Below are 288358 nucleotides of genomic sequence, written 5' to 3'. Positions count from 1 at the left end.
GATTTATCTGCTAAATCATGAGCAATTCTTAACTTACAAAATAATTGTTCTGTTGAGGTTTCAGACTTGAATTATCCACAGGTATTATCACCATAAGGCGATTGGAATGTAGTATTCCATACAGAGAATCTCTTTCCTTCCAGGAAAGGCTGAAAATATTTAACAATAATAATAAATTTGGAAATCAGAAAGAAAACTGTGATAAAAAAGGTTAAGTCCTTGGATAGTTCTGTGCTTTGAAGTTTAGTTTTCTAAATTAAGAATGTGATTTTTGATAATTCATAGAATACATGTCTTCACGTCTTGAAAGCTGGGTAATTATATTGTTTTGTTGTTGGACACAAAATAGTAATTGATAGTTTTACCAAAGCTGATGCATTTATTTTTCCTGAATTTTATTTGTGTGATACTTTGTTTTAATGTAGCTGTGATAAATGAAAAAAGATTATATGAATGGCAGCCTTATCTTGCAAGTCAAATCTATTATTTGCAACAATCACACTTTGATAAATCTTATACTTTAATTTGTTAAAACATAAATACATATTTATCAAAGAGTCATTCACCTCAATTAACATTTCTTTTTGATCTCTTGTGAAATGTATGTTTGTTTTCTCCAAGAGTTTTCTGTCATCTAGATGCTAGCTTACCATACATACAATATTGTATTTGTGTAGAGGCTCTCCATAGCAACTAATGAGCTCCTGAGGGTGAGTAAAGAAATGAAGCTTTGAAGCAACTTTGATGTACAAAAAAAAATCAGTCATTTCCCCTTTTTTGATAGCGACTTTGAAATGATTTACAGTTCAGCTGCATTGTCATTTGCTTCTGGTACAACTGCTGTAGAAAGTTTAACCTGGTCCATAACAACACTCAGGCAACCTTAGAGAACTCCCTGTCTTTGGAGCTCTCATGCCTCCCACAGGTACAGTTCCCTCTATGTTGGATGCCTTTATTATTCTGTGGCTCAGACAAATCTTGAAAGTCACAGAATCACAGAATCACAGAATCGCTGAGGTTGGAAGGGACCTCTGGAGATCATCTAGTCCAACCCCCCTGCTCAAGCAGGGTCACCTAGAGCACATTGCACAGGATTGCATCCAGGCAGGTTTTGAATATCTCCAGAGAAGGAGACTCCACAACCTCTCTGGGCAACCTGTTCCAGTGCTCTGTCACCCTCACAGTGAAAAAGTATTTCCTCATGTTCAGATGAAAGCATCTGTGTTTCAGGTTGTGCCCGTTGCCTCGCGTCCTGTCGCTCGGCACCACTGAAAAGAGTCTGGTCCCATCCTCTCGACACCCTCCCTTCAGATACTTGTACACATTGATAAGATCTCCTCTCAGTCTTCTCTTCTCCAGGCTAAACAGGCCCAGCTCTCTCAGTCTTTCCTCAGAAGAGAGATGCTCCAGTCCCCTAATCATCTTTGTAGCCCTTCGGTGGACTTGCTCCAGTAGTGCCACATCCCTCTTGTACTGGGGAGCCCAGAACTGGACACAGTACTCTAGATGCGGCCTCACCAGGGCTGAGGAGAGGGGGAGGATCACCTCCCTCAGCCTGCTGGCAATGCTCTGCCTAATGCACCCCAGGATACCATTGGCCTTCTTGGCCACAAGGGCACATTGCTGCCTCATGCTTAACTTGGTGTCCACCAGCACTCCCAGGTCCTTCTCAGCAGAGCTGCTTTCCAGCAGGTCAACCCCCAACCTGTACTGGTGCATGGGGTTATTCCTCCCCAGGTGCAGGACCCTGCACTTGCCTTTGTTGAACTTCAGGAGGTTCCTCTCCGCCCAGCTCTCCAGCCTGTCCAGGTCTCTCTGAATGGCAGCACAGCCCTCTGGCGTATCAGCCACTCCTCCCAGTTTGGTATCATCAGCAAACTTGCTGAGGGTGCACTCTGTCCCTTCATCCAGGTGATTGATGAAGAAGTTGAACAAGACTGGAGCCAGTAGTGACCCCTGGGGGACACCGCTAGCTACAGGCCTCCAACTAGACTCTGTGCCACTGATCACAACCCTCTGAGCTCTGCTATTCAGCCAGTTCTCAATCCACCTCACTGTCCACTCATCTAACCCACACTTCCTGAGCTTCCCTATGAGGATGTTATGGGAGACAGTGTCAAAAGCCTTGCTGAAGTCTAGGTAGACAACATCCGCTGCTCTCCCTTCATCTACCCAGCCAGTCATTCCATCATAGAAGGCTATCAGATTGGTTAGGCATGATTTGCCCTTGGTGAAGCCATGCTGACTACTCCTGATCACCTTCTTTTCCTCCACATGCTTGGAGATGGCCTCCAGGATGAGCTGCTCCATCACCTTTCCAGGGATGGAGGTGAGGCTGACTGGCCTGTAGTTCCCTGGGTCCTCCTTCTTGCCCTTTTTGAAGACTGGGGTGACACTGGCTTTCTTCCAGTCCTCAGGCACCTCTCCTGTCCTCCACGACCTTTCAAAGATGATGGAGAGTGGCTTGGCAATGACATCCGCCAGCTCCCTCAGCACTCGTGGGTGCATCCCATCAGGGCTCATGGATTTGTGGGTGTCAGGTTTGCTTAAATGATCTCTAACCCACTCCTCCTCCACCAAGGGAAAGTTTTCCTTTCTCCAGACTTTCTCTCTTGCCTCCAGGATCTGGTGTTCCTGAGGGCTGGCCTGAGCAGTAAAGACTGAAGCAAAGAAGGCATTCAGTAACTCTGCCTTTTCTGCATCCTTCGTCACCAGGGCACCCACCCCATTCAGCAAAGGGCCCACATTTTCCCTAGTCTTCCTCTTGCTACTGATGTATTTGAAGAAGCCCTTCTTGCTGTCCTTGACATCTCTAGCCAGATTTAATTCCAAACGGGCCTTAGCCTTCCTCGTCGCATCCCTGCAGACGCTGACAATGTTCCTATATTCCTCCCAAGTGGCCTGTCCCCCTTTCCACTTTCTGTATACTTCCTTCTTCTGGTTGAGTTTTGCCAGGAGCTCCTTGCTCATCCATGCAGGTCTCCTACCTCCTTTGCTTTACTTCCTACTCATAGGGATGCACCGCTCTTGAGCCTGGAGGAAGTGATGTTTGAATATTAACCAGCTCTCTTGAACGCCCCTTCCTTCTAGGGCCCTAACCCATGGGATTCCTCCAAGTAGGTCCCTGAAGAGGCCAAAGTTTGCTCTCCTGAAGTCTAGGGTTGTGATCCTACTTGGTGCCCTGCTGCCTCCTCACAGGATCCTGAACTCCACTATCTCATGGTCACTGCAGCCAAGGCAGCCCTCGACCTTCACATCTTCCACCAGTCCTTCTTTGTTTGTTAGTACGAGGTCCAGCAGCACACCTCTCCTTGTTGGCTCCTCCACCACCTGTGTCAAGAAGTTGTCACCAATGCTCTGCAGGAGCCTCCAGGACTGTTTGTGCCTAGCTGTGTTGTCTTTCCAGCAGAAATCGGGGTGGTTGAAGTCCCCCATGAGAACCAGGGCCTGGGATCGTGAGGCTACTTCAAGCTGTCTGTAGAAAGCCTCATCGACTTCCTCTTCCTGATCAGGTGGCCTGTAGTAAACACCCACAACAGGGTCACCCATGCTAGCCTGCCCTTGAATCCTTACCCATAAGCTCTCGACTTGCTCTTCATCCACCCCTAGGCACAGCTCAATACATTCCAGTTGCTCTCTCACATAAAGAGCAACTCCGCCACCTCGCTTTCCTGGCCTGTCTTTCCTAAAAAGCACGTAGCCATCCATGACAGCACTCCAGTCATGCGAGCTATCCCACCATGTCTCTGTAATGGCAATGAGATCATGGCCCTGCAACCACACACATATCTCTAGTTCTTCCTGTTTGTTCCCCATGCTGCGTGCATTGGTGTACAGGCATTTCAGAGAGGTGATCGAGCATGCAGGTTTCCCAGGAGGGATACAAGAGGATCCTCCATAGCCAGATCCCATGCGCACTTCCCTGGCTGCATTCACCTGCTGGAGGCGTCCCGACTTGAGCTGTCTTTTGCCAACTACCCTGGCACTATAACTCTCCCCTTCCCCCATCTTTCCTAGTTTAAAGCCCTCCTTACCAGGTTGGCCAACCTGTTGGCAAAGACCCGCGTGCCCCGCCTCGTGAGGTGGATCCCATCTCTCCCCATCAGTTGTTGATCTTCAAACAGGGGCCCATGGTCGTAGAAACCAAAACCCTGTTGCCAACACCAGCGGCGCAGCCAGTCGTTAACCTGGAAAGTCCGTCTCCTCCTCCTCTCCTCCATCCCCCTCACTGGCAGGATTGAGGAGAAGATGACCTGGGCTCCCAGACCCTTGACCACCATCCCCAGAGCTCTGAAATCCTGCTTGATGGTCTCCGGTTTGCCCTTGGTGTCATTGGCGCCCACATGGAAGAGCAGCAGTGGGTAATAGTCCGAAGAATGGACGAGCCTAGGCAGTCTTTGCATGACATCTCTCACATGAGCCCCTGGCAGGCCACAAAGCTCTCTAGACATGGGGTCAGGTCGGCAGATCGGTGCCTCCGTCCCCTGCAGCAGGGAGTCCCCCACAACAATCACCCGCCGCTTTTTCCGGGCGTTCCTGCAGGGCACAGGGTGTGTTGTCCCAGGTACTTCCCTTGCAGTCAGATGAGTTGCTGTTGGGAAGTGGCACATACCAGCTGAGATGTGGTAAGGCGTTTTTTATGGCAATGTTAGAGCTGTGGCACTATTTCTCCTCCATTAATGGACACGAGTTAATTTTGCTTTGACGCTGCTCCTCTTGAATTGCCACCTTCATCTCATCAGACACTCCTTCCATTGTTTGTCTGAATCCTGAGCCTTTGAAAATAGAATTCCCATCAGTGTAGAGCAGGAAAGACACTGGAAGTTTATCAGGGAAGGTCCCTTTATGATATCTGCTAACAAAACCCCAAGCGATGTTTTTTTCCTTTTGAAGTTGTCATTTTAAAATATCTTTGCAACTATATTTCAGGATCAATCTTACTACTTTCTTTCGTTGTAAGGAAGCAAAGAGGAGGCATAAGAACATTTAAGATATCATGTCGAAGTAATTGTAGTTCCTAAGTTTTCTTGTTGATTATTTCATTGTATTGACCAGTACCTCATTGATTCTGATTGACTTTGTTGTAAACTCTTCAGGTCTGACTCTGTGAAATAGGTACATATCACACTTTCATGCTGTATCCACTACCCTGTTTTGTAATTCCTGTTTTCAGCCAGAATCTAGGCTTTTTCTCTTTCTCCATATCAGTTTATCCCAAATATTTCCTGGAGAAGCAAAACTGGGGATCCTAAAAGACCAACTCAGATATTGTAAATGGAAAGTATCAATCTCCAACCAGCATTTCTGTCATTTTTTTGCTAAACAATGAACACATCATAACTGTTTTGGATTTTGTTTTTAGGTAGAGCTTTTTGCTTCATGTTCAGAAAAAAATGTTCCACTTTCCAAAAGCTCTGTGAGCAAAAGAATTTGCAAAAGGTATTTCCCTCTGGCTTTCATGCATAATGTTCCTCCCAGGTATGCATGCTTGGTGTCTAGTAATAGAGTTGTGCTCAGTGGGAATTCAAATAGACTTGATCTCCTGTACTAGTAGGGATGCAATATCTGTGATAATTCTGCCATTTTATCCATTAAGTTGAAATTAGGTCACATGTTCTAAAATTATCAGACAGGCTGACAGACACAAAAGAACGGAGGCAGCATAGTCAGATAAGTCTAGTTTCATTAAAAAGACAGGATGTAAATTCTTTTAGATATCCAGTACCCCTTCTATTGTACAGATTCCATTTTTTACTCTTATTCCCCCCTTGCAATATAATAGAACAGGTAACTTCTTGCTGCAGACCTTTGTACATTCAGTTGCATATGCACCAGAAAACTGCAGTGAAATCTTCACTTCTTTTAATGACAGAGACTTGCTCAGATGTTAGAGAGAAAAAGGCTGGTCTAAGCTAGACAGGCAGTTCTTTTGTTTCTGGAGGTTATTACTTTAAGATAAACAGTGTTTCCATATTATTATCCACCCTTTTTCTCTGTAAATCCTAGGTAATCTTTTCTCTAAAGTGTACATAACTATTCCGTCTGTGACCCTTCTTGTGGCTTCTCAGGATTTAAAATGTATTCTGTTATTTATGCAATTTATTATCCTAGCAGATTATTGTTTACCAGCATTATGCATCATGCCTCTGCTTTTAGTGTATCACTCAATCAAAATCCCCCAGGACATTTTTTTATTTCATTCACAATTCATGAATAGTTGTATTTTTCCCTAGTGAAACACTACCACTTGAAAACAATAAAAATACTTTCCAGTTAGCTGAAAATAACTCCCCAAACCCCACTTTATACTTCATTAAAATTTTTGCAAGACAAGTCATATTCTTGTTATCACATGAATTTGCATATTGGTCCAACTGTATTTATTTCTAATCATATTCAATTCTCATCATATTCCCAATTTAGGTTAGAATTACTTTTAAACATTATATAGCATCTTGGCTTCCCATGATCCAGAGGAAAAGGGTGAGTGAGTGGCTACATAAGCATTTTGCTTGGTTACTAATTTTAAACTAAGCCCATGGAGTAGGGAATAGAAAACACAAAGGAATGTTTCAGGGTGCAAAACCTGCTGGCGAAAATGTACTGCCAAAGAAGAAGAGCAGCCCATTCAGGGCTGAGTCCAGTCTGTCAAAAGGGCCACCATGGTCTTATTGTCTCCCCCAAACTGGAAGAATGTCATTGGAACCGATGGACTATTTCAGGATCCTAGTGGCATAATCAAGGAACAGGCACTGGGCTCTGGGACAGTTTCATCAGGACTTACAAACACCACTGTATTTTCCACGAGGCCTCCTAAATATGGGCACTGACTTTGCCAGTCTTGTTGGCATTGGCAGTGTTTGCCTGTCATGTCTGCTAAAGCATTCCAGAGAGGGAACATTCAAACAAGTAAAGTGTATGCAATTTCCTGAAATTAAAAGTAGAGCTCTTTTTGTCTCTTTAGCTTTAAGACTGGGATAGCCTTTGACCAATTCTCTTTTTTCCCTTTTGCAAAAAGCAACATTCAGCAATTTCCTTGTCAGAATGCTTCTGATCGTATCAGAAAAGGCAATGCTAGTAAATTGCATATAGCAGATCTAATAGTGCTTAAATCATTAGCACCAGAAATTCTTTGTGATTTGAGAAAAACCTGCAAAATTGCTATTAGTTTCTCTGGCTTTTCAGCTTCTCCTTAGTGAAGGCCAAGAAGGAAAATGTCAAAGGTTTTTCATTTTGAACATCTGATGAAGTTATGAGCATTTTCTTCCTTTTAAAGGTTCATGCTTGTATGAATATTTGTACTTACTGCCCCTGAGAATGGCTGAGGCAGACTTTCTAGTTTTGCAGCTTTACTTTAAAGTAGAGTTAGGAATTAAGACATGCTATATTTGCCAAAATCTGATAGTATTCTTCCATAAATATATGAAATCAAGCATTTCCTTAGCTAGACGTGTAGTGCATGTGACATCATGGTATATATTTTGCTGTGCTACTGATAACCAATCCACAAGTGTATGGTTTGGTTCAGAGAGGAATCAAGTAAATATTTATCTGACATTCTTTCATGCTTAGACTAAAAAATCACTCCAGCAAAGTCAAATTTAAGTATTGTGCATACAGTGCCACTCTTCATCTGTTCAGCCTCTACACTCTTCAGTGCAAGGACTGTAGATGAAGATATGGCAACACATCGGAGCTCTGATCTTAGACAGATGTTAGTCTAGTAAAAATAAAAAAGATATATATCTTTTTAATTCTGCCAGATATAGACATTTAGTTGGTGATCTCAGCTATGGGCTACAGGCAGCAGCAATGTCTGAACACAGAGTGCAAAGATGGTAAGAATAAAATGAAGAAAGGGCATGTGAAAGCAACTGGAAAGTGACAAAGAGGTGACTCATGGAGAGGGGAGAATGGTGGGACACCCAATATCACACACCAAGACCAAGAAGTCAGTCGGAAGGCATCTAGAAGGGTTTTCTGAGAAAGAGTAATTTATTGATGAAAAAGATTTTCCAGGCGGTGTACTATCTCCAGAAATGAGTTCTTTGTCTCCATGTCCATGAAGGAGGACAAGGGAGAAAACAGAGTGCCATCAATATCCATGGAAGGAAGAAGAGGGAGAGTAAAAATTCAAGATCTGCATGAGAAGGAGATTAAATATACATTTATTCCAAGACATTCTATTGTGTCACCTAATATTAAGCATAGTCAAAATGGGTTAGATTTGAAGGCATTTTTCTTTATTGTGTAGAAGAAAAAACATGTATTTGGAGTCTAAAGACAAAGCACAGGAATACAAAGCATCACTTTCAGCCTCACCAGTCAGTGTATCCAACAGTCTATGGATGTGAGCAAGCTGCTTCTCGCCAGCATTCTGCTGAGTTATGGCCAGGGAGGTCCAGCAGTTTCCCTCCAACATATTTGTCAGCTTGCTTTATACAAAAGATGCTGTTACTGTTTAAGTGAAAGATGCTAACTGGTTGACAGACGCTGAATGCTTTTCTACCCTATTTTATATCATCTTTAATGCTATAAGCTTTTTTCTTTCGTGTTGTTGTTTTGTGGGTGGAAGGGAGGATCTTGGAATTACCAAAAGGAACTGGTAAGTTCCTGGTAAGGAACTAGGAAGATGCTCAACTCCCTGGTTGTCTGAACACTCAGGGAGTATGTGGGATTCCTCCTCTGCCTGATTTACACCACAGATGTGGATGTAGGTCTCCTCTCTCCCACGTGAGCACCATGACTACAGGGCTATTACTAGGTTGTAGTAAACTTCTTTCATTTCCCTCTAATGGAGGTGTGACAATTTGTATCCAACATTAGCTTCACAGACACAGAGCTCACTAAGTATGTGTAGGATGGTCCAGGTTCATTTTTGCATGTTTTATTGCTTGTGCACAGTCATTTGTCTTCAATAGGGTCAGGTAGGAGCCATAAAACCACCATACAATAACCCACTGATTCCAGCTGGTACACGCAAGGATGGCAAAGGAAGGGAAGCAATGCAGCCTTGCATCTCACAGTTCCCACACATTTGCTCTCATACCAGATTAATCTGAAATACCTCTTGCTTTGAGTGGAATCTCTACTGGAGACCTGAAAGACCTTTCATATTAGCAGTTTTGCAAAGAAGTGACACTTTCCAACCTCTGAACTCAACAGGAGCCTGCAATCCCTAAGAGTTTGTTATTTATAGTTAGATGTGACCAAGGATTTCTCTGCAATGTGTCACTACACCTTACAGCTTATGGTATTTCTGGGACATTTTACTAGAAAGGCAGGCCTCTGATGTTACATCTGCTTCTTCTGCATCCGTCTGCAAGTCCTTTGATATCTTTAGCTGTCTGAAGATGCAATATCTCTCTCCTGTCCTAACAATGCTACTGGGACAGCAAATGCTCCTCTCTGTTGCATAAAAAGGTATCTGTGCTCAGTGAAATGCTGCCCTTAGTACTCCATGCAAGGAATTCAGTGCACAAAGAATAAAGAGAGTAATGAATACACTCTCAGAGAAAGACAGTCTTGTCAGATCAAAGCAAGAGGGATGCCTAAAAATATTTGTGTGCAGCACACACATCTCAAAGATGGGAAAATGCAGCCAGATAGCTATAGACTATGAAAAGGTTTACATTATGTAAAAGTGACACATCAAACACTCATCTAGCATAGTATGTATTGAGAATGAAAAAGAAATATACGGTCAGTTGTGAATCACATTAGTCAGTTCCCACTTCTTCTTTGACTATTAAAAAGGCATGAGCTAATTATTACCATGTTACCTGGCAGGAAGACTTGAGATATAACTTACCCTTGTGAAAAACAAAGTCAGCATGGTTTCTCCTCCCTTACTGAATGCAAAGGAGTCAGAGAACTGTAATCTAGATCATGTGACCAATCATTATCCAAGTAGAAGAAAAATAAAGCTGGGGAAAAAAAAGACTCTCTCTTTCAAAAGTTTCAGTGAAAACATCTCATGTAAAACTTATTCAGAGTTTTTTGAGTGGGAGGCAATTTGCCAAAAATACTGCAATTTTACAGTAATTTTGCTCATGCAAAAACTGGCAAAGTTCAGCAAAAAAAATGTTTTTCACATATTTTACTGGTTACTTCATATCCATTGACTGCATGAACATGGTCTTACAGTTTTAAAACAAATGACTGTGTCATACAGAACTTTTACTTGATGGCAAGATGTTCTTACAGAGGCCATCATATCTTTAGGGTCACAGAGCAAATGAAGGCCAGTGAAGAGTTGCATGATAGACCTGAGACAGCTTGAAGTTCAGGCACAAAAACAATGTAACCATGGCAGCACAGCACCCATGAAGGGACCACAAATCAGTTTTGCAGCTGATGCTGATGCCCATAGTATGCTGACTTCCCTGTTACTGGTCCCAGTCCCATGGACCCCACATACTAAAAAGCTGTGTCAAATATCTGAAATAGCTATGATGAGGCAGATTAAGACCAGTTCAGATCTTGCTAGGCAAGCCATGCTTACACCCTCTTTGATGGGATCAAACATGTGCAAATACTTAAATACTCTGCTGGCATAAATGGCTGAATCTCCATTGATGTCAGAGAGACGATCCCATTCACGCTAGCTAAACAACCGGCCTGCTGCGAGTACATCAGTGTGCTCACAGCTAAGGCTTGAACAAGCATCTTTGTATGCAGCAGCTGCACAGCCATCGAGAAAAGAGCCTTTCCCAGCACAGGCAGAGGGAGCTGAGCTGAGCTGAGCTCAGCGGGAAGCTTCTCTTTGAATAACTTCCGGTCCACATGAAAGAGCAGCAATACCTGTTGCTTTGCAGATTGATTATAAAGAAAGCTTTATATTGCAAATAGAAGGTGTGAGCATCATTCCCTTTGAAGTCAAAGCCAAAACTCTACTCTGAGGACAGAAATATCAGGACCATCATTAGTGACTTTCCTGTTTCTTCGGCACACAGTTGAAAGGCTGCTGTCATGGCAATTTTTAAAGATCTGCACTGAAATTGTTATAGATACTTCTCCAACACTTAACCTTGCAATTTTTTTATCTGGTTTGTTTGCAGTTTTCCTTATATTTAAGTCAAGGATTTTGTAAACGTAATCTGGGTTTGGTGTAGGAAAGTAAAATCAAGGTGCCTCAAAACTCAGAGACAGTGAAACGAATGGAAGGATAGACAGACAGACAGATTTTGTCTTCTTATAGCTAAGTAAATCAAAACCTGATTAACTTGTTTTCTTCCTTACTTCATGTTACTCATACCTTCTGCTCAAGGAGACAACCTTTTTTTCCCGTTTGCTTCAAAGGCAATACTGCAGGGACTGGGAGCCCTGGGAGCAATCTCAGCATCAGAATCAGAACTGCACTCTGCAGCTGGTGCCAGCTATGTAGAATTTTCAGCCATCTTGCTCAAAACAAAGCAAAAATGTTGATAATTTTAAAATAGAGTGGGAATGTTCAAGATGTGGGATTCTTCTTAGTACCGATAAACCTCCTGGACTTTGGCCTATTAATGTGTTAATAGCCAATGTGGGTAGCTAAGAAACGATCTGACTGTGTGTTTCTGAAAAGGGAAATCTTCTGTGGTCAGCTTTTTCTCATGATAGGATAAGAAGGACACACACTTCTGAGGCTATCACCTTGTCACCTCAGGTACCAGACAGGGGCAGGAGATGTTTCTTGTAACTAATGATGTTTCTGCTCAAAATGCTATATATAATCCAGATGGTTTGAATTATCTGGGCATCAGCAATGATAAAAATATTTCTTCAGCACTTCATAAAAGTAGTTCTTTGTATTTTTTAATCAGAACTGGATTACTGGAGAATGCTTCATGGATAGGCAAACTTATGAAATCAAGGGGTTTCTCGTGAATTATTTCAACCTGTGTGGAGGGAGGGGAAACTGCAGAAAATCCCTGCCCTTCCACCCCTGCCTCCCTGCACAGCTTCTGTGGCTTCCCTGCAGCCTGAGTGTAGCCTCCAGTTCAGCAGTGCTCAGGGAGACAGGAGCAAGGTCAGACGTGACTCCATCTCACCCACTACTGCTGTGGCACGGGCTCCTTTCCAGCAAGGGGAAAAGCCACGCTGGCCCCCTGCTGCTGTCAGCTCCACCACCACCACGGAGGTGCTCGTGGCAGTCAGTTCCTCCAGCCTTTCGCTGTCTCACACACTTGGGAAGCTTGGAGGAAATGGAGAAGGGGGGAAGTATTTCACCTTGCTCTCCTTGGAAGTCCGCCTTGCAGCATACTCTTCAATGGCTGGCAAAAACTTCTGTTTCTTCTTAGAAAACAGTTCTTTGCCTTCCTGCAAGAATAGCTTCCCTTGCTAGAGAATGTTTGATTATTCTTATATATCTCCATCCTGTGGCTAAAAAAATAAAGAAAGAAGCAATGACAGCAAGATTAGCAATAGTTGGGTCATGCAGTAAGGGCTTCCACTGATCACAGAAATCAGGGCAGAACAGCAGACCTCTGCCTCCCCAGCTGAGCTCTGCCGGAAAAATAAACTAAATAACCAGTGTTTCATAACAATAATAGTAATAACAGTCACGGCAGGGAATTCTGCCTCCACCTGCACAGAGCTAGACCTAGTGCTCCCGGAAGCTGTGGAAATGTCCCCACCAATCCAGTAGGCTTTGAATCTGCATTAGAAGAAGCAGGAGGAAAAAGAGGGAAGGCTGCCTCCAATGAGAAGTCCTGGGTATGCAGGGAAGTAATGTGAGTAGGGGCAAAGGTAGGACCATGGCAATTCTTCCCTGGGGAATTTCTCCCCTGTGTATCTGGACAGGAAAATATTACTACAAGAAAATTAGTTACAGACACATTAACGATATGTCACAGACAACCTCCCATATCCCGGCCTCAGCACAGCTAGCTGCTTCCCCACTGCTCTGCTGCCCCACCATAGGACTCCTGCTCTTCCTTGACTTGGTCAGCATGGATGCCCAATATGTTTTTTAATAAGAAGAACAAAAGGTGATTTTTAATTTACTACAACCTTTTGTTTTTCTAATTTCAGATGCTGGTGTAGGCTCCACATTAGAGGGGGGGGGAATACAAACCAGTAATGTGATTTTTAATAAGAGCATCTGATCCTGCAGCCATACTGAGTGGGAGGAGGAGGGTTTTTTTCCTTTTTAAATAGAGCACTGATTATAAAAACATGACAGGAGAGTGTCTTCATATGCGAAAGCCTGTCATCTTTATTATTTCTGCTGGCAACAGGCACTTGATGTCCTTTCTGAAACATATAAGCATTTCCCTCGCAGGCACAGCATTGAAGCATTCCTCTTGTGAAATGTAAGTAGAAAGCCAGAGGTGGATGCAGCTAATTGTATTGGGAGAGGTTTTTAAAATAATCAGTCATTTCCATCTCTATTGCTTACGCCACGCGATGCACCTTCAGCCAGGCCTTTTCTTTACAGTGCCATCACAGGAAGGCTGTTATCTTTCAGAGCACACAAGAGTTCTCTTTCCTGAGATGTGCTTGAACTGGTGCCTTGAAAAAGCTGTGTTTTCCTCCTTTGAAAGTGATCTTTTTATTTAACACTTTCTGCACTTGGAGCTTCCCACTGAGATTTCATTAGTTAGAGTGCGAGAAAAACTTTCCTCATTTTTAAACTCGATTTTCCTTTTAACTAAACTGACTAAAAGTTTCTCTCACTCTGGGCTGTTGGAAACAGGTGGAGTTTAAACGTGAGGATAAAGAAAACAAAAACAAAAACAAGAGGCTACCTGAGGATTGCCTCAGAAAGGGTTGCTGAGAGATCGCAGGGATGTTAAAGGAGACAGAGAAATGATAATATTCATGGAAGGACAACAGCTGGGGAATGAGAAGGGTAGACTTCCCCCCTCTACCATAGTCCCATGCGATACCCAGTGTGCAGAGATGAGGAATGCAGGTAACAGTCATATTTACCTGTGCTGTGGTCACATCTTGAACTTAGTTGGCTAAATTCAGTCTGTTTACAACTGATTCACTTTAACCAACAGAAAGAATTAGCCTCTGGTCATCCAAGTGCCTTAATTCTACCTCCCCTTGCTGGTTGCTCACCTCCTTCGTTAGATTTTGCCTGCTGCCCCCCCTGCCTTGCTCTGCTCGCATTCCCCGCCTGTGCAGCAGAGAGAAAAGGGAGCGGCAGGGGCTGCAGGCAGACTGCTGGTGCTCACAGGGAGAAGGGGCAGGAGGTAAGAAAATGATTAAAATGTAAACATCATTAACAAATCAGAAAAAAATAGTAATCAGCTCTCACACAGTCAACTCTCAAGACAACTCGCAAGCCTGGAAACGCCCAGGGAGGCAGAGTCTGTGCATTTGTAATGCACAAATTTCACAGGAGGATCTGGGAGCAAGTTATGAGAGTGACCAAATTTTGTAGTGCCTCAAGCGCCCCTCAGGAATGAGGACTGTTTCATGCCAGTTACTGTCGGGCAGGTTTGATGGGAGCCAAGGCCCTCTTCAGCAATGGGTGGCTGAATGCAATAGTTGAGCAGGGAAAGCCCCTTTGAGCTGGTAGGAAGAAGGATAGAAGAAAAACTTTCAAAACAGATTTTATAAGCAAAGCAGGAGCCTAAGATCCTGAAGGGTAATCTGTAGGTTTTCCTTGGGGAAATAGGTTTTGAGGAGGAATTTAAAAGAAACGGAGGCTGAGATTGCGTACATCTTGGTGGGAGAAACCACTGGGCACAGGCTAAGTTGCAAATGGTAGTTGTTCATTACGGCCTATATTTTCAAAAACAAGTGGGAATTTTGGGTGCCTTGCTTTGTTCTACCCACTTTTTCTGCTGATTCTTGAAAGCATTTAGTGTTCACACTCCAAAAACCAAAATGTTTCTTGGTGGGGATTCAAAATCACTAATCACTTTTAAAAGCACAGGTGTAAATGTGGTTGGAAGGGATCCCAGTGAGAATTCATTTACTACTGCTTTTATATTTATTTTGGCATTCACGTAGAAAATATTTGAAATTATCAAAGCTCCTCACAGGGAACACTTCAGAAAATCCCATTTTTTGTGTGTCACCATACTTTACTTTCAAGTTAACTTGGTTTTGGTCACATTTTAAGTGGATAAAGTATAGTTATTTTAATGATAAAAAATAATATGTGTAATTCTCCAAAACAATCTTCCTATGGAGGAATTCTCTTTATCTTTGCATTGTCTTTCTGCCAAGCAGCTGTCTCTCTTCCATTACTCTTACTGAGAATTGCATGCCTTTCTAAGAATCCGTATAGCACCAAGAAGGCTTTCAATATTATAGTGATACAAACAGTTAAATAATTTCATAATAAACATGAATATGGAAATATACTATAATGCCACAGTATAAGAAAATCTCCCTGTCATTACATATTTTTGCAGCTTTCTAGTACAGGTAGCAATCAGTCTGGATACTAACACATCCTTTCCAAACATATATGCCAATTATATTTGATGAAAAACAAATAATATATTTACCAAGATTTTCATGTGAGTAATAAGCCAGAGTTTAAGAAAAACACTTGTACTTACACATAGGAGTAAACAAATTCCTATACAAATTACCCCAAATTTCTTCCATTGTACTGAGAACAGTGGTAGCACGCAGACGGCTTTATCACGAATCAGTGTTGAACTGGCATGTAATCCTGATCCTCCTGGAATTAATAAGAAGGTAGTGACAGGATCCATTGGAGCAGGCTTTCTGTGTGCACTCTGTTCACTGAGGGTTCTTGCACTTGCTCCACTAAAGATGTCCTTACTTTTTCAGACTGATGTGTGACTCCCAACCTTCTGCTAACAGTGTTCAAATATAACTGTTCACACAGTTTCTCAGCTGCAGAAACAGGCATTCCTTCAAGCTGGGCTGCTCAGGAATAACAGCAAAGTTCACATAAAACGTAGTGATGATCTGGAAAACCTCCCTTCTGAACTGATATCTCCTTGTTTAAATACAAATAAATAGGACTGTCAATGCAGAGAAATTACCTGGCATTCCCATTACAGAATAAGTGAACGCTTTATTCCAAAATAAGTCACAGTATTCTGAAACAATCACTCCATCCTAGAATTTTTCCTGATTAAAACAAAAAAAAAACCTTCAATAAAATCACTGCATTTTGGGACTAGCACCTATACAAAAAAAGAGCAATTTGGAATTACTCCTGACAGTGTTAACATATCTGTATCAGAAAAGTCATTTGGAACAGCCAAACCATGAAGATAAGATCTACAGTTTGCTATTCCTTCTCAACATCAGATGGTTTTGAACAGGACCATCCTCTCTGATGAGCTAGATAGCTGAATAAATATTATTCTGAACACTTTACAGCACTTCTATTTCTTTTGATCTCCCACATCACAACCATTAATAAGGCAACAAGGTCACCATAATCAGATGTGCTCCCAGTGAAAGGACCTTCTCTTTTAGAAGGCTGAATTTGAATGTACTAGAAATTAAGACCTTGGAGGATCACAAAAGCTTAATACCTAAGAGCAGAAAAACAATGTGGGCTGAAAGATTAAGTTGTCCTTAGTGATGCTTCATTTCATGCCGATGAGCCTTAAGTAGCATTTGCTAATTAGCAATCCAGTGCCTTAGCTAATTTTCTTTCCCCGAGTCCATGGCACAACCATTGCAAATGAGTCTGTGTTTCTCTTGCACCATGAGAATGGGTTTATACAGTCTACATTACGGCACTGAACAGTTGACTGTGATGAAGAGCCCAACATAGCCCTTTCATTTTATAAATACTGCAAGTGGAATTCTGAAAACTTACCCATTACAGCTTTCCTTTTGGGAAGCAGTTTCTCCTGAAGGAGACAAATATAAATGAGAATTTCAAATGAGGAGGAGCTAGTGGTGCCTGAGCAGTAGGTGGTCTGCGAACAGGCCTCTTTGCTGTGTGTTATGCTGTGAACAAACCAATTTGCTTCCTCCTCAGCAGAAAAAATTAGAAGAGTGTTTCATCCTACTTGATCAATATTAGTCAATATTAGTCTGCCTTGACAAAGCTAAAAGGCAATTAAAGTGCACACACCTCCCACTCTAATTCTATACTCATAAAGATCAAAGCAAATTGCCACTAATGATCAGCTTCCCCCCCACTTAAACACCATGGTCTACCTTTGGCAAAAATGAGCTACTTCATGCAACCAAATTGCTATCAGAGAAATAAAATCAACCACTGTATTATCTTAACAGCTGCTGACAGTGTCTAGTTGCTTGCAGGATAATGTGTCGGCATCTGCTACATGCCCTCTGAGATAAGGACTGCTACATATTATTTGGGGAATTGGATTCCAACAAATACCTTTGTTTCAGCAAATTCAGCAGAGCTCTTCACAAGTGTGATCTCCGATCCATATACTTTGTGCAAGGTGAAAAAAAGCATGACAGAAGAGCGCTGGAGGACAGCATAATTCCAATTCTTTGGTTGTCACCCTTGTTCTGTAGAACTGAAAGTGATGTTCTGATATCTATCTGGAGTGGAGAAAGGCTGTCTCTCTTCTTGCACAGTGTGGAACTGTTCATATACTTTTTATTGGCATTTCAATGGTGCTCTTTTTATTCTGCAGTCCCAAATATCTGGGACTGTAAAAGCACATTATCCCATTTCTAAGTGAAGTTTGACTTTGAGAAAATTGGCTCTCCAGAATATAAACCAATACACAGGCAGAGAAACACAGAAAAATCCAAATATTAAAATTTCTTTTTGTGTCCTGTAAATGAATTTTGCCCTGCTAAGAATATATTGCCTGACTCGTTCTACCAGTTTCTCTCTTCAGCTTTCAGGTAGCTATCAAAAATTATGACATAATTTTTTTCAGCAGATTATATTGATCTGGTATCGAACAGGGTTTAACCTACCTTTAAGCAGAGCCCAAGTTTATTCAAGTCCCCACTGACTGCTCTACAACAGCCTTCTCACTGTCCTCCATTCCTCTCCCTTCCTCCTCCCACCACAGACACAGCTAATTAACAGCTGGGAGCTGATGCCACTCTCTGTTGCCATTTGCAGAGTAAAGCACTCAGGGATATCTAATGTTTCTTTCAATGCCTTTGTACCATCCTTATGGATCTGATCTGTGTAGTTTGCAACAATCTAGCTAAGTCTTTGTGTTAATCCCACTTACAAGTAATAGCATCCTGCAGTATAATTAGATCATTCGACTCAGTAACTTTTGGGGTCTTCACAAAAAAGCCAGTGATGAACCGCATGGGGGAGCTCTGTATGGCGGAGGTCTTTCTTTGAAGAGCACTGCCTCTGGTCTCAAAGGAATGCTGTGAACCTCCTGATCATTCTTCTTTCCAATCATATCAATATCCAACAGGGCCAGCACAATTCTTACCATTGCATTATGAGTGCTCTGCTATAATTAATCTTTTTGTTGCACTCTTTCCTGAGTGATTTCCTTTCTAACTAGATATTTCAAAGAGGGGAAGAAAAATAAGCCTTGAGTTGCAGCTACATTGCTGGCTTTATGAAGATACATGGTACAGCTGGGCAAACAAATTCTCCAAACTTGACCAGACTTTCTTGAAACCACAGATATCAAGCAGACACTGTTTAAAACAAAATGATAAATTTTAGGCAAAAAAAAGAAAAGAAAAGAAAAAAAAGAAACAACCTCTTTTAAGTTGTGTAAACTAATTATTTCATGTTTAACTGCGTACATTCTTTCTATTCCCATCTGCTGTTATGGACAGAAGGAAGCAATCTAGCAAAAGGCTACTGAATTTGATGTCAAGGATAAAATACCCTTTCAGCATCCATTCTCTTCTGGCCACCTCCCAAAGGCTGTTCAGCATGATACTATATGCTGCATGTGTCTCAGAGATCCTGTGAAAATCAGAGTTAACAACAGAGTAGGGCTAGGTATTGTTTGAACACCTTGGAAGTGCTCCTGGCTTCCTGATACAGAGTGGTTATAATCTCAGGACTGTATGACCTGCAGGATGCAATGCCTTGAGAAGTACTCCACATAGCTTTAAATTAATTAAGTGGCATGGGAGGGGGGCTTCCAGTGAAACCAAGCAAAACCCTGTTTTTGGCTGAGTTATAGACCCAGCACTAGACTAGCCATGTCTTGATATTTTGGCTGACAAGGTTCTGCAGAGCCATACAAAGCAGAACTTCTCCATTTATAGGATGAGTTCTACCATATGGGATCCCATATGGCCTTAATCCAACAGATCCACAAAGTCAAGTCTTTCACTTCCTGCTTAATGCTGTCTCCTTCCCAAATTAATCACATATACTGAGGGACTCTGTATATGCAGTTGCATTCTTCGGTCAGAAAAGAACTACATTGTTCTTCACCTTCTTCTGTTTTCTTCTTATCCCTTGCTCAGGAAAGGATTATATGTGAGTAATTATATCTTAAGCATAGATGTTGCACATCTTTATCTTGCTTTTGTACATGTAGTTGGAGCAGCTACTGCCCTCAGCTTTTCATTACTATTTCCATAGCTGAGACACTGTACTGGTAAGCATGAGCACTCCCAGTCACTGAAAAGTCAGCCAGCAGAGCATCCTCCCAGTTTGGGTTCAGAGGATCACTATCAGTTGCGGATTCTTTGGGTTCTAGCAAGAATATCAGGCACCCCTTTGTAGGTGAAGACACTCAGACAAATGGAACAGATGTTCTGCTTGCATTTTTATACATGTGTGGCTGATATACCTTGACTTTTTCAGCCCAAACCACCTGGGATGTAACCAAAGGAATGACTCCAAACTCAGGCTGTTCTGTGCTCATAATGAAAGAGTCCGCTGAACTTGCTCTATTCCATGAGTCAAAATGAATCAAGACCAGAGCTTCACCCTTTTTTTTTTTTTTTTTTTGGAGAACATCTGCACCATTCATCAGCATTAGGACCACAGGACAGTAGGATGGAGCTGCCATTTGTGCTTCAGCTACACGGGTTTGCATATTTCACCTTCTACAAGGATATCCCCTGTTCCTTCCCAAGAGGTGATGCTGTCTACTGTCTATTTTGTGCCCAGAGCAATAGATGAGAAATTGCCATGTTAAAAGTTTGCCAGACCAGGAAAGCATAGGGAACTGCCAGCTTGTTTGTTTGTTTGCTTGTTTTTCTCTGAAATGACTTTAGGAGGGTAACCTTTCCTCTCAATCCCGAGCAGCTATGTTATCTTAGATTACTGTACCTGAGCTGGGTCAGACAGATAAATCTACTGTACCCAGGTGTTCTTGGCTGTTATTTTTTCTCTTTCCCCTAGAAAATAAGCTTAGTTCATTCTTGCCCTTAAGGGACAGGTTTATTCCTGTTGTTTTCATAGCACTAAGTCAGTGTGCTTAGAGATATTATCCCCCTTTATGCAAATCTAAAATGCTAGTTGTGCAACTTGCAAAATATAGTACTCAGTGGCTTATTCCAGTTTTATTTTGTCAAATTTCTTGGTTTTCAGGGGATGGGGAAAAATTATGTTAGGACTAACCAGAGCCTCACAGTTTTTCTCATTTTCATCTTTCAAGGTCAATGTTTTTGTTTTCTTAATTATTTCTTCTTTTTCTTACCTTACATAAAAATTTTGGGGGAAAAATTAGCATGCCCAGCTTGTCAGTTGGAGTCATTCAATACAACCCTATAAAGCCCACTAGGAGCTACTCCAGTTTGCACCAACTTTGGAGCTAGTTTGCCAGACAAGTTTTCTCATTAGTATATTGATTTTCCAGTACTACTGTTATCCTTGCTTTATAATAATTTTTTATTTTATTCTGGCAGCTGTGCAACAGGAGGAATGGTCTTTGTCCCCCCAAAACTGTGAAAAGTTGCCCATATATAAAACTCGGAAGCTCTGTAATTATTTTTTAAATAAGAAGTTATCATCAACCAGTACACCCAAAACTATCATTTACAAATAATTGCAGTTGTAATCACAATGTTATCACAATGATGAGAAGTTAACATTTAAGACTGTTGAGACTTCACTCAAGCCAGTGCTCAAAAACTTTGCAAACAGATGGTTTAAACTGTGTAAAGAAAGACTATAGTACTCCATTTAGCAGTTGTCAGATGTGTGGTAGAAATTTTTCTATGGGTTTATTATTGACTTGTGTTTACAGCATTATTTGTTTAAATTATTGATTGTGACCTCAAAACTTCAGACCTGTCCAGGAGAAATGACTGATATTCAAAGACATTTGATGCTAGTGGATAGACATAATACTCAAACGTGAAATAACTATTCCTCACGTATAGCCGTTGGACAAGTTCTATCCTAAAATACATATATGCAAGCACCACTGACAGAGGACTAATCCTGTACTGTCCTCAGTGTAGGCAGATGTCTCTGTCAGAACAGATCTTGTCTTCCATTCAAGATGTGAAATGGACTTGTGTATCTTAAGACAGAGATAAAACTTGCTCAATTAACTCCATCCTGTTTGAAAGCCGCAGACTGAATTATTTCATCTAATAAAGAGCAATCAGGCTTTCAAATGGGTCCAGTCAGAGGACATTAAACCATCTCTCTTTTTTTTAATTTTTATTTTTAGATTTTAGATTGAGTGTCTTTTCCCTGGAGCCCATCAAACAATATTCCATTAATATTGCCACGTTCCCATACTTCATGCCTGACACAACATGCTGTGCTGTAATTGACCTGAACTGAGAAGATACAATTCAAAACAAGGGGACAAATACAGTCGCAAATATTAAAAAGACAAGAGAAAAAAAAAAAAACAGGTTGATCCAATGCAGCAGCTTGGTGTTGTGCCAAATTGCTGTCAAGGCTGGTATCCATGGCAGGATGCAACACTTTGTGAGATGGGCGTATTTACTTTCCAGGGGTCTGGAAGTGAATCTGCGTGGGTAGACAACACCATTCTCCATGCTGGCTCTAGAGATGAGTGGCCTTCACTTTGCTTGTATAGCTATGGCTTTTCTAAGGCTCTGAGGGAAAGAGAAAGAAACAGTATTTATTTCACAGATAGTCCTACTATCTGCTGTCTTGCTAGCTGGGACTACAGAGCAGGACATGCTGATAAGGTTGCAGAGAAAACAGGCAATACTGATGAGAAAATGCTACCACAAAACAGCAAGACAAGTATGTTTTGAACAACCATAGACTGCCAGGATGCAGCACTGGCCAGTGGCTCCCTGGGGCTGAGGACCGGCGGAGGCAGGGCTGGGCCTGGCTTCCAGGGCCTGTCCCACTACCCTGAGGCAGCAGGTCACTGGGGGCAGCTGGGGTAGCCACAGCCCCAGGCATCGGGCACCACCGTGGGGACAGGGCAAGCCGAGGCCAGGCTGTATGGGTCAGGGTTCGGATCAGGCCCAGCAAGGGTAACCAGAGTCAGTCACAGCCCTGTGATGGCCAGGCTGGACCATGGTGAAGTGGCCGGGCAGAGGCCAGGCTGGGACATCACAGATCAGGGTCCAGATCGAGGCACAGGCACAGGCATGGCTGCATGGGCAGGGTCAAAGATGACAGCCTCAGCGTAAAGCGGCTTCCAGGGGAACGACGGGAGAGTCCCCTTTGCGGCTTCCCGGCAAGGCTTCCTGGAGGGGCTCCTCAAGGCCACCAGCTGTGCCATCTCTAAGCTGGCCCAGAACCTGGGCAGCCAAACGGCCAGGACATGGCTTAGGACCCTCTCCTGGCCCCAGGTAGAGTCTGGGGGATCCCTTCCCTCTTGCTAAACACCTGGAAAGGGGGATGAGAAGACTTCCCTGGAGAAGGTGCTGTAGGCACACTGACAGAGAAGGATCAGAGGAGTGCTGAAAGCTGTTCAGTCCCATTCAGTAGCACCAGCTGACAAAATTAATCTCTTAGCAAACTCCATTCCCTTTCACAACAGCTGTGCCCAACCCATGCTCATGTGCCTTGCCTCCAAGAGTTAGCTGGTATTAGCCTGGTTGCACAGACCTAGGGAAAGTGAGAAATGAGGAAGGAATAAGAGTTGTAGACTCCAAGGGACAACATTTTAAGAACATGACCAACGTTACTGAGAGTAAACCAGGAGGGAAGCACATGAGAAACTGATTCTGAATGAGTCTGAGCAACACTCAAAGAACAGAACTGAAGGTGGAAATGGCCTGACCCAGAACTGGTGAGAAGGAATTCAGGCAGTAAAAAAACAATGTTTCAATGAGCTTTAGGAGGTGAAAGGAACCATGAGATGAATCTCCAGCTGGTCACAGGTAGATTCTGAGACAAGAGAGAAGTAAAAATGTATTTTGCACTGAGGTGAAAGAGGCAAGGGGGAGTGACTGGGGAACGAGAAAAACAAGGGAGAGACAGAATGGACACAAGGCACACCAAGAAACAAAGTGGGTTGTGGCACAGTGAGGGCAAATTAGAGAATTAGACAGATATGTGACAAAGAAGGAAATAAAGGGTCATCAGTGAGGAAGATATTCTAATTTTTCATTGGAAAGAAAAAAGTTTAAAAAGAGCTTACAAATTCCATGTGAGGTGGGTTTTTTTTCCATGTCTCAGAAGTGGAAATTGGCCAAGTCGAATTAATTCCACCTAAAAGTATATGTTTAAGTAGGGTCTTTCTCTGGAAGTCCTCAAAGACCTTTAACTATGTCCATTCACAATGCAGCTAACTGAAGCACTTATATCAGAAGACTTCTTCACCTGGTGTCTATAGATGGATAAAAATAAGGTGCCTAAATTAGGTGGACATATCTCACACGGTGACACTGAAGGAAGTAAACTGCATCAATCTGATACTTCCAAACTTAAAACACAAAAAAAGACTATTCTTATGGCAATATAGTTAAAGGCTGTGAAATGCTAAGGGCTCAACTTCTGCTTTTTTATCCTCTTTGACTTCCTCAGAAAAAGCTCCAGCTAGTGTGGCAAAACAGAACAAGGACAGGCAGAATTGTCCTTGCCCCTCTGTCCCTCTTCTTTTCTCCCTGCAGTTTTGATAACTGTAATGTGAAAGAGAATTAGATGAGAATATCTCTAACTTCTCTTTTCTATTCCCTCCTCAGAAAGGCCAGGAACAGAGCTGTTACACTCTCTAGACTGGGTCATCTACTCACTGTAAGATTTTAGCATTGAATAATAATGGAATGAATATCACTCTGCTTGCAAGCACTCAAGCAGACACAACCAATTTTACGTTGGGGTAAGAGACAATTGGAAACAATGGTTTAGATTTGCAAAAATACCAGATTGCTTTGGAAAAGGAAAAGTAGGTCAGGTCACTCAAAATAAGTCCTCTGGAGACTGGGACAGGCAAGAAGATTGGTATTGGTATTATAAAATATGATGCCTATAGAGCATCAGCTCTGCAACCAGAGGCTGAAAGTGCTAAGCTTTATACTGTTAAGAATCAGAAGAGAAACATGCAGCTAATTTGCATGGTCCAGGTTGAATACAGGCAGTATTTTACTAAATTGATCTGATAATGAATAATATCATCCTCTTTTGAACTCTATCTGAAGCTTTGCCAGTGGATTTGCACAATTTTCACACAACCTTAAGGCCCTGCTACCAAATGCAGATCCATTTTGTAATGCAGCACATGGAGGAACATTGGAAATAGAACACAAACATTGCAATGAACGTGCTCGAGAACTTACATGCTCTCCAGGACTGTAATGCTTGCTGAAGAAAATACTTCCCATGCTGAGTCTGGAACACAACAATGTGTTTCTTTCCTTTCAAGAGGGATAAACTCAGTTCCAGTCTGAACCCGAAGGAAAGGATGGCACAGACCTGTGACCCTGTGGCCATATTACCTGCCCTGAAACAATGGGTGTTAATGGAGGAGAAACAACCTCCTTAGCCTTTCACATATCTTTGTCCTGTCTCACCCCCTGCCACTGGAAAACCCACATCAGTAAATTCACACCTGCTTGAAGATTAATGGGCAAATAATACATGTGTCCAGCCGTGTTGAAAAAATCCTATAAAAATGAAAACACCTGTTCATTAATAGAACTCTGAACACTAGGTAATTAAAGTCTTGTTAACCTAGTGACTTCCAAAACCCTACCCCAGTATTCCTATTGTTTGCACAGCTCTGAATCCCATACAGAGAGGCTCACTCCGAGAGTTGCTCCTATCTGCAGCAGACGTTCTTGTTGTTTAGGCAATAGGAGCCTTAGGGACCCTGTGCTGCACTCCTGCAGGAACAATCTACTTAATAAATTTGCGTGAAACTCAAATGACAGTTGGGATAAATATTGTTTGTAATGGAGTAGCATTAGTTTTGATGGCAGTATTTCTAGTGTTACCACTCTCCCAGAACAAGGTCGTGTTGTTCTAGGCATTGTTTGTACATCTCTCAAATAGTAGGTCCTGGACTGAGCATCTTGTATCACGATCATCCGAAAAACACAACCTCAATGCAATAAAGTGATGTAAGACAGCAATGATGTAATTTTGAATAACATGATAAGTGGTGGTTACCACAAGCCAGGTATGGCCAGGTATTGAAGGACTCATGGTGAAGACAGCCAGTGATAGATATGGAGGAAAAGGGAGGACTGCTGTGGAGAAAAATGTGGATGAAACAGGAATGTGGCTGTCATGGCAGTATTTTGCATGGATATTGGTGAGGCAAGAGGGACCTGAAAGAAGGTTCTCCCTATCACATTTTCCAGTTGACTTTTTTCTTAGATGCAAGTTTCTTTTTCATCTGAATGAGGAAAATTTCACTCTCATGAAGGCTGGGTAAAACTTAATTCTCCATTTAAAGAAAGCAATTTGGAAGATTCAGGAATCAGATCCAAACACAGTTGAATTAAGTTTTTTCTTTTTTACTTAACATGGTTTTATTGATTTGAATATACCATTAAGAGAAGTAATTGAGAAGGGAAGGAGATGGAACTATCTACTATAATTTAATTTTCTGTCAAAATCTATATACCTGCTGCACTCTCAGTTTCAATATTTTGGTTTATTGCCACTGACAGACTACTCATTGAGAAGATTCTACTTTATCAATAGCAAAATGCTCTTGTGACTTGTCCTAACGTATTTTTGGAGACAAAAATACATAGGCTTCAGTTTAATGCAATGCCTAGCTACAGTTTCAATAGACTGAATAGACGAAAAGCAGTAAAAGAGCAAGCAAATCTGAATAGACTAAAAGCAGTAAAAGAGCAAGCAAAACCAACGAGTGCATTCTGCAGGCCTGATCCTATAACCATTCACCTGTGAGTTACCTTCAAAGGGATTTTGCCTGTATGAATGAGGATTTGTCATGCCAGTGAAAGCTGTGGGATTGAATTTTCTGTTCCTGAAAAAGTGAGATGGAGTGCTGAAAAGTGAGATGAAATGGTCCCTTCTTTTACAGTTAGGATGAGTCCGTTTGGTACTGTGTAACATTGCAACTGCAAATTTAATATCACAAAATTAACTTCAGACTAATAATGCTAACACACATTACTTAAGACTACAATGCAAACATCCGTGCAGCTCTGCTTTTCATGTTGTGCATATTAACATATGCACAATCCAACTTCCCCAAAAGCCCTGGAGCTCTTCACAGCCTCATCCTTTACTCATGGTTTTGCTCAGACCGATGTTAGTATGTTAGGTCAAATGTCTAGTCCAACTGCAGGCTCTCTCTGTGTTTGCACAAAGCAGGACAACGCAATGGAAATGAGTGAAGAAGATGAATGGAGTTAGCATCCATATTTATAGCACTCTTGGAGACATCCTGGCAGAGTCTGTGGCTGGGTGGCAGAACAATCCTACAGAGCTCAGAGTCAGCTCTGCTTTGGTCAGGTGCCATCAGGAGTGACAATTTATGTCACACATAGCAGCAACTCTGACAGCTGAACCACCTTTAACAGAGGCAACTCCTGGCTCTGTCCAGGCATGGGCCAACTTGAAGTGGCTGGTGCACCATGGCCCACTAACAATGGCTTGGGAGCCCTTGCTAGAGAGGAAATAGCCCATGCTTTCCCTAACTTCCAGTTTTCCCTGAGAAGCTCTTATCCATTACGGAGATCTAGACATTATTTCTTTCAATGTGCCTGTTGTCATTAAAATCAATGTCTTGTGCTTATTTTCTATAAACCAAAGACAATGTGCTCCATTTAGCCCAAGACCCTCGAAAGAGGTGGTGGGAGAAAAATTATGATCTGAGACTCTCGCAGTTTGCAACAGATATGTTGACAATGATTTGCTCTCCCATTTTCAAGACTTGATAACCTCTACTGGTTCAGAGAAGTTATTTCACACTTACCTGTCTTTTCTTAGAAGTGTAATGAGGTCCCAATTAACCTTGCCAGGGAATCAGAAAACCTGATGACCACAGAGGGGCATCTCTTGGCTACAAATTTGGCTTGCACAGATCTTCTCCCCATGTCAAAGGACAGCTTTTTTTTTGATGAAAGAGGAAAGTGTTCCTGGGCTCTAGAAGTATGAAAGTCACTGGACATTATAGTCTCTTATAGCAGTTCCCGATTTCACAAAAAGCATGTTGGAAAGACAAGAAAAGGGTTAAGAAGTCTGCAACATCTTAAAAATGGTCTATATGCCTTAATGGCCAGTTATTGCTTGCTTCTCTTGCTTTCCAGTTGCCTTGTAAGATCTTTACTGGCTGACTGAAAGTATTTTAGGAAGAATAGCATGTCTACAATGACAATAAAATGTAAATTGCCCTCACATATGTCTATTGTGATAGATTCCATCAAGGGACAATACGTCCTAAACAGGCCTGATTCTGCTCTTGGTGACACTGGCCCTGCATCACTGCCATCCCTCTCACTTCAGCAGAATAACTCATAACCTACACCAGCAGGGCACATGAAATCACACTCATCCCCCATGCCACGTCTTCTTCCTTTTCCCTAACTCTCAGAGGCAGTTTCTAGCCTTTAGGATTTATTTCTTGCTAAAAGGAAAAAAGTTCACAGGTTCTCTCTTTTAATATCACTTGAATCTCTATGGGTGGAGGGCAGATTTTCCCCTTCCAGTAGGGGAAGGGATTAAGAAACTCAGCCTTGGCTGCAGTGACCATGAGATCGTGGAGTTCAGGATCCTGTGAGGAGGCAGCAGGGCACCAAGTAGGATCGCAACCCTGGACTTCAGGAGAGCAAACTTTGGCCTCTTTAGGGACCTACTTGGAGGAATCCCATGGGTTAGGGCCCTAGAAGGAAGGGGCGTTCAAGAGAGCTGGTTAATATTCAAACATCACCTCCTCCAGGCTCAAGAGCGGTGCATCCCTATGAGTAGGAAGTAAAGCAAAGGAGGTAGGAGACCTGCATGGATGAGCAAGGAGCTCCTGGCAAAACTCAACCAGAAGAAGGAAGTATACAGAAAGTGGAAAGGGGGACAGGCCACTTGGGAGGAATATAGGAACATTGTCAGCGTCTGCAGGGATGCGACGAGGAAGGCTAAGGCCCGTTTGGAATTAAATCTGGCTAGAGATGTCAAGGACAGCAAGAAGGGCTTCTTCAAATACATCAGTAGCAAGAGGAAGACTAGGGAAAATGTGGGCCCTTTGCTGAATGGGGTGGGTGCCCTGGTGACGAAGGATGCAGAAAAGGCAGAGTTACTGAATGCCTTCTTTGCTTCAGTCTTTACTGCTCAGGCCAGCCCTCAGGAACACCAGATCCTGGAGGCAAGAGAGAAAGTCTGGAGAAAGGAAAACTTTCCCTTGGTGGAGGAGGAGTGGGTTAGAGATCATTTAAGCAAACTTGACACCCACAAATCCATGAGCCCTGATGGGATGCACCCACGAGTGCTGAGGGAGCTGGCGGATGTCATTGCCAAGCCACTCTCCATCATCTTTGAAAGGTCGTGGAGGACAGGAGAGGTGCCTGAGGACTGGAAGAAAGCCAGTGTCACCCCAGTCTTCAAAAAGGGCAAGAAGGAGGACCCAGGGAACTACAGGCCAGTCAGCCTCACCTCCATCCCTGGAAAGGTGATGGAGCAGCTCATCCTGGAGGCCATCTCCAAGCATGTGGAGGAAAAGAAGGTGATCAGGAGTAGTCAGCATGGCTTCACCAAGGGCAAATCATGCCTAACCAATCTGATAGCCTTCTATGATGGAATGACTGGCTGGGTAGATGAAGGGAGAGCAGCGGATGTTGTCTACCTAGACTTCAGCAAGGCTTTTGACACTGTCTCCCATAACATCCTCATAGGGAAGCTCAGGAAGTGTGGGTTAGATGAGTGGACAGTGAGGTGGATTGAGAACTGGCTGAATAGCAGAGCTCAGAGGGTTGTGATCAGTGGCACAGAGTCTAGTTGGAGGCCTGTAGCTAGCGGTGTCCCCCAGGGGTCACTACTGGCTCCAGTCTTGTTCAACTTCTTCATCAATCACCTGGATGAAGGGACAGAGTGCACCCTCAGCAAGTTTGCTGATGATACCAAACTGGGAGGAGTGGCTGATACGCCAGAGGGCTGTGCTGCCATTCAGAGAGACCTGGACAGGCTGGAGAGCTGGGCGGAGAGGAACCTCCTGAAGTTCAACAAAGGCAAGTGCAGGGTCCTGCACCTGGGGAGGAATAACCCCATGCACCAGTACAGGTTGGGGGTTGACCTGCTGGAAAGCAGCTCTGCTGAGAAGGACCTGGGAGTGCTGGTGGACACCAAGTTAAGCATGAGGCAGCAATGTGCCCTTGTGGCCAAGAAGGCCAATGGTATCCTGGGGTGCATTAGGCAGAGCATTGCCAGCAGGCTGAGGGAGGTGATCCTCCCCCTCTCCTCAGCCCTGGTGAGGCTGCATCTAGAGTACTGTGTCCAGTTCTGGGCTCCCCAGTACAAGAGGGATGTGGCACTACTGGAGCAAGTCCAGCAAAGGGCTACTGGAGAGCACTGGAACAGGTTGCCCAGAGAGGTTGTGGAGTCTCCTTCTCTGGAGATATTCAAAACACGCCTGGATGCAATCCTGTGCAACGTGCTCTAGGTGACCCTGCTTGAGCAGGGGAGTTGGACTAGATGATCTCCAGAGGTCCCTTCCAACCTCAGCGATTCTGTGATTCTGTGATTTGGCAGAGTAATGGAAAGAGATTAAAGAATTCAAATAATTGGTACAGAGGTTATAGCTCAGTTATCATAGTACATGGAAGTGTTTTAGAAAGAAATCAAGAGAGGTCAAAACATTAAATTACTTTCCACCAATTTCCTAGCTTTCCCTAGCTGCTGTAGAAAAGCACACTAGAGGACCATTTTCCCCTTCTACTTTAAGCAATGTTGTTTCTCTCATTACAAAACCACCATATAAAACTTTGTAGTATGTCAGGCCTGATTCTGCGCTCTCTTGCATTTCTGAAAAGAAATCACTAACTGCGAGTGCAATAACTCTTAGAAGTTACACTGACATGGAATGCCAGGGGTAGAAAGAAAGGCAGAGGCCATGTATTGAAACTTATTTTGTGATAGAAAATGTTCAACTTTCTTTATTTGATAATGCATTCAGAAACAAGTCTCTTTCCTTTTAAACACAATATTTCTGCAAAGAATGATTTTAAATTGATTTGACATCATTACACTGCAGTAATCTTCAAAAATCCATGCTAAATCAAATGCTTACAGTGTACAACCTCTCATAGTCCCTTGTAACTCTATTTTCTGTTGTTCTTCACTGCAATAACTTCCCCATCCTTCTCTAGAGAGATTTCTTTCTATATTTCCATTCCATTGTTTACAATTACTTCAAAGTGCAGTAAAAAAAAAATAAGCTTGGAAGTCTGTGAAAAGATCGAAGACGACCTTCTTAACAGTTGTTTTGTGTGCAGTTAAATCCTACAAAAATACAATTCCAGAAAGTCAGCATTATAGAAAAGAGATGTCTCCACTGCAAGCCCAGGCTCACAAAGCCTAATGACTAGTCTGCGTGGAGGTTAAGGGAAGTGTGTAGAAGCCCAGGAGCTATCACTTGCAGGACAGACATGCCGCTCTGGACCTGATTCTTCCTTCACACCAGCACAACTCCAGGAAGTTACTCGAGTTACACTGACAGGCACCAGTGTGACAGAGCGCTGGAACAGACCACCTTGTGTTAGGAGCTGACGTAAAGAGCTGTATGTAGAAAACCATTTGCAGTGCAGAGTAACATGTTTTTGTTGTTCCAGTAAAGCCCAGGAAGCATAGCAAATATTTTCAAGTGCCACCTACTGGCACTTTATCTACTATTTACATAAATACAGCTATTTCTCATTTTAGAGAGCAGATGAAGAGCTCCAGAAATTGGATAAGCCTCATCAGCTGTCTGGCCAACAGTTGAGCAGACTTCAAAGCTAGATATTACACCATTTTGTACACAGCACAGATTTAGCACCTTTCTCCAGAGCAGTTCAGAGATCTGCAAACTTGAACTAAATCTTTGTAAATCCATGTGAAGCAGGTGCAATCAGTGGAAGAGTGTTCTCATTACAAGCAGGAAAGCCGGACCCACCAGGACAGTAGTTACCAATTCTTGGTCCCACTGCAAATCCCATCCTATATTACAGGATTTTCTTCTGAAAGCTCCATCTTTTGAAGCCAAGAGATTATATAAGAATCTAAATTCCATTCAAGAATGGTTCTGGAGGGTGGTCGTGGGAACCTGGAAAACAGGACCTCAGTGAACCTTGAAAGCAAAGAGGGAAGAGGTACTAACAATCACTTTTTTTTTTTTTATCTTAGAGTTTAAGTGAGGGGAAGAGCTGTTTAACTGATTTGAATACTTGAGTTTGGCAGTACTGCAAGAGCTGAATGGCTGGGCCAGCATCTCACAGGAACTCTGTGATGCAGCTGGCAGTAAATCCCAGACTTTCTCACTTCCAAAGTCCTGTCTTCAAACTGCTTCACTGATCAGTATATCTGATCCTTCCTAATGATACTGAATGCTGAAAATAGAAGCAAAGCCTGTTTTTTTTTTTGTTGTCATTGTTTTGGGAACCCAAGCTCTCTTTTTTATATGGGATTGAAAGAACAGGAATATTAATGCTACTGTCACTTAATGTGAAATTCCTCTTTATGACTATTTTCTTTGCAGAGCTGAAATGCCTAGAATATTGGAAGGAAAGATTTTATAGACTTTGAGAGAAAACAAAATTAACTTAATGACATCAGAAAGTTATTCAATATAGCCATGAGTTTTTAGGACAAATTATTAGCCCTCTGTAAAAAATCCACCCAGGATTTATATTGCCTGCCAAACTCACTCACAATATTGAGGCTAGGGTCTTATGAACCAGTTTAAAAGAAATTATAAATCTAAATGAGCACATTTGAGCATGAACCCTGCCATTTTCTCCAGACCAAACCAAGATTTATTATAAGACTTATGAAACTTTGGACCCTATTATGTATTAAAGAATCCTATTTATGACCACATAGTTAAGTCTGAATTATTGTGCTTATTCTAAACATTGCTTTTGCAAGATTTATGGATCAGTCATTTTACTACTTTCAGGGATGAAACTTGCCATTCATAACCACAGCTCAAAACCAATTTTTCTTCTGAATTTTTTTTGAACTACACTCTATCATGTTTCAGAACTAGAGAGGTGAAAAAATGTTACTTTTCTTAGAAAACCCTCACACCTACTGAAAGAGGTTTTGACCATCCTTAGCTTTAAAAATCACTTAATTTTACAAGCAGCATTGCAATACAAACAGTATTGTTTTTTAAATGTAAATGTCTGAGAATTATTTCCTGTGAAAAGCTGTTGTTGCATGTCTATAATAAAAAGAGTAACATTCATGAAATGATTCTCTTGACAGCTGAAACATTATCTCATTTGAATAAAAATAAATCCAAATTTTGCTATTGAAATTTGAAACATATTCAAATCAACTACAGTGGTGCTTAAGATCAAGAAAAAAGACTGATTCCCCTCCCCTACTATCCAGGGCTACCAGGCACCAAATCTTTAGACAATTAATTGAGAAAAGTTTTCTTGATACATGAGTTACATAACCTTGAACAAACTATAGTTACTTATCTCTATCAGTTGAATAGGTAGAGTGTGGATGCTCTGGATTATAGCTGATCTGAGTCATTCACTGCTGTCTGGAGCTTAATTGCAAATGTGGGCCTCATACATTCACCTGGAACTCCACTGAAGTTGTTTTTGAATCAGTCCATGACTTCAGATGAAAGGAGATTTCTATGAAGAGTAGCCCATAGGTTTTATTGAGTGTTCACTGCAAGTAAACATTTGGCTGAAAGAAGCACCTCAGTCTTGTGGATTTGTGTCCTCCCCATATCATGCTTTGACTCTACTAAGTTTACCTGTTGGAACTAAATGTTTTTTTCCCATGGTTTTCTTTAGAGAAAGTCCTCTTGCAATAGGGGCAGCTGGATTTTGTACAGTGGAAATCTGGAGTCCATCAGTGCCTCAGCAGATTCACAAACCAACACCTTGAAGGCAACAGGCAACCACTGAACATGTCTGAGCGACACTGATTTCTATCGCCTGAAGATCTCACCTCAGGTACTTTTATGACATTTCTATTTCTTTACTGTAGGATCCTGGCCACACTAACAAGTGACATGGCTCTAAAGATGATTCTACCAGACCTGAGAAGTTTGCCTGCCATGTAATATAAAATCAACTGACATGTTCTTAGAAGATTTAGTTGAAACTAATCAGCTCAGCTCCAAGAAAAATCTGAAATTGAGGCAGGGAGGGGTCATTGCTTTGCTTGGAAAAACAGCAAGAAATTCCTAAAAATTACTGGAAATTCTGCAAAATACTATTCTGAGATAATGAAAAGATTTGGTCTAAGAGTTTTTTTTAACAAAAGGAGTTCTTACACGCAGGGGCTCTAGCTTAGTCACAGCTCCCATGGCTTTCAGGTTCCCACTTACTCGATGCCTGAAAGCACGAACTGGAGCTCTTGGTGTGTACAGATGAAAGAAAATTTGTAGCGCTAGGAAACTGGGTCAAGACATTTTGCCATTTGGCTGACCTGACATGCAAAGTGAGGTGTTTTTGAGTGCTAATGGCCATGTAACATCCCTATTTAACAAGTATAATCTTCTAGTTTTGGGAAGTTATCCACAGAAGAAAATCCTGATTTTGAGCCCCCAGCTGCACACAGCACAGCTTCTGTATTGCTAATATAGGGCACACTGGAAATGACACATGTTTCTTTTGGGGGCAGCAGGGTGATGGAGAGGTTAGCATTATGGCTGTTCAATATGTTTCTGTAACAAAATCCCTCAGCACCATGAACCAGATCCTAGACGAATTGTTACAGTTACGTTGAAGTCAGTGTAATTAGCACTGATAAAGGTTTCCATTAACTGTGAATATGGTCTTGTATGTCTTTTGTTTATTTGTTGCTTTGCTTTGTTTGTTTTATTGTGCAGTGAGAAGACAATAATAACAACACTGTCATTAATAAAGCAACTTACCTCATGAAAGTGTCAGCTTAAGTGTAACAGCGTGTTAAAGCTGGCATGACCCATAGCTGTCTAGGTCATACCTGAGCAAGTTTCAGAAGCTGCACTAGTAGTGACTGTCTCTAGTTTCCTTTTATCCAGATGAGTATCAAGAGTCTTCACTGATTTTTCCCAGCTGCTGCTTGATATCATTGACCATGAAGTATTGCTGGCATGTCTGGAAACCTCAGCAAGGATAGACAGAGCAGTGCCTGAGGCTCTGTTCTCTCTCAGAGAAGACCCCAAAGATAGTAATACATAACTGCTTGTCTGTCTTGAGGGCTTTTTTGTTTGTAAGCATCAGGGGGTTCTAGTTTCTTGTGCATGCCTGATCAGAGTGTACATCAGGGCATCGGTTGCACCCACTATGTGACAAGCCTTGTGCTGTATTCCCACATATCACCTCTGCCCCTTCTCCTATGTTCCTTGTTTTCCTGCGGCCACATTCCTGCAAGGTACAAAATGTTATATGGGAAGGCTAAAGGCAGTACAGCAAGCATTCACAGTCCCAGAAATAAAATAATAACAAATCAAGGGAGTAGTTTCCTGATAGTGTAAAATGACTTATCTTTGCAGACTTCACCTGGTCCTTGGTTTTGATTTGAACCTGGCATAATGCCTCATATCGTAGAGCTGACTTTTGAAATTACTAATTTATTTACACAGTAAGTATGCATTGAGCTCACTGCAACAGAACCAGGAGGGAAGCTGCTCTGGTTCTCAAGGTGGAGGAGGGATGGGAATGACAGGAAGTCACACAGCAGGAGATTTCTCTAAGGTCAGCTCCCCAGTGATTAAATGGAGGCCAGAAATGAGAACAATACTTTCAGCCACTGTTTAAACAACAGCAAGGTCCCATAGCAGAACTCCAGGTATAATAGCAGGGACAAAAATACCCTTGCACTTGCCTCCACAGAAGGGTCCAGCTGGTGACTATGAGGTGTTGAGAACATTTGTCTGCACTGGCAGGACAACATATGAAACCCAACAGCAGAATGTCCCCTATGCGGCACCTGTATATGGCCCAGCATGTAGAGTCACCAACACTCCCCTAAAGGACCTGCAAGGGGAAACCCAGTACTCCAACAGGGAGCAGGTTAGACTGTGCTTAATTTCTAAAGTAGATTGAAGTAGGTTGAAAATTTACTTTTTTTTAATAGTAATACCAGTACAATTCTTTATGTAGGCATAACTATTTTGGGCAAAGATGCCTTAATAATTGTGTGATATGTGACTGCCTGCTATAACAGGGGACTGAAGCCAGCTATTTGGAAACGTGGTTCCAGTCTGTTGTCAGATATTTCATGTGCCTGTATGTGTGCCCTGGTAATTAAGAATAATCAAGCCTAAAAGTCTGCACACTTCCCAGTTTACTCTTGCAAGACCATAACAGCTTTCCCTTAGAAAGAAACTGCAACCAAATGAGAGTGATGCTGGTTTCAAATTGCATTAACTTGTAGAGCTTTGTACACAAAAGGACCATGTACATAGTTGTTCCTGTGAGGCATAACACGGAGTTTGGTCCTTTTTGGGAAACTCATTACTTAACAATACATTATTGTGTTTGACTGAATTGGCATGGATATGCTTGGCAAGGCTGCAAGAAGAATCTGTGTTGTCAGGCCAAATGTTTTTCAACCTGTGTGTGCTTGTGTTCAGGTCTGATAAGGTTATCCACGGCGCGTATGCTTCTCATTAAAAGGTTACATTCTTGTACTGTCCATATAGACTTCAGGCAGGTTGCACTCAATGCGGAAAAATCCATCTGGAAAGGCAGGTCTGCCCTAGCCCAAGGCTAGAGTCAGGCTCCCCCTTCCCTGCTCTGCTTCTGGCCCCTGTATTTCTGCCTCCTGGGCTGCACCATGCCCCTAGTTCAGTAGGAGAGCTGCATGGTGCCCCATCCTCCTGTTCTAAGGACTAGAAATGATTTTCTTTTCCTTTTTTTTAATGCTACATACTGCATAAAATGGTTGTTAAGAAACAGCCGGTTGTTTAGGAACAGATGTTCTTCCTATGCAATAATAAGAGCTTTTTTCCCTTGCTTTAGCAAGTTTTGCCACAGAAGGAATGGTACAGTACTGACTCAAAAAGTTCATTTCTGTAGAAGTTTCAGATTTAGGCCCTTTGTGAGTTATTAGCTTCAAAAGCGGGCCATGAGGAGGAAGCAACTTCTGAGTCATGCACTGACCGGATAAGTAACCTCTGAGTCATGTGTTGACCAGATGCATGGTTCCTGCTGCCACCTCTGACCAGTCTATGCAAGCAGCCATAGCTGCAAAGTACCAGTCTTGACCCTAGCTTTTCTCAGCCTCCCTTCAGTTATTGGACTGAACCTGTCTGTCCCTCCTATTTAAACAACAGCAACCTGTTTGCCTAGGATGGATTTGCTCTTGTTGCTTTGTCTGTGGCAAAAAGCTGCGGAGGAAGATGGCTGTGTCTGCTCTGCTGCAACCTCCTGTCACAATCAGGGCTGTTCTTCTGGTGTAATTCTGCACAAGCAGCAGAGAGCTGGGGACAAGGAGCCTTTTCCACTCTGCATCATTGCTGGCATTCAGAGAAAAAGAGAAGCTCCATTTCTCCCCCCAGCTGAGAGCTGGGCCACTGATTCACGCGACTCATGTTCTGCATGTTTACACATGAGTGTAGCAGCAGTTGCTGTGCTTTGAGCTCCCACAAGCCTTGGTAAAAATGCCTTCAGGAGCAGCTATCTCTGAACCTTCCCCCCACTGCCGGATGTGGCTTACAGCCACAATCCAGCCCTTAGATTGTAAGTGGCTTGGAGCAGGGATTATGCTTTTCTTTTATGTTAAACAAGAGCAACCCACACTGAGTGTGCTCATTAGAAAATCATGTTTTTCAACACTGATCCCTTGGGCTATAGCTAGAGCTCCGCAATATAACATGCAAGAGTCAGGCTGGATTCTCAGGCCAGCCATGCTCAGAAAGGGCTGAGAGGACAGCAAAACAGCAGCAGGAAGAATAAACCCCATATCCAGGGTGCAACAATAAGGGGAGCCTTCAATAGAGGATGTCCTTAGTAACATGACTGCTTAAACGAATTTAGGAAGGATTCTGTTGAGTTTGAGTGAGCGTTCCTCTCAACCAGAAGGATAAGTTGTTGGCACAACTGTTGTATGGTGCATCATAAATCACAGTGTACATTAAAGACTGAATTATATAATATCTTGTGCCATCACTATAGGGTATTTCTTCTGGCTTTCTCCATCCAGGAAGCCTATGCATCTGTAAAGACAACATGCAGAGGTGGATAAATGACACATGACAGAGAAAAATGACAAAGTAGCTAAGCTTATTGTGCATCGTATTAACTTCATAAATGTCCCTAATGATTTTGCTATAGGTGAAGTGTGTGAGGGAACTAGTAGAGATAAAAGATGTTAGAGTGCATAACAGTTTAAGGACTCCAAGCATAAAATAGATGTATCACTTGAGCTGAAAGCAGACCGATGTCCTGTGAAAAATATTGAGACTTCATTTTTCTCATCCTAAATATCAGGAATCTTAGGAGAATGATATCCCACCCACAGTTGCTGCTCCAGCAGTTTTGACAAGCTCAGGCGTCTTTGGGCAAACTCCTCCATGCAAGATCTTCCCATTGTAGCTTGTTGATCTGACTGCCCCCTCTCCAGGCACCTGCATCCGACTGCACAGGGTGGCTTGCAGGAGTGGGACCTCAGCAAACAAGTAAGGTACAAAGGAAGGAGGAGCGAAGGCTCCTATATTCTAATGGACTGCAAAACTAATTGCATTAATACTCCCTATGTCCTTGGTGCACCATTTGGGGATGAGATTTGTTAACCAAATATCTCTGCATCATGATGATGACAAGGTAGTTCAATCAATTGAGCCTAAATGCTCTACCAGGCTGAGCTGAGCAAGGCAGAAGAGAAACTTCTCCACTGTTAAAATTGCAAGTGTGTTATTCATTATTGGGATAAAAAGAGTTGAAGCTTGAAAGAAACTGGCAGAGATACAGACATCACAGAAAAGTGGTGTCTCTGTTGGGTTTGGGATGCAAGATTAAAAGACTACGTGAAAGAAAGAGAGTTGAGGTGGCCTAGAGCAGCATTTCTCTGCCTCCAGTCTGCACAATACCATCTACAAGATGTTCAGAGGTTGTCCTCAGAAAAATTCTGATTATTTTAATTACAAAAATAAAATAATTTCCCGTAAATCCTTCCCATTCATGCTGGTAAGCATGCTAATGAAATGGGTGAAGGAGGCCAGAAGTAATAAAAGAACACTCAAAGTGTATCCTATTGAAGTCAGACCGTAAATGACCACTACTGTGACAATGTCACAAGGGCTAGTCCACGGCTATCCTTTGAGGCGGTCAGATTAAGAAAGACTGAGCAACACCGAGCGCTGCAAACAGTTTAGTGTCTGACTTGCTTAACTCGCGAGAGTTTCTGTTTTCCTCCAGGATACTTTTTGCATGGAGTTAATTGTATGTTAAAGCCCAGATCACATACTAAGTGCCTGATCATCTGTGTTTTTGGCAAACCATTGCCTCTGTGGCACTCCTCTTTTTCTTCCTCCTCAGCAAGGCAGACACAAACCCTGCTGCTTTCTGTGGGCTCTGTCTGCATGAGAGGAACTAGCAACTGTTTTATTGGAAGGCAGGGAAAGGACGAGGTGTTCAGAAGCCTCCGCATTAGTCTGTTGCACTTGAACAACTGCACTAGAGGTACAGAGGGTTGCCTGGGGGCCTGTAATGGCAGAAGCTGCCAACAGTGGGATTGCACTTGAGGGCACCATTTGCCCTGTGGAGACTTCGCTGCTCAAAAATGATGGACTAGCTAAATCACTCTCTTTCTCTTTTCATTGGAAAGCTGGCATGTTACCAGAACATTGCCCTGATGTCTGGACAGTTTTGACAGCTGGGGCATGTAAACCATATTGTCCTAAAGAAACAGCCTGTGCAGCCTGAGCACTTGTGCTCTCTGTGTCATCGACACTGTCAGTGCTCTGACTTTGGAACTGGCACATGAGCGATCCTTCCTCTGACCCTGAATCCAAAAGGGGTGTGAGGAACAAGTCCCCCCTCCCCTCCGGGGAAACCTCAGGCACACTTTGAAAGACCTCCTTGCTTGCGACTGGGAAGATAAGCATTTGGACCTAAAAATACCATCAATTTGGCCTGCCATGGTACCATCTGGAGATCGTTTGTAATTACTGTAGCTCGTGGGTTAGCACACACCCCTTCCAATAGCTGGAGGAGAACTGATGATAACTACCATGAAAATGGCATCTTTATTTATAGCAATGCTAAGAAAGTGCTTAATTGGTTAAAAAAGCTGTAAAATTGCTTTTCTTAATATAGACTTGTGTTCAGCAACAAAATTGGAAATAATTATCAGAAATGTATTCTAGAAATGCAAAATTTTATTCATCTGATAATAAATAAGTTGCTTACTAGTGAATGTCAGGAGAGTAGGGTGGTGTCCTTTTCACTGTGTTCCCTTTTCCAGGTGTTATTTTATGCTTCAAATGATAAAAGATGTTTTACTGCTGCTCAGTAGGAAAAAGCAAGCTTGTAGTTCAGAGTATGCAGACACAAGTGAACCATTTTTTTCCAGATGGAACTAGGTTGTTGCTATAGCAACATCCAAATGATAGACAGATTTTCTGAATGTGCAGTGGTCTACTGTGGTAACAGAGCTTCCAGGATTTCTACCAAATAGCTTCAAACTTGCTAGAGTGCAGTAACACCAAATGCCACATCTTTGAAACAACACAAGCAAACAAAAAAGTGCAATAACAAAATCATTTTTCACCTATCTTTCAAATAAAAACCCCACTTAACACATGGCATTTATATTCCTAGACAATATCTTCCTGCCAATCTCTTTTTAGTGCACTGGCATTCCGAATGACAGACCACACTCTAAGTTTAACACCACCTACAGACACATTCGATACGGTTGCATGCTAAGTGTGGAATGCACAAGATGATAGTTCCTTTGGGATTTTTTTAGGCCACCTGCTGATTGCACATTGGTGAGAATCTCATTGAGCCAGTGAAGCTTCACAAGAGCACGCCTCTCTGTTCATCACTATATGCTGCAGCACAGAGACCTTAGGGATTAAATAGCTGAGCATGTGGTGTAACAGTTATTATATTCATAAATCATCCAAAGAGAAGTTTCCTAGGGGCCAGTTCCATGAAATATAAAACATACCTGCCTCAGTCACATCCCCCTTGCACACGTTGTGCATGTGGCTTTCATTCAAAGCAGTTCTGAATGAAACCTTCCTTCCCTTCCTCTCCTCTCTCTTCCTGCTCTGCTCCAGGAGCAGAAGGACCAACATTTGGGATTTCTAGGAAGCAAACACTTCCTGAGCACAGCCGAGGTCAAGAGCGTTCCTGAAACACTTTGGTCAGGCTTCTCCGTCAGCCACCACCTCTCAGTGGGAGCACTACTGCACCGTCTGCAGGCTGCAGCTTATAGAGTGTGTGTAATGTCCTTTGCCCCAGGTACCCAATCCCTCAGGCAGTTCCTCTTCCTGGGAAACTGCTGCCAGTTATACCGGTGAAATTGTCCAGTGAACTTAGCCTGATGTGCATAAAAGCAATTTCATCTCCATTGAAATGTATCTGTAAATCGGAGACAGAGGTTTCGACTTGTTTATATGTATGAAATGTGATACTTACTTCAGGTCTAATCACCTAGTTCTTACTAATAACTTTATCCTCACAAGAAACCTGGAACATAGGAAGGTTTTAACAGAAGCTTTGATACAAAGGCAGTTGGTAGCTTGGAGACATTTGCACAAATGTTAAATGAGAAGTCTTGGGTGGAGCTGGAAGCCCAAATCTCTTCATTTCTCACTTAGATCTTATGAACACAGTCCTTCTTCCTCCAGTGTTTCCAGATAATAAAGAAGATAAGTTTTCCTACTCCTGTATATTAAAATCTCACCAACTGCAAGGGGAATTATGTGTGCAGAAGGGTGTCAGAAGCAGAAATTCAAATGCACTTCTAAGTATGGTTATAGATCTATAACTTAGGAATGAATTAATAAAGGAAGGAAGAACGTACACTTTGATTAAGTACATAGTTAAATTCATTTTTTTTTTTTTTAATTTATCCTAATACTTAAGATGGCATTAGAATATATTTTCCTTCTTGCTTACTCAGCTTATACAGCCTTGATAATGTCCTGCAACTGGGCTAAACTAAACCTAAAGATGAATTGACTTCATGATTCACAAGGCACTCTGGATAATTAATTACTCAGCATTTATGGTTTGACATGTGGTCATCAATCGTTCGAAAAATTCACATTTGTAAACATACCCTCTGCAGCTGGTCTTCTTATGTCAGACTTCAAAATGACTAATGGATATATGAGAGAGCTATAAATGTTTTTCTTTGAAATTTACTGGTTGTACTCCGGTTTATTTCTTGTGGGAAAAATTAAGCAACAGATGTGGGAGGACAGGAGCACGAAGAAAGACTGGTAAAATATCTTGAATGGTTCTCAAATTTACTTTTTTCCCCCCTTTTTGTTAATAGAGCTTGGAATCTTTAAACTCTCCCTATTGTGGCTTGGTCTGTGAGCATCTGTTCTGGTGTAGGGTAGCTTACGGGAGGAGGAAGTCCAGAAACAGGCAGAGAAGGGAAGTGAACCTGGGTTTCCCACACATCAAATGAGCCTCCTATCGGTTCTTTGCAAAAATTTTGGAAAGTCTGACATGTGTCCTTTTGCAGAATGGGAGAAAAAGTGAAACAGCAAACTTTACTTCCATTCAGCTCTGCTCAACAGAGAACTGTTAGAACCACTTGGATTTCTTTGCTGGTGTCACTTCAGTCCTGTTAACTCTTTACTCACTCGTCAGCTGGAATACAAAAAAAATACTGAAAGAGTAGGCTTTATTTTTTAGAGGAAAGACTAGTAGTTTCACTGCTTACAAAAATTTCTTAATACACAGCATTGTTAAGACTTACAATCATTGGTTATTACACAGCAGAGATCACAACTGCCTGAAGCTGAGCTAAAATTTTTCATGCTGGGGGTGAATTTTTCTAGATGAGACTGATGTTCAACAGCTAGCTTATTCCACCACTGCACAGTACAGATTCATTCCCCCCCCAGGGCCAGTCAGTGCCCTGAAAGAGACAGGTAGTCTGTGTGGGAAAAGCAATGCCTGGACATACAAGTAGGGGCCACATAATCAATCAGATGGAGTTATCTTCAGGTTATGTGAGTGATCTTATTTCTAGCACTTCCTAACTTACAAGCAATTGCCATTTGAATCTCTACACTTTGTATAAAGTGAATATCAGTCATTATCATATGTATGTATGTATGTATGTATGTATATAGTGAGAGTGTACACAGCATCTATTTTTACAAATGATACATGAAAAGTGAACTAAACACCATTCTTATTTAAATTTCAGTGTCTGTTGGTTTTGCTTGCTTGTTTTTTTTTTTAAAGTATATTTTTGTTTTTATAGTTAGATGCCAAGTACCATGTCACAGGGTGGAGCTTTGATCTGCCTTAAATACAGGCTTCATTTATAGAACTATTAAAGGACTTACTTTTAGAATTAGAAGGACCTCCTTGGTTGACATAAAGCACTGAACCATCTCTGTAGGCTGTGCTGAAAGGGTAGCTGATGTAAGGAAGCAGAAGTTCTGATGGGAGGCCATGACAAAGGCCTTTGGCCAGAAGCAGGTACAATTTCTGCGACAGCATAGGCCACAAATGCAGAACATCACTGTATCTGTCATTATTGTTCTGTCTGACCTACTGTGACAAAGAGATTTACGTATGGCAAGTGTCATACCCCCAACCAGTTCTGCCCCTGGGTTTGTGGCCCTGTCTCCTTGTCTTCCTCTTTCCTCCTAATATTGCACCCTTTCACCAGGGTAAGTCTTGTTCCCCTACACCCACTATGTATTTTCCAATCCTTTTTCTGGGCAGGGAGGAAAAGAAGCCTTCAGCACAGGTAGTTTTGTGGTTCAATGATATATTAGAAGGTGAGCAAACTTGCCTGTTTGCTACATGTAAGACTGGGTAAACTCAAAGGTGCCAGAGTTAGCATCTTGTCTTGTACGGTCTAAACCCCTAGTCTGCCCATATTGCATACATGCTCGGTTCACACCACTCTGGGGGCAGAGGGGAATCAGGAGCGGATTAGGGGATGGAGTGAGACAAAGTCTAGATACTGCATAGGCATATGCAGTATGCATACAAGGTGGGCCACACAGAGGGTGCTATGCTAAGACAGTGTAGCCTATGTTGTCCATAGGAGAAGCAGGAAAACTCACTTTATCTGCATTCATCCTTGCTTGCCTCAGACCATGGGGTAGCATATAATTATTACAGGCTCGTCTTTGCGGCAGCTTAGAGATGAGGAAGATATCTGAAAGACTGTCCTTGGACAGGACAGCTCCGTCAGCTCTGAAGTCTAGTTCCTAGAGTCAGATCTTCCCCGGTGAACAGGCTAAGCAACCAGTGTGCTCTGAGGAGCACCTGGGGAAGCACTATGCAAAGGAACACTTGGACCTATCAGACCCTATCAGAGTGGGATGGAGGTCAGAAGTGCTTAGCTTGTGCTGTGCAAGGACTCACAGGCTTGTATGCTAAGAAGCAGTACTGAGGTACCCAGAAAGAAGAATCCAGGGGGAATGAATCAATAGTGCTGCATTATGTGTTATGAAAAACCTTCAGAAAGGTGTAACATAGTTATCTAGATGAATGCAGTGAATGAGTTTCAGCATAAATTATGCAGTCATTTCCCTCTCCAACTGATGCATATGATAGAGAAAGAATTTTAGCATTGCTAAATACAGAAGGAATGTGGGGCAGAGATATCTTTGTATATCTGGACTAGAGCTTACAGATTACATGAGTCTGTCTATTGTGTGACTTCCATTCAGAATAACGCTTGTTTGCCTGCCATTTAGGCCTGGCCTACATTAGAGAAGCTTTATCCTGCTACAGCTATTTTCACCAGCATTCAATAATAGGCTTTTTGTGTGGATGTTTGTTTTACATGTATTTCTAGAAGCTGCAGTGTAGGTGTAGTTATACTAGTGTGAAAGTATCATTTGGACTAGAGAAACTCATTTTGCAGCCTGAAGTAGAATAAGCTCTACCAGTAGAAGCACATTTAACTATCATAATTGCACTGGGACCCAGGGAAGTAAGAACAGCTTTTTTACTCCACTTGTGCATTTAGAGATGCGAGGGTAAACAAGTCTTTAGATGCATTTTGCCCACTCTAGCTGTTTCCATCCAAAAATATCCCGTCTTTCTCAGACCTTCACTGCAACCTGGAGTGCAGTGAGAGAGATGGGACTGAAAATCAAAGGGCCATCAGATGCTGTCATCTAAAATCAGCTGGGTGTGTGTGACATGCCAGAAGTTCCTTTGATCTAAAACTTCAGAAATATTCCTGTGTTTTCTGTGAGTATCAGACTAACAGAATGGCCAGGCTATGTAATAATGTTTTTATTTTTACCAGCTTGATTACACTGACGAACACTGCTGAAATTACATCTTCTCATTATTTGTGAGTAAGCCCATTGGATTCTGGCTGGAGATAAACTCATCATGTAGACATGGACTGAACTTGCTGGCCCTCCCCCAGCTAACTCATCGAACTCCCTGAGACCACTGCATACACTCTTGTGCTGTCTTATTACCACTGCAAAATAATCTGCCCACGTTCTGAAGGATGCTGTTTCAGCTAGAGGCTTGCCAAGCACAGAGTGCCTCAACATAAAAAGAACAGACAAGAGAGGATTTACTTTAAATTGAGCAAACTTAATTACACAAGGAGAAGAACTTTTCTGAGAAAGATGCCTTTCTCTCTCTCTTTCTCTCTCTCTCTGTCTCTCTTTTTTTTCTATTTCAGGGATTCTTTTGCTTGATTTATTTTTACATTCCTTTTAAATATGCATGTGACAGCTGAGGGCTTTGCACAGGACAAGTCATTGCTACATCTACCCAGAGAGCCTAAGCCATGCTCTGGCATCTCTTTCACTTGCTCAGAGCTTGAGTTCAAGAGATGGGGTTCTTGGTGCTCCCCATGGTGTTCTGAGGACATGTCTGGGAGAGGAGGATCTCTAGTCCATCCTGTGGTCAAGTTGAGGCCAGTCCTAGGGCCAAATTTGTATGAACAAACCATTCTGTCATCTTCCTTCCTTACAATGCTTAAACTTATAGAAGACCCAAACTCTTGATTTTGTCAAAAGACTATGCTTATTCTCATCAATCTGTCCTTTTTTAAATCTGTGGGCAACTATTCTTTTACTGGTTTACCCATTCGAAGTAGCACTTAAAAAGCTATCTTCTTCCAAAACTTTCTGCCCACAGAGATAAGCCTAAGGGGAGATCCAGTTCCAGGCTGCGGACACCTGAATTCTGATATCTACATGTAGGTATTTACATGTAAGCTAGATCCTGGAATTCCTATTATACGCACTGAAGAGCTTGTCAATACAATGACAAGCATGGGGAGAGATTCAGCTCATCCTGAAAGAAACATCTATTGCCTGGTCAGCTGAATCACTTTCCAGACTCCATTGAGTGCACGGAGTTAGAGAAGGAGAAAAGAACAGGATCAAATCAAATTCACTGCAAAAGTGCTCAGAACTAATGGAATGGAATGGTTAGGAAAATCAACAAAATATGATAGTTCTGGAGACATTTTTCCTGACTGCAGGTAGAGACAGCATTAATTGGCTAGGTTTACAATAGCCTTGTGGATGCCAGTGAAGTGCAAAATTACTGTAAGACCTACGAAACAAAGAGCTTTGTGGACCAACTAAAGCTGTTTGGTGTGGGCACAAAATGTAAGATGCCTGAGAAATGAAAAAAAAGCTGCGCGGTAGGGAAGCTTGGCTATATAGACATGAACATTGTCCCCCCCTCCCCCACACCAAGTTTTTTCAAGTATACTCTCACAGATTTTTTCCGAAGTGTCAGAGACCTGTTCCTAGCAATAAACAACTGATTTGCAAACCCTGGAGCATTAAATGACTAGTAAAGTTTTCAGAATTTGGGGAAGGGGAAGAAGGGGCTGTGTCTGGGAGTGTCTGGAGAGCAGCAGTCTGAATCCGTAGCATGCTTCATGAAGTCCTGGAAATCTGGGGATAGGGAGCCCCAAGAGTGGAGAGAGATGATCTGTCTTGCTTTGCTTAGTGCCATTCATTAGTACTAGTTTTCTTTCATTAAAATGGATACTCAGCTGCTGTATGAAAATGTATTTGTAAATACATATTCATTTCCCGGTCCAGCTCTTTTGAGTGCATTAAGAATTGTTCCTAGAGACATTCTTATATGAAGGCCTCTCTGAGGACTCTGAAAATAATCAGAAGCAATAGATTGTGTGAGTAGAGAGAACCCACTCCCAGCGCTCAGTAGTTGGCACTCCCTGAAATCACTATGGAACATATGTGGTGTCACTGATTTTGCTGCAAATACAGACTAGGTCCATAGAAACGCTTACTACTTGATATTGAATCTTGCACATTCAGTAGTTTATCTGCTAAGAGGAAGGAAAGAATTTGATTCCTTCCCTGCCCTGACTCCTAAGCATGAAAACAGGTACATAGCCCACATCCAGGCTTAACCTCTACAGACGTTTCACTAAAAAGCAAGGCAAGCTGTTATTGTGAAAAATAAAGCACCTACAGGCACAAACTGCTATTTTTTTGTTCTTCTGTGCAAAAAAAGAAAAAAGTAAAATTCAATTGTTACAAAACTGTGCAGCTAAGGGGCAAGGTCAGATGACAGCAAAGGATTGAATTATCTTGTGTTAGGACCTTGCTGATTTCTTAGCTAGATGGTACTCTTCTCATTTGAGGCGTAGCTACCATGAGCTGCTAGTCTATTACAAAGCAAAGATAAAGCTCACATGCCCTAAATTATGTCAAAAATGAATGCCAAGAAAATGCTACAGTTAGTTAATTGTTATTTCTTGATCCAGCTTTGAATAAAGGCCCACTTAACACACTGGTGTATTGTGGCTTCATTCTTTCCCCAGCAGCAGGGACAGAAACAACCTACAATTCTTTCAGAGATGTCAGAATGTGCATCAGTTTCTTCAGAAGAAGATGTTCATCTACTTGTTTCAAGGATGAATGCAAATAAAGGAACTGAAACAATGTAGGTGGAATAGAAAGCAGGAATGCAAGTATAATTTGTAGCTCTGCCTCTGAAATCATGTGACCATGCATGAAACAGGTTGTCTCTGACTTCAAAATCTATTCTCTCTTTTGAAGATGAAAAGCACGTGTTTTGATGTGGTATATATAGAAGCATAGATTTGTACCTATGTTATTATAGACCAAAAAAAAAAAACAAAACAAACCCCATGGTCTTGTTTTAACTGTATTGGGGAGAGAAATATGGTAGCATCCTGAGTGTCTCCTGTCACCACAGCTGCTCTGTTTCAATACAACCCAAGTGGAAAATGGCTCACAAAACTACCTGAGTCACCTCCATCTCTTACAGCTCTGTGGTACTGCTAGGGATGTAGTAAGACCCCAGCTGCCACCACAGACTTGCCAATTCCTTACATGATACCAAACAGCTGTAGGGAGCTGCGTGTTAAAACTCATGCTGGTATTTGAATTTCTATATAATGTTCCTCAGGATATGAAAGCTACAAAGCAAACTTTATGTCCCCTTACCCCTGGTCTGTGCTCCCATATTAAACAGATTTTCACTTTGGCTGAGAAAGTGCATTATGCTATACTGTTTTCTTTAATTGTTTTTCTGCACAAAAGTACATTTGGGCATGTGATCACACCCTCCATCGGCCTGCTCCAGAAGCATATTGCTTTCGGTGCAAAACGCTCAGATTTATATCCTATATAAATATATAAAGCTGCAGGAACACAGTTAGTGATGTGTGTAGATTCAGGAGGGACCTTTCTCAGGATTGGCAGCACTCTCGTTTCTCTGCTTTAGTCAAACAACATACAGAGGGCTCAGCTCCAAAGCCATCGTTACAGCTGACAGAGCTGACTGTAGGCTACTGTTCCATTTTCCAAAGTCTACCAAGGGCCTCAGCAGTGAGACTTCCAACAGTTCCTAGGATGAGTTGGATACAAGTGCAAAGAAACTGAGAGAACCTGTTTAGGATGATTTAAGGAAATACCTAGTGATGAAAGGACAGCACTGATTAAAGGAAATGTAGGCTAAACTCTTGGAAATCTTTTGTAACATTGATTGTAACTAAGAGATAGATCAGTTCATCCTAGGAACTGTTGGAAGTCTCATTGCTTTGACTATTTAAAACAAAACTGAACAAATTCTCCAGCACTAACTGGGGATGGAAAAGATGAATAAAGTCACAGGGAAAAATATACCTCTTTTTAAGAAGTAGGAACATACCAGTATGAACAAGGTGCTCCTGCACAGCTCAAGTGCAATGAAGACTACAAGCGCTCTCTCAAAAATATACTGCACCAGGAAATGAGCAGTTTGATTCAGAGAAAGTGCTTCCTTCCTCACCTTTCTTTCCCAAAAGCTTTCAGTAGCTACCCTGATGCATGTTTCTTCCCTTTACTACCTGATAGGAATTCCTTTGGAATTTCCTCAGGGTAGCAAGTGCCCGCTACCCTCTGGATGATTCAGGTGTGAGTGAGACATGAAACAAGAGCTTTTAGCCTTTTGATCCTGTAGTGAGCTCCCTTACCTCTCCCTCCATGAGAGATGCAAGCAGTTTTCTACTGCCAGGACTACTAGCAGGCCCAGTAATTCATATTTCAGTCATGAACTAGAAGGAAGATCCTGTCCTGTCCAGCAGCCACTCGGATCCTCTCCTCTTTTTCTTCATGTGGTACTAGAGTAACTGTGATGATTGGTCAAAAATCTAATGATTACACTGGGAAGACAGCTGGTGCAGAAGGATGCAAGAATGGAAAGTGCCCTTTGTTGTGGTAAAGTAGTCCAAACCATAACAGAACTTGCATTATCATTTTTAGGGTGTGTTATAAAATGACTTTCTGCAGCTTCCTCCCTCTGCCCCCTCAATATCAAAAATCATTGCTCAAGTTTGTAGATGACACTAAACTGAGAGGAGAGGTAAACATGCCAGAAGGAAGAGCCACCATACAGACAGATCTTGACATCTGGAAAACTGGGCCAACAAGATTTGCATAAGGTTTAACAAAGATAAATGTGATGTCCTGCATCTGGGATGGAATAATCCCAAGCAGTGGTACAGGCTGGGGACTTCTTTCAAGAAAGTGATATATGCCCCAGTTTGTTCCCCCCAGTTCAAGAGAAACATTAATAAATTGGAGAGGGGCCAGAGAGGGGCCACCAAGAAGATTAGGAGGTTGGAGAACCTGATATGAAGAAAGGTTGAAGGAGCTGGGTTTGTTCAGCCTGGAGATGAAAAGGCTCAGGAGGGACCTAGTTACTGTCTTCCAATACCTAAAAGGTAATTACAGAGAATATGGAGGTACTCTCTTCACAAGGGTGCACAGTGACAGGACAAGAGGCAAATGGCATGAGCTGCTTCAGGAGAAATTCTGTCTGAATATAAGAAAAAAATTCTTCACTGTGAAAACAATTAAACACTGGAATAGGTTGTCCAGAGAAGTGGTGGGATCTCTCTTGCTGGAAATACTCAAGACTCAGCCAGACAGGGTCCTGGGTAACCTAATAGTCTGAGGCCCTGCCTTCAACAGAAAGTTGGAGCAGAAGTCCCTTCCAGCCTAGACTTTTGTATGATTTTTATGATGCCATGATAGTGACCATATCATCCTGCACAGAACTGTCCTCAGGACTGTAGAGAGAATTAGCGAGCTCACTTGAGTTATATGGCAAACTTAGATGACCTCTCTCATACACATTTGATTCTTGTTAAGTTCTGTTGCAGAAGCCAAGCACATCCCTAAACTTCTCTCTGTCTGTACAGTTTCTGAGTTTGCTTTCTTTTTAAGGTTTAACCAGCTTTCTTTTTACATTTACCTGAGGCAGGGCCTTTGAAAATTTCCTGTGTTTCTTTCTGAATGGCAGTTGTTGAATTTTGTTTCCTCAGATCCAAAGAAATAGCATGGAGACACATTTCTTTTAGTTCCCTGTAGCCAGTTTGTTTGCTATGGGATGGAGACACATCTCCATACTTATTTGGCTCTAAAAGTGATTTGTACATAGTGAACACTTTTCCTATCCTAAAAAAGGATTTTAAAAAAGGATTTAAAAAAAAAATACTCCAACCATGTGTTTGAAACAACAATTCAAGCAAATGATCCAAAAAAGTTCAGTTGCGGGTTAACTGAAATGTTTCAACTTTGACCTCTTGCATTTAATATGTCTTTTTCAAGTATACATTCGCCTTTCTCCATAGCAAAACAAATCTTTAATTATGAAGCGACCATTTTCAATAGGTTATTTCAGCTGATTCTGTGTGAATCAGGAGATCTGGCAAAGTTGACCCTCTCCTATGAACTTTTTAAGTGCCAAACAACAGCATTTTCCAATGCTGGATCAAGATACCTTTATGCAATATTTCTCAGCCACTGAACTGCAGATAGCGACATAGCAGAACAGTCAAGAAAAGTTCAGTATACATTAGAAAGATACAACAGCTGTTTCTTTAAATGCTCTGGTTTTGCCCTTGCTGTCCAGGAGCATTTCATCCCATATTTGGGCCTTTGCTTAAAAAGGAAGACTGTGTCCTTTCAAAGAATAAAAGTATGAGCTGTGAAAGAGGCAATCTGCACACTGTAAGTTAAACACTAATGAAGTTACCCAGCCCAAGAGGAACAGAGCGGATGCTCCATCTTCCTCTGTCAAGCCAATGTTTCTATGGGCTTTTAAATTCCATACTTAATGCTGATTTGCAGCCTTGTAAAAGTGATATTTTTCCTCCTGAGCCAAGCATATTTATCAGTCTCATGACTTGCATTTTAAAAAGTTAGAGATTTGAATGCTTTTAAGCACACCAATGTGCTTTAGGGAGTTTCTGGATTAACAGGATCCAAATTGTGCCCTAACTTATAAATATGTAACTATATTAAATACGCGACCCTATTTAATAATAAAGTGGAAGTTGGTCCATGTCGTATAATAACTTGCCATTTAGTTGTGATGTTCATAAATTTCCACCCAGACGCTGAAAGGAAATCCTGGTACAAAAGATTTACAGTCCCAAATTCTGCACATCTGAGGTTTTCAGAGTCCCAAACATAGGTGTTGTTCGCCTTGCAGAAAAAGCGGGTACAAACATAGCTGGTTACCTGGCATTTAGAAAAGAAAAGATAAAAGCCTAATAAAAATCTGGAGAAATAAATTACCAATTTAGAAAAAAATGAATCAAACCCAATTTCCATAGGCTTATAAGCACACATGCATCACGGAGATTAGTGAGAAACTTAATTGTCAGTATAGTACCTTTGAGAGATTTGCCAGATCACATATCTATGATTGTTCTGATTTTCTTCTAGCTGATGTCCCAGCCTGACTTTCTCTCTAATTCCTGGAATAAATCAAAAGAAGAAAGCTTAATTTTAATGCCCTGGAGACTTTAAGAGTGACTTTCACACTGGAACAAACTTGAAATTATTTTAATATGGAAGAAAAGCAATTTACTTTGTCAGTATTTTTTTTATATTTACGTTTGGTATTATTTCAGCTGTGATTTTAAATGAGTTCTCTCCACCTCACTTTGCTTTCTACTCAGTTTTTCAAAGAAATCCAATATCAGTGTTAGTCACATTACAAAGTCATGTGGAGAACTAACCTGAAGAAAGATTTTACTCCTAGCTGAACCTACATAAGTCTGATGGAATGTGATAACCAGCCACTTTGCTTCTTACCTGGTCAATAAACTGTAATCTTCTCTAAGGCTACAGACAAGTTGAACGATTTTGAGAAAAACAAGTTGGTTTCGACATCGTATCTGCATTACAGCTACTCTGCGCATGTTTGGCTTCAGCAGTTTATCATGCTTTAATCAGGAAGGCTTAATCAGGCAATAAACAGAGATGCCATGTTACTGTTTCTGTAGCATGTGCCTCTGTATACCCAAACAGGGCTATGGGCTCCTCTAACTCCATGCTTTGGGTACCACAACCTCGGAAGCACTCCAAGCGCTGCTGAGTGCTAATGAGGAGGAAATATGATTCCCTGCACATTTTAAACTTTAGAGTGTGTCTTCATCTCTGCTTCTGACTGCTGGTGAGGAACCTGATTCCGGGTTATGCCTTAGAAAAGCAGTGTCAAAACTCAGCAAGAAGATACAAGTCATTACAGTCAAAGATAATGAGCCGTTTCTAGCTCAGGCCTCTGGCACAGCCCAGTAGAAGGGTACCTGTGGTAATGTCAACTTCAGACATGAAAAAATGTCATGCCCTGAGAAAATCACAATTTTGTTAAAAGTCCTTTTCTTCCCAAGTTTTGTGTTCTCTATTTGCCTTCTGTTTTCAGAGCCTTGAAGGTATAGCAGACTCCCTCCTTTCAAGCGTTTTCTCCCAACTGTAAAAGCTAACACTGCCTTTTTGTGAGATTGGAAGTGGGGGATACTTGATGAAGACTGAAATTACCCTGATGCTAGGCAGCCATTCCCATGCGTAACACCTCCTAAGGGCAGGCCATGCCTTGTGCTGGTTTGCCCTGCAAGTCTAACATCTTCAGCTATCTCCTGGCTGGCAGATCTCTCCCGCCAAAGCTCAGAGCTGACACTGTCAATGTGCTTCATCACCCCTCCGTCCTTCCAGCTGCCCCACCAGCCACAGTCCCTGGGGGTCCAGTCCCACGCCTGGCCCTCCAGCTGCTGCGGCTCCTCCACAGTTAATCCTCCCACCTGGCCAGCAGGCTTAGGCCCTGCTCCTCAACCTTCACGCCTCCTGGTTTTGGTGTCTCCTTCCATCTGTCGAAGTCTCTTGGTTGTCTTTGCCATGTAAGTGCTGAACTGAATCTATGCCTTTCCCGGAAAGACCTAGGCCACATTCCCTTTCCCAGATTTCTTTCTCAGAGAGGAATGGCTGCTTGGGAGGGAACTGACAGACTTGCTACCACAGCTCAATATGCCTCGTTTTCACATTATCCATCACAATCCAGAACAGGAGACATGCAGCCTGAACCCTTTACCACCCAGCAGCTGTCTGGCTGCGTTTGTACCTAATCTTGATCCAGAGTTAGTAATGATCCATGTGTGTTATTTCTCTTCTATAAGTTTCTATAAAATGTGGCTATCAATTACATACATGTTAATACATTACAGTTTCAATTTGAAAGAGAGGTTGTGCATTGAGGTTTGCACTCCATTCTGCTATCCGTAGGAAGCATTTCCCTGCTAATGAATGAGCAGCTGGTTTGTAGTTATGCTAAGCACAGGGACAGCCTTAGTTTATTTTAGTAGTCTGGCTTCTGCCTACCCAAACAGCATCAAGGTGAGAGCAGGAAATGGCCCTTCAGAGAAAGGTGTTAAAATGTGTTAAAATTCTTGATTGAGTTAATGCATTACAAACATGCGTTGGGGGGGGGGGGGGAAGGGAAAGTCTGAACTGAACAGAACCCCTGGGGTTAGAGGTGTAAGAGGAGAGACATGCCCCCAGGTTGAGATCCTTTCCGTGAAGGACATGCACCCAACAAGGGTCTTGCTCAGACATTTGATCCCAACTAAAAAAGCTGTGGAAGCATCCTGGCAGTGGCAGGAGTCAGAGAGGGGATGTCTGAGAGCTTGGCTAACCTGTTGGTACCTGTAAGTCAAGTTCTCATTCATTTCTGTGCATCTGTCTGGAAAAACAGCAATGATATCATTGATCTTTGGACTGCCAAAATAAAGTCACTCTTACCTTCACTTTTGTCTGGTGATCAGAGTGATTTTGTGACAACTGGTAAATTACAGATGTTCCATTTCCCAGTAAAATAATGAGTCATAAAGCAAGTTTACTGGAATGTCTTGCAACCCTCAGCAGGTCCATCAAAACTCAGGGAGTAACAGACTGCTTCCATCCGAAGCAGCAGATATCACTTTGAATGCCAGTCATACAGGGCACCAGTTGAAGGGGACATCCTCTAGGGACCAGTGTTAGCCAGCGTTTCCCGAGTGTCCTGCATGGGGATGGGGGGGTTCAGGCCTCCTGTGAGTTAGTAACAAGAGCCAACAGGGAATATGATTTTCCATTGCTGGAGGAACACCACTTCAAAGTAAAGGCTAAATAACCAATACTCCCATCTGGTGGTGAAACTGTATCCTATGGCTTAGACATGTCAGACATCAATCAGCTTCCTAGGGGCTGCAGAGCTGGATGGACCATGTCCCAGAGCAATGCCACCTCTGGGACTTCTGCAGGGCTTTGGACCTTGAGGTAGAAACCCACACACATTCAAAAGTTGAGGAGATACCAACTAATAACCTCAATCAAAGCTACCATGTTAATAATAATAAATAAAAAGATGTCAGGAGCATTTTAATTTTTTTTTGGAGAGGAAATGTGGAATAGCATTCTCAAAATTTCTTAAGCAACTTTCACTAAGAGGTAAATGCCCACATTATTTTGGCTTTGATTCCTAAAGCATGTAGGCCCCTTTCAGAATGTTATCCAGGGTTAATAACTAGCAACACATTATTATTTGTGGTGTTGTTATGTTGATTACCATGTAATTAATATGCTAATGTTATAATATGCTGCTAAACTCGTGATTATTAGCCAGAACAAAAATGTTTTTTTTAATTTCTTTTTTAGTTTACATTTGAAAGCTTACAGTAAGAGGTGAACAATTACTGTATGTTCAATTTGTGACATTATGGGGAGTCACCCCAAGACACTATTGTAAATCACTTCTCAAGGTCTGCTCAGTTCTTCCTAATATGCTTATTTTCAATTGTTATGCTTGGAAGCTGAGCAGATCAGCAGGAAAATGGTGCTGTTCTTCTCACTGAATCTTTTTTTTTAAAGGCACAGCTGCTGCCTACGGGATACACCCAGAAGCAAAATTCTTTAATGATGCTGAGACACTACTTCCTCACAAGAATGAGTTGTACAGTTGGGAGAGAACTTTAAAATATCATCTCTTGTTAGACAGTAATTGCCACTGTTCTGTTTTGACTTCACTGCCATGTTTTTTACAATACCTACATATAATCATGTAAAATAGCAAAACAATTATAATGCTTGTCTCTTACATGCCCTTTCCATCAACACATTTCAGAGCACTTTACACTATCATAATCCCCATTTTGCAGAGCCATAATTCCCCAAAGTTGTGACAGTGCTAAACATGAGTCAAAGGACAGGCCATTCCTTTAGGTGATGGAATGCTCTGGATTCCACATCTGCAGTAGCTGAAGAAGAGGAAAGCACAGCTTTTCTGTGGGTAGCAGGACTTCGAGCCACTCACTCGACAGAGCTTGACTCAAGTTTCTCTGGAGCCCACAAGCAAGGAAGAGCTACAGATTTCTTTATTAACCTGAGTAGGAGAGAGAGGGATACACGGACAGTACTTGGCTAGATGTCAGCAGAATTTCTTAACTGTTCTCTCCAAAAAGCTAATCCAGTATTGGCAAACTATGAATTTAATGACTTGGTACATGATCCAGAGTGAACCCACAGAATGGCTTATGACAGATTTGTTAACAGAGGATTCTGTGTTTATTGATAGGAGTGAAATAATCCAATAGTAGGCAGGCTTTGAGACAAATTCAACAACAGTTAATTCAAGTTGAGTGAAAGTTAGCAAAAGCACTGCTAAAGCTATTGGGATGACACAAGCACTGCTAAAATCTATTTCTAAAGAGAACATGGTGTGCGGTGCATGCATCTTATATGGATGCTATGCATCTGTAAGTGAAGGGAGAGTCTGTGGCAAATGCGAGAGAACACACAAGCCAGTTGGATGGCTATCACAAGAATGTATGCTACCATAGCGAAAGAAAAATCACTTTGCAAAATGACAGGAATGCAGAAGAATGAATGCATGGAAAAGAAATCAGAGATGTTGCCTTAGTGAGGGAGAAAGTTAAGGAAAGTAAAGACTGGACCAGAAATAATATCACCTCCCTGGTGCCAACAAAGCACAGGTTGTTACAGGTAGAGATTATCCCCACAATGAAGTGCCACTGCAAAGACCAAGCTGAATTCAGGTGCACCAGTCAAAACACTGCTTGCAAAAGTGCATAAGCAGTCACAGCTCTCAAAACCTTCCACAGATGTCAACCAGAGATTTTCTGATAATGGATAGAATGGCTGATCATCCTGTGAAGCGAGTCCATAAGCACACTGCATACACAAACACATGTGGACTCAATTTTCAGGTTGTATAAAACTGCCACTGCCGTATTAAAAGCCTGAGAACTTTTTGTTGCCAGGATAGAACATGATGTGAATCTGCATCGTGATCCAGATGTCTAAGAAAAGGAACAAGAGCATTATCAGAGTAAAATATTTTTATCTTTTTCTTTCAGTTTAGGCTAACCTTAAGAAACTGGCAGCAAGATGTGCTACTGTTGCTGCATGTCCTACTTAAAAAGATATTGGGGATGGCAATTTATCCTGCCAATTTTTTACCTTGCCTTTCAGAAGTCTTTGTAGCAATGAGATCTCTTGAAGATTGAGTTTCAATGGATTGCTGGCAGGAATACACCTTCATCAAAATGGAGTAACTAATATAAATTCAGATGGATGCATCCAAGCAATGACTTGTGGCTCTGTTACTGCAGGTAGAGCAGTGAGTGGTTTATGTATTCAGGTCCTCCACCTCTACAGTAATAACCTATTCACAGATTGAAAAAGAGATGTATGCAATTGTGTTCGGCTGTGAGAGTTTCCATCAATATGGGTGTGGGAGAGAATTGATTGTGGAATCTCATCATATGTTACCCATCCTGGCTGTATTGTAAAACCACCTGAGAAACCTAATATATAAATATTTTTATTCCTCTTTGGATTCCTATTTGATTAATGTGACTTGACATTAAGCACCAGGGCTCTCAAATACATATTTTAAGCAGATTTTAATTCTTTATTAATTTAATACATCTTATTATTATTTTACACTGGTAGGAAAGGGGAAGGTGTAAAGAAACCAAGAGGAGGTGCTACAATAAACACATCTTGATTCATTTCAGGACAAGATTGGGATTATTGGTGACAAAGAATCATCAGTAAATAAGGTGACCTTGAAACCTCCAATTATGTGAGCCATTTAAAAGAGAGAAGACATGACAAAAAAGACAGAGCACTTGACTGTTTATCTTCACCTCCCCTGCATTCCTCTGTCAAAAGATGAAGAACGGAAAAGCATAAGCATCTGTGCTAAGGAAGTATCTATGAGCATTAATTAATTATAATACTAGTCCTCCGTGTGCTGGATATGGTGTCACTCTCTCATGAATCCTTTAGTCGTTCCACTATCATCAACTCAATTATTCGAGATGCTTCTCAGCAGGTGTATATGATGCACTCTTTCAAAGGCTTCTTTGTGATGAAGTATTCTCAATGGCTTAATGCATATCCCTTTATGCCACAGATCGTTAAAAGTCCCGTCACATACCCAGTTCAAAACCCCTTGGTAACATTCAAGTTGACAATATAACGAGACTCAGCTACACTGATAAAAAATCAGTGGCTTATCTATTGAGGCCAAACAAACCACTTGAGAGTATACCCCAGCCTAAGTGGGCTGAAGTCTACCCTTTCATCATCCTAAAGCCTTCATGTAGGGAGTGTGAAGTAGGGGTTAATCGTGTGAGTCTTGCACCCAGGGTGAGAGATCCGAGAGGCCTGCAGAGATGGGGCCGGGATATTTGAAGAAAAGCAGAGCAGCGCAACTTAGAGCCTCCTTCACAGCCAGCGTGGCTATGGGAGATGGTATGCGCTCAGCAGAAGTTGGCAGGCTCTGAGACAGAGCACCACTGGCTTGCAGCAGCCCGCGGAATAACAGCAACTGCTAGGATCATTAGAAGAACATTGCACTGTGCTGGGGGAATTACTTTATCCTGCGTGCCAGAAAAACCTTCCTGTGCTCCGAGGGATTCTTCTCTTCAAGTGAAATCTTTAGCTTTTGAGGAAATTTCCCAGCGCCTTTGTGCTGCAGGAGCAAAAGAACAGAGCCTTAAAGCAAGGGCTGAGCAGACACATGCACCAAAAAAAGAAAAAAATCAGAAATAACTAAATGTATGTCAGTTCGCAGCTACTGGTATTTCACTTCCATACTTGGTACATAGATCCATGTGTTTTATTTGCAAAAATAAAAATACTCCCCATATGTAGTGTTAAAAGAAAAGAAAAATTAAATGCCTCCAACAGTTTTTGGCACATTGGACATGTATTACATGTTCAGACACCAGGTTTTACAGCCCACTTCCATAAAGGCAGGTAACTGTGCACAGTAGTGAAAGAGGGAGCCCCCATCATTTGTTCCACGCTCATACCTCATTGAAATCTTACGTTTCCCAACCCATAACCACTGCTAGAAACTGATTTGTTACCACTGTACAAAATGATGAGAAAACTGTAAATGAGAAATCTGGCTACAGATACTCAGAAAATCCCCTGCCAAAAGTTGCTCTATTTACCCACAGTGCAATGTATATGCATTACAGATGTGGAGTGAGTGTAATTAATGGGCAATATTACCTGTCTCCTGTTTTTAAAGTTGTAGTTTCAAGATGATGTCACATACAGAAAATACTCCCTGGATAAATTATACTCCCATGGCAGCAGGGACAGAATTTAGGACTATTCACAACATAAGCACAGGTCCCATTGCTTCATTTTGCCATAAGAATGACATACAAGTAGGTTAGCTTGTGCTCAGACCCTTGTCTTATTTACAGTTCTTTTGTACTCTATTTCCATATATTTAGGGGCAGTCAGACCAAAAACGTTGTTGTTATAGCTATGTACAATCTCTTCTTCCTCCTTTCTGAATGTTTACTTTATAAGGCTGTTTGTCAAAGAGAGAGAAGACAAATAGAAGCCCATTTTATATTGGTAAAACTAAATTCAGACCTGATATAGTGCAGAAATGGTGCAGCAGTTCTTTCAATTAGGTGTTTGATCCTGCCTCAGAGTTTCATCCTGCCTCCACAGAAAAGAATAACAAATTCCCATTGATTTCAGGGTTAGAGAGAAGAGTTTGATTTCAAAACATCAGCTGAATAGCTCTCTGGTGAGTGATGATATCTGATGCTCACACCCTTCATTAGGATGGTATGCTGTAAGAGAATTTTTTTAAAAGTTTGCTGGCTTGTTTCACTAACTGCACAATGATGATGGTGATCCTATTTCTAAGGGATGATATACCTCCATACAAATTCCCTTTAGGAAGTGTAGATGCTCCATTATAATGCGGATATGTTTACAACTATTCCCCCCCTGTTTGGTGCTCACTGGGCTTTTTTGCATTTGGATTCCAACACACAGGACTTGTATGCTTTTAAATTAGTTAAGTCTCAGTGTGTATTGTCTCAGGCCCCAGGTATGCTGGCACATTTCCTTGGTCTTACACGTCTTCATAGGTGCATGACCCCATTGATACCAGGATCTCCCATATTCCCAGAACTTAGAGACACCCTTTTCCAGACCACTACCTGCTGTGGTTTTACTTTGGGTTTACTGCTTACTTTTTCTAGGAATAAGTGATAGTTGGAACAAGAAGACATTGCTAGAGTTGGGGAAAACAGTCTTTAGCAACTACAAGAAATGTACAGATCTAAACAGAATAGGTCTGTAAACTCTTACCTACATTTACCAGACTGTTTCCTTGCCACTCTGGAGCTTTCTTTATCCTTAGATCAAATCCAAACCTCTCTCATTGCCCTTCTGCATATGGCTCCCCTTGCCTTGCCTTCCCTTGCCTTGCCTTGTCCCATCCCTTCCCTTCCCTTCCCTTTTTCCCTTCCCTTCCCTTCTCTTTGTCCCTTCCCTTCCCTTTGTCCCTTCCCTTCCCTTCCCTTTGTCCCTTCCCTTTGTCTCTTCCCTTCCCTTTCTTTCCCTTTTCCCTTTCCCTTCTCTTCCCTTCCCTTCCCTTTTTTTCCCCATTCCTTTCCCTTCCTATCCCTTCCTTTCCCCCTGCTCCCTGACTCTGCTAGCCTGTCTTTCGGCTTTCACATCCAGGTTTTATTTCTATTTCTCCAAATGGCTGGTGACAGATCCTTGTCATAGCAACACTTCCTTCTGACATGGCCTGTTCAGACGTTGGTAACAGACTTAAGTAACTGTCCAGTTGTTTAAAGTATAGTAGCCAGTTATTAGTCCAAGAAGATTTCCATCTAATAGAGAAACACATGTCCAGCCATTGCCCGTTACTAGGTGCATGTCACTGTTCCTTTAGTTTTCCCCCAGCAGGAAGATGGACCAAATGTTCCAGGGGCTGCAATCTAATATAGATATGCATCACAGCCCCTGATGTGAAACAGAATAAACTTTATATGGAGGCCCCAAATTGATACCATTGTTTGCTGTAAAATTCCCAGATGTTATGATTCAAATGTTTTCATGAGGCTCATATGGGTAGGGAAAAATTATATTTTCCCTGCAGTCAAAGGAACTCAAGGGTTTCCAATTATGGTCACACTCTCAGTCTTATTAGCACAAAATGTAATTTGCGTTAATCAGACTGAGGTGGGTAGAGCACGAAATTAACTTGACTTTATTTTGTGTTGTACAGTAAAATGACTTGGTAGAATCACTGTAGCAATCTGAGTTGTGAATGATGGATGAGATGAAAAAATGGAGAGTAAACAGGGTGCTGTGTAATCACTACTGTACTAAAAGGGACACAATTTTCAGTTCAGTTGTTGGGAGAAATATTTCATTTCCCTGATAAATCAAAGGGCACACTGCTCTCAGTTGCACTGGTATTTCGTCACTGAAGCTGAGAATGGAGATTGGACTCAAAGATTTTTCTTTACCACCCCCTTTGTTCTGAGGGCTATATATGTTCAGTTGAGCTTGCCAAAAACTTTCTAAACTGCTATTTTGCAAGAAAATTTAAATTTAATGAAAATAGAGAGACATTAGTTTCAATGAAATTTCCATTTCCATTTCAAGAATCTTGTCCAAAACCAGAGGGAAAGAGGAGCTTTCACTAGAGGCTGGCCAGTAGCCATGGGGTGTACAACGGGGGCATGGGCTTCAAGTGTCTGCTTCTAGAGAGGGAGAGTAGGAACTTACTCCTGAAATCTTCCACATCCCAGAGAAGTACTCTGACAATTGGCTTTTCTGGAAATGTGTTTTCCCTTGAACATGTTCAAAAGGCTTCTGTTTTGCCTCAATGAAGAACAAATTCTTGACATTTTCTTTTTTTCTCTCTTTTCTTCTCTTTCCTTTTTTCAAAACGGAACTCTCATTTTCCAGCCATCTCTAACATTAATTCCCTTTTGCCAATTCTCTGCCACCTTATCCTGTGCTGCTAAATGAAACTTTGAGATGGTGACTGCCCTATAGACTGGAACTACAACCACCTCCACCTGAAAAAGCATTTCCCTATAAATAACAACAAAAACAAAACAGTGCTTCTCAGATAGTGGCCTCCCACTTTTTCAATAAGATTTGATCACTTTTTTTCACCCCCTGTCAGGAATAGAGAGATTTCTTTCTGTCTCAGAGCCAGCTGCAAATTTGAGAACCGGACTAGCACAGCAAGAAAGATGCAGAAAAGTTCAGAAGATAAAAGGGGCAGGTTCTGAGAAAGAAAAGAGAGATGCATCCATTTCCTTCAGCAAAAACATAGAAAACTGACAAAGAGTAAAGTTCATTGCAGTGCAGAAGGGTCTGGGCAAGATGATCTTAACTGAGTGAAGAAAGCAATAAATCCTGCCATTTCTGAAGACTTCAGTCCACGGACCTGAGAGAATCAGCATGCCAACTCCAAGTAGACAGAGGACAGCTTCAGGTCCTGGCTGTGAAAGAGGCCAAATCCGCTCTATTTTTGCCCCATTTAGCTCTACCTATTAGCTGCTGTTGGGTTGGCACAGTAACTTGTGGAGGAGGAGTGGTGGAGAGCAGCAGAGGGTAAGCTGGAGGCTGCAGCAACTTCAGCTGAGGGGAGAGAACTGGGAAAAGGGATTACCGTGGTTACTGTCTTAGATGATATGTGCATAAATTCCACCTGTCTCCTGACAACAGGACAAATCCTACTCTTGTTTATATCCAGTGCTATAAAGGGGACAGAATGTTCCCTGCGCAAAGCAGTCTTCTGAAGATTTTTGCAGGAAAAGGCTAAATTTTATCACCAAGTGGGAAACACTGCTTACTATTTACTATCTTTGAACTGTGAAATGTACTGGAAAATAATGACTTTAATTAAAATTGTCATTTAAATGACTGTTTCTTGTAGAAAAGTGAGACCATTTCAAAACATAGCTTTTCTTATATGCCTCTATCTACTTTCCCATTTTTCATACAATAGCTTCTATTTAACTAATTTCTGCAACATATTGAACATATTTACAGATGTAATTGCAACATATTTAGGTGCCTTGCAAAGCAAAATAAAGTTGTATGGTATATTCTGTGTCTCCAGAAAGGGGTGAACACAGAATAAAAGAGACTGAAAGGTGTTTTTCCAGACTGATGTCAGAACTCCTGCCTTTATTATTTAAACAAACCATGTAATGTTTGCACTGTAAAGTTCTGAACTAAAAATAATACCAAATCAAGGTTGGAACAGGTTTTGCCAACTCTTTATATTGACAATGGGGAGCAAAAATTGCTGACTCTCTTTGCTACAGTAAGTGGCTAAGAAGTAGGTACTTTTATTAGTGTTTTAACTCTCTTAAAATATATACTTGCATATACAAAGTATGATACATAGTCTGTATATATGCAAATAGCCATTAAATGACAGCATTGTTCATATTTCTTTGTTTGTCTTAAAACATTTGGAAAGTATGCTTGGTGAGAATTGCTTTGCTATACTGCGTCCATCTACACTTTCCTGCGAAGGAGAACAGGTTGTGGTTTTTTAGGCTATGTACAGCAGAAAGCAAGACAGCATTTCCCAGTCCAGCTACCAAGTTACATGAAACAGTACACTAGCAATAACTAGCTTTGTAGCAATGAATAACCAGGAACCAGCCGACTCCTGGGAAAGTTCCTTTGCATTTTAATTCAACAAGAAAACATCGACCCATTTTCAAAGTCTAAAGTGATTCCTGTCAGAGAACTAACATTCTTCACTTGTTCCTAGCCAGGTGAAAACAGTGTTTTTGGCAAAACTGCTGTCATGCTTTAGGGTGTGATTCCTGCCCTCAATTGCTCCTGAGTCTAGAGAGCCGCTTTTCCTTCTGCAGGAACTTCCCACGTTGTCCTTGCACTACCAGTGGTTGCATTTAGTGGCCACACGACACGAGGAAGGGACCCTTGGAGCGGAGGGAGGCACTGGGCTCTCTGTCGCTGAGGACGAATTTTGAGAGCTGTTGCATCAAGCAGGATAAGGACACATTCCTGGTCCCTCCACTTATATCAGATAAGCAAATAATCTATTAAGCTACAGGCTGGCTGCAGCAATGAGGAAAGGCTGAAGATCTCTCTAGATGCGTCCAAGTGCGGGTGCCCTGAATCAAACCTTCCTGATGGTCAGCAGGAGAGCAAGGAAGGGAAGTGACAGCTGGACATGAGCATGTTCCTCTTGCCCAGGCAGGTGCAAACCATCCTGCACGGCCATGCAGCTCCCTGCTCCAAAATGATTTATTCTGGCCTTTCACATTGGCCTGGCCCCTCTCTGAGCAGGTCAGGCTGCCCCGACGTTAGCATGCGCTGCAGGGTAGAGACTGGGCAGAAAGGGCTGTTAGCCTGCAAGGGAAGCAGGGAATGAATGTGCATTGGCCTCTCTGCTGATGTGCCATACCGGTAAAGATATATTTCTTTGGCATGAAGTACCCCACTCTTATTTCGAGAAAGCTGTCGTTCCAAATCCAATCTTTTTTCCATTCTCCTTTCTTGATGATTCAGCAGATGTGGCACATTTTTTCTTCTGAAAGCTGTTACCTAAAAACATGTTTATTTCAGTTAACCTTTTCAACAGAAGAAACAGCCCACTGCAGCTCATCAATAATGCCTCCATAAATTACAACTGTGCAGAGTGCAGGCAGAGATTAATTCCAAGTAATTTTGTATATAAAATTTTCTCCAAAACTCATCTATGTCCAGGCATTTATTTACATATTTGGAGTATCCAGTTTTTGAATTCCAGTGAAAATTTGCACTGACTGATTTTTAATAAAAATCATATAAAGGCTGCAAATTACTTTAGCATCCTCAACTTCTATTGAAAGCCACAAGAAATCAAGGCAAAAAGCACCTATCAAGTGCTACTAATAGTAACAAATAATGGAAGGAAGAAACAGAATCTTCCAGAACTTTAGTGGAAAATTGCATGAGATCACTGTTTGAGTTCATCAAAGCAACCAGACATTAGGAGTGTTTTACTGCACATGTCCTTAGGATGCCACAGTCTTTTTATTGGAAAGGCTTTGCAGACCCATTAATGTGAAGGATGGAGCTTTATGATGCTTGTGACTTTAACTGTGACTCTACCTATAAAGCTATGAAAGTGTCTTCCAGAGCCACTGTGGAAAACTGGCCAGAGTAAATCAGCTGAGGTCAGTTGGATGGAGCACCAGAGAGGACAGGATGGGGCTTCCTACCCTGCTCATGCCCCAGCCCCAGCCATCTTACTCACTTGTGCTATGAAAGCAATTGAAATTGCTCTTTCTGGAAGCTTGAAGATGACTTCTGCTGTACAGTGACAATTGGTAAAAAATCTGATCTGAAATTAGCTCAGACATCTTAAAATCTTGTATGAACCTGGTTCCCTGACAAGGAGTGGTCACATAGATGGACTGTGACTCAGCTGTGCCAGGGAGTAAACCAGATGGGCAGGTGACCTCGGTCTAGTTAAAAAGTCCATGCTGTGGCTATGCACCTGCTTCCTCCCTGGAGGAAATATGGAGGAAGAGGAGAACAAAGAATATAGGCGGTGACTTTGCTTACTGGATGACGTATCTGAGCCAGCACCACCGTATAATAACTGTTAGTATAGGTCAGGCCAGCAGTAAGTTACCACTTTCCCCCAAGAGAAAACTAGAAAGAAATAGTGCCCCCCCATACCGTGGAGTCCCAGGGCTGCTTCGGAGATGGTGCAGCTTATGCTTGACGGCAGGCTCCAGGTTCACATCCATTGCACTTCCCACTACACCTTGCTGAGACTTAACAATTACTGGCCTATAATTGGGCTGGCTTTTCAGACACGTGAAAGAATTCACATTTCTTTCAGAGACCATCTATGCTATGCTGGGAAACACCCTCCCCTTGTCTTTTACCATTCTCTTCTTTGCAAAAAAGTTCTTAGTTCTTAGACAGTCCTTGTATGCTAGTACCTTTCGGCCAGGTTGTAATAACCACTGTGAGCCCAGCCCAACACACCTACACATCTGAAACTGAGCCAGCTAACCATTGCACCAGTGAGAATTTCATCAGGACATTTCTGAAGGGCAAAGAAACAGCTTGCTTTTGAGAGAAGGCAGTTCAACCAATCGTCTTCCACGAGATGATGTGGGAAAAAGAAACCAGGCCACAATCTCTCCTAAGGGAGAGCTGTTAATTGAGCTCTGTAGGCTCCGTTCCTAAATCTGTGTCTGTATCTGAACTGCAACACCAGAATACGTCTGAGGTGCACAGAAGCCAACAACAGTAACTCAAGTTTATTAAAAAACTACTTCATGGTTAGAAACAAAAGGTAGGTCAGCACTAACTAGGAACATGGCATGTGACGTCTGCAGGTTTCCTCTGGGTGCAGTAGAACTGGAATAGGAAGAAAATGCCCGGCTGGAGGAGCCTTAGCTGGAGGTAGCACTTTGAAGAATTGGAGATACGTCGCCTCCAGAGGCACAGCGGGAACAGGCTCCAGCAAACAGGCTCTTTACTTCTCTGCTGCAAACCAGGATGTCATGCACTCCCCCAAGCTGCTGGAGGGTTTGCAGAAAGAGAGGGCAAACCCAGCTGAACATGTCCCCTCAGGGACTAACGGCAGAAAAAGAAATTGAGGAATCCTGAGAAGTGGGAGGTATATGATCTGTGGGTACCCAGTTCTCACTTACTAGGGTAACCTCAAAAGGACCTTTTCTGTTCAAAACAAGAATAATTCTAAAATAGAACTACAGTTATTTGGGTGAAACTACTTTGGTAAAGTCAATGGAAAAAAAAAATCCCTTTTACCTCAATGGAGCCATATCAGCCCTGGAAATATTTTGAAAGTGCTGAATGAGTTTGTCCCAGGGCTTTAAAGGTCTTTGTACCCTGTACTGTACCCTGCCAGTTTAAATGATGACTACAAAGATATGTTATAAAACTTTTTCCAGGAGAGGCAAAAGCTTTTTCCATGTCACAATTTTTAATATACTGTAACTCTTACTCAGAGTAAATTAGGTTATTTATCCCCTTTATTTATATGCACTGCTCTAACAGTGTAACAAAACAAAGTGATAGATGCATCTATACCAGTAGTTAAACTCAATAACAAAGAAACAGCAACTGTGTGTAACTTTACGCTATTGTTATCAATTTATATAAAAGACAAATTCTTCAAGCTGTGAACACGTGAAGTAAATTCTTTACCAGTCTGGACTTTCCAGCAATTACTCTGTCCTCTGATCTCAAACCTTCCCCCAGGCGGCTCTGACATCACTGGGGCCTGATGCTAATCTCACAGGCTTTATCCCAATTCACTTTACTCATTTCCAGAAAAGTTGCTCTTTATCACATGGCTGCCAGTGAAGGCAGGATCAGGCCAACGGTAGGAAATACAGAATGTTGAGCTCTTCCATTCTGCAGTTCAGAGTCTAAGCCAAAAGCAAAATGTCAAAGGCAAAAGCAAACCTTAGTGGACTGCAGACTAACTCCACCTGCGCTCTGCAGATAAATTTTACATTCAGATGTGTAGGTACTACTTCCGCTGCAGTCAATAAAAACTGTGCTCAACCAGCATTATCTGTCACCAGCCCAATAGCCCATTCCAGAATTTTTTTGCTGAAAGGGAGAGGAATCTTTGGGTGACAACCTCTCCTGACATCACACTTAAATTATCTTAGTCTCTTCTGTAGACTATCTTAGTGCTACCAGCTCTCCCATAATATTCACCTAATTTATGCCATTCATTTACATTCTATTCCAAATTGAAATTCTATTTCACTGGTATATTAAAAATGAGCCTAATAAAGAACAGCACATTTTAAAATAGTAACAGATGGAAAAGTCTGTAGAGTTCTATAAATTGCTTCCAACTTTAAAACCAAACCAAAAAAAATTGAGTAAGCAATATCTACCTTGTACTTTGCTTCCAAGTTTATGTGCTTACAGTTTATTGTACTAGCCAGCACATCATTTTGGAGATAAATGCAGCAAGCCTGGGCAAAAAAATAGTAAGAAAATAGCCATCACTTAATTGTTATATTTCTAAATTTAGATTTCTGAATATATGGTATACAGGAATATCCCTCAAGAAACAGTGTGTCCATAGAACCAACATGTGCATACTTGTACATCTCAGTCCCTTTCATTAGAAGTATTTTTTGTTGTCATCATCTCCCAACCCAGTTGCATCATATATCATGCCATATTGATTATTTGGATTTTTATATCTTTGGAGAGATTAACTCTAGATTTGAAATTTGTTTTCCTGGTGTCCTAGGCTGAGAGGAAGAAAGTTATCGTTATTCATTAATTGCTTTGCAATTCACAAAACTTCTCTCTTAAATGGAATAAATAAGTGGATAAACTTCTCAGGAATTTACAATCATTATTTGCTTTTGGCACGGAGTGGAATTTCAACAATCATATTTTTTAAAATGTTAACCCATTCTTGTCTTTCACATCCGTGTTTTATTTCTGTATTTTGAACGTTACATGTTCATTTAGCAAATTGCATCTTTTTACTTTAGTACTAATTGCTTTGATTTCAACACTTGTTTTACAGCTTTGAAGACATGCCTTTTGCATGCATGTTCTGATCATCTTGTACTCAACAAATATGTGCACAATGAAGCTACAGTCTTGGAGGTATTTACACAGATGCATTATTTAAAGCACAGATCAAGCAGAATAAAGGTTATCTAAGCATTGCACTAATTATAAGTAAAAGCTTACTACTTGCAAAGTAAGGTACTATTCAACCTGAACAAAGACAGCAAAATCTGCTTTTAGATTTTTTTAAATGTCCAGCAAGCTGAAAAAGCATAGCAACAATTGCATTGCAAACATATCTCTCCTTCTACCGTTAGCAAGACATTGGATGTACGGGAGGGGCGATCAGTGTCATCGGATACTTAGAAATTCAGCGGTGCAAGCAAGTTTTTACTGTAGTTAGTTCCTTTAACATTCATTTTATCTCTCATTTTCTTTGTGCTTGCTGATCTAAGAGCCCTGCACTGCATTGTTTCGCAACCCCCTTTATGAGCCAGTTAATGTGTTTCTTCTCGGGAGACCCTTTAAGCTTAAAATATTTCCTTAATTAGCGCAGCCTTATCTTGAAAAGCCAAAGCTGTCTGCGGCGCTTCCACTCAGCACGGGCGCAAGTGCCCCATCACCTCGCTTCGCGGGGGTGGCGGCAACAAATAACCTCGCCGTAAACTTTCCGGAGCGGCCACAGGGACACCCCCCGCCCCCCACCCGCCCAGCCCCGCCGGGGCCCTCCCGGGCCGCGCCTTTGTGCTCGGCGGCAGCCGCCGAGCTGGAGCCCCGCGGCGCTTCCCGTGCGCGGGCGGCGGAGGGCGCCCGGACGGCTCCGCTCACCTCCCACCCGCGGGGGGCTGCGGGCACCGCGCACACGCGCGGAGTCCCGGGGGACGCACACCCGGAGGACGCACACTTTCCCTCCCGGTTTCAACTTCTGCAGCACGGCCCCCTGCACCCGGCCAGCCCGGGGCATGCTGCAGCGCTGCCCCTACCCCCGTGCACCTCCATCCCCATGCACCTCCCGCCGGGCCAGCGCTGGGTTAGCCGCAGCGTTGCCCCCACCCCGGCGCCCCCCATCCCCATGCACCCCCCACCCTTCCAGTCCGGGGGAAGGTGCAGCGATGCTCCCACCGCCGTGCACCCCATCCCCATGCAACCCCCGCCCGGCCACCCCGGGGGAAGGCATCACACCGCCCCCAGCCCCGCCGCGCCGAGGCGCCCCCCCCCTCCCGCGGCAGCGCCCGCCCCCTCCAGCCCGGGGCCGCCCCCGCCGCCGCTGCCCGTTCGCGAACAATGAGCCGGGCAGGCGGCGCGGCCCCGGGGCAGCCCCAGCATGCCAGCCCCGCCGCGGCCGTGCCGGCGGCCCCCTCCGTGCGGCGGCGGCGGCGGCGGCGGCAGGCAGCGCGGCCTCCCGCCCCGCGGCTGTAGCGCGAGGTAACAGCGGCCGGCGGGGCGGGGCGCGGCGCGGCGCGGGGGGGCGCCCATCCCCGTGCCGGGCGGGGCCGGGGCGGCGGCGGCGGCAGCGCGCGGGGGGGCGGCGCCGTGTCACCTCGCGGCGCTCCCGCGAGTCGCAGGCAGCCGGCGGGGACCCGGGTGTCCCCCCCCCCGCCGCCCCCGCCGCGCCGCGCTTGGCGGCGGTGGCACAATGCGAGGGAAGAGCCGCGTCCCGGGAAGGCGCGAGGCGGCCGCCCCTTCGCTGCCCGGCTGCCGCCCCGGGGGCGCGGGCCGCGGGCAGCCCTGAGCGGTAGGTAGGCGGCGCCCCCCCCCCCCCCCCGGGCGGAAGGCGCGTTTTGGGGGGGGGGAGGGGGGAGGTTTTCTGCTCCGGGGCGTTTGCCGGCACGAAAATCCTGTACGTGAAAGCCGTGTAGCGCCTTCTTGGCTTGGCAGTTTTCAGGCTGGGAGTGTGCAGGGTGCGCTTCTAGTGGGGCTCGCCTGCTCCGGGAGCTAGAATAGATATGCTTAGAGAAGCAGTGCTTTCCAGGAATTTAAATGAGACTTTTCTCTTTTTTTTTTCTTCCCCCCCCCCCCCCATGGTTGCCTTTGAAGGCTTTTTCTATGAGTTCTATATTTGCTTTTGCCGATGGCACTTATGAATAGTTAGGCAGCCGTATTAGCATACAGAAATCGATGTTCTCGAAGAAAGAAAGGTCTCTGCAAATTCACCTCAGCTAGGCAATGTGGAGCACTTTGCAGACTGTTTATGTTTTATTGGGAATATTATCTTCTATAATATTCAACAGCCATTTCTAGTTTATTCCGTCATGTTATTGTGTTTCAGTTGGTATTAGAAAAAAAAAATTGATTATGTTACTCGTTCGAGTAATTTAGTTGTTAACTGTTGGAGTAAGATTTAGTCATTTCATTTTTTCATCCGGAAAGAAACGTTAAGTAGTAGGCTGAAGGTAATACCAAACCTCAAGGTTAAAGTTTTATGGGTTTTTTTTCAATCTGATCTTCCCTTTTCAGTCTTGCAAACTTTCTCAGCTTTAACCCTTTGCAATGAAAATTTCCGGGCTTGGTGTCTGCATCCAGGTAATTTTAATATATATATTTGTTTTGGAAAACTCATGCAAAAGTAATTTGACTTGTTTTGATAATGTGCAGCTTCTGGGTGGGGGGAAAGAATGACAATTTTTTCTATTTAAAGATGAAGCTCTTGCAGGTGTTTAACATTTTTTTTTTAATTTCAAATTTGAAACATGGTTTAGAGTTATTCCTCTTTCTAAAGTTTTTTCTGATTAAAATATCATTTGACCAGAAGTCTTATGCTATGTTCTGGTTTTGTGCGCGTCTTGCTGAGACCAAAAGTTGCACTATTAGCAAAAGATGTGCTATTTGTTCCTGAATGAGAAGCTGTGATGAAAAGTGTACTCGGAGAGTCTGCAGGTGAGGTGCTCTCTGCTTGTTCACACGCAAAGGTATTAGGCACTTATTCTGCAGCTGACAACAAAGGGTGTCCTGGCAGACATGAAAGTGCTGGATGTGGGATCTTGTAAGTGAGGATTGCTGGGCACTTTGAAATACTTGTAGGAAGAAGTCTTCTGTGATGGCGTTTAGGACCTCCCCAATTCCTGATGCGATAGTAAGCAAACTCTTTTTCTTCTGCGGTTCATCTGGGCAGAGGACAGGATTTCCCAGCATTGTCCAGCCAGCACGTTCATAGTTGGAGGATGTATATAAAGCATTAGAGGTTTGTTGCAAAGTTGCAGACTTCTGCATCTGTATTTTGTAATGTGTCTTCTACTGAGGAAGGGAAAAGAACAGCCAAACAACTAGGTAAAGTATCACAAAAACTTGATAAAATGAGCTAAAGGATGTTGGGGTTGCATATATTAGCATCCCAGTAGGACAATATTAAGGATGAAGTTGCATGTTACCTTAACTCTGTCCTTTTCTGAAATCTGCAAGATGATTGTCTTTTATGAGTTCTTACATTAAACATAGAGCTGTGCATAAATAAAATCTGAATATACCATATACCATGCTGATTTAGAATTATTTTCTGTGTTGTTTTCTTAATTTTATTCCTATGGAATTTGTTTTTTTAAAATTTCAGATTAATAAAATTAAACAATATAAAACCATAACATGATCTTGATAGCATCTTGAATTGATGCTATATATATTAGTTACTGCATGTACTAGTGCAGCATGCTGGATTTTACTTCAGTTGCTGGAATATTACTTGCCTGATCAGAAATTATGTGTAAATCTCTCAGCTATAATTTTCAGACTGTGTTTTGGGCACTTCTCTGTGTGTGCTAAGCAATTGGCTGGTGATCTACAGAGGACCATTTGGGCATATGGTGTTGGTTCATTTTCCCTCTATTTAGCTACTAATGGTTTTAAAAGAAGCCAAAATATATTAAATACTCCTCTAATAATAATTATCTTGATAAGAAGTTGCTTTAATGCTATCAAAATTGGAGGTGTGTACAAATACTATGTGAGCAGTGTGCAGGCAAATCCAGGAAAAGGTTCAGTGAGAGATACGTTGAGTTCTGTGAAGATCTGCTGAGATGCTGTTGCTGCAAAAAATGTGAGCACTTCTATGACACAGTAAATTTGGAACAAAGACAGAGGGACTTGATTCAAGGAATGCAAAATCTGGCTTTGCTGCTACTTTCATAGTGCAGAAATCATTTTTGTCGAGTAAAACTGTTGGATTCCTCTGAGTAAAGGTTTTAGCCCTTAAAAGCTCTTCCTGACACTAAACAGTATCCCTTTCCTGTGTTTGAAGTGTATTAGAAAGACTGGCTAGTAACATTCGTACTGGTGAATGAAAAAGGAGCTTACAACATGAGATACTATTCTTTAAATTATTTCCTTTGTTGTTAGTTATTACAAAGTACTAGAGTGCTACAACTTGAATGTAATTAATGTAGTAAATGGTTTATTAGGCACCATCTGACCTTTTGTCTTGTTTAATTATAGAAGCTTAGTGCAGTGATCTGTGTACAGTATTCAGCAAAAATAGTTACTTTCAGACTTTTATCTGACCACGGTTATTTTTAGAGTGGCTGTATACATGGCTTTTTCTTCAACTTTGTACCTTTTAGGCTCTGATTAATGGCAGTCATGCCACTATATTTCACAATTTACATAACTCAAAAATACTTGCTTTGCGATTTTATTGGTAGTAATTCAAAGCAACTGTTCCACATGCCATTATACACCATATGTCTTGATCTTTCTTAAAATTCTTTAATTGATGTTTAGGTATCAACAAAACCATGACACAAATGGGAAAGTTGCAACTATTTTTCTTCTGAAAGTTTTGGGAGTTTTTAAACAGTTACTGTATTTCTTCCAGTGACGTTGTGTGTCTTCAAAATGATTTTAAGAAAGTAAAAGGAGCAGCATAGGGTGAAGTCTGTGCCATAAAGAGTTTACAATAAAGGGTTCAGATACAGCAAACCCTTCTTCATGTGCTTAATTACATATATAAATTCCTTAATGGATGCCATCTCCCTCTAGCAGAACTCATGCGGTCACATTTAGGATATAAGAAGATCATATGAAACACTGATTGCAATTACTGCATGATACCTGAGAATAACATAAAAAAACTGATATTTATTATGAATCTTGTGAGCATTTTGTATTCTGGGTCCAGTCTTGAAAATGTGCAACTATAGCAAACTGATTTTCTTGATCAGTAACATTCTTGAGAAGAACAGATTTGAAAGGATTTATTTTTATTTGGTCTGAAAAATTACACAGATTTTAAACAGTGTGTGAATAGCTGGCCTTGAGGGTAAAGCATGCCAAAATTATCATTTGTTGTATTCATTTTTCAAAGATTGACTATTTCCATACGGATTAAAACTTTAAGAGTTAAATGTCAGGGAGCTGTTGTCAGTGTTCTTGATGGGGGTCCTTGACCTTGGACCTTGCTCCTAACAGATGTGCTGACAGAGCCTGTTTGTTTACTGGCCTTCAAAGCCCGTTAGACACCAGTCCCTTTGGAAAGGCCAGGTCTTCCACGCTGCTGAAGACTGCTAAAAATTCAGTGGGAGCTGAGGGCATGCAGCAGATCTGGCCTCTGGGATGCACCGGCCATTCTCGCTATTACCTTTTGTTGAAGATGCGATCTTATAGTTGTCCGCATGTGGTGTTATACTGTGCTCTCTGGAAGGCTGCACTTCATAAATCTAAACATAAATGAAAAGCAAATGTTATTCATTGCATAGCTCTGCAATTGTCATCATAGTAGGATTCACTGCATTTCTTGTACAATCCACTGTTTTTTATATTAAATTGTATAAATACTGTACTAGATTAAGGTCATTTATACCTAGGGTTGTGAAATGACTGCAAGTGCTTTCTGAAGACTCAGCACAATACCAGTTGAACCAAATGGCTGTTAACTGTGGAAGGGAGTTTGTTCTTCCCTTGTGATACGTATCTATCTTTGTGGAAGATGTCTGGCTCACAAAATGTAGAGGACTTACTGAAATGTGGTGATTTGTTCTGCAACTTTGTGAATCCATTGTGTTATTGATGGAGCCAAAGGTGCAGAGGAGGTAAAATTTGATGAAGGATCTTTATCGGTTCCTCAGTTTAAAGTAGCTCTGCTAGACTAAGTTGTATATTTAATTTTGGTACCGAAGTTGCCCTTCAGTTCATCATTGGAAGAACTACTTTTGGCCTGGTCACTGCTGTACCTGTCCCTCAGCACATATAGTATGTCCCTCAGTACATATATACCAAGCATATAGTCTCTTCTGCCCATGATGTCTTCTTTGAAGGACAGGGACCAAAGTCTACACCTTTTGTGTATAAAAATATAATGGTGTTCTCTACAATAATGGTCCAAACTGCCTTCATTCTTCAGATATTGCATAACCACGGAGTGCAGAATTTTACATTCTTTAATGAATAAACAAGCATCCACAAGACTTACTTTATAAAAAATATAAGAACAGTTCTTATAAAAGAAGATGCTAGTTCAAAATATTGCTTCAACACAATGAATTGCAAATCTCAAAAATATTATAAATATTTTATAATTCAAAGTGCAGAGCCGGAGTTGCTTGGCTTTGGGCTAGTAACAGGATATCAGGTCTTTCACACTTACACTGCCTCTGTGAATCCAGGTCAGTAACAAATGAAAGCTGTTACCATCTGATGGCTGCCTAGTCACCTGTGAAATGTGGTTTCTAATAGACAGGTTTCCAGACCATAGAAGCAGCCACTGCAATTAGATAAGCGAAACCAGCACCCTTATAGAAAGACTCTCTAGAACAGCTAACAACTACATCATGCCTCATCTTAGTCTAAAACTGATCCTGCCAGGTAAATATATGTAAATATATACTTATGGCATAGGGTGGTGTGACTGCTAATCATACTGCATCTGCTTGTGGAGAAAGAGTGCATTTCACTGTCAGAATTATTTACCTGTCTCTTCTATAAATGCTTCCTCTCTAAAAGTAGAAAGAAGTAGGATGCACAGCAGCTTCATTGAGGTCCTATCTCCATCTGGAGTTGTCCACAAAATCTTCACACAGGCTTCATTGGGTTTAGGCTTTTATCCTATGGAAATATTATAGAGGGCACACTCTCTCTCCCAGTAAAGCTAATCATGTCCAGGCTTGATAATAGTTACCGAGAAATTGGCTGAGAAGTTGGTGATTAATTTTAACAAAAGAATTTTCTCTGAATGCAAGCTCACACGTGCAAATTATAACAATAAACCTACAATAAAATTACATTTTTTTTCTGTTTAAACTTCACACCTGTTGATGACTAATTATTTCTTTTGATGTCTTAAAACATCTATGCTTTATGAGCAGCGTCATTGGGGAAAACAAACAAGTGCTCTTTCTCCCCCAGAATACCCTAGGTCCCAACCAAATGTTCAAAATGTTTTTTCAAGAAGGTAAGGATTATTTAGCATGTGGTATCATACAGTCTGGAAGGCCTCTAGTGTCTTCAGTGAGCTATGGCCCTGATCCCAAGTTCCCTAAAATCAGTTAAGTCTCCCACTGATTTCAAGTAGGCTTTGGATTTAGACCCATGTGATTCTTAGTTTGTGTTCCAACTGCAAGCTCTTTTCAACAGGAGACAATAAACTTGGGTGGTAGGAAACAAACCTCTTAGAAAACATACGTGAGTTAGGTCACATTTTGATGTATTGAAGAAGCTGGTTTTAAAAGAAAGCCTGTTGGGGTTAAATATATCATAAGTCATTATAGAAGAAGTGTTAGGAATAAGAGAAGCACAGGAATATTTGGAAGTAAACAGTGTACACTATGATTTTTCTAGAAATGGTGGTACTAGCATAAAAATTGCATTATAGCTGCACAGACAAAAAGTATTATTTCTTAAAAATACATATGTGGTTTATAGCAAAATCAAGTAGTGACATGTTTTAGACATTTAACTGAGATATAATATAGTACATGGATGCAAGGCCGTGTTCTAACTACCTTGACTCCATGCACAGACTTTTTATTAGCACTGCTGAAGGGCACAGAATACCATGAGTGGTTTTACATTGATGAATCTGCATGACTATAGCTGTGTGCTGTTGACATTTTCTTTATAATATTCCACTTTTTTTTCAGAAGCATATAATTCACCCATAAAACACATGTTCTGGTTTAAAGTGTAGTTAAAAGGCCTACTTAGTGGAAGGAAAAGTTTTACTAAATATAAAAATAATTGCTTTGACAAAATGGAGAATAATGTGGCTTTAACAAAGAGAGCTCTCTTATCTTCTTTCCTTTTTTTTTTTTTTTTTTAAATCCGTAACTCTCAGTAACCTTAGATTTAAAACTGACATTTAGAAAACTGGAAGTCCCTTAAAAAATTGTTTCTTTCATTATCTTGACAAACCTTGAAAAGTAGTTTCTGTGCCTGCACAATGATTGTGTTTCAGAAACAGTTCTTAGGGATTTTATTATGTGCTGAAACATATGTTTATAAAAAAAGACTATAACCTGGTGGAAAAAGTGTCTTATAATAATAAACCTGTCGATGGGCCATATGCTGCCATCAGTATGTCTGAAAAAATAAATTCTTATACAAGCGCTAAGTAAGTTTACAGCCCAAGTGTTAAGTTAGGGTCAGACTGTGACTGGCCCTCTGTGGATTGATAGGGGGAGGGAAGTGCATAGAGGTCCTTCTTGTGCTCTTCTCATTTGTTCACACAGCAGCGCGCGGAGCAGGCTGGGTACAGCGGTGTGGCATGCCTTCTCACGGTGACAACTGGGGCTATTCTCGAGCCCTGGCAGGAGCGCCATGAGATCTGCATGTAGATTTGTGCCAGTTCAGCGCAGGGCTGTGGCTTTTTTTTTATAAAACCTGACTGAGCTCTGCATGGTCTCCTGAGGAAAGAAACCCTTGCAGGTAAATTATCTGCATTTAGAAGGTGACGGAACAGATATATAAAGTTGGTACAAATAAAAGAGCGCCAATAAATACACAGTTGGTCAAGAAATGTGGAAAAATTTCAGATCTTCCCATCTACTGGGTAGATCACTTATATTTTATGGATTTTTTTGTGCTCATATTATAACTTTAGTTTTTAAATGTAGGGGCAAGATGATTGCAAAGTCTTTTGTTCTTGAAGAGTAAAAGTAAAATGCAGTAGGTCGAAGAATGTGTCATTCTTAAAAGGCACTTCTTTGCAGGATCAATGTTTGGTAAACGTAGACACTTTCAAGCCTATTCTACTTTTGATGCACTCACATAATTCTTGTGAATGGGAGTCATGCATGTGTGCATCTCGAAAAGAATAGATCTTTTTGTAACTGAGGCACTTTCCTTGTAGAAAAATACTTCACTGAGAAGTGTTTTTAATGTCCTGATGTTTTCCACCACTGATCAGCTGTGCACTGTATATTTTTGTGGCAACTCAGCAGGTGATAGTCATTGTCAAAGGAAATAAAGATTAAGGAGAATTGTTTAAAGTAGGTGACCATGCTGAAGGCTGTGTCAAGAGATCCATAAGGTTGCCATAGCATTTATTATCAAAATCAAGATTGTAGACAGAGCAGTCCCCACAAGGAGCATATTCCTCACTCAGAAGCTTTCCAGGGTTCATCAAAGCTTCTGGTTTGCTCAGGTGGAAATTTGCTCCTTGAGGGCTGAGATCTTCCCCCTGGGTTTTCCTGCCCAGAAGTCTAATGAGGTGTGTTGTGTGTATGTGTGCAAGGCTCCAGATCTAGAAGGCAGCCTTCCGTGAGGGAGTGTAATGGAGAGGGAATGAGCCTCAGAAGAAGCCCCAAAACCCCAGGAAGGAGATGGCAATCAGTGTGCCCTCAGCAGTGGAGTGGATCGGTAATGTGGGGAGGAGGGAGGGATTTGGAAGTTATTTGGATGTTCCCTGAAAAACTTTTGGGAGATTGAGAGAATAAGGCCAAGTATGGATTGGAAGAGTAGAAGGTGAACAACAGTAAGTCTGAGGAGAGAATTCATCCATGCCTGGTCTGTGTTTAGCTTTACAAGAGAGGCACTTCGGTACTGGCGAGGCTTGTAAGCACCCTGGGAATGCTTCCCTTCAACTTAGGGAAAGGTAGCTTCCCTGTGGAGACTGTAAAGTCCAGCCAAGTTCTTACACCCTGTTGGACCTGAGGGAAGAGTCTTCGGCTTCGGTTCTGCCGCCTGAGCAGAACTGATGAGGTGATTAAGTAGCCTGTAGTGGGCCAGACTGGCTTGCCTATGGTATATGTAAGCCAACATGTGGTGTTAACAACTGCAGTACTCAGGATTTGCACAAACCCACATTTAATAATAAAATAGCCTGCAACTAGTCAAAGGCACCAGTAGTAGCCAAGCAAACTTGGAATGTTTAAGCCACCCATTTTTAAGTTATGGTGAGCCAAAAAAAATTAGGAAGCAGTCCAAGAAATGAAGAACACCTCACTTTTGGAACTCTCATATCTCCAAGATGCCTTGGCCAATCTACCTCAAACTTTCCAGAGAAGCTTTCCTTGGCATAAGATCATGACTGTGAAATTTCATGTGACTGGGTTTTAGTTTGTTGAAGTTATGAAGGTTAGAACTGGAGTTTGTTAAAAAAAGCTAATCTTTCCATTAGAAATATTTCTGCATAGTTGGCATTCATTCCATCTTAATTGTTTATTGCTATTTCTTGTTCAGGCTGAGTATATTTTTGCTATTCATTTTAGATGAATTTGTTTTTTGAAAAAAGTTAGATACAGATCTGTGTAGCTTGGAGTCAAATTGTGCATGGCTGTGTACAGGTGTATGTGGTGAGGCAGAAGCATTAGCTCCGTGTTCATGGGATTGGTAGTCACAATTAAGAGTCCTATCCCCATCTCACCATCACTTCAGAGCTTTTCAGAGCATCTGATTTGAAAGCTCACTGTTTAATAGAGCTTCTCCCTATCTGCTTGGCAGAAGGGAGCCTCTCTGTTGGCCTAGTTATACTCTCTCCTCCAGGCAAAAAATGTTTCTGGTTGATGCCTTCTTGTCCTGCAGTGTTTCCCCAGTGGCAACTCCTCCTGCTATGGAAAGCCATGAAGGTGGCAATAGCCTAAGATTGGCAGCAGTGTTCTCTTTGCATGCTCTTGAGCTGTTCTTCATTGTGTCTAAACATCCTTAGCCTGAGATGTTTAGCTTCCAAAATTGCAAAATTTCAGAGAAAAATAAGAAAATCTAGAGCAAAAAAAAGCTGCATCTAAATTGGTGGGCCTGGTAGTGGTTCTTGAGTTAGGGGCACATTTGGCACATTTGGTTCAGTGACTGAGGGAGACCCGGTTATGAACCAGCCCTTTCCTGCACTCCCTGAGCTTTGGTTTCTGGATGATGTGGAGACTAAGACATGCCATTGCAGATACCTGCTATTGTTAGATGGAGCCAAAAGAACGCTAATGAGAAAAGGTCTTTAAAGACACTGTATTTAAAGACACTGAATTAATTTAACCAAGTCCCTTTACAGACAGAGGGGAAAGGGCTGGAACAGATGTCAAGCTGGAATGAGCCCTCACCCTGAGGCAGGAGTTGAGCGCTTTTGAAGTTGATGCTTGACTGTATTTTTCTTTCCCTGGTTAGAGTCTAAAAGTGCCAAGAGAAACTGAGCAGAAATCAGGAGGTGCTGCTTCTGGAGGAAACAAGGTGCTGTTGATCACTGTTTGGTAGGACTTGGCCTCTGTTTCAGGCAGGAGCTCCCAGCACCTGCAGAGTTCTGCGTTTCATGAGGCCAGGAGGTCCTCTACTGCTGACATCTCCCTTGGTATGTGCTAGGCTCAGACATTGTGCTGCTTGCCATTTGTACTGGCGCTGATATCTGTACCGGAGAGGGGTTACTGTTTCTTTCCTAACATGCCCCAGGACGAACATTCAGTTGTTCGTTAAGATACAGTAGATTATCATGGGTTAATCCCTGAAAAGGGTGTCTGCATAAAATACCTATGAGCAAGTTTTCTATTTGTTCAGGCTTTTTATTATTAGAAGCACTGAAAAGACCAACAGAGGCAGCTAAAAATCAATCTGCCACTATATAGACTGCCAATTAAAAGAATGTAGGGTGGGTGTAATGTGATCACAGCTACTTAAACCAGTGATCAGATATACTGCTACATTCTGCAAAAGCTGCAAGCAATAGAGAAACCCTGCTGGAAACTCCTGGACCACGGAATTAAAATAATTAAGCCTTGCGGTTACTGGAATATACGTTGCTCTTGCAAGGTCGTCATGAGATAAATAGAGGCACAGCTTGAGCACATTGTGTACGTGGAACTTTGCTTTTGTAGTGTGTGACAGACAGGTTCTTATTTTTAAAAAATAATAACTAGCTGTGATTCAGAGTGCCCTGAGGATTCTTCAGCTGTTTGATATCACCAAAACCATAGCCATCAAAGAGAAAATACGAAGCAAGATGTATAGGTATGAGCATATTCTTCTGATACCTGAGCTAGCTCAGGCATCACTGTGCAGGACTGTAGTGCTCCGCACAGAGACTCCTGAATGATTTCTTCAGAAAGCAGGGCCACAAAGGTAGAGTTCACCTCAATGAATTTTTATGCTCTTGGCATTTCTAGAAATAGTGTGTCTGCATTCTTTTCAGACTGCAGAACTGCAAAGCTTTGAGTTACTGCTAGTGCTACTCCATCCAGTGTTTGCAGATCAACATTTCCAAGGAGGCTCATAAACTCATTGCACAAGCTGAGAGAAGGGATAGAAAACTGCATAGCCTGTAATATTGCAATATTATAGTATTGTTTACTGCTGCAGTAACTCCTGCTGTGTTTGGAAGGTCTCAGGCGTACCAGTACCATGTCTAATCAGTGAAGCAGCCAATAGAAATTCATAGCCTTGACTGCTGAGCAATTTAGCATGGCTAAGATAGACACCTGATCCAGACTTAAAGCCAGCAAGAAGCTCAAGAAAGTGCAGTCCACTTCCTATGATTGTTTGCTCTCTGATAGATCCACTTCTACCCGGTTTCTGAATTTGCTTGTTTATTTCCTAAAGAACAGTTAAAAGGTGTGACCTTTCAAGTAATTAAAATACCACCTTTAAATCTTTGATACTGTTTCCTTATCTGCTGTTGTTTATTTAACATCATTTAAGTAAATGAGGCAGAAACAATAAAAGCTGGGCAGTGATACAGCGGCACAAAGACAGCAAAGCTGTTAGGTGGACAGTAAAGGAGTTTCATGTCTCAGAACTATATTACCAGTGCAGAATGGACCCAGTAAGTATCTGCAATAGAGATGAAGTCTTTCTTACCCTACCACTAGATTAAAGTCAGTCTCTGTCCTCAGGAACACCTCTATGTCTGTTTTGTTTTTTTTTCTCTTAATTGTTTGGGATCAGCTATGAAGCAGAAGTGTGACAAGTAGTAGCTGAGGGAGCAGTTGTTCATTACCCCAGTGTCCAAGTTTCCCCTAAAGTGATATGTGATACCACATCAGTACCATCATGGCTTTGGGATGTAAACTGAAATTGATTTTTTCGTTCAGATTTGCTAAACTGAACAGAGTTATATTTTTCTTCTTTGAAATACAAATACTTTTCTAACCAAATCCTTCTCCTTGCTTTTCATCCATCTGAGGTGAGTTTACAGAAGAAAATTGCAAGTGCTGTGCATGAGAAGTACTCATGAAGATGTGATTGTGACTTGGAAACAGGCATACTGAACAAAAATTTCATCAGGATAAAGACAGATTGGGTGAAGACTTACAGCAACAGTAACTGGTTCACAGATCTTTGAGATAGATCAGGTTAGGAATGCTGCTCCTCATGAGGTGTTTGAAAGCAAGAGGTGTTTATATTGAAAAGGTGACATTGGAGAAAGCACACAACTTCAATCTGGAGATGCAAGTCACCTGTCATGACCAAAATGCTGAAGAAATAGTAGCCATACAGAGAGTACACACAGTACATAAAGTGTGTGTGTGTATGTAATATATATACACACACATACATATGTAATATTAAGAATGTTACATCTACCAAGAAAGAGAGTGCTTTTAGAAAGTAGGTATCGTGTACTAACAGTCTATATTTTCCCCGATCCTTTGATGTCTAAGCAAAGTAAAATTGATTTTAAACTAAAGACACCAATGTGCCTGTTCCTTTCAACAGTGTGCTTGGCAGAAAAGTGATATATTAGAATTCGCATAAACTTGGATTCTGTGACTCCTGGAAAGGAAATTGTATATGTTACCTGCTGACGAAAATGCTGGCTCCTCTACAGCATGCCCTTGGGCATGTTCTATTTAAGTGGCTTGAAAATATGCAATTATTCTTCATGTGCTTGTCCCTATTCTGTATCCTTATGGAGACAGTGACATTTACAGTATCTGCAAGCTGGAGTATTGCTTTTGCCATAGCTTTTAATTTTTTTAATAAATGGAGATAAACATTAAACAGAAATCTTGGACTAACAATGGCATGAAAGATTAAACAGACACAAGTTGTTACCTGCGTGTGATGATAAAGTTAGGAAATACTTTCAAAATATCAAGCTTTCCATTTGCCTGATCTTATCCATACAAATTCTTTTCCTTTAATTTCTCTTCACTAATATCATAAAACTGTGTAAGTCTGCTTATTCTCTCATCAAAAATGATTCAGACCTGAGAGACACTTGTAATTTGGAAGTAATTAGTAAATAAGTCAGATAAATACTATCCATTGAGAATTATGAAAGCACATTGGACAGGATTCATAAAGAGCTGTATCAAATTCTAACAATTAAAGCTTAAAAAATTATCAGTAGTTAGTATGATAAGTCCATTTCATCATAAATTAGTTCACTGTTAATAATTTCTGCAGCTTTCTGAGCAATCTGAACAGATCTTGCAATCTCAAAAAGTGGTTAGAGTAGTAAGAAGGAGGAGAAATTCTGTAAAACAACAGCATCTTTACACTAAATTGTGACTGTATCCAGCTGCCTGGTTTGTGATATGAAATTGGGGTGTGTGTTGGCAGCCACTACTTACATGCGAATGCAAATGTAGTCAGTATAGTTGTGTGTGCAGACCTGGGCCTCAGGTGTGAAGGTGATTACTTCCCCCTCCCCAAATAACTTTAAATAATATTTCTTTCGGTTCTTTCGGTTCTTATGGGGCACAACACTTTATTATGTGCTATTGCTTGTACACTTGCTTAAGAAAAGCAGAATGGTGCTCATTTTCTTATGCTGATTTTAAAAAGCCATCTTGTGGCTCTACTGTTTCAGTTCACAGAATCAACCCCTTTAAGAGAGAAAGCAAAATCTGACATATAAGGCATGTTTGAATAAATGTAGTAAGTAGACCCATCTACCATGCAGTTCTTTTCCTTAAATCATCTTAAAATCTTTGTATTGCTCCATTTAAATATCACTTCAGGATTGTAAGGTGCTACAGAAGTCTATTGTAGCAACACAGAAATGGGGTTGTATGAACACTTAGGACGATACTATTCTTTCCTGGGAAACATGCAGTTTGATAATGTGATGCTTCTCATGATCTACCAAGATCTATTAGAGGTAATATTTGGCTTCATGTTTCGGGGTTCAGTGATTTTTGTGTCTTACAATTCACTATATTTACTAGTAGAACTATGAAATTATGCAATGCATAGATAATTAAAATACAAGTTATGATGTATTAATGAAATATACCGTTCCTATATAGAGTTCCTTCTGCTTTGTTGGATTGGTGCATTACTTAATCAGTTCACCAAACTGGGTTTGGTGGTTGGTGGGTTTCCTACTAATGGCAAGTTTCCTACTAATGAGTATGAATTACCAACACTCGGCTGTACTACTGTTCCTGCTCATGTAGTAGAGAATCACAAGAAATTATTCTTTTACCTCATTTCCTGAACCACTGTAGACCAGACTGTTGCACAACAGAATGTTTTGTATAGATTATTAAAAAAATCTGAGAAGTTAAGAGTAGATCGAAGACAGCTGAAGACCAGAATGAGAGTCTCATAACTACCTGACATCATTTATGATTGCTCCCATCATATCTTTTTCCACTTCATACCCATATTTAGCATGAACTTCAGTGCATTTCTCTCCAATAGTTAAGAAATCTGAGGAAAGTAGGAAAATTTTGCTCTTCTTGCAGTTATCTTTTGTAGTATATCTCATACCTGCTACAGTAGATTTGACTGTAAAACATCTCTGTGAGCATATGTTGATGAAAAACGTAGATGCACTTTGAGAAATAAAAGCAAGAATCATTAAAATGTTAGAAACATTAGCATTAGCTTTTAGTTCAGACTAAATGTTAGTTCATTTATTTTTTGTCTGAACAGGATTGAAGCAAGACTAAAAGCCATCAACATAGTATGTTTGACAGGATTGGGAGTTGCTAAGGAATCAATCTATGTTAAAACAAAGATTTCTTTTTTAGAACACTTTACGGTGGCAAAGAAAACCTTTTTACTGTGATTGATACAGGGCAATTAATTGCCTTCATTTTATTACATGTTCTGTGCCTTTAGCATTTAAAGGCTGCAGCCATGGATTGGGGCTCTATTGTGCTAGGCAAGGGCAAAAAACACATAAAAGTTTGTCTCCATCCTTACAAACTTTTTTTCCTTGATTCTGCAAACAGTTGGCTTCAGTGCCTCCACTGTTGCCGATAGCTGAAGCGGTAGATGGTGAAACACAGAGGAGTGTGCGTTTTCCCCAGCGTTGTCTGGGAAGGCTGTGAACCTCAAGAGAAGCAAGCGCTGGATCCAAAGAGGCTCCACGAGGAGAGTGAGCAGGCAGATGCGCTTGGAGAGCGTGGGCAGACCCCAGCTACAGCCAGCCTGGGGACTTAGTCGCCTGGCTGCTGCAAGAGGGAGCAGAGGGAGGCAGAAGGAGGATTTCGGATGTGTCTGACATCTTCCTGAGAGGGTGGTGAGGCTCCATGCCGGGAAAGAGGCTGCGTTTTATCCGCGTCTGGAGGAAGCTGCTTCTCCTTGTGGAGCTTCTTCCAGCGTGTCCCCATCTACCCTCCTCCCTGCTAGGACCGGCAGCCACTTCTCTGCTCTTCCCTTCCTCTTTTCCTGAGGAGAATTGCGTTCTCCTGAGGAGAGTGTGCAAAAGGTAAGCAGGGCTTTTGCATGTTTTGACTGCTTAAAAGCAGTGTGAAAGAGGAGTCCTTTTTAATGAAATCAGCGGCGTTTCAAAGAATTGCCTGTTGGCTGGAAACCAAAAAAGACGTAGCAAGTATTTGAAATACTAACAAATATTTGTATGGAAATGTTGAGAGTTTCACCTGTTGAAGAACTGAACTAAGGGAATGTATTGTGTGTATACTGATTAGCTTCAGACTTCAAAGTCAATATTTAAATGGAGACTTTTTCCTTTAGAGGTAAAGGCATCTCAACAACCTCTGCCAAGTGTCTTCGTAAGCAATGTATTTACTCTTTCACAGATTCATCTGTAGTAGCCTGTAGATCTAAAAATAGATGGTTTTATGTTCTGGTGTCTGTTATGATGGTGCAAATTAGCAGTAAGTGGTAATTCCTCAGATATATCCAGCTAGTATGAGATCAGAATCCTGTCTTTTCAAATTTTATAACAAAAAAAACCCAGTGCCACTAATCTTGCATACCAGCCAGCCCTGTCTTGCTTGTCACTTACCTCAGGTTTTCACTACTGTAATAATGTCAGAGCTTTCAGAGATCCTAACTTTTTTCCACTACCTTCCACCTTGTAAAGTCACATGTACTTCTAGGGAGTGAATGGCAAGTGCTGGAAGGGAGGAATGGTAATATTTTACGTGCATTGCATGTGGGCTCTAATGACTGCGCTATGAAGAATCCAACCCATAACCTTCATTTAACTGACAGTATTCCTCATACCGGTTTCATGATGGTAGAGCTCAGACATCCTGTTTCTCTGCAAAATTTCCAGTCAGGTAAGATTCAAGTTCCAGTGGTTAGTATCAGGTTACAGACAGCTGTATCCCCCACAGAAGAGATTTCTGTGGATCTACTTGTAGTTTAAACTAATACTGCTCTCAGCTATGCATAAAACAATGCCAGAATGGAGAAAAAGAAAAGAAAACTTTAAATATGAATATCACTTTATTTTGTTTTATGAAGCCAAACAAAACATCCCAGCTAGGTTGGCTTATCATCAGCATAGTCATGTTAAGTATTAAAATAAATTTTAAAAAAGTGTTTTAGTCCAGGAAATTTCAATTTTGGATTGTATTTGTAATGTAACAAGGGCTAAACTTCATACTTTAGTTCGGCAGACCTCCTCCCAGGGTGAAACTTTTCATTCAAAGTTTTAGCCTAGAGCAAGTAAGTATATAGAAGGCATGTTATATGTATAAGTATATAGAAATGAGACATTAACAATGATAATTTCCTAAATGATATCTTACAATTATGTTGCCAATGTATAAGCAAATAGGAATTGGCACTAAGATAGAGCTGAGAAATGGAGAACAATTAATTTATCATTGTTCTTCTGTTCAGAGTTTTTAAAACAAGGACTTGCTTGCTTTCTGGAACAAATGTAAAAAGACAAGCTAGAGTCTAATAAAAAGATAATAAAAAGCAAAGCAAAACAAACTGCTGTAGTCTTTGCTTTATTGGAATGTACAGTAGAAACATAGTCTGTGGATGTAAAATTTACTGCTATACAGATATTCAGTATATGTCAGAAACAGTGCTTTACAGTGGAAAACCAAACTTCTCAAACCATTTGTGCTTGGAACAGTTTTTGTGTTTGGTCAAGTTTTTGTGATCCTCTTAAAACAGACTTTTGTAACCATGCGCTCTGTTCACATGGATGTTAGTATAAACGTTTCTTTCAGGAAGCAATTTAGATTGCTCTTTTTCAGTGCAATTACTGCTGCGTTAAGTAATATAGTATCTAGAAACGTTTATAGAGCAAAGAAAAGGAGCCTTTTATTCTAACCTTGCCAAGAGCAGAAATAAAATGAGTTGTTGTGTTCTCAGTGCAGAACTGCAAGTGGATTTGTAACGTTCTATTTCTTGTGGTTCAGTCTTGTGTGCAGACTGAGATTTGTGTGATTTAATGAGACTGTGATTCGTTTATCCTGTCAGGCTTTAAATTAAAAAAAAAAAAACCCTCAAAGCATTTCCTTCCTTTTTTGAATTATGTGTTTTTGCAAGTACAGTATCAAAAGCTATCCCTTAAAATTAGGTTTCTCCCCTGCCCCACTAATACAGCTATGTATGTTAGTTGGGTTTTTTTAATGTTTTATTAGACACTGAGTAGACTATCCATTTCTCTGTGTCTCTCTGTTTTGTTTCAGGGCATTAAGAGTTTCCTGCAATCATGTTTGCTTACATGACATCAGAATATAGACACAGGCTGCTCTGAACTGCTGTTTTGCAGGAGGAAAGGGATTAAACTCCTCTCGTGAACTCAAAGGAGTGGGCAGGGGAGGTTCAGTCCCACAGAAAGCCAGGCTGTGCTGAAGATGGGCAGCAATTCCTGCTTGTGCTCTGGATCAGCAGGCACCTACTGCAGCTCCAGCTTGGAGCTGCTCTGCACGGGCTTCTCAGAGACCTGCCTGGGGTGGCCAAAGGGTCCTGCTCCCCCACCAGATCTCCAGCCTTTTGCAGGGGCATGCTGGCATCTGTCCTCTCAGCTGCTTGGGAGAAATAGGGTAGGACATCGTGGGCCCTCAGCAGGAGCTGGGTTCACCTGGTGTTCCCCTGGAGGGAAGGATTTGATAGCTCTGATATGAGGAAGGTTTTGCTTCCAGTTCTCATCCCTTCTCGGTGCTGAGGTGCCCGTGCCTCTGGCAGGTGTTGTTTTGCTCTTTCACTACAGCTGTGGGCATCTTTTCAGTCTCTTTGCCACTAGCCCCTGTCTTCCTGCCCTCTGCAATGTCCTGCAGCTGGCCTTCCTTCCTCCCTGTCTCTTCTGCACAGCATCCTCCTTCTTTCCTTCTATTTCTTTACTGCCATTCATCTGTGTCCTCACTGCTTCCTGATTAACCCCACCTCAACAATAAAAAATAAATACATTAGGCGGTTACGAATGAAGGGAAGATGAGCAGACAAGTGGTGGCCATCAGTCTGATTGCCTTGTTTCTGCTCTTGGATTTTATCTCCACCCAGCAAGCCTGTTCAGCTTGTCCTCCTTGTGCAAATGCACAGCATGTGGCTTCGCAGGACCCTAATGCTAATCAGGTCCCTTGGGAGCAGCTGCAGTAGTAGTCAGCTTTTGGTTTGTGGGGGGAGCAGACACTCACAAATGTATCGCAGAAAAAAAAAACATGGGCTGTTTTAGGGCCTGATCCCTGAGATTTCTTCTGCCTAGAGGAGCTACGTAGATGCAAGGGTGTAGCCAGCTGGGGTGTTCCTTGTGCAAAGCTGAATCTCTCCAGGATTATCCGGTGGCATACTGAATTTCACTTTGTAGATTACTTGCAATATCTTTGGATAATTGCAGAGGTTTTATACTGATGTAGATAAGAACTGATTTTGTTTTTTTTCCCCTTCATGCTTGGACCAAGAGGTAATGCTGTGGCAGCAGAAATTTGACCAAAAGCTGCCCAAAACAGCCAGCTGGTAGTTCTTCAGGTGGTATAAAGATACCTTAATTGCCTCTCTACTAGTTGTGAGGACATGCGAGGGACAGTGGCCAAAGTGGTAGCTCTGCACCCATGTCCTGTGGCAGAACCAGGCACCGCTGACATTTGCTAGAACTTGAAGCAGCCTTGAACCTTTGTTATTGTGACTTGCGGCAGGGCACTGCAAAGATACGGCAAGAGCAAATGGGAAAGAAAGGGAAGCAGGTGAGGCTGAGTATGAAGAGGGAATGGATGTGTGAGGGATTCTCTGAGAGGCTGTAGGGGCCGATTTGAGTTATGTTGTGAGAACTGCTTATTTTCAGTAGAGCTATGTGATACTTCTGCCCCTTTGTAGTTTCCTTCGAGGAGCCTGGAAATGATTTACACCAAAGTTCTGGATTTTGCATGTAGTGAAATCTAATACATTTCTGTAGAAACCCTCAGTTATGATACCAAGACTGCAGTCAGCTCATAACTAGCTCATAAAAGACAAAGAGGTTGTATTTCCTCCCCTGACCTAAAATTTGGGAGGAAATGCTGACTGGAGTGTTGAGTCTCAGTGTCCATCAGAGATGGAGTTGCTGTTGTGGCTGGTGAGAAAAGGTGCTGCAAGGTGGATAGATGGGGATTGAACTGAGAGGTACAGCCAGTCACCATGGAAGCCAGGTTTTCCCTGGCTCTTGATACTGTGATGATCATTTCCATTGGCAGCAGGAAAGCCCACATGTGAGGCTAAAAGCTAGTATGGTTATTTTTACTTCCCTCCTGTCAACCCTCACTCACATAACCTCTATGTGGTCTCTGGGCTGTGCAGGCAGTACTGAAGGCTGTAGGAAAGTGGTAACTGGCTTCAGTGCCAAGCAGCTTGAACCTGATGATGGAGGGTGGAGAGTGGGTATCAGATGCATAGAAGATAGCTTTGACCTCCCACTAAAATCTAGAGATTTATGGATCTAAGCCCCCATGCTCCTGCAGAATAATCTAGGACACATTCCTTGGCAGAAGCCCCACTGAGCATTTCTTCAGCTGCAGGGTTGCCAGCTCGAGTGAGTTTTACCACAAATCTCAATATATTTGGCAATTTTTCTTACAGTCTGAGCTACTGGAAATGGGTCATTAGCAAAAAAAAAAAAAAAAAAAAAAATCCCCCAAAAGTCCCCCCTCCCCACTTTAGCTTAAAATGTAAGGTTTTATCAGAGAACCTAAAAACAGGCATGCTGTGTGCCTGGATTCTCAGAAGCAAACAAGAACCTGAGACTCCACTTTCAAAATGTCTGGACTTGGGATGCTTGGCTCACCTTTAGTGAGTGATTCAGGTTAACAGTACCATCATTTGTGTCCCTCCCAAGGAATCTTCCCTGAGAAGAAGATAACTGGATATAAGTTAAAAAGGCACAGAGCAATACTGCAAAAAAAATCATACTTCTGAGTTGCTTGGATGTTTCTTCTTTGTTTCAGAAGGCATTTTCTTACATTGCCACAAAAAATACTGAATGCAGCTCGACTCCTCTGAAAATAATGTTGAAAGAAGGAGCCAGATTTGTTGGGACTAACAAGGAAGTTGTCCAAAAGAGATTCATTAATTAGGAGGCCTAATCACAGCCAGTAAGACGAGTTCCCAAGCCATCAACAGACTAATATACTTCTTTTGGCAGTCACCACTCCCCACAGGCTTGCCTGTCTGTTGCTGCCTACTGTGTGTCCTGCACAGCAGAAATGATGTGCTGATGCTGAAACCAATTTGGCACTTCCCACACGAGAGGATGAGTGTGCTTCCCAACCCTGGAAATGCAGCCTCCAGCTGTCTTGCCCTATGCCAGAGGTTTCTTAATGCCCTGGAATTAGCTGACTAAGAGATGAAGCAGACTAAAGAAGCATTTGCTATCTGTTCAGGCTGCCTAAGCTTTCCATCAAATAAACCCCGGTCTGATTCTCAGCTCTCTGGGAATGGTTGCCCACAGCTAACGTTTGCTACCCCAAATAACCCCGAGGCGACCTTCTCACTGCAAAACTGCAGCCAAGAAAGGCCCTGTTTAACATAACAGTGTGCAGCTTAGAACATCAACTTGAACCGTTCTGACCTCTGAGCTGCTGGGGTCTGTACAAATTAATTTAACAATAGACAGCGTTGAAAGGGAGGAATGTTTCAAAGGAATAAAAAAAAATCTCCCTCATCCATCTCTTCTCATTTTAAGAAATAGTCAGGAGGCCTACTTTAGAAAAATTAAAAGCGTGCTTTGTTGCAAAACAATGGGCTATATGGGGAGTGGGGGGAAGCATTCACTGGTTTCTTGCATCTTAGCATAGCACAATGAAATTTCCCATAAATGAGTGCTGCTTCTGGAAAACCAGCTTCCTTTAATTTTAACTGAAGAGTTGTCTTTTTTTTCTGGGAGCTTCAAAGATACTCTTGCGGTTTGCCTTTATTTTTCATATCTGCTATTAGTACTTCTATTAAGCAAATAAATAAGTCTCCCCTTCCTACCCATCTCACTGATTTGTACTTTGCTCCATGTTTTTTATGGCTTTCATGCAAGCAACCTGACTGGGCAGAAAAAAGCCCTTGTCCATATGGCAGATGGAGTTTATATCAGCTAACGGTTAGAAGAGCCCATCAGATAGGAGATGTAGCAAAATAAGATCTTCAGTCACAGGGGCAGCTTGTTCTACTGAACAAGTAACTGAGTTTGTTTAGGTCTTGGGGTTTTTCCCCTAAGTGCAGGCTTATTTCTCCTGTCTCCTGTCAAAGCATGAGCTTTGACTCCAGTGTTCTCATTGCTTGTAAGTAGGGAGAATCCTCAGGGAAGGGGTTGTGAAGTTGCAGACAAGAAGCAATGTTAATGATAATTTTAAAATTGGTATAGATTTGCTTTGACAGCTTGAAAACTGCACGATGAGCACAGATGAGAGAGCTACAAGTTTCTTCCTGAGGGATCCAGTGGACTTCAATAAATACAGTCATGAAACTGCCTGCTTTTCTTTATTCAGCCAGTGTAATTCATTATGCTTATCATTTCTGGTTTCCTACACAGATGGCTTTTTTCTTTGCAGTTGAGGTGCCTCATCTTCAGAAACATACGTCGTGAGCCCAAGCACGTCCCTCAGATGGTTTGGGGGAGATTCCCCACTGGACAGCAGAGGGGTCTGCTGCAAGTAGGGGGGAGTGTGGCGAGAGGCTGCCCTCTCACCTCAAAGCCGGTATCTGCGAGGTGTGAGAAGTTGCTGGGGCTGAAGGGGGGCATGACTTAATGTTTAGTGCAGCGGGAGATAAGATAAACTGATATTTCTTTGGACTTAGTGCAGCTTTCCACTCCAGAGCCTTCAAGATCCTGTAAGGTTGTAGAGGTCCTCTTACAACTAATACAGTAATGACCTTGAATTCGCTTCCAGCTCAGCTGTGCTGCTGGAGGACAAGGCTTTTCTTGTGAGCAAAAAACATTAAAGCAGTACAGAGATTTGCCTGCATAGCTCTGGTCTTCAGGAGATTTGAGTATCCTTTTTGAGGCCCCACTTGCAACAAGGGATTGTAGATAAGCTTCTGCAGTAGTTAATACGTAAAGTTTTCTGATTTATTCTTACTGGTGTCTCTCCTTTTGCTTCCAGTGTTGACAAATACATTGCTGTATGCCGATTCTTTGATTTGCACAGATAACTTTTTGCTGCATGAAAAAGGTAAATATGTGCACGCTCACATGTGCACACCAATAAATACAGGCTTGCTTTTATGACCGTGTAAGTGTCAGGGAAAAAAATCCATGATTTAAAAATAATTAATAATGCAACTCATCCCTTTTTCAGATTGTAACCTGAATATCAAATTTAGGACTCCAGGCTAATTCTTCCTGCTGAGGCTGTCTACTGCACCATGCAAACGTTAACACAGATAATTAAAAACTTTCATATTCTCACACCTGAATTAAGAAAACTAAATCCTTTCTGTTTTTCATCATCTTCTGGCATTAAATATAACCTGGAAAATTTGAGAAAAATATGAGATTTTGTGATGGATTATGTTTAAACTGGTGGTTGAACTTGTTGCATGAGTCAGTGGAAAATATTAGTGACCTCTTCCTTTATAGCTTATACTTCCTGCAAGCTTGTCTGTTAAAAAAGTTCTACAAGATGCTTCCTTTGCAGATCCTGTAAGAAATGTATATTCAGCAAGAGAAACCTCTGACTGAGCAAAGGCTAACTTATACAGTGGTTTGGAAGCCACGTGTTGAAAAGTGCTGGGGAAACACAGCAGGGAAAATGATAAAAAGGGATGAAAGCCATTCAGACAGGCGAAGAATGCTGATTTAAAAATGCAAAACATCCCAACACTGATGAGTGGGCAGGTTGCAATAACTGTAGGGCAGATCTCAGTTGCACAACAGTCATATACTGTAAGTAGACTCCCACAGGACATAGCTTGTAGTGATTTAAAATTGGAAGAGGTGGGGGGAAGTGTTGAGATACTGAAGAGAACAATCTTGCGGCAGCAGAGTGCGACTAGGAAATGGGTCAGTTGGAGTAATAGCTTTTTTTCCATGTGGTTTGTGTAAGCCAAACCAAATGTGTGCAGAGCACAGGGTTATCATACTCATGAACCTTTTTCAGTGTATTAGAAATGAATTTGTTTGCAATGAAATTTGGCCATCCAGGTGTGACATTATGAATCATCCCTCTGTTTGGACACTGCTGTAAGTCCCAGAGTCAGCTTGCTTTTTTAATGTTCTAGGCTTTGTCTAGACTATTAAAATAGACTGTGTTTGGAAATGTAATGCTGTGGCCTTACGTTCCAAAGAGGTCAGCAGAAATACTGGTCTAAAGTATCCCTGCTAATACCACCTGCGGTTTGCTCTCGCCTCTGCATTGTGGTGGGCAATCTCCTCATTTGTGCTGAAACAACTGTATGTGTGGCCACACTGAAATGGATAAAGGAGCTGACCCAGTTAACACAAAAATACCCTCTAACGCATACATTTCTCCCCCACCCCTGCCATATCAGTTCACTGGTCTAGTTCCTCATTACTCCAGCTTCCTACATAGCAGTGTTACACAAGCTGGAGGCGGAGGCATGGTGCAAGAGCAGGAGTGAGGAGCTTAAACCAGTGTTACTGCCCATTTCTTCGTGTTGTGAAAACACAGCCTTACTTAAAACTTGGTTGCAAACTTTACATTCAGCGTAGCTTTCAGAAAGGTGATAGTGTATGATGACTATGATTTTGGTCCTGCCCAGTTGTCAAGTATAACCAGCCAGTGTGTTGTTAGAGGTGTGCAAATTGTGTGTGGTGTTAGGCAGTGGTTTGATGAGATGGTGGCTTCTGAGGCAGAACCTGTTAATGAAATCCAGGCCTGCCCCCACCCTTTTCTGACCATAGCTGGCTGTTATAAGTGGCTTTTAAGTCCCACTATTGAAACGAATGGGTTAGAAACCAAACCCCAAGAGAAAGGGATTATTTTTAATCCAGATCAGGTAAGTGATCTGTCCCTTAGTAATACATCATTTACACTGCAATGTTGCAACTGAGGTAGTGAATGAATATGATGCAGGGAGATGAATAAATGGCTTATGCTAAGGGGGGTCAGGACTTTCTTAAGCCAACTCTGCCACCGAAGACAACATCACTTGATTATGTGAGTGATTATGCAAGTGAGTTCATGTTTCCTTCTTCAGACAAGGCCCTAGGAAGCGGTCAGTGGACAGCCTGCACTAGGGACACTGTATGGTGTGTGTGGTTATTGATTAATGAGACTTTGAGGTAGAGCATTTGTTGGGTTTTTAATATAACAACAGGTAAAACCAGTGTAGTGTGTAAGGGAGAGAGGTAGCTCCCTCTCAGGTTCTCGCTAACAGTGACTCGTTCAGGCCAGACTGCTCCAAGGCACTTCAGGAGCTAGTTAACCTTACAGACTTTGCACCTCTGAACATCACGTCCGAGGTGTAGGCAGCAGCTGTTCATACTGCAGTGTGCAGCCTGCAAAGTAAGGATATGGGCTTGCAGGGTCATTCAGGCAGGTCTGTGGAGTCAGTTAAGCCTCTTGGGTGGCTAGTAAGATTCATGAATAGCAGGCCCATGATAACCCAAAACACGCGTTGATGAAAAACGATAGACAACTTCCAATTCTCCCAAGCCACTGTTTCCTGGGCTTCGGTAGGTGACCAGCTGAATAGCATAGAAGGACATAGCATGTGTGATGGCCCTTTGGTCCAGGAATGCGTTAGTGTGTTTTCCTTGGAAAGCAGCTCCCCTCAGTCAGACTTCAGTTCATTTGGGAGAAAGTATCCCTGCTAGCGGACAAGCTAGCCAGAATTCCTGGTGATTAGTAGAGCACAGATTTCCAAGTATAGGCCTGACTCCTCTCCCCATCTTCTTTAAGGAAATCTCCATCCTAGAGGTGTATATTCAGTTAGTTGTGCCAGCCATCATCCTTTTCAGAAAATGCGAACTCCTCACCCCTTAACATGCAGAAGTCCAGAATATTCCTTCAAGTCATCTTAGTGAGCATGCAGCATCTGTAGCAGAAATACAATTGTTTTTCTCATATTAGAGTCTGATTCTGGGCTGCACTCCATTTCCAGCAAACTATTTGTCCCACTGATGCTATACCAGTTCATGCCAGCTGAATAAAAGGTTCCCCTCTGTCCTGCCCGTGGGATACTCTCCCCTACACCTCCTTGATGATACCCACAAAGCACTGCCTTTCAGGGATGTAGGCAGAGGAGGACCTGGGGGAGTGTATGCTCCCTGCCTGGTCCCTTTGTGCCCAGGCTCTTTCTCAGTCTCACAGTCTCACTGCAAAAGGACTTTCCATGACAAAGAGAAAGCAGCTAATATTTCCTCTAATATGCATGCAGCCAGGCTTGGGGCTTGATTTTGCTCTTATTATGGTATGCTCCTTACAGCAGCAGAAGCAGGCAGGCACATGATCTCCCTGAAGGCAGGATCCAGTGTTACTGTAGAAACTGGCCACCAGCTTCTTTTGTAGCTAGCAGCTGTCACTGTGTGGTTAAAGCCAAAGCCTGTCACTCCTGCAGTGTCTGCAAGCCCTGGAGTCTTTTTTCTGCTTCTGAATCCCCCATGCTACAGAATAGAGATTAATTCTGCACCTTCTATCAAAATTTGCTAAGATATTTCTGAACTGTATCTATTTTTAGAACCCTTCCTGATTAATATTTGATGTTCTTTCCAGGTTTCATTTTCCTTCACCAATACTTCAAGGCACAGAAGAGCTGGTAAAGGCATTGCCATGAAACCTAACTTGAAGCAATGGAAACAACTCATGCTGTTTGGGATCTTTGCATGGGGTCTGCTTTTTTTGGTGATCTTCATCTATTTTACAGACAGCAACACTGCTGAGCCAGTTCCCAGTTCCTTTTCTTACATTGAAGCTAAGAGGCTTCTGCCCATTCAGGGCAAGCAGAGAGTCATAATGGGAGCCATACACGATCCATCATTCTCTGAAACTATTGATGAGAATGAGGTACTTCTTAATGAAGATCTTTTAGGTACATTTAAATCGGGGACTGGAAGTATTAAAAAATGGACTGATTTAGAGGATGCCTTCAGAAGTGAAGATGAGTTTTTTCCATCCCAGATAAGAAGAAAATCAAAAAGTGCTTTCTACCAAGTGACTGATGATTATTTATTTGCTGCTGGTCAGCCTCAGACACGCAACAGCCTTCAAAAGATAGCAAAATTCATCTCGGCCGATGAGGATAATCCAAAGGAAAATGTTTTACAGAATAACTGGAGTCACCAGAGAAGAATGAGGAGGAGGAACACAAGGCACAGGAGAAGCCAGATGCTTGACGAATCTGATGACTGGGATGGGCTATATTCCACAATGTCGAAATCCTTTCTTTACAAGCTTTGGAAAGGGGATGTCTCTTCCAAGATGCTAAACCCTCGACTGCAGAAGGCAATGAAAGATTATTTGAACACCAATAAGCATGGGGTGCGGTTCGAAGGGAAACGAAACTCCAAGCTGACAGGAGACCAGCTTTTCTGTGAGCTAAAAGAAAGGGTGAATGTGAAAACAATAGATGGCAAGGAGGCTCCCTTCTCCACTCTTGGATGGGAAAAGCACGTTCCCCAAATTCCACTGGGCAAATTGTATACACATGGCTTTGGGAGCTGTGCCGTAGTTATGTCTGCTGGTGCAATACTGAACTCCTCTCTAGGGGATGAAATAGGTGGGTGAAATGCATCTGTTCATGTACACATGTATGTACATGTATGTATTCACGTTCATCTTTTGAAAGATTCATTCTCAGGCATAAGTCTGTAAAGTCCAGTTGTTCTCTCTTGCCAGTGTTATATCAGTGTAAGCTTATAGACATAAGTAAAGCTATTCCCTTTTTGAACAATATAACTGAAAGGAAAATCTGGCTTGAAGTCATAATTTGATTTAAATAAAACAATGACACACTTTTATTATATTACAGCTAGTAGTATAAAGGAGGCATTGGTTTCATCAGATCTGCCATATATGACATTTTGCTGTGATGTGTGTTTATTTCTTCAGCAGATTTAGAACCATGTTCAGGCTTTTATACGGAAAAGCTGTGTTGTACCTATCTGTATTTTTTGGTAGTTCATAGAAAAACTGCTTGTGGTATTGCTATCCCAGGCTGAAATTTGTTTCCATGCCAAGAAGCAGTACAGCATCCTCTTCATTTGCTACGTGTTTAGAGTTCCCAGGCATATAGAAGTCAGACCCTTTAGGAGCTTCATGAACTGAAGTCAGGTCCTCTGACCTCTTTTACAAGTGTGAATTTAAATGAGTTCAAGTACCTCCTCCTACTGGTTTTCCATTGCTGCACTGAATCAATGAGGTTTACAGGTGCTGAGACATCAACATTACACAGAATTCCCCACTTCCAGTTGGTAGTTTTGTGATAGCTCAGAAATGATTGTGGAGTCATAAAATTAATCCAGGTCAATTTTATTTTTTCTTTTAAAAAATGAGTGTTACTAGTCATGTTAATATCTCAGTAATTCTTCATTTTAGTAGTACATATCCAGTATGCTGAAATATTGGAAGAAGGATGAAATGCATGTCTCAAACTTGCTTCTGGAGCAAGAAGAGTTATCACCTTCAGCTTCCTATAAAAACCTTTTGATGTGCACTTGTTAATCCTCCCATCTTCCAGGACTTCACATCCCACTACCTGCTTCATCACGCTGTATCATCTCTTTGACACAGATGGGTTTCCTTTAAATCTCTGGGATATATTAAAACTTCTATGATTATCAAACTACTCTAATAGGCTTCCAGCACAGCACAGGTGCCCTGCCTGCCTTCAGCTAAAATCAAACCAGGGTAACCCCCAATTCACAGGAAGCCCCACTGATTTAGAAACCTCTAATGTGAAATAGCTTAACTATTCCTCACTTCTACAATGTGTTACCATTGAGTGAAACAAAATCTTCTGTCAGTGTTACCCAATACACCTGGTTTACACCAGTAGTGATTAGTGCGGTAATGGAGAAATCACAGTACTGATTTATCTGCACACTCTGTATACCAGCACAACAAGTATGGAATTTGGTGCTTGAAGTAATACCTAGTGGTCCTTATGCTCCTGTATGTATCCATTTTCTCAGAAATACTGTGAGCACAGAAAGCTTGTGCCATTCACTGACAGAAGAGCTTTTGATTTAATTGGAAATTTTCATCAGATGCCACCTGAAGGGAAGAGATGTTGTGTTTCCTAAGGCCTACGTCGCAGTTTCAGATCTGCTCCTACTTGATCCCAGATCACCCCTGTCTGTTATACAGGATAGCCTGTGGGGCAGCAAGAGTCATAAAAGATTTTTTTGACTTATCCTCCAGGCCATTGTCAGATACTTTTGGCTGGGCAGGGAGTGTGGCCCAGGATGGTGACAGGGCAACTGACTGCTTAAAGCCATCCTAGAAGGGCTTCATTCATGTGTATGGGTCTTAGTGGTCACTGCATCTCCTTGGAAGTGCAAATATACTGGAGATGTAGTGCCAGTGTTTCCCTCTTAAAAGACTGGTCCATGGAAAATGGAAGTGCCAGCATCCATCTATATTACTTTTCCTGCAGAGAAGAAATTATGCTTAGCATGTGCAGTCCAAATAATATGTGTCACAGATGAGCTCTTGGTCTCTCCATGTACCTTTCCACCTCCCCTCTAGTCCTTGACATTGGGAGAAGAGTCTGACTGAAAAGAGAGAGACCAGCTTGTTTAATTTTTTTTTTTTTCCTGTGCATGCATAGCAGTAGGAGAAGACTGTCCCTTCCCAAAGTTTGCCTCAGAGCTACCATCGCTTGGTTGAAAGGTTGAGCAGCCTGCCAGTTTGGAGGCACCTTCAGGGGCCAGTCTTACTGCTCTCTGGAGTCAGCCTAGCACTAGTGCTGAGCTCCTCGGTATCCACAGATGCATGGAGAAGCCCTTATCGTTAATGAAGGAGGAGAACACCGCGTGCATGAGTTCTGGTTCTTCAGCCATACCCTGTACAGACTTGGTTTATGAATTTCCTGCAGACAAAGGTTTTTTTACTGTTTACCCTCCCGAAAGAAAAAAAGGCATAAGAAAGCAGTATTAAAGGACCTTTTTCTTCCCAGGCCTTTAGCTCCCTCTTCTGTGTTCCTATTAGAAATGCAGGCGGAAATTTTAATTTGTGTTCTGCCTTCTTGGCCTCCCTTCTGATTGTTTTTAAATGAAAGTAGGTTTGGATATACCGTGCAAATACTGCAAAGACTCCCATCATGATTATGTTATTTAATAGGAGAGACAACTGTTTTGATATTATCACATTCGTCTAAGGAAGTAACAGGGACCACCAAACAAAAATCAAACATTTTATAACTTTAAACTCGTTATCTCCAAATACTAACTAGCATTAAAATCAGTTGACTTAAAAACAGCTATTATCAGTGTGTGACTGCATCCAGATCAAGTGTTTCACAGTGAAAGAAAGTCTTTTAAATTTGATATGAAGAACCAGCATAAGTAATGTTGGAAATGTAGCACACTTTCTCAAGTTATGAACCATACAGTTCCCAATTCCCCATACAGTTCCCAATTCCCAGTCAAAAGATTGTCAACAAATTGTTGAATACAGGTCCAAATTTACATTTTTAAATTCATTAGCAGGTTCCAAATGTGAAGGATCTTTGTTTTCTTTGTCTTCTCCAGAAATGTGGAGTATCTGTAGCTTCTGTTGACTTTATGTCCTCTAGCTCTTAGAAGATCAAGATGCTTAGGTTTAGGCAGATGGAGGCTGGGTATTGATACCTGTATAGGGACATAGAAAAAGCCTACACTTCTCAGCTCCTGAGAGCTCATTGGACATCTGGCAAAATCTCTCTTTTCAGACACACTATGTTCAAGCAAGCAAGTCTGGCTGAGAGTTCTGACTGCTGGCTTCATATCACACACACTTTCTTGTCTTTTTTTTCTGGAGGAAAAGGTGTGAAAGGAAGGAAAATCAGAGTTTGATGGGATCAGGACTGAACTCCGTTAAAGCATGTTGGTTCTCTTTGAAAATTCCTGTCTGCTCCATTCCTGAGCTATACAACCACATTTTAAGTTACTAGAGATAAATAACCATATAAATTACCTATGGGTACCCATTCTGTTCTGAATCACGTTCTCCGCTTCCATTGGTAGAAGGGATAAAACCAAGTGGACCAAACAGGAGGATACTGGCAGGAGCAGTGTGTTTCTGGACAGCAGATATCTTTTCTCACTCTCCTTCACTTCCTTTGGGGCTTTGAGATCTCCGTAAAAGAAATACTGGGAGGGTGATAATCTTTTTTCCAACAGAGAATTACACACAGTGTCTGCCCTTGACCCGTGCATGACCTATAGCTACTTTTTATTTTGCATGACTGTGAGATCAACAACTTGTGGGGAGACTTCAACAGTTCAGTTCTGTTAGATCTTTGCTGCCAAAGGATCTTCAGAGTTTCTGTACTACAGCAGGATTTTGAATTGACATCCCTACATAGATTCTTCAAGATCTATACTAACCTTGAGAATAGGTAGAAGGTGCAATTAGTAGGTCTGGGGTGGTCTGAGGTTTTGAGGTCTTATAAAATACGGTGAAACATAAGTTTATGGTTAAGCATAGTTATTCATTCAAATCTGCAATTAGATATCACTGTAATTAACACGCTTTTGTGTGGAGTAATTCTTTATAAATTTTGCAATAGAAATAGTGAGCAATAGTGTGTACTGAGTGTACTAATAACCTTTCCATACTAATTTTATCCAGTTAAGCAAACTGTTTAAGGAATGCAAGCTAAATGAATAGATTATTCTGAGCTTTTTCCAGTGGATTTTAATAATAGTAATAACATATGGCAGATGCAAGAGTATTTTTATTTGCTCATAGTAGAATATTTATCATCCTTAGAAAATCAAGATTAGGAAAATGTGTAAGTTTTACGTTAGTTTAGATCATTTGGCTTTTTTTCCTGTTATGTTATGTTATTTCACTGTTTTGTTTTACTAAGAAAAACATTATGACCCCTCATTGTGCTCCTAGATTCTCATGATGCAGTTCTGAGATTTAATTCTGCTCCAACACGTGGCTATGAAAAAGATGTTGGAAATAAAACAACCATGAGAATCATCAACTCGCAGGTAAGATCTTATTTTTGTGAATTCAAATCAATATTACTTCTGTACAAGATGACAATAATTTCTGAGAAAGTGTTGGGCTTTTTGGGAAACATCTAGTGATTTAACAATCATGATGTAGAGCAGGTAAAAGTTCTCCCTTACAGGGATGTTCACATACAGTGTTGGTGTAGAGTGATTGCAGTAGTTATTTGATATTCTTGTTTTGAAGAGCAGGTTTGTAGAGTTTCTGATGTGTCCTGATGTGTAAAGACTCTGCAGGATGCCAGAGCCATCAGTAGAGAAGACCTTCCCCACACTGCCTCCAGGATCTTCAGAAAGCCTGAGCTGTGTGGGTCCCAGAGCTCTTTTCTCATACTCTCCTGTTCCCCAATTATTTCCTCACTGGAAGGTGAAAGAGATGGCAACTGAGTTGTCTTAATGCATAACTGTAGGCAAGTCACCATTCTGTAAAAATTTAGTAGGAACAAGATGCTAAAATACTTTAATGAACACTGGATATTATGCCTAACATGAGGTTGCTCATCTGAATGGAAACAGAAAATGTGATCTTCTGCATACGGGTGCCAACAAATAAAGTGTGTATTGAGCTGTAGTGACACCTTATGGTTGAGTGTGTCTTTTAAATTTTGACAAAACTATTTCCTGAACTCCAGTCTTGGGCAAACTAAGCTTCTTTCCTCTTTGTGAAATGCACAAATGTGAAAATGTGAAAAGCTGAAAAACAACAGAATTACTGTGAAATTTTGTGAAATATTGTGAAAGGATGAGTTTAAGTAATCAATGGCCGTAGTATGATTGCAGAATTAGCAGCATTTTCATTTCCTATTACAGTTATGGATTTATTTTATTCTTTTTCTTCGCTCATGCAAAGTCCCTCCTTGGCAGGTATTTTTTCTGTGTGTATAAAATCACGTTCCTTGCCACCACATAAAGAATGCTGTTCAATGTCATTCCCTTCACATTGGTTTTGTAGTTCATTGTGAAGCTGCAGGGCAGACTAGATCACTGAAGTGATCTGAGTTAATTATACCCCCTTTCTTTTAGTAAGGGGGAGGAAGTAGAAATACATTAAGCTGGCTTTGTTGCTGAAACTGATGTATCGTGGAATGTTTATTTTAGTGTCATTTATTTTACCTCTCTTTTTTAACTATTCTTCATTTTACCGTTGTTTGCTGTTAGGCAAAATAATTAATATCTGAGTGTCCTGCTTGCTGACCATGCCTGAACTCCTGTGCCAGGCAAGGAGGAGGGTTTAGAAACTTTATTTAGTTGACTAGTTTCCCTAGGCCCTGTAAGAGAAGCGAGAAGTTCCTCAAGAGGATGATTTGAGGTTTGTAAGCTACACAGTGAATGTGGAGAGACTAAATGGCTAAATTAGCTGATCTCTGCTGCTAGTGGTGCATTGGGATCCTCCTGGCTTCAGACACTGCTATGGTACAGTTCTGCCATGGTGATAATGGAGATTTCTGTAGTCTCTGCTGCTCTGTATGTTGCTTATTCTCCACACGGCCTCTCAAGAACTTCAGGGCATTGCTAAAAGTCAGACCAGGTCAGCTCACACAGCTTCCCTCATTTTCCTCACAAACACACTTATTCCCACCAACTTCTGCTCTTTCAGAGAGGTCAGAAGAGCCTGCCTTGACACTCTGGCCTCCTGCAGAGAGACTGGCCTTTCCCTTCCCAGGAGTGAAATCTGTGCAGCTCACTTGCTAAAGGTTATTTTCCCTACAGATATTCAGAATGTGATGTCCATACAGATTTTCTGACCTTCCTTCCCTCCTTGCTACTGGAAATTCCTTCCTTTAATTGATTAAAAGGCAGTTGTGGCCCTCTCCTTCCTTCATTTTCTCTGCTGTGGAAGCCCGAAGGACATGAAGGAAGTGAGCGCAGCCACAATGGATATTGCTGTTCCAGGAGAAACTCATCTCATACATATAAATGCAGGCTCACTAAGAAGGAAACTTGTGTAGACAACCCCTCTAAAGAACTCTTGCTTACTGAAAGCCAGATAAGAGCTCCTTTGTGTGATAATTGTAGAACAAAGCTTTTAAAAGCTTGACCCTTTGATCTGTTTACTCTATACCCTAAAGAAAGTATGTCCTCAGACAAAAACTGCTCTGAGAAATGGAATTTAGGGGTGCTGATGGCAGGAAGACTAATTCTGCTGTTATTGTAGAATGCTGATGGAAAGTCATTAAGCTCAAAGTTTATGGTAGGAAGAATATTGCTATGGCAACAATATTATTTTTCTGAAGAAAAATATGCGTAATCAAATATGGCTCATTGGAACCTAAAGGGAAATGAAAATTAGTATGAATTTATTTGTCTGGAATGCTGATTAGTTTAACAGCTGGAGCCAAATTCATGCTGTTTCAACCAGTGTTGAAATCATTCAGCTCAATCCTTCCTGAGACTGGATGCACCAGGGATCAGAGAGATCTGGTTCAGTGTGGAGAGTCAGGGAAAGGATAAGCCAGCAAGAGTGAAAAGGAAACATCCAGTGCAGTGGGAGGATTAGGCAGTGTACCAGGAGGTGCAGGAGGGAATTACCTGAGAGCAGTAGATCAGAGTGATATGGCTGCTACTTCAAAAATAGCATTGTCATGTGCCTTTTCTTGGAATTCTTATTCTAGGTAGACAAGCTTTTACTATCATGGTCTAATTTGCCTTTCTGGAGTTACTTCAAATAAGACTGTGTTTTTGTTAAAATCAGAAAACAGTGGAAAGAAAAAAAAAGAGGAAAAAAAAAAAGAAAAGAGTATCCTTGGGGCTGCAGCCTTTCAAAGAAAGCTGCTCTGTGTTCAAAAGAGGCTCTATGGGCAGTCTGAAATACCATTGCTTTCATTTTACAGTTCCAGAATACACTGTAATGTTCATATGCAATTATGCAGCATTTCAAGTGGTCCCATCACATCCCTCACAGATGGAGAGTAATTCAGCAAACTGCTCCTTCAAACTGTTACCAGTGCTGTTTACAGCTAAGCTGCTTTATATATATATATATGTGTATGTATGTATGTATATATATATATACACACACACATACACACACGATTTTTTTTTTTTTGCGAAATAAGTTCAAACGAATTGCTTAAAATCAACCAAAATTAATGTAGAACAAACAGCAAAGTGGAGAGGAGTGTTCATTTTAGGAGATGGTCCCAGCTGCTTTTTGAAAGTTTAACTCTGCAATTTTTTGTATGTTTGTTTGCAGATTCTCACCAACCCAAACCACCACTTTGTTGACAGCTCCTTGTACAAAGATGTTATCTTAGTGGCCTGGGATCCTGCCCCCTACTCTGCAAATTTGAATGTGGTAAGATCTTCTTGGTCCTTTTCCTAACCAGTCTGAAAACAGTGGACAAAATGCATGTATTTAGTACTTCAGTCTCCTGGTTCTCACTCATCACAATGAACCCTAAAGTCTTACTCTGAGGAGCGGGGCACACCATTTCTGCCTGAATGAATCTGTTTATTGGTTAAAAGCTTTTTAATAGCCACACTTGTACTGGAATGGGCATGGTAGGATAGGTGGATGAATTTTTTTTTCTATAGAACATTGCTATTTTCATATAAAAGTGAGATTTCTGGTGTGTTTGCCAAGGAGGGGACATTATTAGGTTTCACAAGGAGGCTTTATCAGGAAAGGTGAAGAATTGCATCCATTTTTCCCCACCTTCCCCCCTGTCTTTCCAAACAAAACACAACCTAATAAAAATCTCTCCTGGCGCCTTCCCCATTTCTCAGGCCTCCTCCCCACCAGTCTTTCCTTTGTGTCCACTCACCCACAGCCATCTGTGCCCAGCCGCCTACCCCCTCGCTGACAGCAGCAGACATCCATCTGGTTGTCACTCAGGGAGTCTCTGCCTTGGCTGGTGTTGCACAACTCCAATGGGCAAGTTGATCTGATGGTTATTGGCAGGGGGAGCTTGGAGCTGAGTAGACTGCAAGTAGAAAAAGTAAACCTTCATCCACTGAACTGCCTTAGCAACTGATGTTAGAAACCATCTGCTTCCTACACAGGCTGCCTTAAGGCTGCTTCACATGCTGCTGCTGCCAACAAGGATAGAGGCACTTTTAGAGAAAGGTTCACCCTAATGCCCATGTCTTGTGTTGAGGCTTTCTGAACCCATGATTTAACAGGGGCTTGGGAGTGGGAGATGGTGTTGGCTCATTCCACTGCAGTGAATTGCTTATTGGGAGTCCTTGTATGAAGAACATACTGATTTGATGACTTTGCTTCTGTTTTGAAGAACCTGAATGAAGCTAGTTCATGTTACTTTTCATGTAGTGTTCAAAATACATTGAATACCATTAAATAATTTCTTACTTTTTCCACCCAGTGGTATAAGAAGCCAGACTACAATCTGTTCACTCCCTATGTACAGCATCGCAGGAAGAATCCAAACCAGCCATTTTACATTCTCCATCCAAAGTTTATATGGCAGCTCTGGGACATCATTCAGGAGAACACTAAAGAGAAGATACAGCCCAACCCTCCTTCTTCAGGTTTCATTGGTAGGTGTATCAAGTCATGGCCCAGTAGACATGTTAGATTAAAAAAAAAGTAAATGTGCATGTTGCATGAGGATCATGTCTGTGTGCATGTTGCATGAGGATCATGTCTGTATGCATGTACTGTTCATGTTGCTTCATACAGAAACAGTGACTAGCTGAAATATACATTATGAAAAGGATAAAATAGTTGGGGGAATTTAAAGTTCTGCTTTCTTGCCCGTCACATCCATATTATGCATTCTGCATTTTTAAATCAGACATACATCTGTGAGAAACCTGTAATATTCCATATTAACTTGGTGGTTACTTATAAAGTGAGATTTTTGGAACTGGCTGTAAAAATTTCTATGGAGAAATCTGCTCATGTGCAATGATCTCAGCAGCATCATTCAGATTTTGCAAAAACAATTCCTGCAGTAATGAAGTTGTTGATAAAAATAGGATAACAGCTGCTGATCGTAGGAATGGTGAAGAGGCTCATTCTGCTGTCAGTCTGTACTTCCATCATATATAAGAAATACTTCAAAAGCTGTCCTTGAAGAAAAGAGTTAATTTCATTGAAAGAATAAAGCAGAAACCTTCAAGCCCAAATTTAAACCTTCCTGACAAAAAACATCTCCCAAGCAGAGAACACTATGAACATACCAATCATTACACAAGCAAAAACATTAACAACAAGAGCTGTAGAGATAAATATACTCTGTGTATACAGATAGAAATTTAACTCCTTCAACTCTACTAGGAATTTTATTTATACCGTTCTTTTCCAAAGAAGATGCTTAGACATTGTGGTAATGTCTGCTAGTATTAGCCTTAAGATAACTAGGCAATAAGACAAGCTTATTGTGAGTTATATTTACCTCATTTGATAAATAGCTACCGCTTTGATAGATGCATTTAAAATATTTTCTTAGGGAGAGGCTTCCTATTTTAGTAACCTTATTTAATGAATGTCTATGCATTGCATGTATAATGTAATATAAACTGGGAGCCAGCACAGAAACAACAACTGTGTGTTGTCAAAGGTGGACATAAAAGGCATGATAAAGCATACATAATTAATACAGCTTGGCAGAAATCTGAAAGGGCATGATGGTCTTCAGATCAGGTATCTATCAACAACTCATGCAGCAAATATCTACTTGGAACTGAAGCTGACAGACACAATTGAGTGGACCTGTGTGAAATGTATTCTAAATGTCAAGTTTCTACCTGATTATTATAAAATCTATACAATTAATTTCTATAAAATTATTAGAAAGAATGGACAAGTTATAGCCATCATAAGATATGAAAGTATCTCAATTTCAGGAAGAGATGGAGGGAAATGGTTTATTAAACAACCACACTACTAATAGGATTGTGCTCAAAACATCTGTATGAATGGAGATAGGAGTATCTTGCATGTATGAATTTTCACAGGTGGAGGGATCTATGTCCTTGAATCTAAGCTGTTTACAACATGAACCACAGGCAGGATAAAAGCACTTTATTAGAATGACTTTTTCTAAGTCTGCATGTAATGCTTTGTCATTAGAACAAGTACCGATTCTGCGTAAGGATCAGGTCTGTGATCTAGATTTGCACTGGCAGGGAGTCAGTGAGCAAGTAGCCCTATGTAAGTGCTGAGATTACTTGTGGAAGAAGAATAGCAGTTCTACAAGTCACTGTTGCTGCCAATAACATGGAAAGGAAAAAAAAATGGTTCTGTACAACTGAATCACTTTGTTTCAAGTTTTTTAACACTCTTTAGCCCCAGTTCACAAAATTAGACAATTTCTAAATTAAAACACAGAGACATCACATCGTTTCCTTTTAGGAATGTCAGAAATGTTGTAATGTGGTCTTAGGGTGTTTCTTCTATAGTTAGATTTTTCATCTGACTCTTTCTGCTGCTTAGCACTATTTCTAAGAAACTTAGTCTCCCCAAAGAGAGGAGGTTTGGTGGAATGTATTCTCTTAGTGTTCTTCTGCAGGAGTGAGAATCTTTTTAACATTTTTGAAAGCTGTATTCAGATACTTAAGTCACAATATTATTAAGTCATTTGGAAAAGGGGTCAGTGGGTCATTTGTGGGGAAGAAGGACTTTCTTGCATGCTGTGACTTTAGGGGAATGAGGGAGTGGGAAGGGGCAGGACCTTTTCCCTGGGTTTGCCACCTCACGGTGGAAGCTAGGGGGAAAGATTTTTGCCCTTCCTCTGGGGTGTGGGATGCCCAGTCTCATGAAAACGTTCACTTACAGTTTTTAAATATTACTATAATTACATATGTCACTGCTTTAAGCCGCTTCTGAAATGCTAACATACACCTCAATAGCAATAACGAAATTCTTATTCTCAAAGAGAAGTTTGGGGAGAAAAGGGAGGGGAGTATAATATGGGAGAGACATCTACATGTAGGAGACACAAATGAAGATATTTGTTATGAAGATGCTATTAAAATATCCTAGAGGAGAAATCTGCTGACATTTTGTGTCCTCTAAATTGTTATACTCCTCTTAGGGTGGATCTAATTTCAGTGCACAGCAAATGTGAGCTACTTTCAGTTAATAAGAAATTAAATAACAAAGTTCACACAAACTTGTTAATAAAAGATATTTTGCTAAATGTGTGCTAGCAGTCTGGACTGATGCGTAAGTTGCTCAGGGGTTGCACTTACAGGTTTACGCTGTGGCACATGCAAGCATAAATGATCCATAATACACTTTGATGGATTACTATCATCTTTTGGATGTTAATAAATTACATCTAATGTAACCTTACAAATTTTATTGGTACACAGGTTTTCATGTTTTTACTTACTGATCACACTAGCACAGCAGCCCTGAGTCTTTATGACTTTCAGCTGGCCAATGAGAGTTTATAGCAGGGCAAAAAATACAGCAATTAGCTATCAGACATTTGCTGGTGATCTTTGGTTTGGTTGTTGGGGAGCAGTGGTTAACTGGGAATGATTATTCACTTGTTCAGAATTTATACAAGGGGGACCAAATCAAGTTATCATATGGTGGGATCAGAACAAATTAAAGGGCATACATTTTCAGACACGACATAATTAAACATGATATTTACTGTCACAGGATGTTGTAGATGCCACAAGTTTACAGGGTTTTGCAAGTGATAAGACAAATTCACAGAAAGCTACTTAATGCAGAGATATAGTGTTACTGTCTCTGGAAGTTCCTAAGCTGCAGGGGGCAAACGACTATATGCTTGACTCTTTCCTAGGCATGCATTTGTCGGAGAATCTTCTCCTGAACAGCCGTTTTTGAGTTCTTATAGAAAGAGAGCATTGCGTGAGCCACATCACTCTCACCGCTAGCATTATGTTTTATTTTCACTGAATTGAGTACTTTGCATCAAAGTTATAAATTGGAGTTTTTTAACCATCATGGTTCCATGTTTTGTGACTCATGAATCAGCACAATTATCTTGCACAGGAAGGCTGACCATGGCCAAAAAAAATATTTAAGATATGTTCAGTTTCTTGAGTTGGGTTGACTTGATTTTTCGGCTTTTAATTAGTGGGTGGAATTTTTATCTGCCGCTGAAAAGAGTGAGCAATGTGCCTGGGTAGACATGGTGCTTGGGACGTTACTGTACTAGTGATGCACTCTCTAAAATCTGAAGTTAGCTGTCTTTTGGGGCATTGGGTAAGATGAGGCAGTTTTAGGATAATGTGCTCTTCTACATCCAAAGTGGTTGTCTGGACTCCTGGTAGTCAGCAGGTAAAGGGAGTGGTTCATTAGGTAAGAGCCTGTTTCTCTCCACTGACTATATAGATTAGATGACCATCTCGGAGATAGACATATTATACATTATGCAGGTCTAAAGTTAGGTGAGATGAATGCTACCCAGCACTGATCAGCTTCATCCAAGAACAGAGTTTCTCAGTTCCCCTGGCTTCAGGTTCCAACATTTAGATGTTCCTGCTTTCCATTTTCTTCTGAATAACATGTCAGCTTGTGGTGACCCATTAGTCACTGATGCCATTCTGTACCTTACCGGTGCTTTGTATAGGTCCTTATCTGACTGCAGGTTTTTCCACTAAATTTCTTACTGCTTTAGCACTGTTCTCTGTCCAACTTAGTGGTACGTCTAAGTCAGGACATCACTGAAAACAGGCTGAACTCATTGTCTTGCAAACTGCAGCCAGTTTGTAAGGTGTTGCATTTGAGGGCGTATCATGTCTAGAAAGGATTTTTCTCAGCTGTGATGGAGCGTAAGCATACAACCATCAAATTCCAGTTGTGGATTCCATTGAAAAATCCTAAATTGGCAGTTGAAAAAGTCACTGTTTTTAGGCAAGGGTTTTGCCCTATCTTTTGGCAGTGACAATAGGTGGTATCTGTTAACTTCACATTAATACTGATACCCTGTAAAGACACAACATTTTTCACTTTTAAATAAGAACTCAGTCTTCCTCATCTCTTTCTGAACATATCAAAGTTCAGTTTTTAATTGACACTGATGATGCATAAATCAGCAGTCTCCATTTTTACCATTCTGTTGTAAGAGAACTGTTCCTATGCTCTCCTTGAAAGCTTGTATAAACAACCTAGTTCTGACTTTACATTTTTATCATCTAATGACGAAGACTTTTCAAACTGCTCCCTTTGGTTTCTCAAAAGCAGTATCTTGTGTACATTGGATGTTTTTGTATATTAGCATTCTGAAGGGTTTTTTTTAATAATATCTAGGTTATATACAGGTTTTTCTATTAAGTTCACTATTCCAAGATGTTTTTGAACCTGTCCCTTGTTTTGCAGCTGGATTGGCCATGAAGTCTTGCTTACTGAAGTCCATTGGTACACTTTGTTAGCTTACCTCCTCTGTGATGATATTACTTGAAATTCATATTTATGTACCCTTTACTTTATCCCAGCACCTTTGTCCTTTTCCAAAGCTAGATGCAAGCCCTGACCATGCTGTTCTACTTTTTTTACTCCCCAAAGATGTGTGTGTAGATTTTTGTATTGCAGGTTGTCTGTGTAGATAGCAATCTTTGCTACGTGTTGTAGCTTTTAGTGTAACATATGAAGCATTAAACACAAAATGATAACGAAGCCTAGATTACTTTATTATTGGGAGAAAGAAAGTCTTGTTTGAGATTTACAGTTGACATAACAGATTTAAAACAGCTATGCATCATTAATTGTTGATAACATTATTTTAATCTTTATTTGCATGCATCCAGACAATAGTACAAGCAAGAATTTCATTACACTGCAATATAAGCAGATCATTGTTTGACTAAGAACTTATATTTAAAATTGCTTCAGAGAACATGTTGAACAGAAGACTGCATCTAATCTCCAACTTTGCTTAGAAAAATACACTTGCATAAACTGAAAGAGACAATTAGACATACTAAGAGTTGACCTTATTACTGTGACTTAAACTCAGCTACTTGCCAACAGTTGGCTAAGGAACAGAATAGTGCTTACTCTTTTCAGCCCAGTTTTGTTCAAGTATCATCACACAAATAAATAATACCTCCAAAAAGATAAACTTTAAATTCTTATCACGCAAATAAAAAGCACTCCAGTATTTGAGCATCTTCTGCTTCCTGATACACAAAGAAAAAGGAACAAAGTCTCTTCTTAAAGCACCCCAAAGCACATTAAAACATCTTTAATATTTTAGTATATCATCCAAATTTGAATAATACATTAAAAAGCATATGATATTACCGGTCAGTATTTTCCAATCTATGTTCATATTACAGAATATATTATTGTGATTAAAGTATAACTTTTGCATTTAAAATTAAGTGATAAGTATGTCCTTTCCTAGCTCTACTACATAATGCAAAATCTGTACATCAAAGACAAGTATTGCACAACTTATTAAGCTTAGGCACAGAGCCACTTGGTGACAATTAAATTCTTTAATAAATACTTGGTTTTCTGTAGATTCAGGTAAGGTTCTCTTATGGTTAGCATTTTTCATAGTGTGTGGACTAAAGAGATGTAAAAGAATACTTTTTAGAATCATAGTATTTAAAAAAGTCAGAGCTACTTTGATTATATATTCCAAAAGAATAACTGAGGCACATTTGGCCCAGTTTCAAGGAGTAGCAAGTTTTCCTGTGGTACCTGGCCTCCAGCAACAAGCTGATGTGTTTACACAAGAAAGGACCAATACAGACTTTAGAGAAGTAAACTAACACACAAAAACTATACATGCTAAATGCTTTATGTTTATTTGTAATACCTTCTAGCATGTGTAATATCAAACACAAGCTTATTGGTGCATCTAGCTGAATTCTTTTATGTAACAAAATTTCTGTGATGTGTGCAAAATGAGACACATTATGAGTGTAATAATCATATTATGTGTATTTAAATGTGTTCCATGTCTCTTACGTTTTCTTAAAGTGATGGTAAAATCTTGGTGAATGTTTGAAATACAGTTATTATTTTAGATGCTTTCATACAGCATCTATTGTATTCAGGTATATTAAATTATATTTTATTTACTTATAAACTAAAGAACATTCTTTTTAAATTATTTGCTAACCACAAAACCTAATTGTACTGTACAAAAGATGCATGTTGGAAATTGAAAACCTCTTGAGTCATTAAAATTGCCAAGAACAAATTAAAACACATTTTCTCCTTTTGATTAGAATCCATAATATATGTTCATTTGTATAAGCCATCCATGCAAGGAATTTATTCCTAATTTAATTCTGTTTTTAAATGTTTTCATCAAGGACTGTAAAAGCCCAGGAGTTTAGTTATGCCAATTAGACTGAATTTAAACCATACCTAAAACTTCCTGTCACCATAGATATCTGCCAAAAAGTAACAAAAAATAACACATCTTTTTGAGCATTTAAAAAATTAATATATAATATTTTGAAATATATAATATTTTGAAATATATAATATTTTATTAGCATCTACCATAGTAGTGTTGTAACAAACTTGCAAGTTGGCTGTTTCTTGACAGCTACATCATTTTGGGGAGAGTAATATGTTTTTAAAACATTTTAAAATGAATATTCTATGCTGGCAGCCCTATTTTTTCAATGTGGAATCCAGAAACATTGTCATTCAACTATAAAAAACTCATAAATCACAGCCTTGAATGATGTACTATAAAACAGCTTTTCTCTACACAGAATTATTTTGCATTTTTCCATTTTACAGATATAAAAATGGGACTTCTGAAAGAAAAAAATCCAGCAAAAGTGTTAGCATAGATTAGAAAGGCCTATAGATAAATATCTTTAGTCATGATTTTGAATGTATGGTTGCGCTAGGGATGTTTGCCAAAGTTAAAATCATGCCAGATAGACTGACTTTTTCCATATTATGAAATTTAGATAGGATATTTAAGATCTAAGAGTTAAAAGCGCAAACATCATACCTGGAAAACCTACAAGTAGTTTTCCTTTCTGCTTGCTGATTCACAGTGATGCCTACAATATATTTCTGCATGCTTCAGTATACTTTTGAAAAGATTCAACAGTTCCATCTCCATCCTTGGAGATAATTCAAAACTGGACAGGACAGGACCCCAAGCAACCTGATCTAACTTCAAAGCTGCCTCTGCTCTGAGTGGAGAGATGGGACCAGATGATCTCCAGAGGTCCCTTCCACTCTGAACTACCCTACAGTTCCCTTCAGACCCATCCACAGATCTCATTGCAATGTCATCACTCCATCTGACGATATTTCTGCTATTTATACTGTTGCTCAGCAGGTTCTTGGCCAAATCACCTAGGCACAGTAGTAATATTGCTACTACTAGCTTTTAATATAGGTTTTAATGAGCTTATTTGGGGCCGGCTGATGAAAAGTGGACTCTGACTTAGCCTAAGCAGACTTTGTGTTGTGCCGCATGAACTTCTCTCAGCAATCTAAGGAATACTCCTTCGTTTTTTGATGTTTGCACACTATAGATAGCTTATAGGCTTTCCCTTTCAGTTTTTACCTTTTGCTAAGTTGTGCATGTCCTCAGGTCTTCTCTAAATACTTCATTATTCTCTTCTACTCCTAGTGCCATATCTTAATCCTAATGAGTGTAAAAAGGTAAAGGCAGATCTGGCCATCTCCCCTTAGCTTGGTGCTTGCACATAAAATTGACTTCTCTTTGTAGTACATAGCAAGGTTGGTCACACTAGTAGGACTCATGTCACCTGGCTTTAGATGTCTCCAGTGCAAGTCTACATTTGTGCTAGTCAGCCTCAGATTTATTACAGCAAGAAATAGGCATCTGTTAAGTATGGTTATTAGACCTGTCTTCACACCTACATGTGAAATTTTCATCCTGTACTCAGATAGAATTACAGGTATCTGATAGAATACAGGTATCTGTGCTCCCTAAAATGCGGGTATTGGGATTCCCTTTATAGTCAATAGCAAGAAAAAGAAACTTCTGGAGAATGATTCATATGTTCCATTTTTAAATATCCACTCTAGGATCTGCTTCCTAAAAACACCTGCTTCCTTCCACCACAGTAAAGGAGTCTGTGATAACTTTCTCAGATGGGGTATCTGCACTGCAAATGGGCACATTTGATAGATGAATCCCTCTGTATTTTCATTTCTTCACACAGTGTTCCTGGAAAATCCAATTGCATTATTTTTCTGAAAGCTACAAAAGCTTCTGACCTATAAGAGGGGAGAAGAACATGCTTGATTTCAAGAGCTAGATTCTATTTTCAATTTTTGTCTAGTCAGTAGAGAGAAGCAGCACTTATAGGGTACAATTCACCCCATCCTAAAGTAGAAACCTAAAATAAGTCAGATGAATTGTGCCCTACAAATGCCTGTCTCTTTCCCTGTTTGTAAAGAGTTCCCTAGACAGCTAGCTCAGCGATGGGACAGCTCAATGAGATTAATTCTACCCAGACTAAAGTGTTGGGATAAAGAGTGTCTCACCATGCTCATTAATATCTCCTTACATCTTGCATAAGCCAATCTATGCTGTTTTATATGTAGCACAATGCACAATTGTGCATTGATGGAAAACATTTGTGCATTAAGGACTGTGAGCAAAGACTAACAGTGAAGCATATTGTATAGAAATTCTTTACCTTACAGGCTACCAGATAATTTTTTTTTTCATTTGTATTGATGCTGGTGATCAAGGAGGAGTGCTGAGATATGAAACACACTTGCAGACGATATGAAATTGGGCAGTGATGTGAAAAGTAGACAGACCAAAGAAATAAGTAGATAGGCATGTACTGTATTGGCAATATATGGAAAAGAAGTAAACATGGGACACCTGGAAACTGGGTTAATACATGTAGGAGGAAATAACCAAATGCAAAGAGATTCAGCTTGAGAAACCTAGGAATCAATAATGCAGAAAAAGATGTGGAAAGACAACAAATGGGAGGTAAGGTAGGACTTTGCAGAGCAGTCTGGCAGCAGAACAGGTTAACAGAAGCAAGATCAAGTCAGGAAGCAGTCAGGTGACACACCTTTTCTTTGTCTTTGAAGTTGCATCTAAAATGTTATAAGATCACTGTTATAAGATCACCGAAGGTAACTGAGAAGAGAAGGGAAGATGGAGAAACTGAGTTGTGAGGAAAATGAAAATATAGATAGCTTGGCACACCTATAGGTGGGGGATACAGATGTTAGTAGCTCATTGCAAGGTTGTTAACACCAGGCAAAGAGAGAAACTGAGTTCAAGTGATACTAAAAAAAGATGGGGTGGAATGTGAAAGCCATAGCCTGGGAAATTCTATTGGCAGCCCCATTTCAGGGACTTCATAAAAACAAGACAGACGTGGCATTAGAAAGTGAACAGAGAAAAACCCAAGCATATCCTAATAAGGAGACTGTCATAAATGTCCTCATGGTTTAAACCTCTGCTTCTTTTAAAGATGCCTGATTTTTTTTCCTTCTAATTCATGTTGTTTGTAAACTTAGATTTCAGTGAAGGCTCTACAACACTAGACGTGTCCCACTGTGGAGGAGGTGGGTTCACATCCTCTAAGGCACAGGAGAGAATTGAACTCATTTATTCCATATTTTAGTGGAAACTCTACTCATAAAGGAGCAAAACAGCTCACAGACACCTGCTTCCCAAGATCTGCTTTTTTGTTCTTTTTTAATATAGGGCTATCCCACCTTCTGTTTTTGAAAGAAACAGTGGGAACAGCTAATTTGAAGAGTATTTGGGGGCTGTGACTGCTGAGTGGAGGGACTTGCCTCCTTGGGTTTATGTAGCTCAGGCAACAAGTGTGTAACCTTGGGATCTAGTGCGTAGGTTGTTGAGTTGGGAGCACTAGTTGTACTGCATTTCTGGTCTCTCTTGCTGGTGGTCTATGGTATTAGAGGTACTGAAGGAATTAGAGGTTACTGAAGGCCACACTTTTTCCTCAAATCTGTCTTTGAGCATTTGGCATGTGCAGCAGACCTGGAAGTCTCAGGAGTGCTCCCATGTCCACCAGGACAGAGTAAGCCTTGGCATCCCAGGGACACCTCCCTGCATGGTAGTGTTCATTCATGGTCTTAGCACACCTTTAAGTTTGTTGCCTTTTGTAGACTTTGCCACAAAGATGTGCCATAAATTAGCTGTTTTCACTCAGAAACTAGACTGTCAAGCCACTGTGTTTCCTCCTTCAGAACATCAACAACCAGCATGATTAAAAATTTTAATGGACTGTTACAATTATTAGGGAAAAAAAAAGGTGAATAAAAGAGAGAAAATCACTATGTCAGTATGTAAGGCCATGGTGTGCTGCCATCTTGGATATGCTGTATGCAATCTGGAAAACTCATCTCTAAAAAAGACAGAAGAGCAAGACAGTAAGTGTGATGAGAGGTAAACACCAACTTCTGTAAAACAGAAGACTAAAATCAACCTAGTTTTATCCATCTGGAAAACAGATGAAAAATGCTATGATAGATATCTGTAAAATTTTGAGGAATACAGGAAAGATATTTTATTTTTTCCTATCAAAGGGGGAAGGGGACCCTCAAGATATTTTCATCTAAAAGAGATTTAATGTAAACAAAAGGAAGTACTTTGCTCACAAGACAAAATGGGCCTGTGGAACTCTTCCACAGGATGCTGTGGAGACCAAAAGCTCGAGTGAGTTTAAAAAGGAATAAACATGTTTAGGTTGGACAACTTCATCTCTGGGAATTAAACAGGGTTGTCTGGATACAACCAGTGGGTTAGGAAGTCCTGAATCACTGATAACTTACCATGAGTAAGTAAATGGTGAATTAAGGGTTTGATGATGAAGAATCCTCTCTGTATTGATTTGTTTCCCTTTTTCCCATCTGCTTTTTCCCTTTTCCCATCTGCTGCTGGCCCTGTTAAGACCAGGATATCAAGCTAAACAGACAGTTGGTCTGAGCCAGCGTAGAAATCCTTCTGTTGTCTTCTGTGGGGAATACAGATCCATCCCTAAATTTAATGTTGTGAATTTCACTAGGCAGCTGGGCATCTAAATGTAGAGTGATGCAGTAGATGTTGTTGTAGATCTTAGTGCTCATGTGGGGAAATCTAGCCCCATCCCCAGTACTTTAAGGAATGAATTGTATGTGAGAATGAATAGATAGAAAGCGGACAAGGCACAACATCCTAATAACTAGACATCCAAGGATGTTGTAAATCCTAGAGATGAAATTAATTTTGAGGAATAACTGACTTAAAGTAAAAAGAAAAATTTAGGCTGAGCTGAATACAGAAAAACTTGGAGATATTTGGCTGTGGAAGAGTTTCCCAAGGGAAATGGCCCAAATTTGTCACCTTGCCATACTTACAGTATTTGTTAGTATCCTAATTTGAAATCCCAAGGAATGGAGTATATGGAACAATGCAGGAAGGCAAGGAGCTAAACTAGATAGCCCAGCATGCCTTTTAGATTGATTCTGGAGGACATTGATCCACAGATCACTAAGAACTAAACCTTTACCACTTCTAAGTGCTCCAGTTTACAGGAAAGGCAATAATATTGCTTTAAAAAGTTATCATTTTTGAACCATTTCTGCAGTGATGTGACCATCTTTACTGTTACTAAAGAAATGATAACAGAGTCCCAATTTTTTGTTCTTGACAGTTTTCCTATTCCACAAATGGCAATTTCCTTTAGGAATTTTAAGGTTAGCTGGGTAAAGTGGCAGTGAAATGAAACATATGCTGGTTAAGGCTTGTACTTTCCATGAGAACAAATTTTCCTATGACATCGGTGGTGTATTTTTTGAAATTGGCTCCAGGCTTGGCTCTGGGCGCAGGAGAAAAGTCATTTTACTGTCTGTTTTGGGACATGGCTCATTATTGCACGCATTTCCACAGTCCATTCTCTGATTCAGCTGGATAATGGTTACCTTAGAGTGGCTGGTAGGCTCTCCATCAGTGGAGGAATGAGTTTGACAGTGGAAAAGCAGATGAAAGCATTTGTAAAACTGAAACAACAAACAAACAGTTCTTAGTGGCTAAGCAGGCTAAAATTCAGAGCATCTCTATAACAGTCTGGAGGAAAAGAAAGGTCTGATTTATTAAGCTTGTACTTTCTGGACAAATTGTGGTTAAATATTTTTTCACTGTGAATCCATGTTTCCTGCTGCTTAAGACTCAAGTTCACTTACATTTGTGGACTTTTCCTTTGGAATTGATATTCTTAGCTTTTCTAAGACACAGACTCTGTAGAATGTAAAGCTGCAGAACAATTTAAAACATTTTCTGAACCTTTCATTTATGATAAAAGATTTAATCACAGAAATAATTGTTTTTGAGCCACTTCACACATCAGGCAGGAAAACATCATTTTGATAATCTAATGATACACAGCAGGAAGAAAATAAGGTTCATTTCATTAGTAAGCTGTTGAAATCTCTGTGTTCCCAATCTGCAAACCAAACTTCAAACAATGGCTTTGCTTAATTAAAGAACCAAAATAATTTTGATGTTAATTCATTTCACTTATGAGAATTACCCACAACACCTTTGATGCTTTATGATTTCAAAGCTCTTGTACAGAAAAAAACAATTACTTCAGTTCTCATTTGTAAGTGTCAAGTGAACAGTAGTAACACAGCTGTCTCCTTCTCTGAGAGCTAACAGTTGTATTCAACAGATAGGAATGCCAGTTGTGCAACAGGTGCTTCGATACATTTGCTATAAGTTTTGATTTTTTAAATGAAATCTTCAAAAAAATTTGTCTCCGAGGCTTACTCATCTCCATTATTTTCCTTTCACTTGGCTATGTCAAACAGAAAAGACTCCCATAAACTTTGATTGATGTGAAAATGTTGCAGTTTAGACAGCGCTGGCGATCAGTATCTCATATTGGTCCCTTTGAAAATGTGCAAACTCAACAGTAAGATATCTCTCATTTTCAAAGCTAAAAAGACCCTTTGTTAGTGCAGATTTACTGTCCTGCCTCAGGAAAACAAATTTTGCATAAGTCCTCCTGTATCTGTCATGGCCTTGGGATAAGTGGAATAACAGCATCCTATGATTGCAAGTGACCTTTGGTTAGCTTTAAACAGCAAATGAATTTCCATTTGGCCTGAGTGGCTATTGACACTGCTGATAATAATCTGTCATTGACATGTGGCACTAGAAAATGGATTGGTATTTTGCAGGTTCCTCTTTGCTGCGTAGCAGGTGGTCAGGGGCTTTTCTAGTGGCAGTGTTCCCCTAACAGGGAATTCACCTTCCTCAGCTTCTCTCCACAAGACTCTTTGCCAGCTTCTCAGAGGGCATGGACTTTTACGCCACCAATACATGGCTGATTCTTCTCCTGTATGTCTGTCTGCATGTATTTAAGCTGTCACCCTGGCAATGTTTTCCTGTGTGGAAGGAAGCAAGTGGATGGAAAAAGTGGAATATGTTCAATTCCAGACTGAGAAAAAACAGTATTATGATAAGGGGAGAGTATTCAAGGAGTACAGTAATACTGTACACTTGTCAATGATCTCAGTCAACCATTCAAAAGTCAAAGGAAGAAACATAGGTGATACTGGACCATCTTTCTATTCTTGTTTCTCCTTGCCATGATGTACAAAAAAGGAAGGGAAACAGTCAGGTTCTTCATATCCTTGAAATTAAGCATGTGTGTAAATATTTGCAAGAAACAAATATCTGAAAGCACAGAGAAGGATAAAAAGGGCATACCTTTTTATACCACCTGTACGCGGCAGGTCAGGGTTTAGCTGTGGAACTGGTAGAAATACCAAGAAAGGCAGAAATACCAAGAAAAGCTCCTAAAAAAAAACAAACGGACAAACAGTTCTGTGTGTATGTGTTCCGTACTCTGCAAGTGAATGTAAAGACCTTGTCTGTCTTGCTAAGTAACTTCAAGAGTCAATAATATACAAACAAGGGTTGTGTTACAGAAAGCGGTTTCCTCACTTGGGGAGGCTGATGGTGGTATGCCGGGCATTTACAGGCTTCTCTTTCTTTCCTTATGCTAAGTGTCCTTCCCTGACAGCTCTGCAAGGGATTGCAGTCTTTATATATCAGTGACAAGTGAAAGCTGGCCTACTAAAATGGAACTATTACCTCACATAATGATTTTATGTAAGCACAGAGTAATCCATAGGGTGTGGAACACATGAATGAAAGCAAGGAAGAAAAACTGGATTGGATGATTGCAGGGGAAATGCTGGGAGAAAGGTGAAATCTGGGGTTCATTTTTGTTCTCACTTTCTGCTCCAGGTATCCTCATCATGATGTCCATGTGTAATGAAGTGCACGTGTATGAATACATCCCTTCAGTCCGACAGACCGACCTATGTCACTACCATGAACTCTACTACGATGCAGCTTGTACCTTAGGGGCCTACCATCCACTGCTCTATGAGAAGCTGTTGGTTCAGAGGATGAACAAAGGTTTGCAGGATGATTTGTATCGGAAAGGGAAAGTCATTTTGCCAGGGTTCAAGTCTGTCAAGTGCCCCGAACAGAATAATTTCCCACACTTGTAGAAGAGAATCTTTCAGAAACAATGTGCAATAAGGTACTACTGTTGTACTATAAACAAGAAGAGAATACTTGAAAAATGTATCTTAGACCAATCTAGTCTTGAGTCTATAAATTGTAAGTAAGTAGCAGGCATGAGAAATACTTCTTTTCTGAGCCTGAGTATTTATTACTGCTTTGCAAATAGTTAAAGAAAAAAAGCTTAGCTCATGAAGGGTGCAAAGGACATAATTAGGCAGAAAAATAATGTATTGTTGTGGGTGTGACTGTCAGAATTTGTCAGTGGTCTCTTATGCCACATGTGCTAGATTGTAACTTTTTTTAATGAACTTATTTAACTGTTAAATCTGGCATTGTGAAACAGCCTGTATTGTTCATGTACAGAGCTGCTGGTTGAACAATGCAGCGTTTCTCATGGCTCCATGGGATTTTCACACTCTCCAAGAATGAAGTAATCACTACTCTGAGCTATGCATTCATTGATTAGAGTAGACTAATTCTCATTCATACACAGGCTCAATTCATACACAGGCCTCTAACAATATAAGGGGCCTTACGGTGGCTATGAAGTCAATGCAAATAGAGATTGCTGTACACACAGCTAAACCAGCTAAATGACTGGACGTATCTTTGATGTCAGATCCCCATGCTGACACCGTATGGGGCAGAGGGAAAAGAGAAATTTCTCCTTTCTTCAGAAAGCAACAAACATTCTGAACCAAGTCAGGAAAAATAATTCTCCTTGGGAGGCTTATCAAGAGGGTGTAAGCAAGACTGAATTGATGCCTTAGGGTGCCTTTCCCTGGTCTGCACAGATAAAGAACAGCTACCCAAAGAACGCCAAGGGAGGATCTGTAGCTCGCACGACTCACACTGAAAGCAAACCTAGATGGAGCTCACCTTTTTATAGCAAAGATAGCATTCAAGTTCACGGACGTCATTTGTTAGGTATTTCATTGTGATCCAGATCAAATCCACTTGTTCACAAGTTACTGCTTTTAAGAAAGCATGGGGAGTTTTCTGACAAAGAGGATATCAGCATTTTTTTTATTTCACATTTGAAAGACTATAGACTAAAGAGACCAAAGACTAAAGAGAAACTATAATGCCATCAAAAAACTGACTATGGCTTGCATATGGAGATAATCTGATATTTTCCTTCATAACACACAATGAGGATATTCTCTAAGGCACTTCTAAATAACCACGTGGATATTAATGCATTTAAAACATTACTTTCCACAGCAAGACTTCAGTTTCAGATTTTCAGAGTGGCAGGACATTAATGTTCTCTTTTTCTAACAGCACTGTGCCCTTAGGTACTGTACCCTTTTCTTAGGGTAAATTCAGGAGAAAAGTTTATGTACATAAAAGCACAGCTATATCCAACCCTGGTCCATTCAGTAAAACACAGATAGCTTAAAGAGGCACTGAAAACAGTGGCAGAGTGGTTATGGTGGAAAGTATTTTTCATGTTTGGATTTAAGCAAAAGAAAGGCAATCAGAGAGTGCAAACACAATATTAATGACTATTTCCTCTCCAATAATAATGTAAGTATTGGATGGATCACAGAATCCATCTTCTCTCACTCTGCTCTTATGGTCTGATGATTTTCCTTCCTCAAAAGCAAAGAATATGTTTCCTACATATGGTTTAGCCTTTGTTTCCCATCTAGTCATTTTATTTGGGTTTTGTGATCCTCTAAGATTCCTCTCATTGACAGAAAGTATGTCCAGATGATCTAAACACTGTACTTCTGTGTTGTATGGATAGTAATGTCCATAAATCATTTTGGTGCATATCAAAATGAATAGGTTTTATTCACATTAGTTTTAGCCTCTGGATATATCACATACTGACTTTTAATGTTACATATGGCAGCAACTTTTATTCTTAAAGGTTAACACTCATTTAATATTGTGGAGAATAGGTGACCTAAATAGAACTAATAATCTATTTTTCCATGTATTTGGTTCCCTGTTTGCAAAACATATGAAGTCTGAACAAGTACTATCAAACACGTCTCTCTTTCCTGTATGCTGGGTTAGCTATTATGTGCTTGTAAAGGAAAGGAGTTAATTAGCTTTCTAGAAAATGAAATATGCTAGCTAATGAATATGCTACTTTTCCATAAGCAGGAATTTCTCAAGTTCTGAAAAAGATCACACCACTTTTGACTGATCTGCAACCACTAACATTAAACTGTGATTTCCACAAAGAAGAAAAATACTAACTTCATTACTCAATTATGCACAGCAGGATTATGTTTTATTACTCCATCAGTAATTTGTCAGCATAGTCTATATAGCTGTTGTACAGAACAATGCAAATTCTAAAAGTTTCACGTAACAAGTGCTAAGCATACTTACTTGATATATCTTTTAAATAGCAGTGCAAAACCAGGTCTGGGACGTCAGAAAATAAACTGTACATTTTTAATCTTTTGGACTCTGCACAATGCAGCCCTTCCAGCAGAAATTCTTTCTTTGTCCATATGCCCAGACTCTTTGACCTTTGAAGATACTGGGCAACTAGTCCCATGAGAATTTGGTGTGTATCTGCTCAGCTGTATCCTAATTTATAAGGCAGTCAGTGCCCCTTCCACAAGTCAAAGGTCGATGTGGGTGATGTAGCACTGCCACCTTAGGAGATGCTTCAGAGCTGTGCTACAAGCCCTTGCTTGTTCACAGAGGAGGAAGACCAACTTGTGATGTCCATCCTCTTGAAAAAACATAGGCACCCTTAGAGTGGCTTCTGAACACTGGTTTCCCCTGTGATGCCTCACTGGTCTGTCTGCTCAGACATCTTATGATTGCTTAAAAGAGAGTTTACTCCTCCTGCCTCGTCTTGTCCATACAAGTGCACCTGTTTTGCTAACTGAGGGCTCACCTCCACCTTGTGCAAGGGGGGAAGGGGCAGAAATAAAGGGGGAACATAAAGGACCTATAGAGGTGCTGCGACCACCAGTGCATGCATTCTCTGTGGCTTTGGCATGGGTGGCTTTTATAGGAGCCTACCAAGTATTTTTGCATTTGTGGGCATTTTCCTTGCCCCTAAGAAGGCAGAGAGATCTTTACAAAGGATCGGCTTCAGTCAACTTAAAACAGTGATTGAGTATGTAATAACACTGAATCTGTATATCTTTTAATAATAGTAACTTATGAGAGTGCTGTTTTTACATGCATATATTAAATGCAGCTAATGTGAAAGGAAATGCATTTTCCCTTCCAGATCTTCGGGGTTTGGGGAAATAAAGGCAGGACTTTGCAGCTCTCCTGTGTGGCTATCACACACTAAGAGAGGGGAATGCCAGCATAGAGGAGGTCTGCTCAAACACAGCTCTGCATACATCATCAGCGAAGCAAATGCCAGTGCTAGCTGGCACCTTGGGCTCCCTTCACACTTGTTACAATGCTGCAGGCTTTAAATTTAACAGGTGTTACTGATAAATAGGAATAAATTGCCTTCAAAAGATAGAGAGCCTCGTTCTGTGCCCTGTTACTGTGAACAGCAGTTGCACTTGATTAAAACAAAATAGAAACACAGCAGCAGCTTAAGTAAATATGCTGAATTTATGTTGAATTTCATTATGCTCTTTTTTCCACTGTGAATTCTGTAGCTTTTCTGACTTGTGGTGCTCTATTATTTTTTGCATTCAGCCTTTGGATGGTTAAATCAAGGTATTCTTCTGTTTATTAAAGACAAACAATGAAGAGATTTTGTCTCATTTTGAGCCAAAGTCTTCATCCTAGAAAAAATTATTTCATTGTTCCATTCATTTATTGTTCTAAAGCTTACCTGGGCATAACCTCACAGTCAGGCAGTCCTTCCATGGACTAAGCTACTAAGTCTTCTTTCTTCCCCTTACTGTGCTGGTGAAACTCTGATAAAGTCAGTGAAGTTACAATGATGCAACAAATATGTACCTTTAGAGAAAGACATATGATTTACATACTCTAGACTGATCTACACTCAGTCTGCAGAAATTTAGCTAAATCTTTGCATGTCTTTGCTCAGGACACTTTCTTTGGTGACAGCATCCAAATTTTGAACTTGCTGCTGTAGACCTCTTGCCAAAGTCATCAAAACCAAGACAATTTCTTCTTGAATGAAGACAAGTGTCTACACTAAATGGTTGCACAGACTGAACTCAATCATTTTAGAAATGGATTGAAATAAATAGGAATTCAAAACACATGTAGACTAATCCAATTCATAGTGATATTTTTTTCATTTCCTTCTTCTAAAGTAGTTCTTAGGGATAGGAAGTGCCATTTGGACAGTGACACAGAGGTACCATGAAATGAATATTAGATGCATTGACTGCAAAAATAAATGGCTAGCATTTCTCCTTTCATGTTCTCTAAAGTTCATGGGTATTGAATAAAAGGAATTGTTTTTTGAAGTAGGCATTTCAGAAGGCTGTCATTAGAAAGCATCTAAAACTTTCCTGGGAGCTATCCTCTCACACACAAGGAAGATATCTGATTTAACTATTTGAACTTTAAAGTAGCCCATGTCTGGGCCTACCGGCATCATTAAATAACTTTTGACACTGCAAATTTTGTCTCTCTGGCCTAGTGATCAGGTTTAGCGTTTTGTTCTTGAAATAAGAGTTGTGTGTAAAAGCCTTACATTTATTCATATCATCCCATCACTCTTATGATATGTAGTCATTGAACTATTCAAATATAGACTGTGTACTTTTTTAATAGCTTTGAGAATTATTTTGTATGATGATTTTTTTTAATGAATGTGTACTCTAATAACAAAGTTTGAGATTTTACAGGAGTCACATTTTTAAGCAGTGTTTGTATACATTTTAACACTTTTTATATTTTCTATTATGATTTTTGTATATTTTTATGTATGCACAGTGTACAGATTTTTTCCTGTAAATAAAACATTTGTTTTCATTTGTTTAGGAGTTCTGGTCTTTTCATATGGGCTCGAGTGGGTGACACTAAACTGCAGACAGTGTGAAACAGGGAAGGTGACTGTCAGTTCTGCCCACAATTGCAACAAAATCTCAAATCAAAATGGACATCTAGGCTGACAAGGAGCTTTCACAGTAAACCACAAAAAAACACACAAAAATTGTAAAGTCAGTTTTATTTTAAAATGAGCATGTCTACCCAAGTAGGAGCTCTTGGGTTCCCTTGGGGGAATGTATTACACTACTATAGCTACAGCAGTTAATTTATTGGGATAGTTAAGCCCTCTAAGGGCTTCACCTCACCCTCTGGTGACTTGAAGCTGTACTCGAAAAGCTGGTAAAACTCAACCGAATGGCACTGTCACCAGTTCAGAAAGTCCAGTGTCATGTCTTAAAGAACAAGACTAGACTTCTTTTTAATTAATCATTAATTAAAGTGAAAAACAACTTACCAGAAGGAAAACATAACTTGCCACTTAGTCTATGATGAAATACCATATAATTTAACCACTACAGGTCTGCTTAAATCCATTAAATATGAGGCATTCCTCTGCTTTTGATAGTCTTTGAATTATGCAATTGCTAGAATTCAGCTAATGGGAGGTGAGGTACATTGTTTTCATCCCAGAAAGTCAGTGAGCATTCACACTTACAATAAAGCTAGTTACACATTAGTGAAACATTAAAATTTGGATTGCTGTCATATAAACTCCTGGCAGGCACTAACAGTGCAGCTCATCCTTTGTATTACACCACCTCCTGGTAGGCAGTGTGAGGGGATAATTACCATATGTCATGAAATGCGAGTAACACATCTCTGAAAACTCAGAACAATGAACTACAGTAGATGATATACTGAATGCTGGGATGCATGAAGGAAGCAACTAATTGAAGCTTTTCAAATCCATCAGCTTTGCTTTTTCCATTCTTTTTTCTTTTTAATCACTGCATTCCATATGATAAATTGCTCAGTAAACTTTGTTGTCTTTATGAGATGGGAAAGAACATCCTTGTCTCACTGTGTATCCCACATGCATGCAATCCAGTATCTCAGTAGTAGGTGAAACATAAACTATATGGTGTTGGGTGTAAAGAACATGTTGCCATACTCCCTATTCTTTAGCAGTGATGGCTGTAGGAGGTGAAGGTAGAACTTCATACAGGCATCTTGGTTTGTTTATCTGCATTATTAGCTTCTCTGTTGTGACTGTGTTGAAAGAAGTGTCTCAGAAGATGATTGCTACAGCTTGCTGTCTTGACCGCAGCATGTACCTGCTGAAGGACTCAGAGCAACTCCCAAGCCAGGAGAAGCTAGTCTTCTGCTATCATCACACCAGCCATCTTCTGCGGGAACCTGCATCTGCAGCAATGATTAAGTAGTGGCTTATTGTGAGGCTACTTCATTGATCAGCATGAACAGGCCAGTAATGCTTGTGGTTTGGTTGGGTTCCTATTCCAGCTCTTCTAGCATCATGATCTTTTCAGGTTGACAAGCGGATAATTTGATTGTTTCATTGGAATAGCATAGGTTTACCCATTTAGCCCCACAAACCTACCAATGATGTCCACTTAAAATATGTATGTTTGCTTATTTTTAATAATTAGATTCTACTTTCTTACAGTGGTAAGTTACTCCAGATGATGCACTTCAAAGCCATTACTGCACTTGTGGAAGTTAAATGCAGAAAGACTCCTTGGGTAGCTTCAAGCCTTGCTAACCAAGGCAAGTTACAAGTGCATGTGCTGTTATTTCTTGTAGCTAAAAAATGACCTAATGTTCAAGTAAACGCTTATTGAGTTTGATGGACATGCATTAAAAACACAGAGAACTAATTGTAATACTAGAATATGGTGGGTTTTTCCCCCAGAGACAGAATAGCCACCAGAGAACTGGCAGCACAAGTAGGTTGTGACAAATCATAAGGGATGCCATAGCTGATGTGACCATCTGATTCTTAAATATGATAGAAGTAAAGAAAGGGGGACATGGGAAGGAAGGGGGGGAGACAAAGAATGATGAAGCACTGCAAGGAAAGAGAGAAATAGCTAGGAAGAAGTAATATACTAGACGTAGATGCAAAACTGCTGCTTTTTCCTTGTAGTCACTTAATTGTTTTCAACTGCTTGTTTTCTTAATTTTTCCACAGATCTAGAGAGGAACCCAGGTAATCTATTGCTCTTGCTGCTGTCAGGTTTAGCATGGTGGGGATGTGATTTTAAAATGAAGAACTAAGGCAGAGCCCTGAACAGTAACCAACTTCTGCTCAGGCTCAGCTTGCTTGTAAACACAAGTACCATAAAGTAAACTCAGAAAAGCCTCATGTCAGCTGAGTTGTGGGGTTACTTTGCTACACTCAACAACCTCCTCCTCCTCCAACTGCTTAAACTTGGCTGTACAATAACTGAAATACGAAGGCCCATTTCCTCTGGTGACCTGTTTCTGAGCATAGACAAATACAGAATTAAATACCCTCTTGGCTAAAGGATGCTGACAGATATGGGATAATAACTGCAGCAGCAACTCCTTATATGCTTGTGAAGGGACTTCGCAAGTGATTCAGGAGGGCAGGCAGTAGACATCACAGCTGCCTTCATTTTATGGGAGCAGCCAGAGGGGAAAATTGCTACCAGTGCTGACTCCAGGCTGTGTCAGCTGCTGTTAATTGCCTTGCTCCCAGACAGTTATCTGGCTGCGACTGAGCTTCCCAATTAAAGTATCTTGCTGGCCCACCTTCCAAACAGTGCTCTTTTCCTCAGTAAATCCCAGCGTGCTGATGCACGTGGTTAATTCTCCACTGTTGCTGCCATGAGCAGCAGATGTATCTCCTGTGCAGATGAGGTGCTAGAGAAAAATGGGGAGGTTTGAAGGTTTCTGAATTGTTTTCACTTGTGCCTGTAAAACAAGAAGACTCTCTTTTGTCTTTTAAGCATTATTTAGTCATTCTTAAAGCACTGCAGGCAGATCTGACATGAATTTGCCTCAAGAAAAGTACAGTTCATGTCTTGTAGATTGTCTGATGTTTTATAGATAAGGTGAGGTTCCTGATCTCAAATTCATGTCAAGTATCTACAACCTAGATTAGGACAGGGACAGTAGCAGGGACTTCAGGCAAGTCAGGAATGAAACATGAGATGTGTCTCTTCCGCAAACTAAAAGTGCTTGAGGACTACCCTTAAGGCCAGCCTTGCTGCCTATGAGGCGTGTGGGCAGCAGGCAAGAGGGGCATTATGTCCTGAGTGTGAGGAGAACAGACGTCTGGACAGATGATCAGGAGGGACAGGGGAGGAAAGTTCTGCGCAGAGCCTGCTTCAGAGCCTGCTTTTTCAGAAAAGAGAACAGGAGGATTTGCCAAAATTTCTGTATGGATCAAGCGGCATTATTTTCTTTCCCTAGCAATATGTCTCTGTGAAGGTGTTGGGTGGTTTTCCAGTTATTTCCTATGCTTGTCTTCTTCTATATAACTGAAATTATAAGCTATCTGATGGACCTAATTTAGACTTTGCAAATACATGGGGCTGAACATAGCTATCCAGCCATTAGGTATTTTAATGAGCAGTTGGAGCGTCCCGAGAGCAGTAGAGATGAGAAGAAAACAAATCAATAAACTGTTACCAAAATAATGCTAACAAAGTTGTTCCACAGGAGAAGAACAGGGTAGGCAAAAATAAATAAACACATACCAAGGACAGAAGAATATTGCCTTATTTGCATGGATATATCATCGATATATATTCCGATAATCCCTGATCATTTAAGAGTACTATTCTTTGAAGATAGATCCTCAGGCAACCTACAGCCTCAGATAAATTGAACAAAGTCAGAGATCAAAGCTGCAGGGATCATTTTGTGGGAGTAGCTATTCTGTGGAAAGAAACAAACTGAGAGAAACTTTTCTTTCCTTTATCCAAACTTTGATGTAACCAGCACAGTCACTGAGTTTCATGGGGGTTGGTTGTACACATAAAAGCAAAATACTAACACTCGTATGTCTTATGCAAGCACCTCACATTGCTTTAGAAGAGCATTGTCTCTTTCAACAGGGTTTATCACTCGGAAGAAAAAGACCAAAAGTCATATTGATCCCACACCAGCTCTCCGCTGGACTTAAATAGAGCTATTAAAACCCATACAACACACAAAGAGGCAGAATATGTGAAGTTAATTCCTCCTACCTAAAATGAACTTGAGAAAGAAGAGTTTCCTAAAGCAGTGTGAGGAGCAAGAACAGGCAAAGAACTTAACAGAATACCAACAAAATGGATTCTGCCTCTATTTCCTGTTCTCATTTTAGTAAGTCAGAACTGTTTAGACCTTTGCAATGTGATTGATGGATCCTGACTGACAGAGCCAGCAGCAAATTTACCAGTCACTACAGTAACATTTTACTTCACGATAGGAAATGAAGGGTCTGTTACAAACATCATATGTGATGAGTGGTTCCAGATCATTTTGAAATAACTCCTATTTTGCTGAAAGCTCAAAGCATAATAGTGAAAAATATTTTGACACTTAAAAAATATGTGTTTATTTAGTCATAGTCAATATGCTGTCCTGTCTACCTGTGTTCCTGTTGCATTTGCAGCTCTTCACCCATGGACTCTGGATAAGCTCACAAGTATCAAAAGAAAGACTCCAACTGACTGCGATGGGCTTAGGCTGATATGTCCCTGCCCCATTTCTGTTATGATTAAGGCATATGAACAAATATTTGTAGGTCTGTGACCTTACTGTGTTCTTGTTGCTGTGTGCTATGAGCTCTCTGTAGACTATCCTTGGCTACAATTTGCATATAATGCATGTTCGGGGAAAACAGTTCTTCCAGATGTTTCTTACAGAGCTTCGCTTAGGCTCAGACCAAAAACACTACGCAAGAAAACCCAAAGCTCTTATTTCCATTAGGTTATATTTGCAGTATTTCACATACCACAGTTATCTTCTCTTGGGATTTACTCAGGTTCTTCTTGCCTGAGGCTGGGTCACTGTCTCCAGCTCTGCTAAAATATTTTATATATAAGGTTTTAAAACCTTCAGCGGCTTGTGGTTGTTTCATCTCCTGAAGAGTAAAGCCATCCGCCTGTTAAATATGGTCAGATGAGTCTATGGCAGCTTTCCTCTGTGCTATCTTTCATTCTGCCTCCGGCTAAAATATAGGTTTTTATGAGCTTCCCCCCAAATTTTCCTACCTCCTGCCCTGTTGCTACAGCTTTTGTTGTCCAAAATGATCTTCTTCTGGTTGCTAGAAATGAAATACTGGAGGTGCTCTGACAGTTATCTTTATCTTGGTTTCCAGACAATTAGGTATTGATTTTACCCAAGGCAGAAGTAGAAAGCACTGAGAATGGTTTGATTTGTGACCATGTTTTGGTAGAAGCTGTTTGTTTTTATTCATAAGTAATGCAACAACAGAATAGATTGGATTAAGAAAGCAGAATTTCTGTTGTGAAGGAAACGCTAATAGTTCTCCAATTTTTTTTCCTAATCTGGGACAAAACCAAAACAAATTACTGAAAAATTCCAAACAAAATCTTGGACTGTCAGAATATTTAATTACAAGTAGATGCCTTCAGTGGATTATAGTTCAGATTCATTCTGCCCGTTGTCCTACAGACTGCATTTCCCAGCTGGGCTACATTTCACTGCACTTTCTCCCCTAACTGAGCCACAGGAGGCCCATGGCTGCACTGGTGAAGTTGTAGTCTGGTCTGTCCTGCCTGGGAGAATGAGTGTTAGTCACTGAAGTTGCAGCTTTTGGAAAACAGGGTGCAGAGGCTTAGGCCCAGACATCTGACCTGAAATGGGATATTTTGGCCTAATTTTTTTCCCAGTTGAAAATAAAATTGGCAAAGTTATCAGTTTCTAACTTTGCAGAAACCACATTTTGTACTTGCACTTGAGAAGACGTTTTAATGGAAAGTTGCCCGACAAGTTCTAAAATTGCCTGGTTTTTGCTTTTTAACTTGCAGATAAATCCCTTGAATGTGATGTTGGTCATTGCTGAGGGAGAAAACAGTGAAGGAAGATATAATGTCTATGATCTTTTGGGCAACTTTTGAATCCCAATTTTCATTTATTCCTGTTGGCATAAAGATAGCATGCTCAGAAGCCTTGTAAAGCCCTGAGTAAGTACTTCCTAAAACAATAAAAAATATTACATTTGAAGCAGAGAGTCATCCATAAGGTACTCAGTATACAACAGTTGTACCCTATACAACTGACCACTGTATATTTCTATACATCCATTTCTCAAAATCTGGTTCTAATTTAGTCACAGTAAAGGGATTTAAGAAACCATTGTAGAGCTGATGTTCTTGTTTTCAGTTCAGGTTGTAGAGCTAACAATAGTCAGGGAAGCTAAACACTGCAGAAACAAGAAATAATTCCTAATGTATTGAAGCGTTTGTCCTCTACTAATATTCAGTGAACTGCTAATAAGTTACTTCCCAGATGAAATATGCAGTCTCAAGCATGATTACAAAAAGGGTTAATGTTTTGAATACTTATTTTGTTATTTGAATTTTTCATAATTTCAGAAAGCTAAAAGAGTCATTACAAGAGAAAATGCAAGAGGAAAATACTCTAAGAAGCCAATGTGTCATTCTCTGCCATGCTCCCTTTGTCACTGCATGCCAATGCCACAAGAATGGCCCATTGCCTACACAGCAAGGATATCTATTCACCCACAGCAAAATAAAAGACAATGTTACTATCTTACCATATGCAATTAATGAAAATTAGGGCCTATGCAGGGCTGGTTTTGCTATGACTGCACGTTAGCGATGACGGTTGGACACATTCTTGGTCACAGGCATTTGCGCATATCAAGAGGATTGACTCTGTCTTTTGAGCATGAGACTGCATGGCAAACACATTAGTATTAAAAAAGCCTATAACTGTGTTTAGATTTGACATCAGAAGAAAGAAGAGCCTAGGCTACTGGAGGAAACTAAAAGAGCTAAAATAGATTCACTTAGCAATATGGAGACAGAAGGTAATCTGATTGCTATGTCCCAGTATGAAGTGAAGATAACTATCAAAGAAGGAGAAGGGCTCTTTGAGCATACCAAGAATAAAGGTTTAGAAAATGGCTACAAAGCCAAAATTTAAGCTGTAAATTAGCAGAAAGTTACTAATCATGAGAGGGGACAAACCTCAGAAACAGCTTCTACATCAAGGAACCTCATATTTGTTTTAATTTGGACATTCTTGAATTTCTGAATGGGATTAAATGATGCGGTTTACAATGAATATTGTAAACCATTTACATTGGACTTACTCCAATGAACCAACAGTCCCAGTATAGTTTTATGTTTTTTTCCATAGTGGGACAAACATTATTTCCTTCAGTATAGCAGTGTTTTTGCCCTGAAATGAGAAATACATTGTGATTAAATCATAAGATAACGTTCTACAGATTTGAATTGTATTTGCTATGCAAGTTCCTCAGGTTTTGAGGAGTAATCTAACCCTTGGTCCTCAAATTTCTCTGGCTGTAAAACTAGGATTATGATAATTAGTTGCTTTACAAGCTGCCCTACAATTCATTTAATATTTTTTTAGAGAAGATTACATAAATGCAAAAAATGTTCTCTGATTAGGTAATCTCATTTTGTTTTTCTCTCCATCCATCTAATCTGAAATGAGTGGTTCTTGAATTGTTAGCTGTATACATGACTGCAAAAATACACCTGGTAGACACAGTAGAACACTGAAAATTAATGTGAACTGACAGACAAAATGTACAAAAATGTTCCGCTCTGGATAAAATTTTAGTATTACACCACTGCCACATCACTAGGGATTATTCAGTGATTGAACAGGAGAAGCAAATGAGAAGTTCTATTACCTCCAGGGTTACACTTACTTTTTCAAACCTTTTTCATCTGTTGAATTTGATTGTTTTCACTATGCAACTAGATTCTTCATTTATAGAATCTGTTGCATTGCAATAGAGATTCTCTTTTCTTCAGCTGACCTATTAGCATGTATTCAGCTTTGAAATGGTATGCTGAAGCAAATGTATAGCTGGAGAGCTATTTGTAAAATGTTGATATATTATAGAAAAACAGAAGTATTAGAATTAACATGGAGAAGTCTAAGTCTGAATTAATTCTTGACCTTAGTCAGACCAAGCAGTGGGATAAAATTGATTATGATCCTTGACCTGGCATTTGCAGCTGAGATCTCTGTAACATTTGTTCAGTGTGGTCTGGTATGCTATTTGAAGATCGGCACAAGTTCAGTCTACCTATAGATCCCCTATACTTTTGTAGGACCTGGACTGTCCACACCAAATTTGGAAATCAGTTCAGAAAAAGACACCAAAATGTTAAGTGCTTACACACAACTTCTTCATTACATTGAAGTAATGGCAAGACAGAAACAGCACAGTTCACTAATACCTAATCTTTTTTCCTGCATTTCTCTAAGCACCAACCTAGCTGTTGACCAACCAGACTTTCCCTTGAGGGGTTCCCCAAGATGAACATGTGAAGACAGTAAAGAAATATTGCTTCTGGTTGAGTTTCTGCTGGTACATACTTGCAAGAGCAAACAGGATGCTAGTAGGTCCTTCCCCCTCACCTTCCAAGTGGGCCTTGTTCCTGACATCTTTTATTTAGGTCTGAATATACTGTATTCCTTGCTTCTATAGTCATCTCTGCATACTGGAAATCTTCATTTAACTCTCAATCTATCCTACAGATTTAACATTATAGCTGGAAGTGTGTCAGAAATGGCTGGTTGTAAATGATGTCCTGAAGCTCCTGACAAAACTACAGCTTGATTATGATAGGTAAATGCAGGTGATTTGACTGAAGCTGCATTCCTTGTACTGAAGAAAAGTGGAGAGGTATAACTCAACAAATTTTTTAGATCTTTAAACAGTTCTGGAAAGTACATCTTGCATCATTTTGTTTCATTGCCCTTTGGATAGTGACAGAATACCCAGTGTTTTTAGAAGTTAAATCTTTTCCTACAGAAATTTCCCTGCTACCTCTAAAACAGGTGGCAGTGTTAATTTCCTGTCATTCAATCAGTGCAGTAAACTTTGATTTTCCTGGCTCTGTAAGGGTAACTGTGACTATAACCCTTTTTACTAACCAGTTGATGCTGATCAATATGCCACCTGCAAAGGTGGCATGACCACAGAGGCAATATTCCCTTTTCTCTCTCTCTCTAAGCTAACTTCAATGGAAATGCACTAGGGTGGTTGTGACCTCTTAAGTTTAGCTTTCAACTATACTCCTGTTTTGAAAGCTGACTGTGAAAACTTCTAAAATGAAATCTCCTTTCCTAGTCTGATCACACCAAAGCCTTTTGAGTATATGAAAACACTTGATTTCACTTCTTTTTCACCTCCCCTGTAGAAACTAACACACTCCCACTGCAAATTTTGCTTTCATGAATTGCATTTTCCAGTAGAAACCCCTCCCATCAGATGACATTCAGCTTGTCCAAACACATCACAGTGTTTACTTGTTGCAGTTCACCTGCATCATGACTAGGGCCTTACTCTAAATGACATTGATGACTTTATTTAATATTTCACTTGCATGAGAGGTGGCCTGACTTCCTACTTTTGCTCTGAGTCTAAACAAACTCCTAAACTTCTCTGCAATGTTGAACACAATTAAGCCCTCAGAGACCATCCCCACAGCAGGCAGGGTAAGGCTGAGCTCATGGAGGCACACTCAGTCCAGTTGGTACTAACCAGAGTGTAGCCTGGGGAAGCAAAAGACTGGCTGGGGCTGCAGAATGTCCTTGGGACCCTAGGTGAATGCTTGGATTGTTTGCCTGAGCTGATTTTTTTTTTCAATAGCTGAGAGAAATTCCTAAAGTAATTTTGAACTTACTGTGTGAACTGCCTTACACTTTATGACAGCAGTGAAGGTGCCCTTGAGACCTCTCTTCTCTTTGCCCCTCAACTTTAAAAACTCATAACACTACATTTTGGGAAGAAATAAATTCAAAACATTTCTGAACTGTACTGTAATATTCTACCTAATGAAGAACTGCACTGAAAGATAATTTTGACTTGGCCCATTTTCAGCTTAAGAGCTTGAGTGTGCAATTCTATTTGGATAAAAATGCTCAGTTTCCAAATGACTGAGATGATTCAGCAACACTTACTTATGTTGACTAGTATTTACTCAAAGTCAGTCCAGCTGCCAGTAAAGATATGAAAAACTAGATCATAAGTGATAACATCTAAATGAATTTATTCAATAATGATAATAATTTATGATAATAAATCTTATAATAAGCCCATAAACCTGACATAAACAGGGTCTCTTTTCAGGAATTAATAGGTATGTCCAATTTGGGCACAAAATTAACCTTGACGCAATTGTCCCTGGATTGTATACTATCTTTTTGGCTATGTACTCCCATGTTCTCATGCACATGAAATATCTTGTTGTTTCCCAAGTAGGAAAATAAGCAGCTTAAAAGAAAACAGTGTTACTTGTCCATGTCATACTTCTGCAGATTTAAAAATCAAACATTACTTTTTGTTGGAAATACTGAAGTCTGTGCAATACCAGACATACGTGAAAAATGCAGCTGTTATGCATGGGAAATGTCAAGGTGGTTTGGGGTTGGTTTGTTTGGGTTTTTTTGACTAGCACGTGTGACTGTTTCCCAAAGCAAGTATACATTTCTTCCTGCTCAGTGCCTATGGTAAGATGAAGAAGGACTGAAAAGGATTCTTAGAGAACTGGGAATATAAGGCACAAAAAGATTATCATTAAAGAAGGACTCCTTGTTCCTTGTCTGGCAACAGGGAAGTCCCACAAAGGTGTTAGAAGAGGGAGTTCAAATGACTTATCTGAGACGTACAAAAAAGAGGAGCATTACTGTGCAAGGCTGACAAATGCAGAGAAAGGAATAAGGGAGATCCCCAGTTCCCCCCATCTGTGGATTAGTAAGGTTAAGTCTATGCAAGGGAACCCATATGTAGAATGGTCCTTTGCTTTGTAACCTGACTATACCGCTTTGCCCCCTGGGATGAGACAATGGATAATGTCTTGTCTTAAATAAGCTGGTTTTAAGTTGGCTCATCCCTAACTCCTTGCAGGGTGCCACCCCAGCTGGACCAGCAGATGGAGGAATGGCAACCAGGAAGGCTGTAAGCCCAAGTCCTGGCCAAGGAGGAGCTGAACTGCATAACTTCAGCCCGTAAGGGGGCTGGCACAGGCAGGGATCCACCTGGGGAGAGCCGGGTAGCGGAGGGTACAGTTTCTGCTGCAGCTAAAGCCTGTCTGCGCAGGGTCTGATATGTGCTCTTAGGCACTACCGGTTCTCTGAACAATGAGTTATTGCACATCTTAATGTAGCAAAATAATAAGAAAACACCTTTCCTTTTGCTCACAGTTCTAACTTATTGGGGAAAATCCACTTCCCTGCTGGGTTAGCTTCTTGTATGACGCATCAAACTCCAAAACTCAGTTCCTCTGCCTCTTTACAACTCTCTGTACAGGCTCCCATCCAGAGCCTAAACATCTTGCTTTGCATGCATGAACAATGAAGACAGATGTGAGGCCAATTCTATATGTGTCTGTATGTCCCATTGCAGCAACGGGGCTGCAGGCCTGAGCACGTGCTAACTTGTGAGAAGCACAATTGAGTGTGCGGGGTCCTGGTCTCACTGAGGAAAATTCTTTAGTACATTATTATTCTTATCTCACTGTCCACCAGAAATAATGGAAATTTTTGCAACTGGCTTAGTTTGTTCATTCCTTCTGTGTACCTTTCCCCTCACTCAGCCCCCAATTAGCTGGTAAGTTGTAAAGGTCACAGTATTAATTATTTTCAAATGAGCGTACATATTCTTTCAAGCATCACTTCTTTCTCCAAATCCTTGGTCAAAATGACAGGGTCAGCTTCTATTTTTATAACTGCAGTGATTTTAATACAAGAAGACAGACAGAGAGGAAATCAAACTGCTAATCAGGGACTTCTATTCACATCTAATACATCCCTTCCCTCACACTCTCCCTCCTTACTTTTGCTCAGAGACACTTTCCGACACCAGAAATAGCACATTGCTAATCACTTTTTTTTTTCCAATTGTAATATGCAAAACAGTATTAGATGTGCTAACCTAAGTTTCAGTAGTCCAGGGAGCCCTGGGTGCACAACCTGAGTGACTAAATGTGTGGAAATAACTCCTGAAATCACATAAATAGTCTGAGGCCCATTAGAAGCAGTGGAGTAAGGCTACTTTACATCAGCAGAGATCTCTGATCAGTGGCTCCCAAGTGATTGGTTCTGTAGATCTTTAAATGATATGGGTTTAATTTGGCTTAAATTTTTCTGTCAGTAGCAATGTGGCAAATTCCTGTTTCTCTGAATGCTAACTTGAAATTATGTGAAACAGAGAGTGCAGATTCACTTGATCTCAATATCCACACCCATACCTACTCAAGTGCTCATTATTCATATCTCAACTTAACAGCTGTATCAAGAAAAAAAAATGAACTTCAGATATGTAAGATAAGGTTAACCTCAAAAAGCTGCCACACCATTATGTTATCTGGCTAATGATCTCTGGTTCTCAGGACAGTACATCTTCAAATACAATTATACCAGCCAGAAAGTTTTTCAGTGTTTGGGTTCCCCTGCTGTTCTAGGGACTATGTAAAATTGAAATCCCCCTGGCGATCATCCATGTAACAGGGAGCTCATAGCAATGGTGATGCTTATAACTGTTTGGTGAATGCTTAATACTTGCTTGAATGTTACATGTGAAAGAGAAGGTTTCTGTTAGCCCTGTCACAGTGAAATGCAGGTAATGGAAGCTGTCATTAAAAATCTGTTTGGGGTGGCTGCACAGATGGAAGTCTGAAGAAAGCGAATGTGAACCTGACAGGGAGCTGTGATAGAAATAAAAGATAATGAGAGAGGTAAAAGAAGATGAAACACAAAATGTATTTAACTTTATAACTACAAATGAGTGAGGCACTGAAAGCCTAAGCGTGCTGACCCTGCCCAGATTGCTCCAGCAACTGGTAGGCAGTGCCAGCACACCTAGCATGGCAGTCTGCTGTGCACCGCCTTACGGGGAGCACTGCACCAGACACACACAGCAGTACTGCCGAGAGGCAAAAGAACCAGGCCTGGTGAGAAAACAGGTAAATCTATCTGGTGGGGAAAATACAGTCTCCTTCTCTGCTGTTTCCCCTGCTTCCCCCAAAACATCGCTTCAGGCTGAAGCAGCTTAGTGCTTCACAGCTGTGTCAGTGAAGCTGGATGATCTCAGGTCAGTGCAGAAGGTAACAGCAAAGACTAAACTTTCTTGCTGGGGCTCCTGGACCATGAAAGTGACTTGGTGCCTGCATGAGAGTTAATGTAAAGATGTGCTCTGCAGTGCAGGTCTTAAGGCTGACTCAGAGGCTGGCAATTCCATGATATTCCAAAGTGATTTATGATAGATTGAAGCTAACGCCACCGCTGCAGTCAACCAATGCTGTTTTGCAATCTTCAGGGCAATCGTGCATCCCAAAAGACAGGACTGTGAAAAATGTAGGCCAGATACATTCTATGTTGGGAGGCACCAGCCCCCTGCAAGAATTTTAAACTGAACATGAAGCCCAGAAAAGCTGAGCACTGGGTAGGAGACAGCTTTTCCTGAGGTATTAAATTTACAAAAAGGAATGAGAACAACTGCAAAGGAGTTAAGTTGTGGTGAACACTCATGACGCATCCAATGAGGGTGTTACTATTGTTCCTGTTCTGAAAGGATGGTGAACAGATGGATGCTTCACTCTTTCTTGAGTGAAGTTCATTCCTCAGTTTCAGATAAAAATAATTATTTTACTGATAGTACAGTTGTAAAGCAGATAAGAGCTATGGATTAATGTGAGACATTAATTATTATTTTGGTTTTATAACAGTGAAAACTATTTACTCCAAATCTGACAAAGCTCCTTTTCAGGAGTGATTTTTTTCTAATTTCTACAGCAATAAGAAAATTAACTATGAAAAATCCCAAGCCATACAGCGACTACCAGGGGGCAAAGATTGATTCAGCTTTGCCCCTTTGCACTTTCTGATAAATGATGACAAGCGTGGAAAGGTAGGCAGTGAGAAATGAGTGGAGCAAGCTCTCACTGTTCAAAAAGGGAAATCTAATACATCAATCTTGCAGACTTGCATTGATCTGAAGACTAAGCAAGGATATTTAAGAAACTGTTTCCAGTTCCCTGCCATGGTGCTCCTGAATTTTTGCACAATCTTTTCAGTTCCTGCTGCTAAGAAACTGTCTGCCTTGTCTCAAAACCGTCCTCACAGAATTTTTCTCTTATAGAGAGATCATCCCACACTGCTTTTCTCTTATAAGAGCTGACAAACTGGATCAGAAGTCACCTCCATATTGAGAAACAAATTAAGCATTCAAAAGTATTTCCTTTATAGCTGAAAGAGCTATACATTGCAAGGAAAGAGCGATTTTCAGACATCTTGCTGCATTCCTGTGACGTGCAGGCACCCTGATTTTATTCTTGCTAATCAAGTTTTCCCCAACAGTGAATCTTTGCTGTTTGCCTCAGCACACCCACAGCAGCATGACTGTTTACAAGCCTTTGATGCTACAGGAGACACTTCTCAATAACTGCTTGGATAACTGTGAAAATCTTTATAGAAAGAGCCTTAGTTGTGTGTATATCTGTGGATGCCAGATTGTCACCACCGATAATTGTGCCTGTGATTCTGTTCTTGAGATGTCTGAAGACAGCCAAGACTCTATACTGAGTTCATGTATTTTAGGATCCATATCTCTCCTCAAGCTTCCATAGTCTTGCTATTTGGCTTGTGCTGCATGTGTGAAGACAATGCCAAAATGTACTTATCTTCTCTGTTATAGCCTGCTCCAGTGATGACAGCATGGTCAGATGATCTCATGGAAGTTAAAGACTTAATCAATCAAAATTCTTGGGGAATAAAGAGCTAAGACAAAGGCTGCCATTGAGCAGTTTCCATAAGAATTGTAAAACATAAGAGAAGTTACTCTTTTGCTTCAGTATTAGCACTTCTCAGCTGGAGCTATCTTTTTCAACATTAGCTCAGACTAGATTTTGGAAATGAGATCCTGGCCTTGGTGTGAAGGCAATAGTATTCTTTTCTTCCAGGGAAGTTTCATGGCTTGCCTGGGATCTTTTCTTGAAACTCCAGGAGTAGATTCATTCCTTGTTTAAGAACTTTGGATTAGACAAACCAGACCAAGAGTGATCTCAGGCTGTGGTGAAGTTAGCGTATATTTGGTGGTCACATTCCACTTTTCCCTTGGCTAAGTTCCATAATCATATAATGCTGCTGTTGATAAATACTAATGGTAAGCTCCAGCATACACTGAGTAAGAAATGATAAAGGAATTTTATTTGCTTTATAATAGTATACTGCACATAATGGCAATAGAAAATTGAGACTGTCCTAACACTTAAAATAATCAAAAAAAGGTGTTTTCATAAACTATGCTGCATTTTCCAAATGTCTTTACTGAAAAGCACTTTTAAAACTTCCAGATCTACCATTTACCAAACTAAAGTCAGAGTTGTCAGCACAGAAATATTAAGAAGTTCACTTTTCTGTACTGAAAATGCCATTTACAGGAATTAGACACCTGAACTGGATCTAGGCATTTTAAAAGCTTTAGAATTGGCCTTGACCCTCATAAGCCAAAATCCATTGTCCTATTCTAGCATGTAGCTGAACTGGAAATTTAGCAGAAAGGATGTAGAAGTCCCTAATAACTGTAATTGTTATGACCATTTGTTTTCAGGGGAATCTGTCAAGAAAATAATAAGTAATTGCAACTAGTTTTGTCCATTATATTGTTTTCAAGGTCATGAAATATTTTCCTCTTCTGTCCCTTTCTTTCCCTCCCTCCAGACAAAAATGTTTGTGTACTAGTCTTGTAAATAGATGCCAATACCTTTGGCAACCCTGCAGCTTACAAATTAGCATCCAGTGTGTCCTTAAAAGAACACAAGCAATTTCAGTTAGCAAACTTATATCTGTTCTTCCTATCTGGCAATATATTATGTTGACTACAAAAACTTCCATCCCAAGACTCCAGTGATATCATTTGGGCAGACCCTCAACGCTCTTCTCCCAAAGACACATCCAAAGACAACCCTCAATGTGACAGGCAGTCGCAGTGCTCAGGTCAAGAAAGCATGACAGATGATGAAGAAAATATATTTAAAAAATAGTAGGTCTTACCTGTTTATTCATAAGTATGTAGATAATGGGATTGCAAACAGTGCTGCTTTTTGCTAGGATAGAAGGTATGGTGCTTGCAACTGGAGTCACCACACCTGGTTTACCAAATGTTGCAAGCAGTGCTATAACTCCATAGGGAATCCAGCATATGAGGTAACAGATAACTGTAGTGATCACTATGAACAGTACGTGGCATTCTCGTTTGCAGGTAGTGTTCTTGTGGATTTTTCCAACCTAGTGAAAGGTGAATAAAAGATAGGATTTAAGGAGCTGAGCTATTGTTTTTATTGCTTTAACAAGCTGAGACTCTTTGTCTCAGATCAGCAATGATAATCAACATTTTAATTTCAAAAGTAAAACAAATCTACATCCAAAGCTGAACAAATGCTTTCATTTTCTCTGCCAGGCACAGGAGGAACACCTGCAGATATCATGCTATGTGCCAATGTAAGCCAGAATCATAGCGAAAGGTAGAACAGAAGCAGAAGGGTGATACAGTTATCATGTAGTGCTTAACCCTTGTTGATCATCTCCTGTTGCTTTTCAGGTATACCATTTTGCATGATCTTCCAGTATTTTCACTCAGGTTAGTCCAATACCCATAGCTTGCTGGAGGTGGAGAAGCTTTATGAAGCATATGGGAATCAACAAAAGGGTTTTCTGTTTTGGGGTGTGGAAACAGCAGAGCAGCTTTAGGACTATGATAGTGCTCAGCTGTGGTATCTCTGTCCTTGGATGTTTTCAAACCTTGATTAAATAAGGCCTCAGCTGGCCTGGTCTAGTGTCGGCAAAGGGCCCACTCTGAGTTGGATGCTAGACTGTGTGACCTCTAGAGATCCCTTCCAAGCAACACTTCTGTGAAGTTTTAAGTGGTAGCATTCAGTCTTTCTAGCCTATGTTTTACAGGTATTTTGAAACAAGGGCCTCAGTCCTGATAATCTTCTTAAGCAGTTACGTTGTGCCCTTAAAAAATGTGCCAGCTATTGGCAGAGATCAGTTACTGTGTTATGTCATGGGAATGGAAGGGAGCTGGGTAAATAAGAAGCATGGATCTAAACAACCAGTTTCAAACTAGTGGTACAGTAACCCATTTTGCTTGCATGAATTTGCCAGTAGTCATAGCCTGCGGGCAAATCCAGCTCTGCTTAGGAAATACTTAATGCATTTCCTCTTTGCTTCAAAATATACAGTCCCTTGGTCCGTTTTCGATTAACGGGTCATGTCCTTTTGGAGTCTAGAGTTCTAAGATGGAATGTAAACATTAAAGCAATGGTCAATTGTTATTTGTAAGGTTTGGTGTGAATGCATTTCTATACAGGCAACTACAGAATGCTTTTCCATTGTACTTCTACCATTAAGGGCATTGGCAATAACCATGAGGAGGAAGTTTCACAGAAGGCGCATATAGTACTATCTGCAAGCATTACTTTAAAGCAAGCTTCCCATGTGCTGTCTCTGTGAGATGGCCATTAAGTTTGATCCCAAGCTCACAGAAGTCAGGACAAGGTAAGATGGGTATAGATCAGGTATGGGTGCTTAGCTTCATTTTATGAAGGATTATGAAGGTTATGAAGGAGTTCCTGGGAAACACTTACAAAGACAAACTCCAGAGGAGTGAGGCTGGTCTCCCTAAGCATCTTTGCAGCCAACAGAGAAAAACGTACTCTGCAAGGACACTCATTTTGGAGCGAGCCTCCCTCAACTGACTCTAAAGGAGTTTCAGCACACAGGTCTCCCAAGGTTATAGGTAATTCCATAACTGACCCTCAGAGTGTGTTTAGCAAACCCACACATTCCAGCAGAATTTCAGGAAGTAGTCAAATGATCAAAGTATATCAACTGAATATTGTGTTCAGCCAAATGTAATTTATGTCCACTTTAAAGTCTCTTTGTCTCCCAAATTTAATACTTGAGAGCAGACTGCACACAAGGAAACTAAGCTCCTGTAAAACTACAAGCATAAATAAGCAAAAGGGCGGCTCCCTTGAATGTAATGAGTCCAAAACTTGTCTAGCCCCCCCAAAAAAGTTGGAAATGAATGGATTTAACCTGATGCAGTAGAACACTGATGTGCACATCTCTGTAAATGAATACAATAGTGTTAAAGGTGGAAGCCACTAATTATCCAAGTCAAATGTCATCTACTGTCTCAAGGTGCATAGCTTGCACATGCTAATGCTGTGTGAATACTGTGTCTGTGCTAATACGAATGAATGTCTGCCTGACTGTTGGTCCCAATAGTTTCTTTCCTTGTAAATTTGACTGAGTTTCTCCAAAGGTTTTGAGACTAATCAGATGAACAGATGTCTTTGACATTGAGTTCTTCACATGTGACTAGAGAAGAAAGATCCTTAATAATGTTCTCATCAAGGAGAAAAATTCAATGTAAGATGAACTCAAATTAGACACCAAAGAATCCCCTCTAGTAAAGTTTTGGTTTGGTTTGGCTTTTTTCTCTTCCATCTTGTTTCTCTGATAATTAATAAGAAGCAAGCTCTGATCACAGCTGCTCCTGAAATAGGTCATTTATAATGTCTCCCTGATATCTGTTAAGGGTGACCTTCCACTGCAGTCTTCTATAACTGAGTTTAAAAAATCATTTGTCATGAGACAAACCTATTGGAAAGCAAATTTAGTTAGCTGTCATGCTCACAGTCTTTTGCTTCCATGTTTATGCCAGTATACCTAATTGTTTTGATTTTTTATGTGCCTCATATTATATTCCTATAATATGATTTAATCACAGTCCAGATCCTGGGAATGAGCAAGTTAGAACTTTGAGTTTTTTTAAAAGTACTTTTTTTTTTCAAAAGTACATTTCTCTTCTTACAGTTTCAGAGAAGAGGTTAAAAGTATGGAGTGTCAGGGCAAAAAGCGAGCAATGGACCAGAAGAAGCGAGGAAGGATCAGAACATATGGCCTTCCTTAACGGCTCCAAAATCCTGGTGACCTGGGTGCCCCAGCTTTCCAACTCACCTGCTTCCTCATTATCAGTATACTCCCTTTTTCTTGGTGTTCTGGCTGCCAGTCTCCCCTAGCTTTCTCTCACTCCATATCCCGTTGGCCTCGTGTTTACACTTGAGATTCAAGGTTCAGTGTTCTTCCCTTAGTACCAAACCAGCTGATCAGCTGTCTGTTCAAAGACAGGCCGTCAGTTTGTCCTTCAGCTCAGGAATAGCTTGGGAAAGGATCTTACTGTGATGGTGGGTTACCAGGCATAGACTCTAACTAGCCCAATGAGCAGAAGTAGCGGATTTCATTATAAACAGAACAGGACAACGCAGAGTCCTTGAGAAGCTGCAGTGAACTGTGAGGTGAAAGCAATCAGAGCATTGAAACTGGGTGATGCAGAAAGGTCCAACAGTAAGGTACGAGCTATAGTTGAGACCTGAAGAGCCATAACTGACCATAAAATGAGATTTGCTCACTTAGCATGGGGGGGGAAAGTAGTAGGAAACCACAGAATCAGCATTACTGTTTTAATTAGATATGCCTCAATATGGAGAAGGTGTGCTGGTGGTTCATTTGGCTTGAAGCACAGGATGTGTGCTGTTCTGGAGTTCTGGAGTTGTGTGCTTGTGACTGGTACCATCCACTGGAGGCACTGAAGAAGGGTGGGGGAAGAGTCATATTGTTTGGTGCCTCCGAGCACACCGCTGGACTGATCGCCCACTGCTGGGTGACTGTCCGTCCTTAGTCTTGTGTCATGTCTTGGGAAACGGGGCTGAACAGTGTAATCTTGTTTACTAGGCTGTTTTTGTCCCCCCAAGCCATTTTAGCCCAAACATTGCTGTTGTGATGGTAGCAAAGGTAAGCAGCAGAGTCTCAGGGTGGTTGTGATATCATCCTGATGCAGTCTGGGATACCTTAACAAAGCAAGAAATGCTAGAGGATTTCAAGAAGTGTTAGACTATTCTGTAAGAAGTGCTCAGAGAGTCCTGTTTTTGGAGGCATGTACTATATTTTTTTGCACAGTTTCGGTACCATTGTCTTTGCAACTTTGGAGCCCACCTTTAAAATGTTATCTTTAAAAATTCTCTGTTTATAGGTGCTAGAAGGTCTCAAGCAAAACGTAGTTCAAGTTGACCTGACCTACACAAAAACTAGTTTTTCAAGTGAAAAAGCAGTAGGCAACTTAACATTAAAATGATTCTATTTCTTATTTTAAAACTTTGGGGCAATTTAATGCAATTACTACACACTCTTTTCAGTAATCAAATGGGAGTTCCTCCCAAAAAACATTTAGTGTCTGGACAGCCAGTTGGTAGAAGAGCATCAGATGATGGTAATAGAAAGTAGATTAAAATAATGTTCTAGAATAGCTCAGTTTGTTAAGTCAAATCTAATTGTGAAGATATAAAGTATATGTGCATACAATATATTTTGAAAATGTATAAAAGATATAAAACACATCATTACAACAACACAAGAAATACTGGATTGTTGGCACCAAGAGATGTTTATTTAGAATGGTTGGAAAACATGTGCTTTTGCTATAAACTCAATTCTTTTCTCTGGGACAAAGGTCATCTCCTGCCAAATTTGGGAGCCCTGTTCTGGTGTAGGAGAGGCACTACAGTTAAGGAGAAAAGGGCTGGGGGGGGGGGGACCTGAGATTCTTTTTTAATGAGCAAGTAGTATCTCACATAGTCTCATTCTGGGAAGCAGCAGAAGTGCTTTGGCTGAAACTTCAGAAATAAGCCTGGGGTAGCTACAGACAATCTTGTCTAATCTCAGGCACTGAGTGTAAGACTGGCACAACTAGCTCTTGCCTTCTTTTGCCCTGTAGCCAAGCTACATCTCACACATATACATAGCGATCCTTTTCCCCCTCCTTTTCCGCTCAATATGACATGCTAGACACCACTAGTTAGATGATTATGGCAATCTGCTGAGCAGATGCATTAGATTTGATAGGCCACAGAGCATGGGAAAAGCCATGGGGGTTTTCAGCGATGGCAGTGGCAGAAATATGCTCAAAGGGGGCCTGAGTGACACGTTGCTTGGTTGACATCAAAAGATGCATCCTCTCCCTTCCAAGCTGACAAGGTGTACCAGATATATCCCTCACCATGTGATAGGGTACTATTTCATGCATCGGAAAAGAAGAAACTGGAGAGCTCCACACAGAGTACAGAAAATTTCAACACAGCTGGTGAAAGTGTGGAATAAACCACTGAAAGGGGAACTTACAGCGGGAAATGGAGGCAATTAATAACAAGGGATGCTAACAGGTTGGAGCTTCTAAAAATAAGGACCCCAAATATCTGTTGTGGCAGGTACTTTGCCAGGAACCTCAGCCAGGGTATAGGCAAATTTATGGGGCTCTCAGACAGGGATCTGGGGAAAAGGATCTACTTAGAGGAATCTTAGCTGACCTTGTAGAAAGGACAGGATGAGTTTGTCCTTTTCCTTGCAGAAGACTAACCAGCACTTCCAAACATATTAACTCTGTTGAACAATATTATGGGAGCAAATAATATGGCAATAGACCATATCAAATGATTTTAGGGTAACAGATTTATGCATGCGGTAGCTCTGAAGGGTCCAGATCTCACTGCTGCCAAGTCAGTTGGTCCCATAAGCCTCCTGCTGGAGGGGGAGCCAGCCTGCACCCATAGGTGAGCCAATGTACTTTTTCAGGCTTAACACTGGAGCATTCCTATTTTGGAGACAGAAGGCCCAAATAAAACAGGACAGCAGCCTCAGGTGAGAGGTATATTGCTTTTAATACTTTTTTTCTTAGCCTCCACATGGGAGAAGAAGAGCCCTAAATGGTGTCCTGCCCAAGGGGACAGCCTGCCCTTTCCTGTGCTCCAGAGACCAAAAATTTGACCTACTCCAAACCCTGCTCAGCTCACTTCAGATTTACCTGGACATGAACTGTGGGACCTGGGGAGTACTGGTGACACTTCAGCTACTTAGGAGAGGGCTCTAGTACTAGGAAAGACCTGACTGATGGGTGTACAGAGAGGCTGTGTTGCTGCGTGTTGCATGTGACTGAGAGGCCTATGAAGCCAGGCACATACATCTGAGTCAGCCCTGTAAGGCACTAGCACATAGTGCATACTCCCATCACTCATAGGCAATTTTTATGTATTTATATACGTTTATAAGACAACTGAGTTTGGCTAAAGATAGCTATAAAGAAGAGAAACTTTTAATGATGGAGGTTTAACCTGATTGCTTCATGGATTCCCACCTTCCATTTTGCATTTACCCCCATCTCCACCCCTTACCTAATGCAGCTAGCTCCTTTCTCTAACAAAGTATTTCCTTTATATTTTAACTTCTCCCAGTCATTTTCAATTGTGAACATCTTGAAAGGGTTTGAAGAATATAGGGCATCCCATCCATCTAACCACCTGGATGGAGAGACTATGCAGTAAGAATCCAGCATCCAGAGCCACTTGAAGGAAGGAACACGCACATCATAGCATCTTAAAAATCAAGGGGCTATTTATGCATTTTTTCCTTCAAGATCAGCTTCTCTTTCTCCAACTTCTCATTAAGAAAGAAAATAACCGAAGTCCTACACTTTGTGAATCTAAACAGTGGATGTTGTAATCACCCTTTACTTAGCCCTTTCTAAATAAGCAATATGGAAACAGTGTGCAAAGTGCTTTGTTTATTTATCATGGCTGATACATTATTCCTGGAGCTGTCTTTGTACATTTTACAGTCAGATAGCTCTGTTTTTTCACTCCTTCAAAACTGGACTATAAAGAGCAGGCTATTTATGAACAGCAGTGTTTTTGCCAACCTCTTTAAGCATCAGATATGAATGCTTGTTTTGACATGCTCAAATACTCAACAGTACTACCAAAAACAGGGACAAATTAAATATTCACAATCATTTAAGGGAAATCTGTCAATCTTTGAAAATTTAGTCTATTACAGTTTCTTGAAATGAACAGAAGAGAGCTAGACTTTTTAATGTGAGAGCCACAGTATAGAAAAAAAACTGGAATAAGATAATTTTTCTTCTTTCACTAACCAGTCAAGTCAGACAGTCTTCTCTGTTATGTTTCTACTGTAAGAAAATTAGAAAAGCTCTCCACTTGTTGGTAAGAATTGGCCCTCCCTCCACCAAACCCAGGAGTCTCTCAAACCAAGCAGTGACACAGATGTCAGCTGTGATGAGCATTCTCCTCCTGGGTGCTGTCTTGAGGGAAAAACAGAAAAAAAAAGAGAAAAAAAACCAAAGAATGAAAAGCTCTAAATGGAAGCTCCAGGTAAATCACAACTGAATGTAACTAACATGCAGTGCTACTCCAGAACTGATACCGTATGAATTTATAATTTGGTTGTTACTTAAGGCAGATAATCACGGGAAAGAAGGGCTCACTGGCTTAAAACCGAATACCTTCTGCATCAGTATTTAGGTGGCTACGTTCAAAACAAGAGTGAACACTGAAGAGAGAAATAGTTTCTGTGGAAACAGGGACTGAACAGAAAGATCTGATTAGAGTCATCTTATCATGCAATGAGCCCTAATTCAGCAAAGTATTTACACTTATATGTTTACTGACTGAACTGAGATTTAAGCATACATCCTAACGCTTTGGTCATTTGGGCACACGTAATGAGTTAATAGCAACAAATACAAAGGAGGAAGTTATAAAATCACACAAATGGGCTTTATTCTTAATTATTTTAGTGTTATTGTTAATTCTAGGAACTGAAGTCCACATGAAGGATATTTTATCAGCTGAAGTCTGGATTTATTGGATGAGAGCAGTCATCTTAATATTTCAAGTTAAAGTGAAGCTGTGCTGTAAATGCTAAACTTAGGGCATCAGACACTGCCCTTGAAGCATGAATGTTATTGCTACTAATATCAGTGAAGCTCTATTGTGGACTTAAGAAACGCTATAATCCTCTTTAGTTGCAGGAATTCTTTTACTGTATTAGCTAAAGAACTATTAGCAGTAATTTGACTTACACAGTGAGCACATTTGCATGCACTAAACAAACAGCTCATGGTGTCACTTCCATCATATACAGCTGGCACTTTATCCTGACCTTTCCTCACTGTGGATTTTCTAGCATCAATGTACATGAGAAAATTAAAGGTGTATTACTCACAGCTATCATTCAGTTTGCCTAACAGTCTGGTTTTAGAAAGGGGAGTATATTATATATCCATACCTTCCCAAAATGGAGGCATTCCCTTTTCTCTCTCTAGCTACAGCCTTGCTGAGCAAAGATAATGGCTACAAAAACATGAGCTTGTGCTTCTCCCTGTGCTCAGCTGGCAGGATATAAGCCAGCTCCAGTTCAAAGCTCAGCAGGCACTGTGCTCAGCCCCGATAACGAGCTCAGCCTCGCAGCGAGCCAGCTTATCCACTGGGCTCAGCAGCGGACCAGCACAGATGTGTGAGGTCTGCAGCTGCCTCGCATCCCACCAGCCTGGAGTATGGGCAAGGTGTACATACTCCCTCCAGCAACCTGTCCGGACAGACCCTGACAGCAGCTGGGGTTGTTTTTTCTTATATTGGAGGTAGGTGGCTGGGAGAAGTTGTTTGCCTCTGGTGCTGTGAGGAGGTCAGACCAAATAATCCAGCCCCCAGAAGACATCGGCTCACATTTAGGGACTGATTCATTGAATGGTCTGCAGGCACCACAGCAACAACTAAAACAATTCAGAAATGTTAAAATCTAAAACCATTAAGGAAAAAAAATCCTTCTGAGGTGAAATAGATCATCTTAAAGCTGAAGCATCAGCAGCCCTGACTACTCATTTAAGCAGATATATTGTTTGTGATGATAATGTACTTCTCTAAAATGTTACTTCTATATCCTTCAGTAATTGTGGGACTGCAGAGAGCTGCTGTCTCCAATATTTGCAGCAGCACTTCCATGGCACTTACCTGCCTGAAACAAATCAAAGATGTGTAGAAAATAAGATATGTGGAAAATGGAAACTGAAAGGGCAGTGAGGTGTGCTTGCTATCTAGAAGATACAGTTAGACAAAAAAAACCTGGAGGTGCATGAAGTCTCAAATGTTATGTTCAAACTTATTTAAATTCTAATCAATTTTCTATCAAAAAGATGATCAAAAGAAACTATTCTATGATGTCATATAAAATATTAAGATTGTTGGGGTTTTATGCATCTAACATGCCTTACCCTATTTCTTAAAATTCCCTAGACAGTTTGGGAGACTGTAATAGATATTCCCTTCCCTTGAAGCCATCAGGTCTAAGTTGTCCAAACTGATGGCAACCACAGTGTTCATTACTCGCTGGTACTTGATTGCTTGTCTAAGTCTAGTTCTAGGGAGCATGCTATAACTGGCCTTGACTCACACTAACCGACATTCCTATCAGTGGGCTGAATGGGAACACGCTGGCATGAATTAGCCTAAAGACCAAATTATATCCTACAGATGATGAAGGTTTACAGGCACTTCAAAGCTTTAAAATCAAGATGCACTTTGCTTCCAGCACAGGCTGCAAAGGTCTTTCAAAGAGCCTAACTCTTTCTTTTAACTGTAAAAGGAGACTAGAAGATTAACTGGCCATGGACACCTAAAATTCAGGTTGTTAAGTTTATATGAACTGAACCTCATCCAGAAAAGACCAGGAAGGGACAGAGAGGCAGCTAGTCTTCTTTCCATTGCATTGTAGGCAGTACATATGGGATTTTACAGTAGTATACAGTAAAAAAGTGATAACATTGGCCAAAAAAAGTATTATAAAAGAGAAAATCCTGTGCCTTTTAAGGGGGGAAGAGTAGGAAAATTGAAGACACTTGGCAAAAGACTGGCACTGGAAGGGTTCTGGGGAACAAAGCTTGTACATCAACTCCTCTGTGGCTCTGTGCAGAAACCTGGCCTGCAATTCTGCAGTTAGAGGATTTTCATAGTAAGACAGAGAGACAAGAGTGTGGGCTGTTTTGATTGTATCAGGATGGAGCAAGTATTTCTTTGGTCTTTGAAAGTTTTTGTTGCATGGTTGAATTAAGCAGGAGATAAAAAGGAAGTTTGTCAACAAATACATCACAGATTCCTGAAGGAGATTCAGTAGCTGCTGAACCAAGTGAGGACTGAGAACAACCCAGAGCCCATACTACTGGATCCATCTATGAGGGGGAACTCCACCTTGGGGAGATAAAAACTGAAGGTCTGAGGGATATTCTCAGATACTAGAAATAGAATGGAAATGCAGCTAGTTTCATAAGGATATAAGAGTATTACTAGGAGCTGCTTAATGACACAACTTCCCATTATAAGGTGGAAGGTGCTAAGACCACCTTCAGCAAATTGAGCCAATAGTTTTGTTTAAGACTCTAAGTTTCCTAACAGATTATACCTATAATGGATTTACTTTTCCAATAACTGATTTCTATTTTTACCTTGTTTACTTTAATAACTTTTGCAATGGTTTGGACTGATTTAACAGCCCAGCTGAATATAAAGGAAAAGAAAAGTGAAAACATACTTCTGATTTTTGAAGCTGGCTTCAGTGTATTTTGCATCAAAGAATTTCTGGAACAGAAAGGAGAAATATCAGACATTAATTCCATCTTGGTTCCTGTGTACATTCTTCCAGATAAAGCATCATGCAGAATGCATATCTGCAAAATTGCTAATGTGGCTGAGCTCTTCAAAAAGAGATGAATTGACAGGTGTAAAATTTCTTTTCCAGGTTTCAAAGTTACCATTTGATGCTAAGCCATAAAATGCTACTATCTGCTTAGGAAATGGACTGCATATTGGCCTGCATATAAAGGGAAAAGTGTCTTCAATTATAGGTAACAAAGAATAATGTTTGGAAAGACTGGAACACTGATACAACAAAAGCAGGAAATAACAACCTGTGTGTTATAATTGGCAAGGACCATAAATACAAGAGTAAATGTCAGCTGAGATCAGAAAACTTATTTAGTTAGGATCAGAATACATTAAAACCTTCTCCCTATTTGTCATTCGGACAAATCTGTATTTGAAGTTTGGGTTATGTACTCTCCCTTCTCACTGAAAAAGTGTATGATATATGTGTGAGTGTGTATACATATATACACACATATAAGAAAGCTATGATGCAAGTATGGCTCACTGCCCTGCTCACCTCTTGAGTGAGATTAACAGCAACAACCTTTCCTATTTTATTCCTGACATATCAATACTTCCCCTAAATCTGGGGTGTGAATTACAAAAAAAAGTGTCAGGATTTTCCCTAAAAATGGTGCTTGGGTATTCCCCTAGATCCCATTTTGCTTGCATGTATAAAACTCTCACTCATATTTAACACTACTTTTCACCAAGGCTAGCACATGTGGGTGAAATTTTGATCTTTGCATTCCTTTACATTGGTATTTGCTTTCCTTGCAGTGAAGTTAGATGCTAAAATCATTCAAGCATCAGCAGTCTTTCAGCACCTAATCACAATTTCTCGTTTTCCTGGAGAGTTTTCCTATACTTTACTGAGGCCTGACACACACATCCCCCACCCTGGGCCCAAGAAAATTTCTAGAGATCTACAAGACAAAAAGGCAGCAAGGACATGTGGGCATGCCTTTGACACTGGCTATTTATATTTAAACAAGCAATACAAATTCTGTAAACTCTTTATGGAATATAAATCCAAAGTGGCTTCAAAGCTCTCCTTTCACTGGCATCTTTAAAAATTCTCCTGGCTATAGTAATTATGCCTAAATTGGCCTGAAAACATTCTCCTCCATACTCATGACAGACCCTTTCCCTCAAATTATTACAAATGTATGACAGCACAGGTGTATTCAGTAAAAAAGTGACCCTGCAAAGTTTGGAAGTCTTCAATTCCTCTCTCCTTGGTGAGACCCCTGTGGAGTTGGCCCAACACTCTCCTGAATTTTAATCTCTTTACAGCACACCATCATTTTTTCAACATGCTTTGATAAATAAGAGGGAGGAAATTATGTAAAGTACTAAATTAGAAGAACTAAATTTAGGCAATAAGCTCAAAGCTCAGGTGTACAAATCTGCTATTTTTTTCCCTCAGGAGACTGTGTATCCAGAACAGTGTTGTACCTGAAGAAGTTAGGTCTCTCTGACTCTCACTCTGACGTGCCAGAGAGGATGAGCAAGATGAAATAGGCAGAGTGAGTTATATCCAGTCTGGGTGCTTATAAACATTTATCTTAGCTCACAGAAAATGATGATAAATTCCTTTTCTGTAGCTTATGTAATAAAGACAGTCTTTATAAATTATGTATCGTTTTAAAACTTCCAGTTTGGAAACTTGTACTGAAGCTGTACTAAAGTTTCATATTTGTTTTAGATTAGTAAAAAGCAAGGTAAGCAGAATGATTATTACAATTTTATGAGTGCAATACATTATCCTGCAAGGCAGTCATTGACTATGCAGTTATTTGTGCTTGGAGAAGGCTATGATTAAACACTGAATAATCCAGGAATAAACAAGACTGAATCCCTCACTAAATGCTCTGTAATCCTCTTCCCACATCCCCTACCATTAGACGGGTGAGGAGGGCAGAGTGTCTCCAGAGCGTGGTGCACATAAGAATACAAAATGGTCCCTGAGCTGCGTGACCACACGCTTCAGCATGAAGAGGAGATGAGCTAGCATTTGTCTTTTAAGAGGGTGAGGATTATGCAGCACATTATGGATATTTCTCTGTGTCTGGTCAGTTTGCACAAGCTGATGATGTACGTAGGTATGGCAGAAGAGCAGGTATAGAAATGGCCCCAAACCCACAATGCAGTGAAAGCATTGCCAATATTTCAAGCCCGTCATATTTCCAATCATTTTGCAGCTGTGTTCATGCTGGCACTTACCCTCTGCTGACAAAACAGGGAAAGTCCTGACAAGAAACAACAGCACATAGGAATCTTTTATCTAGTTTTGGTAATGTAGGCTCAGATAGTCCTAAAATAGGACTTCCACCTTCTGAAAGAGTCTCTCTCTCTCTCTCTCTCTCTCTCCCTCTCTCTCTTTCTCTCTTCTGATTATAACAGCATCCCAGAAAACTGGCTTAGAAGCCTACAACTTAGATGCCTTCAAGTTAGGTGAGTCGGTGAGACGAGTCTAACTCTTAACTCTTTAAACCAACACGTTTATTGTTCATAAACATGCTACAGGTATTACGAGTACGGAAAAGTAGTTTTTAAAGGAAGTTCTTGATTTATTATTCAGAAAAAGGTTCCTGTACAAGTAAATGAACCTGCTTTATGAAAAAAGCTTGCTCAATAAATTACTAACTGTTCTTGCCTTGAGTTCAGAAGTTGAACTGTGGCTATTCCAAGATACAGTGGTTAATCCAGTGGCTATTCCAAATAACCAAAAAGTATGAGGTACTTTGGGTCATTTTTAGATCTACCCAGAATAAATACGTTTATTCAAAAAAAAAAAAAAAGCCCTCTTTTTTCTAGTTAAAAAATTAATCCCTATCTCCACAAAAAATAAGAACTTATACTGGGATTGGAATATACATAATACTAGGCCAAAGATTTGATGTTACAAGGAGAAGATGTCATAAAATACTGCGAGGAACAGGTCAGGGAACAGGTAAAGAAAGAATGCTGCTCTTTCTAATGGCATTTGAACCCCTACAGGAGAACCATCACAGCTTCACTCTGGGAAAATCATTCTGACTGTCCCTCTAACCTTATTTTGGGGATCACCTCCAAGAAACAGTGTTCTTCACAGCAGGACCCACCAAGGAAGGTAGGTAGCTGGGACTCTTAAACCTGAATATGTGCACGCTGAGGAAAACCTTCTCTCAAAGGGGAGAATCTTGTTCACTGCAGGCAACCAACCATAACCACACATAAAAACAAGTTATAGGAGATGATGGGCAGGAGTGACTTTGCCCAGCCTACAACACTAATGATCTTCAGACTCCCAAAGGCATATTTCTAAACTTCATTATTTTCAGAGATCCATAATCTTCAGTGAAGGTCATTTAAGACCCCATGCTACCCCTAAAAGGGTCAAGAGGCCACCCAAGGAGGTGGTGTAAATGATGTGAGGGGTTTTTGAGGTGTCAGATACGGGGTAAGGGAGCTGGACAGCAGCAATCTGACATGAAAAGAAAGATATCAGGAAAACAAGTCCTGGAGTGTCAAATCTAAAACAGTGACCAGACTTTATCCATGCCCTGTTAACTTGGAGACATGTGAGATCCAGCAGTTACATGTCGTTACCACAGACTTATGATATACAATAAGACCTGGGTCAGAACAGACCACAGCTGCCATGAAATACTAAAAAGGTGGGAAGCTGGATTCTTAAATGCTATTCATTATTAAAATTATGAATGAAGCAACAAGAACAATAAAAACAAGATGATTTCTTGTATGAGGCAAAACTTTCTACTTTTTCAGGCTTACAGGCTTACAACTTAAAAAAGTGGGCTAGCTGACAAACTGTAAAATTTCTACCCTATATAATTCCTCTCTGTAGAAGCAAAAATGTATGAAAAGTTACAAGTTAAAGATATATATGGGGAAGGAGGATGTACATGCCAATATTTGTTTTGTTTCAGTTTTACACCAAATCATGACTTAAAGTGGAGCAGTCTAGATGTGTTCACAACAGTCAGAAATGTCATTACAAAATATAGTGGAGTATGACAAGACATGTATATCTTTTTTTTTTTTTAATAAGATGCCTCTGAATTATTCTTTCACTGTCTGACATAATCATTCCACCTCATATCCAGTCAGATCTTGCCCTTTGTCCATCTTCTGGAGTTGGATACAACATTTGAAAAGAAAAGGAAATAAATGTTTCTTAATGCAAGAGGAACACTTAAATATGTCAAAAAGTACAATAAATATGTCATAAAGTATTCTCCAACTAATTGAAAACAAATGTCAAACATGACAGAGTCGGTCTTTTTTTGTAGCATTTTGGGCTATAGCTGTTGTTACATATTCACAAATCTGGCATGCTGAAAGTTTATTTTACTTTGTCAGATGCACATTAAAATAAATAGCAGCTGGTGGAGTCAAGTCATTGAATTTCTCTGCTTTTCTACCATTTCATTTTCATATTACCATAAACTACTCCAGTATTGCAAATTTCCTGTTACTTTGATGAATTTGTCTTATAATCTTTGCAAATAAATGTTTTGACTGCCATGAATTTTAAGCATTTAAAATCATAAAACCAGAGGGCTGGAAGGATGCTGAGGAGATCTGGTGGTGTCTGTCTCTCCTCCTTCTCCATCACACACCCTAGAGCAGGGTGAGCATACCTAGAGCAGCCCGAGAGTTACTAAGAGAAAGAGATCTCTTATTCCTAAACAATCTGTTCCATGATTCACTACTTATATCCTTAGGAACTTTTTGATAGTATCCAATCTAAGCCTTAATTTCTATAAATTGTTTCCTTTTGCCTTTCTCTCAGTGTAAGGGACCACAATTAATCACAACCTTTTTTCTTAGTAGCAGAGTTTTATACATGGGAAAGCTGTTCACATGCCTGTTCTCAATCTTTACTTCTCTTGGCTAACAGTTTCTTTTTTCTAGATCCTCTCTAATTTAGTTACAATTGCCCAGAACGGCACACACTCTCTTCCTGAGCCCTCAGTCACACACAACAGAGCATAGCAGAGGTCTGGTATACCATACTTCTGCTCACATGTCCCAGGATAAGATTTATTCTGTTCACGAAAGTATCATGTTCTGGAATTGCATATAGTTTGTGATCCATTATTCAAACTAGATCCTTTTTATAGTATCTAACATGTATTTGCTCCTCCTATATGCTTTCTCCCATCTAAGCAAAACCCTGCACTTGCCTCAGCCAAATCTGATGTTCACTGTTAGTTTTAGACGTAGATTTCTACTCCATCATTCAAATTGGTAATGAAAATGCTAAAAGTGCTTGACAGATCACCATGAAATACTCACCCAGTTTAACTATTTTCCATCAAGTTGGACATCTTATGGGGATTCCTTTAAGAGCATATTTCTCCAGCTGCTAAGAGAATATCATGCATCAAAAACTGTACTTTAGCCCACTTAAATCACAAATACTGTTTCCTTTCTATCCAATAGGCCAGGTATGCAATGAAAATGGAAATGTTTTGACCAACTTTTGACCAACCCATGTTGGCAGTTCTGACCTGAAACATTCAATTGCTAAGAGACTGAAACCTTTTTCTAAAGAACTTCTAGAGTAGTGAGAGCAAGAATGAAATTAAAAATATATATATATATATATATCTCCTGATTGGTGTGACTCAACCCTGACTTAATAGGGTATCTACAGAAAGGGAGTAGTTGAAAATATTCAGCTAATGGATCTTTGGAAAACAAAATTCCTTGTCTGATGTTTCTACAGTAAGTGCTCAGGCTGCAGATTTTTTTTCCCCCATATCTGTGGATACTGAAGAGATTATCTTCTCTGATATATCCTTAAATCCTTATTATCCATAATTGGTAAGATTGTGAAGGGTAGATAGGATTCTCCAACTCTCTCTCTAAAAATTATTTGAAGAACCTAAGATGTAAAAAGTTTTTCAATACAGGAAAAACAGGAAGCCAGATAGAAAACTGGTGGAACCATATGATGATAAAAGTATAAAAGGTGTACTCAGGGCTGAGAGGCTCTAGGACGGAAGTGTCATGAATTCTTTGCATCAGTCTTCACTGCTGAAGATCCCATGCATTCTTCGTAGCAGATATATTAGAAGACCTACACCAGTTTGAGGTAAAATTGCAAGTATTAAACCAAACAGATAAGTTAGTGGATGCTGAGGGAGTCCTCTGGGAATGGGCCACAGAAGGTGACCATATTTGCATGCATTACCTAGATAGCATCTCCTGTTGTCATTGTCAGTAGCAGAATACTGGCATGACAGACCACCAGTGGGGAACTCCTTATGCTCATATGAAACACTGGAGGAGCTGCATGCTTAATTTAGTGTAGGGAACAAGAGTATAGTTGCAGACTTTGTCTTATAATGTCTGTATGAAAAAACTAAGCTAGAGATTATGAACGCTTCAGCTATAAGTTCTTCTAGATCTTTCTTTTAGCATTACAGTCTGCTTGCATTCCAGAATAAATGATCATTCTAACAGACATTGTATGTATCACTTTATGCTGAAGGGGCTCTCCTAAGCTTCATATTTTACTTCACTATCTATATATACTTATTTATATTTTATATCTTTATATTTTATATTTTTATTTTTTATATTTTTATATTTTTATATTTTATATTTTATTTATATTTTACTTCACTATCTATATATACTTATTTATTCCTAGAATGATATTTTTATGTGTATGCTGTTCACATCAAGGAAAAAAATTAATCTGAAGGCAATAGCCACAATTATTTCATCCTGTGGACACAGGAAGACAGACAAAAACAATTTTCTGAAAGTTTTTTTTTTCCTCTCAAAGATATTTTTGTACTACCTTGAACATGAGATTAGGCAATTACTAAGCCACCAAATGCCACACAATTCCAAAAATTGCCCATAGCACAGAGTATTCATCCAAGAAGGGTGTACCTACAGACTACTTGCAGCTGACTTTGCAAGAGCCTCTACTGTTCTTCACTGAAACAAAGTTCACCGAGCCTACTTTAAGGCAGGTCAGTGATTTCTATGGAGATGTCAGCATCACTTAGGGAAGAAGTGGCAGTTTTATAGCACTGCTAGAGACCTACTGGCATTTCTAAGAGAGAGTCAAACATTTTAAAAGTGATGAGCTGCATTAACTTCACCACACTGGGATAAATTCTTTTCATACCTTTGCAGAAGGAGCACAATACAGATGATAGTGCTGAAACACACATGTAAAGTATACTGCCAGTCAATGACAGTGTTTGTATGGAATATAGATGCATTACATGTTAAAAGTAGAATGTGCAGCTCTACAAAAATTGTTCAGTTGGCGAGCTCCATTTCAGTTTTATCTTTGGTCTGTAATCATATGTAAAGTAAAATGTAGGAGGCTACTGGTTTGTGATAAGCACACTCTCTTTGAAAGAAAGCAATGAAAGACAGTAATAGTCCATCACATTATATTGGCTTTGATACTACTCATTCTTTTGAATCTTGACAGCTCCAAGTGCTCTGAGACTGTAAACTAGCATTATCATGACAGAAAAAGAATTTCAGTAAGAAAAAGACTAAAGTAATCACTTAGAAAATGACCTGAACATAAGACAACTGCTACTGGGACTTTAGTTCTAAATAGTATTTGCTTTTTCCTCAAAAAATTTTTTTTCTAGTTTGTTTGGGGGGGAGGGGGGAGGCAAGACTGTTGCAGGCAGATTTCTATATTGTTACTTTGCTGCAATATTCCAGAAAGCACTTTTGTAAGTGATTTCTGCAAGTAGCACAGACTTGTGGGTTATAGGGGAACAAGAAGAACAACACAGTAGTGATGGCAACTGAAAACAGTCAATGCAGATTCCAAATTTTATTTCCAAAGCAGAAAATTTGTTATCGCACTGTATCAGTTCATTTGAGCTATTTGCCATGTATTCCCACATACCTTGAGGTGATAAAAGGGCACACTAGCAGACTTCTATCAGTTAAAACCAGATCATGGCTTTTCTTTAGCCTACTTTCATATTTGTATGCAGTGGTTATAACTCTAGAGTAGGGAAGTGGCAGCTTAACAGATAACAGACTAATCTTCCACCTGTGAGACCACTGAATCTGTATCTAAGTAGCTATCAGTTTGTACAGCTGCAGTTTTTTTCTCAGGAGAAATCCAAGAGTAACCTTACATAGAGACTAAAGATGTAGTTCTATCAGAATGGTTTGATCAGAATGGTTTGATCAGTAAACCTGACCAGTCATTTATGCCTTAATGTATTTATGAATTTAGATGGAAACAATCATTTTCAGCAAGCTCTCTGTTGATCAACACTAAAATGAATGGAAAAGTAAATGAATGGAAAAGGAAAGGAACTTAAAGGAATGGAAAGAAATTGAAAGGAAAGGAGAAAGGGGAATGAGCAGTGGGGAAATCTGGCTACTGAATAATCTATTTTATGAAAATCTCCACGAAGAGGCATGGTTTAAATCTTTCATTTCCTTTCCAGTTTGTGGATGGTAAGAATTCTGTATAATGCCCAAGCATTAGAAGACCTGAAAAAAAGTTGTTAAGCTAAGCAGAATGTGGTGTGGCACAGTTAGATCTTGCTTGTTTATGTGGGTAGACATGGAAATTCAGAGCTGAAACTCTGCTTCTGAAATGTGGTTTATATATCCAGAGAATTCAGTGGGACTGTACATGGACCAGTCTACTTACTTGCTTGGGTCATATTATAATCTTGGAGTTTGGGATTTTAGCTTGAAGAAGTTGAGTGCCTCTTCTTAGGCTTCTGTTTCCAAAGTAATTTTTTTGGTTTCAATTAGTTACTGTCCATGATTAAGTGACCAGCCAAATTAGTGATTGGTTTCTGAACTGTAGTTACACCTGTATCTTTGTCTCTACAAAAAGCATAGTGCAAAAGAAGCAATGTGAATCTGTATTCTTTTTGCTTGTTAATTATTCATTTAAAAGCTCTGAAAAAAAATCATATGTTTTACTTTAAAGATAAAGGACACTTTAAGCCACATTCCTGCCCTTTTCCTAATCTGTTGTCTAAATTCATTCTGGGAACTCTCTCAGCCCAGCTGAAAGAGTTAACGCATTAAATTCTTCACAGGGATTCTGTCTTAAATGTTTTAGTAAATAAAATTGGCCATGAAGAACCAATGATAAATAAAATAATAAGTTTAAGTAAATAAATACTCTTTTCCATTATGTTTAATCTGGATTCACATTGCTAGTTATTAGTGTCATAATTCTCCAGCTAACCAGAGAAAATGTCAAGAGTAAAGGATTTTGTACAATAGTTGGTGCCCAACGCCACAAAACTGAAGTGAGGAAAAAATCATGTTACGAATAAAATTTGTCATTTTTAACAGCTGGAGAGATTAACCACTGAACCAGGCTTTCCAGGGAAGTAGTAGAATCTTCCTTTCTTAAACTCCATAAATCAAGGATGGATGCATTTCTGGAAGATGGACTTATGCTTTGTGAAACACACTGTATTAGTTTGAAAGAAGAGCAGCATCTCAGTGAAACATTCTGGCCACAGGTTGGCAGACTAGATAATCCAACGATCCCTTCTGGAGCTGAATTCTTATTAATCTTTAAACAAGCTTCCTAGGATAGACAAGAGCTGAATTTATAATTTGAACAATAAGCAAGCAAAAACAAGACAAAAATAACCTAGAAAACCTAACTTAAAGAAACAGAGCTTCTTGAGCTTTGCTTTCCTTTACAGGTTATTTTTCAGAAATTGAAGCCAGCTTCAGTTAAAACAAGTGATTATGTTTAGAATCACAAATGCAGCAAATTAACAACACTGGTTAACCGCTATGACTTAACCTGGAAGATGAATGAGACCAGTAAATCTTATCACTAAAATGTATGTCCAGGGCAATGCCTTTATTTGCTTATACGGCAGAATTAAAGGCTCAGTCTGTCCAAGAGGATTATCAACATACCAAAGCCCTTAAAAAAACCCTGATTTTTCAGAGCTGCTATTTTTGGCTTAATGAGCAAGCTTTTCTTTTATTTCATGGCAGTTCCTCTTAATGCATACAAGTATGGCATGAGCATCAGAATGACAGACAAAGTCAAATGTAGAATGACTCTCAAATGTGGCACCACAACTGAAAGATGATAATGTTTGAACAGCGTTTTCTAAGGATGTTTTTCTCACTATTTAATCTCTTCTTGAATGACAATTGTTCTGTAGCTCTAGACACAGTCATTAGGAGAAAAAGAAAAGGCACAAAAAAGACTACGTCCTTTTCAAATAGGTGAGCAAAATTCCACACAGCATGCAAGTTTATGTGATGGTATAATAACATTTGGGATTTTGCTCTCAATTCCTTTCATAACACTTCATAAACAACCTAAATATTTTCTTGGTTATCCTGAGCACAGAACTGAATTTTTTCACAAAATTACTCAAAGTAACTCCAAGATCTCATTGAAGAGTGGTAACCAAAAGCCCTTAGTTATATATGTATTGCTAAGGTTTCCTTTCTCCATACAAAGGATCGTACCTCAGGCACTGTTATCACCTACTGCTCTCATAGGCTCTGCAAACTCCATTCTGCTCCTCTAGCAGTACTGGGGCCACTGTTACCCACCTTCACCCTTGAGCTATGATGCTACTGCCAAAGCTACTTGCTCCCTTGATTCATGGGTTTCCTGCTTCAGACAACCGCTACTGACCATTATCCGGCTCTGCCAATCTGGACCTTGAATACTGCTGCTTGCTTTCATAATCAATGGCACTCATTTCCCAGGTGATGTTCTCAATAGATATTTGCTATTATATCAATCTGTTTGGTTTTGTTTCTTTTCAAGGAGGTTGTAACAAGCACTACCAGAGATGATATATGCTCTGGATTTAGATTTTGAATCCCTGCACAGGGATCTATGGTCAGATACTTATATCACTCTGTTTGCAAATTAATACTACTCCCAATTGCAAAATGTGTCCTTTATCTTCCCAGGAAGAGGTTGGCACTAGGATAATATTCTTTTACAGCCTAATTTTGCTTTAGATATACTGGTCAGGCTCTCTCTCTCTTTTTTTTTTTTTTTTTTCTTGACAATAATATATATCATTTGACTACATCTAGGGAAGCAACATAGATATTTTAAATAATCTTCTAGATTTTTTTCTAATTCCAGTTTCAAGGGATCTAGCATATGTCTGGGACAGTACCAAGACACAAATTACTCCAGCAAAGATTTATTAACACGTCTGTTCAAGTCAATATCTGTAAAATACAGATATTACACATTCAGGTTACTTGTGAGTTACATTCTCATTTCTGAATTCTGTTCTGGAAGAATTATTCAGAGTGCAATGAGCAAACTGGAATGGCTAAAGTCAGAGCCACTATGAAGCCTGTCCACCATGAACTTTACCACCTGTGAGAGAAAAGGGTAGTTTAAAGGATGGTTTCTTATAAAATTCCACAGTTCTTCTGAACAAACCTAAACTAATCGAGCAATACCTGTACATCCCCAAGAAAAGGTCAAAGCAAAAAGAATACTGAGCTAACAAGATGATTCAGCAGGCTGAAATCGTATTTCTTTTCACTTGACATTTAGACTGAATTAACATCCTGAACTTACTCAGCAAGCAATGGAGCTCAAAGCAAATGCATTTACTTTTATATTGAGAAAATCCAAAATGTGCCAGAGTCACATGACTAAGCACCTACTGAGCCTTGACCACCCTGGAGTACAGAAGCATGAGCAGGGCAGAAGAGCTTTTTCACCACTGGAGAGTGAAAGAAAACATACAAAAAGAAAGGGCTCCCACAAGTAGCATGCAATTAATAAAAGGCCAAGGCCAGATTGCCAACTGCAGTTAAAAATTTTCTCCGCAAAGGGCTTAGAGATTGACGTGAAAAGACCAGGTTGAAAAGATATGAAAGCCCATTCTTTTAACTTGACATTTAGACTGAACTAATATCTTCAACTTGCTCAGCAAGTGAGGGAGATAAAAGGACAGGCTTTTAGTGAGTGCCTGCAAGCCATACAAATGGTGAAAATAGAAAGCAATATCTGGTAGAATTAGTTAGGTGAACATTTCCAGAGGTGGGTGTTTTCTCAGGCCCATCTCTTACTGAAGGTATCAGAACAGAGTTGAGTGCTATTGGTCCTTAACTAGAGATATCTATGATCAGAAACTAGCGGCAATACTCATCCTATTTTCTGTGCAAGGAAATGGCTTGTTTATAGTGTTTTTACAAACTTAAAACCAAGCTTTAAACATGCTCAATGAGACTGCTGATAGGAACAGAGATATGCATATGCTTCAGTGTTCACAGGGCAGACCAAGCTCCATTCATTATAGGAACGTTAGCCCCCTTTTTTTTTTAATTTAGGCTCAGAATATTTATGAGTTTCTTTCATTTCTACTTCTATGCAGGTTGTTTTTATTCATATTTTGTTTATGATTAATATTTAGTAGGCCAGAGATAAGCAGCAAGATCACCGCTAAATGGATATTTCTCTTTCCATACGTTCTGGTCGATTTCCGGAGAGGTGTTACATTATTAGATAAAATGGACAGCATCAGCCTTCTGAAACACTGCAATATTGTGCCTCGTCTCCCTTTTACGTGACTAGAAACAAAACTGTCTGATATTACCAAGATCCTCTTATTAAACACCTTACATGCTTTTTATTATCTAAGAAGCTGTTTAGTTGACAGATCTCCCATTCGAATTTAGATTACCACTCTTAAGTACAACAGAAGGTGTGGAATATATCCTAAAGGCAGCCCTATCACATACTCAGCTGTGATTAATCTAACTGCTTAGCAGATGTCACTTGTGCTATCAAAAGCCAAACAGTTACCCATTCATGGTAAGCTAAGATCACCCTACCTCAATCCAGAGACAGTTGTTCATTGTTTTAAGATGCATGTAGTGTCGGCTTTTTAAAAGAATAACCATGGCAAGAAGATGCTTATCTAACAGAAAAGTGAAGCCTCAGATCCAGAAATCTTAAAAAGTAAGACTGAACGTTCATTCTTTATGTATCTTGTAATAAAAGAAGAAGAATGAATCGAGGCCACATACAGGGCAATGGTTGTTATAATGAAAACTGTATGGAATAGAAAACTTAAGGAAGTCAATGGATTAAGTGCTATCTTCTCAAAAATAACTTGAGAAATACAGTAATATACTTTATGTAGATTTCTCTGAAGGAAACACTAGCTACTTATATCTTTTCCTTCCTAGCCTTCGCCTGTCCAGAGGGGTACTGATTTACTGCATAAGTATTCCTGCTATTTTGAAGATCTCTGTAATTAAGCAGTTCAAGAGCTCACCTGAAAACTTCATTAATTACAAAGTGAAGTTCAAATGAATCATTTGCCTGATAATAAGAGATGTAACGCTCTCTCCGTGGTCTGATAGATCCACATCGTTTCTCCTAGGAAGGTTCAAAACAAATGCTCTTTCAGTGAAGGAGGCTTCCTTTAAAATTAAAGTGTCAGATGCAAACTGGAAATTGCCTGAACAGTATCCATATTCTTCCAGCAGGACCAGATGTTTTGAAGAGCCATATGCTAGAACTTAATTAAAGATGCTGTAAAAGCCTCTACTCTACTCTATTTTGCACAGACTGTTTTCACTCCAACCGAGGCGGCACTCAGGCGGAGTGCAGGGTGTTAGCTCCTAGACCTACCCAGCTGCAGCTCTGTGACCGACGTGAGATATACCCCGAACCCCAACTGCTGTCAAGGCAGTGGTACCACTCCCATCCTCTCACTCCAGCCTTTCTTTCCCACCTTCACATTTCCTTCCCCCCCTGCCACATTCATAAAAAAAGATTTATGTTCAGCCAGATGACTGCCCCAGTTATACTCTAACAACCCCTTCCTCTGTGCCCCAAACAGTTCATACAGTTGGTATCCTAGCAAAAAGTTGTGAACTTTCTGTTGAAGCATCAGAGTTTGACCTTAAATTTGTGTTTAATCCAGCTGAGTTAGACTGCATAATGAATACAGTAGGATTATACTCTATCCAAGCTTAGACTGTTGCCTAATTAAAAGCACTTTGGTTGTTGCCAATCTGTTTTCTTTGATACAGATGAATGAAATGCAGCCTAAAGTAGAAGTCTGTGTGTTTAAAATCTTATTGGACCTATTTCTGCCATCTTTTGTGACTTGTGACAGTGGCCTCACTTTATCATCAGGGCCACTCAAACGTGTAAAGCCAAGCTGCCTATTAAGATACTAGTAAATTGAAGTATGACCCCAGTTTTAATCTACTGGAACACAGAAGCTAATTTCCACTGACTCACTGTGAGACGGGTCCAAATAGTCTAGTCATCTCTTTATCTTTTTCAGCTCAGCTGCAAGAAGTCAGACTTTTCTGAAATGCTGTCTCTAAAAAGAGGTTTCCCAGATAAAGCAACAATAATTTAGTAAAGGGAAAAAATTCCATAAAAAGTCCTGGCTGATTACTTTAGTAACAGAGGAAAAAAATTACTAACAAAAAAAAATCCCTGTAATAATGCTGATCTGGACTGACTGTATGAAAGAGATGGAGTGTATAATTAGACCATGTGAAAATTAGTGTGACGTTCCAACATTTCTTCACCATACTGATGAGGCTCAGTAAGCTAAATACTAGTATTTGCACTTTTGCCCTTGTAAAATCTGAAGGGCAATGAACCACTATGTAAATGTGAAAGCTGCACATCTATTACCATATCACATCATGCATACTGAACAGGGTGGTGAAGATGAAGAAAGTGGAAATGTGTTTAGTTAAAACCACAGAAACCCTCTTGGTATTTTATAAGCAAGCAGCACTGCAACAGTGAAATACAGGAGTTTAATTTGCAAAGAGACAGATTACAGATCAGGTAAGATTCAAATCAGAATTATTCTAGTGCGACATTTCTGCTCTGGGAAACTCATTCACAAAAGTGAAAATATTCTGTGGGAACATGCAAATTTGAGACATTTCTGGTGAAACCCAAGAAATTTTCCTAGGTTTCTCTCTCGCTCCTTGACAATTTACCTGCCAGAGATGTAAAATGCCTGGTCTTTTGGTTCCCAGCTACCTCATGGAACTATTGTATTCAGGATCCTGGAATTAACAAGTATTCTAGCTCATCAGCTCCAAGAATTTCCAGGCTTTCTTGTGCCATGTCATGTTGGCTAAGCAACTGCTGTCACAGGGCACCAAGACCTTGAGTGGTTTCAGGGTCAAGAAAGACTATTTTATTTTATAACATCTAAATGTCTAGTGGAGGATTATGTGAAAAATAAAATACTGCTGGTTTCCTAATCTGTGAAAAATAAAATGGTTTAGATTTTTTCTCCTTATTCAAGACAAGAAATCTCTCCACCAAAAATCTCAAGCTGGGAGGAGACCAGAAAGTCTATTTCCCAACCAGCTCTATTTAAAATAGTTTTCACAATTGTCTGAAGTTAAGGAAAAAAAGCCAGAAATTTAGAAATTCATGTGCACACACAGAACTTTTTCATACAAGAAGCTGCCTTTAGGGAAGACAAGAAAATTCCAGTTTTCTTAAAACTGAATTAAAATCAAACCTCTCTGGAAAAGAAAGACATGGACCAGGCACATATTTTTAAAAGCATGAATAGCTATGTTTATGTCTACGAAGTGAGATCACTCTCTCAACCCCTGATCATCCAGCCTGCCTACCTGTTAGCATGCTTGGCTCCCCAGCACAGTTTTGCCCTAGAACTCTTTATGATGATGCCCTCAGCCACTATTTTAAAGACAGAAAGTATCAGAGGTAATCTGCTGTAGGGGGTATGGTCAAGGCTGCACCAGGCGCAGCCAGCTTTTTCCATCACCTTCGGACACTGTACCTGCAGACCTGTGCTCACAAACATCTCTGCTATAGATCAGGGCACACCATAGCAATCCTCAGCTTCATGCTATAAAAACTCACCACTCTAGTAACCTGGAATGCAGCCCTCACATCATTTCAGACACTTTCAGTTGGGGAAAGAAGGAAAATATTAGCTACTGTATTTGAGAGCCACAGGGACACTATAGAAGGTCCAGAGGAGGCCATCTTATCTTTAATTAGGTTAATTTGAGCTATAGGATCAGAAAATACTGGAGACGCTAGACAGAAATGACCTGGTATTTCTCACTTTTTTTGTGGATGAAACAGCTTGAGTGTTGAGTAGCTAAAAATGTAATTTTTACCTTGACTGTGGTAAAATGATATGATCCATTTCATAACTTTACATAGGTTAATAATTTTATATTATTGACTGAGATAGTAAAAGCCTGGCAGTTCCTTTCCTCTGGCACCTTGAACCTGTATTTATGCAGAGGTTCACCTCTGCAAATGTGCAACTTGGAGAAGTGAGCTAGGCAAAAAACCCTACCTCACAGATCATTTCCCTACTAATGTTTCTTTGAAATGATGTTTATTCTTGATTTTATGCATTCATCCTTCTTTTACATGTTTTTGATTTTCATTGTGTAATCACATAATCATCTTTTGCATACATTTCATCTCTGTGGCATGTGGATTTGTGTGTCGTATCTCTATTCCATTGTTCTTTACTGCATGATTAAGTTTGCAGGCAAAATTATTTTCATCTATGTGAATGAATATTGTCTTTGGGCACTGAACCTTGAAGTTTCAGGATTTCCCAAACACTGGAAGGAGGGCAAATACAAGGTACCAATGAATGGTAATAGTTACTACAAAAGTCAAAAGTCCACGGCTAAATCCTGTCTGCAGGTACAAGTAACACAGGACTAACCTGGAGAATAAGGGTGGAAGAAGTCATTCTATGTCTACATTGCAGATAGGCCCTTGCAAGCGTTTCTGCCAGGGAAACACCTCTATAGTGCTACCTGCAGGATAATGTGTTTTGCTCAAAGTCTGGTTGCCAGGGACCCTGCCTAAGGTCACAACTTAGTCTCTTAAGTGGAGTCAAACTACAGGAGAGTGAATAACTGCAGCTCAATTCTTAGTGCTGAGATGTAAGTAAACAAAAAAAAAAAATTCTCTACTGCACAGAACACTTTTCTGTAAATTTAACCTTTCCAATTTTTATATCTAGTGATTTAAAAAAAAAGTTATGCTTTTACCTATCATGAAAAATCTTTACAAAACAATCTCCTGAAATGAGACAATGTGAGTGCTTGGTATTGGTGTACACCATCTGCTCTTAACTGAAAGACCTGTCAGACCTCAGCCTATTCTTTACGGAGATAATGCATCCAAAGATTAAAGCATCAGATCTTAAATTTCTATTAGTTTGTTATTGAAGCTTGTGACAAGCTTTTTTCCTCACAAGTTTAATTAAAGAATGAAAAATGGCAAACCCAATGAAATTCTATTTTCTGCCGAGCCGTTAGTTTGATTTACAACGAATTTGTATAGCACCTGATTTATGCTAACCTTGCATTGCTACTTCTCCACTAAATACAAACAATAAACTAATGATTTACACCTACGTAAGCACAGGGGAAACAAGATCATAGTCCTTTCCCATTCTTGTTTCCTTTCCAACATGCTCTGACCTCAAAAAATGAAGAGTAACCTGGTCAGGCATGCTTCAACAGTCAGTCTACGCTTTTTAATTAGAAATACAGAGAACATCCCTGAGTGAACATTTCCATCATCCAGGAGCTAGACATGTGTGTATACAAGACCTGACAGCAAGTCTCTAAACACCTTAGAAGGTATTTCATGTTGAATGGACTCACCTTATCTTCTTTTCCCTTAACAACTGAGATGCTGAACTTATGTGCCTTGCAGCTATACACAGAGAAAAAAATGTTAGCCATTTTCTTTATTTCTCAGGATTTTGCACTCTTCTCAGCTGCTATAGAAAACCCTGGATTTTGTGCCCATGAGGCAGACTCCTTCCACAAAAAGTGCTATTAATGTGGTGCACAAAACTGAAAACATTTTTACAGTTGAAGCAGTGAATCCTAAAAATCAATGCTCATACTAACTATATTACATGCTTGTGATATACTCATGCTCATACTAGCTATATTATGCTCACGATAGCTATATTACAATCTACTCACCTTCTGGGAAAATCCTAACATTTAAGAAAGAATACAAAAATAAGTCAGTCCTTTAAAATTAACCATGCCGATAAATCTTCCTCTGAGGTAATCAAAACAACTTTATATGCTAGCAAGCTGATTATAGAAAAAGAACCAGTTAACAGGAATAATCAATGTTTGCTTCACTGAAATATCCTTGAACAGAAATGTAAGGATAGAGCTGTTTGAAATTTGGAATTCTGACATCTGAAAATTGCTGTTAATGAAAGTAAAAACAAGTATTTTTTAAGTCCTCATGAAATAAATTCCAAAATTCAGTTTCAGAATGCTACAGATCTTATTTCAAAAGTTATTGTTACATTTGTATTTTTTATTATGTGCTGGCATAGGATAACAATACCATAATGGCATAAATATTTAAATACTGTACTGTTGTTTTGAAAATCACTGAAAACAGGTACTTTTTTATTAAGAAATGATTGATATAGTGTATCCACTTTTCAAGCTCAAAGGGGATATCAACTGTAATACAGTTTACTACTAGTGAGATTCATCTTACATGCTTTTGTTTGACAAAAGTTGTCTATTTTGAGATTAAATAAATGACCTCCTTGGAGGTGCCTGTCTTTCTGTATCGACCTCAGAGGGAATGCAAACAAAAAACTTAGACTAGATAGATGCCTGAAGTGCCTTGAACTCTCACAGTTAACTTCTCAATATTAGATGCTTTACTTCTGTAGAGTGAGAATAGTAGTATCAACTTTACAAAGCATTGCAAAACCCATGTGTATGCAGAACATTTATAAACTGCCAAAGGAAAATAATTACGGAAACGTCTTCGCTGAAAGAAGAAAGGAGGAAATCTGTGTGTGTAAAAAATAGCATCAGGATAAAAGAGATGAAGGAAGCAATGAGACTCAGGGCCTGTGAAAAACAAAAGTTGTTGTAGAAGCTATCAGTCAGAATATTTTTAAATAAGAAAAGAAGCTGATATGCTAAGAAGTTTACATTTCTCTAAGGCCACTTACAGATTGTGACCTGATTCTAAATATTCAACACAATAATATTAATTTTCTCTAGGAGAAATGGCAATAGTAATGATTTTTTGGTCTCTCTTTTTTTTTTTTTTGTACTCCAAGAATTTCCATGACTTTTTTCTTAACAATTTTCAAAATAGTTGTCTGAGACATGACCTCAACTCCAGGCTTTTGAGAAGCTTCATCACGGTAGAAGCCAAGAAGACTTGAGAATAACTAGATCTTCAGAGAACTGAACACTGATACATACTACATGTAGCTCAATGGATTTCAGGGCTCCTCTTCTTGGAAAGAAAAATATTAAATAAAAAAGTCATGCCAGATGCTTCGCTTTTCCACTTGAGAAATGATCAAGAAATTCAGAGAGAATCATATTTCAATTGCGCTCATAATTTAAAGCTCATTCTTAGTACCAAAAATCCCAAACCTGACAAAAAAGACAAGTTCTAAGTGTTGTTATCATAGAATCAAAAAGTGGCCTGTTACCAGCTTTGTGTTTAAGCTATACAATGGCTTACAATGCAGAATTTGGCAAAGCTCAAGCAACTGCTCAGCAAGGGGATGTTGAATATTGACTGCCATATGCCAGCTGAAGGCTGTGCAGGAAGTTCAGAAATTCTGATTTTGATGATTTTCTTGATAATGGTGGCTATAAACTAGATGATTACATTACTTTTATCACATTCGAAAATCCCTTTCATTCATTATGCTGAGATTTATTCCAGCTCTCTCAGCTCTATATGAAGCATATTTCAATTAAGTTCCCATAACCTCATGATGATGTGACAGAAACAATCCATCCATTCATATGAAAATTGAATCTCTTTAGGCTTGCTAATTTATATGTAATTGTGATATCTTTACAGCAAGTTTTAAAAAGGAAAGGCAAAGTTATTTATCATTCTTCCTCTATACCATCAGAAGCTTGGAGAGAATGTATACAGGAGGACCCAAAGGAAAGAAATAACAATTATGAAATTACAGTCATTACATATCTGCCATATAAGTGGATATGGCTGTCTAATGAATATAGATGTCTGAGCATAGATGCAGTTAGGGTCAAACACATTTTAAATTAAGTCAAACCCCAAATGTAGACAATCACATTTGAAAAAGATGATCTGTAGGAACCACGTAACCAAGTCTACATCATCTTTACCTGAATTAGATTTCTTAGGACTTCCTCTTTCATTAAATCATTAAATTAAATTTCATTAAATTAAAGATTTCTAGCTTTGCTTCTAAAATAAGGCCTATGACTACAAAGATGTTTTTAGTTGGAACTTTTAGAAGAGAGAATTAATGGTGCATAACTGCCTTATTAGTTTTCCTCAAGATAAGTCATCACTAGCTTTCCCAAGGTAAGTCATCACTTCAGTGCCATCGGTTTATGATAAAGCTTCAGAAAATCAAGTTTCCCTATAAATAGACATATGAAGCATGTGAAGGAATGATGGAACAATTGTTACTTTTCCATTCTACTCCTTGCATTATCTGAAAATAATTTCATTTCAGTTTAAATCACTGAACATTGTCCTAATGCGTTGTCTTCCTAAAAACAATCATTTCCAAATGAGCTTGAGAACTGGAAACATTCGCAGGAGTGATCTTTCCACTTTATAATCCTTTCCTGACTGCTTGAAAGAACAACGATGCAATAATTTCTTTTACAGATATTTTTAACTGTTCCAAATAATACAGACATAAAATAGGGTTAAGGAGTCAGAAGTCATAAAAGTCTACATCTCTTCTTTCCTTTTCTCTCTAACATTCTTTGTGGGCATAGGAAATTTCAAAACCATCACTGTTATTTATATTGGATGATTTAAAAAAAATACAGCAAAGTTGAAACCTCACCCCATGGAATTCAACATGAGTTTTTATGTTTAGAATTGAGTCACAATTTCATTCTGGGGCTTTATTCCTTAGTCAAATAAGACACATAAGTACTTTTTTTCCAATAAATTTAGCAATTTAATGTCTGGAAGAGGAGTAAGAAACATAGGACACGGCAGCTTTGTAGAGCATAATCTGACCCTCCCTGTTTCATTACAAGGTGACAACATCGTGAAAGGTCAGGTGATGGGATAATAAAAGATGATCTTGTTCTCCTAAGACGCTTGGAAGTTAGAAATCAAGAGGCACTTTTCAGAAGAAACATAAAGAGTTGCTGTATTAGGAGACCCTGAACCCTCCTTTTGGTCACTGGTTAAATTAGCAGTTTCTGAGGAACTAAGTATTAGAACACACATCACAGAGTGGAGGACAAGGCATATTGTTAAGGCTAGCTTCTCACTCAAGTGGGATACTCAATATTTTCTTCTTTTTTTTCATATTTTTTTGGTCAAAAAGTTTCACATGGTATAATTTCAACTTTTCCTTTTGTGGAAAAATTCAGAGTAGAAATGGGGTAATGGCATGAAAGAATGTAATAACTATTTTTCTTATCTACTTTTTCCTTGCTGTTACCAAGAAAAAAGAAAAAATCCCCCACACAAAAGTAGCAATACCAGGTCAGGTCACAAGTCCATCTACTCTAGAACCCTATCTTTACTAGAGGTTATAGCTTCTCTGTGAAAAGGGGCAAAAAAAGATCTAATGTGCCTCAAAAACAAAGTAGAGCCTTGATTTTTGAAGATAAGGTGAAACCAATTCGAAAATTGCAGTAGATGGCCTTGTTTCATTCATCTCTAAAAGGAGTCAGTGTCACCACTGGCCCTTTGCTCACTTTAGCACACAGTCTCTTGCACTGGGCAAGAATTGCATACTCAGATGTGTGCTACACTGTATTTGATTTAAGTCTTTGTACTCTGTTCACAATCCTTCTTATTGTTTTCAATGTCCTAGTTACGTTCCATAAAGAGCTTTTGAGCTTTGCTCAGGCATAAGTTTTGATAAAAGACACTTGCAACGAGAAGAGCCAAGATGAGACTTTCCACAAAACCAGCCTGAAAACTTTTCTTGGAACAATGTTCTTGTCCTTGGGCAGGATTTTTGTATGCAAGTGGGAGATAATGCAGACTGAAGAGATCTCTTTCAAATGTTTTACTAATTTTCATTAGGTTCATATGAGTTCTCTGGGTCCCTCAGTGGAGGATTTTAATCATATTGTGCCTTCTCTGCTACAGTGATCGCAATGCTAATCTCTGTAATTGCACATATGGGAACCCACTTTTCAAACTGTAAACAACTGACACTGAGTTTATAAAGAACATTTTTCCAGGGGGAACACATTGGTGGAGTCAGAGAACTATCTTAAGTCAAAAACTAAAAAGAATCTGATTGTAATGAGAAATAAGCTATTCTCAGTTTCTTCCTCCTCTTCTCTAGAATGCACATGAATGCACATGTTATATATGAATAACATTTTGTGAGGTAGAAAATCTTGTCCCGTTCTTCTTACAGGAATCAGATCCGTTGCATCTAAGAAAGAACTTAAGGAAGAAACTGAATTTCAACATCTGCAGCAGTGGATCAACAGGCCTCATAAAATCTGTATACAAGATTAGCATGAGTAAAAATATGGACTCAGAAGAAAAAAGTCTAATAAAATATTTGTGTTTCTGTATGTCTTAAAATCTGATGCACTGCCAAGATCCCTAAAAGCTTATGAAACCATAGTTTTTTCCATTGGCTCTCCATTTTGAACATTACTTTGCTTAGTATCTCCAAAATGCTCTTACTGTCCAGAGCTCATCCACTCTAGCATTTCCCAGGGCCATGACTTGTGCATCCAGCCCCATCTCTTGGGCTGGACTGAGCTTGACTCCTCCAAGCACGTCACACAAGGATGGCAGCAAAGACCATCTGCAGAACCAGACTCAGTCGTCCAGATAAAGACTCTCTCTTGAAAAAGAAACAAAAAACAAAAAACCCACATATTTTAAAAGAAAATGCTCGAGCAATTCCTAAGGGTCTTCAAACTTGATAAATGTCAAGAACTCTGAGATAACAGTGTAATCATGTTGTAATTCTGTATAATGGCATTGTTGTTAACATTATTCATACAGGGGTGCTATTGACTTGTAATTCCTTCAAAATTCCTTCAGAAAAAAGATCTTTTATAGTCTGTATTACTGAAATCCTTGTGCCTTTTACCACTACATGGATTGTAGATGATTTCATAGGAGCTATTAATGCCTAGAGTGACAGAATGCTACAGTGCCTGACTAAATTTAGAGAAGAAAAAAAGAGAAAAGCAGACCTATAATTACAGTTCCTGCAAAGAGAAAATGCAGGCACCATGCCAATTCTTGCATTAACTGGCCCAAACCTATTAAGACATTTCTTCTACCTCAATTAATTTACATTGCAGTACTAGTAATGGCATAACTCCCACACTCTTGATCTCAAGGTGCAAACCATTAATGCTACAATACTGTAATATACAATCTCCTATATATCTTGCAAACATAAGAAATGCATATTTTAGAAAATTTACATAGCAGCTGAAGCTGGGATAACGTGCTTATTAGGTTTGCAATGTTCTCACGTTTCTTCTAATATACTACAAATAGGGTCACAGAAAGACTCTCTTCTTAATCTATGAGACAAGAATATAATCTTTTTGCAAGCTAATGATTTTTTGCTCAGTAGTAACAACATTACAATGTATGTGGTAACCTCTCTAACTTTTTTGTATTACTCTATCTAATCTCTGTAGGTTTGTAAGAATTATTATATTTTTATTTGCCCATTGCTCATCTCTTCTTCCAGTTTGAAATACAATCTGCTTTAGCATTTCACAATCCACCCTGTTTATTACAGAAGAGTTAGGGGAGCTCAAACTGAAGATGAAGTTGTATTGAAGTGATTGTGTAACGATATAATCTTTGGAAATTTAGATATATATCACAGCAAATTTAGGACATGCCAGATTTCAGGATTGTGGTATGATGCTGAGTTTTCTTATTAAGATTCTTATTGCTGAAATATAACTTATCACAGAAATCTTCTGGAAACACCAAGAAAACGTTAAATGTTTTGTGCAAAAATTAAAGATTTAGCTATTCAAGACTTCATCAATGCTCAGGCTGCTGTTATGGCCCTGCATCTGTACAACCTTAGTGAAGAGATACAATATGATCCTCACTGGAGTTCCTTTGTATTTAATAAACCTTAGTTCCCTAAGACCTGCCCTTCCAACAGATTATGCAAGATCCAAGTTTGATTCTTTTTCACTCCCACCATTTACAGTATTTCTCAGGGATCCCTAACCTCAGTGTCCAAGAGACCTCTTGATCACTCTGTAAAGCACTTGGAAGGAGGAGGAGACAGGGTTGTGAAAAATACTATTCCTTCTCCTTTTTTTTCTTTATATAGCCAATTAATCAATAAACCTAGTAACCACAAATAAGGGACCTCCTCATGTCTAAATACAAAATGGCTAGAGATTGCATATATCTTTTCACTGATACTTTGTTCCCTCAGTATTTTTACCACACCTTCTTGAGACCCATCAGGCAGATCTGTGAGATTACTACTTTTAATAAAATTAAATTTCAGAAAAGGTGATTGAAATAACACAAGTCTACATTTACAACTACAAAATAAAGTACATGCTACAGACATTTTATTCACATAAGTATTTGTATGTTGTCGTCATGACTGTTGGCAGTGAAGACTAAGGGAAAGAAGAGAAAAAAGAACAAGAAAATTGTAGTTTATGCACATTATTAGCCATATATGCTCCAGGATCCTACTTCTTTCTTTAAGGCAATGGTAAGTGATATTGCTGCCCAGGGACCAGAGATGGTCTGCAACTTCACTTGGTTTACAGTCAAGGGAAATTTTTTCCATATTACTATTTCACAGCATTAAGATAAGTATTAATGTATGATTCATCAAAGGCATTTTACTGGCCTGCCTAGCACTCCACCAGGAAAAGATTTCTCACTCAGGCTTCGAGTGTTCAGAAAGTTTTGACAAATTATGGAAAAGGCTTGACCTTAACTCTTTATGACTAATCAGAAGTGAACTACTCTACTTTAATTCTGAATGAGAGCCTCTCCTCTGGGATTTACTGACTTTTTTTTTTCTTTTTCCCCCTCATTTAACACCTTAGTTAATTCATCTGAACATTTTAAAGAATCACTTTTTAGAGAACACCTATTCATCGTTATTCATCACTAAGCCATTTCATTACTGTCTCAAGAGCACTAAAACTTCGAAATCCTGTATCTCCTGGCAGGGTCTTTTTGAACATTCATTTTGGAATATCTGCAGTATACCTTAAATCAGTTAGAGGAGTGTCTTAGTAATATTTTAATCAATTTAAGGAAACTTTTAAATGTGGCCTAGAATTACAAGGAGAAGCTAATCCCAGGGATGACTCTGCAAACTGTGGCAGAATTGCATTAATGTAGAATTCTGTCTCCACAGATTAAGAAGTAGAAATTATTAAGATGTTATGACCTAGAAATAGAAAGAAATGAGAACATGGGTGTCTTATTTATAGACAGGTAAACATGTTGGTTGGTGGTGTTGGTTTTACTACTAATTTAACCTTCACCCAGATATACTGGTTTGCTTAGAATACAGCATTTCCATGCCACAAAGTCAGTGTGTATTTGCACGATAACTTATTGTTCTGAATGGAGTTTCAGGAGCATGAGAAAGCTTGGTGAAGACACCACCCCCGCTTTTTCCTGCTCTTCCTTCAGGCTTTCTGTGGTCTTTCATTTGTTTTTGGTGTGTTGTTTAGCTCTCTACCATCAGTACCTCCACTACTAGGTAATGGAGACAAGCAGCATTTGTCTCAACTCAGTCTGCACTATAGAAAACATGCAGTGGCTTACCTGTCTAACAGCGTAAAGGAGACAGCCATAGCAGTATATCATCACCACTACAGGAACGACCAAGCAGAATATGAAGAGACAGATGACGTAGGATGTGGACTTGGCCGACTCAGAGGACCAGCGTACTGAACAGTTGATACCCGCACCTTCTATCCCGTAATTGCTCCATCTGATAAGAGGTGGCACAGTCCAGATCAGGGAGTAAATCCACGAACCACCAACTGCCAGCAAGGCTTTCCGATAGTCAGCGCTGCGTTTGTTGCACAGGGTGAGAGTGCTGTATCGCTCATAGGACAGGACAGCCAAGGAGATCAGGGACACAATGCCTGCAACCAACCAAGCAATGTAAATGTTTACTTTCATTATTTTACCTGGCATTGGTTTCAAACCCTGAGAAACTAGACCCTTTTCTGGTTATTACATTATATGAGGCAACAATGAAAACTATTTCTGTTATTCTCCACATTTAAATCCATGCTGGACCCTGTTGCTCTGTCCAGCACATCAATTTTTGTTTAACTCGTATTTAGCTTACTGGAAGACTTTCATACTTGAGAGCTATTTCTCTTCTAGGCAGGTTTTCAAAGTTAGCTGTTTTAATGTTACACAGGGGAAATCCATTTTTCACATGAACTAATAAATTGCTGAAAGATTTCCTCACTAAGAAACATTCAGTCTTGGAATTTCATGAGCCTTTTCCAGTATTGCATTGACTTTTAGACAAGCAAGATTGGAAGCCCAAAAATGAAGGAAATTTTTGCACTGCTGTTCCATCAGCCAGATATATCTTCAGTTCTGACCATATTTACAGGACAACAACAGACAGCTCTTGGCATGAATTTGATATGGCAAGTCACAATTTTATTTACATATATATCATATAATCTGGCAAGTACTGATTTAGCATTGAAGCCTAGGCACCGGCAACCACCTGTATCCTCCAGCAGAAGATTTTTAAATCTGGGCTGTAGGACATTTCAAATCTCTTTTCCAAGGTTTGAGGACCCCACCCTCTTTACACCTCCTTTGTGGATTTGCATCACTGGTTCTTAGTCTTGACTTAGTGTTTTACAGCTATTTTTCAGGTTTTCCCTCTCCTTACAGCTAATCCTTGGCCACACAACACTGGATACCACTTCCTGGGACTTATTGCAGAAGGTACTTTTTACAAGAAATTTAAGATCTTCTCTAATGGGGTCCAGACTCTTCCCTTTGGTCCTGTAAGATGAAAAATCCAAATGGATCTACACCAATTTGCTCTTTTCAGGAAAATTTCTTCTTGATCCTTGCTAATACTAACAGCCAAGCATGCAATAGTATGAGACCTATCCTGCCAAATTCTCCGTTTCTGAGTGAGTGGTTCCTACTACCTGCAAATCCGAAAACAAAATACCTGATCTTCAGGGGAATCCACAGCTGTAATCCATTTTTTCCGCTTTGGACTATCAGTTTCTCCTGGAGTTCCTTCCTATGTGTGGGATGGAGATGAGTCACAGACTCACCAGAGGATAGCGCTGGTCCATCCCGTCCCTGGCCAAAACACCCTTCCCCCACCATACATACCCCATAAGCAGTGGAAGATCCTCCACCGACACACAATTTCAATTCTCCTTCCCCTGAAATTCAGGCACTAATTTCCTGGGGAGCTGAACACAGGCACAACCGCTCCTGCCATTCTGACAGCAATTTGCAGCCACTTTGTGCAGAGCTGGTGTTGGTAAAAGACCCTGTGGGAGTGCAAGCACTGCTTGCAGAAGCAGAATCCCTTACGTCTCAGGGAAAGAGAAGAGGAAAAGGCAAGAGGGAGTGAGAAAAAGACAAGTTTTGATGAAGAAAACATGCCTTCTATTGCAAGAGCCCCTAAATTCTTTTCTGTATATAACTGGGAAGTCAGATCTACGAGGTGGGTACACTTACGGCTGTAAAATGATGCAGGTCCACTGAGTTCATTTGAATTACACAGTTTAAGAGTCCAGCTTTAAACCTATTTAAGGCTAGACTATCTACTTTAGAGGCAGTGGAGACTTTGTGTGTGATCATTTCTTATGTAATGTGATTTCCCACATAACATATGACTGCCCAGCTCTTGAAAGCCTTTGGCCATAATTCCTGCATTAAACTCATATGTTGAGCCAGAAGAAAAAAATACTGGGTTCTGAATTACAGACTCAGGAACAAAGAATCTACCTAAAGAATCTACTCTAACTATCAGAAACATTTAGCTCATATGGTAAAATCCAGATCTTATATTTGGAACATAGGCCCCAGTAAGATGACCTAGATCTGTTTATGCATTTCAGATTAGACCATCATGGACTAATATGAAGTAATCTTGGAAACCAGAAATCTCTCCCCTCCCAGCTGAGTGCTCTACAGCTAGGTTATATTATTCTTGCTTTATCTCTGCTGGTAACTGAGGGCACAAGGAACCTGTTTTTAACAAGCAGAAAATATGTATTTTTGCCAAAAGTATTTTACAGTGTTGTGGGTACAGAGTTGCCTAGAAAATCCACATAGGGTGCTCAGACTTCCCTAGCTCAGGATCCTGCTTCCTGAATGGAGGCTGGCCTCAGGTAAAGTCTGGCTGCCCACTCTGCTGCTTGTCCCTATGGCTGCACTATTATCCGGTAGCTTCTCATGATTTGTATTGTCATGATTTACAGTATTCTTTTTCATTCCCTCACATTTTTATCTACTAGCTAATAGAAAAAAGAATGTTCAGCTTTTTTTCATGCTGCTATTTATGATGAATGCCTTTATGGCACTAGCGGATCTGGAGGTAGTCACAGGCCATGAATACAGGGCTGCTTGCTTTGAGCCGAAGAAAACTTCTGTCTTTAACTTACATAGAAATAATACTCAGTTATTAAATTAGGACCATGGCATTGTCAGCCAAGAATTAATCAAGTATTAGCAATCAGACAAAAACACAAAAACCCTCAGGCGTTTTCCTTTAAATTATAGCAAATAATTTTTCTTCTCTACACAGAGGAAGATTGCAGACTCTTAATTACCCATCACGGCAAGAGCCATTTCATCTTTACTCACCTTTTATTATTGAGTTCCACTGACAAGACACATATTACATTATTCTCTGGAGGACAAGAACTGTGATATATAGAATCCCAAACCAGAGGAGTTCCCCCCTCCCCCCCAAAATATATATATCAATATTTATCTTTTTTATTTTTGTCACAGTAAGACTTAAGGCTTGTTCTATACCTGAACTTTTTAACACCACTGAAATTAATACCAGGCTACATTGACTTCTAGTGCTTTTCAAAACAAGTGGAAAAGAGGAAAGCACTAAAGGGGCAGTTCATAAAAGATACTAAAAGTTAAAAGAATACAATGAATTTCATGCAAAATATATTAAACTAGGATATGATAGCTATTTAGGAAAATTACACATACTTCGAAAGAATGAAACTGGTGCTTTGGAAGGCAGAATAGGGTGAAATTAAGAAGCAAAAATAGAAGAAAAATAAAACAGATAATTCTTTCCAACAGTGAAATTCATTAAAATGAAATGGTTGGGAGTAATAAAAGCACCTATTTAGCCGGGTGGGGGAGAAAGAGACACAACAGAGGCTACAACATCCATCTCCCCATCTATTTTACGTGACCTCACGTGGGGTACACACAAAGTTACATGTGCTGTGACCCTCTGTGCCCTGACACTGCAGCTCCAGCCAACCTTGCTGATGAAGGACCTTTCATCCTAACATAGAAGTCAAGACTGAACAAAACTAACATAAGATACACATCAAGAAATAACCCTATTCCAACATTGTGGCAGATTATGAGCCCTGATAACTCTCTGCAGTTTCTGTTTGCTAAGAATATCCTCAGTCTTTCAACTTAAGAAAGAAAATTTTCCAGTCTGATTCTTTTATCAGTCCCATAGCTGAACCCTGGGAAGTTACCACTATGATGTGATCAACTATAGCAGATACAGGCGTAATTTGTTGGACAGAACCAACATAATTTCTTAACAAAGGCAAAAATGGGTTTTGATATACAGTATCTAGTTTGACACTGGGTGGAAGTAAAAAAACATAAACCAGATACAAAACAGATATTGAATGAGCTGTCAGGAGAAAATAGGAGCTCACTGCTGAATACCAGGAGTTAAGGACAGTTTACTGCAGCACTTCCCTGGACCATACTGCTAATTCCTGCGTAGGGACTGTGTTCCTGCAGCACAAGATTTTCCTGCAAGCTTATTCCCTGTCTAGGCAAGGAAAGAGTGGGCAGGAGCCCATTGCTGGTGAAAGTGCATGAAAAGCACCATGTGCCTAAACCAACTCTTATGCTTCAGCAGCGCTCCTGAGAATTTTTAGGTTTAGTCCTGAGGACGGGCTTCCATACATTTTTTTTTTCTTTGTCCTGAAAAGTTTCTGACGGTAAATGAACACATTTCAGTAGTTTCTCAGGAAGTCAGTGAATACTCTGTGGACTGTGAAATGATCTGGTAATCCTACTTAGATAAAGTAGTAAAAAGCTTCTTATTTTTCTTTGTGCCTCCTACCTTTGCATATCAAGAGTTTTCTTAATGTCAAATGCATTTAACTGTTGTGGCCTTTGTCAGAAACCCCAGTCATCTGGTGTTCTGTTCCACATCATATCTGTTGTAGTCATGTGAGTTACTGAGAATCTCAGCTTTAAGAAAAAAATTAAATAAATAAATAAATACTTCAGAATCGTGGTTGATGAAAAAGACTCCACAGTCTTAATAGCCAGAAAACAAATTTAAAAAAATCATGAAAGTTATAAAAAGAAGAAAATAATTATAATTTTAAAGCTAATTACAATGCTTTAGCCTAACATTTAATTCTTATTTTACAGTAACATTTGCAACTGGCTAGACTGCATATATGAATTTCAAATGAGTAATGTTTTCTAAATTACAACAAAATTTAGTTCAGGAATTCTACATCTAATTTTAATCTGTCTCCAAGAAATATTCAGGGGCTTGAGCTGGTACCAGGCCATGTAACTCTACAGAAGTCAAAGGCAGTAAGAAACTTAATTTTCTCCCCCAACATTTCAAGCATAAACAGGCACAAAGCTGGCTTTCTCTCTAAACAGCACTGAAAGATGACACAAAAACCCTTTGTAAATTGCATTAGAGGAACGAATTGTTCTTTAAAAATTAGCGGTGGAAATAAGTGACTTAGAGACAAGCTGGGTCTGAGACATGAGACTCTTCTACACAGCAATGAATTGCAGTGAGTAGATTGCAAGAAATTCAATTTCAAGTCATAAACCAGGACAGACATCCATTTATAGCATTACCATCTGAGACATTATCTACTATTTACTTTTATTAAAAAATCTGTACATTTCTTCATGAAAGCACAGCACAGGGAGCATTGCACTAGATGGAAGACACAACAAATCACTGAGCTTTGTTCCTCTGAGCCCCAATTAAGAGCATTACATTTTCATATTACTTTTTGCTGTTTTACACTGCTCACTGTGATGCAGTAATTGGAAACAGGTTGCCAGTGGCCTGAGGGTTATGAAAAACTGAGAATTCCAGAGATTCAGCCTGTACTGGGTGTTTTGACTGATAACTTATGTACGTTTGCCCTCCTAAAGTTTCTTGGTCATTATCCCACACCACGATTAGGCTCCTGGATGATGAAGGTTGCATGACATAATGCATATCCTACACTGTATTCTTGTTTTCAATAACCAATAGCAATGAAAATAAGCCACAGATAAGCTCTGGCAGACTGGGCTTGGAGGAATGCAATACCACCTTCTTCCACAGGAAATTAATGGATCAAAAGTCAGTGCAAGCTCTTAAAAAAGAGAAAGGTGATTTTATTGCACAAAAAACTCCATGCAAGTTCATTTTACCCACTCACGCTCATTCTCTCTTGGCTTTCATTCATTCACATTCTCATGCCCACAAACTCACAAGCACAAAGGTGCTTGTGTTCAAGAGGTCTGGCCAAGACCACTTTTTTGCAACGGGGAGAACAAGGGACACTAGCTATCAAGTCCTCATTATACCTCTTGGGCTGTTCTTCTCCTTGTCAACAAATTGTTTTTTGGAGAGAGCTTTTATACCCTTTCAGGTCCACAGTTAAGTGGTCTTTTGCTTGAGAATCTTGCCCACATCAGCCTCTATACATCTCAGGCAAGGTTGCTGCTCACTGTTTCTTTTTCCTTGTTTGGAAGGTATGCCTGGAATATACTCACCTTTATGCGTACTGTCTCTTCCCACAGTGAGCTAACAGGGAAAGAAATGGCAAATGAGATGTGTGGTACCCTTCCCTTGTTGCCATCCTCCTAATGTTAGGGTGCAGGGGCCTCTGCTGTTTAGTCATTTGTGCTGTGGTCTTATCAGCGCAATGTCCTTTGGGCTTCACAGAATCAATGTTTACCTTGATTTGATAACTGGGAACTCTTTATCTATACAGGCCATCCTTTGAACTCTTGTTCTGCTGTTTCTTCTGGTGTTTACATGTTTCCAGTTGTGTATCATTCATAGTAATGTTGATAATTCCCTTACAAGTCTCTACACTTCTGAACGCCAATATAGTCCACAGCCAGACCAAATTCAATTGCTGAAACTGAGGCAGGGATGAGACTCAGCCATGCGGCAGACACGAGGCAAGGGAGCAGCAGTCTGCCCCAGCTCTCTGGCCTTTGCCAAGCTGCTGCTGAGACCCAAGCCATGATGGAGCCAGCTTTGCACTGCTGGGTACCTATAAGACTGTTTTCCAGAATCAGCCACCGAGGGCCAATTACAAAAGCAGGAAGGAAATAAAGTGGATAGGAAGTGCCAGAGTTCCCAAGCACCATCTACAAATCCTCTCCTAACTGCAGCAGGACCTGCCAGACGCAGAGGTTGATGCTTCCCACCCCAAGCACTGCACAAGCCCAGAGACACTCTGCACTGACTGCGTTATTTCCCACCTGAACCGTGTGAGGGTCACCGCCCTGGCCTGCTCGCGCGTGTCTTCTGGGTTTGCGTGCTCAGGGTCTGCTGCCACATGCTCCGAGAGAGCTCAGTGCAGCAGCAAACAACAGCAGCTCTGGCTACTTTCATTCAAAAGTGTTTCTGAAGGAGAAGAAAGTGGGGAGCCTTCATATATTTATGAGGGTCCGTGTGTGTGTGTGTGTGTGTGTGTGTGTGTGTGTGTAATATATGTTATTATAAAGCACCTTTTCCATAATATCCTGGTAAGGAGAATACATGCACAGGAAATGGAAGAGGAGCTAACAGCTTGGACCAGCAGCTGGCAAGCCGGGACTCATGGAAAGCCACTCCTGCCACCCTTCCTTTCCAAACCAGGGCACTGTGCAATGGAGAACAGTGAATTCAGAGAAACAGCAAGCAAGAAAGAGCACAGTACTGCAAGGACATTTGCATGTCTGATCTCTGCTTAGAAATGCCATGTTGGTAATTTTCCAATAACAGTGATAACAAACAGTATGTAGTTTTATCTATTCTAACATAGGGGAGAGCAGTGGATGTTGTCTACCTAGACTTCAGCAAGGCTTTTGACACTGTCTCCCATAGCATCCTCATAGGGAAGCTCAGGAAGTGTGGGTTAGATGAGTGGACAGTGAGGTGGATTGAGAACTGGCTGAATAGCAGAGCTCAGAGAGTTGTGATCAGTGGCACAGAGTCTAGCTGGAGGCCTGTAGCTAGCGGTGTCCCCCAGGGGTCAGTACTGGGTCCGGTCTTGTTCAACTTCTTCATCAATGACCTGGATGAAGGCACAGAGTGCACCCTCAGCAAGTCTGCTGATGATACAAAACTGGGAGGAGTGGCTGATACGCCAGAGGGCTGTGCTGCCATTCAGAGAGACCTGGACAGGCTGGAGAGGTGGGCAGAGAGGAACCTCATGAAGTTCAACAAAGGCAAGTGCAGGGTATCTGCACCTGGGGAGGAATAACCCCATGCACCAGGGCAGGTTGAGGGTTGACCTGCTGGAGAGCAGCTCTGCTGAGAAGGACCTGGGAGTGCTGGTGGACACCAAGTTAGGCATGAGGCAGCAATGTGCCCTTGTGGCCAAGAAGGCCAATGGTATCCTGGGGTGCATTAGGAAGAGTGTTGCCAGCAGGCTGAGGGAGGTGATTCTCCCCCTCTACTCAGCCCTGGTGAGGCCACATCTGGAGTACTGCATCCAGTTCTGGGCTCCCCAGTACAAGAGGGATGTGGCACTACTGGAGCAAGTCCAGCGAAGGGCCACAAAGATGATTAGGGGACTGGAGCATCTCTCTTATGAGGAAAGGCTGTGAGAGCTGGGCCTGTTTAGCTTGGAGAAGAGAAGACTGAGAGGAGATCTTATTAACGTGTACAAGTATCTGAAGGGAGGGTGTCGAGAGGATGGGACCAGACTCTTTTCAGTGGTGCCGAGCAACAGGACGCGAGGCAATGGGCACAAACTGAAACACAGACAATTCCATCTGAACATGAGGAGAAACTTCTTCACTGTGAGGGTGACAGAGCACTGGAACAGGTTGCCCAGAGAGGTTGTGGAGTCTCCTTCTCTGGAGATATTCAAAACGCGCCTGGATGCAATCCTGTGCAATGTGCTCTAGGTGACCCTGCTTGAGCAGGGGGGTTGGACTAGATGATCTCCAGAGGTCCCTTCCAACCTCAGCGATTCTGTGATTCTGTGATTCTGTAACATAGCTACGTTCCCTCAGTGCCTGTGGTTTCAACTACTAAATGTGCTGCTCCATCAGCTGGAGAATATGATGAGATGCTCTGTGGCACTATGAGATGAAGAAATAAGTAAGTAAAAAGGAGGAAAAGGTCCTTGTGACAAAATACACCCCAAGCTGGGAATGTTGGGGTGGAGGGGAGATATTCTTATGCAATTTCTTCTGGCTGAAATCTTTCATTGGGTTTGCCCAGGTACTTAGAAGTAAACATAGAACAACAGTGGTAAGAGTGGTACCACAACAGTGGTATCAACAGAACAACAAAAGGCTCCTACTACCTCAATTTTAAGGTTTTTGGTTCAATTCCAAGTTGTGCTACGAAATGGTATTATATAAATATATTTTTCAGTTACATAAAACTAGTTTGATGAGTGACTCAGTGCTGTTTTCAAAGGAAATATCTTTCCTGAATTTAAATGAGAGCATTTCTATTAGCTTTCTATAGAAATAAAACACTCTAACTATGAAAATGAAACATAAAAAATTTAAGCAATTTAAAAGATATGACCTTTCCAAAATATTTGTACTTCTATATCTCCTTAGAAGCCTCTCATATCCTAATATCACCCCTCAGGGAATAGTCATGGAATAGAGTTTTTAGGTCTCCTGTGTTTATAAGATAGGTTTGGAAGTAGTGAGAGGAGAAAAAGCAATAAGCTCTCTTTCTAATGATAGCTTAATCTTCAGGTGAAATTTTATCAACTTTTGGCCAAAATACCTAACCTAACACCTGCTACAGAATAAGAGACTTTACAAATGTGCAAAGGGAGCAATCTGTTCTATTAGCTTTGTTCCTTGCTTTTATGCACCAGTTAAGTTAATATTAATAAGCAAAACTACTGGACTCTGCTTATCCTAAAGATTAAAGCTTTTCTTCCACACAAATACAGTCATTTCCACCACAGCAGTTACTGCCATCACAGACTTTCTCACAGGTGAGAAGGTAAGACTATTATAGTGATAAAAGTACTATTTTTCAAAAGCTGACTCACTGAGCAGAATAGGGGGGGAGCATTTGCTTACCTGGCAGCTGAGTTCTCCACAACAAATGAACATGTTTGCAAAAATCAGAAGCTACTGAGGCACAGCATAATAGGGGAAGAAAGAACAAAACTAGTTCATTGTTTAAAAAAACTGTTCTATTTTGTTTTCTAGTTCTGAGTCTTATAACTCCAGTGGTCAAGATAGGTCAAGATAAACCTGTCTCATATGCAATCTCCAGCAAAGTTTTGCAGGTTACATTTTTTCTTCTGCTGGGAGACTGGAGTTGTCACAAGTGTTAATGAGGATGTTGATCAGTCTGCAAAATCTGGGACTGGCAGCAGAGAATGAAGCAAACTTACCTAAATTAATAGAATCTCACTTTAATTTCCACAGCTGCTAGGGCTAGTGGGAAAGTGGTATCAAATGAGTAAATCTGAGAACGAAACAAGTGAGACATCAAGGATATGGAATTTCACAAAACCATTTTTAACATTTTTTCTTTTTTTTTTCAGAAGAGAACCATAAATAAAAATTCAGAAGAGAAGCAAAGGGGCCTGGAGATTGGAAAGCTGCTTATGTGGCTGCTGTTTCTTCCCCTCTGACCCCCAGTAAATTATCTACTTTTTCCTTTCCCCTCCCCAACAACAAAAAGATTTTATGGGCCAGACTCTAGCTGCTGACAGATTTTGGCAGAAGACTTCCCAGAGTTGAGATGAATAGAGTCAAAATAAGCATTGCCCTTGGTGGACAACTAACCGTTGCTAGCCCAACTAGTCCGAGGTTTACAGCTCTGTATCTACACATCAGCAACTGAGTAAGTCACAGTAAATCATTTTACAATACACTAAAATCACAATACAAGTATAACAACTTCTCATAAGTTCAGTGCTTGTAGAAGGAATATGAACTGCAGGCCTGTGCATGAATGTCTCAATAACCCACAGAAGCGGCTAAGAATGAAATCTGCTTACAAAGAATGACAGGCTCTATTTGGATATTCCTAGCAAATATTTTAATAATAAAGACAGCATAACTGATCAAAATAATCAAATATTCTTATCTTTGATAACTCTTATTCTAGCTGAATACTCACACATGTGTTAGTGATCAGATCACTATTTTTTTTCCGATTTTTAAGGCATTAAAAGCCCTTCTATTGATTTGAAATAGAGAAAGTATTTCCAACAGTCATTTGTTACACATCAGCAGTTACAGCCAGTGTTTAAATGCTTGCAGTCCACACTTTCAAAATATAGGCTACTTCAAATATCAATAATTCATTTCAAATATAAGTAAATAAACCAAAAGATATTTATCTAATGCCTGTAATTATTTGTTGTTCTTTTTCCTGTATAGCTTGCAGTTGTGAGTCCATTAGAGTAGGAAATCATTCTTTTCTCTAAAGAAAACTCTTTCCACTTGATTCTAATAGGAGAATCAGTTTAACTCTGACTTCTCTAAAAGAAATTGCTAAGAAAACACTGTTGCAACCAAGCCTGCTGCGACAAATCTGACAGCAAACATTACTGGTCCTGTTCAGTAAATCTATCTTGGTCTTTTCTCAACAATCATCTCTCCATGTCCTCCTTTTCATGATATAGCCTTCCTATTGTGTTTGTCTAGTGATACCTTCAGTACAGGCAGTATGTATTACTTTTATGGAAATAGGAAATAGTAAAGAATCATCTTTTTTTCACCTCCCCCTGCATCCTCCCCACCCCTGCTGATTTTTTTTTTAAGTGTACTTGTGCCTTAGGGGTGAGCTTAACTGTTAGCTGTGTCTTGTGATTTAACGTTCATCACCAGGTATTACCATGCTTTTGTGCTATGTTATTAACCATCTGCATTATCCATCATTCAACAAAGGAATAACTGTTCCTAATGGCACAAATATAGAAAAGAATTCCCTTTTGCATCTGAATGACATCAGCACAGTGCTAAAAAGCAATATTCGTTTCAATCTCACTTTCCATATGTTGTGCAGGATCCCTTTGCATTCTGGAAAGCAGGGCTACCACATGCAAATTAAACCTCCTACATCCACCACCTCATTATTATTGTACTTATCCAGCTGCCTTTGGAATTCAGACTGAGAAATAATGTCGGCACTAGATGGAGCTCCTATACAACAACATCACAGGAGAAGACATGGGGGTTTGCATGCATGTGGAAAGCGGGAGGGATGGGCAGTGCTGGCTTGGCTGGAGGATGCCTTCAGGATGGTCCTGTCTGGTGCAAAGCAGGTCCATACCCGAGGTGTCTCGCAGGGGCTCCTGCCAGCACTGCTCCTCTGCTTTCCAAATGTGGGACAGCCCCGGGACTTCCTGCATGCTGAGCATCCCCATGGATTTAACATGTAGCAGGTAGCTTCAGGGTTTGCCTACATGTGGGAGATAGCATATAGCAGGCTAAGAGGTGAATTTACAACGTACTAGCATCTCTCAGCTGGGGAGCCAAGGTTCTACCAGATCACAGCTAGCTAACTTCCTTTGTATGAGCCTTTGCTTTTTCATTGAATGCACCAGCTCATTTTAAAGGCATTTTTCTACAAATTTTAGAAGAATTCTAAAAACCTATTTTTTCATTGGTTACCATTCCTATAAATAGAACACTCTACAGATATATACTCTCCTGAGTCAAGTTTCTGTCACAAGCTTTGATAGTCACATTTTTTCTTATAATACTGTAATATCCAGTCGCATATGTGCTAATATGAACGTAGTGTCAAAATATGTGTAGCAACCTTTCTTCTGCCCTTGAGCCAAGAGTTTCTTGTACAGTTTTACAGACCAACAACGTCACATTCTGCAGAGGTGGGAAGAAAGAGTGGCAAGAAGGCTGCTCCTACCTCTGTACGAAATGACTGTGCTGGCTAAAGGATGTGCAAAGAGAAGTGGTTCTCCATTCCTTAACTCTCAAAAGGGCCATAAAAGAGGAAATCCTTTGTTACTTCCATTAAGAAATGGTTTGTAACTGATGCAGATGGAATTCCTTTTCAGCCCATTTCATCCATCCAATGAGTCTAATCTGCAATACTGGATCAAATGGTAGAAATTACAATGCAGAATATAATAGTGGACATATAAGGAGGTATGACATATTGGGAAAAAGCCAGTATGGCTTCTGCGGAGGGAAATTGTGCCTCACTAATCTCTCAGAGGTCCTGGACAATGCCGTTGAATATACAGACAGGAGTGACACATTCAATAAAGCCTACCTGAAATTCCAAAAAGCTTTGGCTAGATCTCACCACAAAAGTTCTTAAGGAAAGTAAGCTACCTTGTAATAAGAAAGAAGATCCTTATATGGATAAATAACTGGTTAGAGGCAGTAAATAAAGATCAGGAGAAAATAATTAGTTTTTTCAGTGGAGAGTGTTGGCCAGCAAAGTCCCCTGTGGATCTGTCCTAGGCCCTGTGTTATTCAACATACTAATAAATGATCTGGAAAAGATAGCGAAGAGTGAAGTCTGCTGATTATAGTACCCTGAATAACTCTAAATCAACAAAAGCTGACTGCAAAGTGTTGCAGAACAACCTCATGAAACTGAGTCACTGAGCAGATGAAATTCAGTATTGATGTAAACTGCCATATGTGGAGAAAAACAGTCCTAGCTTTAAATACACAGTGATTGTTTCTGATTGACTTATCACTCTGGAAAGAGAGTTATGACTGATAATGCTATGAAAACCACTTCTACCAAGCACCAATGCTCAGTAGCAGTGAGAAAAGCAAACACCAGGGATTATTAGAAAAGGAAAACCGAGAAAAGAATAGAAAGCATGAAAAAGATGGATGGGGGCTGATTATTTGCTATTTCTCATAACACAAGAACTGGGTTATCAAATGAAATTAGCAGGCAGCAGATTCAAAACAAACAAACAAGGGAAGGTGCATTTTCCATAGTACACAGTTAATGTGTGGAACTGCTTGATACATTATACTGTGAATATCAAAATTTTGCAGGGGCCTAAAGAGCCATAAGACTAAAGTCTGGGAGATAAATCCAGGAAGACTATTAGACTCAACAGTACTACTTCAAGCATGAAGTCCCTACATCACATATCACAGGCTGCTAGGACTGTGTACTGGAAAAATACCACTGTATGCTGAAGGTTATCATAACTTTTAAGCTTAGCATTTTAAAAGCTTAACTGTACAACATATCTTTGAATGGCAAATATTTAGTATGGATTTATTATTTTATTTATTTGTTTGCATTTATTTATTAATATTAATTTGTATTATAATTATTATTTATTTAAATGATAAGAAGCTGCAATTACAGAATAATAAAAGACAATTACTTGCTTATATCTACTATTAATAGTTTTTTCCAAAAGGTCTGTGTGCTTTCAACCCCACAAAAGATATAAACAGTTATAAAACTCCTACTTGTTCTCCTCTTCAAATTCATTGTTAAACACCCCACGATGCTCTAACCAATAGAGAAAAAGAGCTGTATGGAGCAAAACAGATGGTGGTATGTCTACATTCTGCTCTTATCACAAAGAATATTAAGCTATGGCTTTGTCTTGCCTCGTAACTTGCTTTTTACCCATTACAAAAAGCCCATTTAAATCCTGACTGGCATATTTATCTGGCAGCCTTTCATTCTATTCCTCTGATGCAGTCTTTGCCTCTCACAAAGACATTAAATAAAAACACGCTTTCAGTTTTAAGAAATACACACAGTAAAACAATCCTCAGCATCTTCACGCAGCCATTGCTGGACCATAACCCTCTCGTGTTGCCACATGCTCTTTCTCTGAAAATTGAACAGACCCCCCCAAAAAAAACAATTGGCAGTTTTCATACCCAGGCAATTGAATGAAGGCAAAATGCTGGGACTTGTTACAAAGACTTGTATGGAGGAGAGCTGATTTGGGCATGGCACCCAGTGTATAGAATATATACATAATACACACCTACATACCGTGTAGATATTCTACCCTTGCATTAAGAGACAGAATTTGTAGCTTGTCATCTCTATTATACTACTTTCTACCCTATAACTGTTTGTAGTGAAACACTGCTGAACGCATACCAAGACACACAGCTCTACTGTGTGGATGCTGGTGAGCCTTCTCCATGTTGCTCCTCTTGCCTCTGCAGGAGGAGCGGGAGGTGCCACTCCCAATCCCCAGATGAGATCCTGGTTCCAGGGCATCAGGCCTCGTTTCATCTGCTGTGCAGCTCACTAACAACTTACATCGTTTCATTAGGGTGATTAAACATGTCAGTGTAAGAAGGTTTCCCAGTAACTTCATGAACAGCTTGAGCACAGAACAGAAATTATCCACAAAGTGTAAATCTGGTAAACAATAATGCTTCAGTGTGTACAAGCATGTAAGAATCAAGACTAATGCAGACCCAACAGTATTCAACGGCTGGGTGTTCTAAAATTTTCGTAAATTCCAGCTGAATAGGGATTATCAGTGTTTTGGTAAAATTCATAGCATTTCTTAGCTTGAAGCAGATCTTTCCAGATGTTAGTGTGCTGTTTCAGTGCATTTCAGAGGTCCGTATTGGACTCAGGCAACAGAAATTTAGGAATGAAAATGAAAGATATAGAAATTAGTTAATGGTTTTGAATCTTTGAAATAATTAGAGGCCTACTTTAAGCAAATTTTTATGTTATGGTTGATTTTTAAAGATGATTGAACTATTTTTTATGAAAAACTTGCATGATCAACTCTCCTTTTTTTTTTCATTTTTCTGCTAACCATATGGTCTTAAATAGATTTTGATGGTTACAAACGTATATGAAACTCTTCAAATAATTCAGGTTAAAAAAGTTTTTGTCTATTGACTCCTTTGAAGCTTGCTCACTTTGATTCCTTCTTCCCTTTAACAGTTACCTGTCATTTCTGCTGTGGATTGCATTAATGATACCAATAAATAGAGGATCAGCACCTGGTAAATATCTGTCTCTAATAAAACACTACTGAATATGTGTAAAGACTTACAGGTTAGCCCAGGGAGCCACTAGACTTCTGCATTCTGTCTGCTTTGCTTTCATAAAGGATAGTAAAAGCTTGTATATGACCATAGGATGAGACTGCATTGCTAACACATGGCCTGGCAATGTTGAATGTGAAACAGGTTTAAGAAACTGTGAACAGAAGACATAACAATGTAATTTTGCCACATTTTAGGAAGCATTGTTGGCTGAAATTTTCCACAGCAATTGAGCCTGAGGCTGATAGCTGGCATGAAAACCTCCAGCTGAAGCACTTGAAGTTTGGCAGTGTAATAAAACAACCATTTTAACAGATAGTGCCCAGATGACCTTGACTGGAGGAATTACTAACTAGAGCATGGAGAACCAAGAGGGGGAGGTCGACACCACCTCTGAACCTAAGGCTTCACCCTGTGACTTGCTGAGCACCCTTCTCTGAAGCCACGAGAAAGCCCAGTATCTTTGAGAGATGAGACCCATAATAAACCACCACCCCTCAGATGCCTGGCAAAGGCTGTAGAGATAGACCTTGTGGTACTTCCAGAAAATGAACAAAAACAGGCCGTGACAGGCAGGGAGGCAATGACAGAGAAATTGTCCTGGCAGCCAATCCTTTCCACGGGTATCTAATGAGCTCCAGCTCAGCTGCCTCTCCTGCCCCTCACCAGCCTTGCGCAGCACTGGGAGAGATGGTCTCTCCTGTAGTAGTCAAAAAACATGGACGCTTAATAGAAAAATAACAGCGGGATGTCAGTGTAATGAAGCAGCTACCTGGCGTGACACTCCCTAGCATTTACTGTCTGCTGATAACAAAAGCTCATCCTGCCTGTATCAATTAGGGAAAAATTTACAGCAGCCAGAGGTCATTTTCACTTAGTATTCCAAACAAACAAACAAATGAACGAACACACTTTCCTGCAATAGGAGGAATTTGCACTACATATGTAATAAATCATATTGACTGTGAAATCTAGAGAAACAATAAGTGGTTTGTGAATCAATAGAGGCTTCAGTTATTAGCTTATTTGTCATTTACTCAATCTCCAGCTTCAAAAACAGCTTCTCAGCTACTGATGCTACTTAGAAAAATACTAATCTAAACAGAGTAGCTCCATCTTTCAAAGAAACTTATTTTTCCATAACCAGACACTCCATTAACAAACTACTGCAAATGATTTTCTCATCTTAATAGACATTCTTAATGAGAAAAGCGGCAAACAAACTAACAGAAAAAAACCCTGGTGATTACTTTAAGTGTGAGGTACTGGACACAGTTGAGAAAAAAGGGAAAAAAAGTAAATTGCTAGTTATTACCTATTACTGTGTCTTTATCTGGAATTATGCCAATATCTCTTTTATTACACAGCATTCAACCTAAATGCTTTCTAAAAGGAATGGACAGAGAAAATGAATGTCTTCAGTTAAGAAAAAGACACTAGGTATATAACTTGGATTTAAATAGCCAGAGATAATATCTTCTCTCTAGTAGATTACAGGGACTACAAGGAAAATTTAAAAGTTTTACAAAAAAATATGCAATTCTATTTAGGTCTGACAGCACACAGACAGTCTTAAGAGTTAATAGAGGTTACCATATATATACAGAGCTCAATAGAATATGATTTAATAGCCTTTTAAAAGCGAACTCCAGCGTGCTCGGATGTACTTTTTCTGACTGAATACTGCTTATTCACCGGGGCCTATTTTATTTACTTCTACCCACTGAGTGCCCAGAGAACCAGCTACATTTTAATAACATATTTCTTCACATATATGTGGCCTGACTAAGGACACAGCTGGTTTCTGCTTTTTCCTAAAGTGATGTTAGAAAACCAACATCAGACATAGCATTGTCCAGGTTAATGCCATGACCCAGGATTAGGGAAGAGGGTCTGCAAACACAACTGATTAAGCTTAACTCTGCCAGTAACGCTGTTCTGCCATCTCATACAAGCTTATAGCCATGATCTTTAATTCTCAGTTCATTGTCAGGATAATTTTGCAAGAAATCTGCGTGGTCTTTGCCCTTAAGCCCCTTCCAGGGCTCTATGTAAAGTCATGTTATTTGTGTATTTCCTTGTCCCTAGCATTCTGCAACATGTGGCTAAAATGCCTAGCAATGTAACCTCAAGGAGGATGCTTCAAATCTAGATGGAGATTTGTAGCCTCCTGCCCATCACAGAAACTGTCTTTGGGCACGGGCAGCACACTTTGTACAAAGCAACAGTCGACGTCATGGGGACAGCCAGGAATAATGCACAAGAAAAGCCAAAGAAGTTATTGATTTCCTTATCAAATTCTTCTACGTTTCTGTCCCTCCTTCTAGGAAACTAGCTGGTTTTTCTACACACATCCAAACACACACAAGCTGCTTTCCACCCTTCCCTGTTGAAATCTCTGCATGTTTTTTGTTGTCTTTTTCTTTTCTTTTTTTTTTTGTCAGAGGATTAGGAAAATAGTCTCTAGATTATCATACGACAAAAGACGGCAGAAAACATCAACATTGGCTGACATAGGAAAACCTGGTGACTTAATCTCTGCTTGCCTGCCGGTGCGTGCTGAAGGGCATCAGCTATGGCTGTTCAGCACCCGCTCTAGCTCCTGTCTGAGCCACGTGCTTGACTTCCCTGTGTGTGGAAAGCCAGGAGAGGGAAGGAGGACGGAAGGGGGGGATTTTGGTGCACCCCACAGTCCCATCACAATGGGTGTCGAGACGGGGTTGAGGAACATGCCCAGATCCAGTGGGTGGGAAACAGCCTGGGGTGGTAATGCAGACATAGACTATGCACTATACAGCTTGATCTGACATTGTTTGGATCAACGTTCACAGTCTGCAAGCATATAAAAAACATAAGCAGATTGAATGAGACCTTAGGTGATGCTCTGCCCTAATAAATGCAAAATCTTCTCTTATCCTAAACTGGTGTTAAAGCACCTCCCACAGTGAGGTCTCTGATTTCAGGATTAATGTTCAAAGCACCACAAAAGCCTTCTATTTCCACTTTCTCTGCACAATATGATTCCTTGCCTAAGTTTCTTTTTTTTAATTTCAGAGGTGACAGTCTGCTTCAAGCATTTAAATTGCACATAAAAGCCCAATAGCTGTGCTCTTCAAATTACCTGTGGGAAGAGCAGACAGCATGTTGCCTACATGATGAATGTCAGATCATGTTCTGATGAAGGACTCGGGCATCTCTTCACGGAAACAAGGCAAATGCTTGCCAAATATCCACTCCTGGGCAACTATTCCAAGTGATTTAAACATTGTGCTGTGTGTAACGCCTACAGGAACCAGAAACAAATCCAGCACCCTGGAAGAGGATGCTCAAGTGGAGAGGGGATGATAAGGAAAGATGTGTAAAGGAAAGGAAGCAGAAGGAGCAACGAGTGCCCTACTTGTGAGGGTCATCTCATGACTTCAGGGAGGTACAGAACAGATATCTACTCCTGAGCTTGTCATCCTGGGCTCCTTTCCATAGCCAGCGGAGATAAAGAGGCACTTCTAGGACACAACTCATCTCACCCTAAAGAGAACATCTCAAATACATCAAGCAATTTGCATGCTGGCAGTGCCTATTTGTTTTTCTATTGATTATAAAAGAAGCCTGGAGGATTGGAAAATGTCTGGTTTTAGTCAGATGATTCCCATATCTGTTCCCAAGGGGTTCAGCAGTTCATATTTCCACGTGAATGTGGCTCTCTCAAGCATATTTAATAATATAAAGTTACCTCATCAACTAATTAGTTAAATAAAAAGAAGGGCAGTCTAACTGCAGCCCCCTAGAGAAGGGATGCCAAAGGGGAATTCAGATTACATGTTATCTGTGTCTTCTCAAGAAGTCCCTATTTTTTTCCATTTACTATACAGTCTAGGAGGATATCAGGCACTTCAAGTGGAAAAAAATCCAGGACAAAGTATCAACTATAACACTACACCAAAATAAGTAGAGCCCTCTAGGTAACAACAATATTCCTCCTTTTCTAGATAAAGGAACTGGAGGCACCTTTGATGTATTCTCTCTGGTTAGATCCCTTTTCTTTTCCCTTCTGTTTAAAACAGTAGCGTATTTCTGATATAGAACTACCACCTAGGAAAGCTCGCACAGGTAATGTTAGCTGCAGACATAACAGAGTCTAACCACTTCAAAGAGAGAACACTTTTGAGGCCCAAGGCAGAACTAAGTTTTCTTAAATGTTACTGATTAGTTGTGCTTGCTGTCAGCTTTATTTATAGATAGATTACTTTAAATCACATCCTAAGCCCATCTGAGAAAGGAACTATCCATGTTCAGTGGCCAGTCAAGGAACTAAAAAGTGTGGTTTCAGACTGGGAGGTGAATTTTTGCACTATCAGGGCTCAGAAGACTCAAGCTCTTGCAGGACCAAGCCAAGCATGATTACGGCTTTGCTCCTGGACAAACATCTATTTTCACAAAAAAAGAGCCAGTCATTTCACCTGGAATCTTAACTGCATCTTATAAGCAAAGATCTTACGCTACACTAGATGTCTATCTCTAAATTTAAAGTGCCTTAGCTTAGTACAGCGAATCTAGGCCAAAGCATATAAAAATCAAGGCAAAAGATTAAGAGGAAAATTATTCATTAAAGGTCACAAAGAAATTTTCCCACTCAGGTTTAAAACAAAACCATGAGCAGTTCTGTTTTTCATTCAGTGTGTTCGCAAGGGACTAGATCAACAACTGCTTTAATGTGATTTAAAAGATTATCTACCCACATAGCTGGTTATGATGGCATTTCTTAAAAGATTCGTTTTGACCTCCTTATTTAGATAGGACTTTGGTTTGGCAAAACACATAGAGATATATATGTGCTTTACCTCAGTTTGAACAGGTTTCAGGATGTAGCACTCCCCTTGATATAGGGCAAAGGCAGTATGCGGACCTGGAAGACATGGCCTCACAGTGCACAGGTTACTCATGGCAGAGGCATGCCTATGCCCTCTTGCATAGCGATGCTCACTGACACAACACTAGTCTGAATTTTGTACATTTTTTAAAATGAAATATTGGAATCAACTTCTCAGGCAAACAGCCAGGTGTTTTAATTACCATGAGAGCTGAGGTACAGAGAAAACATACAATCAGTAGACACCTAAAAATACGAGCTAAGAGTTCAGCAGTCACAAAAACATCCTTGTTAGCAAAGTACCTTGAAGCTTGCCAGCATTAGAATCTGGTGCTGGATTCCCTGAGCTGCGGAAGGCTTCATCTTTCCCATGTGAATTAATCTATTGAATATTTAATGCTGATATGGCATAAAGTAGCAGTTCTGAAAATGAACTCCAAAAGTCATCCAAGCTCAAATTCTGACTGTCCTATGTGTCTGGGAAGTCTACATTTGTGTAAAAATCCATACTATCTTGAGAAAGGATGAAACGTTTCTGAAAGTTTTCAGCTATCCAGAGATTTGAAGTGCTTAATAGGTCATTGGAGAAACTACAAGTGAGATGGTCAAAGCTGCACGACAAATTTAATTTTAGGACAGGATATCACTTTTTGTGTATATGGTCTCTATGGGAGTGTGTTACTAAGTAAATTATTTTCCCTAAATTAAAATCTAATGCTTAATCAGTTCACGCTATATTTAACAATTCATATTTCAGCCTGCTTTCAAAGTTTACTCAGAGTTCAGCTCGGAAAATGTGTCCTGCACATGTGTCCCTTCACATGTTTGTTTAAATCTATAACCATAAGCCTGTCAAACCGTGGTTAAGTGGTGGGTAATGGGAGTGAATGTAGCAAATCCATCCATTTCCCCAACTCGGTGGCATGTGCAGTTTCCACTGCAGTGACCTACTTGACAGAGCTGCAAACATGCACAAGCACCAGGATAAAATCATTTATGATGTGAACAGCCCACGTTGTTCCTCCTGCAGTTCCACTCCTAATGCACAGCAACTCTAACCTTTCTATAGCAAGCCCATGATATTAACAGTCTCCTTGAAATCCTCATTGCATGTTTATTGATCAGAATCCACACTTTCCATCAGTTTCTAAATCTTCTGCTTTCAGAGAATGGCTTGAAATCATGAAACAGACACTTTTAGAAACCAGCAAGTAAATAAACAGAACGCTTACACTTTTCTTTTTGCCATGATGCCCATGGTAACCCCCCAGTGCTGGTTCTCAGTTCATGACTCCCAGGTGTCTGGTGTAGGCAATGCAGTGCCCTGGACTGCCCTGTAAAGGACTTACACCTTGATTCCACCCTAAGTGACAGCAAAGTATATTGTACTGCCAATTTTCCTGGGAGAAGAATGAGCTCTGCTTTCCAGATCACCTCCCAGGGAAACAGTTGTGTAATTTTAAGAAACATAAGACACTTCAGGCAAAAAGACTAATCTATTGCCATGCATTTAAATTTGAAACAAATCTCAGTTTCCTACTTGCACTGGCTCAGGTTTCATCCAGGCCGGGGACCTGTTGGAGAACACTTTCACTCTCAATTTGACCTTAAACAGGAAGAAGGAAGGGGCTTTCAGAGTATCACAAAATAAAGTGGGAAGGAACAAAATAATCACTAAAAATTCAGTCCTTCTCAGTCTTTTAAAAGATTTAAAGAGGATTTTAAAATGTTTTAACACTTTGAAATTGACTTAGACGTGTTTTACACCTCATCAAATACTCACCAGGTCATCAAGTTTAGTATTCCACTTCAAATTTATCTATGGTGTAGTACTATACTACAGTTGTACAGTAGTTATACTTCAGTATCCACTAGTTATAGTGCAGTTAAAAAAAAAAAAAAAGTATGTATCCACTTGGTATAAGAGAGTGCAATTCCACTGAAGTTAATGAAATTACTTTGTTTAACAGCAGCTGAAATCCTGGTCCTATATTGACGTCTGTCCTAGTAGGATATACACCTTGTCCACGAGGGGGAAAAAAAAAAAAAAAGCAACAGATAAGAATTTAAAAGGTTTATTCTTAAAAAGCTTGATGTTAAACTTCAGTTCTTCTTAATTATCTTTCCTACCACACTCCCTCTCTCTTCCGCACCCCTAACATTAGAACAGTTCGTCTTGGCCTTGACACGCCAAAACCAGAGATGAGGCATAAACGAGTGTAAGCCAATTTTCATTAAATGGAAAATGTGCAATGTTTTTTTGGAAGAATAGCTAAAGGATTGCATGAAAGTGTATGTAAAAGAAACAAATTTCTCCTCCTAATCTATACAGTTTTGCTATTTATGTTTTTTTACATGTTTCTTTTATATTGCTCAGTGTATGACGCTTACAGCACACACTGGATGCAAAAACAAACAAACAAAAAGTTTATATACTTTATTATATACCTTACTGCACACCTGCATTAGCTCTTTTTTTAAGCACATTTTGGAATACATAAATTCAAAAAAAAAAAAAAAGATCAGTGGTATTCATCTGCAGATACAAGCTGTCTGTAAGATGCATAAATGTTAAGCAATCTCCTACTATTATTTGCTTTTACTCATGTTATCTTCTAGTGTATAGTGTGTGTTTTTTTAATTATAACTCTGCAACAGAACTCCTTCAGTATGCCCTTTATAAGCACTGGAAAAAGAAAAATATTGTGAGCACTGCATGCCTTCCAGAAAGGAATTCTAAAAGAATTTTTTTTTAACACGGTCATGAAAAGTTTTCATGTGCACAGTTCAAAAATAATCTGCATTCTGGCTGCCTCAGCCACCCAAGATCCCCTGCTGGCATTAGTATAACAACTCAGAGGAGTAGAAGTCACCTCACTGGATGTGTTCCAATTAAATTCATCATCTTGCTCCTTAGCATTCTGTTTTTTAAGTTTTCATTTACTTGCTTGTTCTTTGAAGATCTAACCAATTTTAAGAATTATAACAGAAACTCTCACATGAACACAGGTATCACTACAGCATAGAAATCTGCTCTCCTGACATCCATCTGATTTATACAGTAGATTTGGCTCCAAAGAATTATTCGATAAGCAAGTTCATCCATGAGAAAAACTTATTCATTCATTATTTTAATTCCACTGGAACTGAGGTGGTAACAAACAGGTATTCTGACAGAAGCAAATAGGCTCTAAGAGCATTTTTGACACACTTCTTCTAATCCTTTGAATACATACTTTTTTCTCCTCCCTTCAAACGTTACCTTCCCATCCCACCCCTAAATAATAAAAAAGAGAATAAATCAAAGGATGAGGAAAATACAGTCCTAATTCTTTCCTCCCCAAGAAGACTAGTGACTAAAATATTCAGCTCTCAATTCTTCCCATAGTTATGAAGACAGGGATAACAGAGGGCTTGGGGAATACAGGCAAAACCCCCTGTGACTCTTCTGCAAACATTTTCCTCCAAGTTATTGAGAGAAAGCTGTATGCCAAAACCCCAAACAACTCAAGGAACAGGAGTCTATTTCAGTAACCTAATGACTCACAAAAGTGGAAGTGACAGAGGGAATGAGAAGACTTCCCATTCTGACCTGCACAAATTAAAACAAAAACAAAATAAAAAAAAATAAAAAAGCCAAGGTATTCTTGATACCAGGGTGTATTTTTGGATCTTTAAGGTCTGTGTTTTTGTATTACAAAACACTGCTAACTCCTGAGAGCTCACTTCCAGCACAGCAGCAATTTCCCAGTGGAAGCTGACAATCTTAAATAACTGTCATTACTGGAGCATGAGCTTGAGGAAGAGAAGGGTACCAGTGAGCACACCACTGCACAGAGAGAGACCTTAAAATTCAGGTAAAAAATGCAGGTTTGGAGACACAGTGCCTGTGTTAGATGCACAGCAGCTCCAGGCTGGGATGAGACGCAGGAATGTGCCTGGCCCTGCCCTCGCAGCCTGGACCACCTTGGAGGGATGAAGGTTGCCCTCTGACTGTGCTTTTTAGTTCTGTCTTGTTTTTCTAATAATAATCTTCAGTTAAAAAGATTCATATCTAACACAGCAAACCAGTTGCAGGAAAAGTTCTGACTGGATAGGAAAAAAAAAGTCAAGATATTATTTTGTTGTGGCTTTTGATACACATGTTGAAGATTTCTATTTCTATGACTTCATTTGTTATTGACTCTGCAAGCATCTAATTTTAAAATAAAGATTTTGCTTGGGGGAGAACAGAAAGTATCAAAAGATGAAAACTGTCATTATTTGGAACAAGAGGGATTTCATATCACAGATTGATAGATAATTACAGATGGTAAATGGAATACTTTCAGGAGGCTTGGTTTGTTATAGAGGCAGCACTGAAGGGATTGTAGCTGCCTGTTGACAGAGATTTTGCTGAAAAAGAGGGAAGCGCTGTATTTGTTCATATAGCTAGTCAAAGTCCTCCTTCCAGAGGCTTGCTTCTTTTTGGATGCCACTTTTTGCTCTTAAAAATAAGTCATTTCAAAAATGGGATATGTTAGGGAGTGTTTATCAGCTCTGGACTATTCCTTTGTAAAGTCTTTGGGTAAAATGTTTTTAACCATGTATTTCACTTGGGTCTTACCATAAGACAGGCAAGCAAACCATCCTTCTATTTACCACAGAGCAGTAGTCAGCTACCTGCCTGAGTTCAAGCACTAGCATTAAAAAGAATAGTGTAAGAGAAGTGTCAGTGAAAGCTTACCAAAGCAGGAGTTGACAAAGCCATACCACCTACAGCCGTGTTCCCCTCCGATCCATTTGCCATGGATGTTAGACACAAAACTGAGGGTCGTGCCGGAGATGCACACTAACATGTCACCGACACTGATGTTCAGGAGGAGCATGTTGACCGGGTTATGAAGGGTTTTAAATTTGCAGAAGAGGATGAGGACAGCCAAGTTATTCAAGAAACCAAAAAACAAGATAAATCCCAGAAATACAGTCACTACTGTGTGCCCGTTTCGTGAGAGTCCAGTCCTTGGCTCAGCAGGGTCTGTAGGTGCACCAAAGCTCATATTGTGTGTCCAAGTGCGGTTCATTTCTGAATATGAAACAAGTAGAAGAAGACAGAGAAGTCAGATGCCCTACTCTGAAGTCCTCTAGCAGTTTCACAGAAGTGTCCCTCCATTACAATTCAAATCATCTCATGAACAATCCTTGTGATCTTCATTCATCTGAGGTAGTTCTTTGATGTTAATGCAGACATGAAATACTGTATTGCAACACATGAATGTTTTACTACACTGTCTATTCAGTGGTCAATTTTGCACAGATCTCCAAGGCAGCAAAATCAAGCAGAGAGCAATCACCTCAAATTCAGCTTTGCTATTTAAATCTAGTATTATGTTAGATGATCTTTTTGGAGGCTTAAAACAGAAGATGTCTTAAAAAGGTGCTTGAACATGGTCTCTTCCTTCAGAGCAAAGCGCCACCAGCAGTTGGCTACCAGTCAGTTCCAGCATCACCCATTGTTTCTTCTGACAATGGGGGTCTTTCTGACAAAAGAGAAGAAAACACATGGTAAAAACAAAACAACTCTTTCCATATTAAGACCAAACTAGGCACATTATTTAATTACAGCTACCCCCTCATTGAATTTTAACAACTGTATCTCAGTCTTTTTAGTTTTCACTCTGATTTTCAACAGAAAAATCAGTCTGTTAAAGTTTCCTTGGATATTCTAAATAGTTTTTCCCTGGCTTACAGTTTAGCCTGGATAAGGCTGTTTACACCTTTTTAGTCAAGTTCCTCAGGTGAGAAAAGGCATGGTAAGACATGTCTTTTGCAACAGCTTCAGAGGAAGCTTTTTCTGCCTTTAGTTAACCCGCACCTAGTGAAGCTTTAGTCTTGGTTAGGGCTTAATTGAAATGCCCCCCAAAACCCCAAAATTTAGGAGCAGGACCAGTTATTTCTTCACCCAGAAAGAATAATTTCAAGTGCAGCTACTGAAACTTTCATGTGCTTACAAAAGGTTGGCAGAGCCATGATATCAATTTCACTTCTCCCACATTTGCCAGTGGACAGATGTTCTCCTTCACTATCTATAAAACAGCCAAGTTCCCAAAGCTTCACCTATCTTTCCTACCAGAGACATGAATTTGGATATCCATATGCAATGAATACAATGTGCATGTATTTTGTGAAGCAATAGCAAAGTGCTTAGATTTTTAACTGCTTAGCCAGTCTTCTCCACAGCTGCAGACAAATTCTGCACAGACATTTTTTTTTAAATGGAGGTAGATATATATAAGAATTTCCATTTTTCAGTGCATGATATCCACAGTTTTCTGAATTAAAAAATATGAAAACTTCTTTTTCAGGAGTCACGCACTCCTTAGAATGACACACATTTCAAAAAGAATGACACACATTTCAAATATCTTCTCTATTACTCCTAACTACTGCTTTTTGGAAACTGTCTTGTAGAAAAGATGCATTAACCAAATGGAAAGATGAAAGAGTCCATCAGAGTCTACTGAAGGTTGTTCCCCCCCCCCCTTTTATCATACCTTTGTGTACCACACCTTTTTATCTTTATAACAAGTATTTCTTCTATTTCTTTACTTTCACAAAGTCACTGTGCTAAATATACCTCATCAATGCAGTGATTTTGAACTCTAATATACACAACCTGTCTTAAATTTGTCCTGTGATGAATAAATTATGTACACTTTACAGGAGACCTTATACTCTTTGGTCATTTACAGTCTGAAAAGCTGATGCTTTTGACTTTTCCCTCCCATTTAGGAAAGACAGAGTCATCTGGATTGGTAAGGTTTCTCAAATGTTCTGGAAGAACATTTAAAATCCTCATCCTACCATTCTTTTTAAATATCTTCTTTCCAGTTCTGGTTGCAGGTTATGGAAAGAAACTGACTGGGACTCACTGAGAATAAACTCTAAATTTACTTATACTGTGCTTAAAAGAACAGAATGAAAGTTTAGTGGAACAAAACACAAATGTGAGAAAAATGATCAAAAGTATGACGCTGAGTGCTTCTCAGACACTAACTGCATGATTGAAAAGGCAAACAGCTGCAATATTTTTGGAGGAAAAAAGCATTGTGGCATTGGGCTGAAGCAGAGATTCAGAAGAAATAATTCACAGGAAAAAGAGAATGTACAGTAAAAACAAACAGAACAAGGAATCATTTGTGCATGTTTTTATAATTCTGCTTATACCTAAGCTTCTAACAAACTAATCTATTATTTTTCCATTATTTTCAAGACAATTTTGTTTAATCTGTTCACATATCACTGTTTTTTGAAGATGGCAACCAAGGTCAGTCCTATCTGCTCCTCTTAAAAGCATATTGCAGAATTTGGATTCAAAATTTGCAGGGACTTAAGTCTGATTTACAAACAGATTAATTCAGTTACAGATGTAATTTTTCCAGGCTGAACTGGTTACACCTAAATAACGTGCAGCAAAGATTACTGTATATGAGCATAAATGTTTCTATGTGGGAATTAACTTCACCAGAATAACCACAGGCAGAGGGTTTGAACTATATGAGTATAACATTATTGTTAAGGCACCATGACCTTGGAGTTAGACAAAGCTGAAGGTTTTAATTCCTTTAGGAAATATGACTAACTTTATATATGTATCACTACTAAACTCAACATAAAAATAATAAAATATGAATCTTTTATAGACAGTTAAATAAATATTGGATTCTTATAAACATATATTAAGAGCTTATATTTATGTGTTTGTAAAGGATGTGTTCGCTAGGTGGGATTCAGCTGACTGAAATTTAGCAATCTAACATGAGGTGTGCAGGCAAAACTGACTGTGGAGATCATTTCTTCAGTGCCTGCAGGACAGGCACTTTGGCCTGTGAGGCATCTGACTTCTGCATCCCGCACGATGAATTCTGCCCCAGTGCACATGCGAATGATGCCTCAATGCTTAGGCAAAAGGAGCAGCCCCTGGTAATTAAGTGTAAGATACATTTTTAAAAGTTACTACTTAAACTGTGAAGGTCAAGCCACGCTGCCAATCGAAATTAAACGAGGATAAAATGGACACACTAAGATTGCTATGAAAAGTTTTGCAAGAACTTTAACAAGAGATGGGGATTTTACAAAGGAAAGTCTGAAGAACTGCACTGTGTAGAGATTAAGTCTCATATTAGAAGAGCATGTATAAAGTTCTTTGGATAAAGTACAAACCAAATTCAGACTTCAAAAAAAAAAAAATCTTCTAAACTTCCATGCAAACTCTTTGAAAGAACTGGTCTAATTCTAACTTAATATTAGCATTAAACTGAATAATACACATTATTACTGAAGAAGACATGAAGACAGGCTTGTGTGCGTGAAGACTCATTTTTTTTTCCCCTCCTACAAACACATACTTTGGTTTAATAGAGATTGCTTTGCTCCGATAACCCTGTCTTGCTAGTGACACTCTGCACTCCCCAATCTCCATGCTCTAACAGGACATACCGAGCACTCCCAATTTCTAGCAAACTCATGATGTGCTAGACAGAACTCTACCTAATTCTGACAATTCTACTTCTCAATAAATTTGTTTTAAAAAAAAAACTTTATCCATCCAATTTAATCCTACAGTTGCAATAAGGTAAACAAATAAGCGAACAGCCAGTTTGTCTCCTCGTATGAGCTTGAGTCTATGTGAGAATAAAAACATACAAAACATGGTGAAAAGGGGCCAAAAGTTCATTTAATGTCATCAGTTATTAAAAGCCTCATCTGTTAACAAAGATTCTGACATTTGTAATCTAAAGACAGCATCATTGCTTGCTTTTTTTCTCTGAAGCTGTCTGTCAGAAAAAAGATGTTACATTAGCTTCTGGAAATAAAGACACTAATACTGAGAGTGTAAGGCTTGTTTTTGTATTGCCACCACACATTAGTAAGTTCGAGCAATATTTTGCAGCAATGAATCTGTTTTTTTTTTCCTTCTCATTTTGCCTCCAAATAAGCCTCAACTTATTGAATGAATTTGCTTTAAGGTTTTAGGGGTGGGGTATTTCAAAATGAATTCAGTCTTTATTTCTAATTGGCAATTCTTAACCATCTTCCCTTGCAAAGTTGTGCAAAATGACAAAAAAAAAAAAAGCTTAATTCACTTTAAATAGATGATAAAATTCCAGAAAATACATTCAAACATCAAAAGCATTTCGCTAAAAAATAAAAATAAAAAAAAAATCACATTATTCTCTTGTGATACAGAGGAGCTAAAAAACAAAACTTATATTTACATATGCACACAGCCTTATTCAGCCTGTTGTTAGAGTCCATACTAAAATCAAATTTTGAAATAGTGATTTTCATTCACTTATTCATATTATGATTTCAAAATCAATCCCAGCTGGAATTTTATGAAAAGAGAATCAATTATTTGATCTGATGCCAGAATTTGTGGAGTGCAGTATTTAGTTTAATTTGTGGAGGGAATAATACTGTATTTTAAGTTTCATACACTAAACCTTGTCTTCCAGGTGACAAACAAAATTAGTATAATTAAAAGTATCCACAACCAGAGGACTCACCTGAAGTAATCCTTCTTGCAAACAAAAATAAAAGAAGGGGGACTGTGTGGGACTTCACAACACAGAAGACAAAATTCCCATCTGTTCTTGACTATTTTTTTCATGCCTGAGTAACACTAGAAGATATCAAAAGATCCAGAAACAAGTCATTAGAAGTAATCTACAAAAGAGAGAAGGGCCTTTGGTCCAGATGTTTAGATATCTCCCAGCTCCCAAAGCCTGCTGTCTGTGGGAGCACCTCTTGCACACAGTCTTACAGACTTACTTTTAGGAATTCACATTGATAAAAAAGGCTAAGATGAAAACAAAAACAACATAACTACAGAACACGCTATGAAGCCCACCACCTTTGAAAGCTATACTATTTACTCAAGAGAAATCTTTAACTGCGTAGTAAAGCAGTGTAAGAAGACCCCAAACCATTTCTTTTGAAATAAAAGCTACTCGTGTTTAGTATTTTAAAAGTTAAACAAATCCTCCAATGTGTGAAGAGGAACTTGCAGCACAGACAAGTTTCATTCCAACAGTAAATGAGACAGACCCATTCCAGTACTGAGCTGAAGCAATGAGAAAAGTCTCTTTAAAGACTTAACTGAGATCCCTGCTGGTCTGCAACAGAGTGAATAGAGAAAACCTTCTCTCAACACCCCAAACCGACCCAAGCTTTTAAATCCTGTCACAAGCCAAAGCACAAGTCTCTTCAACCAAAACAAGTAAGAAGAAACAGCACTGGCCACATCCCCCTTTATGATTTTGCCTGACCTTCACAAACTTTTTACACTTTTTTTTTTTAAGAAAAACTAGAAGCAATACAGAAAACGGCAAGAAATATCCACCTGCATCCATTACCCAGAAGCTGGGGGAAGGGGGGAACAACCAAAGGAATAAAACCCCCAAACCCACCTGGGTGTCCCTGCGGCAGAGGCATGCTCAGCGGCAGCTCCGCCCGGGGGAGGCTCCCAGGCGGGCTGCGAAGACATGCGATTTTGGGAAGAAGGGGGGAAAACAAATAAATACAAAATAAAAATTAAAAAAGGCTGCAGCCCGCCCCCCGCCCCGCCCCGCGGCGGGGCGGCGCTGCAGCCCGGGCCTCCCCCCTCTCCCGGCCGGGGTTAGCGGCCGCGTCGGGGCCCCCGCGTTTTGGCGAGCCCCCGGGGCGCCTCCCCTGCGGCACCGCGCTCGCTGCTCACACCGCCCGCCGGCGCTGCCGGGGCATCCTCAGGCCTTGGGCGCTTCTGCACAGACAGGTCGGGCTACACACGTTTTGCACTCATAATTGTTATGAAAGAATGGTTTTTTTCCTCTTTTTTTTTTAAGTAAACAGATATAAATACCTATTCCGCAGTAGATTAGTAATGCGATTTTAAAAATCCTCAAAGACGTAACAGACATTTCTTGTGTGTAGACATCTTTTGGTTGCTTTCTCAGTATTTTCCATGTGTATCTTCCGGTCTTTAGCATTCACAGCTCGAACAAAAACTAACGTCATTGTGTGCTGAAATCTGTGTTTTCAGTAATACATCTATCGCAAAAAAATAGCATGTGGCTTGAAAACTATGTAATACTGTATCTTTCTGTTACTACTACTATCTGCTACTACTGTTTTATACTTCTACTGCTGTGTTCTTTCTACAGGAGAAAAAAAAATGGGGGGAATGAATCTCTGGACAAATACACTAGAGTAAAAATATTCTGGAGCATGCCCTGCTCTGCAGAACATCTTTTAGCTCTGTTTCTTGCTGAGCTTCTGAAAAGTCTTTTAGATTTGCAGACCACATTTAAAGCCTGTAAAGTGATCATCGTGGTCCCGTTTTTCCACCTTGGTTAGATTTAACCTTTTACCTAATCACACTTGTCAGCTTTTCAAGTTCTCTACCTTAAAGATGGGCAAGCTGATGCATTTATTACAGGAAAAACAGCCCAGTAAAAATTATGCTATGGAGTCTCTTTCCTAGGGGAAGCCTAAACTGAGACCCCCTAGGTATTATTTGTTGTACAAATAACAAATAATATTTTGTTCCAAAACTCAGCTTAAGTAAAACTATTTCATGAAATAAACCAAGAATTATCCGATGAAATAAATCACGAATGCACCTATTAGCACTACCCTCAGAAAATATACATCACAGTTTTACTGATTAGACCTTCAGTGTACACTAACTTTCTCCCAGGAAAAAAACCAAAAAACCTCTGCTGATGTCACACTCAGAGAGAGACCAGGAGTGTACCTCATTTAGAGATGGCTAACTAAAAATTAAAAATCTAAAAGATCAAGGCCACTTATAAAAGGCATACCTCCAAAGTTCTCCATTATGGTTTCTAGTTGCAAAATGACACAAAGCTATCAAATTCACATACTGTAATGCTTTTTAAAACTTCATGAAAACGTGCTTCTACAGGTGTTAAACTATACTTCAGTACTGGATACATCTTCAGGTGAAAGCAGTTACAAAAGATAGAGGGGTTAAAACATGGTTTGGAGATCCTTTTTCTTCTATGAACTTTGAGGTACCTTCAAGTACTTTTAAGAAAAGTGAAATTTTCAAAAAGCGGTCTGTACCAGCAAAAATCTTTGTCAACACAATTTTGGGCCATTTCCTTCCTTGATTCATTACTGTGAATCTCCCTTTGTTTCACAGTTTATACTTCAGAGCAGTCTGGCGGCATCACTAGTTGCAAGTCCGTGCCGGGGAAGAGCAGACAGGCTGCCATATTGCGGATGGTCCCTTTGGGTTTGCAGTTCTGAGGCTCTGCTGGTGCTTCAGAAACTCTGCTGAGACCTTTGACTTAAACTACTTGTTTTGTTTGACAAAAATTAAAAGGTTGCCAGGGGAGTGCCAGTAGCTCTTATGAATCTCCTGCTTATCTCCTGCTTCCAAAAAATGTTGTGAGTTTTAGTAAAGGCTCTGCTATCATACAGAAGAAGGGACAGTAAATGAATCATGCAGGGAGCAATACTGGGAACACCTGCTCTACTGTCCTAAAATGAAGCATGCAAATAGCTACATCTGTACCATTTTTCATAGCAACGCCCAAGAACTCACCAACACAGCTCCCTTGCTACAGCAGCCGGAGGTGCGTAGCAAGGTGAACTGTGTGTCCACCAATATGTAAGCCAAGTGGACAGACAGGGAACTAGGATTCATCTGTGAAGTTGATAGTGTATCAATATGATGCTCATATCTTGCATTCAAAAGTTGCCCTTAAATTTGAGAAACCATAAGAGATCTGTAAGTTACTTTCTTATGTTCTCATGGGTGGGAACTGCTTTTACTATCCTCAGTTACAATCACTGTAACTTTCCCATTGCTCTATGACAAAGTCCAGATTAGTCCAAGATGTTTTGCTCTGCATTTTGTTCCTCAGTCTACCCTTCCTCAAGATCAGCCCAGAACTAGGAGTAACATTTGTTCTGAAGCTCTCTCTCTCTCAAAAAAAGAAACAAACGAAAAATCCTGTTTCCTGATCCTTTCCCCAGATTCACTAAAAAGCCTTCAAATTTACTTCAGTCATCATCATTTTATTGGCTTAACTCACAATGATAGAGTGGTGACATTTGTGCATATTGTGCATATTGTGACACATGATGCATATCCAGAGACAATGAAACTGAAAAGTCATGGCACATTATTCTACTGTGGAAACGTAGCTTTGTCAGGTAGTTGTTTTGATGTCAGTAGAATCATTTTATTTTGCATGACAGTGATAAAACAAGGGAAACTATAAGAATCTCTTCCCTTCTGCCTGTCCGCAGCTGCAAACATTTATGCTTCTTAAAATCCTTACTGTAAAGGTATTTACCAGGAAATACTTGAAATCAAATAAAAATATTCTTGGATGTATCACCATATCTCATAGACTATAGCTTCAAACCCAAATAGTCGATTCCTTACAAAAAAATGGCAGCAGATGACAAATGTATTGGCCTCAATTCCATATTTAGATGTTTTGGATGGCACAGATTTCACGGTTTGTGACTTTGGAGAGAGAACAGCTGATGGTAATCCAAGACTGAAATTGCTCATAATCTCGTTATTCTGCACAAAGCATATGAAGATAAGACTCTGAGAGCAACTACTAAAATTTAGGGCTAGATGCAATAATGTAATCATTCTAGTTTTGGAATAAGAGATAATAGTATATTGCATCACAAAAAAAAACTATCAGAAGATTTTGAAATGCCTTCTGAACAGTGTAGAGCAAGAGTATTTCTCGTAAGTCAACACAGAGTTTTGTAGTCAAATGCAATTTTCTTTATCTAGAAATAATCACTGGGTTCAGTTACCCATACAGAGGTATCTAATGCCTTTTGAGACATCCCCGAGTATCCCATTCAACCCTCTCCTGCCAGTCTAGAGGAGTATGGGTCTCCCAAAGATGGTGTGTTGTATTTGCCAGCCCTGTACTGGCAAATGCGCCAGATACTCCATTGCATCTCAAATGACACTAGATACCTGTGGGTAGTCAACTGAATCAAGCCCTTTGTGTCTCCGACAGAACTGATAGCTGTGAAAAATTTAGGCAGGTCTTACAAACTGTTGTAAAAAGAATACGTCTATCAACTATTGTGTGACTGTTACAGTGATCCAAGCAAGATAATGATCTACAAAATTGTCTAATAAAAGATATTATCTGTATTTGAGACAAGGGCTTGTGTACATAAAGCTTGTCTAATTTTCCAGCTATACTGTCTGTCTTACCTGTCCTTAGACTATCGCACCAATAGCAACACGTCCATTCAGTGAAACAGGTCTTTTAGTTTGTGTCTCACTTCTAGGGTGACTTTGCTTAGGCTTCTGAGAGGCTCTGAAATGCTTACAAGAAGTTCTTTCACATTTTTGCACTTCATTTGAATGTCTAAGTCACAACCTGATGGTGTTTAATTTAGCTGCGGATTCTAAAGATACTTCTAAGTTGTGAGACAGAGAAGCATTTCCCAGGGTCTGGATGCAGACTGCAGATCCCAGCTGAATCCTAACTCCACAGTGTGTGAAGACTACATGTGGTCACTTCCCTTCTTCCATTGCTAACCAGTCTCAGTGATCTCCCCATTTGGGTGACTGAGGGGTACTGCAACTTCAGGGACTCTATGTAGCATGTCTGAGAGGCAAACTTAGCAGGACTAGAATTTTTCTCATTTCAGTAGCTTTCCTTTTGAGCGATGTAGAAGGTTTAAAATATTCTTTCTGTAGCTTTACACTTTCTTACACACTTATTTTGGATTATTTTGAAGTTGCCTTTTCCATTCATTAGTCCCACCTCATGCCCAAAAGTCTTAGGCCATCGGCAGGAAAGCAACAGGAACACTTTCAGAAATCCAGGTACTAAGTTAGTAGTGCCCTCAGAAGACATGATGCTTCAACTAACAGAAACATCTGTGCCTCATTTCAGCTGTTGTAATGGGGGATATATGAGAAACATCTTTTGTTATTCCAGCAAAGGGGAAATTGAGGAAGCAGAAAGAACTGTTTGTTCACAAAAAGGCAGAGAGGGAACTATGGAGGCTGTTAAGATTGTTATTTGGGTCTTGACCAATTTCACTCGGTATTACACAAGGCAGGAGTTAGCCCATTTTCTTGTTTTCTCTGGGGGAAGTGTGGTTCTCTGACTTACTGTAGCTCAGAATGAACAGGGCTGACCAGAGCCAAACTGATGGTGGGAAAGCTGCACAGCTCATCCCAGGCATGTGACACAAGTTTCATCCTCCAGACCACTAGTGGCATCTCTCACTGTCTTTCCGGAGGTAATGAATTTGTTGCTAATACTGGGACCTGGGGAGACAGATATGCACTGCAGCTGCCAGCCAGCTCATAGACAGATGGCAGAGGAAAAAAAGACCAGAGGACTACAGAACAGAGGTCAGACGCCCTGCATGTTTGGATGTGACTGGCAGAGCCCTTCCACAACGGAAGTGCCTCTGTTTGAGATGTTCTCTGTCCTCCCTCACTTCCACTGTGCACCCTGCAAAAGTGTATGGCTGGCATTTCTCTCCCCTTCCACACTCTGCAGGCTCCATCACTTCCACTGCTCTCACTGGAAACCAGATGGTGTCTCACTTGGAGGCACCTTCTGTTTCCCTTGTGGCCCAGCCACAGAAAAGGTAACTCCCAGACAAGAGCAGGGTTTGGAATCATTACTGTGCAGGATGCCAAATTCCAAAGGCTCAAAAATCACATCAGACAATGAGGATTTTTTAAATAAAGATTTGGGTGTGTTTTTTGAGCCCTCAGTTCACATTGCCTTTCTGCAGACAGGTATGTGTCTCTGTGTGTGTGCAAGTGTCAGAGAGAGGAAATATTGGTGATGTGTTCCGTAGTTAGCTCCTGCAAGCACATCTGCTCACTCTGTATGCAGTAATTATTGCTATCCCTAAACAGCCTCTTCTGTGGCATCTTCTGCATTCAGCCCTCGGAGTGACACTAACACCCAACGGTTCTCCACACCGACCATGTGTGCTTCCCAGATTTTCATGTCAGTTCCTCTTGCAAACCCAGGAGTTTTGCATCCACCTTATCAAAGTGCATGGGGCTGCAGAAGGCTGATACACAGACCCAGAGCCCTTCAGCCTCAGTCCATTTTCCAATCTGATATTTCTTCAAGGAAAGATTTTCTCTTGGGCAATGGGAAGGGAACAAAACGACTGAGTTTCCTGATCCCTGTTTGGAGAACAGCACCTTCTTTTGAGATGAGGAAGGAGAATAGCTCTTTTTCTCTTGCTGTGTCCTGGCTGGCCATGCTGCCCCCATGCTAGGAGCTGGGACAATCGGATGCCAGTCAAAACTTGTCTGTAATCTGGTAGATGGCTGGGGTAGTTCACTTTCTGACACTACCTCCAGCTTCAGCTGAAATCTGGTATCTCCTTACAGATGATGAGAGCTGGTAGCATGGATGCTAAGGGAAAACATTGGGTGGTTTATCAGTCCAAGCTAGCAATGCACACAAATGTCCAATCTGCCACAGGAGGAAGGTAGGGCATGGAGCTGTTTGATATTTCTGACTGTGTTCTTGCCCAAGTGCTACGCCTAACTTTTCTTAGCATCCACTGAACAGTCCCTTTGAATTAAATTTTGTACAGGAGTTACATTTCATACCAGATGTGAGGCTTTCTTCAAAAAACAACCTGTTTTCAGCAGTAGGAAGGAGGCAGTTGTGAAGACAGCCAAGATCAGAACTAGACGTAAAAAAGAGGAAAGAACTAGGATGAAGAAAAGGATCATGGGAGGATGAAATTATATGTTTTAGAAAAACTGTCATGAGTCTTAAAACTTGTTTCATAGCGTAGAGATTATCTGATAGCTGGAAGGTTATGTCTACACTACAGTAGAAAATTTAGTTGTAGCCTGTCAACACTAGTTTCTGATACTGTCATCCTAGCTGTCCTGGCTGTCAACTTTTAATAAGTGATACTGACTTGTGCATTGGCTGTCTGCGCCCTTGACTGGCTCTGTACAAACCCTGAAATATTTGCTACCATTATTTTACTGCTAAAGGTACCACATTAATAAGCTTAAAGGCAGCTCCATTGTTTTTCAGCACAGATCGGTCACATCTTATAGCAGCCTGCTGCCTGATTTCTTCTAGGTTTTCTCATGTTTGTAGGACTCTCTGGGTTTATCTAAGCTACAGAGGCACAGAGACCTTCCAAGCCCTCAGGTCTAGGAGAATATCTTGATAAAGTTCCAGCTCCATCGGAGGCTCAGACTCAGCCCACACCTCTTTTGCCTTTTCTTATGCCCTGAGCGCAGCTAACAGAGGCAGCGAACAGACGCAGCAGTTTGCGCAGCAGTGTTTGGGCTCTGACTGGAACTCGAGAATCTTGTTGGAAGTTGTGGGCTTTCTGAGGACCACCAAGGAACTAGCAGGTGATTGCTGTGAACAGGAAAGGGGAAGCTAGGCAAGGACAACTGCAGGAGGCCTTGACTTCTCCTGGGAAAAGCTTGTGAGAAAAGCTCTAGCTAGGAGTGGCTGCTGCTAACGAGCTCTCTGGGTTGCCCCTGACCAGAGGGAGTTGGGGCCTTTGATCCAGGTGGCCCTTGATTAGGGCAGGTCAAGCACCCTCTTAGCCAGTGCTAGGGAGAGGCCTATATAAGAGCCAGGCCTAGAGCACAGCTCCCAGAATACAGTGAACAGAGGCAGCAGTTTGTGCAGAAGGGCACAAGAAGGCACCTTTGTTTCTGATCCCTGTGGTGTACGCTTCCTCAAGTATGGTCGTGACACGCCGCACAGCGCGTTCCCCAGTGGCTGTTGGAGTTGCTGTGTCAGAGGCTGCGACCCAGACTGACCCTCTGACAGTAGATGTGGCTCTACAGGTCTCAGGCTGCAGGGAGTGCTTGGGGCCTTTCCGGGAGGCCTGGGCTGGCAGTCAGCTCTCCTGCAGGAGGTGTGCTGCTGTTGACGAGTTGTGTCGTCAGGTGAGGGAGTTATGGGAGGAGGTCAGTAGGCTGCGCAACATCTGAGAAGATGAGCAAGAGATAGACAGGGCATTCTCAGAGACTGTGCAGCTTTGGGAGTCCCAACCCCCCACAGCAGTGGAGTTGCCGGAGGGCTCTGTGCCGTGTGAAACGGTACATCATAACACCGTAGAAGAAGGCTGGAAGCTGGTCACTGCTCGTGGGAGGAGAAAGGCTCCTACTCCTCCCGAACACTTGCAGCTGAAGAACAGGTTTAGTGCCCTCCAGGATGAGGAGGAGATGGGCATGGCTGCAAGGGAAGTACCTGGAACAACAGACCCTGTGCCCTGCCGGAACGCCCGGAAGAAGCAGCGGGTGATTGTAGTGGGGGACTCCCTGCTGCAGGGGACGCAGGCACCTGTCTGCCGACCTGACCTCACGTCTAGAGAGGTTTGTGGCCTGCCAGGGGCTCGCATACGAGACGTCATGGAAAGACTGCCAAGGCTTGTCCATGCTTCGGACTATTACCCACTGCTGCTCTTCCATGTGGGCGCCAATGACACCAAGGGCAAACTGGAAACCATCAGACAGGATTTCAGAGCTCTGGGGATGGTGGTCAAGGGCCTGGGAGCCCAGGTCATCTTCTCCTCAATCCTGCCAATAAGGGGGAGGGATGAGAGGAGGAGGAGACAGACTTTCCAAGTTAACAACTGGCTGCACTGCTGGTGTTGGCAACAGGGGTTTGGTTTCTACGACCATGGGCCCCTGTTTGAAGATTGACAACTGCTTGGGAGAGATGGGATCCACCTCGCTAAGCGGGGCACACGTGTCTTTGCCAACAGGTTGGCCAACCTGGTAAGGAGGGCTTTAAACTAGGAAAGATGAGGGAAGGGGAGAGTTATAGTGACAGGGTAGTCGGCAAAAGACAGCTCAAGTCGGGACGCCTCCAGCAGGTGAATGCAGCCAGGGAAGTGCGCATGGGATGTGGCTATGGAGAATCCTCTTGTATCCCTCCTGGGAAACCTGCACACTCGATCACCTCTCTGAAATGCCTGTACACCAATGCACGCAGTATGGGGAACAAACAGGAAGAACTAGAGATATGTGTGCGGTCGCAGGGCCATGATCTCGTTGCCATTACAGAGACATGGTGGGATAGCTCGCATGACTGGAGTGCTGTCATGGATGGCTACGTGCTTTTTAGGAAAGACAGGCCAGGAAAGCGAGGTGGCGGAGTTGCTCTTTATGTGAGAGAGCAACTGGAATGTATTGAGCTGTGCCTAGGGGTGGATGAAGAGCGAGTCGAGAGCTTATGGGTAAGGATTAAAGGGCAGGCTAGCATGGGTGACACTGTGGCGGGTGTTTACTACAGGCCACCTGATCAGGAAGAGGAAGTCGATGAGGCCTTCTACAGACAGCTTGAAGTAGCCTCACGATCCCAGGCCCTGGTTCTCATGGGGGACTTCAACCACCCTGATGTCTGCTGGAGAGACAACACAGCTAGGCACAAACAGTCCTGGAGGCTCCTGCAGAGCATTGGTGACAACTTCTTGACACAGGTGGTGGAGGAGCCAACAAGGAGAGGTGTGCTGCTGGACCTCGTACTAACAAACATAGAAGGGCTGGTGGAAGATGTGAAGGTCGGGGGCAGCCTTGGCTGCAGTGACCATGAGATAGTGGAGTTCAGAATCCTGAGAGGAGGCAGCAAGGCACCAAGTAGGATCGCAACCCTAGACTTCAGGAGAGCAAACTTTGGCCTCTTCAGGGACCTACTTGGAGGAATCCCATGGGTTAGGGCCCTAGAAGGAAGGGGCATTCAAGAGAGCTGGTTAATATTCAAACATCACTTCCTCCAGGCTCAAGAGCAGTGCATCCCTATGAGTAGGAAGTCAAGCAAAGGAGGTAGGAGACCTGCATGGATGAGCAAGGAGCTCCTGGCAAAACTCAAGCAGAAGAAGGAAGTATACAGAAAGTGGAGAGGGGGACAGGCCACTTGGGAGGAATATAGGAACGTTGTCAGAGTATGCAGGGATGCGACGAGGAAGGCTAAGGCCCGTTTGGAATTAAATCTGGCTAGAGATGTCAAGGACAGCAAGAAGGGCTTCTTCAAATACATCAGTAGCAAGAGGAAGACTAGGGAAAATGTGGGCCCTTTGCTGAATGGGGTGGGTGCCCTGGTGACGAAGGATGCAGAGAAGGCAGAGTTACTGAATGCCTTCTTTGCTTCAGTCCTTACTGCTCAGGCCAGCCCTCAGGAACACCAGACCCTGGAGGCAAGAGAGAAAGTCTGGAGAAAGGAAGACTTTCCCTTGGTGGAGGAGGAGTGGGTTAGAGATCATTTAAGCAAACTTGACACCCACAAATCCATGGGCCCTGATGGGATGCACCCACGAGTGCTGAGGGAGCTGGCGGATGTCATTGCTAAGCCACTCTCCATCATCTTTGAAAGGTCATGGAGAACAGGAGAGGTGCCTGAGGACTGGAAGAAAGCCAGTGTCACCCCAGTCTTCAAAAAGGGCAAGAAGGAGGACCCAGGGAACTACAGGCCAGTCAGCCCCACCTCCATCCCTGGAAAGGTGATGGAGCAGCTCATCCTGGAGGCCATCTCCAAGCATGTGGAGGACAAGAAGGTGATCAGGAGTAGTCAGCATGGCTTCACCAAGGGGAAATCATGCCTAACCAATCTGATAGCCTTCTATGATGGAATGACTGGCTGGGTAGATGAAGGGAGAGCAGTGGATGTTGTCTACCTTGACTTCAGAAGGGCTTTTGACACTGTCTCCCATAACATCCTCATAGGGAAGCTCAGGAAGTGTGGGTTAGATGAGTGGACAGTGAGGTGGATTGAGAACTGGCTGAACGGCAGAGCTCAGAGTTGTGATCAATGGTGCAGAGTCTAGTTGGAGGCCTGTAGCTAGCGGTATCCCCCAGGGGTCACTACTGGCTCCAGTCTTGTTCAACTTCTTCATCAATGACCTGGATGAAGGGACAGAGTGCACCCTCAGCAAGTTTGCTGATGATACAAAACTGGGAGGAGTGGCTGATACGCCAGAGGGCTGTGCTGCCATTCAGAGAGACCTGGACAGGCTGGAGAGGTGGGCAGAGAGGAACCTCATGTAGTTCAACAAAGGCAAGTGCAGGGTCCTGCACCTGGGGAGGAATAACCCCATGCACCAGTAGAGGTTGGGGGTTGACCTGCTGGAAAGCAGCTCTGCGGAGAAGGACCTGGGAGTGCTGGTGGACACCAAGTTAGGCATGAGGCAGCAATGTGCCCTTGTGGCCAAGAAGGCCAATGGTATCCTGGGGTGCATTAGGCAGAGCATTGCCAGCAGGTCGAGGGAGGTGGTCCTCCCCCTCTCCTCAGCCCTGGTGAGGCCACATCTGGAGTACTGCATCCAGTTCTGGGCTCCCCAGTACAAGAGGGATGTGGCACTACTGGAGCAAGTCCAGTGAAGGGCTACAAAGATGATTAGGGAATTGGAGCATCTCTCTTATGAGGAAAGGCTGAGAGAGCTTGGCCTGTTTAGCTTGGAGAAGAGAAGGCTGAGAGGAGATCTTATCAACGTGTACAAGTATCTGAAGGGAGGGTGTCGAGAGGATGGGACCAGACTCTTTTCAGTGGTGCCGAGCGACAGGACGCGAGGCAACGGGCACAAACTGAAACACAGACAATTCCATCTGAACATGAGGAGAAACTTCTTCACTGTGAGGGTGACAGAGCACTGGAACAGGTTGCCCAGAGAGGTGGTGGAGTCTCCTTCTCTGGAGATATTCAAAACGCGCCTGGAAACGATCCTGTGCAATGTGCTCTAGGTGACCCTGCTTGAGCAGGGGGGTTGGACTAGATGATCTCCAGAGGTCCCTTCCAACCTCAGCGATTCTGTGATTCTGTGGTTTTAGAGGAAAACTGAGCATGCTATCAGCTGGTTGTCCTGAAATACCACAGCCCCATCTCTGGACAACCAGAGGCCCCAGGGCAAGTGATGATCAGTTGAGATGTTATGATAATGACAGTGGGAAGAGGAGCAAGATGGGTTTGGGATCTATCCCCAAGAATTTATCAGTTGTTGTTGTTGCTTATATTTAGGGTGAAATAAAGGGGCAGGTTCATGATCAGGATTGAAATTGGAGTAAGGATACAACTTTTTCCCTTATGTTCCTTACATTCTTGGTGATGAACATCATGATTTTTATCCTGCCCTCCTTAGTGAGGGGAAGGGTTATTGGCTTGTTTTTAGTTTTTTCTTGTTTAAATATCTAGTTTCTGTGTTACTTTGGTTCTGTGAGTATCAAAACTTTCTTTTATAAGAGCTTTAACTTCTATAGAAGTATTTCAAACCTGCCCCCAGTTAAACTTGGCCCACAAAAAGTAAGCAAAAAGAACTGTAAAGTTACTGTTTTTATATACCGTGTTTTTTTTCTAAAAAGCTTTTTAGTCAGGCAACTAAAGGTCAAAAAACCTAAGTGAATCTGGAAGACTCAGAAGTTAAATGAGGCTGAAGCTACTGTAGGTTTTCAAAGGGAATAACATGCAACAATCCCAACAGTGGATTTACCCTTGTGATTTATACACCCACAAAAAAGAAACATTTTGTGTCATTCAGAGAAATTCATTAATATTGAAAGAATCTGTCTAGGGACTCAAAATTACTCTCTAACAAATTTCTATCTCCATATAAGCCAGGAGCAAAATCTATATTTCTAAAGCTCTGTCTTTTCTTGCATTTTTCTTGGCAATTGGACCTGCAGGGGTAGTTTTTTCCATCAATATATTATGTTTTCAGGACGATGAAAATTATTTCCTTCCATTTTCAAACAAAGCATAATCTATCAAAGCTATTAACAAGATTTTCCATCCAACACAGATTGAACTTCTGTAAGAACAGGCATCCCAGAGAATTTAAAAGGATATTGCCAGCTTCTCATTTGTAATTATTCTGATCACTTCCAATCCACATATTTAGCACTCCAAACTATCATTGTGGGAAAAGGAGACCCTTTTCTCCCTTACTCACAGGTCTCAATCACAAGCAAAATGCTTCTCTATTAGAAAACGTGCTGTGTCTTTGCTGGAGACAGTTTCCACTTTTGTCAAAAAATGTGTAGAAGATGTATAATGCTTCTCCCATATTCCCATATATGTCTCTGTTGCTTTAGCTCTACTTTTTCCCTGGGGTCTCTCACAAACTTCCATTTGTTGAGTCTCCCTAGGTAACCCTTCCTCAGTTAAAATCTCACATCTTCTAAGCCAGTCATGTAGACTGGTTAGTCAGCTGCTGGCTACTGTCAAGTAGAACTAACATATGATTTTCAGTGTTTGGGATAAGTGTTCAATTAAGCTTAATTAAAAACAAGCATTCAGGAGTTTTTCTTTGAAAGTTTAATAGTAAAAACGTAAGGTGGGTGCAAATGTATGAGGAAGATGGTTTCCCCAGGGCATGTTTCATTCTCAGAAAAATGCATCAGCTGGTGTCCCACAAAAAACAGCTCCATGACATCTTTCATTACTCAAGAAAAGTGACTTCTGAATTACTTGTTTGCAAACCTGCTGTTGACAATGGCTATGTAGCTGGTTTCTGGAGACATGCTGAGCAGTAAAACTGATAGTCTCTTTATTTTAATTAAATTAAAAGTCAATGCTATGCATTTCGTTCTATGAGAAGTTTTGGGAGCTGACTGTCATTTCTTAGATTCCAAAATTAGAATCCATTCTCCTACAGTTTTATTAAATACCTAAAAAAAACCCTGACATTAGCTTTCACTAGCAGCATTCATGAACAATATATCCATGCAGCAAATGAACTTATGACATGAATTGCCCATTCTACGTTTGTCCATACAGTTCACATCTGTGGCTGAGATACTCCTAAAGCATGATTTGTGCTTAAATTATAGAAAACAAAATTTTTATCAACTGAGTTTCATGTATTAGAGGAGTTTCAGAGTGTTACTGATTCAGAAGCATGTTTTGACCAAGAATAATTTGTAAAATAAATGTTTGTTTTCTATTTTAGACCTATTTGTAGAAAAAAGATTTTGTAGCAGATGTACGGCCAGCAAGAGCAGCCGTGTTATCCAAGAATAGGGATTCTTACAAAATTAAGTAGATTTTTTAGCAAGATGACAGCTGTTTTTCTTGGCATTAGTGGTTACAAAACCCTAAGAGAACACTTTGGAAGCATTACGACAATCCTGGCCAAAAATATAATTGAATAGAGATCAGCGTTTACATTTTGCAAAAACTGATTTGCCGAATACTTGTCAGGTTCTGTAGTTAGCATTACCACCTTTGGAAAACAAGATTAGACACCTCAGTTGAATAGCTGCTGGGCATGTGTCATAACTTTAACAGCAACCAGCAAATTCATAGTAAAATTGGCTGGCTGATTCAAAATCAGCCATGTGAATACCCATGTGATAAACATAGGGTAAAGAGTTTTGTGCCAAACATAATTACTGAGGTGAGCAGAATCTTTTTCAATAGTGCAAGGGTTACTGAAGTATTTATTTTTATTATGCAGAAATTTGTTTTAGGGGATATGTGTGAAAATTATACATGCGCAGGATTACCTTCCTTGCTTCCTTAGTCAATCAGCAAGAGGCCTGATCTTATTTTCCAGGTACTGGATCCTGATGGAAGACGTGACAGCAGAATCACAGTGATGTTTCAGTATGTGTCCTCAGGCTCAAGTGCCTCTCCTGCTCTGGCATTATGATCAAGATTGCAGGCATTAAATGGGTACTCAGACATTTAAGCTTGGGACGCGGAGGTTTCTGAAAGTCAGCTCTGTTTATATTGCTTTATATAATGTGTCCCACCTGTGATGGACATTAATGTGCCTTAACTGCTCTAGGTCAATGGGCTATAGAGACTCAGAACAGGACTATGCAAGGGAGAGGTATTACTAATATGCAAGCCACTGTGACTTCTATGACTCACTTTAATGATTTGATTTCAGTGTAGCAGAGCATTAAAATGTTGCTGTCTTTGGTTTTTGACTCAAAGAGAAGAGAAACTTCTTTGGGTTTTGATTTAGAATTATTCTCCTGAAATTAAGGGCATGTCCTCTTTGCTGTTACCTGAGAAAACAGAAACTGTGCTCAATCCCTCTTCAAGCTCTGCTCGGGGACACTAATGGGATCAGGCTCCCAGGCTCAAAGGAAGAACAGCTTCTCTCCATGTGGTTTCTGCCAGGAAACTGGAAGCATACCACAGTAGCTGTTTCTTCCTGGAGTAGGTCTTTCCTTGGAAGCAGCCGCTCTCGCGGGCTGAGAGGGCACAATCTGTTTTTGACTCATGGGTTCAGTGTTGGAAAAGTTAAGCTTTAACATTTCTGATTAAGATTAGATTAAATTTGGTAAAAATATGGAGAGGACATACATAGTCATGGAATAATACCGATGTTAGCAGTTCATATATTTAATCTCCAGCACGTACATGTCATATGAGTGGACAGCTATTGTTTTAAGCCTGTCTCAAAGAAATACCAGCCAAACTTCCAGAACTTCTGAATGCTTGCAAAGAAGCCAGTTTTCAAATGCCTAATATCTACAACCCAAGCTAATGAGTAACACTAGCAGGCTAAATTCTATAGTAGCTTCAAATACAGGTGTATGTAAGTGGGAATAATCTTCAACTGTATAAACAATGATACTGGCAAAGCATAGGTGTTAATCTGTTTGACAGAGTGAGTCTCTGGATAGTATTAAAATGTAAAAGGAGAGCTGAGAAATATTTATGTGCTGGGAAGACACTAACTGCTGCTGAGTGCACAATGCTTAGATTGGTAATTATGTTTTAACAAGAGAACAGGCAATTAAGCTTTTGCTATTCATTAGTGTGCAAAAGGATGGCAAACATTTAAACAGCAGTGTTTGGTCACCAGCTGGATTTATGGACTTTTATGTTTTGAATACAGATATCCTTGTTACAGCATGCTGCAGATCTCTGATAGCGAGCTATAAGTTTTGTCCAGTAGAAAAGACTGGGGAAGGGCCCAGGCCCATCCTTAACATAAAAGACAAAAATTTGGGATTCCAAAATGTGGGAAGAGAAAAACCACCCTAACACTTTTCCTTATATCCTAGGGTTTTCTGTCATTAGACAGGTTCTCCTATGAAAGGGACAACCATATCATTTAAATCAAAGTAGCGGAAGGTAATTTTCTGAAACAGGAAAGGTGTTAAACCATAAATGACTTACTCTACCAATGCAAGTACACATGAGTGACTTTACTCATAGCAGCAGCCCCCAGGAAGTTCCTGAGCAGAGAGCTCTGTAGAGGCCCCCCTGCTCAGTCCTCCTGAAGTCTACAGGATGGGAAAAAACATCTATTCTCAGGGAAATTCATTTCCAAGGCAAGGCCTGTGTCTGTGCAAGTCTTGTTTTACCTGTAGAGGAAACCAACAGGAACATGGGAAAAAAAATCTCCTGACACTAGTGATATTTATAATTTTAAAGTATGTTTTCCTCAAAGTTTATCAAAATGAGTAACGTTCCTTTTGTCACTTATTTATTGTGGGCCTTTTTAAAAAGGCCACCGAAAAGCAAGCTCTGTGCTGCTTATTGCAACAACTGTGTAGCTGAGAAGTCTCATTTACTGTCTATAAGCCTTTCCTCAAACCTGCAGCTATACTGACACTTCTGCCTGTTATCCCACTCAGTTTGCTTCACAGTTTCACTGTGCTTCCCTATCTGTCCTTCTGTATCTATCCATATATCTACCTATCTATCTGCCTATCTATCTATCCATCTATCAATCTCTTGTTTTCATAGTTGAGGGCCTGGGTCACTTTTTGTTTGGGGTTTATACAGCATCTGCGGAGTTATAGTCGATGACTGAGGACAAGGTTTATGGAGTCATGGCCAATGAATACAGCTCTTAGGAGCAACATCCATGGAGGTAGCAGCTGCTGCTTATCTTTGTGAAGATAAAATCTTTTAGGTCTTTCATACCTGTTTCTGTTGAATATAACCAAAAGATGGCAGCATGCTACTCCGCATTGATACCTGAACCTTGCAACTGTTTACAGGTTGCAACTCTACACTCTCTTTAAAATGAAGCAAAAAATGCAACTTCTAATTAAGTAGTTAGGATTTCATTATAATCCCTGCTAAATAGAAACCATTCCAAAATGTGTTTATTTCATGAGTGAGAATAATTACTATCCTGGAAACATTTTTTTTCAATAATTTTACTAAAACTGCTTAACCATTGTTTTGGGGGATTGGGACCACAGTGGTTTATTTTATTGTGTTCAGGCTTATTTTGTGCACATTGTTCTGTTTCCCACAGACTCACAGCTGTAGCCAGACCTGAAACTCAGTTTTGTTAATTTGGGGCATATGAAAGAAGTAGGAAATTTTGACAATTCCATAAGAGCTTTCTCCTCAATAAAACCTATAGAGATTTTTTGTTTAATACTTTTCACTTTCAGAGAACTTTCCATTTCTGTGGGATGCGGGTCAGCATCATTTCACTCACAGAAGTGTGGAAAGTGAAGCAAATGGAGTATATCGGGCTTCTGAACAGATGCTTGTTTGGCACCCTTCTTCCTGGCTTCCTGCAGACACTTTTGCAAATCCCCCAAAGTACCTCTATGCATTACCAAATTATAAAGGGAACTCTCAAAATCTTGCAAGTAGTTTTAAGAAAAACAAAGGTAGTTTAACTGACCCTATTAAAAACTTCAAGTTATTTGTATCTCAGTTTTCCAAAGTAATAAACATTCTTCTTGTTCTTTTTTTCTCAAATATATGAACACTCAAGGATTTGCTAAAGTACTTGCAGTTAATTTCCAGTCAAATGATGTCTTGCAACCTCATGGAGGTAAAAAAGCTAATTAGTGCCTGGGATATATGAGCTTGATTAAATGTGCCTGGATTTAAGGGTATTAGCGTGCAGCTGAAGTGTACGATAATGTTAACATTATTGACAGTTTGTCTTAAAACCTTTTACAATCACTCAGCTAATTCAGATGGAAGGACAGAAAACGCTCTTCTCAAATCTATTGTCTGTTTGTCTTGTGGCTCAAAAACCCTCCTGGGTACTGGCTGGCATTTTGAGACCTATCAGCCTAATTAGAAGGGCTGCAATTTCACTTTGTAAGTGGAGTCTAGGTGATCAGTGCTGAATACTTCCTCTCCAAAACCCAGTAGATGCCTGCACTCACAGCTTTTGGATCAATGCTCCAGTGCTCACGCTCTCAGCACGTGTGAGCTTGTGTGCTTGCTTGCAGCAATGGCACTCGGGTGAAAACTGTTCAAGGAGCCTGGGAGCCACAGGTTATCCATTACTATCACTACCGAGCCCCCGTGGGGGCTCTGGAGAAAAGGTTGTCACCAGTATACCGTTGTTTTGTTTGCTGGTTTTCATGATCTTTTAACACTACAGCTGGAAAAAAGGTTTTCAGCTTTAAACAAATGATAGAATGATTTACAGTAGAGAACAAAATTAGTGTGTGGAAGTCTTTCATGTTTTATATATACCTATACATACAGACTCAGAGCTACTGGAAAAAGTTAACAAATAGTTTTGAAAGTTCATATGAAGTTGAGTAGATTCAATCCAAGATTTTCAATGCTCATATAGTTCATTCCTTGTTTGCAGCCTATGCCTCTAGTGTTTCACCACTAGAATGGAAAGCAAGACATCTTTTATTTGTGTGAAAATCAGTGTATAGGGTGTTGCATGTGTTAGAGAACTTCACTGCTTTTGTTTATTTCTTAATTACTTCATCCCTCCTAATTATATCAAGCTATCAAAAAATGTGTTAAAATTGTACCTGGAAGTTCTACTGACATCATTAGCAGCCTTGATTACCAAAGATTTCCATTTATCATGAATAACAATTCTTGCTTTCTCTTGGTCTCTTCAAGAGGACTGTCAGAAAGATGTCTGCATTTCCCAATAAAAAGTGTAAGAGCACTGCTCTGGTTAAGTAGCTGAGAAGTGGAAGCTGGTAAAAACTACTGCAAATTGCTAAATCCCATCTGACTAGCAGGAGATTACATTTTCTTTTGCTATCTCTCTGCATATAGCTGTCCTCACAGTACTTTCATTAGCAGTACAGATAAAATGGTCATTCAACCCAATTATATGCTTCAGTCATACATTTCTATTAAAACACATTTTCTATAAATTAGTCAGATGTACTCTTAATGCTTTTCTGTGGCTCCAGCTGCTAATTAAAATTTGCAGAGCATTGTGAGTATACACACTTACACATACTTAGGTGTATACATACACATAGCTTTCTTTTGAAACTTGAACAATTTAAGTTCTCTTCCAGAAGCACTTTGCAGTTAAAGCCCCTGTTGGAAATAGTGCTACCACTTCCTTTGAACTGGACGAGTGCACTTGAGTATGCTTTAAAAAAAAAGTTTCCATATAAAGAAAAGCTTGGCAGGACTTTGGCTGCAATGTCCAAATGCATAAATTAGAAACCATTGCTCAATAGCCACCAAAATCTGGAGGCCTCCAAATAGGATCTTAGATGTCTCTGAAGGGAAGTTTCTGTAGTCCTCTGTGGGTCTGTTTTTGCATATGCCCAGAATGGTCCTGATTTAAACAGTGCGTGGCCCAGTCATGCTGGTAATTCAGAAGCCAGTAGTCACTTTACACAGTGCAGTGAAATGCACTGCAGAGATACCTGAGGTAGTCCTTAAACCAGCAGCGCTATTATAGCCATATTAGCACCATTGAGCTAGTTAGCCCTGTTAAGTTCTCGCTGCACTGGAGACCATCACACACAAGACAAATTCTGTTTGTCTTTGTGCAGGATGGTGTTGCCCACCTGAACACACTCAGCTGGAGGATTCATCATTCATCCTGGATTCACCCCTGGATTCCTGTGTTCATCTTTGACCACTGTTTGCTCCTTTTACATTGAACAAAGTGTGATTTAAAACAAGAGCAGAAGCCAGAGCCCTTCTCCCATGAAATGGGAGGCTGTTGTCCTGTCCTTCAAGTGCTCTCTCTTTATGTGCCTCATATCTTGTGTTCCTTCTGCACAGAGGCACAGCTTCAGCAGGAAGGTGGAGGTGCCTGGTGTGGTAGGTATTGCCACCCTCCTTGGGGGTGGAGGGCTGAACTCCACGTGCACCAGGTGGTAAGCTGGAGGTTCGCACACTTTCTCCCCCATGATTCCTTTTTGTTAAATAAATAAAACTGAAAGTGGAAAAAAGTCATGTCTGAAGCAGGTGAAAAGGGAGTATGGTTCCTAAGTCTGTAACACTACCTCTTTTCGCATGGGCTGGAGCTGTTGCCTTGGACAGAGGCACACTGGCTTCTTGCTTCTACGCCAAGCAACCTCTCTCAATTCTTGCTGAGCTGGAAATCACCTATTTGGTGGAATCGAGCCTCTGCAGAAAAAAGCAGCTCCTTCCAGGTGGTCTCCCATATGCTTGACACTCACTCCAAGGGATAATGGGGAAACATGCACAGCTGTTTGCAAACCTCTGCATCTCTGGCTGTTATACAGAAAGTGGGGGCAGAGAGAATGGGCATACCAACACTTTGTCTTTTCTGAATCTGAAAAAAATATATTAGACACTCTGCAGTTCATTCAAATTATAGGAATAAGCTTCAACCTTCAGGAGCTCTGACTCTGAAGCCAAAGTAAGCAACAGGTGCATCCTTGTTAGTGCTTCATTTAAAATCAGGAGAGTGCTTTTCAAGTGAATCTCTCAATTGTCACTGCTTAACTGCACTTCAGTTTGCATTGCAGAGGGGTCTCGCAAAATGAACTCTTTCAGATGACGCTAAGCCAAAAGATGCACTGCAGGAACATACCTGGCATGCTGCAGTTGCTCGTGAGTGCTCTGCCCATGGGACTATACTGCAGCTAGATGAAAGTAGCTCCACAAAATGCAAATGGTGTGAACATGGGACCCTCATCTCTGACTTCCATTCTCCAGGACTCCCCCTCTTGTGCCCTGCTCCTTGCTAACATGGACAAAGCTGGTCACGCCTGCTTCCAGCCCTGATGTGGGCACCTGAAGTGCGTAGGGGACAGGAGTCCTCATTCATCCTGGGGCTTGGCCTCCCCTGCCAGCGAGCACTGCCCCTCCCAGAGGTGCAAAACAGTACTGAACAGGAACCACACTTGTGTCCGGACTCTGCTGGAGCTGGCCCTGCATCAGGACGATTATATTATTCTCATTTACAGCCCCAGAGAATATAATAAAAAAAAATATGTATCAAAGTAACTTTCCTCTTGAAAAATTCTTGAAGATTCCCAGATGAGAAGGAAGCTCTGTACGGATTACAGTCTACATAGAAAACAGTCATCTGATGTACAGAGCACTCTTCAGCAGCCAAAGTCTTATCTTTAAGCTAAGTCATGGGATTTTCTGTGTTCATACAGAAAAGATAAACATCTGTTTAGGAACCATAAACAGCCCTTTACATTCAAAATTGATTTTAATCTTAATAGCCAATCTCATAGTTACTTGCTGAAATAATATACACTAAATTTAAACACCTTTTGGTTCTAAGTCAAGGGAAAAAGAAACATGCATCTTTGAAAATCAGACAGACTGTAGACATTTTTTTCTGTCCTTCTATGTAACAGCCAATACTTTTTTTTTTTTACCAGTGCAATACTGCTGTTGATTTCATTTGTCTAAAATAAGCTTCCCTGAGTCATGATATTTTCCCAGTAAACTGTGAGAAATCACTTAGAACACAAGATAACAAATAATACTGGAGAGACAGAGAAAATGAATTACCAATACTGGAAATATCTAAGAACATAAATCGGGAAGGGACCTATTGAGTTGAGTTCGGTCCTTGCTCTCTTCAAAAACCATTCGTATTAATCCCTCTCATAACCTGATATATCTTTATGTTCAGACATTGTTTTGTCCCTTTCAAAAGGCTAAATAGAAACCCACTTCATGATCACACGTCTGTGCATGTGTTCTTGTGCCAGCATCCCACTGACATAAATATTTCATCTTCCCAAGATATTTACCCCCTTCAAGTATTTTAAGAGAGCAACCATACCTCTCCTCAGCCTTTGCTTTGCTAGACTATATAAACCCTGATATTTAAGGGATATCCATCCCTTTGGTGGAATTTAACATGTATGACTCTTAGTGCTGACTGGAGTCAGTAAATCTGTGAACTGCTTAGGATAAAGATTTAACTGCTGGTGTCTAAGAGCAGCATAGAGGCATTCATGAATTCCTGCGCCTGAGCTGACAAGTCTCTCAGCTGGTGTTATGACCCTTGCCAGATTCATATCTGCCATGTTCTTCTGACATAATACCTTTCAAAGAGTTTTTTAAGTTTTCATTATAAACAATTTTCAGATGATGACATGATAGCCTTGGTATTTCACTCATACTCACCTTTTTGGCACCATCCAGAGGTGGAATGTGATTTCAGACATAGGTGGGCTTCAGAATGTGATTTCATGAATATAGTCTGGAAGAAGAGTGCTCGCACCTTCTGAAGTTGTATGAATTATCAATTCCTGTGGAAAATGTGTGAACACACATCTACTGTTCAGAAAATCCCTAACAGAAGGCTTTGCTGCTTAGCTCCATCACTATGAACTTAATACTTCAAACCTGCAATAAAAATGTGCCTACACTGTAAAACACAAAACAATTTACCAGGATCATGTAAATAAGAGCAGTAATAACAGCAGATGCATAAATAAACATGGCATCATGGCATTCAATTTTCATTTGGCAGCTATCTCAAAAGCTGTTCCTGCAGGAAAGTTATCACACATAAGAAATCTTTACTAACCCGTATAAATAAATCTGTGTGGTTCCAATTTGCCACGTTACTGAAGTAAGCTGGAAGATTGCCATCTTGGGTAGCAGACTTATTTTTTAAGTCCCTTTGTGGGGCTAGTGTTATTACAAGGTGAGATGTGTGGTGTGCAGTGCTCCTGAGAGGGCAGGGTTTGTTCATGCAGACTCTGACAGCAGGGATTTGATGCCTGAAATTTACAGAAAGTCCCCTTTTGACTGCCAGCTTTTTTCACAAAAAAAGCATCTTCCCGTACCATGTCATGTCTCTTTCTGTCAGATGAATAGATACATACGAAATTGAGGGTATTAACTCTCTCTGCTTAAAGTATTAGGTAAATTCCTGTAAGACAACTTAATTAACATGTAAATGCAATGCCAGAATTTGTAACTCCAATAAACATACTAAAGACAATAGTTCTCACATTGTAGAAAATTTTAAAAAGTCATCAATACAGGGAAACTGTCATGCTTTCTTTGTACTAGCATCATCATTTGTGCTCAGGTTTTGAGATGTTTGCCTTTTTCTAGCAATGAAGCATTTTAGAAGACAGTCTGTAGATATGACCTTGTATGAATAGAAAGACTGAACTATTCAATCTTTTGTCTCCTTGGGGACGGAGGGAAAAGAAGAGAAATAAAACTTTCTTTAGTGGAAAAGCACATGGGACTCATGAAGCTGTAGCTTATAGGCTCTAACAGGACCGTATACGCTTGAGAACTGAGCAAATGGTGATTGGACAAGAGACTGTTTTAAAGTCATTTCTATGAGGGTTATAGAAGTCTGGAGTCAGGAAACAGAGAGGAAGTTGTAGTGCATATTTTGTTATATAACAGCTGTAAGCTGCATGTTGATCTGGTTTTGAGCAGCGATAAACACAGCCACAGACCGGGCGGAGGCAGGCTGTGGAGTTCAGCACAAACATTCAGCAGTCATTATTCAGGTTATCATGTTCGTGGCACAGCCCCAGTTAAAAGGGAGCTGTGTGAGAACAGCAGCTTTGGGAGAGTTTCCTAGAGAAACAAAACTGCCTGGAGTTTCCTCCTGTGAGATTAGCTTTTGCAGAATGTTGGACAAACACCCAGGGGGCCACAAAAACTTTGTAAAGTGGCATCGGCAAAAAAGGAAAGAAGGAAACGGAAGCAAAAAGAATTCAAACTGAATCAGGGAATCATTTTAAAATATGCTTTTTAAATTGTATCATCATTTCTCTCCTTTTCTCTCACTTTCTTTCATTATTTTACTTTCCTTTCCTCTCCTCACAGGTTGAGCTCATTAGGAAGGCTCATTAGGGCAGTTAAAAGCTAGTGGAAGCCTTTTCAGATTTTCTCATCTGTCAGAGCAACGTCAGTGTATGAAATGTCATGAAAGACAAGATTGTTCATTGGCGTTACCTGTTGCAAACAGGTAACAAACTGAAACAAAACTTCTGCAAAGTTTTTCTTTCTCATGCTGCATTAACAGGACCACATGGAAAAAAGGTAGAGCAGGATGTAGAATAACTTGTAGAGGCAACTTCAGAAATGTTATATAGGAAGTAAAAGCCTATAAATCTTTCTTAAATTCAGGCTACTCTATGTGTCAAATATCACCTTGTAATTCATCTGCATACTCACACCCTAAGGGTTTTGTGTTCAGCTGAAATAAAGAAAAATAGATATTAACTCAGATGTAAACACTAGCATGAATAGCACATATTCTAAGGGCTATTTGTTTTCATCCTTTGCTTTTCCTTCAAGTATATTTTTATTGGTTGCTTTATAGCGCAGCTGCGACAACATGGAGCTCAGACTGAGCATAAGTATATTGGCTGTTTATTTACTCAGCTTCCCCTGGGGGGGTCTGTTACCCCGGCTGCCTTGCTTGTTGGTGCCATGAAAATGTTGCTTCAACTAGGGAGTTTGGGTATGTCAGCACAGTGACCTACATGAAAGTGCCCAGCTCTGGTGGCACACCCCATTTAGGGAAAACTTTTACAGGAAGTCTAAGAAAATGTCTTACAAGTAATCCTGCCAAGCACACCAAACTATTTGAAAAACTCCTGTGCTGATAAGTAGCCTGGTATTGTCTGTAGTATTAGGGGAAAAAAAGTGTTTTCTGTTCATCTTATAAACCATCTTTATTCCTAACATGAATAGCCGGGGCAGGGTATATCTCATCTCGCTTCATACATCTACAATAAAAGCAGTAGTAACAGACATATTTGTAGGGAATTATTCATTTCAACCTAAGATTCATCTACATCTACAACAAAAATGCCTATTTCTCTCCACTTATCATAGAGGACATGCTCAGGTATGTATGCTTACATAGAAGATGCCTTCCATGAGCTAAGGCAAATCTCATCTCATTTGTCCACTGAGTCCTCTCCAGTCTAATATTTTCAGTCCTTACTTATTAGATTTATTTTGTCTAAACATCTGATCATTCTTGTTGGTTTTGTTCTGGAACTACCTCACCTTCATTCTAGATTTGAGCTCACATGTCTCCTTGGTTTGTAAGTTGAGGCTTGTTGGACTGACATGAATCTGCTGTAGTTTCAGCCAGCAGCCTTGCAGATCTGTTCCTGGTTGTCTGTACTGGTTTGCCTCTGATGTTGGCAGATCTACTTTCTATTTATATCAGACTGAATGTGAGCAGAATCAAGCCCAAAGTCAAGCTTCTGGTCTCTAATTATCTGAGACAGCTGACTAAGTTTGGTTCAACACGTATTTTTTTTGCTGCAGACAAGCTCATAACAGGTAGATTTGATCATTTTTGCTACATTAAAAATATCCTCTGAATAAGCAAGATGTATTTTTCAAAGTTATTATAAGTACCATTCAGTTTTTAAGAGCTTGTGACAAGCTTTGAAATCTTCAGCTTTCTCACACATTTAAATGGTGAGATCAATTCTCTGCATCCTGCAATGTGCACTGCAGCACCACAGAAGTAGCGGTAAGCAGTTTAGACGTGGTACCGTCCATGAAGTCAACAGGTTTAGAGCTGGTGTGAGAATTGCTTTGCTGTGCTGCAAGGTGTTGACAAGCTTTTGTTCTGCCTAGACCTTCTGGGAAAATTGAAATTCTTCCCATTGAAAGTCTGCACATTTTAAAAGCATGGTTCTGCCCTGAATGGCAATTTGTGTGTTTTGTGAGCTGCATAACTGGAAATTTTTTGCTAATTTTAGTAGAAGATTTTAGCAAAAAAGTGCAGTTTACTGATTTTACTAATTTTTAGTGGAAAGTTCATGTCCACTGAGAGGTGGAAGCTGCCATTTCTGCTTTCCAATTGGAAAATGAATTTTGTTATTGTTGTTTTAACATGGCAGAAGGAAATTCCCCCACGGTAAACTTTGATTTTCTTCCAGAAAATTATTCTGATGGAAAACTCCTAAGCAGCTCTAAATGAAAAAAAGTGCAGTTAGCTGTCATCGAAGTTAGGAATGCTATCTGAGGCAGTAGAGACTTCTAAATGTTGGCTTGTTGGTTCAGTTTTCATATTTTTATTCAATAGCCATTTATTTAACATTGCAAAGTTTCTTTTAGTGATGCTTTGCAACTACGTGTTGAATATTCACCGTTCCACTATCAGATACACCTAGAATTGGAAATCCCTCCACATGTTACGGGCTTGGGCATATCGAGCTCTGTCTGTGCTTTCTGAAGAAAAATCACTTGCAACTAAAGAACAGCAACAGGCCCCCCATCACCGTTTGCTAAATCATTGGGGCCGCTCTTCTGCTATTTGTGACAAGCACTGACCCATCAAGGAAACCTTTGGTCCTGTATGTCTTCACTGTCTGGACCAATTTTTCCTCCTTCTCGGATATTTCAGTTTCTGTACCTATCACATCGGCCTGAGTGCTCCTGCAACCTCAGTGCCTTTCTCAAGGACCAATGCATGATTGCATCCCCCACCCTGCACACCCACTGACCCACACCAGTGATTTCTGCTGCGTATCCCACTATCTGGGATCTAATTTGACCCTTGTTGATACTGACTTCCAAGGGGCAGGATGAATAGCCAGGACATTTTAGAACTGGAAATAACTTGCTTAGTTCATATGCTTGGAAACAAATAATAAACTTACAGACAAGTCCTAATGCTGCAATCCCAAGTTTCCATGATAGACTCTGTTTTGGAAATTGCTACGTTTGAAGTAGCCAAACATCAACTTATTCCATTAGTGCTTTGTATTTCCCAGAAGCTTCAAATTATTGCTTAATCTTTAACCCACGTGAACCATAGATCATTTGCAATTAAAAGCTCAGTTCCAAAAATGTGCTGGTTATTTCCAGTGCACCTGTGCAGCAAGAAGCTTTCCTGTGGGAATATACTTGAGGTCTTTTTGTCCAAATATTTCTGTGACTTGATTCACATGTGTTTTTAGGTGACATTTTTAAATAATAGTTGGTCTGCCAATGGTACTTGTGGAAACTGTCAGGCAGAAGCCCCCCCAACAGACCCCTGCTGTAATTCATCTAGTGTTGTGTGAACTACTAAGCAAAGCAGGATGTAGTTCATTAAATGCCTGCAATGAAGGTTCAGCAGCTCTCAGTGGTAAAGATTCTGTCAACTACTCCAATAAATTCTTACTTATGCTGTGGAATACAGGAGTTATCATGATGTCAAATTTACTATTAGATTTATCTGAAGACTCAATAAGGAAACTGTTTCTCAGAATAAGGAGGGATGTCAGTACCCCTCAGGGGTTACACGTTGTAATTTGAAACAGTAATAAAAAAAATTCTGAGCTATACCTTCAGTTTTTTCCTTCTCTTTAAAATTATGTGCTTAATTTCTTCAAACCTTGGCCCCAGGCTTCATATGATTGAGGTGCTGTACCAAATTTAAGACTGCATTCATGCATCGTATTTAAATAGACTTTGAAGATCTCTGCTAACTGCCTGCTTTTGACCCAATATTTCCTATTTAACAACTAGTTATATACAATTTTAGCACTTGGCTGTAGGCCAAAATGTGCTGCTACTTTGGCCTGTGAAGTATCATGACAGCTGGCTTGTGAGAAAAACATCTCTAGTCCACTCTCCTCAAAGCAACGGCTTGTCCTGCCCTCCAGAAACAGCAAAAGGCCTCACCAGCTATACAGGGAAACTAAACGGTGCCGTGGGATGAACCCATGCAATCCCAGGAGCCCCATGCCCGCACAGTTGGTGGTGCACAGCCTGCCAGGGCTTGGTCCAGTCTGGCCAGCCCTACCCTAGGCCAGCCTGGCAGGGGCCAGTCCCCAGAAGCAGGCTGGATGTGGACACCTTCTTTAGGAAGATATGAGAGTTTGGCTATACGGATGTGAGCTGTGCTAAGCCAGGTGGCCTCTGGGCTAGAGAATGGGCTCTCATCTGTTTTATTTTGCAGTAGGGCACCCACACCAAACCTGGCCTTCTTCCAACAGCTCTTCTGCATTCCTCTCCTCTTTTATCTCTCTAGAGCAGAGGGCACTTCCTGCTCCTCAGCCCTGGCAGGTACTTTCAGAACACTGTAAGGGAAGGCAATGACCATCTGCACCTGCAGCCTGCCCTCTGTGAATGCAGCCCCTACGAAAAAGAAAGCCCTAGTTTGTTACTTGCAGCTCTCTGAAGACACTCATCAACGATGAGGATAGCATCAAGGATGATGTTCATCCCTGGTAGCTGAAGCATGGGCCAGGCAGGATGGGACTGCACCCCCAGAGGCAGCTGCAGGATCCAAGGAGCCTCCCCCACAAGTAGCAGAGCTCATGCACAAACCATAGCCATGAGGGGTGGGACTGTCTTGAAGTGGCTGAAGATGTTGTTGGGCCCCTGTGGCTGTAAAGAAGGGAGACCTGAGAGCATGGACAGCATTGCACAACTGCCTCCCCCAGCCCTCTTGTCCCTTGTTCCAGGCCAGAGAGTGTTTCCCACCACCCCAGCTTTGAGTCTCCTGCACAGAAGCAGAGAAAAACTAGGATGCAACACTGGACATGCTCTGTAAACAGCTGGTAGGCATGAGGCTGCCTTACTGCCCAGGCCAGGCTAAAATGCATCCATTTCTCCTGGGATGCAAACCTAGCCATGTAAATGCAGCCCCTTGGGTACAAAAGGGGAATTGCCCTTCTGGCTAGGAAAAACTACATCACATCTAGTGGATCTGACTAAATTTTGGCAGATGCCTAGCTACACTTTGGATGGTAAATGAATCACACTGAGGATAGATGCTGCATCCTAAGTTGTGGCAGCTGTTGGAAATGAAGCCTTGGATGAAATTCTCTAGGTCTGTCACCCTCCATGATAAATTTAGGCAGCTGCACCTACATTCACTTGCACATTCACTTGCAAGTGACAGCTGACACTTCTTAACACTATTACATGGAGAAATTTTGCCAGATGGACAGTCTTGTCAGGAGCACCATTTGCTCATTTTCTTTCTCTGCTACTGTGCTGAAACTTGAGAAGATTTGAAAAAAAAGAGCTGTATTAAAAATGTGCAAGTTGCAAAGCTGCACACTTAGGAAATCTCCACAGTGTCCTTATGGCCCCTTCTACACAGGCACTGCTGTAATTTTTAATTACATACATGCATGCTATTTTTCACTGAACCTTGTCTCAGGCAGTGGCTGGATATTCAGTGTTTCTTTCTCTTCTTGTCGCTCAGAAGGGCCTAGTTTAGAACACTTCACCCAAACTGAATACAAAAAGATGTACTTGAGGAACCTGTGATGTTTCTACCACAATAACTGAATGTTTCACAAGTGTTAATGATGTTTTGATGATATTTTTCTCATTTGAAATTGGGGAAATGAGATACAGACAGAGAGTGGTTGATTATGCAAGTATCCATTAATTTTAGGAGCACAACTTCAGGATGATTTTTTCCATAATATTTTGTTATACAGCACAGCCCAACCAAAAGCCTGAAACCTGACAGCCCTGGAGGCACTTTCCCACCTCTCTGGTATTGCTGACATGTCCTAGCTTCTGTGGTAAGGCTCCTGGGATTCCTCCCTTGTCCTCTGTAGGAGCCAATGCAGATCAGATTGATTCACCAGCTTGTATCAGCTAATGGCAGCAGCTCACAGAACCACAGGATGGTTGAGTTTGGAAGGGACCTTTAGAGATCATCTAGTCCAACCCCCGTGCTCAAACAGGGTCACCTAGAGCAGGTTGCCCAGGACCCTGTCCAGCAGCTTTTGAATATCTCCAAGGATGGAGATGGAATATCTCCAAGGATGGCTTCGTGTCTGGTGGACACAAAGTTAAGCATGAGGCAGCAATGTGCCCTTGTGGCCAAGAAGGCCAATGGTATCCTGGGGTGCATTAGGCAGAGCATTGCCAGCAGGCTGAGGGAGGTGATCCTCCCCCTCTCCTCAGCCCTGGTGAGGCCACATCTGGAGTACTGCATCCAGTTCTGGGCTCCCCAGTACAAGAGGGATGTGGCGCTACTGGAGCAAGTCCTGCGAAGGGCTACAAAGATGATTAGGGGACTGGAGCATCTCTCTTATGAGGAAAGGCTGAGAGAGCTGGGCCTGTTTAGCCTGGAGAAGAGAAGACTGAGAGGGGATCTTATCAACGTGTACAAGTATCTGAAGGGAGGGTGTCGAGAGGATGGGACCAGACTCTTCTCAGTGATGCCCAGTGATAGGACAAGAGGCAACAGGCACAAACTGAAACACAGACAATTCCATCTGAACATGAGGAGAAACTTCTTCACTGTGAGGGTGACAGAGCACTGGAACAGGTTGCCCAGAGAGGTTGTGGAGTCTCCTTCTCTGGAGATATTCAAAAGCTGCCTGGACGCGATCCTGTACAATGTGCTCTAGGTGACCCTGCTTGAGCAGGGGGGTTAGACTAGATGATCTCCAGAGGTCCCTTCCAACCTCAACCATTCTGTGATTCTGTGATTCTGTAATTCTATCTCAGCAGTTAGAAGCTGCCATTTCTGCAACTCTTTGTCAGATAGTGTGAAACAAGTCTTGCTAACACTGCTTTGCCAAAGGAGGTCAGCACCACCTCCACCCTCAGAAGCTGATGTCTTAAGGGCAGCTTCTACAGAGAGCTAAGCAATAAGCTTGGACTGCCTTTCATGGCTGTCACCCTTTAGACTGACAGCAAAGACCTTTGCATGATATGCTTCCTTACCACTATCCGTGCCCGATCTGCTATGGATACATGTAATTTGACGCTGTCAGAGTCTTGTTTTGACAGTGCAAAACATTTTCACTGGATGCCTTGCCATATGTTTATGATTAGTTTTGACTGAAATTTAGAATTTCCATTTTAGAAATTCTGACAATGAAAATGAAACACAATCTGAATTATAACAAAAATTTTGAACTTAAATGGTTTAAAAGGCTGGCTTACTGACATCGATATGACTGATTATTGTTGGACATACAGTATTTGGAAAAAATTTGGTATTGCAATAGACATTTGATATTCAACGCTGGTAACTAGTATCATTTACCATTTGTAGTATATTCTGTTTATTTTATATTATTTTTTATTACAAACAGAATAAATTAATATAAAACTTTGGAATATTCCCTGACACGAAGTGTCTCTGTTTGTATGAAGCTGAGGAAGAAACACCAGGCCTGAATGCACGCACAGGCACACTTGCACTCATTTAACCTTTTGTTTTTAATATTTTGTCAGATGCTCTCTCATCCTATTATGATGCCGATGTGATGGAAAATACTATCCACTGAATGTGACATGGACTCATTTTCTTCAGACACTATGAATGACACAGGAAGCTGATGGATAGCTGTGTATATTAATATAAGCTGTGAATAAATAGAGTCTAGTACCTTCCATGCTATTTGCCACCATTTTACAATGACTATTCCTTGTTATTCCTTTTGTGTCTTAAAATTGACCAACATAAGCCATGAAGATGCCACTGGTTTTTATTCAGGCATTGTAAAATTAGATTGTTAAAATTTTAAATTAGATTAAAGCCTTTTGTAGCAGATAGTGCTGGGATGGTATGCAATGGACTAGAACATCTAAAGGGTCCCTGACATAACTAATAGTTCTATAAAACATAGCTGAATTAGGCTGAACTGGCTTATATCTTAAATGATTACATCAAGCACTCTAAATAAAATGACTTGTTCCATATTACTACAATAATGGTACCTGGACCTTACTTTAATAAAGAAACACAAGGTCTCCACAAAGGAAAACAAACTCCATTTGAATTGAATGATAAAAAATTGCAGCTATTACTTATAACTTTATCTTGTGAGTAGTAGTCATTTTTTGTAGCCTTGTATTATGAGAAATAAGGCCAGAGATAACAGCTGAGAAACATTTTTCTATAGTGTTTCCTATTGCCTCTTGTAATTCAGCTTCTGCAGTAACACTGGCTTATTTGTCTCAGGCATTTTCATCATAATTTTCTTTTTTAGAAACACAGCAAGCAATGCATAACAATAACTTCCATCTTCCAGGAAATTTGAATATTTTGGTGATTCTGCTTTCATCTGACTTAGGACAGAGGCCAAAATTGTGTCCACAGAGAAAAGTATTAAAAATTCCCAAGGCTTTTTGTTTTGACATTTTGTGACTTTGACAGCTCATTCCAACATTTCTTCACCAAAATAAGAAACAAGAGAGAAAATATTAATGACTCATGAGAAGAAAGATTTAAAGAGGGACCTGACACTGTCATGAAACAAAACCTTGTAAGCTTTGTGAAGGCAAAGTTTTGACATTAAACTTCATTTGTCTATCTCAGTGGCTTGTAGTTGAAGTCCTTCATTCTTATGCTGCTATAGAGCATGCTTCCTGCATTAGTTATACTTCCCATCAGGTATATGCAGATGAGAGAAGGTAGGCAATGTGGTTTCTCTTCTGCTCAGTAAACCAAAATACCTTCATGTGGAGTGAGCATATTCAAAACATAGTATTTTATTTCTGCTTCCTGTGTCATTCACAATGTCTGAAGAAAATGAATCCATGTCACATTCAGTGGATAGTATCCTCCATCACACCAACATCATAATAGGGTGAGTATTTTATTTCTTCTAAAAAAATCTAGTACTGTACCCTTTTCTGGTTTTCCAGGAAACTCTTGTTACATGTCTTTCATTTTTATCGATAAGGGTGTGGAATAAATGTACCCTGACTTCGATAGAGGCACCAAGGAACAATGGTGCCTCCTATAGGAGAAGTCGGGTCAATGTTTCTATCTTAGTGGGGCTGTGACAACAGCTATCTAGCACTACTTAAATGTTTTCTAGCAGATTCCTATTCCCTAAGTCTTTTTCTCTAATGCTCTGTAGATTTAACAGCTCAAAACCTGTAGTATACTAATATTGAATTCTGAAGGCTGCATTATTCCTGAAATAAAAGAACGGACCTAAGAGTCAAGTTACCTTACAAAAAGCAGCTGTATCTTACAAAGAACCACTTCATTCTTGCAAATATTTTCTAGGGCATCTCCTCCCCCAAATCTTCTGCACTACTATCCCCTAAATGCAAGCTGACATTTTTCCCTCAGGAAATCATTGAACAATTATATATCAAAGTCATGATAGAATTCATGAGGGATTTACATTTTTGTCCATCCTAACTCCTTATTTATTAGAAGATTACATTTTACCCTCCAGAATAGCATGTGCCTCCCAATTCCCCCTCACTTTCAGCTAAGCTGTAAATGTGACATGCTATCTCAATACACCAGCCAAATGAAGCTGTGTTACATATTTGTGTAATTCTATTGCACATCACAAGAAAATTTGCTCTCTCATGCCTTTTGAGGATATAAAGAAATGTTGACCTTTAAGTAAGTCTTTAAAACTTATCTTTGGAGGTGTAGAGTATAGCATTTGATGAGCCATTTATGCTGAGCTCATCTTAAATTAGCTCTCTAGTACATGCAAAATACTGGAGAGATCTGCTATTGACATGCATTTTGAAATTCAGCCTGCAGAATATTGCAAACTGGTGATCTCCTTGTGGCTGTTACTGAATTAGTGTCTTGTTTTGAACTATTCAATTTATACTGAACACCTCTGTACCTAACACAGAGAGAATCTCACAGTATTTAATTCAGCAAGGTTCTTGGAATCTTTCAGGTTTTCTTTCTGAGATCTAGTACTCTGAAAACAGAGACTGTTCACTGGGAAATAATTGTCCAGCAAACATTTTAATGCCCAGAAGGCAGCATGCTGCAGGCCTTTTTTCTGAAATTCTTACAACTGCTAGCAAAGAATTTTCAGGATACAAATCCTTGGGAATATTCCCTAAAACTGTATATTTTTCCCATGACTTAGAATGGGATATGCTTAAAATAACTGAGGAGAAGATGGCTCCAACATTAAAAAAGTTTAAGGACCTCAGAAAGGCCAGTGGGATCACAATGTTCATCATCCCGTTATTGTGTTCACCCGGCAGGGTTGCATTTTTAGCACATCAGCACTGGTCCCAGCAGTGGTCTTTCCTTGACTGCTATCCTAGCACTGTCATGGGATGGTATTAGCAGATTTGGTATTTTTCTGTGTGAATGTTATCTTTCTATCTTTTACGTCTACTGACTTCTATAAATAACTTGAAGCAATTAGCTGAACTGGCCTCTCCCTGTCACAGGGAAATTGTAATTAAAGATTTGGGGTTGGAAAGGAAACGAGCAAAACAAGAGCTTCAAGCAAAGTCCTGAAGTCCGTGAGTCATGGCTGGGACCTAGCTGGCTGGAATTCAAGCAGTAGCTAGAAAACTGCCATTTTATTTTTCATAATGTAGTATTTATTGGGGGAAGAAAAGCTGTAGGAACTGTGCCAGCAAACATAAAGGAATAGGGGGTAACATTATAGAGAATCTTTTTCAACATTAAAAAAAGGAACTAGTTACCTATCCATTCACTATGGAAATGAAGCCTTTACCTGAGTTATCAAGAGCTACAATTGCTCTTGCCATGGATAGGCTATTCAAGTACAAAGAAAAGCTGAAGAACTCTTAGTGTATTCCTGTATTACAGGCACGACAGAGCTCTCAGGACTGGAGGGAGGTGGAGAACTGGTCTCCATCAGCTCCTTGCTGGTGCATGGGCAATGTCATGAAAGAACATATGCTTTGCTCATTAGAGGAAGAAAAGAAATAGACTAGAAGGCTGGACCACTGTCCAGGGAGGCAAATATGTACCTGGGAGTGATGCACTGGAGGTGGAAGAGGGAAACGGACAAGTTGGACAAGGAGGTGAGGTCCAGCAGGTCCCAGCAGTCCCACTGAGAGAATTATGAACCTACAGAGAGTTATTTTAAGAGAGGACAGGCTGGGACTGCAGAAGAGGTAGGAGAGGTGAGGACTAAGAGTGATAAGGGGCTGAAGAGCAGAAGCCAAGAGGAAATGGGAACTGGCTGGGACAAGACTTTAGACAAGGAGGGAAAAGGAGAGAGAGGGAGGAAGAGCTTTGGGAGGAAGAAAGGGTGAAATAGGAAAATGGTGCTGGTAGTAAGAGAGGGAGCAGAAAGAGCCTGAAAAGTGATAGGATACCTTAAGAATAACTAGCTATAGGAGGAAGGCACAGCTGGGAGGAGAAGCCTGGAAGAAGAGAGGCGGGGAGCTTAGAGATGAGACTGTAACTAGATGGACAAGAACAGCTGGCTCATGGGGAGGCAGAGGCAAGGAAAGACCACAGACTAATGGGAGAAAATATTAGGTCTCAAGAATAGAAGAGGCAGAGGAATATACACACCAGAGCCCAGTCCTCTCCAGATCCTGAAGGGAGCTAACACTGGTGTCATCATTCACCTATGGGTCACAAATAGCCTGGGAACCTATGGGCAAAGTGCATCTCCCACTTCTTTCACCTCCGCTCCATCTCTCCAGCTCTCAAAAGAGGCCACTGAGAGGGCCACAAAGAGCCAGTGCCCTTGTTACTCTGCTATGTCTCCCGTGTGCAACAGTGGGATGTCACAGGTACCATAAGGCAAAGTCCAGAGCAAGGATGTGATTGCGGCACCATCTGGTCAGTGCACATGGGTTTTCTTCCTCAGAAACCAAGATGTGATGGAGGATACAGGGCAGTCATGTTTGACAGCAGTTACTGCTTAGGTAGGTTAGCAGCTGTATCCAGGCATTTGGAAGCATCCACAGTCCAAATGTAGCTTCTGTAAGTTAAAGCAGACAGAGTCCATGTGGTGGATCTGATGACTCAAAACCATGTTGATGACACAAGTGAGTACTTATTAGGATGTTAACATACTGGTACACTGAGGAATTTCCAGTATACAAACACAATGGATTTTTTTTTTTTTTTTTGCTTATAAAATAAAAAACATTTAAACAAAAACTTTGAAAGAAGTAGAAATTGATTGTTCCCGGAGAACACTATTGTTACCACAAAGTCAAATATCTGCATGTTAGGCTATGCCACAATGAATGTTACCTGCACAAACTCTGAACCCCTTGCACTATGAAGCAAACCTCAGCTATATCCTTCCATACTATTTTCCCCACAGGAGCCTTGCCCTGTTCAGTGCACAGTAGGGCCCTGCTCTGGGGACATATCAGGACCCCTAGTGGATGAGTTTGGGTTTTGTCAGACCTGTATTTAACTGGTTGCAGAATTCAGATTTTACACGTTATTCTTCTAAGCAATTGTATGCAATGAACAGCGAACAGTCAACATAAAGAGTGTATGAATGTGCTATGTGTTGAAATTTATTACAGAAAATGTTTGTTTAAAAATCATGTCAATGTTAAAACATTTAGCACATTCATGGTGATCAGGTTTCACAGTGCACAGTTCGACTGAATCTAAAGAAGGGCTGATATGAATACTTTGTTCTTCAAGAATATGAATACTATGTTTTTCAAGAAATTCATAATAAAAATATACTTTTAATGTGTATTGTATTGAAACACAGAATTTAGCTACACCTCCATGCATCAGCTTGAAAGCACAAAGGAGTTCATTCACAGCATCCAAATGGCATTCTTTCACTGCTGGTTTCTGCTGCTTTCTAGCTACATCATTTAAAACTGAAAGGGGAACACATTTTTAAAGGATCAGTGGGTTTAGTGAATAATTTGAAAGTCAGTGTCATAAGAGGTTCTAAAAAGAACACATTATTCAAGCCACCTAGAGTCAACAATGCTCCTGCGTGTTCCTTAATTTATAACAATAGAAAATAAAGCAAAGATCCAGGTACATTTATTTTAGTTACTTCCTGTCTTCTCAAGAGGGCAACTTTTGAATGTTGAAAGATTTTTGGCTTAGAAAAGAGGTCAATACCTGTTTTCCCAAATTAGACGTTAAATGGTTTGGTAGAAAATCAGCAGGAGCGCAGAGATTCTGTAACACAAAGAGGCACCTTAGATGCAGATTGAGGCATAAACAGACTATCCACAGTTTATATGCCAGTTTCTACAGCTCATCCTCCCGTGATAAAGGCTGCAGAGACAACGTGCATAGCAACAATGCTGTCTGCAAACAAATGTAACATTTGAACTCTGGCAAAATGGTTCCCCAAGAAAAGTTAAAATCTGAGCTTGAAGCACTTTCCATAAATACACTTAGCTCATCTTTTGGTTAAGAACTGTGAATTCAGTGGATAACCTGGAGGAATTTTCTCAGCAACCACTCATAAGCAACCACTGTTCTCCTCAACATGAAAATCACATCAATCAGCCCAGGCTAAGTGAGGCAGAAATGATTATTTTTAACAGAATCCAACTGGGCAGGTTTTGCAACCTCTTCCTGACAGTGAAATCAGTTGTAAAAAAGTGAGCAGAGACAGTTCCCATCTTGTCCTGCCAGTGCTAAGCCAGAATGGCATAATGCGGCTCTGCCGGCACAGGTGCCACAGCTGTTGAATGCACTCATGGCCATCAGCTTCTGCAAATTTCTTCTGAAGCCTGGTTGCAAAAGGGACTGCAGGCTCTCAGCAGGGGAAAAAACAAACCTCCTTCCTGCTATTGGAGCACATCTTTCAAGTTTTGCTAAAGTCTTACCTCTGACAGCTAAACAAGCTGAGGGTTGAAGACACTCCTCTGTGCCCCATGTTCCTCTGGAAACAGAAAGAGGGCTTTAAATGTATTTAAATGTATTTCTGTATATTGTAGGATGGGCTTGTCACCTTTGGCTGGACTCAAGTTTTTTAAAAGATAATTGCAAGATAAATCCTGGCTATTCAAGAAGGGTTCTTTTTGAGATGGGTTCTTATCCCAAAATGACTGTTGTCCTTATTCTGTAAAACCTTTTGGGTGTTTTTTTTTTTTTCTGCTGGTGTAAAATGTTAAAAAAAAGAATCCATAGGAATTTTAATCTCAATCTGAGTTTCCTCTGCTGAGTCCAGCATATAAGCCTACCTGTAAAAGGCAGAATTGTTTTTTCTATGTGATTCTCTATCTGTGCTCCTGCATCAAAGAAAGGGAAGATCCTGACCATTTTTAAACAGTAGTAGAAGGCCTTGAGCTGGACCTTGTCAGTAATAGCAGAGCAATTCACTCAATCGTTGTCAGAAAATTGCAAGAAAAGGTACTTACCATTTATAAGTTTATTTCCATTGCATCCTTACTTGCATGGACTCATCTCTGCTCTTGACATAGTTCTTTCACTTGCTCTATTGTTATCATAGACTGCAAGGGACTCAAAATAAAGATGATTTTTTTTACAGGGATAAGCAGCTATATAATTTGTTAAATGTGTACAATAAAAGTTAAATGCTTGCTAACACTTCTACAGAATTACACGGCACTTGGGAGATGACTTAAGAAAGATTTAGCTGACTCGGTTGAAATTTGTTTTGACCCTGGGCTTAGATTAAGTATGTTTTACAATGCAATGAGCTTGAACTAGTGCTGCAAAAAAATTTAGTATATGAAATTGTTTACAACAAGAGCAATGGGAGCTTTCTCATAGAAATAAAGAATCTTGTTAACATATACTCACCAAATAGCATCATGTTTTGTGCAGCAATAGGAGAATATTTCAATTCTAAAGAATATAAACAATAGTAGCTTTCTTGTGAGAGAAAAGGAAAAAAATTAATAAAAGGAGAGAGTAGGGCAAGGGAGAAATGGCTGTGAATCAGAACCTGGGGTTGAAAATAACAGGCTATTAAACTAGTCAGTATGCAGATTCATGCTGAAAGCAAGGCCTACAGGTTAAAAGTTGAAGTTCCTTCAAGATTTTGTTCTGTAGACACTGAAAACTGACTTATCAATATGCTGGTAAGAGGCAGTAGGGGCATAAGATGTCAAAAAAAGTCATTTCTGTGCCATAGGAAAACCATTTAAGACATCTGAGGATGTTTACCAGTTTCTGTGGAGTCCAAGGTTCATATCCAAAGGGAGAAGCAACATGGTTACTTTCTGAGAACAGTCATTGGGGGAAAAAAAGAAGCATGCCATATGGACAACATGGAGAAGTTTACTGTTTTGTTTATTAAGGTTTTTGGTAATAGTAAACATGGAAGTAGATACAGGTTAGTGGCTTGAATGATCTGGCTAATCAGTGGCTTTGTAAGTTGCAGTTATAAAAATTTACCTAGGATAGTGTATACAATGATTTGTCTTTGACATGGAATAAGATACATTTTTATTTTAATACAATATTTAGCAATACGTAGTGTTGTTGGAATGTGTGTGTAGCACAAATAACAAAGGTATCCTATCATCAGGCATCCTGAGAAGATACTTATGAGGTCAGGTAACTCTGACATCAATAATTTTAAGATACTCCTTCAGTCAGATTCTGATAAAACTATGACCCTAAAGTTGCTATTAATACAGAAGTGATCTGAATTCTGTTCTAACCAAAGACTAAAATCTCTCAAATACGCTGTGGCATACATGCCTACATTTAATGTACAAGGAATAAATAAATTAGCTGGTCCTGGAGAGAGCATGGACCATAATTTGTTCCCAGTGGGCAGTATGGAGGAAACAGTTTAGCAATATGAACACAAGGCCTGGCCTATTTTATTTACTGATGAAAACATAAGCTTAATACGCATTCTGCTATCTGATTCTTAAGCTGAAATCTCAAAACTCCCAAACAGACATGGAGATTGCTGTTAAATATTTTTCAATGTTTTATTGCTGAACTAAATAATGTAATAATAAACCTGTGCCAAGATTATTATTTCTGTAACCGGCAATGAACACTGCTAATGTAATGAAATGTAGGAGCTCCATAGCTATATTTGAATCAATGTTTCTGTGCAGCTTACGATGTGCAGAACTGCATGGTATTAACATACAAGGAAATACGTGATATGTGGAAAATAACTATTCTAAGAGTTACAGAAGGATGGTGAGAAAAAGCAGACCAGAAGGAGCAGCAACCAATAATTCTGCAAGCAGCTCTTGCTGCTCTGAAGAAAGAAGTCTATTGTATCTTGGTATTTGCACATGGCCATTGCCATTCGAGCAGCATTCTAGCTGTGTGCAATTCAGATTCTCTCGTACGCACCCTGAATCTGACAATATTTCAAAACATGCAGGCCTTGATTTCCCAGTGCATTCTGGGAAGATTCTCAGGATATTTTCTGCTATAAAATAGCATACTTCCAGGTTGGGTCCTAAAACCTTTGCATCTTACTGTGAGGTTGAGTTTCTAGTGATTGTGAAAATAGCCTAGTCTTTGTGTCCAGCCACTGGGCAGATGAAACTCAGGTGTCTGAGACCAAAAATGCAAGGAATTGTCCCATGCCAGACAAAAATTCTAAATGACTTAATTTTTAGCCTATAAAAGAGACTGGTGATTCAGGCTCTTCTTCTAGTTGATTTATGATCTACTCTAGCTGCAAGACAGATTTTTGATATATATGCAACAGATACTTAAGGCAGGAGCTGAACTGCCTTTTTATATCCTCTCCAGTTATTATATAGGAGCTAATCTGTGCATTTAATTTCTGCTAAATGAATATAAAGATTTAGATAACATAAGATTTCTTTTAAGCAGCCATTTTGTCTCAGAACACTAATTTTTTTGAAATGAACAAGAACTGACACAGAGAGAAGACAGGTTTTGTCTGTGCTAGAAATAAGCAAGGTTTCTCAGGTGAACTGGACCAAGGAAATGTCATTGCAGGAGAATTAGTCAGACATACAGAATAAACCATAGACATGAAGTTAAAGGACTAACAGACTGGAGAGGGAATTGTCTGTCATAAATGTAACCTTGCAAGGAATTAAACAAAATTCTGAAAAGTTGAGACTAAATCTCACCAATTTTAGTGACACACTGTGCAAAGGTATTCTTTGAAAGACATGGTATTTTCTTTCAGCTCAGTGACTTCAGATTGGGAGAAATTATGGTAGAATTAGCCCTTTCACATTAAAATAGGATCCACAAATAATATACTCATAATTGCATTATAATTAATATGCTTTCAAGTCCTGTCACATAGTTTACAGACTTTATTTTGTAATGGCAGACATAACGTGGTGCAGCTTGACAATGTGCACAATGATTGAAAAAACACAGCATGTCAAAGGCAACAAATTCCGTCAAGGAATCAGAGATAAATATCTGCTGGGGGTCATTTGTATGTGTGTATGCTTGTTCAATTTATGATTCTGCTGGAGGGGATATACTCATCATTACACATGGTTTGCTTTAAACTGTAAAAAATAAATTGGAGAAAAAGGAGGCTGAAGACCTTTGATACCTAGTGATTGCATCTGGACGCATGTCCCTAAAATGCTGGCAAATGACATGTACCACAGATGGAGGGGCATGTAATTGAGACATACAGATGCAAGAACTGAAGCTGCCACTTTGGCCAGCTCTGCAACGCAGATTACTACAGAATTCAGGGCTTCTGTGGGCTGCCTGGAATTTCTCTGCATGTATCATTCCCATTTCTCAAATGCCCTTTTCTTGTTCGAGACAGTTCTGGGTAGAGCATCAATGTAGCTGGACAAGAAATCATCCTTAAGAATGCACTGATTTCCTTAGACAGGAAATGCAACAATCTGAAGCAACAGAAAAGAACACAGTAGTCCTGAACACAGAGGCACTAAATGGACCTCCCACCTCCAGCAGAAAACCTGACATTTTAGGGCTGCAGCAGTAGAAGGAGCTTTGTTAGGTCCAAGCAACTGAAGAGATGGAGGGCCTCTACGAAGTATTCCTTGTATGTTCCCATTGCCGAATCTTCATAATGCTCAGCCCCCAGAAAGAATAATCCAGGAGGTGTGCAGATCATAAGAAACACTCCCAATTGTGCAGCATTCTCAAGAGGGAAACTGTGTGGTAAAGCCCTGCCTCTGTCCCCAAATCTTCACATGGGCAAACAGATTTGACCACAGATACACAGGAATAGAAAACAGATTCCCCAGAGGGGTATGCGTTACAATGAACCTGCAGGCTCTGGTATCCTGAGAGCACCATCTCCAGGGCTCTCCTGGTTGTTGCTTATTAATTATTAAGCACACGTAGCTTAATAATTAGCACAGCTAAAATGACACAAAGTATGCTTTTACATGTTTTACAGAATCTGAGATTTCTTTCCCCTAAAGGGAGATTTTCTCTCTTCCCTTCTACTGCTCCATTTAAGCCCTTCAAATATGTTTTGGCTGATTTGCACCCCTCTTCCTCTGGTTCTGGAAAGAAGGAAATAGTTGATTTAGACCGCTGGCCAGCTTTGCTTTCTAACCATCAGTGACCTGTGCATTTAAAAGATAATGATAACACAATTATTTGTTATCTCGTCACATAGCTGGCCAAGCAGAAGAGGGTGGTATGGCACAGGTTGGAAGACACCTACTTGCAAAAGGGCAGGACAGAGCTGAGCACAGCACATAGTTGGCTCTTGTAGTAACTAGGGTTATGGGACAGGGAAAGAAAGATATCTGTTCAGAACAATTTGTGGCAAGATCTGTGGGCAGAATGATTGTTATGTTGGCTGCTTCCCCACTGCGATAGCTGCCTGCTTGTAAAAACTAAGCTAAATGCATATGCATTCTCTTAGGAATAGAAAATCTGATCTGTTGTTATTGCTGATGTGCTCTTATTACACATTTGGAGGCAATTCTGCTTAAAACTGCTTAGATAAAGCCAGCTGCATTTGGTGGATATTACATAAAAAATCCTCTGTAACTCTTTCAAAATCAGGCTGTGTTTTTTATTGCCCTTCCTTGGCTGCTGGAAAAAAAAAATCCTTATAACTTAATGAAATTAGAAAAGGTTATGCCTTGTAATCTCAGACACTTTGTTGTGAATTAAAGCTGAAAAGTATAATTTCAAGAGGATCTTGTTGGAGATGGGGAGGAAAGGGGGAGGGCTGGGAAGAATACAAAGAGTAAGCAGATGTGGCATGGCTTTACATTGCCCTGTATTTTCTAATGACACACACTTGTATCAGAAAAGTACTCAGAAGTGGTAGATGCTTATTTCATTGGTATGCAACAGCTGAAAGTATGGATACATTATAATAACCCACTAGGGAGTGCTGGAGGAAAACTCAATATCCAAGAACATAATACAATTTTCCCTGTCACAGCAGCTCTGTGTTTTGTCCTTGTTTTTTTTTCTCAAAGCCTGGATTAATTAGGTAGACAGTAATTACCAAAACAATTTCCTGCACAACAATAAATGGGTAATGTATTACTCTCTCAGAGCAACGCTGCTGTAACACATCTGTCATCTACAATGACTGCAATTGCAAAAAACTTTGCAAAGATTATTGCTATCATACCACAATTTATAATAAATTTTTGGTCCAGTTTTATACATTTGAAAGCCTGTGAGGTAGAGAACATCTGTATAGCAAAAGAGATTTATTTACTTGAGTGCTAACTGTTTTGATGCAAATAGCAGAAACAGACCAACAGTGTGGCATCATCTCATGGTTCATTTGTTTCATGGGTTATTCTTCAGGGAAAACAATCCGTAATGCATACATCTTCATATGCCTCTCTTTCATCTGCTGAAGCCACCACCGACTTTCAGGCTCAAAACTAAATGTGTGTTTTAAATGGTTACTGGGATGTGATAAGCAATATTTTAAGATTTTATGGCCCGTCATTATCTTTTCAGCTTTATAGAGCATGGATAGTTTTTCAGGACAAACACGAAGAGGACGCAGTGTTAGGCAAGCTGGGAGCAATGAATAAAAACTGAGTAGCTCTGTTCCTAGGCTGAATATCCTCTGTGATCAGTCAGTGGAGAGCAAGTCAGCAATGCTTCTGTTCTCTCACATATTCACAGCCCAGGTGAGGGGTTGCACTTGTTCAGTCCAGCCTCAATTTGTCCTCTGAATCCACCCATAATATCTATTGTGGTGCTCATCCTTTCAGGGCACGTATGATGCAGGAACGCACAACCTTGTCTCTCTGCCCCTCTCAAGGCTGCTCTGTTGCAGGCATTTGTAGGAACCAAAAGCACTCTCAGCATAAAATGCCTTTTGCCTTTAATGCGAATTCTAGTGCATTGCTCCAGATATGTAACAGGGAAAGCAGAAGCAGTGAAGGGCCACCAGCTGTTGACATGCAATCTTTCCCAAAAGAGGAAAGCTTTAGACATTTTTAGAGCCATTTCCTTTCTGATATTTTCAGCCCTTCCTTCCACAGAAACTTTCTCTAATTTTGAAGTTCTTACTTCAATGCAATGTATTAGGGTTCATGAGCTGGAGCCCACGAGAAAGTCCTGAACAAGCCATTTAAGATGCCTCCAGCTGGCAGTCTAGCAGGGCACAGGTTTCCTATATGCCTTGTGTCATATCTGCCATGTCTCACATGTATGTCTTCAATATCCTAGGGCATCTCAGATTGCTCTGGGTTCCTACCTGTGGCCAACCAAAGAAAGATCCTAATCACTAGAGTCAATGGAGAAGACAGGGCTCATCAGCTGACTAGATACTAGAGGTCTACCTGAGGGTGCTCACAACTACTGGAGTTGTGCTCCAGGCTCTACTGGCTGTATTGACTACATTGCATATAAGGGGAGATCCAAAACAGTGTGCCTGCAGGTATCCTATGTAGAGGTACTTACAGTCAGATGTGCTAATCTCAAGCCAAATCCCATCAAAGCAGTCTCTGTAAAATGACGCTAGCAAAAGCTGTGTTTGAAGTTGGGACGGCACAGTCACACAGCTGAAGCTGCTGAGACATCCAGTGCCATGCTGTCCCCACATGGCTGCCTCAGCAGTGGCGCTATGCAGAGATGTGATGTTAATCCTTTGGAAGTTTAGCTAGCACAGAAGTTATGTCACTTAACAGCTGTTTTCAACGTGTATTGCAGCTTCAGGCTTTATCTCCTGAAGAATATTAATAAAATGCCAAACTACACTGCATGCCCCTTATGCCTTGAGATAAGCTATCCAAGTATGAGGCACAAGGTAATTTACTTGACTTTACTAGCTCTGCCAATACTAGTAATGCAATCAGCTATGCATACAGCTGGATTCAGGATGAGATATGTGACTGTAGGCTCCAGAAGTGAAATTCTAGCATGTGCACTCTCCCCACAGCTTCCTTTTCACTTGCTCTGCATGACACAAGTATTAGTTCCAAGTGTTTCAGGATGACAAAATGCCACCATCAACACCTGGCATTATATTTTATAAAATTATGAGATGGGAATTTTTGTAAACAGTGAATAATGAACCAAATTAATAGAAAGTCAGTCCATGACAAGGAGTTTCCTTTTCTGTACAGTCTTTTCATGCAGTCAACACCACAAACAGAAGTCCTTCTTTGAACCTATTAGAAACATGACCTACTTTGGTCACAGTCTCCTTTGAACTATCAATACAAGTACTGTCAAGCATATTTCAATTGCAGATTAAAGTCTGTAAAGCTAAGAAAAAATCCTTCTGTAACAAGCAGCTACAATGATACAAGGCTGTACACTTTAACAATCACAGAATTTATTTCCTCCATGTCTAATATTACTCATAAAAACATTGTCTATAATGCCCCTGCTTCCAAACAATGACCTATGTTTGATGGGATAAGCCCATAATGCACTTGGCCAGCCGTGTGATGTTAATACTCTAAGGCTTAATTTATGTAAGACTTTTTGTTCCAGATCCTGTGCAAATGTATGAACCACAACGTGGCACATAGAGTATATTTTACACATGCTAGAAGGATGCTGAATTTAGGAATGTGCTTTTCTAGCTTTTCTAGCTGTTCATTCTAATTGCAGACAGAAGTTAGCCTAGGAAGGGACTGGTGTTGCCACCAGAAGGCAGTTCAGGAGGCATTTACTCCTTGAAACGGATTTAGGATTGGTATGCAGATACAATATTTCTATCTTTTACTTTTCACAGAATTATCAAATCTTTTGGATGTAGCTTTCTATGGGAATAATCACTATCAGTGCTTTAAGGCTGATAGGGATTATGGTATGCAGGCAGTTGTTGGGGCTTTACCAAGAAATAATATAAGCCTACCTAGTGGATAATGATTATATTCAATGCCCCACAGGTCTGGACCATCTCAAGAGGTCAAAAGGCCCTGGACCTCCTGTGTAGACATATGAGTAAAGAATATTACATCTCCTGGTCGATCCAGGCCCTGAGGATGAGGAATCCTTTGTACATGCACAGTCAGCTAGGTCATGTGTACACAGCAGTTTCTCTGTATTATTTAGCCTTGTTAGTGGCCCAAGAATTAAGAATGCACTTTTGTGTTGTGGCAATGCTAGCAGGATGCAACAGGACAGCAAGAATCAGTTAAAGTTAATACTGAATACAGTATCCCATGCAAGAAGTAAAAATCTATGAGACAGTAATCCAAATGATCAAATTAGATGTTTTTAGTCTTTACTCCAAGTTGCATGTCTTCCTCAGTAGGGTATTCTGATCTCTCCACCCATGAGTTTGATTTCATATCAAAATCATCCCTTGCTTTTCCTTTCACTGAGGCTCTTCCACAACCTGGTGTCACTGCTGACCAGCTATCAGTACAGCACAAATGTCTGACAGCTGAAAGTCCAGAGATTGTGAAGTCTGGTTCCTCTTTTATACAATCCAGTACATCTCCTGATGATTAACATGGCTTGCTCTTTTACCTAGCACATACTAAACTGAAATGTATCTATTCGTATAACTATTCTTAAAATATTTTGGAAAATTATAGTTGATTCTGTTAAATTATAAGTACTGTCATGACCTTAAGTTTGTCCAAGTCATCAGTGTCAATGCTTACCAGATGGTGTGACTGAGTAACATGTGACACCAGGCAGACAGGCACTGCTGCTCGGATGGGGCAATCCAAGAGTTCAGATGTGGTACCTGTGTGCAGCAACCCAGAATGACTGCATGCAGCCTTGTTAAGATCAGGGAGGAGCTCCCACTGCTCTGCATGATGCAGGAGGAGGTGTCCCCCACCTCACCCCACACAATATTAATCTTTACAGCTGCCATTGTTTGTCTCCCTACCCACAGTAAATCCATGCCTCAGTATGGCAAAATGGTATTCCAGTGGCACAGAAGGTAGTGGCATCAGCTTCAGTGTTTTTCTTCATCTCAAGGAGGAAATTCCAATTACTGTAATTATGATTAAATCACTTCTAAGAATGGTTGTAAGAAATCATCTGAAGTCTCCTGCTTTATAAAGATGGCAAATTGCAGTAAAAAACAGACTGTCTCATACCACCAACAGTTGTTTAAACCATTTGTGATAAGCATGCGTTTGCCTCTGCTGTGAGAGCTGGCCAGATTGTTTTTTTAACCTTTTAATTACTTTTTCTTTTAGTGCGTAATTAAGGTATGAAATACTCAGGCTCAGATATGAGTGAGAATTTAATAAAGGGACAGATATTTATGTGGAACACAAATACCTATGTCTATACATTAATGCAAAACAAGGGTATGGGAAGAGATGAAGCCCTCCCACTTTTGTGTAGGGGCCAATGTTTAACTGTGTTGGATTGAAATGAGATCTTTTTTGTGCAATTTTATCTCATATCTGAGGCTTCTCTTCCTTTCTCTGAGGTTCCCAGATGGGATTCATTTGATCATTAGCAGATGTGTACATCTGAGCTACTCATCCCAAGGTCTCGTTACAGTGTTAACAAGAATTAATACTGTAGACATGTGATGTCTGGTAGGAGGACTCCCTTGTGCAATGCCCTGTCCTGGGTGCCTAATTCCTTACGAGGTTTCATTCTCATTCTCAGTCTGTATGTGCACAATACCAAATAATGAGATGTCTGTCATCACTGGAGTGTCTACATGCTATGGAAACACAACTGTTGTGCAACAGCTAGGTGCCAGTGCTTTCCGGATCTCGGTAAGAAAGAATGCCTACTCGAATCTTTAGGTATAATACAATGTTTAATCAGAATATTCAAAGACAGGTGTGGAATAAAAGATTAGCAATTAAATCTTATGTCCTTTCTGATGCTGGGAACACCCAAGATGATACAGCATCAGACGGACCTCTCAGTCAGGACACGGCATGCTGCACAGATCCTGCCCATGGTGAGGTTCACCAGCATTTTGGTCTTTAGAGCTCTTATTGGATTTTGTTAGAAGAAAACTCTGCTAGCGCAGCTAACAGAGGCAGTCAACAAATTCAGGAGTTTGCACAGCAATTATGGGCTCTGCTTTAGATCTTCTGGATATTCTGGAGAGTTTGTTGGAGATTGCTGAGGGATTCCTGGGAACCCTGTGAGGAACTTGAGGGTGCCTGCTGCCAGGTGAGAAGATCCAGGTAAGGAGAGCCACAGGAGGCCTTGAGTTCCAAGAAGCTCTAGCAAGCTCTAGCAGGTGCTACAGGGCTCTGTGGGTAGCCCCTGATCAGAGGGTGATGGGCCTTTGTTCCAACTGACCCTAATCGGGGAGAGTCAAGCACCCTTTTAGCCGGTGCTAGGGAGAGGCCTATATAAGAGCCAAGCCCAGAGCACAGCTAATGGGTACATCAATTTGTGTTGCAGTTTGTGCAAATGAGTATAAAGAAGGGTTTGGCAACACTGCTCAGACCAGCACATAAATCCTCAGTTATGATGGTGACAAGGCAGGAGAATCAGGTTAGGGATCACTTAAACAAACCTGACATCCACAAGTCCATGGGCCCTGATGGGATGCACCCACGAGTGCTGAGGGAGCTGACTGATGCTGTTGCAAGGCTACTCTCCATCATCTTTGAAAGGACATGGAGAACAGGAGAGGTGCCTGAGGGCTGGAAGAAAGCCAACATCACTCCAGTCTTCAAAAAGGGTGAGAAGGAGGACCCAGGGAACTACAGGCTGGTCAGCTTCACCTTGATCCCTGGGAAGGTGATGGAACTGCTCTTCCTGGATACCATTTCCAAGCACATGAAGGACAAGGTGGTGATCAGTAGAAGTCAGCATGGATCCACAAAGGGGCAGTCGTGCTTAACCAACCTGATAGCCTTCCATGATGGGATGACTGTCTGGGTAGATGAGGGGAGAGCAGTGGATGTTGTCTGCCTTGTCTTCAGTAAGGCCTTTGACACTGTCTCCCATAACATCTTCATAGGCAAGCTGATGAAGTATGAGCTAGATGAGCAGGCAGTGAGGTGAATTGAGAACTGGCTGAATAGCAGAGCTCAGAGGGTTGTGCTCAGTGGTGCAAAGTCTAGTTGGAGGCCTGTAACTAGTAGTGCCCCCCCAGGGGTCAGTACTGGGTCCAATCCATTCTTGTTCAACTCATTCATCAAAGACCTAGATGACAGTATTGAATGCACCCTCAGCTAGATGGACCAGATGATCACCAGAGGTCCCTTCCAGTGCCAACTATTCTTTGATTCTGTGAAAACACTTCTATTCATCATTCCTACTGTCAAGCAAAAGCACATGAGAACATGCTGCTTCACTTTTTAGTAAGGATGAGGACATGCAGGTGGCATAATCGACGGTGCCAAGTGGGAGCTGCCTACAGGCTCCTCCGTTACGATTAGCCAGCTAAGTTTACCCTGTGACTAAGGGAGATGGGCAGCACAGCACAAGGCCTGCACCTGCTCAGGTTAACTGTTGTGTGGATCACTAACTCCTCGATGTACAATAGTCTTCCGGTTAGGATCACTAACTCCACCCTTTGATCCACACACAGTTGAACTTTCCTAAAGTTATTGTAATTTGCAGGTTACATCAGTAAGCTTTTTGGCCACAAAGCCAAATTATACAAAGCAATTACTAATAGAAGGCAGTGAGAAGTGAAAAAACATTGGGTGCAGCAATAGGTGTAGAACAGCAGTGACGTTGGAGCTAAAACCACCAAAGATGTCCCACTATCAGGCAGTAGCTGTGTTAGCTGCTTGCCTTGTATTGTGGATATGTTGATTCTAACGTAACACTTGTATTTCTACAAAATCATGCTGCCTTTCAGTTTTTATCAATGAATGCATGTGATTTAAGGGCAGTGTCATCCTTTCAAAGGCTCTCTAATGTTGCTGATCTCCCTTTCAAATCTGACATTATTCAGCATGACTTATGACAACTAGTCAGCCATATACAGAAAGACAGAGGTATTTTTGGCATCTGTTCTACAGGTCATACTTTGCATTAAAACCCATAGTCTGACTTAATTAATTCATTTTCCTGCTATAACTTATTGCACAGAACTTCTAATCTAGAGTAAAGGGTTTTACTTCTTAATCTCAAATTTTTTGGGAGATCTTTTCACCTGGATGATGCTTTGGAGTAGGCTTCCGTCTATGATTTTCTACCCCTTGGCTTGTGTTGACCTGCTGCCATGGGGTCACTGTGGTTAATATGATAACCATACAGCAATACCTCAAACCTCCTGTGAGTGCAGTAGTTGGCCCTGCAGATGCCCATCTCGCAGCTCAGTCGCAGCGACTGACTGTTCACTGATGAGGCTGTGCTGTGGCAACATCTGCTCTTGCCTCGCAGGGGTTCTGCAGCAGGTGGGTCTGTCCCCGACAGGGTGTTGTAATCGCCAGGAGGTGTACTACATGTGACCACAAAGAGTTAGACAATACTTAACACAACTAGCATGAACAACGTTACAACTGGATGTGTTTTCACGAGTAGCAGCCCTGCAGCCTTAAGGACACTATTACAAGGAGAACTTTTCTTTTAATAATTACAATAGGCTCACAGTGGTATTTGATCATTCATAGCCTTGGTGATTAATTACCCTTCTATGATGTTTACCTATTTACTCATTTGCTGACTCTTTTACCAATCCTTTGTTAGTCTTACTGATGACATGGTGAAAAATGTAGCAGAGATATCAAAAGCCTTGTAATTAGGCCCAGATCTCATAGAAAGGTTTATGTGAGTTTGTCAGAAATTCATGTCTCAATATTGTGCAGCATCTTTTGTAAAATACATAGTGATACTCATAAATACACAATATGCACATGAGCACATCGCAGAACGCAGCTAACAGAGGCAGTGAACAGACAAAGCAGTTTGCGCAGGGGTGTCTGGACTCTGCTTAGAACTTCTGAGAACCTTGCTGGAAGTTGTGGGGGCTTTCTGGGGACCGTCTGAGGAGCTAGAGGGTGATTGCTGCTAACAGGAAAGGGGAGCTAGGCAAGGACAGCTACAGGAGGCCTTAACTTCTCCTGGGAAGCTCTAGCTAGGTGTAGCTGACGAGCTCTCTTGGTTGCCCTTGATCAGAGGGAGTTGGGGCCTTTGAGCCAGGTGGCCCTTGATTAGGGCAGGTCAAGCACCCTGTGAGTCAGTGCTAGGGAGAGGCCTATATAAGAACCAGGCCTAGAGTGCAGCTCCCACAGTGCAGCGAACAGAGGCAGCAGTTTGCGCAGAAGGGCACAAGAAGGCACCTTTGTGATATGTGCTAATTTGTTGCATCAAAGTGAGAAACAGCCTTGGGAACATCTTGTATTGTGGTATGTGCTAATTTGTTACATCAGCGAGAAAGAGCCTTGGGAACATCTGTGGGAACATCCTGTGGTGGGGGGCATGTACCCCACCTGAGATAACTGAGTTGAGCTAGCGAAGAGGCAATGTTAGTTTAGATAGCCTAATATGGCGCACAATGCAGAGGAAGACTCCAGCCTTCATCCCCACGGCCACCAGAGGGCTGAAGAAGACCCCCTAGCAACAGCCGGCGCAACCGCAGAAGTTACAGGAGGTGCCCCGTATACCTGGAACTGGAATCTCATATAAGGAGACTGTGGGGGGGGGGGGGGGTTGCGCGTGCCGTTGGTGGAGCAGGAGACTCCCCGGCTGCCCAGCGCTGTTTTGCTTACTTGTGACTTGCTCAATTATTCTATTAAATTGGGATTTATGCAACCCGGCCTGAGTGGTTGTCAATTTGTCACGTTTACCTATAACAATTTTGGTGCCGTGACTCGGATGCAGGTCTCCCTGGTTTCGGGACTCTGACTCAGGGGAGGCGCCCCATCTTCGGATGGCCCCTGAGTGGGTAGTTCCCCTACCACAATCTGTACTTCCAAACCCTAAATCAGGACAAGTAAGCAAAAGAACTGCAGTACCCCGTAAACTTTGTGCACAAAGATCCGAACGAAGACTCAGGACTGAGTGAGTATATGTATGCGGTTCCGTTCGGTTGGGGTGGGATACCCGGAGCATGTCTGAGTGAGATGTCCCCAGGGGACGGATTGAGTGCGGACCCTCCAGGAGGGTGATTGTGTAGCGGGGGACCGAAAAGGGGCACCCGTCGGCCGACTGGGCCGCCCACTGCGAAGGGACAACCGTCCTAGCAGTTAAAGACTCGGGTGGTGTGAGTGCGGTCCCCCGAGGAGAGAGAAAGTGACTGGGGTGGGTGCTCCAGAAGATGGGACAGAAAAAGAGCAAGTCTTCTGATCCCATAGAGGGCTTTACAGTATGGTTACCGGATATACCGCCTGATAGCCCTTTAGGATTAATGATTAAGTATTGGAACGATTGGCCCTCCAGAAAAGGCAAAAGCTGAGAAAAAATGGTATATTACTGTATACAAGTATGGGGTGGGAAGCAGATTAGAAGAGACCACCTTTATTGGCCAGTATACGGGTCTTTTGAAAATTGGATATGTCAGGCTCTAAATATATATGTGAATTCAAAAGAGCCCTTTAGTCCAGAAGAAAGTGAGTATGCTAGTTTATGGATAAGACCAGATACTCGGACCATGATATTTACCCTGAAAGAGAAAGGTCCGAGGAAGAAAAGCAAAATACTGGAGGAACTTCTCGTTTCTCCTCCCCCCTGTATTCCCTCAGCTCCGGCTCAAAACCCAACACCAGCCCCTCCTTGTAGCCCCTCTCCAACGACCCCAGACCGGGATCTAGACCCTCCTAGTTCCCCAGAAGAAACCCGAAGGGTCACGAGGAGTCAAACGAGGGGAGGTGGGCAACCTGATCAGCTGTACCCCTTGCGAGAACTCCCCATGGGAGGACCACAACCGGGGATGGGGTTTGTGTCCATGCCCCTGAGTTCAGGGGACGTACGGGACTTTAAGAAAGAAATGGGAAATTTATTAGAAGATCCTTTAGGGGTGGCTGAAAAATAAGATCAGTTTTTAGGTCCTAGCCTTTATACATGAGAGGAATTACAATCCATCTTAAGCATATTATTTACAGCAGAAGAAAGGGAAATGATCCATAGGGCTGGGATGCGGATTTGGGATCAACAACACCAACAAGGTCCCGCAGCAGATATTAAATGGCCCACCCAACGGCCGGACTGGGACAATCAGAATGCTGAGCATCGGACACATATGTCCAATCTGAGAACCATGATAGTTCAGGGAATCAGGGAATCTGTTCCCAGGGGGCAAAATATTAATAAGGCCTTCATGGAACAACAAAAGAAGGATGAGACACCAACAGAATGGCTCGAAAGACTTAGAAAAAATCTGCAACTTTATTCTGGGGTAGACCCCAGTACCCCTGTGGGACAGGCTCTATTGAAAACACAGTTTGTAGCAAAGGCCTTTCCAGATATCAGAAGAAAGCTAGAGAAGTTAGATGATTGGCAGGATAGGGGGCTGGACGAATTGCTGAGGGAAGCTCAGAAAGTGCATGTGCGGAGGGAAGAGGAAACCCATCGGCGGCAGGCAAAGATTCTGGTGGCAGCAGTCCGAGAAGGACAGAGAGGAATCCAGGCACAACCCTCTAGGTCGTATAACAGACCTAAAAGAAAGCCACTTCACCAAGAAGGACAACCCAGAGAAGTTGTGACGAGGGACTTGAGGCAGGTTGAGTGTTTTTATTGCCAGAAAAAAGGGCATCTGAAGAGGAATTGTAAGAAGCGAATGCAGGATGAGCAAATGTTCCAAGAAGATTAGGGGGGTCAGGGGCTCTATCTGCTGGGGACTCATAAAGGAACCGAGCCCTTGATAAAACTGAAATTGGGTCCCCAGCGACAAGAAGTAGAATTCCTTGTGGATTCTGGGGCAGAAAGATCTACTGTCCAAACGGTACCCTGGGGGTGTAAACCATCCCCAGAGAAATTACAAGTGATAGGAGCTAAGGGAGAACCCTTTAAGGTCCCAGTAATTAAAAATGTGGAAATAGAATCAGACTCTCGATTAAGTGTTGGATCCTTTTTATTAGTTCCCGAAGCTGAATATAATTTACTGGGCCGAGATATGATGGTTGAATTAGGAGTCAATTTAGAAGTAGAGAATCAAGAATTAGTTATAAAATTATGCACCCTTACTATTGAAGATGAGGCCAAAATCAACCCTGAAGTTTGGTATACCCCAGAATCAGTAGGAAGACTAGATATTGCTCCCTTTGAAGTGAGTATACAAAATCCAGAAATCCCTGTTAGAGTCAAGCAATATCCAATGTCACAGGAAGGGAGGCAAGGACTCCGACCAGTAATCCAGAGGCTAATAAATCAAAGGTTACTGGAGCCTTGCATGTCTCCCCATAATACCCCCATACTACCCGTAAAGAAATCAGACGGTACTTATAGACTGGTACAAGATTTAAGAGAAATAAACAAAAGAACAATTACCAGGTTCCCAATTGTAGCTAACCCCTATACCATACTTAGTCAGCTGTCACCTGAGGCTAAATGGTATACGGTTATAGACCTGAAAGATGCATTTTGGGCATGCCCCCTTAAAGAAGAATGTAGAGACTTTTTTGCCTTCGAGTGGGAAGACCCAGATACCCATAGGAAACAACAACTCCGATGGACTGTTTTGCCACAAGGGTTTACAGAATCCCCTAATTTGTTTGGGCAAGCCCTGGAGCAGGTTCTAAGTACTTACGAAACTAATCCTCAAATTACTTTAACACAATATGTGGATGATTTGCTTTTAGCAGGAAAAACCCAGGAGGAAGTTAGATGTGAGAGTATTAAGTTGTTAAATTTCCTAAGTTTAAAGGGATTGAAAGTATCGAAATCAAAGTTGCAATTTACGGAAGAAGAGGTGAAGTATTTGGGACATTGGCTTAGCAAGGGCACAAAAAAATTGGACCCTGAAAGGGTAAATGGTATACTGTCAATAAGACCCCCGAAGAGCAAAAGACAGGTCCGACAATTGCTGGGTCTATTAGGGTATTGCAGACAATGGATTGAAAATTATAGCAATAAAGTAAAATTTTTATATCAAAAACTAATAGTAGATGGGCTGATAAAATGGACTCAAACCGATGATCAAAGCCTCGAAGATTTGAAGGCCGACTTGGTGAATGCGCCTGTTTTGAGTTTGCCAGATATTAAGAGACCGTTCTACATGTTTATCAATACACAGGAAGGGACAGCCTTTGGAGTCCTAACACAGGAATGGGCAGGGAAAAAGAAACCTATAGGGTATTTTTCAGAATTGTTAGACCCCATTAGTCGGGGATGGCCCACTTGCCTACAAGCCATTGTAGCTACAGCCTTATTAGTAGAAGAGGCTAAAAAGATAACCTTTGGAGGAGAATTAAAAGTATATACCCCTCATAATATACGAGGAGTACTACAACAAAAAGCTGAAAAATGGATAACCGATGCCAGACTATTAAAATACGAGGGCATTTTAATCCATTCTCCAAAGTTGGAAATTGAGACTACAAGCTTGCAGCATCCAGCCCAGTTCCTGTATGGGGAACCCAGTGGTCAATTAAGACATGATTGTATACGTCTAATAGAATACCAAACTAAAATAAGGGAAGATTTAGAAGAAGAAGAGTTACCAGAGGGGACTGAATTCTTTGTGGACGGATCCTCTTGCGTAGTTGAAGGAAAACGCAGATCAGGGTATGCTATTGTAGATGGGAAGTCTCTAGAATTAATAGAATCAGGGTCCCTGGACAAAACTTGGTCGGCTCAGGCTTGTGAATTGTATGCGGTTTTTAGAGCCTTAGAAATTTTAAAAGGCAAAATAGGGACTATATACACCGACTCTAAATACGCTTATGGAGCAGTACATACATTCGGGAAAATATGGGAAGAAAGAGGACTGGTTAATTCACAAGGGAAGAATTTAGTGCACGAAAAATTAATTAGAAAAACTTTAGAAGCTCTGAGGGGACCTCGGAGAATCGCGGTAGTACACGTTAGGGGCCATCAAAAAGGCACATCTTACCACATAAGGGGAAATAATCTGGCAGATGAAGAGGCAAGAAAGGCGCCTTTACGCCTATTGTCTGAAGGAAAAGAGGGCCACGATAAGCTAGATACCAGGATGAGTTTTACTAAACAGGAAATAGATAAATTACGACAGATAGGAGCCATAGAAAAAGAAGGTAAATGGGTGCTGCCCGATGATAGAGAAATTGTATCCAAAGGCGTAGCTTGGAGAATCATGAAAGAATTCCACCGACAGACTCACTGGGGAGTGCAAGCATTAGTAGACCAGTTTGGGACCAAGTATATGTGCATTGGAATATATGACATAGCAAAAAGACTAGTGGGAGAATGTTTGACCTGTCAGAAGGTTAACAAGCAGCACCTCAGAGAAAAGGTCCCAGGGGGACGATCAATAGCCAGGAGGCCGTTTGAGAAAATACAGGTTGACTTTACAGAACTCCCGAAAGTGGGCAGGTATAAATACCTATTAGTTATAGTAGATCATTTAACTTACTTTGTAGAAGCCTTCCCCGTAGCCCGAGCAACTGCAAAATCGGTAGCCAAGATATTGTTAGAAAATATCATGCCCTGGTATGGGAATGTATTGGTCATAGACTCAGACAGGGGGCCACATTTTACATCCAAAGTCATTAAAGAAACATTAGATCCTTTAGGAATCAAGTGGGAATATCACACTCCTTGGCATCCTCAAAGTTCGGGAAAGGTAGAAAGGATGAATGGGGAAATAAAAAAACAGTTAACGAAGCTAATGATAGAAACCCAGATGAATTGGATCAAGTGTTTACCCTTAGCTTTGTTGAATATACGAACTCAGCCCAGAACTGACACAGGAGTCTCCCCTTTTGAAATGTTATATGGGATGCCATACAATTTAGAAATACCGAAAGAACATCCTAAAGTAGAAGAGAGATTATTACAGAAATATATTACAGAGCTTATGAAGAGAAGACAAGAATTGATAAAGAAAGGACTAATAGTACAAAGACCTCCACTAGATGTAGCTATTCACCGAGTTAACCCAGGAGACAAGGTTTTAATTAAAACCTGGAAAGACTCGTCCTTGACTCCCCGCTGGGAGGGACCTTTTCTTGTCTTTCTTACCACAGACACTGCTATTCATACCGCAGAGCGAGGATGGACACACGCTAGCAGAATTAAAGGACCGATTTCAGAATCATCGTGGGAAGCCTTTGGAAATCCGGACAATTTAAAAGTAACCTTTAAGAAGAAACCTGGAATCCTCGATAAGTGAGACCACATTTTGTAAAACCTAACATAGTATTTGTTATAACCCCACATTGTATTTGTTATCCATTTGTGTGTTATGCATGTAGGGTTTGTGAAGGGAAGTAGTGGACTCATTGTTAGTACGGGTATCTCCCTAGCGGCATCTGCTGCCTTTGTTACGACAAAATTGACTTATTGGACATTAAAAGATCATAAGAAAAGATCGGTAGAATGGTGGGAAGCCTTTGTTAAAAGGCCAACATTAAAAACACCAATTGTAGGTGGACTGTGCCGTATGTTGGGTGTCTCTCTCGAAAAACTGGGAAGCCTTTCAAATCAGAAAGGCACATAAAGGAGGTTCCCCTGAAGAATACGGCTGCTGTCGAGAAGACAGGTACACCCTGCTGCTCTGAGCAAAAGAGTAGGCAGAGGAGACAGAGACGTATAGAAACTGTGGGGATCGAGGCCGACAAGCCACCTCCTAAGCAGGAATACCTAAAGTTATAAGACCCAGACTCTTTAAAGTCCCAGAGACACCTGGCATCACGGATCGCCCCTCCAAGGCATTAAGGGTTTGTAAAGTATCCGTTAACCAAGCCATGGGTCCACTACTCCTCTGGAAGATGATTGTGCTGGGCTTATTAGGAAGACGAATCAAAGGGGAACATAACGTACACCAACCCTTTAAATGGTAGAAAAATCCATCACCGCCTTAGAAAAGTCGTTAACATCACTATCAGAAGTGGTGTTACAGAACAGAAGAAGGATGGACCTCTTATTTTTGCAACAGGGAGGATTGTGTGCAGCCCTAGGAGAAGAATGTTGTTTTTATGCGGATCATACAGGAGTTGTCAGGGATACTATGGCGAAACTGAGAGAAGGCCTTGAAAGGTGTAAAAAGGAAAGAGAAGCCCAGCAAGGGTGGTATGAATCATGGTTCAGTCTTTCTCCCTGGCTAACAACCTTATTGTCTGCAATAGCGGGTCCATTAGCTTTACTAGTACTTGTGTTGACCTTTGGGCCGTGTATAGTAAATAAAATAATTAACTTAGCAAAAAGCAGACTCGAAGCTGCCCACCTACTGTTGATAAAAAGTCAATATAAACAACTAAATGAAGATGAGAGTAAGCATAACCCTATGCTCTCCCTGGCACAGGAGGCTGTTGCTCAATTTGATGAACAAATTAAAAGGGACCAAAACAAAAAGGGGGGATTGTGATATGTGCTAATTTGTTGCATCAAAGTGAGAAACAGCCTTGGGAACATCTTGTATTGTGGTATGTGCTAATTTGTTACATCAGCGAGAAAGAGCCTTGGGAACATCTGTGGGAACATCCTGTGGTGGGGGGCATGTACCCCGCCTGAGATAACTGAGTTGAGCTAGCGAAGCGGCAATGTTAGTTTAGATAGCCTAATATGGTGCACAATGCAGAGGAAGACTCCAGCCTTCATCCCCACGACCACCAGAGGGCTGAAGAAGACCCCCTAGCAACAGCCGGCGCAACCGCAGAAGTTACAGGAGGTGCCCCGTATACCCGGAACTGGAATCTCATATAAGGAGACTGGGGGGGGGGGGGGGGGGGTTGCACGTGCCGTTGATGGAGCAGGAGACTCCCCGGCCGCCCAGCGCTGTTTTGCTTACTTGTGACTAGCTCAATTATTCTATTAAATTGGGATTTATGCAACCCAGCCCGAGTGTTTGTCAATTTGTCACGTTTACCTATAACAACCTTTGTTTCTGATCCCTGTGGTGTACGCTTCCTCAAGTATGGTTGTGACACGCCGCACAGCGCGTTCCCCAGTGGCTGTTGGAGTTGCTGTGTCAGAGGCTGCGACCCAGACCGACCCTCTGACAGTAGCTGCGGCTCTACAGGTCTCGGGCTGCAGGGAGTGCTTGGGGCCTCTCCGGGAGGCCTGGGCTGGCAGTCAGCTCTCCTGCAGGAGGTGTGCTGCTGTTGACGAGTTGTGTCGTCAGGTAAGGGAGTTACGGGAGGAGGTCAGTAGGCTGCGCAACATCTGAGAAGATGAGCAAGAGATAGACAGGGTATTCTTGGAGACTGTGCAGCTTCGGGAGTCCCAACCCCCCACAGCAGTGGAGTTGCCGGAGGGCTCTGTGCCGTGTGAAACGGTACATCATAACACCGTAGAAGAAGGCTGGAAGCTGGTCACTGCTCGTGGGAGGAGAAAGGCTCCTACTCCTCCCGAACACTTGCAGCTGAAGAACAGGTTTAGTGCCCTCCAGGATGAGGAGGAGATGGGCATGGCTGCAAGGGAAGTACCTGGAACAACAGACCCTGTGCCCTGCCGGAACGCCCGGAAGAAGCAGCGGGTGATTGTAGTGGGGGACTCCCTGCTGCAGGGGACGCAGGCACCTGTCTGCCAACCTGACCTCACGTCTAGAGAGGTTTGTGGCCTGCCAGGGGCTCGCATACGAGACGCCATGGAAAGACTGCCAAGGCTTGTCGATGCTTCGGACTATTACCCACTGCTGCTCTTCCATGTGGGCGCCAATGACACCAAGGGCAAACTGGAAACCATCAGACAGGATTTCAGAGCTCTGGGGATGGTGGTCAAGGGCCTGGGAGCCCAGGTCATCTTCTCCTCAATCCTGCCAATAAGGGGGAGGGATGAGAGGAGGAGGAGACAGACTTTCCAAGTTAACAACTGGCTGCACTGCTGGTGTTGGCAACAGGGGTTTGGTTTCTACGACCATGGGCCCCTGTTTGAAGATTGACAACTGCTTGGGAGAGATGGGATCCACCTCGCTAAGCGGGGCACACGTGTCTTTGCCAACAGGTTGGCCAACCTGGTAAGGAGGGCTTTAAACTAGGAAAGATGAGGGAAGGGGAGAGTTATAGTGACAGGGTAGTCGGCAAAAGACAGCTCAAGTCGGGACGCCTCCAGCAGGTGAATGCAGCCAGGGAAGTGCGCATGGGATGTGGCTATGGAGGACCCTCTTGTATCCCTCCTGGGAAACCTGCACACTCGATCACCTCTCTGAAATGCCTGTACACCAATGCACGCAGCATGGGGAACAAACAGGAAGAACTAGAGATATGTGTGCGGTCGCAGGGCCATGATCTCGTTGCCATTACAGAGATATGGTGGGATAGCTCGCATGACTGGAGTGCTGTCATGGATGGCTACGTGCTTTTTAGGAAAGACAGGCCAGGAAAGCGAGGTGGCGGAGTTGCTCTTTATGTGAGAGAGCAACTGGAATGTATTGAGCTGTGCCTAGGGGTGGATGAAGAGCGAGTCGAGAGCTTATGGGTAAGGATTAAAGGGCAGGCTAGCATGGGTGACACTGTGGCGGGTGTTTACTACAGGCCACCTGATCAGGAAGAGGAAGTCGATGAGGCCTTCTACAGACAGCTTGAAGTAGCCTCACGATCCCAGGCCCTGGTTCTCATGGGGGACTTCAACCACCCTGATGTCTGCTGGAGAGACAACACAGCTAGGCACAAACAGTCCTGGAGGCTCCTGCAGAGCATTGGTGACAACTTCTTGACACAGGTGGTGGAGGAGCCAACAAGGAGAGGTGTGCTGCTGGACCTCGTACTAACAAACAAAGAAGGGCTGGTGGAAGATGTGAAGGTCGGGGGCAGCCTTGGCTGCAGTGACCATGAGATAGTGGAGTTCAGAATCCTGAGAGGAGGCAGCAAGGCACCAAGTAGGACCGCAACCCTAGACTTCAGGAGAGCAAACTTTGGCCTCTTCAGGGACCTACTTGGAGGAATCCCATGGGTTAGGGCCCTAGAAGGAAGGGGTGTTCAAGAGAGCTGGTTAATATTCAAACATCACCTCCTCCAGGCTCAAGAGCGGTGCATCCCTATGAGTAGGAAGTCAAGCAAAGGAGGCAGGAGACCTGCATGGATGAGCAAGGAGCTCCTGGCAAAACTCAAGCAGAAGAAGGAAGTATACAGAAAGTGGAAAGGGGGACAGGCCACTTGGGAGGAATATAGGAATGTTGTCAGAGTATGCAGGGATGCGACGAGGAAGGCTAAGGCTGTTTGGAATTAAATCTGGCAAGAGATGTCAAGGACAACAAGAAGGGCTTCTTCAAATACATCAGTAGCAAGAGGAAGACTAGGGAAAATGTGGGCCCGCTGCTGAATGGGGCAGGGGCCCTGGTGACAAAGGATACAGAGAAGGCAAAAATACTGAGCGCTGCCTTTGCTTCAGTCTTTACTGCTCAGGCCAGCCCTCAGGAACACCAGATCCTGGAGGCAAGAGAGAAAGTCTGGAGAAAGAAAAACTTCCCCTTGATCGAGGAGGATCAGGTTAGGGATCACTTAAACAAACCTGACATCCACAAGTCCATGGGCCCTGATGGGATGCACCCACGAGTGCTGAGGGAGCTGACTGATGCTGTTGCAAGGCTACTCTCCATCATCTTTGAAAGGACATGGAGAACAGGAGAGGTGCCTGAGGGCTGGAAGAAAGCCAACATCACTCCAGTCTTCAAAAAGGGTGAGAAGGAGGACCCAGGGAACTACAGGCTGGTCAGCTTCACCTTGATCCCTGGGAAGGTGATGGAACTGCTCTTCCTGGATACCATTTCCAAGCACATGAAGGACAAGGTGGTGATCAGTAGAAGTCAGCATGGATCCACAAAGGGGCAGTCGTGCTTAACCAACCTGATAGCCTTCCATGATGGGATGACTGTCTGGGTAGATGAGGGGAGAGCAGTGGATGTTGTCTGCCTTGTCTTCAGTAAGGCCTTTGACACTGTCTCCCATAACATCTTCATAGGCAAGCTGATGAAGTATGAGCTAGATGAGCAGGCAGTGAGGTGAATTGAGAACTGGCTGAATAGCAGAGCTCAGAGGGTTGTGCTCAGTGGTGCAAAGTCTAGTTGGAGGCCTGTAACTAGTAGTGCCCCCCCAGGGGTCAGTACTGGGTCCAATCCATTCTTGTTCAGCTCATTCATCAATGACCTGGATGAAGGGACAGAGTGCACCCTCAGCAAGTTTGCTGATGATACCAAACTGGGAGGAGTGGCTGAAACACTGGAGGGCTGTGCTGCCATTCAGAGAGACCTGGACAGGCTGGAGAGCTGGGCAGAGAGGAACCTCCTGAAGTTCAGCAAAGGCAAGTGCAGGTTCCTGCACCTAGGGAGAAATAACCCCATGCACCAGTAGAGGTTGGGGGTTGACCTACTGAAAAGCAGCTCTGCAGAAAATGACCTGGGAGTACTGGTGGACACCAAGTTAGGCATGAGGCAGCAATGTGCCCTTGTGGCCAAGAAGGCCAATGGTATCCTGGGGTGCATCAGGAAGAGTGTTGCCAGCAGGCTGAGGGAGGTGATCCTCCCCCTCTCCTCAGCCCTGGTGAGGCCACATCTGGAGTGCTGTGCCCGGTTCTGGGCTCCCCAGTACAAGAGACACGGTGCTACTGGAGCAAGTCCAGCGAAGGGCTACAAAGATGATTAGGGGACTGGAACATCTCTCCTATGAGAAAAGGCTGAGAGAGCTGGGCCTGTTTAGCCTGGAGAAGAGAAGACTGAGGGGGAATCTTATCAATGTATACAAATATCTGAAGGGAGGGTGTCAAGAGGATGGGGCCAGACTCTTCTCAGTGATGCCCAGTGATAGGACAAGAGGCAATGGGCACAAACTGAAACACAGGAAGTTCCATCTGAACATGAGGAGAAACTTCTTCACTGTGAGGGTGACTGAGCACTGGAACAGGTTGCCCAGGGAGGTTACGGAGTCTCCATCCTTGGAGATATTCAAAGGCCGGCTGGACAGAGTCCTAGGCAACGTGCTCTAGGTGACCCTGCTCGAGTAGGGGGGTTGGACTAGATGATCTCCAGAGGTCCCTTCCAACCTCAACCATTCTGTGATATAATACACACATATCGGTATCTATAAAATTGTAAAGACATGCTTAATTTTCTATATAACTTCTTGAAGATAAGAGATAAAAGATTGCTATTAATAGTTATCTTTGTTCCCCGAGCTGGAATATTTCCCTTCGTAGGAGCTTCAAACATAGTTGGTCGCTTTTTTATTCTTCCATCTCTCTCTTCTCTATAATAAACAGACAATTTTAACTTAAATCAACAGTTGTTACACTGATGCATAGATTTTTACCTTCTTCTCTTTCTTTCCTTTCCTTTCAGCAAAGGAAGGTGTTAGCACCGTACTTAGGATCATGCATTATATAGGGTTAATTTTTAAAAACACTAGGATACAGCTGTTAAGCTTGGTTATCAGCCAGATACTCATATCCTCTCATACTATGCCATCTTCCTTTGATGTTACTTCTATTCTGACTCCTAGATTTGTTCTGTTACTTACGCACTTAAAAAAAAAAAAAAAAATTACTCAACCCCAAAATTTTATCACTTTTTCTGGCTGCTTCTTTTCAAGTTGTTCTTCTGAGGATCACTCTGTAAAACCAAAACAAAAAGGCCTACCAAGGCCATTAGGTTGTTATAGTTTGATTTTTAACTGTAACTGCTGTAACCATTTCCTTTAAGAATACTTGGTTACATCCATCTAATACTGAAGTTTGAACAATTTCTTTACATTTGTTTGTCTTTATGATCAGAAACTTTTACTACATCTTGGGGCATTTTCCAACCCCTTCTGGTTTCTCATATTGGTAATTGGTAGTTAAAGATGCTTGATAATTAAAGACGTTGGCTTTTCACATTATAGGTTTTTTTCTTGTTTTGTAACTGTGCTCCTAGGGCTCTTATCTGTTTCTCACGTTCTTGTGATTAGCCTCTGCGGCAGCACAGCATGCAACAGCTATCATCTCTCCAGGAGCTTTGACTTCCACCCCTCAAACATTTAACTCTTCCATCTCTGTTCACCATTCCTGTAAGCAGGTCTTTATCATTTCATTTCCTTTCTGCACTCACCCCATGAGTGATGGATGTTATTTTCTTTCATAGGGTGATAGTTATGCTTTGTACCTTTTTCCTCTCAAAGGTGTGGTTTTCAACACAACTGGGAGTTTTGATTTCCTCACTTAAAAGGAAAAGTCAACCTATATGGGACAAGACATCCTTTTGCAATTGTTTATTTGTTATGTAACTGTTTATCCAATTTCCAGTGAGCAGAGTATAAGGCTTGGCCTTAGCTTATTTTTTTGGGCCTTTGTCTGCTCTGTGGCCAATACAGTTTGCTGGTTCAATAGTTGGGACGCTTCTGAATATACTCCTTGAAAATCAAACTGTATAACTCATTTATTTTTAATATTTTGGGTATATTAGCAAAAGGATGACTCCCCCATGCCCTCACACCAGAGCAATCTTAGGGATGCTCTCAGCTGCGCTGTCACAGTGCAAGCAGGATGGACTTCAGGACTCAGGGAATCCCCCTCCCCTCACAGCCCACCACTGCCCTTTCATTTAAACACTGGTGAGGTTCAAGCTGGTTTACAAGTTAGCCAAGGGCTGGACCTGGCTGTGATGCAAGGTTCAAGCATAATGGTTATGTTCACACACACGCCAGATCTCTGCCAGCACAAAAGATCCCAGCCGTCATGCAGACCCATGCACTTGCTGCCCCAGAAGCATAGTGGTTACAGGCACACAAAATCCCCAACGAAGCCCTGACAGCCCCTGACCAGCTGGTAGACCCACGCACTTGCTGCCTGAAGGCAGGCTGGATCTCCAGTGAGGCCCTCACCAGCCCCAGAGACCCCGACCAGCTGATCCATGTGTCTGCTGCCCTGAAGCATAGCAGTTATCAGCATTATAATCCAGCACACTGACACACACACACTCACACACTCTCCTGCTGGAGAGACTGCTTAATAGGATTAGGGCTTTTACCCTATTTGATTTTTTTGCACACTCACTCACTCAGTCTCATTAGCCATGGCCCTAGTGTCTCCCCTGGGTTTTGCCAGTAAGCTTCAGCAATGGTCTGCAATTCTCCCTGCATGCAATCTCACACAGACATGCTACGCTGAGGCTGCCAAGGGGGCCCCTTTACCTTATTCATAACTGATGGTCCCACAGTCCAGGATCCCAGCCTTTGCCTTGTACCTGCTGCCCACAAACTACACGCTGCCCACCCTGGCCCGGGACAGCACAGCCGGCAGCGGTTCCCTTTGCCAACATTTCCTGGTGCAGGGATAACCCGCACTAGTTCTTCCCAGATCGTATTAGTCTTTTGTAATGCTTCTATCTGGTCAAAACATTCCCACACTCGTTTCAAGCATGTTAAGAACAACCAACTACAATGCAAATCCTGCTGTTTTTTTTCTTTTCCTATCCCTTCTTTTTGGGGACAAGTTAACATATCAGCTGGAGTTGAATATCCAGATAACTCCTCATTTTCCCAACTCACTAGGAAAGTCACCCGAGCCAAAAATTGTGCAGCAGCCCCCCACACCTGTGTGTGGGGCCAGCCTGGCACCTCTTCAGACTGTTCTCAATTGCTATCCTTTTTCCAAAAAGACATTTTCTTATAGAGATCCTGCCAGCTATGCCAAATGCTGTGCAGATGCCAGTTCTTTCTGGATCTCAGTAAGAAAGAATGCCTGCTTGAATCTTTAAGTGTAATACAATGTTTAATCAGAATATTCAAAGACAGGTGCAGAATAAAAGATTAGCAATTTAAATCTTACGTCCCTTCCAATGCTGGGAACCCCGAGATGATACAGCATCGAACGGACCTCTCAGTCAGGACACGGCATGCTGCACAGATCCCGCCCATGGTGAGGTTCACCAGCATTTTGGTCTTTAGAGCTCTTATATGATTTCCTTAGAAGAAAACAATTCTATTCATCATCCTACTGTCAAGCAAAAGGATGTTCACATGAGAACATGCTGCTTCACTTTTAGATAAAGATGAGGACACACAGGTGGCATAATCGCTGGTGCCAAGTGGGAGCTGCCTACAGGCTCCTCCGTTACGATTAGCTGGCTAAGTTTATTCTGTGGCCCAGGGAGATGGGCATCACAGCACAGCCCTGCACCTACTCAGGTTAACCGTTGTGTGGATCACTAGCTCCTTGATGTACAATAGTCTTCTGGTTAGGATCACTGCAACAACTAAGTCTGAATCCAAAATTCAGCAAACTTCTTGCTATTGAAAGCGGAGCCTTTGTCTTCATTAGGAATAGTATTCATGCAGAACAGAACATTTTCTGGTTTAGAAACCCTGTTTTTCAGACAGACAATCTAAATATTACCCTACTCATGGATCTCTTTGGCTCAGTGATCCTTAAGGCTTTTCTGTGCAAATGGCCACCCTTATATAGTGGCCACCCTTACTTGATGCTTTCCCAGGTTAATGTACTTTGCTTCAACTCAACATCATGACAACTGTCCAGATAATTCATAATCTTAACTAGCAAAAATATGCACTATGCCATGAAATCTTCCCAAAGGACTCTGCTTGTTTTCTGTCTTATCCTAATTCAAGCAGACAGTGATGATTCCTTGTGTTTGTTGGTATACAAATTTTCAGAAATATTTTCCATACATGAAAAAGAAGAAAAGATTAGAAAATAAACGTGATCATGCATTTAATTTTATAAGAAAAAACATACAGCCTTTTCAATACAAACAGGCTATTTTTACATATCAGTGAGAAAGCATAGCAAATATTAATACAGTTCAGCAAGCAGAAACAATGTTATTTTCTTCAAGTTATTGTCATTTCCTGGGTTGTAATAACACTACATGATTTTAAAAAAACTTCTTATTGTTCTCGTACTAAGTAGCATTCTCTAGTCTGGTCCACAGGCTTTGTCAGAAGCAATCCAGTGTGTCGTGCCCTAGTGTTGCCTTCATTGTATAAACTTCAGATAATGTCACACTCAACAGCAGAGTAAGAAGCAAGATCAGAGATGAAACGTTCCTTCAGAGCCTATACTCTCTGTGCTCACCTTTCTATTATAGGTGCAGATAATTAAAGTCTGGCCAGTTCCTGGAAATAATGTGACCACCAACACTGCAGGCATTGTCCTGGGGATGGGGGTGAGGTGCTTGCACCCACACAGGAGCAGGGAAACGAAGGGCTCCCTTTCTGCAAGGCTGGCCCTCTGCCAGGGCTACTTGCAGAAAGGGGTGTGAAAGCTTTTGGGTGGCTGTGACTGGCATGGGCACACAGGGAGCAGGGAAGGCAGAATGGAGGGGGCTCTCAGACGAACAGGGGTATCGGCTTTGAGCCTGCCTGAGGGAATGGAGGAGCTGAGGGTGACTTGGAGCAAAGGGTGCTGCTTTCTTCTTTAAAGAGCTACCTAAGAGAGTTAAAGGACCCACTGTACTGGCCCAGAGCTAGCAACACTATAGGAGGGCAAAGGCATAAAATATTGTAATCTTCCTTTCAAAAAAAGTTTTGCCGGAAGAATTTACCATTTCCTATCCACTCTGCTCCACTGAGTAGTCTAGGTGAAATCTGGGGAAGCTGCAGTGTTTTCTGCTTAACCTTCCTCCAGTCACTGTGCACAAGATCAAAGAAACTGATGGCATGAAGTGGCAGAGGAGGTAAAAAGGGGGAGCTCCTGAATCAATATAATATTGTCCATGCGAGCATGATTACAAGAGCTTGTAGTAATGGTTCGCTGAACAGGAAGGATGGTAGCTTTCATCCTGGGGGATATAAGACAGCATAATTTCATCTGAGCTGCTTCTCTCCTACAGATAGGTAATTAAACGTCTTCATCTTGTACAGCTTCCACGGAGAAGCTGTAAGTGGAAACTAGTGTAGATTTATAACAAGGCCTGTGAAATTCAGCAGCTGTGTCAGTCATTGCATTGTTTGTCTTAATTCATTAGAGTTGGATGTCTTCTGATTTGCTACTTTAATACACTGAGATAGTACAGGTTTTGTGGTTACAGGAAAAGATATTCTGTGGCCAGATTTTGCACTTCTTACTCAAGCAGAACCCCATCTCCAGATATATAAGAGGGTCACTGCACGATCTCTATTTATTTGCCTAATTTTTTCCTCATGCAAAATTGCAATGATCTTTGAGACAAACAATTCTAAATGTGCATTATAATTGAGATGAAAATAAGCATCAACTATATTCTCAGCATTTTGTTAGCTGAAGAGAGCAAGTTTTTCCAAATATATGTTATCACAGAGCATGAAAGATTTGATTCAGAAAAAGGTCGAGCTTCAATGTTCTGCCAGCACTTCTGAATCTGAACATTTTTGCAGTTAAGGGAAGGCTTTCATCTCACCTGTCTTCAGCCATCCAAGAAAGTTACATGCTTAGCTTCATTTGGCAATCCAGCTGCCTCTGCAGTCAGCTGAGAAGGACAATGCCTTCAGTTTGAACTACTTCTCTTAGGATGGGATGAATTACACTGCAAAGTAGCCTGTCTGTAGATGACTAGCTTATAACAGTGGCCTACTTTTCAGCTGAGTGGGAGAAATTCCATCTAAAAAGTTAACAGCTAGGTCTACCATAGCCAATAGGAGACCTTCTGTGGCCATCAGTGGGCTCTGTTCCACCACCCAAATCTGTAAAAATTATCTATGTATCTACTTTAAAAGTACCAATGTAGATCAAATTTATTCTTACAAATTTAAGAGCTGATGTCAAAATTGTGGCCTGTCGGGAAATGGCTGTAATGGCACACATAAGAATAGGAAGTAAGGTTAATCAGGTACCATTCCACGAGTGGAAAAAAATCCTTCCCCAGAGCCACCCTGGGGTCTTGTGCTGAAATGAAAGTCTGTTCCTGGAGAGGCTCCACAAACTAGCTAAATTTTGAAACTGAAAAGGTTATTCACTGAAGAAGTTAAAACCTCTGCTGAGCCTGATTTCTCCTGCACTAGACATCCATGGTGTCCTGCTCCCTTGCTTCAGGCATCCTCTGCAGTCACTTTGTCACTGGGCTGAGTGGTGGTGTTCCCCATAAAACATTGCATTAACACCTGGAGAAGGTACCTCCAAATATAGCACTGAGATGTCTCCAAGAAGAGGGGAAGAGAGGAGTGATATAAAAGATACTCTTACAGATCACATACAGCTTTTTCCTCCCTATATGCTAAGTCTGCTTTTTTTCCTCTGAATGCAAAGGATCAAAATAGCACTCAGACAGGTCATCTAGGGTTTGCATTCACATGAGGGAGCCTCCATCTCTTTGACACTCATCATGTGTGACCATGTCTCCTACTTTCTGAAGTCCTGCAGGACAGCAGATATTCAAGGGTGCAAGACAAAGTGGCAACACTGGGGTGTGCCAGGGACAGAAGGGTTGTACAAGCTGCTCTTCCACAAACACCTTCCATTTCTACTTTTTCCCTCTGGTGCATGCCTCAGCTCCCCTCAGTGGGCATGCTCATCTCCAGAAGACGTCATCTCTTCTTGGCTTTATGATCTGCTTCCAAGCCCGATTATCTGATGGTGGTCATGAAGGTACAATCTTCCAGCCTCCAGCCTATGTATTTACTCCTAAATCAGAGCTTGAATATTCTTCTGAGCCAAGATGCCAGCAAGAGGCAGCTCCCACCATCCTGGTGTGGCAATGGCAGGACTTTTCTGATGAGCTGATCCATCACACTCTTAATGTTGTACAATTTTTCACAACTGTACTCAGGCTGGTGTTTTCCTCTCTCTTCTCCTGTTTTTCTTCTCCCACCTCTCCCTTCTTCCCATCCCTCTTATCTCTCCTCAGTTTGACTAGGATTCTAATTTATCCAACTGTATTGATGGGTACAATAAATACACCTACATACACACGCATATATACATATGTATAGTATTTAAAAGCCACTGTATGAATTATATATGTATATATTACTTAACAAGATAAGCTATGAATTTTTTCTTCCCTTGCAAGCAAAAATACAGTCAGATCTATAATCTTCCTCTTATTCTACAGTTCTGTATACCAAGTGCTTTTCCCTAAGCTGTAAGAATTTTATCAGATAACCCTGACTGTATATTATGTAGTCCCCACTTTTATATGATATGTCAGGCTTTTCGAAGTGATCAAATTTTTCACATCTGGAAAACATAAATCTAGAATATCCTTGGCTTTTAAAATCCATTAGGAGGTCATATTTTATAGGCTTTTTTTTTTTTTTAACTTGAAGGTAAGTAAGTAAACTGGCACGTGAATTCTCTAGGGGCCCACAAAATGCATTTTAATTAATCATGAAATGTCATGCTTCTACAGAGAAATTATTTCATATTTGAAAAGACTTGCAAAGCCTCTAGGAACTAAAAGAATTTCAAGCTCTGTACACTGATTTCAGTTCTTATGCTTGCCTATAGCTCTGTACTATCCTGATCCACAGAGACTTTTATTATCTTGGACATAAACGTGGTAGGAATGACTGTAATTCAGCAGCTGTTGTTCCTGAAATAAGGAGGAAATTCTGTGCAAAAAGTAAGGGAGAGTAATACTGCCGTTACAAACACACACACACACACACACACACACACACACACACACACAGAAATACAAATGTAAAATCTGCAGATAATGGAAAATTTTAATCAAATAACAAAAGCAGAACTCCCTCACCAACTTTAAAAAATCATGGCAAAACTAGATTTAGTTTTCAAGAATAACTACCTTTTTTACTTCATAATTGAATATACAGTAGATGTATCAATAATCAAATAAGAAAAAACATTGTAGCTTTCTACTGAATGGATTAAATCTTATAGTAAAAGATGCAATGGAACATCTAAGAAGCCTCACAATTATTTGGAATATTTGTTCAATTCTCTCTTGGCTGGATAAAAATTGCTTAGAGAATTACTTTGGTTGTGGATATAGAATTTGTCATATTTATGTATCTTACTAACTCAATTAGATTCTTTATCCCTTATTCTATTCTATACGATGTGTAATGCTATATGTACAATTGTACCTGATAACAAGACATGAAGGTATCCACACATTGCAACCAGTCCTTCTGAGAGTATGTAGGCTGGTAAAGGGAACAAGGTAAGGAGGCGCAGACAGTGTCATATTTTTACTAGTATTAATATATGCATATATAGTACCATATCAGTTGAGCTTATATACTTCAGCTGCAGTGTACTTAAAGTAAATTTTGCATCTCATGTCACTGTGTTACATTTGCCTATAGAAAAATAAATAAAATTATCAACCAACAATACCTCAGTTTGGAATTTTTGCTAAACTAAGTTTATGTTAGCTCTGTCTCCTAAATTCCCTTTACTGTGAGCAGAAGCCCTTTGCTCATCCTAGGGGAGAACACAACCGGAATTCAGAAGGGCTACGTATAATTAAATTGGAGGGAAAGGAACTTAGACCTAATTTTATTAGAATGAGATTCTCTGCAGGAATGTGTTTTTGATTCAGATGTCCACTACCAAAATCAGAGAAAGGCACTCTTTTTAATTGAATTAATTGTTTGTAATAATTTTCGTTCAGTTATTTTTCTTTTTTTGAACAGCGTTTCCTGTTTTTATTAGCTAATAAAAAAATCACAGTCCAAGCTCCTGCGTTTAATGTGTTTGAAGATTTAATATGGTAAATTAGGCCAAAATCGTCTGGGTAAATCCGACAAAGATGTTTGCTGGTATGGAGACATATGGAGATGTTAGCCAAAAGAGTTCCTGTTAAAATATTCCTCTTGTTCTCTGATTTTTCACAATGATTTCTTAACAAATCTGCACAGTTTACAAGTGAAAATCTGCCTTCTAACTGCCAACACTACAAACTCATCATGGGATTGGAAAGTCAAGCTGTGGTCTTTTTGGCCTGAATGTTATCACGACTAAAATGATTATAATTAAATTAATATTGCAAATTCTTACACGTATCAGCCGCAATAAAATCCAACATGCTTTTCTGGATCTGTTTTGGCACTATCTTGGCAATGGTAATAGACTAAAATGGCTTTGTTGATGCTGCATTTTGCACTGTTTATAAAGTACTGAGAATTTCTACTTACCCCTCCTCATACATTTTTTAAATTATTTTTGTTATTAACAGGCAAATTGCTGTTGTTCCTATATCTAGTATTGCTCCTGCAAGTAGATCCCCACTACACTGAAAAAGTGTGCCATCAGTCCTGCTGAGACACAGACAAATAGAGTAATACCCATCCAAATCTTCTGTTTTCACTGGAAGGATGGAGGCAAATATTTCTGGTGGTGCACTGCCTCTTCTGCCTCCTGCCCACTCCCTGAATAGCACCCATCCCTGAGTGCTTCTCAGCTGCACAGCTCAGTGGCCTGGCACAAAAAGCGGCTGGACACCTTCCCCTGTCATCACTGGCCCAACTTGATCATAGCTGATCTGAGCGAGGAAGGCTGAGAAAGGAGGTGGAGGGCCGGGGCTTCCCCTGAAGTTATAGGCATTTACAGAACACCGTTTTCCACTAAACGCACAGGGTTGAAGCTACTTCTGTTACTTAACTGGTACGTGAAAGCTAGTTTGACTTGGGCTTTACTGTTCTGTGTCATAATCTGTGACAAAAAGTGATATATTCTGCACTGTGTTTTGTTTTTTCTTATTATTTCACTGCATAGGCACACAGATTGTGGCTTCCAATCTGCATGTTTAGGCAGTTTTCTGAACTATCAATGAATTATGATTTCTGTACTCATGCCTGGGAATCCATAGGACCTAGAAAATTATGCAAGCTTTATGAAATGGATAATTGTATGATGAGGCTAGAGGGTTGTTCTTTAATCAAAAACAGTAACGAACTGCATTCACTTCCTTTAAAATTCTTCTTTTTTATTATTCCTCCCAGACCTGATTTCAAAAAAGACATTCAAAGATCTTACATGAATAGATATAGCCTTTTGTGTAACTCAAATAGGGCTAGATTGCTGTATTTGTTTGTCTTTGCTATGGTCAAAATTTGCATTTCTGCCTAGCAAAGACTGAGTTAATTTATATGATTGTTTAGAACTGCCTTGCATAATTGATCCTCCACTCTGACAACTGTCCACCTTTTGTGATTATGCTCCTTTTGCCACTATAATTCTTCTATTCTTTTATTGCTAAATGTCCTGTACAGAGATACCTAACCTAAAGCAATTAACTTTAAACATGTAAAAAACCCTACCTTCCAATTCATGTCATGAACATTTATGCAAGTCGTAAGCTTTGAATAGGTTTGACATAGCTAGTTCCCAGAGCTATAAAATGTACAAGAAAGATGTGCTGTATTCAAAAACCACTGATCTGGCTTTTAAAACAAAATGACATCAGCTTTCCTGTTGGCACCTACCCAAGCTTCCCAGCTGCTGCTGTATTATTCATAATTAGGACTACATATTTTTTCACTGATTTTGTTATAGTACAGTAACTCACACATGTGCTGACATAAACATGAAGGCAAATTAATTCCTAAATAGCGCTTCATTTATCAATACAAACTTGTAAGTGGATTTTGCATCCATATTTGCAATTGTTATCTAAAAGATTCAGAGTGCTAGAGATCTCTGGATTTTATTTTTTCTCCCCACAAAAGAGTACCACAATGAATTCCAAAAGAAACTGCACAACTAACATTGCATATGTGCCATACAGTTGTTGAATCTTTGACCATACATATGGGGTGTGTGTGTGTGTGTGTGTGTGTGCATACATACATACATACATATATACATACATACATATATATATATAGAGAGAGAGATGAGATATATGAGATATATGACCATATTAGGTATTTGAGCACCTAATGGCTGAATATGGATACTAGCTGCTTCCCCTCTCTCAAGTGTAAGCAAAAGATTACCAATACATTAGATTAGGGGCATAGTTTATGACAGCACAACAGGAGGGAAGAGGAAGTGAGCCAACTGTGACCAACACTCACACCAATATGATAATACAGTTCATTCTGCAAACTTAGCATGTTAGGGTGGAGAAAATTTCTCCTATAATTTATATAGGAGCTATATGAGCACAATGAATTGAAGCCTAAAAGGTGAAGGCTTATGAGGGTGTGAAAGCATGCTGTCATAGTAAAAGTTGTTCTGTCCCATTAACTATAGCAACATTCAAAACTCATGCTTGCTATACTACTTCTAGCCCTTCCTTAGCCTGCACCCTCATTACCCTTATGCTATCATTATCCATTCAACTGCTTTCTTTTGAGAGTGGTCTTCATTTTATTTAGCATAATGTTTCAGGCTGGCCTGAAAACATTTTCTGCTCTGGAGAAGCACAAAAATGTTCCTTATCATCTCTCCCACAAAGGGAAAACAAGGCATGACCACACAGAAAAAACTGAAAACTCTTATGATCTGGTTTTAATCAAGCCACCTTAGCTCCTACTAGGACTGAAATCACATCAGCACAGACTTAGCAGGTAAATAAGTCTATAGTGCATCAGGCTCACAGCATCACTGCTAGCCCTACCAGCCAGTGCTAACTGGATTAGAAATAGCCTGAGTACCCATTTTTGGGCAGCAGTCACAGCCTGCACTGCAATATAGGGCAGCCCATGGGAACCAGGGCTTCAAGGACCCTCAGTGCTCGTACCCTGATGCCTCGCAGGGATCTCGGGTGTGTAGTTACTCTGTCAGACACAGGCTGGCAGCTGAAACAGTAAGCTGACTTCTTTTAAAAGTTCCTAATAAAAATACTGCAGTTGTGATCCCCTGAGCATATTCACCACTGTCCATCAACTGCTGCTACTACTCACTTCTTCCCAGCCCCATGGCACCTCCTGGTCTGCGCTGTGTGATAAACTACAGCAGGAGAACAACTGAGCTGAACAAAAGCACTGTAAAAAAAGGGCTTTGTTTGCCCCCTCCAATAGAGTTGCTTGACCCACTCCCTTGTCCAACAACTCAAACGTTGGTGCCAGCACAGCGCCAGGGGCTATATGGGGGATAGATTGGCTAAGGAAGAGGGGCTGATGGCTGAAAATATACAAGACAGCTTTGGGATGTCTGAGACGTTCTTCCCTGTTCACAAACAATGAGTTCACACCAAGGGGTTTTAACAGAAGTGGGGAAGCACCAGCAATCATGAAGCCATCAGCAGGAACCCAGACAGCCACTTCTCCACAGTGCACTGGCAGTTGTCCCACACTGGTATCTTCCCAAGGTGAGTGATAGCATGGCTCCTTCCCCCTTTCTCACCTGGTTATGACAGACTCCCCTCACTCCCTGGCAGAGGGCCTGGGGTCCAGCTGCTGGGCACATCCGGCTAATGTCTGTAAAGGATATACCTGTGCCAACAGAAGTGATCATAGCTTGCTTACTGAGGGTCTTGCTGGCAAGCCCCTGCCCTGCTGGCTGTGTTATCGTGCTCAGCTCCCAGCTCCCTGTCCCTTCCCTGACAGTTTCTCATCATGGTTGATCCAGTCTGAAAACACCATCACTAGCTGAACCACGGCTCTCCCGAGGACTGGGATTAGAGGCAAGAGCTGAGGAAAGGAAAGGTGTTTCTGAAGGCAAGCTCCATAATCCTTTTTTTACCTCACCAGAGTCAATGGTGCAATTTATGGAAATCATAATGGTATCTTTTCACATGGCTTACTAGCTACTGTCATGCTGAGTGCATTGTGCAAACCATCTTCCCTCTTCTATAAGAGAAGCCGGAGAAGGGACAGGAGATTGGTTCAGCATCAGTGGAGAAATCCAGAGGAGAGACTCTCTCTTCCTGAATACCAGGAGCTGTGTGGAAAGTTTACAGCCTTTTCAATACAGAAGATCTTTGCCCTTTCCAAGATAAATTTTCATTAATTACCATGCAGTTCCCATGCTTTCATTATGGTCTTCTGAATGCAATCGTAATTCAACTGAATGCAACTCTACGTATTACAAGGAAATGTAGGTAAAAAACATGCATCTACAGGGGTAAGCAGAAAATTCAGTCTTTTTAAACTCAGAGCTTCACAAAATTACCTTTATCAGGATTTATCGCTGTGGCTTAGATCTTCCAACACCTGTGTTTTTTAAGTGATTTGTGAATTGCCAACTGGAGGAAATAATTTTAGATAAGAATATATAATGAATACAAACTACACAGATGTGGGGCTTCTTTCAGATGTCTGTGTAATAGCAGTAAATATGGGTAGGTATACAGTAAGTGGAGACAGGGCAATTAAATCTATAGGTAATAGAAATTTCATGCTTCAAAACCCAGTATAGGACAATAAATGAAAAGTGGAGATCCTGAATCACAACACAGGACATGTTCCACAGGCCTCTTGCCTGAAAGCATGTGTCCACCTGCCCCTTCTGCTTGTGCTGAGGATTGTCAGTTTGTGCACTTTAGGTGACTGCTTGATCCGGCAGTATGTTTAGCAAATAACAGGAGCATTATCCAAAACACTGAAGATTTTCTTTAGACATGAAAAAGTGATATTTTGAATTTCAGTTCCCAGCAGAAAACATGAGTCTCGCATGCTCCTGCTGAGAGATTACTTAGTCTGTAGCCAAGTTGCCATATTCCCAAGTGAATGATCCTGCATGGTATCTCACTTAATTTAAGAGCACTGCAATAATTTAACATCAAAGCAAAGGATGAAGGGGAGGAGGAAATTCCTCATGTAGGAGGAGAAGACCCCTCAAAACTTCCTGTTCAATAATTGTTCTCTCACTGCAGCCTTCCCAAATTCCATTATTCTTCTCATCTGCTTCAGGTTCCCTTTTCTGCTCTTTCTATCCAGTTCCTCTGCCAAACAGCTTCCCCCTGAGAATAACTCTGATTTCAGGTAGACTCCTGGGTACAAACAGTCTGTCTTGCAGTAACTGTTGCTGCCTGTGCTTTGGAAAGGGACTGCAAGAACACACCAGCCAGGGCCATCTGCCCCTGAAGGCTTCACCACACATGAGCTCTGATGCCTGAATAAAATATGCTTTCCTTGTTTTCACCAAAACCTATATAGCTCTGCTCATTGCTTGTCTCTTTTCTAGGTTAGTTAAAAGGCTCTGACCTTTTGACAATTCTGATTTTCTCTCTCCTGGTAAATTTTTATCTTAATCAGTCCAGTTCAGTACAAAAAAATCATATGAACAAGCATTAGTGGGCAATCACATAGCAGAAATTACAGGTTAGAGCATCTGCACAGTCATAGCTTTGAATCCTTGGTCCCCTCTCCCTTTTCCTTTGTAAGATATTTCCATTCTACTTATTTGAACCTAAACCTAAGTTGGTAAATTCTCATCCAGATAAGGGCTGTATATTGGCTTCAGACATGCCTTGCAGCCTGTGGGGATGTGGTGACAGGAGTCCAGGCCATTCCTCTTTACAGCTTCGGGGGTTCAGATTGGACAATCAGAAAATCTTCATTAGGAAAGTAGTGCAGCCCTGGAATATGTTACCCAGTAGGGCTGTGACATCTCCATCCTTGGAGGTTTTCAAGATTTGGCTGGATAAAATCACAGCTGACGTGCTGTAGTGTTGGTGCTAGGAGGCTGGAGTAGGTGACTGTGAGGAAGTCACTTGCTGTGAGCATGCCTACAGATGATTTCTGAAAAACTGCCTGTGTTCCCATACTCATGCAGTACTCCACCCATCATGAGTTAACCAGATCACAAATTTGAGCCATCTGGACAAAAAACTGTCCTTTTGGTATTTGTGTGCATATGACCTAGCACAATGGGTCCCTGACCCCACACTGGAATCCTTTTTTTTTTTTTTTTTTTTTTTTTTGCAGTTGAGCAGTTGAAATAACAATGGTATGCACAGATGAGCTAAAAATTTCACACTGCATCCCACTAGTCTTTTTCCACATACCATAATAGGCTTTCATTATTTAGCTGCTATATCTTCATTGCTGACTTTTCTCCTTGAAGCAAATTTCACTAGGAATACAATTGTAACTGGCATACCAGATATGAAAGCATAAAATCTTAATATACTTTTTATTTCAATTCCTGACTGTAAATTTTCCTAGTAGAGTTTCAACAGTCAACCACTTTGTTTTTCCTCTCCTACAGGAAGTTTTATACTTATTTGCAGTAGAGATTGGTGAGTCAAGTCAAATGCTGGGAAAGTAATAACAGCTTTCAAGCACACTGAAGTGCAGAATTAGTATATTTATCCAAACTGTGACAATTAATATTAGTAATGTGACAGTAAAGGAAAACACCCCAGCTTCTGAAAAAAAACCAAAACATGATACAAATAGTATGGGATCTTTCCAAGCAAATATTTGTGTAACAGGCATTTCCAAGAGCATCTTACCCGGACGCTGGCGTCAGTGAACAGGGCAGCAGTGGCATCAGGAGGCTGTCGTCGTCTGACCCCTGCTGGTAGGAAGCAGAGGTTACACGGGATAGTTATTAACTAAAAAGTGAGAGAATGAGAACAAAAAGGATTTTTTTTGTTTGTTTGTTTGTTTTGTAATGAATGCTGTACAGTGACTGAATCAGTAAAACCTTTAAATCAAATTATAACAGTAGCAACAGAAGGAATACAGAGAATGTCCTGTCATTCTGGAACAGAAGACACAAATGAGTAAAAAATGTTAGTTAAAAAATCTTACTTAATTGCCAACTGCATTTTATCACTAGGAGAAGAAAGCCTCTGCCACCCCACTTGTGCACTAGCTTTGTCCTGGTGCAGTGTGCCTTGTTCCCAAGAGCCAGCCCCTCCTGTGTGATACGCTGTGTGGACAAACTGCCTCCTTGTGCAGGGGCCCAGGGTCCTGAGAGCTCATCTTCCAGCTGCAACGACCTCAAAGCTACTCTGCAGGAACTTCTGAAAGAGAACATTAAGGAAATTATAAGTGTCAGCCTTTTATATGACTTCTGGAGTTTCCTAGTGTTTTTGGCATTATTGTTGACTACAGTAAATCCAGACTTCAGTGACATGGAGCTGAGCACACTGCAGAATCAACCTCTATTTCGCATATGGATGATGCTGTAGTTGGTAGCACACTTTGGTGCGTTTCCTGCTGCACATTTGCTTGAAGCTAAATAAAGTTCAGCAGACATAGAACAGAGGACGCTTCAACAGACTGTCAGGGATTTAGTCATTTGTTCATGCTAGTGCATAATAAAACACCTTCATTTTGATTGCACATTACTCCCCTCTTAAAACGCAGTTGATTTCTTATGCACTGTTAGGATGAATGGCTGTCTGTTTATAAGTGTCAGGCATTTTACTGATAACTTTTATAAATAGGGTTGGGACTGACTCACCACCCATCAGGCCAGTGCCTTTCTTTGATGCTCAAGGCTCTCCAGATTCTCTGGACACTGCCCGCTGAGGGGCAGCCCCAAGCCTGAGGCCGTTCCAGTGGAGCGGTTGGGTGAGAGCTGCCCCATGACTTACAGGGGTGTTTTCTTCTCTGGACTGTCTGAATCACCCACAGGATAATGAAATGACTTCAAAAAGATTTATGTAGCTAAATTAGAAAAGAATTAATATAAAATGATTAGTGCGTATCTAGGTTACACCTGTAATAAGCTACACTGGGTAGGACACTGG

At 40.8% G+C, this 288358-nt stretch overlaps 2 protein-coding genes across 2 annotated transcripts; one reads left to right on the top strand and one right to left on the bottom strand.

The window, feature by feature from the left end:
- Positions 1-69860: 69860 nt before the first annotated feature.
- Positions 69861-120709, top strand: ST6GAL2 (ST6 beta-galactoside alpha-2,6-sialyltransferase 2). Its single transcript, XM_067289713.1, has 7 exons — positions 69861-69945; positions 92279-92347; positions 95852-96854; positions 101183-101280; positions 104495-104596; positions 105624-105798; positions 120441-120709. Exons 2-7 carry the CDS (start codon positions 92339-92341, stop codon positions 120707-120709), a joined length of 1656 nt encoding a protein of 551 aa, XP_067145814.1. The 5' UTR covers positions 69861-69945; positions 92279-92338.
- Positions 117956-203816, bottom strand: LOC106494053 (pinopsin-like). Its single transcript, XM_013954221.2, has 4 exons — positions 203471-203816; positions 178239-178564; positions 141861-142094; positions 117956-118183 (listed from the first exon to the last, which is right to left on the bottom strand). Exons 1-4 carry the CDS (start codon positions 203805-203807, stop codon positions 117956-117958), a joined length of 1125 nt encoding a protein of 374 aa, XP_013809675.2. The 5' UTR covers positions 203808-203816.
- Positions 203817-288358: the final 84542 nt, after the last annotated feature.

This window comes from Apteryx mantelli, chromosome 1 (assembly GCF_036417845.1).
Source record: "Apteryx mantelli isolate bAptMan1 chromosome 1, bAptMan1.hap1, whole genome shotgun sequence".
Taxonomy (NCBI): Eukaryota; Metazoa; Chordata; class Aves; order Apterygiformes; family Apterygidae; genus Apteryx; species Apteryx mantelli.
This window is presented reverse-complemented; position numbering and strand designations above follow the sequence as displayed.

Excerpts from the sequence above, each read along its gene's own strand:
- ST6GAL2 (XM_067289713.1), top strand. Across the intron at positions 96,855-101,182 it reads CTCTCTAGGGGATGAAATAG|ATTCTCATGATGCAGTTCTG; the intron begins GTGGGTGAAATG and ends TTGTGCTCCTAG. Across the intron at positions 105,799-120,440 it reads TCCTTCTTCAGGTTTCATTG|GTATCCTCATCATGATGTCC; the intron begins GTAGGTGTATCA and ends TTTCTGCTCCAG.
- LOC106494053 (XM_013954221.2), bottom strand. The coding sequence starts at position 203,807 with ATGAACCGCACTTGGACACACAATATGAGCTTTGGTGCACCTACAGAC. Across the intron at positions 178,565-203,470 it reads CTTTGTCAACTCCTGCTTTG|GCATTGTGTCCCTGATCTCC; the intron begins GTAAGCTTTCAC and ends GGTTGGTTGCAG. Across the intron at positions 142,095-178,238 it reads TCCTTTACGCTGTTAGACAG|GTTGGAAAAATCCACAAGAA; the intron begins GTAAGCCACTGC and ends ACCTTTCACTAG.